Source organism: Rhinoderma darwinii, chromosome 3, assembly GCF_050947455.1.
Source record: "Rhinoderma darwinii isolate aRhiDar2 chromosome 3, aRhiDar2.hap1, whole genome shotgun sequence".
In the NCBI taxonomy this organism is placed as follows: Eukaryota; Metazoa; Chordata; class Amphibia; order Anura; family Rhinodermatidae; genus Rhinoderma; species Rhinoderma darwinii.
This window is the reverse complement of record NC_134689.1, coordinates 236,728,416-237,016,773: the sequence shown is the minus strand read 5'-3', so window position 1 is coordinate 237,016,773 and position 288,358 is coordinate 236,728,416. Positions and strand designations below refer to the sequence as shown.

Here is a 288,358-nt window from a genome sequence, read left to right as displayed (position 1 = left end):
TTAACCCCTTAGTGACCAGCCCATTTTAGGCCCTAATGACCAAGCTATTTTATTCGTTTTTCTATAGTCGCATTCAAAGAGCTATAACGTTTTTATTTTTTCATCTACATAGCTGTATGAGGACTTGTTTTTTGCGGAATTAGTTGTACTTTTTAATAGCACCATTTTTGGGTACATATAGTTTTTTTAATTAACTTTTTTGGGGGGATTATTAAAAAAAACTGAAATTCCGCCATGGTTCTATGCGTTTTTAAATTGACGCCCTTCACTGTGCAACGTAAATAACATGTTACCTTTATTCTATGGTTCGGTACGATTACGGCGATACCACATATGCAGAGGTTTTTTATGTTTTACGACTTTTGCACAATAAAAACACTTTTGAACTAAAATTATTTGTTTTTGCATCGTTGCTTTCCAAGAGCCGTAACTTTTTTATTTTTCCATCAATGTAGTGATTTTTTGGGCTTGTTTTCTGTGGAACGAGATGCAGTTTTGATTGGTACTATTTTGGGGTGCATGGCACTTATTGATTCATTTTTATTATGACTTTTTTGGGGGGCAATGGAAAAAAATTGCAATTTCGCCATTGTTTTTTAAGTTTTTTTTACGGTGTTCACCTTGCGGTTTAAAGGACATATTAACTTTATTAATGGAGTCATTACGGTCGCGGCAATACCATATATGTGTACTTTTACTTATTTTTTACACTTTTACTAAATAAAACCACTTTTTATGGAAAAAAATGGATTTATTTTTTTACTGTAATTTTTATTATTAATCTTTATTTCACATTTATTATTTATTTCACTAGTCCCACTAGGGGACTTTACTATGCGATCTTCAGATCGCTGCTATAATGCTTTGGTATACTTTGCATTTGCGGGCCGCCGATCGGTGACAGAGGGAGCTCACTCCCTCTGTAAACAAAGTTAAATGCCGCGGTCGCTATTGACGGCGGAATTTAACGGGTTAAATGGCCGCGATCGAAGTAAACTTCGATCATGAGCGTTGGAGCAGGAGCTCAGCTGTCATCAGACAGCGTAGCCCCGGCTCCAGCCTGCACGGGAGACCCGTGCAGGACTTAGACTAGGCTCACGTGAAAAGGCGTCACCCTAGCCTAAGGCCCCTTAGTGACGAACGTGAAAAGGCGTATTGGTGGTCACTAAGGGGTTAAAATTAGTTATTTTTGACCTTGGTTCTCATGCGAAACTCAAAGGGAAGAAATATTGCTTAGTGATTATTGATACATTTACCAAATGGGTACACCATTTGTAACACCACAGTTAAATCCATTCTCTATGATGGATGAAGAGATGGATTTTACACTTGCTGAATATATGGCAAAAATGCTAACCAGCAAGGAAGTTTCTATCTCTAATTCTGAGGAATGGGCAAGGTAAGAAAGTAGGGAACCTCACTGAAGAGTTTTGTGACCGATAATGATAATTACTCCTCTAATTGGTTTACCAACCAGACAAGGGCAAGGACTGATCTCTGGTGGCTATGTGGAGACAGGAAGGCCAAGTGGCAGGAAGGCTGTACTCTGGTTCAGCTTCTGATGCCATTCCACTTGTTTTCAGCCCCTGAATTTCAGAGAATGAGAAAAATCCCTGGAGACTATCTGAATCGCTATAAGCAGACTATCCCTGGACGTTCCTTTGACCATAGAATATACATAGATGGAATAGGAGTACCCCGAGGGGGGCCAAATGAGTTTAAGGCCCAAAATCAGATTGCATCAGGCTTCGAGTCTGTACTTTTCTGGTGCTCTACGATAAATAAGAATGTTGACTGGATTCATTATATTTATCACAATCAAAAGAGATTTGTTAGTTATACCAGAGATGCAATAAAGAGCATTGCCGATCAGTTGGGACCTATATCTTTAATAACATGGTGAAATAGAATGGCCCTGGATATGTTACTAGCAGAAAAAAGGGGTGCTTGCAAAATGTTTGTATCTTCTGTTGTACTTTTATTCCCAATAATACCGCTCCTGATGGTAGTATTACCAAGGCATTGGAAGGACTCAATTCCCTGTCCAAAGAGCTTGCGGAAAACTCCAGAATAAATGACCATGATTCACCTCATTGATTGAGGTGTAGTTTTGAAAATGGACTGGCCTGGTAACCTCTGTACTCATGACCATTGCCGTTGTTGCCAGTATATTGACAGTTTGTGGTTGTTGTGCGATATCCTGCATAAGAGTATTGATCCAAATGTTAATTGAGACCTCAGCGACAAACACAATGTGCCAAGAGTTTCAAAAGAAGAGTACCTGTCCTGGATATCTCACAGAACATTTCTTGATAAATTTACAACAGGGGGGAATGTTAGAAAAGTTTTATTTTAAATTTATGCTTATTTGATGCAATGAAATTAAATATACACTAAGCTATGCACAGATTCTCAGGAAATGTTTTAGCAGACAAAGTGTTAAATATGCTTTGTTTTCAAGTCTGGGACAGTTGAAATTTCTCAATAAAGTCAGATGGAATTTAAGGAAGTTCAACTTTATCCCAGTTTCAGTTGTAAGTGTCAAAATATGCTATATGAAGCAGAACTGCATTAGACTAGTATTCTGAGTAAGATACTCACTGTCATGTGTAAAATGTTACCTGATTGTGGTTAAAGTCTATATAAACCAGAGTTTATGTAAAGAAGGCAGACAACTGCTGATCTGCCACTTGTCTCCTTGCCGCAAGAATAAAATCAAGTCCTTATTCAGATGAAACTTGAATCATTATTGATTTGTATGGAAAATTCTTCTAACACATGGCACCTAAAAACCATTCCAGCAAAATTTGAGCTCCAAAAGCCAAATGATGCCCTTTCCCTTCTAAGCCCTGCTGTGGGTCCAAACAGCAGTTTATTGCCACATATGGGGTATTTCTGTAATAGGGAGAAATTGTTTTTCAAATGCTGGGGTGCTTTTTCTCCTTTATGCCTTGTAAAAATTAAAAATGTCTATGTTTTAGTGGAAAAAATTTTGATTTTCATTTTTATAGCCTAATTCCACTAAATTTAGCAAAAAAAATGTGGAGTTAAAATTCTCACTATACCCCATGACAAATTCCTTAAGGTAGTTTCCAAAATGGTGTCTTTTTGGTGTTGTTTTTCAGTGTTTTGGCACTACAAGACCTCTTCAAATCTCACATAGTGCCTAAAATATATTCTAATAAAAAGGAGGCCCCAAAATCCACTAGGTGCTCCTTTTCTTCTGAGGCCGGTGCTTCAGTCCATTAGCACACTAGGGCTGCATGTGGGATATTTCTAAAAACTGCAGAATCTGTGCAATACATATAGGGTTGTGTTTCTCTCGTAAAACCTTCTGTGTTATGGAAAAAAAATAGAGTAAATCAGATTTTCTGCAGAAATTTTTTTATTTGTCAATTTCACCTCCACTTTGCCTTAATTCCTTTAAAACACCTAAAGGGTTAAGAAACTAAATGCTGATTAAAATACTTTGAGGGGTGCAGTTTTTAAAATTGGCTGATTTATGGGGGTTTCCAATACATAAGGCCCTCAAAGCCTCTTCGCAACTGAACTGGTCCATAAAAAGAAGGCCTTCGAAACTTTCTTGAAAATGTTAGAAATTGCTGCTGCCTTGTAATGTCCTAGAAAAATAAAAAAATATTCAAAAAACAATGCCGATCTAAAGTAGACATATGGGGAAATATTCTGTGTGGTATTTCTATATGTCTTACAAGAAGATACATTTAAATTAATAAAAATGCTAATTTTTAAACATTTCCTCTCAATGTTGGTGGTTTTTTTTTATAAATAAACACTGACTGTATCGACCAAATTTTATCACTAACTTAAAGTGCAATGTGTCATGAGAAAACGATCTCAGAATCACTTGAAAAAAAAATAAAAGCATTCCAAAGTTATTACCACATAAAGTAAAACGTCAGATTTGAAATAAATGGCGTGGTCCATTAGCCAAAAATAGGCTGTGTCCTTAAGGGGTTAAATTTCAAAAATAGTTTTGAGTGACAGCTGTCGGTGTAATTAAGCATTGATCTTGCAGCTGTATAGACTCCTGCGATTGGCTGCGAGTTGTTACCATGACAATAACGACTACTCTGCAATGCCGTGTGCACAGAACTTGTACAGTTTCAAGTCCCTAGGCACGCCGTGAGATACCATATTCTCCTCTAAAAGCAAAGCTCTATAAAAAGGCATCCATGAAAAAAAATCTGCAATATGGCCACATACATGAGCCCCAATAGAAGCTAATGGCTGTTGACTTGAATAGCAGCATGTTTACAGCAAATGAGGGATGAAAATAAGACAAAAATCTCAGTCACATGACTACAGTACACCACATGTGTTTTATTTTAGCCTGCCATTAGATGCATAGACTCCTGCAGGTACAAGGTAAAATACCAGAGCTCATATATATAAACTTACTATACCAAGAGCATACCTCCCAACCGTCCCAATTCCGGCAGGACAGTCCCGGTTTCTCACCGCTGTCCCGCCGTCCCGCCCGGTCTTCAAAATGTCCCGCAAGGTGCTGCATCAAAACAGCTGATCGCTGCTGACTGCAGCAGCGATCAGAAGAAGGCAGGAGTCTTGCGGCGGTGTTCTCACTGTAGATAGCATCAACACCAGTGAGTATGCCGCTGCAAGACTCCTGCCTTCTGACGGTGAGTGAAAGCAGAGTGCATCTGAGGAGGAGAAGGAGGGTCTTTTTTTGCTCCCTGTAGGAGTTGGAATCCCCAGTCCCCGGCCGGGGATTGTGGTTTCCACTACAGGAGAAGTGAGTGACTACACTGTCCATATATGGACACAGCGACGTCACTCACTTCTGAAGCGGAATCCCCGACCCTATGGCCGGGGATTCCGCTACAGGAGAAGTGAGTGACTACACTGTTCATATATGGACACAGCGACGTCACTCACTTCTGAAGTGGAATCCCCGAACCTATGGCCGGGGATTCCGCTAGAGGAGAAGTGAGTGACTACACTGTCCATATATGGACACAGCGACGTCACTCACTTCTGAAGCGGAATCCCCGACCCTATGTCCGGGGATTCCGCTACAGGAGAAGTGAGTGAATACACTGTCCATATATGGACACAGCGACGTCACTCACTTCTGAAGCGGAATCCCCGACCCTGTGGCTGGGAATTCCTCTCCAGGAGAAGTCAGTGACTACACTGTCCATATATGGACATTGAAGTCAGTGACTTCACCTGGAAGGGGGGGTGGGTGGGTGCAACTTACAGGGGGCTGTTTGGCATTACCTACAGGGGACTTGGTGGCATTACCTACAGGGAGCTGGGTGGCATTACCTGAAGAGGGCTGGGTGGCATTACCTTCAGGGGGCTGGGTGGCATTACCTACAGGGGGCTGGGTGGCATTACCTGCCAGGGGCTGGGTGACATTACCTGCCAGGGCTGGGTGGCATTACCTGCCGGGGGCTGGGTAGCATTACCTGCCGGGGGCTGGGTGGCTTTACCTGCCGGGGGCTGGGTGGCATTACCTGCAGAGGGCTGGGTGGCATTACCTGCAGAGGGCTGGGTGGCATTACATACAGGGAGCTGGGTGGCATTACCTGCAGGGGCTGGGTGGCATTACATACATAGGGCTGGGTGGCATTACCTGCCGGGGGCTGGGTGGCATTACCTGCAGAGGGTTGGGTGGCATTACATACAGGGGGCTGGGTGGCATTACATACAGGGGGCTGGGTGGCATTACCTACAGGGGGCTGGGTGGCATTTCCTGCAGAGGACTGGGTGGCATTACATACAGGGGGCTGGGTGGTATTACCTTCATGGGGCTGGGTGGCATTACCTGCAGAGGGCTGGGTGGCATTACATACAGGGAGCTGGGTGGCATTACCTGCAGGGGCTGGGTGGCATTACATACATAGGGCTGGGTGGCATTACCTGCCGGGGGCTGGGTGGCATTACCTGCAGAGGGTTGGGTGGCATTACATACAGGGGGCTGGGTGGCATTACATACAGGGGGCTGGGTGGCATTACCTGCAGGGGGCTGGGTGGCATTACCTGCAGGGGGCTGGGTGGCATTACCTACCAGGGGGGCTGGGTGGCATTATCTACAGAGGGAAGTGTGTGACAACAAATTTAAATGAAATTCCTCAGATTTTAAAACGGACAGGGAAAAAAACGGATGCAAAACGGGTCAAAATTGGCCGTTAAAAACGGCAACACGGCCCAGAACGGATTCGGAACGGATGCAAAATGTCCGTTTTTATTGGCCGACACTCGGACCATGTCGTGTGAATAAGGCCTAAGGGGCTGTGTGGTGCGCTACCTACAGGGGGGCTGTGTCTGGAGCTATCTACAGGGGGGCTGTGTGTGGAGCTAGCTACAGGGGGCTGTATCTGGTGCTATCTACAGGGGACCTGTGTCTGGAGCTATCTACAGGGGGGCTGTGTCTGGAGCTATCTACAGGGGGGCTGTGTGTGGAGCTATCTACAGGGGGGATGTGTGGGGGGCTATCTACAGGGGGGCTGTGTGTGGCACTATGTACAGGGGGCTGTATCTGGAGCTATCTACAAGGGGGCTGTGTCTGGAGCTATCTACAGGGGGGCTGTATCTGGAGCCATCTACAGGGTGCTGTGTCTGGAGCTATCTACAGGGGGCTGTGTCTGGAGCTATTTACAGGGGGGTTGTGTGTGGAGCTATCCACAGGGGGGCTGTATCTGGCGCTATGTACAGGGGGGCTGTATCTGGAGCTATCTACAGGGGGGCTGTATCTGGAGCCATCTACAGGGTGCTGTGTCTGGAGCTATCTACAGGGGGCTGTGTCTGGAGCTATTTACAGGGGGGCTGTGTGTGGAGCTATCCACAGGGGGGCTGTATCTGGCGCTATGTACAGGGGGGCTGTATCTGGAGCTATCTACAGGGGGGCTGTATCTGGAGCTATCTAAAAGGGGGCTGTATCTGGAGCTATCTACAGGGGGCTGTGTGTGGGGCTATCTACAGGGGGGCTGTGTGTGGCACTATGTACAGGGGGGCTGTATCTGGAGCTATCTACAGGGGGGCTGTATCTGGAGCCATCTACAGGGTGCTGTGTCTGGAGCTATCTACAGGGGGCTGTGTGTGGAGCTATCCACAGGTGGGCTGTATCTGGCGCTATGTACATGGGGGCTGTATCTGGAGCTATCTACAGGGGGCTGTGTGTGGAGCTATCTACAGGGGGGCTGTGTGGCATTATGTACAGGGGGCTGTATCTGGAGCTATCTACAGGGGGGCTGTATCTGGAGCTATCTACAGGGGGGCTGTATCTGGAGCTATCTACAGGGGGCTGTGTCTGGCGCTATGTACAGGGGGCTGTGTGTGGAGCAATCTACAGGGGGCTGTGTGTGGAGCTATCTACAGGGGGCTGTATCTGGCGCTATCTACAGGGGGGCTCTGTCTGGTGCTATCTACACGGGGCTGTGTGCGGAGCTATCTACAGGGGTGCTGTATCTGGCGCTATCTACAGGGGGGCTGTATCTGGAGCTATCTACAGGGGGGCTGTATCTGGAACTATCTACAGGGGGGCTGTATCTGTAATTACCAAAAGGGGGACTGTGTGTGGAACTATCTACAGGGGGGCTGTGTGTGGCACTATGTACAGGGGGCTGTATCTGGAGCTATCTACAGGGGGGGGCTGTATCTGGAGCTATCTACAGGGGGGGCTGTATCTGGAGCTATCTACAAGGGGGCTGTATCTGGAGCTATCTACAGAGGGGCTGTATCTGGAAATATCTACAGGGGGCTGTGTGTGGAGCTATCTACAGGGGGGCTGTGTGTGGAGCTATCTACAGGGGGGCTGTGTGTGGCACTATGTACAGGGGGGCTGTATCTGGAACTATCTACAGGGGGGCTGTATCTGGAGCTATCTACAGGGGGCTGTATCTGTAACTATCTACAGGGGGCTGTGTCTGGTGCTATCTACAGGGGGGCTGTGTAGCGCTATGTACAGGGGGGCTGTGTGTGGCGCTATCTACAGGGGGGCTGTGTGTGGCACTATTTACAGGGGGCCCAAAAACAGTATCTCCTGCACTCCAAACACACATTTTTCGGTCTTAGCAAACAGTTTGTTTTCCCGAAGGGCCTGGAGCACCTTAATGACATGCTCAATGTGGGAGGACAAGTCCTTGGAAAACACAAGTATGTCATCAAGGTACACTACAAGAAATACCCCCAGGTAGTCTCTTAAAACCTCATTTATGAAATTCTGGAAGACCGCGGGAGCATTACACAACCCAAAGGGCATGACGAAGTATTCGAAATGATCTTCGGGCGTGTTAAATGCAGTCTTCCACTCATCCCCCTCTTTGATGTGGATAAGGTTATAAGCCCCCCGTAGATCAAACTTAGGAAACCATTGGGCCCCCTGAACCTGATTGAAGAGATCAGGAATCAGAGAAAGGGGATATTGGTTCCTTACAGTGACCTTATTCAAGTTTCGGTAATCGATGCACGGCCTAAGACCACCACCCTTCTTCCCTACGAAGAAGAAGCCAGCACCTACCGGAGAAGTAGAGGGGCGAATGTAACCCTTGGCCAGGCATTCCTGGATATACTCTCTCATGGTTTCACGTTCGGGACAAGAGAGATTAAATATCCTACCCTTAGGGAGCTTAGCTCCTGGTACCAAATCAATTGCGCAATCATATTCTCTATGAGGTGGTAACACTTCGGAGGCCTCTTTAGAGAAAACATCAGCGAAGTCCTGAACAAACTCAGGTAGAGTGTTCACCTCCTCAGGGAGAGAAATAGAATTAACAGAAAAACATGACGTCATGCATTCATTACCCCATTTGGTAAGATCCCCAGTATTCCAGTCAAACGTGGGATTATGCAACTGCAACCAGGGAAGGCCTAAAACCAAATCGGACGATAATCCCTGCATCACCAGTACAGAGCACTGCTCCAAATGCATGGAGCCAACAAGGAGTATGCTGTGTAAAATAACCATTAGCAAGAGGAGTGGAGTCGATACCCACTACCGGGACAGGTTTAGGCAAATCAATCAATGGCATAGCTAGAGACATAGCAAATTCCACAGACATAATATTAGCAGAAGACCCTGAATACACGAAGGCACTGCCGGTAGCAGACCTACCACCAAAAGAGACCTGAAAGGGAAGCAAGATTTTATTACGTTTCATATTTACGGGAAATACCTGTGCGCCCAAGTGACCTCCCCGATGGTTACTTAGGCACGGAAGTTCCTCCGGCTGCTTATTCTTACGCCTAGGACAGTTGTTCACTTGATGCATGTCATCCCCACAGTAGAAGCAGAGACCATTCTTCCTGCGGAACTCTCTACGTTGTTGGGGGGACATGGAGGCCCCGAGTTGCATAGGTACCTCCGAGTCTTCCGTGGAAGAACGAAGCAACGGAACCTCGGGAGGCATCATGGGGGAGTCAGAGGAGAAAACACAAGCACGCTCAAGTCGTCGTTCCCTGAGACGTCGGTCAAGTCGTACCGCTAAAGCCATAACCTGATCTAGGGAGTCAGAAGAGGGATAGCTAACTAGCAGGTCTTTCAGGGCGTTCGACAGACCCAATCTAAACTGGCACCTTAAGGCAGGGTCATTCCACCGAGAAGCTACGCACCACTTCCTAAAGTCAGAACAATACTCCTCAACAGGTCTCTTACCCTGACGTAAGGTCACCAGCTGACTCTCTGCAAAGGCAGTCTTGTCAGTCTCGTCATAAATGAGCCCGAGAGCAGAAAAGAAAAGATCAACGGAGGAAAGTTCAGGGGCGTCAAGAGCCAAAGAGAAGGCCCATTCTTGGGGCCCGTCCTGGAGCCGGGACATAATTATACCCACCCGCTGGCTCTCAGAACCAGAGGAGTGGGGCTTTAAGCGAAAATAGAGCCTACAACTCTCCCGAAAGGAGAAAAAAGTCTTGCGGTCCCCTGAGAAACGGTCAGGCAACTTGAGGTGGGGTTCAAGAGGTGAGTTGAGGGGCACTACCAGTGTAGCATCAGGCTGGTTGTCCCTCTGAGCCAGAGCCTGGACCTGTAGGGAGAGGCCCTGCATTTGCTGAGCCAGGGTCTCAAGGGGGTCCATAGTAGTGTCTGGGACCAGGGTAGACTAGGTATATAGGCTTGTGATTATGTAATGTCGGGGTAGGGAGACAGACAAGTGAGCCCTAATCTACCCGCCACTCAGTCCCTGCCTACTTGCAACGACCCGCCCTAGGCGACGGGGTACAACTGGGCGACGGTCCCTACACTCAATAGGTGCACGACAGACAAACAACAAGGGTACAAAGAAACAAGGGAAATATGGAAGTTGCCCACGGGGACACGGTGAGCATCAAGCGAAGTGAACGAGCCGAGTCAAACCAGGAGATGAGCGAGGTACAAGAACGCAGAGCAGAAGAGTGGTCAGTAAAGCCAAGGTCAATCACAAGCAGAGGATCAGTAGTTCAAGAAGCTGCAGCAGGGCCAGGAAACCAGCAGAGAAGAATCACAAGCAAAGGAGGAACAGGAAAGGCAGGTATAAATAGACAATGGGCGGGAGCTAGCTCCGTCTGGCTAGGCTGTGATAGGCTCTCCCACTCCTAAGCCTGCCATCCTGGGTGGTGGAAGATGGAGTCAGTCTCACAGACATAGAAGCAGGTGCAGACTGATTACCTATGGGCGTCGACACAGAAGTTGTGTCTGGCAGATCCTTTACAGGAGCTGTGTCTGGCGCTATGTACAGGGGGGCTGTGTGTGGAGCGATCTACAGGGGGGCTCTGGTGGATAATTTTTCCATTGACCGGTAGCAGAGTTACACAACTGGAAAAAAAAATCCCCATCATGTAACTCTGCTACCTGTCAATTGAAAAGTCATCAACCACAGGGTCTCCTTTTTGACTTTCATTGTTCTCAGCCTTTAGGTTAGTCCTGCAGCTGCCGCCGTGATTAGCAAATGTTATACCCGAGATAGGGAAAGTAACACAAAGACGACTTAACCGGATCCATAATATCTGTGATATCCAGACAGTCTAGAGATCCGCAGTGAGAATGTGCGTGCGTTATTTGCAGAAGGATCTGGCCGTGATTTGATGTGCTGATGCCGGATATTGGGCGTGGTTAGGGGGCGTGGCTTAAAATGTCCCTCTTTTCCAAATTCAAAAGTTGGGAGGTATGCAAGAGTTGTCACTTTCACCAGAGGCCACTAGATGGAGGATCAGGCTAATAGTTCATCCTCTCCACAGGCTGTACTAGTGCGCTCTTTCTGATCTTGTAGCTCAGCGTCCTTCAGTAATTGGCTGCCACCTGTCCGTTCCTCTAAGGTATTCTGCCGCCTGCTCTGTGGTTGTGACTGTAGAATACCATGTCAACAATTACTATTACATCACTTGGTCAGGTGCCCCAGTGATAGTTAGAAAATTCTTTCTTGTACACAGATAATTAATGGGGAAGGCAAAGTTTATTTTCAGTGACCATGGTTTATATTTTGGGCAAAATATGGCAAAAATAGGTGCGATCTGATTAACAGTCTGGTTCTCTCGGTCCTCTTCACCTCTGAAAGCTTGAAAAACCGATCTGTATTAGATTTGCATTGCATCAATGAACTCCAATAAAAACCAATAGATAACAGACGGTGCCGGGGCCCTCTTCAGTCCATGTGCCCCAAAGCAGTCCCTATGGTTACTATACCGATCGTTACACCCCTGCACTTGGAGGTACAGTATAAGTCCAAAGAATTCTATAATAATAATAATAATCTTTATATAGCGCCAACATTTTACGCAGCACTTTACAATTTAGAGGGAGCATAAACAGACAATATCAGACATTACATTCTATGGACAATGTATTACAGATATATTACATGCATTCGTTATACGACCATGTACATGAGCGATAATAGAAGAAGAAACTAATTATTGATGGTTTACATTAGTCAACAGTCAAATTCAGTAGCTATAGGTGGTGCAGAGGTAGTAGTCGCACCCAGGCCCGGGTGCCTAATATATATTAAGGGATGTGCTCCTCTTAATAAATTTGTCACTTCAGACTAAGGGCTCGTCCAGATGTAGCGGAATTCATGTGTATTTTCCGGCCGGAATTCCGGATGGAAAATACGCAGCAGGATACAGTAGCAGCAAAGTGGGTGAGATTTAGCCAATCTCATCCACACGCTGCGTAAAAATTCAGAGCAGAAATTGACGTGCAGATATTTCGGACCGCACCACGTCAATTCCTGCTGAGGAAAGTGGACTAAATTGCTGCGTTTTTCATAGGAGATGTCACCATCTCCTGGTATTGTGAAAAACGCTGCAAAATATGCACCATTTTCTGCAGTCAAAAAAGCAGGAAATGGTGCATTTTTGCCACAGTGGAAACTCTGCTATTTTCAATGGAATTGCTGCAGAAATCCATTATGTGTGGACAGTGGCGTAATTACCGCTATAGCAGCCGTAGCGGCTGCTACGGGGCCCGTATCATGGGGGGGCCCGTGCCACCCGCCGGCACGGGCCCCCTCATGGCCCGAGGCTCCGCTAGCAGCCATTATGGCTGCTACAGCGCGGCGCCACTGAAGGGGTTGTTCCTACAAGAGACATACATCCACTATCCACTGGATAGTTCATAGGGGATACATCTCTTTTTTTAGGACAAACTATAGGCCGTTTTTTTTGTGTTTTTTTTTGGGGGGGGGGCTGTATGGCGTTATCTACAGGGGGGGGGCTGTATGCCATTATCTACAGGGGGGTCTGTATGGTGTAATATACAGGGGGGCTGTATGGCGTTATCTACTGGGGGGCTGTATGGCGTTATCTACAGGGGGGCTGTATGGCATCATCTACAGGGGTGATTTGGGGCTGTATGGCATTATCTACAGGGGGCAGTATGGCATTATCTATGGGGGGCAGTATGGCGTTATCTACGGGGGCAGTATGGCGTTATCTACAGGGGGCTGTATGGCGTTATCTACAGGGGGCTGTATGGCGTTATCTACAGGGTAAGGGCTGTATGGCGTTATCTACAGGGGGGCTGTATGGCGTTATCTACAGGGGGGCTGTATGGCGTTATCTACAGGGGGCTGTAAGGCGTTATCTACAGTGGGCTGTGTATGGCGCTATCTACAGGGGGCTATATGGTGCTATCTATAGGGGGGCGCTGTGTGGCGGAATCTATAGGGAGTTACTATCTACCAGGGGGGGGGAGTTGTGTGATACCCAGGGGAGGGGGGCCCCAGTTAAAAGTTTGCTATGGGGCCCAGTCTTTCCTAGTTACGCCCCTGCGTGTGGACAAGCCCTATGATGTAGTAAACGAAATGCCTGTCTTAGTAAATCTGCCCCACCGCCTCCTGCTTAGCCAAAAGTGGAATGCAGGAGGTGGGTAATGTCTGAGGAGCTGCAGATGTCATGGGAGGTTTTGACATTCACTATATAGGGTTCTTTTGGCTTAACAGTATATACACATAACTACATAATATTGTAAAAAAAAAACTATACATTGCTAAACTACAACAGCTACTTATAAACACTAGAAAGATACTGGCAAATACGGTCAATGAATTATTAACTTTAATACGGCTTGTAGGTGTTCTAGTATTATTATTATGACAAGCAAAGTGCTGCAAAATGTATTATCCTTGCCGTCAAATATATTGAAAAGCCCTATGGAAATCCATTCAACATAATATAATAAAACAAAAACAAAAAACGATGAAAGATGATCTGTTGCTAAATGATGCTTCTCTAGTTAAGCGCAACATATTATAATGCCTGGTACGCTGAGCTAGTATGCCAACAGCACAAAAAACCTATTGAGCCATTTACATAATCCTGATTAGAAAGAGAAGAGGCTCCTCCGCCTCCTGCCCTCTTCTGATGTGAGTGAGGGTTGCTGATATAAATAAGGATATACCGTACATTAGGAGAGCTGGAGGAGGTGGGGGAACATATTCTCCTGAATACAGCGGCATGAGTATGCTGTATATTTAAAAAAAATAAAAATAAACTATTATGCAAATGACACAATGTAGGAGCTGACATGAGCAGCCAGTAGAAACAAAGGTGCTGCTGGGTCTCTGGAGCAGGCGAGGGAGGAGTGGCAGGAACTGGGCAGAGATAATGCCGACATTGTGGCATGATATTGCACTACCACGTGTTACAACTTTTGAAAATTGTGGTGTGGGAAGGGGATAGGAAAAGTGTGAAGGGGGCATTATATTTAAGGGTACAATGTGTGGGAGAAGGGCCTAATCCAAAATTTGCTCTGGGGCCCATCGGACTCTAGTTACGCTACTGCACATGACTGTAGTACACGTCTGTTTTCCTTCAGCCTGCCATTGGATACATAGACTCCTGCAGGTACAAGCTAAAATATAAGAGCTCACAAATAAAAAGATACTATACTAAGAGCTGTCGCTTTTACCAGCGGCCACTAGATGGAGGATCAGGCCAAGGCTTCGTTCACATCTGCATTGTGGCATCCGTTTTAGCGGCTCCATTGAAATAATAAAAACCGGACAGACTGATGGATGCCAGACTGGATGCAACGTAAGGTAAAATATATATATTTTTTTGACTAATCAGTTTACCGGAACCGTAAAAAAAACAGACTCTTTTCTTTCAGTTTGTGTCAGTTTGTCATCTGTTATACTCCGTTTTTAATGGATCCGTTTTCATCTTTGCATCTTTCTTGCTTTCATTTTTAGGCTACATTCACATGAGCATATCAGATTCACGCGCGTGAAAAAACGCGTGTGAATCTGGTCCATGGGTGTTGCGTTATGCATCAGTGTGCTTTGCAAGTGGCATGCATTATTCACGCACTCACAAAGCACATCTTTTTTTTTTTTATATCGAATTGATGCGCAAATTATGCACCGAACACGGATGTGCATCCGTGTGCGATGCGTGGTTTTCATGCACCCATTAACTTCAATGGGCGCGAAGGTGCGTGAAAACGCACCATTATAGGACATGCAGTGAGTTTCATGCAGCAGATTCTCGCTGCGAGAAAACTCACGCATGTGTGAACAGCCCCATAGAAATCAATAGGTCCGTGTGCTGCGCGTGATTTCCATGCGCAGCACACGGACGTTATTCACGTTCGTGTGAATGGGCCCTAAGTCTGCACATGTGCAGGAAAAAAACGGATCTGTTAAACGTAATGCATAACTGCTACAAATGGATGGCATATCAGTTTGTATGCGTCATCCATTGACTTCAATGTTAAAAAAAACCCGGGCAAGTCATTCTGCTATATGTGGGGCACATTCTATAAAGAAGGCTATATATGGGTCACTATCTACATGGGGGGCTATATGTGGGACACCATATACAGGGGGGCTATATGTGGGGCACTATCTACAGGGGAGGCTATATGTGGGTCATTATCTACAGAGGGGCTATATGTGGGGCACCATCTACAGGAGGGGCTATATGTACTGAGCTTGGTTCTGGGGCTGTATATATGTACTGAGCTTTGTTTTGGTGTTGTATTTATGTACTGAGCTTGGTTCTGGCACTATATGTACTGAGCTTAATTCTGGTGCTGTGTATATATATATATATATATATACTGAACTTGGTTCTGGTACTGTGTTTATGTAATGAGTGTAGCGTCCATGGCCATCGGGTTCACTCACCTCCCGACGCCTGCAGCCATGGATCCGTGAGCGCTGGTCCCCGTCTCCCTCCTAGGAGACGCCAGCGCTCACTTCCGCTCCGTTCGGCTGTGTCCCGTAGGGTGCACGCGCACGCTCGCGCCTGGCCTTAAAGGGCCAGCGCGCGCAAATAGGAAGTCGTCATCATCATCAACTGCCAAGATTTCCTGGTCTATAAGAAGGCCCCAGGTCTTCTAATCCTTGCCTGAGCATTGTTAGTTTTCCCAGTCTGTCTTGCAAATAGTCCCTTAGTGTTTCCCGTTCCAATTGTTACCCGTGCCTTGTTCCTCGTTCCTGTTTCCCGTGCTGTGCCTTATTATTGAGTCATGCCACGTCCTGTGTCATCTGCCACGTCCAGAGGAATCCGCCACGTTCTGTCTCATCTGCCACGTCCGGAGGAATCCGCCACGTCCTGTGTCATCTGCCACTTCCGGAGGAATCCGCCACGTCCTGTGTCTTCTGCCACGTCCGGAGGAGTCCGCCACGTCTGGCGCAACTTGCGGCTCCTGTGTCATCCGCCACGTTTGGCGCCATCTGCTGCACCCATCTCATCTGTGCCAGAACTGCAGCCACCATCTGGACTATTCAGGTACCCTTGTGCGGGACATTGTATATCTGGGGTGTCCTGTTGTTTGGCCAGCTGCCTCCCCGCTACGGTGGTACAGCCTAGTGGGTCCACTAACCAGCTCCGTGACAGTACGCTCAGGCCATGGACCCCGCTGGTCAACCTGAGACTTTGACGACACAAGCCAAGCTGGCCGAGATGGAGGATCTCCAGTCACGACAAGACCAGTTCCTCCTGTCGGTGAACGCCATTGCCCATCTGCTGCTTGCTCCAACCACAGTCTGCTCCGCCTGCTACACTTCCTGTCTGTACCGGTACCAACCCCCTATGTTTCTTGCCGCTACCTCCACGCTATGATGGAGATTCGAGGTCCTGCAGGGGATTTTTGAATCAGTGCCTGATCCATTTCAGACTACATGCCAGGTCCTTCTGTTCGGATGACGTCAGGATCGCCTTTATCATCTCTCTCCTTACTGGCAAAGCCCTGGCATGGGCTAATCCTCTGTGGGAACATCAGGGACCAGAGACCCGGGACTTGCAGTGCTTCCTACAGACCTTCCGCTCGATCTTTGAGGAACCTGGGAGAGTTTCTTCGGCTGCTGCATCATTGCTAACCCTACACCAGGGAGACCTCTCCGTGGGCGAGTATGCCATCCAGTTCCGTATCCTGGCTGCTGAATTGACCTGCAACAACGAGGCTTTGGTGGCTACATTCTGGCAGGGACTGTCTTCAGGGATCAAGAACGAGCTGGCTGCTCGCGATCTGCCATCTACCCTGGACGATCTTATCTTACTCGCCTCCCGAGTTGACATGAGGATCCGGGAACGTTCCCAAGAGGTTCTCCGGGAGAGAGAACTTCCCAGGCTGGATTCTGCTGTCCCGCAATCCCCCTCAGTCATCCCACCAGAGGATTAGATTCAGAGGAATTATGTCAAGTTGTCTACCCAGGAGAGACAACGCAGACGCACTTCTGGACTTTGTTTGGAGGCCATATTGTGCGTCTGTGTCCCCAGAAGCCAGAGGAAACCCCTTGCCTAGGATTGGTTGGAGAGACAACCCTAGGTGGAACGGAACCTAACAGAGCATTCGGTTCCAAATTGACTATTCCTGTGACCCTAGTATCCGGCGACAGGATGCATCAAGTCTCTGCCTATCTTGACTCTGGCTCTGCTGCAAACTTCATCCAGAAAGAGCTTGTGGATCATCTTCAGTTCCCCTAGAGACGTCTTTGGCTGTTGCCTCAGTTAATGGACTGCCTCTGCCTGATCCCATCATTTCTAAAACCAAGCCGTTTAAGCTCCAGGTTGGAGTCCTGCATTTCGAATTAATTTCTTTCCTTGTTTTGCCCAAGGCAATCAATCCTGTTCTGCTGGGCCTGCCTTGGCTTTGACTACATGCCCCAGTCCTGGACTGGAATTCTGGAGAGGTTCTCCAATGGGGCTCCAAGTGCCATGGTCGTTGTCTGTTGCAGATCCATCCTGTCAAGCCTCCTCTGCCTCAGTCGTTGGCGGGACTGCCTCCCCAATTTGCTCAGTATGCAGATGTTTTCAGCAAAAGGGAGGCTGGGACGCTGCCTCCACATCGGACTTATGACTGCCCCATTGAATTGGTTCCTAATGCCTCTCTCCCCCGTGGACGGGTATATCCTCTCTCTTTGCCAGAGTCTCTATCCATGTCGGCCTATATCAAGGAGATTCTGGAGAGGGGTTTCATACGAAAGTCTTCCTCCCCGGCCGGGGCTGGATTCTTCTTCGTTAAAAAGAAGGACGGATCCCTTCGTCCCTGCATTGACTACCGTGGTCTCAACCAGATCACGGTCAAGAACAAATACCCGTTGCCACATATATCCGAGCTGTTTGATCGCATACAAGGAGCCAAAATTTTTTCTAAGCTAGACCTGTGGGGGCTTATAACCTAATCCGGATTCGCCGGGGTGATGAATGGAAGACGGCTTTTAACACCCGGGACGGGCACTACGAATACCTGGTGATGCCCTTCGGACTGTGTAACGTTCCTGCAGTGTTTCAGGAGTTCATTAACGATATCTTCCGAGATCTACTCTATGTCTGTGTTGTTGTTTATCGCGATGATATTTTGATTTTCTCCCCAGATCAGACGACTCATCGGAGGCATGTCCGTCAGGTTCTACTACGATTAATGGAGAATCATTTATACGCCAAGCTGGAGAAGTGCGTCTTTGAGAAGAGTTCTCTGCCCTTCCTGGGCTACATAATCTCGGATCAAGGCCTCAAGATGGATCCGGAGAAAGTGAAAGCTGTCCTGGAGTGGCTATGTCCTCAAGGCTTAAGGGCCATACAGCGGTTCCTGGGATTCGCCAATTTCTACCGGCAGTTTATTCCTAACTTCTCTTCTCTGATGGCTCCCATCTCGTCCCTTAACAAGAAGGGTGTGAACGCCAAAGTGTGGACTCCAGAGGCAGAGTCCGCATTTATTAGCCTCAAGAAAGCCTTCACTTCAGCCTCGATCCTCCATCATCCTGACGTATCTCGGCAGTTCTCTCTGGAAGTGGACGCTTCCTCTGTTGGTGCAGGTGCACTTCTGTTCCAGAGGAGCTCCAAAGGAAAGGCAGTGGTATGTGGCTACTACTCAAGACTGTTTTCTTCTGCTGAGCACAATTACTCCATTGGAGATCGGGAGCTACTGGCTATCAAATTGTTCCTGGAGGAGTGGAGACATCTTCTAGAGGGCGCTGCTCACCCCATCCTGATCTTCACCGACCACAAGAACCTCACCTACCTTCAGTCTGCACAACGACTGAATCCCCGTCAAGACAGGTGGTCGCTGTTTTTCACCCGTTTCCAATTTCTGCTCCACTACCGTCCCGTGGACAAGAATGTGAGGGCCGATGCCCTGTCCGGATCGTTTGAGACGGAAGACACGGTGAGGTCCCTTCAGACTATCATAGACCCGTCCTGCGTTGTCACCGCTTATCCTCTGCAGATTAGAGACATCCCTCCTGGGAGGACGTTTGTTCGGTTAGCAGACAGGAGAAGAATTCTCCACTGGTGACACAGTTCTAAACTGGCTGGGCACGCCGGTGTCCGTAAAACCTGAGACCTGATTGCTCGTCACCTCTGGTGGCCCACGCTACCTAAAGATGTTGTGGACTTTGTCTCTTATTGCACGGTGTGTGCCTCTAACAAAGTGACTCACTCCAAGCCTGCTGGGCTGCTCCAACCTCTGCCTATACCCAATGCCCCCTGGCAGCACATTGCGATGGACTTTGTCACAGACCTTCCCCCCTCAACAGGATGCAACACTGTCTGGGTGGTGGTGGACCGGTTCTCTAAGATGGCTCATTTTATCCCGCTGACCGGCATACCTTCTGCTCCTCATCTTTCGCTTGCATGGCCTGCCTCTTCACATCGTGACAGATCGGGGTGTTCAGTTTACGTCAAAGTTCTGGAGAGCCCTCTGTAAACTCCTGGATGTGAGTTTGGACTTTTCCACAGCCTATCACCCCCAGTCCAATGGGCAAGTTGAAAGGATCAACCAGATCAGAATTATCTCCGCCACTTCATCTCTTCACAGCACGATAACTCGGTACAGCTTCTTCCATGTGCCGAGTTTTCATACAACAACCACACAAGTGAGTCCACCACCTCCACTCCGTTTCACATCGTGTACAGTCAACATCCCAGAGTCCCTCTTCCTGTGTCGACTTCATCTCAGGTACCCGCTGCTGACTCTGCATATGGGGACTTCCTGCAAATCTGGCAACAGACCCGGTCCTCTATTTTGCTGGCGGTAGATCGCATGAAGCGAAAGGCGGATACTAGGAGAAGAGAGCCGCCTCAGTATCTTTCGGGGACTAAAGTTTGGCTGTCCTCTCGGAACATTCGCTTGAGGGTGCCTTCATACAAGTTTGCTCCCAGGTTCCTTGGTCCTTTCGAGATCCGGCAACCCTGTCTCCTATAAGCTGCGGCTGCCTCCTACCCTCAGAATCCCTAACTCCTTCCATGTGTCCCTCCTGAAACCAGTGGTCCTGAACCGCTACAGCAAGACTTCTAGTTCCACAGTTGCCCCCAGCAGTCCTTCTGATGTATTCGAGGTAAAAGAGATCCTGGACTGCAAAAGGGTAGGAGGAAGGACTTTCTATTTGGTGGACTGGAGAGGGTTTGGTCCTGAGGAGAGGTCCTGGGAGCCAGAAGAGAACCTTAGCGCTTCTGCTCTTATTAAAAAATTCCTCTCTCGCTCTGGCCCCAAGAAGAGGGGGCGTAAGAGGGGGGATACTGTAGCGTCCATGGCCGCGGGCCGTCGGGTTCACTCACCTCCCGACGCCCGCAGCCATGGATCTGTGAGTGCTGGTCCCAGTCTCCCTCCTAGGAGACGCCAGCGCTCACTTCGGCTCCATTCGGCTGTGTCCCGTAGGGTGCACGCGCACGCTTGCCTTAAAGGGCCAGCGCTCGCAAATAGGAAGTCGTCATCATCATCAACTGCCACGATTTCCTGGTCTATAAGAAGGCCCCAGGTCTTCTATTCCTTGCCTGAGCGTTGTTAGTTTTCCCAGTCTGTCTTGCAAATGGTCCCTTATTGTTTCCCATTCCAATTGTTACCCATGCCTTATTCCCCGTTCCTGTTTCCCGTGCTGTGCCTTAGTATCGAGTCGTGCCACGTCCTGTGTCATCTGCCACGTCCGGAGGAATCCACCATGTTCTGTCTCATCTGCAACGTCCGGAGGAATCCGCCACGTCCTGTGTCATCTGCCACGTCCGGAGGAATCCACCACATCCTGTGTCTTCTGCCACGTCCGGAGGAGTCCGCCACGTCTGGCGCAACTTGCGGCTCCTGTGTCATCCGCCACGTTTGGCGCCATCTGCTGCACCCATCTCATCTGTGCCAGAGCTGCGGCCACCATCCTGACTATTCAGGTACCCTTGTACGGGACATTGTATTTCTGGGGTGTCCTGTTGTTTGGCCAGCTTCCTCCCCGCTACGGCGGTACGGCCTAGTGGGTCCACTAACCCGCTCCGTGACAATGAGCTTGGTTTCGGAGCTGTATATATGTACTGACCTTGGTTCTGGTGTTGTATATATATGTATTGAGCTTGGTTCTGACGCTGTATTTATGTACCGAGCTCGGTTTTGGTGCTGTATATATGTACTGAGCTTGGTACTGTATTTATGTAATGAGCTTGTTCTGGAGCAGTATTTATGTACTGAGCTCGATTCTCGTACTGTATTTATGAAATGAGCTTGGTTCTGGGGCTGTATATTTGTATTGAGCTTTGTTCTGGTCTTGTATATATGTACTGAGCTTTGTTCTGGTGTTGCATATATGTACTGAGCTTTGTTCTGGTGTTGCATATATGTACTGAGTTTTGTTCTGGTGTAAGTACTCTTCTTTTCTTTTACTTTGACAATTGTTCACTGTTTTGTTGTAACTTGGATAATGGATAGCAAGATTGGAGGTTTTCTTCGGTGCACAGTTTGCCATATGTATACCCGACTGGAGCCGGAGTTCCAGGGTGAATATCTCTGTCGCAGATGTGAGCATGTTGTTCACCTGGAAGCCCGCATTAGAGATCTGGAGGAGCAGAATGCAACACTGAGGAGGATAGACAATCTTGAGCTGAGCTTGCTTCTCATGGAGCATGCAGTTAGTGGGTTAGAACTGGAGGGTGAAGACATGGGTGAGCAGGATCAGGTAAGTAGCTGGGTTAATGTAGTTAGGGGCAGTAGAAAGGGGTCAAAGAAAAGGAAGGCCGATCCGGTTTCTGACATTCCAAGCAAAATTGCCAAGTTGGGTGATGATGCGAGGGTGTCGGTCTCAGAAATGGCAGCCCTAGTGGAAACTGATCTCCCTAACAGCCAGGAGAACAGCCCAGCTAGTAGTCGGCGGGATGGTAATGCAGGTAAGCCAAGACAATTGATAGTTGTAGGGGATTCTATAATCAGGAAGACGGATAGAATAATTTGTCGCCAAGACCGCCTCAACCGAATGGTTTGCTGTCTCCCTGGTGCCAGGGTTCGGCATGTGGTGGAACGGGTGGACAAATTGCTGGGAGGGGCTGGTGATGATCCAGCTGTTGTGGTCCATGTCGGTACCAATGAGAGAATAAATGGTAGGTGGAGGAGCCTTAAGAATAATTTTAAAGAACTAGGCTACAAGCTGAAGGGAAGGACCTCCAAGGTTGTATTCTCAGGAATACTGCCTGTGCCATGCGCATCACAGGAAAGACAGCGGGAGCTCAGGGAGTTAAATGCATGGCTTAAGTCTTGGTGTAGAGGAGAAGGCTTTGGGTTCCTAGAGCACTGGGCTGACTTTTCATTGGGGTACAAACTGTATTCTGCAGATGATTTGCACCTAAATGGAAGGGGGTCCGCTGTGCTGGGGGAGAGAATTCTAGCTGGGGTGGCGGAGTGTTTAAACTAGGGCTGAGGAGGGAGGCCAATGTAGAAAATAAAGGGGTAGTTAGGTTAGAGAGGAGTCAGACTATATTGGTGGGGGGAAAAACAGACGGTGGGGAGAGGACTAGGCAACAAGATAAGGAGATCCTTTCGTTACAAAACAGCAGTGAAAATAAAAAGGCCCAAATGTCAAGTAATCACATTTCTGATACTGAAAGTGAAACATTTAAAAGCAAGTTAAAGTGTATGTTCACAAATACCAGAAGTCTAGCAAGCAAAATGGGGGAGCTGGAGGCCTTGATACTGGAAGAAGATATAGATATAGTTGGTGTTGCTGAGACATGGCTGGATTCTTCACATGATTGGGCTGTAAATCTACAGGGTTTTACACTGTTTCGGAAAGACAGGACAAATAGGAAAGTCGGTGGTGTATGTCTGTATGTGAGAAGCGATATGAAGGCGAGTGTGAATGAGACAATAGTGGGTGAATACTGTGAGGTGGTTGAAACCTTGTGGGTGGAACTAGAAAGGGAGGTAAACACTGAAAAATTTACTTTTGGTGTAATCTATAGACCCCCCAATATAACTGAAGAGATAGAAGGTCAAATATATAAACAGATGGAGCGGGCTGCACAGGCGGGCACTGTAGTGATAATGGGAGATTTTAATTTCCGGGATATTAATTTGTGTCATGGTTCAGCTTCAACTGCAAAGGGGAGACATTTTCTCAACCTATTGCAGGAAAATTTTATGGGCCAGTTTGTGGAAGACCCAACTAGAGGTGAAGCTCTGTTGGATCTGGTCATTTCTAATAATGCAGATCTTGTTGGGAACATCAATGTTTGTGAAAACCTTGGTAACAGTGATCACAATATAGTTACATTTTACCTATACTGTAAAAAACAAACGCAGGCTGGGAGGGCAAAAACATTTAATTTTAAGAAGGCCAATTTCCCCAGGATGAGGGCTGAAATTCAGGATATAGACTGGGAAGAACTAATGTTAAATAATGGGACAAATGATAAATGGGAGATTTTCAAATCTACTTTGGGTAATTGTAGTGCAAAATTTATTCCTACAGGTAACAAGTATAAACGACTAAAATTAAACCCCACATGGCTTACACCTTCTGTAAAAAGGGCAATAAATGACAAAAAAAGGGCATTTAAAAAATACAAATCTGAGGGTACAGCCTGTAGCCTTTGTAAAATATAAAGAGCTTAATAAAATCTGTAAAAAGATAATAAAATCAGCAAAAATCAAAATGAAAGGCAGGTGGCCAAGGATAGTAAAACAAATCCTAAAAAATTCTTCAAGCATATAAATGCAAAAAAGCCAAGATCTGAACATGTAGGACCCTCAGATAGTGGTAATGGGGAGTTGGTCACAGGGGATCAAGAGAAGGCAGAGTTACTAAATGGGTTCTTCCGCTCTGTATATACAACAGAAGAAGGAGCAGCTGATGTAGCCGCTGCCAGTGCTGTTAATATATCAGTTGATATACTGAATTGGATGAATGTAGATATGGTGCAAGCTAAATTAAATTAAATAAATGTACACAAGGCCCCGGGACCAGATGGGTTACACCCTAGAGTTCTTAAGGAGCTTAGTTCAGTTATTTCTGTCCCCCTCTTCATAATATTTAGAGAGTCTCTCATGACTGGTATAGTGCCAAGGGACTGGCGCAGGGCAAATGTGGTGCCTATTTTCAAAAAGGGCTCTAGGTCTTCGCCGGGTAATTATAGACCAGTGAGCTTAACATCAATTGTGGGGAAAATGTTTGAGGGGCTATTGAGGGACTATATACAGAATTATGTGACAATAAATAGTATTATAAGTGACAGCCAGTACGGTTTTACAAAGGATAGAAGCTGTCAAACCAACCTGATTTGTTTTTATGAAGAGGTAAGCAGAAGCCTAGACAGAGGGGCCGCTGTGGATATAGTGTTTTTGGACTTTGCAAAGGCATTTGACACTGTCCCCCATAGACGTCTAATGGGTAAATTAAGGACTATAGGTTTAGAAAGTATAGTTTGTAATTGGATTGAGAATTGGCTCAAGGACCGTATCCAGAGAGTTGTGGTCAATGATTTCCTACTCTGAATGATCCCCAGTTATAAGTGGTGTACCCCAGGGTTCAGTGCTGGGCCCACTATTATTCAACTTATTTATTAATGATATAGAGGATGGGATTAATAGCACTATTTCTATTTTTGCAGATGACACCAAACTATGCAATATAGTTCAGACTATGGAAGATGTTTGTGAATTGCAGGCAGATTTAAACAAACTAAGTGTTTGGGCGTCCACTTGGCAAATGAAGTTTAATGTAGATAAATGTAAAGTTATGCACCTGGGTACGAACAACCTGCATGCATCATATGTCCTAGGGGGAGCTACACTGGCGGATTCACTTGTTGAGAAGGATCTTGGTGTAATTGTAAATCATAAACTAAATAACAGCATGCAGTGTCAATCAGCTGCTTCAAAGGCCAGCAAAATATTGTCGTGTATCAAAAGAGGCATGGACTCGCGAGACAGGGATGTAATATTACCACTTTACAAAGCATTAGTGAGGCCTCATCTAGAATATGCAGTCCAGTTCTGGGCTCCAGTTCATAGAAAGGATGCCCTGGAGTTGGAAAAAATACAAAGAAGAGCAACGAAGCTAATAAGGGGCATGGAGAATCTAAGTTATGAGGAAAGATTAAAAGAACTAAACCTATTTAGCCTTGAGAAAAGACGACTAAGGGGGGACATGATTAACTTATATAAATATATGAATGGCACATACCAAAAATATGGTGAAATCCTGTTCCATGTAAAACCCCCTCAAAAAACAAGGGGACACTCCCTCCATCTGGAAAAAGAAAGTTTCAACCTGCAGAGGCGACAAGCCTTCTTTACTGTGAGAACGGTGAATTTATGGAATAGCCTACCGCAGGAGCTGGTCACAGCAGGGACAGTAGATGGCTTTAAAAAAGGCTTAGATCATTTCCTAGAACAAAAAAATATTAGCTCCTATGTGTAGAAATTTTTTACTTCCCCTTTCCCATCCCACTTCCCCTTTCCCATCCCTTGGTTGAACTTGATGGACATGTGTCTTTTTTCAACCGTACAAACTATGTAACTATGTAACTATGTATTTGTGTACTGAGCTTGGTTTTGGTGCTGTATATATGTATGAGCTTGGTTCTGGAGCCGTATATGTCAGAACTTGGTTCTGATGCTGTAATTATATAGAATATTTTTATAATAACAAAATTACAGGGCAGATGGAATTGTTTGCAATTCATTGTATTTAATGGGAACCTGCCTGGTAGTTTTAAACCCTTGAACCGTCACCATGCGGTAATGCATGACCTAACAATATTTCCAAACATTCCCCTGTATGTTGTTTTCAGATGCAGAAAAAATCTATAAAATCAACTTTTAAACCGGCGCACACTATATGCTAATTACTCATCGCATACTGGACACATATCACTCACACTAGACACGTACCACGTACTCATCAAAGGGCTATGGGGCGGTGTCGCTATCCTGAAGTGTCAGAGTCCACCCTCCAAACCCACCTTTCCATGCTTGATTGACATCCCTCTAGCTATTATACATCACTACCAGTCTCCTCCAACTTTCTCGGATGCGCCATTGCCTTGCACTACTTGGGCACACACCGTGCAGAGAGATGTACTCTGCCTGCCTGCAACACGCATGACAGTACAAGGCAACGGCGCATCCGCAAGAGTTGGAGGAGGCTGTGAGTGATGTTGAACAGCCAGGGGGATGTCAATCAAAATCTGGGGGGGGCCATTTCTATTTTCACCTTAGGCAGCAGAAAAGCTAGAATCGACCCTGCGGACAGTGGTGAACACAAGCACCAACATTACAATAACTGCTGCCTCCTGGTGTTTAAAACCACATCTTTCTGGGATTTATTGCTGTGTACTCTGCAATGATGGTAAGGAGCACTGCAGAAATTAAGTATAGTGCTTGTTGGCCAAGCCACAGCTAATCAGCTCTAGACGTGTTTCTGCACTGTTGCCTCGCTCATTAGCGCACATCTCTGGTGCGGCAGAGGAAAAGGAGAAACAGTACCTGCCCAGTCTGCATGTACAAATCAAACCTAACGCTGGTTGGCTGAGCATCAGCCAATCAGTGATGGGCTTGCTCTTTCTACTGCCCCCTGAGCACAAATATGCATTTGTGTGAGTTTTATGTCTTCTTGTAATGTATTAGAGGCATTTGTGTACGTGTTGTTTTCAGTGTGAGTTGTATGTGTCAGTGGCGTAGCTATAGGGGTCGCAGCAGTCACAGTTGCGACTGGGCCCATAAGCTTGGGGGGCCCGCAGGGCCCCCGTTGCCGCACAGCGCGCTAATACAAAGTTTGTATGTACCGTGATGTCGGCACTTCCTGGTTACAGGCATGGTTTGTTTAGATGTCACAGTCAAATGGTACACTCAGTCTACCATGTGACCGTGACGTCACGAGAGGGGGCGTTCCAGCCACTGTGGAAAAGCCGATGCGGAAGAGCATGGAAGTCTGCAGGTGAGCTGCAGAGCGGGCCCGTAATGTATGTGTGTTGTATTGTATTGTACTGTCTCTTGTATTGTACTGTCTGTGTTTGCGATGGAGAGAGGAGAGGGGTGCTTTAAATTACATGCCCCCCTCTCCTCCACCGCAAACACAAACTTCACGACACAATACATTACAAACTGTGGGCCGCACTCCCCCTGGGGGGTCATGTAAAGACCTCCGGGGGGTCGCGAACCACTCACCGCGGTCCTGCTTCCAACTGTATTTGCGTCCTTAGGACGCAGATCCAGTTGAATTTAATCCTGGAGCAAGGAGCTGACGGCTCCTTCCTCTAGCATTCACTGTGCCGCGAGCTATTAGTGGCTCGGCGCAGACAGGCGCGATTTAGTAACGTCATCGCGCCTGTCTGCGCCGAATCACTCATAACACAGGGCAAAGGAGGAGAAGGATCTCCTCCTCCACCCGTCGTGGGAACGGGGATAGGTAAGTAACTTTATTATTTTTCTATTATGCACATATAGAGGAATTATACTGTATAAGGAGGGGGGCTGATATGGTAGAAGCTATGAGGGGCATTACTGTATGGGGGGCTGATATGGTGGCAGCTATGAGGGACATTATACCGTATGGGGGCATTATACTGTTTGGGGGGCTGATATGGTGGCAGCTATGGGGGCATTACACTGTAGGGAGACAGCTATGGGGGCTTTATACTGTGTGGGGGCAGCTAAAGGGGGCATTATACTGTATGGGGGCATTATACTGTGTAGGGCATCTAAGGAGGGCATTATACTGTGTGGCGGCAGCTATAAGGCGCATTATACTGTATGTGGCTGCTATGGGGGCATTATACTGTATGAGGGCATTTATGGGGGGCATTATACTGTATGGGGCAGCTATGGAAGGATTATACTCTATGGGGCCGCTATGGGGGCATTATACTTTATGGGGGCATTATACTGTGTGGGGGCAGCTATGAGGGGCTTTATACTGTATGGGGCTGCTATGGGGGCATTATACTGTATGGGGCTGCTATGGGGGCATTATACTGTATGGGGGAATTTATGAGGGGCATTATAATGTATGGGGTCTGCTATACATTATACTGTATGGGTTGCATTTTACTGTGTGTGTGGGGGTAGCTATGGGTGCATTATACTGTGTGGGGGGCAGCTACGGGGAGCATTATACTGTATGGGGGCAGTTATGGGGAGCATTATACTGTATTGGGCAGCTACGGGGAGCATTATACTGTATGGGGCAGCTACGGGGGCATTATACTGTGTGGGGGTGGTTATGGGGGGGAAGTATACTGGGGGAGCTGTTGGGCAAGTCGGTTGGCCATAGGCACGGCAGGGGTCTTGTTGTGTTGGGGAGGGCCAAAGCTGAATTCTTGCACCAGGGCCCATGAGCCTTTAGCTACGCCCCTGGTATGTGTGGTATAGGTCTAGTGTGTAAGTGTTATGTGAGGTATGTGTTTAGCATTTGTGTGGTGTGTGCGGTATGTGTCTAGTGTAAGTAGTGCATGTGGTATGTGTCTAGTGTCTGGTACGTGTCTAGTATGTGAGTGACATGTTTCTAGTATGTGAGTGGTGTATGCAGCATCTGTGTCAGGTGTGAGTAGTGCGTGTTCAACATGTGTCCTTGGTGTGGGTAGACAACGTGCGGCATATGTCTTAGGTGTGAGTGGCGGGAGTGGAGGATATATCCTAGGTGTGAGTGGTGTGCATGCGTATGTTTCCTAGGTGTGAAAGGTGCACAGAGATGCCAACCTCCACTTCCGAAATCTCTGGACAACTGAGCTAAAATTCACGGACAGACCAAACTTTTTACGGACACATTACAAAATCGTTGTTTGTGCAGTGTGCAGTGTTCTAGGAGTGACTCACCAATCACAGCTCCGCTTGTAGTTTTCCCCCGCTAACTTACGTGATGTTTTCTCTCATTAGTTGTTCACTTTCCCTTTTTTTCTCCATCCGGCCCAGACCACTGTGACGACTTATTCCAGCCACGACTCGTCTCTGCAGAATGTGACACACAGACATGTTGGTTTCTTGATTTTCCAGCACCTCCCCAACTATACCCCATCCTCTAAACAATCTCGTAATCCACAGTGCCCCAGACAGTAATAATGATCCCTCAGTGCTCGACCAAATAAAAGTGCTTCCTCAGTAACCGTGCCCATTTTGTGCCCCCTACAGATAACACCTCACACAGTCCCTCTTGTAGATGGCCACACAGCTCCCCCTTGTAAATAATGCCACACAGCCCCCCCTGTACATAGTGCCACACACAGCCCCCCTGTATATAGCGCCACACACAGCCCCCCTGCATATAGCGCCACACACAGCTCCCCCTTGTAGATAGCCACACAGCTCCCCCCTTGTAGATAGCTACACAGCTTCCCCCTTGTAGATAGCCACACAGCGCTCCCCTTGTAGATAGCCACACAGCTCCCCCCTTGTAGATAGTCACACACAGCGCCCCCTCTGCCCTTGTAAGTAGTGCCGCTCCCCTTCCATTGTATGTAGTGAAAACAGAGCAGAGAGCGGTAGCCTAATGCTATCACTCTCCGCTCTGCCAGACACCACTCACCGTCAGGAGGAGGAGGTGGTCATGCGGCGAAGAGGAGGATCACTTTAAATGGGGTCGACGACAGCTACGGCACAGGACTAGACCAGACCAGTCACCTGATCTCATGTCAGGTGACTAGATTGGTCCACTCCCAGCAGCGACCTCACTTGGCAGCGGCCGGTCTGCATATTTTCAGGTTCCACAGAATCTGAAAATATGCCCGGCCGCGGCCTACTACTACTATTCCTTTGCAATGCGCATGTGAATTTTGGTGCATGCACAGTGCAAATTTCCGGGAGACTGACGAAAATCCCAGATGGTGCTTTTTTCTGCCGGACGCTACGGTTGGCAGAAAAAAACACCTATTTTTGTGGACTGTCCGTAAATTTACGGACGGTTGGCAACACTGGTGGTACATGTGCGGCATATGTCATAGGTGTGAGTGGGGGATGTGTTCTAGGTGTAATAGGAGTGCGTGCGCGCGCGCATGTGTCCTTACGTGTGCATGCACATATGTCCTAGGTATGAGTAGTGTGCGTGCGCATGTGTCCTAGGTGTGAGAGGTGTGCGTGCGCATGTGTCCTAGGTGTGAGTGGTGGGCGTGCGCATGTGTCCTAGGTGTGAGTGGTGTGCGTACGCATGTGTCCTAGGCGTGAGTGGCACGAATGCAGTATGTGTCCAGCTACTGGGTTGCATCTGTGCGTCATGTGTCCAGCATGTGAGTGTGTGTGTGTGTGTGTGTGTGTGTGTGTATATGTGGCTGAACATAAAATATAAATCATACTATTTAGTTACAGTATGGGGATATTTTAGCATTGTATACTGGTATAGTTTGCAAGTTGTATACATCAGTATTAGGTCATAATCACGCAATCAGGATTTGATTAGGACTAAGTCCCTGATTTCACTCCTAAAGCCATTTGAAATCCACTAACATTCTGCATCCATTACAAGTGAATGGGCTATTTTATACCCCATTCACATGCAGTAGAAATAAGCCTGCTTGAATGTTTTTTCAGCTCCGCAAAAAAAAATTCCTCTAGAATAATGAGCATGTTCATTATACTCGTAGAAAATAAGTGGATTCATTGGAGTTGGAGCTATCAGGAACTATTCCTCTTTCATTTACACCTGTTTTAATAAATCTTCCCATGTTTTGTATAGCTGAAAGGTGGTCCCATGTACTCCAGCCCAAAACTGGCGGCTGCGAATGGCCTGCGGTGGGCCTCTGTGATTAAAAATGTCAGGGCTAATTTTAAGTCCCAGTCTGGCCCTGGCAGTACCTGTAGATTACCATGGCAACAATTACAACAATAACTATTACATCCCTTGTTCATGTGCCCCAGTGATAGGTAGCACATGCTTTCTAGCAGACAGTTAACCCCTTTGCTCCGCAGCCATTTTTAGTTTTTCACTCCCCACCTTATTCCCTACCTTTCAAGATCCATCAATTTTTTTATTTTTCCATTAATGAAGTGGTGTGAGGGCTAATTTTTTTGCGTGAGGACTTGTAGTTTCTATTGCCACTATTTAAAGTACCATGTAATGTACTGGGAAACTGAAAAAAAATCTTTGTGCGGTGGAATTGAAAAAAACTGGGATTCATCCATTGTTTTTTTGGTTTCGTTTTTACATCTTTCAACACGTGATAAAAACGACAACTTAAACTTTTTCCTCCTGGTCAATCCAATTACGGCAAAACCAAATTTATAGTGTTTTTTTTATGTTTTACTAGTTTTACAAATAAATAACTATTTGTTAAAAAAAAATAAAATGTTTTGTGTCGCCATATTCTAGGACCCATAACTTTCTTATTTTTTTTTAGAGATAAGGTGACCAAAAAACCGTGGTTCTGGCATTTTAAATTTTGTTTTTCTGTGTTCACCGTGTGAGTTAAATAATGTTATATTGTAAAAGTTCGTACTTTTACGGATGTGGGGATACCAATTTGGTTTATTTATTTTTTAACATTACTTAAGAGGAAAAAAAGGAAAAGGTGTTAATATTTTTTTTTTGTACACTATTAAAAACTTTATTTAACTATTTTCAACAATTTTTATTAGTCCCCGTAGTGGATTTGAATGAGTGATCGTCAGATCGTCATATATTGTGTCTTTTTTACCGACTCCAGAGGCAGTGCTTAATAGGATCCGAAAGACGGCAGACTTGGGGGCCTTCCTTGGGCCCCCGGGCTGCTTTGACAACCATCGGTATTCCTCGATCGCTTTGCGGGGGACGAAGGACTGTCGGAGCGGGCTGCTCCCCCTTTCTAATGGCTTCGATGCCGTGGTCGCTATCAAGGCCGTCATTAGGGGGGGCAAACTGGGCAATTGCCCAGGACCCCCATTTCTCAGGGCCTCCTGCCCACTATAGCAGCTGCTACGGAGCCTGCAGCATGAGGCGGCCCGCACTGCCCGGCACATAACATTTATGGGTTGGCCGGCACGGACCCCTGGGCGCCCGGTGGCATCACTAGCACCAGGGGGGCCAGGTGCTAGTGACTGCCACATTAAATTGTATCTGCGTCCTCAGGACGCAGATACAATTGAATGCTATAGGCTGCAGGCCACATTAGGCCTGCAGCCTATAAGACCCTGGGACAGAGTCCATGTGCAGGGCGCCGTGATAATGTCACTACATCACGCTGGCCTAGGCAACAAGGCTGTGGAGCGCTCTGTCCATCGTGGAAACGTGGCTCAGTAAGCACAATTGTTTTTGGGGGGCTCTGTGCCAATATACAGGGGAGGATTGCTGTGTGGCACTATCTACTAGGGGGGCTGTGAGGCACTATCTATTAGGGGGGACTGTGTGGTACTAAACAGGAGGAGGGATGTATGGCATTATACAGGGGGAGGGCTGTGTGGCACTATCTACAAGGCGGGCTGTGTGGCACTCTGCAGGGTGGAAGGCTGTGTGCAGGGGCGTAACTAGGGAAGACTGGGCCCCATAGCAAACTTTTGACAGGGCCCCCCCCTCCCCCGGGTGTCACACAACCCCCCCCCCCTTGTAGATAGTGCCTTTTTTACAAACCTCCCTTTTTGATAACGCCATACAGCCCCCCCTGTAGATATCTACAGAGGGGGCTGTATGGCGTTCCCTACAGGGGGGGGCTGTATGGCGTTCCCTACAGGGGGGGCTGTATGGCGTTCCCTACAGGGGGGGGCTATATGGCGTTCCCTACAGGGGGGGGCTGTATGGCGTTCCCTACAGGGGGGGCTGTATGGCGTTCCCTACAGGGGGGGCTGTATGGCGTTCCCTACAGGGGGGGCTGTATGGCGTTCCCTACAGGGGGGGCTGTATGGCGTTCCCTACAGGGGGGCTGTATGGCGCTATCTACCAGGGGGGCTGTATGGCGTTATCTAGAGGGGGGACTGTATGGCGTTATCTAGAGGGGGGACGGGGGCTGTATGGCGTTACCTAGAGGGGGGACGGGGGCTGTATGGCGTTACCTACAGGGGGGACGGGGGCTGTATGGCGTTCCCTACAGGGAGTCTGTATGGCGTTCCCTACAGGGGAGGTCTGTAGGGAACGCCATACAGCGTCGTCGTCCCCTGTAGGGAACGCCATAGAGCATCGTCCCCCCCTGTAGGGAACGCCATACAGCGTCGTCCCTCCCTGTAGGGAACGCCATACAGCGTCCCCCCCTGTAGGGAACGCCATACAGTGTCATCCCCCCGCCCTGTAGGGAACGCCATACAGCGTCGTCATCCCCCCCTGTAGGGAACGCCATACAGCGTCGCCCCCCCTGTAGGGAACGGCATACAGCGTCGTCGTCCCCCCTGTAGGGAACGCCATACAGCGCCGTCCCCTGTAGGGAACGCCATACAGCGTCCCGTCCCCCCCCTGTAGGGAACGCCATACAGCGTTGTCGTCCCCCTGTAGGGAACGCCATACAGCGTCCCCCCTCCCAAAAAAAATGCGACCTACAGTGTGTCCTAATAAAAGACATGTATCCCCTATCCACAGGATAGGGGATACATGTGTGATCGCTGGCAGCGATAGGGAGAACGGGGGACTGAAAGTCCCCTAAGGTTCTCCATGACTAATCTCTGACTTCCGGCATCTGCGCAGCTCACTAAAAATGAAAGGAGCGCTGGTCACGCATGCGCACAAGCGGGCCCGGCGCTCCATTCATTTCTCCGGAGCTGCTGACACAGACCCCGGAAGTCCGAGGTTTGTGATGGAGAACTTCAGGGGACTTTCAGTCCCCCGTTCTCCTTATCGCTGCCAGCAATCACACATGTATCCCCTATCCTGTGGATAGGGGATACATGTCTTTTGTTTAATGGCAGAGCGGGGAGATACCTCCCTGCTCTGCCATAGTGTTCAGTGGCGTCGCGCTGTAGCAGCCATAGCGGCTGCTAGCGGAGCCTCCGGCCATGGTGGGGGCCCGTGCCGGCAGGCGACACGGGCCCCCTCATGCCGTGGGCCCCGTAGCAGCCGCTACTGCTGCTACAGCGGTAGTTACGCCACTGGCTGTGTGGCACCATCAACTAGGGGGGGGGCAGTGTGGCACTAAACAGGTGGAGGGCGGTATGGCATTATACAGGGGGATGCTAGAAAGCATTTATTGGCATTACTCTATGAAACATTTCATCATAAAATTGCACTACTGAAGATTAAACATTAGAGAATGGAAAAATAGTAAATATCCATTTTAAAGACACGCTTTATACCTAAAATATTTTATATAGAATATATAGTGACAATTATAAAATATATCCAACAGCATTGTTGTGAGGAGTATAGTTATTTCTGTATAAGACAAAAAAGGAAGAACAGCACAAGGACGATATGTTTCTATGTTGAGTAATGCCGATAAATGCTTTCTAGAGTTCATATAAAAGCTTGAGGTTCTCTGTATTAATTTCTGCTTCAATGACGTATTCTACAATATTTTTCATTTGTAATATTTTTTCTCAAACGAACATAACATAATTATTATCTTGAAATTTTATTTGATAGTATAGACATATTGTGTCTATGTACACCCAGTGCTTTAATATAGATGACAATTAATTTATATTCAATATGAATTGTGTTCATAAGATATACTCTCTATTTCATTATATTTTTCTGGTTATATTTTCTTGGTTTATTCTATCAAAAGAAAAAACACACTATATGTAATCTCATCTTAGAGTTAACTTATTTCTATATGCGCACACACAGTTTGTGATTATGTCATACATACAAGCTGTTTCTTTTCTAAATGATGTGTGGAGCTGTTGCTAAGTTAATGTGTCAGGATTGGCTAACTGTGATTTTAAAACACATGTATCAAATCTGTTACATATGCTATGAGGAAGAACACTTCTGTTCGAAACGCGTAAGCTGTGACACGCCTTAACTGTGTCCTCTATGGAGTTGTTAAGAAGATTAAATAAAGCACTTTTTATACTATATATTCTATGGATCTGCTGAGGAAGTTTCTTCTTATTTCTAAATATTGCATTTCTTGCCTGCTTGCAAGCCCCCTCTCCGATTGAACTCCATTGAGGAACTACAGATCTCAGAATGAAGATTGGGTGAGCACACTTGTGGCTTTTGCTGCCTTTTTTTCTCCTATTATTAAATATCCCCTAAAATGTTTTGGTGGTGTTTGGTGTGATGGATGTTTCATTTTCATCTATTCTCTGTATTAAATTAGATTATGAATTATCGAGCAGGACACCGGATTATGCAGAGATGTAATTTCTATTCCACCTGAAATGACCTTCTCCCCCTCTGTTCCAAGAAATATATAATTACTTTCTTCCTTTATCTCTGTTTTCGAATATATCTTGTCTTTTATTCTTATTCTCATACTAACTGTAAAATTGAGCAATTAGCAGTCTGGCTGAACGCCCAGAAATAAAATTATCACATTCACATACATATTTGCAAATAACTAACACACTCCTCCATTTAGAGGCCAGAATTTTCAGGTGTTAAGTTTGACGTAAGTATCTAATGAAAAATTATAACATTATATGTGTAACGTCTATGGCCGCGGTGTGTCGTTCTAACTTACCCCTTGACGACCGCGGCCATGGACGTCCTGCTGCTGTGCTGCGACGTCCCCCTGTGAGGGGCCGGCACACACTTCCGGGTATCGAGCCTGTCTCCAGGAGGGTGCGCGCACACTGGTGCGCGATCTTAAAGGGCCAGCGCGCGCACATGAAAATCATCATCATCAACTCATGAATTCCTGGACTATAAGAAGGTCACCACCCTTCTAATCCTCGCCTGAGCGTTATTGTTGTTTCCCAAAGTCTGTCTTGCAAATAGTCTCCTAAGTGTCTTCCAGCTTCCCAGTGTTCCCCGTACCTGTATCCTGTATCCTGTGCTATCCAGCACCATCGAGGTCTACTGCCGTGCTGCGCTGTTGTCGTGTTTTGCTGCATCTTCACGCCTGTTCTACTACTCCACGCCTGACGTCTACCTGTTGCCTGGTCCCAGCCGAGCCTGCCTTGCTACTGTCTACATTGCCTCAGGTATCCTTTCTGGACTATAGACTCTGTACCATACCTGTTTGGCCAGCTGCCATCCCGCTACGCGGTACGGCCCAGTGGGTCCACACCCACCTTGTGACAATATGTCTATGATTGGCTCAATATTAAATATTCTCATTATATGCTATTGGCTGAATCAGAGTTATTGTTATATTGTAAATGATTGGCTGAAATAATTCCCCTATTCCTTTTTGAAAGTTATTATTGTAATTGTTTTTGACAATAAACCTCAGAGGAGTATTTTTGAGCATACAAGCAGTGACTTTGTGTCTCATACTTCTCTCCGATATATTGATATAACCTATGATTTGGATCTGGATAAGTTCTCTGAGTTAGAGTCGGTGGTAACACTCGTCTAAAATTTTAGTCTAATATATTTTGAGCCCTGATTCCTTCAACATTGGCATAACAGGTCGGTGCACCTGGCGTTATAATATACTGCCCTTGAATGGGTCTGTACAAGAACTTCAATGTAAATGCAATGAGCAAACCGTATGGTCAGGTGACAGCCACTTCATGCAGCTGATCAGTGGGGGTGTCAGGAGTCAGACCCCACAATCAGATATTGATGACCTATCCTAAGGCCATCAAATTACAGTACCGGAAAACCCTACAGGGAGTGATTACACATCACGTTCATCTGCGCTTTATGCCATGCTTTTTCGCAAGACTGATGCAAAACCACACAGATTTGCAGTGATTGGATGAAAATCGCACCAAAAAATGCGATTTGACTGCAGCATGTGAACAGAGCCTTTACCCATTCCTGATCGGGTGGGGGAGTATGGATCGGGCTCATGGCCTGAGTCCGCTCCATAATTTCAGTGTCTCAGCTGTATGAAACAGCCAACACTTCCATGTAACAAGCGGAATCCCCTTCATTTAACCCCTTAGATGCCACAGTCAAAAGTAATCGCGCCATCTAAGCCGCTAGAAACAGGGGTACTGAAGGTCGTCAGGGCAGCCTGGGCGATCGATGAAGGCCCCCATCTGAAATCTTTGTACTCAGAATCACAATATATGCCGGTACATTAGTATTATAAAAAAAGTAAAATACAGTTAAATAAGGTTTAAATAAGGATTATATATATATATATATATATATATATATATATATATATATATATATATATATATATATATATATATATATATATATATCAGTTATGTTAATTCCTGTTCTTTTTCCATTGATTTTTGGGGGAAATGGCAAAAGTCTTCAGTTTTTTTTTTATATTTTAATATTTTTCTTTTATATACTACTCCTTCTCAATGAATTAAAATATCATCAAAAAATTAATTTATTTAATTAATTCAATTCAAAAAGTAAAACTCATATATTATATAGACTCATTACACACAGAGTGATCTATTTCCAGCATTTTTTTCTTTTAAATTTAAAATTTCTTGGTACACGGCTGCATTGACTCTGGACTTGAGATAACACAGTGGACCAACACCAGCAGATGACATGGCTCCCCAAACCATCACTGACTGTGGAAAGATGAGAGACACCAGACGCCGCATTGATGCAGTAATTCATGCAAAAGGAGCCCCGACCAAATATTGCGTGCATATACTGTACTGTGCAGCATGTAATGGGCAGGACTGCACAAAGCATGGGGCACTTTACATTTTTTTTCTACCCTACTCTGTTATTTAGATATCGGTGCAATTATATTTGGCGCCCGATATTTAAATAACCCCCTGAACTGTCAATGGGGCATGTAATGGCAAGGGGGCGTGTAACATGGCTGTGACACTGTCCAATCAGCTACGGACCATATCACAGCAAGAGCTGGAGAGAGGAGAGCGTGTTTCCACACTCTTTCAGCTCTCGTCAGACAAGACTGATCTCTCGCGATAGATCACACGGTCTTGTACTTGTCTGCCGAACTGGCAAGGGGGCGTGTAACGGCAAGGGGAAATGTCACTGCTGCAGACACATGTTACACGCCCCATTGACAGTTCAGGGGGTTATTTAAATATATTCAAATATAACGCCACCGATATCTAAACATTTTTTTCTACCCTCCTCCGTTATTTAAAGTGCCCCAGGGTTTGTACAGCCCTGGCCATTACATGCTGCACTCATCTGCACATGTATAATAATACATTTTATTTTTAACAAATAGTTTTTTCCTTGTAAAAGCAGGAAAACATAAAACCATAATAATTGGTTAGTGCCGTAATCGTATAGATCCGCAGAATAAAGTTAAATGTTATTTTTTACCAAAATAGGAAAACCGTAAAAACGACACCCAAAAAACAGTGGAAAATTCACTTTATTCCATTCCATAGAGCCAAAGTTACATAGTTACATAGTTGCATAGGTTGAAAAAAGACATAGATCCATCAGGTTCAACCTTTCTCAATAAATTACCCGTCATTCATTGCTTCATTAACCCGTTAGTGACCGCCCCATAGTATTTCTACGTCGGTCACTAATGGGCCTTATTCCGATGCAATAGACTTTTTACGTCGCTGCATCGGAATAAGGAAACAGAGCAGGGAGCTGTCAAATCTCCCTGCTCTCAGCTGCCAGAGGTAGCTAGTCAAAAAGTGAAAAAAAAGTTTAATAAAAAGTGGAAAAAAAAATGAAAAACCCACTTTTCCCCCTTACAAACTGCTTTATTATTAACAATCAAAATAAAGTAAAAAAGTTACACATATTTGGTATCACCGCGTCCGTAACGACCCCAACTATGAACTTATTACATCATTTAACCCGCACGGTGAACTTCGTAATAAATAAAATAAAAAAACATGCAAAAATTGCTGTTTTCTTTGAATCCAGCCTTAAAAAAAATGTGATAAAAAGTGATCAAAAAGTCGCATCTACTCCAAAATGGTACCGATAAAAACTACAAGTTGTCCCGCAAAAAAAACACCCTCCTACAATTGCATCGGCGAAAAAAATAAAAACGTTACAGCTCTTCAAATATGGAGACACAAAAACAAATAATTTTGTCAAAAAAGGGTTTTCACTGTGTAAAAGTAGTAAAACATACAAAAACTATACAAATTTGGTATCGTTGCAAATGCAACAACCCACTGAATAAAGTTATTGTGTTATTTATACCACACAGTAAACGGTGTAAATTTAGGATGCAAAAAAGCGTGGCGAAATTGCTGTTTTTTTTCTATTCCCCCCCCTAAAAAAAGTTCATAAAAGTTAATCAATAAATTCTATGTATCCCAAAAGGGTGCTATTAAAAATTACAACTTGTCCCACAAAAAACAAGACCTTATACAGCTATGTCGATGCAAAAATAAAAAGTGTATAGCTCTTTGATGAATGAGACGATGGAAAAACGTAAAAAATGGCTTGGTCATTAAGGTCTAAAATAGGCTGGTCATTAAGGGGTTAATTATAACCCTCAATCCCATTTGTAAATAAATAAGCATCTAGCCTTTTTTTAAATGCTGACATAGTATCTGCCATCACTACCCCTTGGGGAAGGGCATTCCATAGCTTGACCACTCTAACTGTAAAGAACCCTTTTCTATATTGATGTCTGAAACCTCTTTCTTCCACACAAATTCTTCCACACACAATGGGTGTCCCCTGGTCCTTTGTTGAGTCCTTGGAAGGAACAGATCATGTGCTAGTTCTCTGTATTGACCATACATATACTTATACATATTAATAAGATCACCTCCAAGACGTATATTTTTTCCAAGCTGAACAAGCCCAATTTTTCTAGCCTTTCATTGTAAGCAAAACCTCCCATCCCATTAAATAACCTAGTATTCCGCCTTTGATGTCCTTTTTACAATGTGGAGCCCAAAACGGAATTCCATATTCTAGATGTAGCCTTACAAGGGATTTATAGAGGGGTAATATTACATTTGAATCACAGGTTTTTAGCTCTCTTTTTATACAGCCTAAAATCCTATTTGCTTTTGCAGCTGCAGCTTGACATTGAGAGCCGCTGCTTAGCTTATTTGTTACCAGAATACCCAAGTCATTCTCTTGTTCCGTTATCCCCAGTTTTATTCCATTTAAAGTACATGAATTAATGCTATTATTGCATCCTAAGTGCATTACTTTACATTTATCAACATTAAAGTTCATCTGCCATGTTTTTGCCCATGCCGTCAGTTTATCTAGTTCTTTCTGTAATATTTTAAAGACAATCTGAGTTTTAAGTATCCTACAAAGTTTTGTATCGTCAGCAAAAACTGACACTTTGCTATCAATCCCATACACAAGGTCATTAATATAGAGATTAAAAAGAATTGGGCCTAACACCGATCCTTGTGGTACCCCGCTGCTGACTTCAAACCATTTTGAGTAAGTTCCATTTATAACAACTCTTTGTTTTATGTCCCTTAACCAATTCTTTACCCACTTGCATACACGTTCCCCCAGACCATGTGTCTGTAGCTTCAGAACAAGACTGTTGTGTGGAACAGTATCAAATGCTTTTGCAAAATCCAAATAAATCACATCAGCCGCATGACCAACATCCAGATTTGCACTTAACTCTTCATAGAAACCGAGCATGATGGTTAGGCAAGACCTGTTTTGCATGAATCCATGCAGGTTATCAGTTATTAGACCTTTCTCTGCTATATACTTTTGTAGTTCATCTTTTATCAATACTCTCAAATACTTTACATACCACAGTTGTCAAATTTACTGGACGGTAGTTACTCAGTTCCACCTTTTTACCCTTCTTAAATATTGGTACAACATCAGCTGTCTCCCAATCCTTTGGCACTGATCCTGTTACAAGAGAGTATAAGAAGATAAGATGCAATGGTCTATACAATACTGAGTTTAATTCCCCTAATACTCGTGGATGTATGCTGTCTGGGCCAGGGGATTTATTAATATTTAATTTGGTCAGACGCAGCTGTACTTCCTCCGGTGTTAAGCAGGTAATATTGGGTGGGGAACCTTTATTACTGTCCCCCTAAATATCTGGCACTGGGAGCTTATCAGTGAACACAGAAGAAAAGTATGTGTTTAATAGCTCAGCCCACCCTTTGTCCTCTACAATTATATTCCCATGCTCATCTTTAAGAGGGCCAATAATATCAGATTTGTTCTTTTTGGCATTAATATATTTATAAATATTTTTGGGATTAATTTTAATGTCGTTAGTGATTTGTTTTTCTGTAGATAACTTTGCTAACTTGATTTCATTTTTACATTTTCTATTGAGATCTTTGTAAGTCTGGAATGCTTTTGCTGAGCTCTCATTCTTCAATGTTTTGAATGCTTTTTGTTTTTGTCTTACTATATTCAGTAATTCCCTATTCATCCATATTGGTCTCCTTTTATTGCTAGACATTTTGTTACCAATGGGTATAAACTTACTACACGATTCAGATAATATATATTTAAATGCTCTGCATTTACCGTCAGTATCCCTACTACCATTACATGATACCAGTCAACAACACTATTTGTTTCCCTCAATCGATTTAATTTTTCTTTCCTAATATTGAAGGTTTTTGTTGCTCCCCTTCTTCCCAGAATGATTTTTTTTCCAGTTTCCCAGTACATGATATGGTACAATAAACGGTGCAGTGAAATATTACAACTTGTCCCACAAAAACAAGCCCCCATAAAAACTTCCCATACGTGAGAAGAAACAGATTACTCAGGACTCCCAATAAAGTAAGCAGTGTCCCCTAGAGACTTAACATCCTGATGATAAGTGATAAAAATGTAACTTATAGGAAAGCGCCCAAGCCCTTTAACTCGGGCAGATTTTTTAAATTTCAGATTTACTTTAATTACTAAATCTAAAAGCGGTTAGAAATCTTTATCTAAATATACCTAAGCATTAAATTTATTTACAAATATAATGACATTTGTACTAAAATTTATATCTCTGCTGACAGCATATGAATAGTGTCACGTTGCGGGTTTGTGGACCCACTAGGCCGTACTGCCGTAGCGGGGTGGCAGCTAGCCAAACAACAGGGAACTCCAGCAATACAATGTCCCGCACAAGGGTACCTGGATAGTCCAGACAGTGGCCAAAGCTCTGGCACTGATGGAGATGGGTGCAGCAAGTAACGCCAAACGTGGTGGATGACACAGGTGCCGCAGGTTGCGCCAGAAGTGGTGAATTCCTCTGGACGTGGCAGATGACACAGGACGTGGCGGATTTCTCTGGACGTGTCAGATGACACAGGACGTGACACGACTCCGACACTAGTAGACACAGGAACAAGAACAGGTAAAAGGTCATGGGTAACAACTGGAACGGGAAACACTAAGGGACCATTTGAAAGACAGACTTGGGATAAAAAACAACGCTCAGGCAAGGATAAGAAGGGCTGGGGCCTTCTTATGGACCAGGAAATCATGTGGTTGATGATGACGATTTCCTCTTGTGCGCGCGCTGAACCTTTAAGGCCGGGCACGAGCGTGCGCGCGCACCCTACGGGACACAGCAGACCAGAGCGGAAGTGAGCGCTGGCGTCTCCTAGGAAGGGGATGGGGACCAGCGCTCACGGATCCATGGCTGCGGGTGTCGGGAGGTGGGTGGCCCGTGGCCATGAACGCTATAGATAGTGATTAAAGGGAGACAAGTTTAGGATTACATCTGCGTCGGAGGCTCCGTTAGGGGCCTGCATAACAGATGCCGCCGAAAATACCGGAAACAATAGTGCAGCATGCTCAGTTCATTGTCCTACTTTTAAAACTAAGCTAATGACCTGGGACTAACCTGGGACCATGTGATGTAAACTAACCAATGAGAGCTTAGAGCTGTCATTGCTTTGTTATCTGTCACAGACCCAGGAAAGTAAGCATAATAATTGTTTTGTTTTTTTAAATCTTACTAATGTTGGTTTTTTTCTTCAATGACAGCCTTTTTTATTTTCAATAAAATGGTTAACGAGAGTTGTGTGCGGGGGGGGGTTTTATTTCAATAAAATATTTTTTTATGTTTCTGTTTTTTTTAAACTTTATTACTACCGCATTAGTAATGGCTGCTGACTGACTGACAGCATCCATTACTAAGGCGGGCTTAATGTTAGCCGGTGAAAATGCTAACACTAACTCCCATTATTACTCCTATACCCACCGCCACCAGGGGTATCGGGAAGAGCTAGGTACAATCCAGTGCCCGACCATCTGTAGTGACGGTCGGGCACTGGGGCGGCCGCAGGCTGGTATTATTAGGCTGAGAAAGGGCAGAAAAAACGTGGCCCTTCCCACCTTGGTAATGCTAGCCTGCTGCTATGTTGTATTTAGCTGGTTATGACAAATGGGGGGACCCCACATTGTTTTAAAAATAAAATAAACAATTGGAATAAATGATGAGGGGCATCCAGAACAACATAGCAGCAGCAGCAGCAGCAGCAGCAATAACAGGCTAGCATTACCAGGGTGGGAAGGACCACTGTTTCTGGCCTTTCCCGTGCCCGACCTTCACTACAGATGATCGGGTACTGGATCATACCCGGCTCTTCCCAGCAACCCTGGTGGCAGTAGGTACCGGAGTAATAAAGTTGGTTAGTGTTAGCCTCTGCACTGGCTAACATTAAGCCCCACATTAGTAATGGACGCTGTCAATCAGCCAGCGGACATTACTATGGCGGTAGTAATAAAGTTTAAAAAAATACAAAGACAGAAAAATTATTTGATTGAAATAAAAAAAAGCCACACAGCTCTTGTTGTAAAAGTGCTGGAATCCGACGTAGTTTAACAACCGAACATGTAAAAAAAATACAAACACAAAAAAGAATTTGTAACACATAAAAAACAAAGCAACTATATTATATTTACTTTTCCTGCGTCCAGCCCTGGAGCCGCAATGTGATCGAGCTGGGCCCTGTATCTAAGCCTATCATATGTGATAAAATCTGCTGGGCCGTGTATCTAATCCTATCCATAGCTGTAGGGTCGTAGTGCTATAGATATGCGGTCTCCGATATAGATATATTTGTATATATACATATATACACACGCACATAATTTTTTTTATCTGGGGACATATCTATTGAGGCTATTGCCCCTGACGTTTTAAGACCTTAGCTACGCCTCTGGCTGTAGTGCTGCATTGTTGGATTACTTAGGAGACCCCGCAATGTTGCTGAAATCTGTGGGCCGTCGGTCATATAGGGAAGTTGGATGGGACCCATAAAGCACTATTGCAGCGGCGGCCCATGAGCCTTTAGCTAAGCCCCTGTTATCAGGGGTGGTATTCAAATTTTTAACAACAGGTTCCCTGTTTTTTGGACGAAGACATGCGGGGGTGGGGGGGATGGGTTCACAGTGTTTTGTGGTGTATCGCGCCATTGACAATGATTCTAATAATAAAATAATACAATTATGATATTCCAAATACCCCTTACATTAAAGTGGACTCTATATAAAGAAATTCCCTGTACAGAATGTTTTAGTCTGGATTGCCACAGTATTTATATAATTACATAAGCGTACAGACCTACCCACACATTATATTAAACTCACCCATTACATATAGGCCTATATGCGCACAATCAATATCCTAAGCATGCTCAGACCATTTAGTTAGGCTGTGCACATGAGAAGGGTGGAGGACAGTGCGGCGTGGGCAGTATGCCCTGAAAACTCTCCCGGCTAATGCACAGATACGGTGCCAGGAGCAAGCTCAGTACATATATACATCACCAGAACAAAGCTCAGTACATATATACAGCACCAGAACAAGGCTCAGTACAAATATACAGCACTAGCACCAAGCTCAGTACATATATACAACACCAGAACAAAGCTCAGTACATAAATACAGCACCAGAACAAAGCTCAGTGTCACGGTCACAGGGTATGTGGACCCACTAGGCCGCTCCGTCGTAGCAGAGAGGCAGCTGACCAGGTCACAGTCTATACGAAACTCTATAGTAGTTAGTAACACTCGGATACCTGAACTAGTCCAGACAGTGGCTGTGGCCTCAGCACGGATGGATGTCGGTTCAGCAGGTAGCGCCAGACGTGGCGGGCAGTATCCAATGTGGCAGAGGACACTGGACGAGGCAGAAGACACTGGACGTTGCAGAAGACACTGGACGTGGCAACGACAGCAGGTGTATTAGACACGACTCTGACACTAGTAGGCACAGGAACAAGAACCGCACAGGATACAGGAACAGGTAACAAGGTAAGGGTAACAACTGGAACGTGAAACACTAAGGGACCATTTGCAGGACAGACTTGGGAACTAGAAGTCTTGCTGTAGCAGTTCAGAACCACTTGCTTCACGAGGGACACATGAAAGGAGTTAGGGTTTCTGAGGGTAGGAGGCAGCCGCAGCTTATAGGAGACGGGGTTTATTTGTTGCAGAATTTCGAAAGGACCAAGGAACCTGGGAGCAAACTTGTATGAAGGCACCTTCAAACGAATGCTCCAAGAGTATAGTCAGACTTTGGTACCTGGAAGATACTGAGGCGGCTCTTTTCTCTTTGTATCTGCCTTTTGCTTCATGTGATCGACTGCCAGCAAAATAGAGGATCGGGTCTGTTGCCAGATTTGCAGAAAGTCCCCATATGCAGAGTCAGCAGCGGGTACCTGAGATGTAGTCGACACTGGAAGAGGGACTCTAGGATGTTGACTGTACACAATGTAAAACGGAGTGGACGTGGTGGATTCACTTGTGTGGTTGTTGTACGAGAACTCGGCCCATGGAAGATGTTGTACCCAGTTATCGTGCTGTAAAGAGATGAAGTGGCTGAGATAATTCTCCATGATCTGATTGATCCTCTCAACTTGCCCATTGGACTGGGGGTGATAGGCCGAGGAAAAGTCCAATCTCACATCCAGGAGTTTACAGAGGGCTCTCCAGAACTTTGAGGTAAACTGAACCCCCCGGTCGGACACAATGTGAAGAGGCAAGCCATTCAAGCGAAAGATGTGTTGAATGAAGAGACTCGCTAGTCGGGGAGCAGAAGGTAGGCCGGTCAGCGGGATAAAATGTGCCATCTTAGAGAACCGGTTCACCACCACCAGACAGTGTTTCATCCTGTTGAGGGGGGAAGGTCTGTGACAAAGTCCATTACAATGTGCTGCCAGGGGGCATTGGGTACAGGCAGAGGTTGAAGAAGGCCGTCAGGCTTGGAGTGAGTAACTTTGTTAGAAGAACACTCTGTGCAAGAAGAGACAAAGTCCAGCACATCTTTAGGTAGCGTGGGCCACCAGAAGTGACGAGTAATCAGGTATAGGGTTTTACGGACAGTTTAGAACTGTGTCCCCAGCGGAGAATTCTTCTCCTATCCGCCAACCGAACAAAAGTCCTCTCCGAAGGGATGTCTCTAACCTGCAGAGGATTAGCAGTGACAATGCAGGATAGGTCTATGATAGTCTGAAGGGACTCCACCACGTCTTCCGTCTCAAACGATCTGGACAGGGCATCGACCCTCACATTCTTGTCAGCAGGACGGTAGTGGAGCACAAACTGGAAACGGGTGAAGAACAGCGACCACCTGGCTTGACGGGGATTTAGTCGTTGAGCGGACTGGAGGTAGGTAAGGTTCTTGTGGTCGGTGTAGACCAAGATGGGGTGAGCTGCGCCCTCTAGAATATGTCTCCACTCCTCCAGAGCCAATTTGAACGGCCAGTAGCTCCCGATCTCCAATAGAGTAATTGCGTTCAGCAGAAGAAAAAGTCTTGAGTAGTAGCCACATACTACTGCCTTTCCTTTGGAGCTCCTCTGGAACAGAAGTGCACCTGCACCAACAGAGGAAGCGTCCACCTCCAATGAGAACTGCCGAGATACGTCAGGATGATGGAGGATCCAAATTGAAGTGAAGGCTTTCTTGAGGCTAATGAATGCGGTCTCTGCCTATGGAGTCTATACATTGGCGTTCACACTCTTCTTGCTAAGAGTAGAGATGGGAGCCGTCAGAGATGAGATGTTCGGAATAAACTGCTGGTAGAAATTGGCGAATCCGAGGAACCGTTGTATGGCCCTTAGGCCTTGAGGACGTGGCCATTCCAAGACGGATTTTAGTTTCTCAGGATCCATCTTAAGACCTTGATCCGAGATGATGTAGCCCAGGAAGGCCAAAGACCTATTTTCAAAGAAGCACTTCTCCAATTTGGTATATGAGCGATTCTCCCTTAGTCGCAGAAGAACCTGACAGAGATGCCTCCGATGGGTCATCAGATCTGGGGAGAAAATCAAAATATCATCAAGATAAACTACAACACACATATAGAGGAGATCTCGGAAAATATAATTGACGAATTCCTGAAATACTGCGGGAGCATTACACAGTGCGAAGGGCATCACTAGATATTCGTAGTGCCCATCACGGGTGTCAAATGCCGTCTTCCATTCGTCACCCCGGCGAATCCGGATTAGGTTATAAGCCCCCGCAGGTCTAGCTTAGAAAAAATGTTGGCTCCTCGTATGCGATCAAACAGCTCAGATATAAGTGGCAACGGGTATTTGTTCTTGACCGTGATTTGGTTGAGACCACGGTAGTCAATGCAGGGTCGAAGAGATCCATCTCTATTCTTAACGTAGAAGAAGCCGGCCCCAGCCGGGAGGAAGATTTTCATATAAAACCCCTCTCCAAATTCTCCTTGATATAGGCTGACATAGATAAAGTCTCTGGCAAGGAGAGAAGATATACCCATCAACGGGGAAGAGAAGCATTTGGAATCAGTTCAATGGGACAGTCATAATTCTGATGTGGAGGCAACGTCTCAGCCTCTCGCTTCCAGAAGACATCCGCAAAACTGGCATACTGAGATGGTAGACTGGAGAGTGACTGAGGCAGAGGGGGCATAACAGGACGGACTTGTGACAGGCAATGGCTATGGCATCTGGAACCCCATTGAAGAACCTTTCCGGAACTCCAGTCAAGAACCGGGGCGTGCAGGTGAAGCCATGGCAGACCCAGCAGGATAGGATTGATAGCCAAGGTAGTACAAGGAAGGCGATCTGCTCCGAGTGAAGAGCTCCGACCCGTAGTGTCAACGGCTCCGTGATGAACACAATCGGATCAGGCAATGGCAGACCATTCACAGAGGTAACAGCCAGGGGTCTCTCCAGAAGAACTGTGGGTAGATGTAGACGATCCACTAGATCCTGCTGGATGAAATTAGCAGCTGCTCGGGAGTCAAGATAGGCGGAGGAGGGATGTGACGTCTCTCAGGAGATGATGGCCACAGGAATCGTCAATTTGGGAGAGGTTTTAACGTTTGGAGACATTCCACCTAGAGTTGCCTCTCCAACCAACCCTAGGTACTGGAGTTTTATAACGATACACACATCATCTCACTGCAGATCATATAGTGACTACAGTACTGAGCAGTAATAGGGAGAATAAACATTTACATTTAGTGACTCACCGGTGACGACTTTTTAGATTGTAGTCGTTCTCTTTACTTTTCCATCTGCCCAGAACTCTATGATGCCTCCTGGCCATGACCCATTTCTGCGGAATCGGGTAAATTTGCTGCTCAGATGTCTTCGGAAGTCCACTTTTTCAACATTTCTGCACCTATAAACGAAGAGCAAATTCTTATGGTACCACACGCTATGCCCCCAAATATAATAGTATCATACACTGTGCCCCTGAATAAAATTATATCAAACACTGTAAAGTAATGCACCACACACAGTGCCCCCTGTAGATAGTGCCCCTCATAGAACCCTCTGTAGATAGGCCCCCCTGTGGCGTTCCCTGTAGATAGAGCCCCCTGTGGCGTTCCCTGTAAATAGAGCCCCCTGTGGTGTTTCCTGTAGATAGAGAGCCCCTGTGGCATTAACTGTAGATATAGCACCCTGTGCCCCTGTGGCGGTCCCTGTAGATAAGGCCCCATGTGGCATTCCCTGTGAATAGGGCCCACTGTATCGTTTCCTGTAGATAGAGCCCCTTGTGGCGTTCCCTGTAGATAGAACCCCTTGTGGCGTTCCCTGTAGATAGAACCCCTTGTGGCATACCCTGTAGATAGAACCTCTTGTGGCGTACCCTGTAGATAGAACCCCTTGTGGCGTACCCTGTAGATAGAACCCCTTGTGGCGTACCCTGTAGATAGAGCCCCCTGTGGCGGTCCCTGTAGATAGAGCCCCCTGTGTAGTTTCCTGTAGATAGGGCCCCCTGTGTAGTTTCCTGTAGATAGGGCCCCTTGTGGCGTTCCCTGTAGATAGAGCCCCCTGTGGCTTTCCCTGTAGATAGAGCCCCCTGTGCCAGTCCCTGTAGATAGAGCCCCCTGTGCCAGTCCCTGTAGATAGGGCCCCATGTGGAGTTCCCTGTAGATAGGGCCCCCTGAGGAGTTACCTGTAGATAAGGGCCCCTATATAGTCCCATGTAGTTAGTTCCCTATATAGTCTTCTGTAGTTCTCGTTCCCTGTATATTCCCCTATGTAGTGCCCTATAGTGCCCACAGTAGAAGGAAAAACCAATTTTCTTACCTGTCCCGTTGCCGCACCATCCTCCAGCGACGTCCGTCCTCTTCCATCGGAACGATGCAGCGGCGCGATGATGTCATTGTCATCGCGCCGACTGCATCCTCACTAAAGCGCCGAATGGCGAGGCATCATGTGCCTCACCAGGGCAGCACTAGTCAACTCAATTGTATCCGCGTCCTGAAGATGTGGATACAATTGAGTGCAGGGGACCGGTTCCGGCCTCCTGCTTCACCCGATTCTGCGAACCGGCTGTCATTTTAACAACCAGTTCGGGAGAACCGGGGCGAACCGGCCGGATCCACCCCTGCCTGTTATGGTCCTGCTCATTGTCGGGATGGAGAGGGAGGCGAGAAGGTTGTTTGCTATGCACTGCTGCGCTGAGAAAGCTTAGGGAAAGTCCTGCCATGATGGTCTCACTACCTCTTCTACCGGATTCCTCTGGAGTCTCCCTGCACAGCAAGAGAAAGATCCATATAGGCAGCCTGCACAAAAGGTAAGTGTAATGTGTATGTGTTGTGTGTTATGTATGTATGTGTATTTGTAGTGTGTAATGTATGTATGTACTCAGGGCCGTCATTAGGTGTGTGCGACCTGTGCCATTGCGCAGGTTGCATCACTCCAGCAGCTGGAAGGGGGCGCTGCGCTGGCTTCCTTCCCCTGCTTGTGTTTCAGAAGCGACGCCACTGAGAGAAGAAGCGCCCGGGCGGAAAGGCAGCTGCTGAATTGCTGGGCCAGGGTGCTTCTTCTCTCAGTGGTGTCGCTACCACTGTAGCAGCCATAGCAGCGACACCAAGCATTGTCGCTGCTACAGCAGTAGTGACGCCAGATTCAATAGACGCAGATACTATTGAACACTATAGCAGAGGTATCTCTCTGCTCTGCTATCTACTGGGCCAGTGTTTCCCAAACGCGGTGCTGTGAGGAACCACAGGGGTGCCGCGACACTCCTGTGAACCACTGCCACGGCTGTCCTTTCTCTCTTCCTCCTCATTGCGCTTAAAGTCTGCGTCCTTGAAAGGGTTATAATATATTATATTATGAAATATTATTATTATACTGTATGGGGGCACTAAAGAGGCATTATACTGTGTGTGGGGCACTAAAGGGTCATTATACCGTGTGGGGGCACTATACAGGGCATTTTACTGTGGGGAGGCATTATACTTTTTTATGGGCCATTTTTTTATGATGGAAGTGGGACGCCGAAAGATAATTTAACACGGGCCGCCATCTTTCCTAAGGCCAGCCCTGTATGTACTATATGTCTAGTGTGTAATGTATGTATGTACTGTATGATTAATGTGTATGTGTAGTGTGGTATGTACTGTATGTGTAATGTATATATGTGTCACATTGGGTTCGTGGACCCACTGGGCCGTACCGCCTTGGCGGTATGGCAGCTGGCCAACAGGGTGCAGGTCACAGTTCGTATAAGGTACCTGTTGCAGCTCGGACAGTAGCAAGGCAGGCTCGGCTGGGACTAGGCAGCGGGTAGACGTCAGGCGTGGAGTAGCAGGACAGGCGTATATGCAGCACAGCACAACTACAGCACAGCATGGCACTAGAACAGGATAGCATGGGATACAGGATACGGGATACAGGAACAGGGAACACTGGAACTGGAAAACACTAGGAGACGATTTGCTTAGACAAACTAGGATATGACAAACAATGCTCAGGCATCAAAGCAAGGGGCTGGGCCCCTCTTATAGTCTTATAGCACTCATGGGCTGATAAAAACATTAACGTCCGGTGCATGCTCTGCCCCTTTAAGAGTGGGCACAAGCGTGCGCGCTCACCCTACGGGACCCGGCCGAGGTGAGTGGAGGTGAGCGCTGGCGTCTCCTGGGGAGGGTGAACCTGAGAGTGAACCTGACAGACCGCAGCCACGGACATGACAATATGTAGTGTGTAATGTTGGTTTGTACAGTGTGTATTTACTGTATGTGTAATGTGTATCAGTGTACTTTCGCTGTACAAATGACCCGACTTCTGCCGGAACTTCCAGGTAGGGGTATCCCAGCATCCCTGATCGGTAAGTGCAATGTTAATACAGCAGTTAGCACTCTTTGAAACAGAACGTCAGATCTTGTGATCTTGCGCTCTGAGTTTGGATGATGCCATGAGGGATGCCGGGATACCCCTACCTGGAAGTTCAGAGCCGACGCCTGCAGAGAGTTAGCTCATTTGCATAGTGAAAGTACACTTAGGGTATGTGCACACACACTAATTACGTCCGTAATTGACGGACGTATTTCGGCCGCAAGTACTGGACCGAACACAGTGCAGGGAGAAAACATGATTACAGTACGGGACAGTTGTCCTGCAGCGAGGCAGGGACTCCTAGCATCGTACATAAGTATGATGCTAGGAGCCCGGCTCCCTGCACTGTGTTCGGTCCGGTACTTGCGGCCGAAATACGTCCGTCAATTACGGGCGTAATTAGTGTGTGTGCACATACCCTTATATTGGAGGTATGTTTGCATTCTTTTTCATAGCATATATTTAGAAAATTAGGAATTTCTTAAGAGGCTAATAAGTTATCAAATAAAACAGATCCCCGATCTGTCGAGCTGGATCCCGCCAGGCAGCTACATCACAGATCTGCCAGCTTACTATGGGCTGCTAATGTGTGAAGTCCCCAACTCTAAAGCTCTGCGGAATAGGTTAGTGCTATATAAAGATTATTATAATTATTATGTAGCTGCCCAGCGGTCCTGCTCTACCTTTTGTCAAGGGAACTTATTGATCTGTGGACCTTTGGGCTACTGCATCACAGGTCAGCAGCCAAGGAAGATTAAATCTGTCTGCACCATGACGTCACTGATCTAGCCACCTGTCCTTGTCCGCGGTGTGATCAAAGGGGACTCCCCTCTTCGATCTCGTCACCTGAAAGCCAGTGACGCGATAGGAGACTGGGACAATTCTCTGCAGTCAGCCCTCAGGTAATAGAAAAGACCGCTGCTCAGTAAGCCTGCTGTTAGGTCACATTATGTGCTGCAGCAGCTATGTCAGCTATGTCAGTGACAGAGTGTAATGTATTGGCATAGAAAAGTATGTAAGTAAAAAATAAAGTTGTAAATAAAGTTATCTCTTCATGGGATTAAAAAAGTAATACAAAAAATATAAAAAGCCTATTCTGCATAAAATATATTTTCTTTCCCATACATTACATAATTAGAAAAAAAAAACTATACCTACACGATTCTAATAGCCTGAAGAATTAGGGTATGTGCACACACACTAATTACGTCCGTAATTGACGGACGTATTTCGGCCGCAAGTACCGGACCGAACACAGTGCAGGGAGCCGGGCTCCTAGCATCATACTTATGTACGATGCTAGGAGTCCCTGCCTCGCTGCAGGACAACTGTCTCGTACTGAAAACATGATTACAGTACGGGACAGTAGTTTCACGGAGAGGCAGGGACTCCTAGCATCGTACATAAGTATGATGCTAGGAGCCCGGCTCCCTGCACTGTGTTTGGTCCGGTACTTGCGGCCGAAATACGTCCGTCGATTACGGACGTAATTAGTGCGTGTGCACATACCCTTAATGTTATAAGTTATTTAGTGTAAAACGAGACCGGGATAAAAAAAACATTGTTGAAAATCGATTTTTCCTATATTCATGTCGCAAAAATATATTATACAACTTAAAGTAAATTTTAAATTTGACACGATCATATCCCTAAATAACCTGTTAAATTAATTTATCTAGCGATACCCATTACACTTTACAGTCATAGTGATAAAGATTTTCACTAGAGAGGAATGTCTAACACATTTCTGATGGATGGAAAAGATTTTCGTCAGTCAGAAAAAACATTTTCATCCATTGACGGTGGCCATAAACGATTGTGTCCTACTAATCCCACTACCAAAATCAGTAATATTTAAGCCATTAGATTTGGTTCAGGGATTTGCGATTAATTATTAGGACTAGACTATGTTCTCACAATTTTTTCTAGAATTGCGTTAAAAAAAGTTCTTTGACTGCAACGTGTAAATAGAGCCTTAGAGTTTGTATAGGGGAATGGAAAATGATATATCTATATAATCCAATTTAATTTGCATGCAAAAATTGGTTGGCGCATTCCTGAGGTTTTCGCTCTTTTAACAAACGCACCTGTATACATAGACATATGTGGTACATCTTAAAGTTCTTTGCAGAGGAAATTTTGTTTGCATTAAGGGTCCAATCAAGTACGCATTTTGGTAACAAATTCAAATTTTTATGCAATTTATGCTTACAATAACTATTTGATGCAAAGTTGTGTGAAGGTGCTTGTGCGCTACAGTCAGGGGCTCCTACAGGACAGGAATTCCTGGCTAGAGTGTTGGAAACTACACTCATAGAAGGAGTCCCAATGGATTTAGCTACAGGGGGGGCTGGGTAACATCTAACAATGTCGGGAGGGCGCACCAACAGAGCTGTGTGCCATGTGCAGTATATATTTTTAACACATTTATGGATGATGACCAAATATTGCTGTCACAAGGCCTGTGTATAGAGAGAGACTGTCACAGGGCATGCAGAGGGTTGTGTGAACCCATTTTGTTACCGAGAGATTTGACATAGGGCTAAATTAGGGAGCAGAGTCTAAGGGGACCTCATATATTCACCTTTTAACACCTATGCAGGGATTTAGACTTTACTGCTCGGGAACCCGAGGTTGCTACCCCCAGAGAAGTCTCCCTCAAAAGACTTTATGCAGGGTCAGGTACAGAAATATCAGGGCAAGCGGCAAACGGGCACTTATGGTTGGTCAAGCAAAAGGTCAGGGCAGGGGGCAGAGATTCGTCAAGGGTCGCTAAGAGAAGGACAAGGCAGGTGGCAGGCAAGGATTGTCAAAGTTCAGAGTTAAACACAGGAATTCCAAACAAATGATCAGCAGGATATCACCAATAAGCTAGGCATAACCAAATTGCTCAGGGAATGATGAAATAAGGAAGCGATACCTTTATACCCTGGAAAAGCTAGGTGGATAATTAGGCACGCCATGGCACTTTAAGAGTAGGAGGGTCAGCGTGAGCGCACTAAGAAGAGCAGGAGGAGAGCGGCGTCAATGGAGAGTGTAGCTAGTCTAGAATGATGGAGAAATGCGGTGATGGCCAGTAGCCAGAGGAGGACGTGGAGAGGTAAGTATAGGGTCTCTATGTGCATGTAGACATAGGCATAAATAGTACGTATGTACTCTGCACATATTGGACTTCAATATTTAGGATATGTGGTACATCTAATGTTCTGCTTGAGCAAACTTTCTATCCAAAATGTTACATTTTGATTAATTTTTCTAGGAAAACGTACAATTTGACACAAAATTGCTTCATGGTGCGTGTGTGTATCAAGTGCTGAGTGGCCTTTTGACTATGTGCCAGGTGTCTACTTTCAGAAAATACAGATATGGGGTTTTAGTATGTATTTTTAATTTTGTAGGATATTTTTTTTATTTAGTAAATGTAAAGAGTGTGAAAATTGTTCTGGCTGCCAGAGGTGCAGCGTTTCCAAAAACCCAGGCAGCAAAAGGGTTAAAGGTGAAGGGTAGGAAGTATTTAAAAAAGAAACTATATTAGAAAGGTAAATTAGAAGATTACCTATTGTTTTTCAGGGAACGTGAGGCTCTAACCCCTATTATAACGATTTGCAGGTATGTGGACCCACTGGGTCACTCCGCCATAACAGAGCAGCTTTTGATCACAGAGTCTGTGAGAGTCAGTAATGCAAAAGTACCTGGAAGGTCAGAAGTTGGTAAATGCCAGACAGTCATGGGGAAGCAGGCCTGTGCAGGATGATGACGTGAGGCTAGGGCTCTGGACTGGAGTAATGCAGTCGTCTCGGACACTGGACTTGGCTGGGACACCGGACTGGAGTAGTGCAGTCGTCTCGGACACTGGACTTGGCTAGGACACTGGACTGGAGTAGTGCAGTCATCTCGGACACTCGGTTTGGCACGGGCACCGGACACAGATGGTGAAATCGTATCTGACACACAGTTTGGCACTGGCACCGGACACTGATGGTGAAGTTGTCTCTGACACTCGATTCAGGCACAGGAACTAAACACAGATACTGGATATGGGACACAGGATATGGGATACGGGTTACAGCTAAGGAACCATTTGCAAGACAAACGTAGGGAATGCACAACATTGCTCCGGCAAGGTTTAAGTGGGCAGATTCCTTATTAAAGTGCCAGGTGAGCTGGGATTGGACAGGGACAATTTTACTGTTGCGCACACTGGTCCTTTAAAACCGAGAACGAGCGTGAGCGCACCCTGGGGGAAGCATCGGGGAGATGTGGCAGTGTGTGCCAGTGTCTCTGGGGAAGGAGATGTCGGCAAGTCTTGGGAGCCCTGCGGTCGTGGTTGCTGGTAAGTGGGGGATGCCGGCGGTCAGTGACCCCGGGCATTACAGCTATAAAGATATATTTCCGAAATGAAGGCCTATTTAGATTCATGGGGTGTGTTTATTATATAGAGTAACAGATAAGGTGGGCGACTGCCCTCAGAATAGTAGCAAGATGAGACACACTCGGTGTACACCACCAATTTAAATGTATCAAATATTATTGGAAAAAGGGTAAAGGGGGAAGAAAGATGTATGGCTCCAAAGAGTATCACGAAAAATAAAAAATCCTTATTATGAATTAATTTGTGCTATTAAACTATCCAATGTCAGTGTATAGCATAGGTGCAGATGTCCCCTAACTCTGCACTTAGGACAATTGAGTCTAAGGCCTCATTTACACGAGCGTATTATACGCGCGTGCGACGCGCGTGCTTTTCACGCGTGTCGTACGCACCTATAATAGTCTATGGGGCTGTTTAGACGATGCGTGAATTTTGCGCTGCGTGAGTGCGTTGCGTAAAACTCACGACATGTTCTATATTCTTGCGTTTTTCACGCAACACGCACCCATTGACTTCAATGGGTGCGTGAAAACAACGCATGCCACACGGACGGTCCTGCGTTGCTTGCGCGAAAATCACGCAAGAGCTGTCAAAAGGATGAATGTAAACAGAAAAGCACCACGTGCTTTTCTGGTTACAAACATCCAAACGGAGTGTCAAATTAGAGAAGAGCGCACCGAACTTCACCGGGTTCGGCCGAACTCGTTTTGACCGAACCCGGCAAAAAATGTTCGGGTACGCGACGTCAGGAGACAGTCACTGCCCACGGTGCTCAAAGACTTAAACTGTTTCAGCACCATGGACAGTGACTTTCGATCACAATATACATATACGTGTAAAAAAAAACAGAAGTTCGGACTTACCGATAAGTCCCGGCTCCTTCCTCCAGTCCGACATCCCGGGATGACAATTAAGGCCAAGTGACAGCTGCAGCCAATCACAGGCCAAGCACAGGCTGCAGCCAATCACAGGCTGCAGCGGTCTCATGGCCTGCCGCGTCATCCTGGGAGGTGGGGCCGGATGACAAGAGAGGGACGCGTCACCAAGGCAACGGCCGGGAGACCGGACTGGAGGAAGCAGGCAGTTCATGGTAAGTTTGAACGTCTTTTTTTATTCACAGGTTGGTGTATATTGTGATCGGAACTCACTGTCGAGGGTGCTGAAAGAGTTCCTGCCGATCAGTTAGCTCTTTCAGCACCTTGGACAGTGACGGGCGTTGACTAGCCTCATCTCTATGATGGCGGCTGCGCGAAAATCACGCAGCCGCGCATCATACACGGATGACACACGGAGCTGTCAATTGCCTTTTGCGCACGCAAAACGCAGCGTTTTTTTGCGCGCGCAAAATGCACACGCTCGTGTAAATGAGGCCTAAGTTTGAAAAGATGCTCTGCAATAATTGAGTTGAACAATAACACGGGAGTGTGAGTGCCGAGGTGTGTGAGTCACCTACCCTCAGCACTCATACCCCAAGGCTGACGTTGTGTAAATGAAGAAATGACCTAAAGGTGTGGAAACTCCGGATAGTAACATATTGATGATGAAATTATTTTTTTTGTTAAAGTTGGATATAATGTATATATTTTTATAACTAGTAAAAATTCCTTGGGACTACCAGTGTATACCTTCAACTGAAACACTCTGTTGTGGAGTGTATTGAGAGAATAAACCATGCGATGACATAGTATTGGAGATTTACACTTTATGTACTTGTGTGTCAAACACACCTAGGGGTCATTAATGTGTATATACTGCCTTTCATTGAAAAGACAGTTGTACAACTGGTGCTTAAAATAAAGCCAAGTCTCTCCACCGGGCTTTAAATTTGGAGCCCAGCAGTGGGGAGGCCCCGCTGTTGAAGCGGTGAGATGTATAGCCAGCAACAATGCCGTCTGTATCACGATGAACACAGAGGGCGACAGATGGGAGATCTCGCGGTAAGTATTGCTCTGGACGCCGCTGTAAAAGAGGTGAGATATATAGCCAGCAACAGTGCCGTCTGTATCACGATAAACATAGAGGGCAACAGATTGAAGAACTTGCGGTAAGTGTTGCTCTGGACGGTTGTCAGAGCGACCACTTGTGCTCAACCGTCAATCCACAAGTCCCACTCAGGGTAAGTGTGGAGAACGGTGAGCGCATGCGCCTGTGAACCCAATTGATTCACATAGGCGGCTGCGAGCCTTACTGTCTGTGTCTAATTTTAGACACAGTGTAATGTCAGTATTAGACAATGTGATGGTTAGTTATTGCAGAGGATGATAGGACTGTCATTGGATCAACTAAAAAGTGTCTAAACACCTGACGCGCCTTTTGCCGGCATTTTTCATCATCAATATGTTACTATCCGGAGTTTCCACAACTTTAGGTCATTTCTTTATTTACACAACGTCAGCCTTGGGGTATGAGTGCTGAGGGTAGGTGACTCACACACCTCGGCACTCACACTCCTGTGTTATTGTTCAACTCAATTATTGCAGAGCATCTTTGCATACTTGGACTCAATTGTCCTAAGTGCACAGTTAGGGGACATCTGCACCTATGCGTTACAATGACATTGGATATTTTAATAGCACAAATTAGTTTATAATAAAGATTTTTTATTTTTCGTGATACTCTCTTTGGAGCCATACATCTTTTTTTCCCCCTTTACCATTTTTCCAATAATATTTATTACATAGAGTACAATACAACATATATTTTCACTAGCATTATTTGTATTGCTAGTGATTTAGCTCCCGCATGACTTGAAATAATTTTAATTGGATGCAGTAGATATGCACTAGAATTGGATGACAGCATTCCATCCTGGGAATCCCCCTAACCACAAAAGAGTTAATGTCATTATGAATCTATGGAATGTATGACAATGTGGGGGTGAGATACAGATGTGCCCAGCTGTGAACTGAGACTATGAGGAAAATAAACTGAGATCCAAAAAAGATAAAAACATGTGGGTTGTGGGAAAACAATGAAAGAGAGATAAATCACATGAGGAAGAGTGAGATAAGACAAATATAACTGTTAGATAATAACAATGATATCTAGCAACTAATAAACGTAGAGCTAAAGTAAAATAAATAGGACTTTTTTTTAACAGGTATGCAAAGAGACTTAAGATCCTCTTGCAAAATATAACTGAAACAGGATTCATGGAAACATCTGGACATCAATCATATGTAAAGCTGTAAATTTAGGGCATCAGTGGCATACCTCCAATAGATGCTACAGGGCGTGTGTGTCAAGAGATCCTGGGGCTGAACACCTCCGCCTCCTCACCCATCCCATAAATTGCATGTAATGTGCCGCCTGGCATCACTTTCAATTTTATCTGCATCCTCAGGAGTCCTAGTCGTAGCAAGGAGAAGTCTACATGGCGGTTTGGGTTGGATGGAGAGAAAAGAGGAAGTAAATTAGTCCAATTAGAGAAGATGTCACCTGTGAGTCACTAGATGTCATTATACCTTATTCATTGAAGGGTATTCACAGTGGAATAGGCTTCCATGGAGAAGGCTGTAATACTACAAATGCCATTACAAGTGCGTCAGCGTTTAACAGTATTAAGCAGTGAAATAAATGAAGAGGAAACAGCGCTCACGCGAGCTCCGTGGCCCTTCAAAACAGCTGATCTGCAGGCGTGCCAAAAGTTGGATCCCCCTCCGATCTGATATTGGTGGCCTATCCTGAAGATAGGCCATCAATTTTAGCTCTCCGGAAATCCCTTTGACTTTTATGCTATTTAAAGATATTTTTACGTTTGTAGAGTAGAAATAAACCTCCTGTGCTACTGCACTTTGTCATCAGTGGCACCAGTGCAAGTAAGATTGTTGTAGGGCCACTCCCTATTCTATCCTATACCCAGGGAAGACAAGGGTGGTAGGAAAGACTAATGGCTATCCCAAAGGTCAAGCTGTGGGAGTCTTAGCTTATTGGGATATGTGCAGTCATTAACAACTGGGTTTACGTTGGCAGGGCTGACCCCAGGTATACTGTAGGTATAGGTAGGCTCTTAGGCGACAGACACAGTGGGCACCCTGTTATACCCACTCTTGGCTTGACAAGTGTAGAACATATTTATCAGATATGGGCCTCCCAAGCCTATATGGACCTTGAATTCTCTCAGGTGTACCTTGTGCTGACACCAGCCTGTGAGAAAACACCAGCTATAGGGGTGAGTTGTTGCAAATAGCTGTATTTCTTCTGTTGTTGTGAATTATAAGTTTTTAAACATGGCTTTGACTACTTTTTTTTTAATCAACTAATGTGCCTCTATACAAGAGATGACAAGTACACATGTCAGTGTCAATCCTTCTCTATCTAAGCTGTGAACGAGTAAGCATACTTTATACCTGGTGTAAAAGAATGACTTCAAAGCTATACAGTAACACTTTGTCATAACAAATACAGATGTATGATAACAGTATATTTTCTATAGATATGATTATTATTTGCCTTTTTGAAATAAAAAAAAATGTTACCCAGTAAGAAAAACATTCTTATACAGCTGTGAAATAAGATCACCTTATAGGGGGTTTTACACTGGGCGATTATGGGGCAGACTAGCGTTCATAGAAGTGCAGCGAGCAGCAGATGAATGAGCAAACGCTCGTTCATCTGCTGATCTTATAGTTTTAAAAAAGTAAAATATTATCGTTTTAAAAAAATAAAATATTATAGTTGTCGGGAGCACATCTCCCTGTGTAAACAGGGAGATGCGCTGCCAACATGATAATAATGTATGGGGATGAGCGATTGGAGTAACGAGCGCTCATCCCCATCCATAGCTCCTTGTGACTGGAGCACACGAGCGCCGATTAATGAGACATCATAAATTGGCCAGTGTAACTTAAGGCTCTGTTCACTTCTGCATCGGAGGTTCAGTTAAGGGCCTCCTTCGCAGCTTCCATAGTTTTTGCTGGAAACAAATGCACAGCATTTGGCAAAATGAGTGAGAACTTGATGGAAACCTGATGGAACCCATTAAAGTCAAAGGTTTCTGTCGGCCACTGTTGATTTGAGTCATGCAACGAATCCAGTACTTTCCCGTATTCTTATTGTTGTGATCTTTTGCAGGAACCCCGAACGCTGATGTGAACACGGCCTTTCCACATGTTTGAAGTTAAACAGTGTCTGATATAATCATATTAGAATTTAGTATTTGACGTTGATCACATCTTTTAAACAGCCTAAAAATTGTTTGTCAACAGCACTTCCTCCCCATGTATACTAAGGACGAAAGATCGTATTAATGATCATTCGTACCTATACAGTTTGCATACTCACAATGATTGCTGCATGTAAATGGAACTTAAACGGTCATTATGTACCATGAATAGAGATGCATATATTTTATACACTTACATCTGTAGTCTGCAATCTGTAAGGGCTAGCCTATTGCACACGACCATGTGTGCTGCCTGAGTCCCGTCCGTTATCCATGGAAAAATAGGACATGTTCTATCTTTCCACGAATCGGAGAGTCGGGTCCGTGGAAACGGACCCGATTCACCCACTGAAGTGAATTGGTCCGTGAAAACTATGGGGTGACATGGATGCTGTGAAGAACGGCCTTGTCGGTCTTGTGGAAAATGGCTATATCTTCAACTACTACAGGTCCCAGCATGCCAAGCGTGCTGCAGACTATCATAACATACTGGGACTTATAGTTTTACAACTACTGCAGACTTTTGATGTACTGTATACTAAGCAGCACATACCTAATGCATGTACTCATCTTCTCAAGAAGTCTTTCTACTTCAGAGCAATGTTGTGTGTGTTATAATTATGGTCTACTAGTAACATTATCATTATTTATAACTATGAAACATACGTCCATGTTTCTGCAGCTGTAAAGATTTCCATGACCAAGGACTGTTTAAATATTATCCCACACATTGTCTGTGGGTAGCAGAAATGTAGCATGACTAACATACATTCAGACCGAGGTGAATTACAACTTCATTTTCTGTTTACACTTCTATTAACCCTTCTTCTACTGAGGACTATTCCTATTATATACTCCATTCAGATCATATTTTACTAATTATAGTGTTTGGCCACTTTATAGGAAGATTTGCTAAAAACAAACAAACATAAACTGTGAATTAATAACACATACAACTGGACCTTCATTTTTATGATGCCAGCTATGTAACCCCGTACTGCCCCTAAAAGTGCTGTGTAAACACTGGTGACTGGCAGTCTCTGCCTCCATACGATGGAATATGGCGACGTCCACGTGATATAATAATATAATATGTTGCAGAATCTCGTACTGTATATTTTCCCAAAAGTCCTGGGGATTGACTGTACTAGTTAGACCATATCTTTTGGTCTCATTTGGAGATGATCCAAAAGTGTTACTGTGTCTAAAGAGACTAAGGGCACATTCAGAAATAGCGGACATTTTCCAATGCAGACCTTGCTACAAATTCACGGCAAATACGCAACGAATCTGCATCAAAATTAGCATATTTGAGGCTTTGTCCAGACGTGACAGATTTTGCAGCGGACCTGCTGTAGAGTCCAGCTTTTGCATTGCAAAAGCTGAAATCTTCGGTGAAAATCCACTGCTACTCCGCAACAGACTGTACTTGCTGCGAATGTACATTTTGCACTGCAAGCTATTTTTGCGCAGTTGTTTTCCACAACATCTCCACTAACTTAACTAAAAAGCAATATAAGCAAAAGGAAAAAATGTCTGCTGCATATCTCAATTACCCACCAAATCCGCCATGTCTGAACCTGCCCTAATAGACACAGGGACATCAACAAATAAAAATTTTAAACAATTAAGCAACTATGCTACAATAAGTGGGCTCTGAATAATAGTGTAAATACCATCTAGTAGCCTGAGTGAAATAAACTTGAGTTGTCTAGTTAGTTATATTTATAATAGCACATACAAATGCGAAAAATTAAACAAGAGTGGATATAATATGGAAAGCTAAAGGAGAAAAAAACACAAAGCACGGCGCCACATGGTACAGATTACCCAAGGAGGGATAACGAAATAGATGAGAACAGCAATGTGTTCACCTTGGAAGGTTGTGCAGACACAGACACAACTCTGGGTTACGATATTAAACACAATCCACGTGTGGAAAGCTGCAGCCAGGATCCAAAGCCTGGCAACAAAAATGCCACGGTATTCAGTAAAGGATGGGTGAGAGGTAAAACAATGACCCCAAATTGGCGCTGCTAAACAAATCAATGGTCTGATATAATAATAATAACGGTAATTTAATATAACAATGAAGGCTACGCGTTTCGATGCTGGACAAGCATCTTCATCAGGCCATCAAAGGCCTGATGAAGGCGCTTGTCCAGCGTCAAAATGCACAGCCTTTATTATTATATTATATTAAATGACCATTGTTATTATTATATCAGACTATTGATTTGTTTAGCTGCTCCAATTTGTGGTCATATTTTTACCTCTCGCCCATCCTTTCCTGGATATAATATGGGGCTTTTTAATCCCAATACAGTGCTCATTTAATACCTCCCATACAATTAGACACTAAATTAAACACTAAATGGCAGCAATATAATTGATTAATAATTATATTGGGGTACTAAGTATGTATTTTATAATGGTATTAATTGGAGGAAACTGTGGACCTGCACATTGACTGAGGGATATCAACTTTCTCTTGTGTTGCTTTATACAGAAAACGATTAAACTTGACTATCTGGAGGAAGTAAAATTTGTAATTGTATTTCACTATTTGTGATTGATTAATGCATGAATTTGCACTAATGGCAGCATCGCAGTGTAATATATTGCCAGCTGAGTAAATTTGCTAAAGATCGTGATGAAACGTAGCTTTGGGGACTCTTCAATCACATTTTTTGGAGTAGGAGGTACTAAGCTTGAAAGGTTTGAGAAACACCGTTCTACACCGCATTCCAAATTATTATGCAAATGTTATTTTTTGCTGATTTTCCTAAATAGTCGATGCAAATGACAGTCAGTATAATCTTCAAGCCATCAACCGTTGGATTATAATGCAAATTTTATTGAACAAATCTCCTAATAACAGATTTTTTTTTAGAAGTAAAAAACTCAAAATGCACTGTTTCAAATTATTATGCACAACAGAGATCAAAACATTTTAAAGGTTGTAAAGAGAACTAAAATGGAAATTTGTTGAATTTGCAGCATCAGGAAGTCATATTTACAGAAATCAAAAGCTCTTTCAATAAAAAAACAGGCCAAGTTACATGTTAACATAGGACCCCTTCCTTGATATCACCTTCACAATTCTTGCATCCATTGAATTTGTGAGTATTTGGACAGTTTCTGCTTGAATATCTTTGCAGGATGTCAGAATAGCCTCCCAGAGCTTCTGTTTTGATGTGAACTTCCTCCCACCCTCATAGATATTTTGCTTGAGGATGCTTCAAAGGTTCTCAATAGGGTTTAGGTCAGGGGAACATGGGGGCCACACCATGAGTTTCTCTCCTTTTATGCCCATAGCAGCCAATGACACAGAGGTATTCTTTGCAGCATGAGATGGTGCATTGTCATGCATGAAGATAATTTTGCTACGGAAGGCACGGTTCTTCTTTTTGTACCACGGAAGAAAGTGGTCAGTCATAAACTCTATGTACTTTGCAGAGGTCATTTTCACACCGTCAGGGACCCTAAAGGGGCCTACCAGCTCTCTCCCCATGATTCCAGCCCAAAACATGACTCCGCCACCTCCTTGCTGACGTCGCAGCCTTGTTGGGACATGGTGGCAATTCACGAACCATCCACTACTCCATCCATCTGGACCATCCAGGGTTGCACGGCACTCATCAGTAAACAACACGGTTTTAAAATTAGTCTTCATGTATTTCTGAGCCAACTGCAACCGTTTCTGCTTGTGAGCATTGTTTAGGGGTGGCCGAATAATAGCTTTATGCACACTTGCAAACTTCTGGAGGATCCTACACCTTGAGGTTCGCGGGACTCCAGAGGCACTAGCGGCTTCAAATACCTGTTTGCTGCTTTGCAATGGCATTTTAGCAGCTGCTCTCCTAATCCTATTAATTTGTCTGGCAGAAACCTTCCTCATTATGCCTTTATCTGAACGAACCCGTCTCTGCTCTGAATCAGCCACAAATCTTTTCACAGTACGATGATCACGCTTAAGTTTTCTTGAAATATCCAATGTTTTCATACCTTGTACAAGGTATTGCACTATTTCACACTTTTCGGCAGCAGAGAGATCCTTTTTCTTTCCCATATTTCTTGAAACCTGTGGACTGCTTAATAATGTGGAATGTCCTTCATAAGTAGTTTTCCTTTGATTGGGCACACCTGGCAAACTAATTATCACAGGTGTCTGAGATTGATTACAATGATCCAAAGAGCCATAAGACACAATACCATCCATGAGTTTAATTGAAAAACTAATAATTAAATGTTTATGACACTTAAATCCAATGTGCATAATAATTTGGAACACGGTGTATGCTATGCAGCTACAGTTCAGTAATAGTTGTTTGTGGCCTTATCTGACAGATCCATTTATCCCCTTAACGACGAGCCACGTACAGTACGTCATTGCAATTCAGTACTCAATGCAACAGCATGTAACCGTATGTGGCAGCGATGGCATGGGCTCAGAAGCTGAGCCCACACCATCACCAGTGAGTGTCTGCTATATATTACAGCTGACATCCTGCTGTAACAGCAGGGACCAGAGCTAGCTTAGATCCCTGCCAATTATCCCCTTAGATCCCACGGTCAGAAGCGACCGCGGCATCTAGGTTGTTTGTAGCTCATTGACAACCCCAACGATGAGATCGAAGGTGTGCCGATGGTTGCTATGGCAACTGGAGGCCTAACAATAGCCTCCTGGTCTGTGAAGTACAGAAGCCAGAGGCAGGACCTAATAGGCTGCCTGTCAGTGTGACACTGACAGCTCTAACGCATTGCATACCTAGGTAGTGCAATGTATTAGCAAAGAGATAAGCAGTGCCCCAATGACCCAAACTATGAAACTATGATATTATTTTTCCTGCAGAGTGAACGGCGAAAAAGCAAAACAAAAAGAAATGCCATAATGCTGTTTTCTGGTAATTTCCCCTACCAAAATTTCAGCCAGTCCTACAAACATCAAGCTTTCACACAGCTTTTTTGATGGAAAAACAAAAAAGTTATTGCTCTCAGAATATGGTGACACAAAAAAATAGATGATTAAAAAAAGTGTGATCTTATTGTGCAAACGCTGTAAAACATAAAAAACTATATACATTTGTTATCGCCGTAATGGTAATGGCCGGCAGAATAAAGTTAATATTGTATTTTTAAGACTTTAAGATGCACCCAGGTTTTAGACAATAGAAAAAAGGAAAAAAAACAAACATATTTTACTACTTTTACTAGTTTTACTAGTTGTACAAAGCAAAAACTATTTGTTAAAAAAAATAATTTGTTCTGTTTCAGCACATTCTGAGAGGCATTTTTTGGTACATACGATTTTTTTTATCACTTTTTATTTCATTCCTTTTTGTTTCATTTTTTTACATTGTGCTTGGGGAAAAATGGGAAAAGGGATTTTTTAACTTTTAATATTTTTTTACACTCCTGTAAATGTATCTAACTTTTTTTTTTACACATTTTATTAGTTCCCCTAGGGGACTTGAACAAGCGATCATGAGATCGCTGGTACAATACACTACAATACATGGATGAATTACGGAAACAGTGTTACTCGCTGAGCTATGCTGTTTCTGTAACTCAAATAGTAGTGTATGGCAGTTACAGAAGCAGCGTAGAATGCAAGCTAGGCTGTTTCCGTAACTACTATTCAGTTCTATAGGAGCTCCGAAAACAGCGTAGCTCAGCAAGTTACGCTGTTTCCGTAACTCGACCATGTACGCTGTTTTTGGAGCTGCCGAGTTCCGGAAACAGCGTAGTTCGCGGTGCTACCCTGTTAACGTAACTCCCATTCACTTCTATGGGATTTCCGTAACTCTCCGTAACTTTATGTACGGCGGTTTCCGTAACTCCCGACCACCTAACCAGGAAGTGGCCAGGAGACAGCGGAGCGAGTAAGATAGAACGGGGCCTAGGGGGCCCTGTTCTAGAGATAGGTGCGGGTCCCAGAGGTTGGACCCGCATCTTTCTGACATTTATGACTTATCCTGTGAATAGGTCATAAATGTCCTCCATGGGAAGACCCATATAAATGCCGTGGTCGCTATTGACCACGGCATTTAACGCCATAGCTGTTTCTGCCCATTAGAGCAGCGTGTCAGTTGTAAAACACAGCTGATACCTGCAGTGTATGGAGCGGGCTCAGCGCATGAGCCCGCTCTATACATCATTCCCTCCCCGCTAAATGATGTGTCGGCACATCATGGGTCGGGAAGGGGTTAAGTAAGAAGCGGTAAAGGGGACTGGGTCCCTTGACTGCCGACTATAAGGGTATGTGCACACGTAGTGACCAAAAACGTCTGGAAATACGGAGCTGTTTTCAAGGGAAAACAGCCCCTGATTTTCAGACGTTTTTTGAGCAACTCGCGCTTTTCGCTGCGTTTTTCGCGCCGTTTTCGCAGCGTTTTTTATGTCCGTTTTTGGAGCTGTTTTCATTGGAGTCTATGAGAAAACGGCTCCAAAAACGTCCAAAGAAGTGTCCTGCACTTCTTTTGACGAGGCTGTATTTTTACGCGTCGTCGTTTGACAGCTGTCAAACGACGACGCGTAAATGACAGGTTGTCTGCACAGTACGTTGGCAAACCCATTCTAATGAATGGGCAGATGTTTGCCGACGTATTGTAGCCCTATTTTCAGACGTAAAACTAGGCATAATACGCCTCGTTTACGTCTGAAAATAGGTCGTGTGAACCCAGCCTTAGACGCAGGGACTTTTTAGCAAGATTTATTCTTGCTAAAAACTGCGTCTTATAGTACGAAAAATACGGTATGTCATTTATAGCACATGGTGGTCACTGTAAAAAAAAAAAAAACACAATGCCAGAATTGCTGTTTTTTTTGGTCACCTTGCTTGCTAAAAATTTGAAAGAAAATTATAAAAAAAAGTTACATGAACCCCAAAATGGTTCCAATGAAAACTATAGATTGTCTCGGAAAAAATAAGTCCTCACGAACAGCTCCGGTGGCAAAAAACATAAAAAAGTTATGGATCTCAGAAAATGGTGACACAACATGTGCAGAGTGTTCCAAAAAGCGGATAAGATTGGGCACCATTTATTAGTGCGACACCCAGGGCCGTATTTGCCACTAGGCACTGGGGGTGCAGTGCCTAGGGTGTCCAGCAGGGGTGGGGCAGCTGCAGAATCGTGTTTTTTTTTCTCTCTCAGTTGAACTCGTGTCCTGACTGACCAGCAGTAAGGTCACTTACAGGGCAGGGGGAGGGGGTGCACTTCACCAGCACTCCTCGGACTGTAATACACGTTTTCTGTTATTGGATTGGCCAGAGCTGCTCACGTGAGCATCTGTGGCCAATCCGAGGACAGCAGGCGTGTCTTAGACTCAGTCTAAGAAGCGCTGTGGGGAACGGACGGAAGAGCAGCAGGGCGCCGCACCAGGTTCAGGGCAGGTATGTCTAAATCATGTACTGCCTAATGCAGTGGTTCCCAACCGGGGTTCCGCGGCACCCTGAGGTGCCATGAGAACCATTCAGGGGTGTCTCGACACTCCTCTCAAGCACTGCCAGGTAATGCTTTCTCTCCTCCTCCTCACAGCGCGTAGTGAATGTGAGAAGGAGGAGATTTTTTGCAGCCCCCTTGAAGATAGCGACCCCCCCCTTCCTGTACAAAGCGCCAATCTAGCTCCCTGAAGGAGCGGAATCCCCCTGTGGCCGGGGATTCCACTCCTGGACAGAGCGCTTAATGTCTCTGTCCATATATGGGCAGTGACATCAGGGGCAACTCCTGAAGCGGAATCTCCATCCGCGGCACTGATGGCGTGGTGGCCGGTGATTCAGCTCCAGGAGAAGCCCATGGCATCACTGTCCATCACTGACCAAGATGTCAGGGGCTTCTCCTGGAGTGGGTTCCCCGGTAACAGCGTCGGCAACGCTGTGGACGCGGATTCCGCCTCAGGAGTTGCCCATTATGTCACTGTCCATATATGGACAGAGAGATGAAGCGGAATCCCCGACCGCAGGGGTATTCCGCTCCTTCAGGAAGCTACAGTTGCACTATGTACAGGAAGGGGGGTGCTATGTACAGGAAGGGGGTTGCCAGCTACAAGGGGGCTGTGTGGCACTACCTACAAGCGGGCTGTGTGGCACGACCTACAAGCGGGTGTGTGGCATGACCTACAAGGGTGCTGTGTGGCACAACCTACAAGGGGGCTGTGTGTCACGACCTATAAGGGGGCTGTGTGGCACGACCTACAAGGGGGAGGTGTGGCATTACCTACAAGGGTGCTGTGTGGCACTACCTACAAGGGGGTTGTGTGGCACTACCCACAAGGGGGCTGTGTGGCACTACCTACAAGGGGGCTGTGTGGCATGACCTACAAGGGTGCTGTGTGGCACTACCTACAAGGGGGCTGTGTGGCACTACCTACAAGGGGGCTGTGTGGCACTACCTACAAGGGGGCTGTGTGGCACTACCTACAAGGGGGCTGTGTGGCATGACCTACAAGGGTGCTGTGTGGCACTACCTACAAGGGGGCTGTGTGGCACTACCTACAAGGGGGCTGTGTGGCACTACCTACAAGGGGGCTGTGTGGCACTACCTACAAGGGGGCTGTGTGGCACTACCTACAAGGGGGCTGTGTGGCACTACCTACAAGGGGGCTGTGTGGCACTACCTACAAGGGGGCTGTGTGGCACGACCTACAAGCGGGTGTGTGGCATGGCCTACAAGGGTGCTGTGTGGCACAACCTACAAGGCGGCTGTGTGTCACGACCTACAAGGGGGCTGTGTGGCACGACCTTCAAGGGGGAGGTGTGGCACTACCTACAAGGGGGCTGTGTGGCACTACCTACAAGGGGGCTGTGGGGCATGACCTACAAGGGTGCTGTGTGGCACTACCTACAAGGGGTCTGTGTGGCACTACCAACAAGGGGGCTGTGTGGCACTACCTACAAGTGGGCTGTGTGGCACTACCTACAAGCGGGCTGTGTGGCACGACCTACAAGCGGGTATGTGGCACGACCTACAAGGGTGCTGTGTGGCACAACCTACAAGGGGGCTGTGTGTCACGACCTACAAGGGGGCTGTGTGGCACGACCTACAAGGGGGAGGTGTGTCACGACCTACAAGGGGGCTGTGTGGCACTACCTACAAGGGGGCTCTGTGGCATGACCTACAAGGGTGCTGTGTGGCACTACCTACAAGGGGGCTGTGTGGCACTACCTACAAGGGGGCTGTGTGGCACTACCTACAAGGGGGCTGTGTGGCACTACCTACAAGGGGGTGGTGTGGCATGACCTACAAGGGTGAGGTGTGTCACGACCTACAAGGGGGCTGTGTGGCACTACCTACAAGGGGGCTGTGTGGCACTACCTACAAGGGGGCTGTGTGGCATGACCTACAAGGGTGCTGTGTGGCACTACCTACAGGGGGCTGTATGGCAATACCTACAGGGGGCTGTGTGGCACTATCTACAGGGACATCTGTGAGTGGCGGGCTGATGGTCATTTTACTGTGAGTGGAGGGCTGATGGTCATTTTACTGTGAGTGGCAGGCTGATGGTCATTTTATTGTGAGTGGCAGGCTGATGGTAATTTTGCGGTGAGTGGGGGACTGATGTTCTTAAAGTGGTTTCCACCTCTGACCTCCAATTGAAATTAAAAGGAGGCAGAAAATACCTGCGGTGCTTATTTGGAGTACTTTTTTGCACAAAAAAAAACACAAATAAAAACGTCAATTAACGCTGTCAATTTAAAATTTGCCTTAAAATTCCAGAAATCAATGGGAGACGGAGACTTTTTTTCCTGCAAGAAGAAAAAAAGGCTAGCGGGAAAAAGAAGCGTCATGCCCTTTCTTCAGACGTTTCCGTCTCTGATCCCTTTTGGCAGAGAAAGTGGGGTTTTTTGCCCGTGGCGCTCAATTGCCGCGGCTGAAAAAACCGCAGCAAAGAGAGTGCAGGCAGGTCAAAATCTGCCTCAAAATTCCTGGAGGAAACCCCATGTGAACATACCCTTAGGCCTTATTCACACGAACGTGTTTAACGTCCGCACGGACCTATGTTAGTAAATGGGACTGTTCACACATTCCGTGATTTTCACGCAGCGTGTGTCCGCTGCGTAAAACTCACGACATGTCCTATACTTGGGCATTTTTCGTGCAGCACACGGAAGCACTTCTGTGTGTCGCGCGTGATTCGCGTAACAGTACATCAAGTAATGAAGGGAAAGATAAAACCACTTCCTTCATTTCTTTTTGTAAACACCAAAACCGCGTGACATAAGGATGGCATATGAGTGAAAATCACGCAGCCACGGAGCAAACACTTATGACACACGGAACTGCAACACGCAAAAAAACACAGCGTTTTTTGTGTGCGCAAAACGCACACGTTCGTGTGAATAAGGCCTTATAATGATATATTTTTTGTGTGTTTTTTACAGGTTTCGTTCGTAGGACTACGTTGGATTCGAGGACTACTTCGATGACGGTTTTTTTATTTTTAATAAATTGGTTAGCGAGGGTTTTGTGGGGGGTAGTTTTATTTCAATAACAATTTTTTTTCTGTGCGTCTGTGTTTTATTTTAACTTTATTACTACCGCCTTAGTAATGGCGGCTATTTAATTGACAGCATCCATTACTAAGGCGAGGCTTAGTGTTAGCCGGTGAAGAGGCTAACACTAACCCCTATTATTACCCACTGCCATCAGGGGTGCTGGGAAGAGCTGGGTACGATCCTGTACCCGGCCATGTGAAGTGATGGGGTGGCCACAGGCTGGTATTATTAGGCTGGGAACACCCAAAAACAATGGGCCTCCCCACCTTGATAATGCTAGGATGCGGCTGCTTTATTGTATCTTGATGGTTTTGAAAAGTAGGAGGACCCTACGTCGTTTTTTTCTAAAAAATATAATAATAATTGAAAAAAAACAACATGGGGTCCCCCCACCATGTCAAACTTGACATGGTGCCTAAAATATATTCTAATAAAAAGGAGACACCCACATCCAATAGGTGCTTCTTCATTTCTGAGGCCTGTTTGAGTCAAGTAGCACATCAGAGCCACATGTGGGATATTTAAAAAAAAATAAAAAAAAAAATCTTACATTTTACCTCCACTTTGCATTAAATCCTGTGAAATACCTAAAGGGTTAAGAAACTTTCGAAATGCTGATTTGAATTCTTTGAGGGGTGCAGTTTTTGAAATGGGGTGGTTTATGGGGGTTTCTAATATATAGGCCCCTCAAAGCCACTTCAGAACTGAACTGGTCCCTAAAAAATTGGTTTTGGAAATTTTCTTGAAAATATGAGAAATTGCTGCTAAAGTTATAAGCCTTCTAACTTTCTAGAAAAATAAAAGCACGCTTAAAAAATGATGCCAACATAAAGTAGATATATGGGAAATGTTAACTAGGGTATGTGCACACGCTTACTAAAAAACGTCTGAAAATATGGAGCTGCTTTCAAGGGAAAACAGCTCCTGATTTTCATACGTTTTTTAATCAAACTCGCGTTTTTCGCTGCGTTATTGACGGCTGTTTTTGGAGCTGTTTTTCTATAGAGTCAAGAAAAACGGCTCCAAAAACATGCACTTCTTTTTCGCGGGCAGCTATTTCAGTGCCGTTTTTGGAAAACGAGGTGCAAAAAAAACGCCCCGCCGTCCTGCTTCCGATTTTTAAGCCATTTTTCGGGATGTTTATGGCCAAATAAATGGCTGAAAACACTACGTGTGCACATACCCAAACTATTTTGTGTGGTATTACTATCTGTTATAGGGCTCATTCAGACGAGCGTAATTCTTGTCCGTGTGTTGTCCGTTGAAATAACGGACAGCACACGGACCCATTCATTTCAATGGGGCTATTCAGACATGCGTAAGTTTTCACGCAGCGAGTGTCCGCATTTTTGTGCACTTTGTCGCCTTTTGAAGCCTGTGGGTAAATGAAAAACATGGACAGCACACAGATGTGTGCTGCGTTTTTTTACGGATGTAAATCTTACACGCTCGTGTGAATGTAGCCTTAGAAGCAGATACATTTAAATTTAGAGAAATGCAAATTTTCCCAAATTTTCTCCAAATTTCTTTACAACTAAATACTTCATGTGCCAACCAAATTTTACCACTAACATAAAACACAATGTGTCTTTAGAAAACAATCTCAGATAAGTGACACTTGGATAAGTAACACCATTCCAAAGTGTCACGTCAGATTTGAAAAAAATGGGTTTTGTCCACAAGGCCAAAACTGTCTGTGTTTCCAAGGGGGTAATTACTTTGGTGAACGATCACCGACTTTCCAGTTTTTAGCAAACAAGAACTGTATATCTGTCATAAGAATTTGCTACTATTCTGCTGCCTAAAAAAATAAATCTTAATAAAAATAGTTTGCAATCATAACTTATGATCAACTGAAAATACACGATAGCTCAGTAAGTACAGACTACAAAGCAGCCTCGGCTTAAATGGTCCCTCATAGAAACCACTACTGCTTTCTTTATGTAAGAGACGATTTAAAAGAGAGTCCACCAAAAAGCAGCCTGCTGGCTAGATTGTTCCGCTGAGATTTTTATATGGCTGCCTGCCCACAAGAGAACACTATAGTCTTCATTGTATTACATAATTATATGGGTGTAACAGATAAACTCGTAACATGATGCATTTCTACAGCCCTGGTTAACAATGTTTTTATAAGATCTAGTTGTAGTGCTTGGAAACACTTAAATACACCTGGGGGAGTCAGATATGGAAATAACATCTGCAGAATAATTTGTGACAAAATTTACAATGTGTTCCATAAAATTAATATTTTATACTGAGAGCAGAAATTTCACTAGAGGACTGGTATACTAGTGAATTGGTGGCAGAGCAGTATTTAGTGCTCATGGCAGACCACTATTCCCTTTGTCCTATATCAATTTCTGACAACAGACTTGGTGCAGGAATCTTTTTCTCATGAGAACTTAAATATTTTCAGGGTAAGATCCTCGTAGATGCAGCAAATATGTCTATGACAGGTACTCTGTAATTTCTGATCCCAAGTGAGATGTAAATTTAATTTCTGTCTGTGAAAATGTTGTCTATATAGATATATGTAGTTTATTTTGTATACTAAATCCTCTCTTATCCTATAGATGGTGACGTGTTATGTGCTATTTTTCATGAATATCAAAGTTAATTGTACTACAATATGTCCAGTCAGTGCTGACAGTATCTGTATAGATATACCCTATTGACAAGGAGAATGGTAGCACCTATTGGTCAATTTATTAATACATTTTCAGGAGGAGTAACAGAGGAACCATACAACGCACAGTTATAAGAAAAGATGCTCCAGAATTGTTATTTTATGGCAGGTCCTCTTTAAAGGTTAACCGGTTAAGGACTAGGCTGTTTTACAGCTAAATGACCAGAGCAAATTTCACAATTTTGCTATGCGCTTCTTTACATGACTAACTCTGCAGGTGAATAAAGTTCATCTTTGAATTTTACACTCTTTTTAAAAGACAGATAGGGCTTTGTTTTAGTGGCATTTGTCAGTATATATCATTTTTATTTTTTTCTCTAAAGTGGGCAAAATTGGAAAAAAATGCAAGAATTTGGCAATTGCGTCAGTTTATGCTAGCATTTTTCACACACAGTATGGACCACGGACAAAATTAATCTCTTTTCACATTCTTCCACTTCTCCCGTGCATGGGGATACCAAATATGTGAGCCTTATTCACTGTGCGGGCATGTGCCAGGGCTTGGCATAAAAGGAGGCTTTTTGGCCTTTTCGGTCCAGGAATTTTGCATTTGATTTTATAGCCGCATACGGTTTTCTGGGGGGCCTAATGCTGCTGAAACATTAGAAACACCCCATAAATGACTTCATTCACACACGTAGAACCCACAAGGTTTCCTTCAAGGGGTTTATCATATTTTTAGCAAGTCCAGTTTTCTTCTGAAAGTTTCTTGAATAAGATGGAACAAAATAAAATCAGCTTTTTTGGCAAATGCATCAGTTTAGGCTAGTATTTTTCACACACAGTATAGACGACGGACAAAATTACTCTCCTTTCACATTCTTCCACTTCTCCCGTGCATGGGGATACCAAATATGTGTGCTTTATTCACTGTGTGGGCATGTGCCAGGGCTTGGCATAAAAGCAGGCTTTTTGGCCTTTTCGGTCCAGGAATTTTGCATTTGATTTTATAGCCGCATACTGTTTTCTGGGGGGCCTAATGCTGCTGAAACATTAGAATCACCCCATAAATGACTTCATTCACACAAGTAGACCCCACAAGGTTTCCTTCAAGTGGTTTATCATATTTTTAGACAGTCCAGTTTTCTTCTGAAAGTTTCTTGAATAAGATGGATCAAAATAAAATTAGCAATTTTTTAGCAAATGCGTCAGTTTATACCAGCATTTTTCACACACGGTATAGACCACGGCCAAAATTCATCTCCTTTCACATTCTTCCACTTCTCCCGTGCATGGGGATACCAAATATGTGTGCTTTATTCACTGTGTGGGCATGTGCCAGGGCTTGGCATGAAAGCAGGCTTTTTGGCCTTTTCGGTCCAGGAATTTTGCATTTGATTTTATAGCCGCATACTGTTTTCTGGGGGGCGTAATGCTGCTGAAACATTAGAATCACCCCATAAATGACTTCATTCACACAAGTAGACCCCACAAGGTTTCCTTCAAGGGGTTTATCATATTTTTAGACAGTCCAGTTTTCTTCTGAAAGTTTCTTGAATAAGATGGATCAAAATAAAATTAGCAATTTTTTAGCAAATGCGTCAGTTTATACCAGCATTTTTCACACACGGTATAGACCACGGCCAAAATTCATCTCCTTTCACATTCTTCCACTTCTCCCGTGCATGGGGATACCAAATATGTGTGCTTTATTCACTGTGTGGGCATGTGCCAGGGCTTGGCATGAAAGCAGGCTTTTTGGCCTTTTCGGTCCAGGAATTTTGCATTTGATTTTATAGCCGCATACTGTTTTCTGGGGGGCCTAATGCTGCTGAAACATTAGAATCACCCCATAAATGACTTCATTCACACAAGTAGACCCCACAAGGTTTCCTTCAAGGGGTTTATCATATTTTTAGACAGTCCAGTTTTCTTCTGAAAGTTTCTTGAATAAGATGGATCAAAATAAAATTAGCAATTTTTTAGCAAATGCATCAGTTTATACCAGCATTTTTCACACACGGTATAGACCACGGCCAAAATTCATCTCCTTTCACATTCTTCCACTTCTCCCGTGCATGGGGATACCAAATATGTGTGCTTTATTCACTGTGTGGGCATGTGCCAGGGCTTGGCATGAAAGCAGGCTTTTTGGCCTTTTCGGTCCAGGAATTTTGCATTTGATTTTATAGCCGCATACTGTTTTCTGGGGGGCCTAATGCTGCTGAAACATTAGAAACACCCCATAAATGACTTAATTCACACAATTAGACCCCACAAGGTTTCCTTCAAGTGGTTTATCATATTTTTAGACAGTCCAGTTTTCTTCTGAAAGTTTCTTGAATAAGATGGATCAAAATAAAATTAGCAATTTTTTAGCAAATGCGTCAGTTTATACCAGCATTTTTCACACACGGTATAGACCACGGCCAAAATTCATCTCCTTTCACATTCTTCCACTTCTCCCGTGCATGGGGATACCAAATATGTGTGCTTTATTCACTGTGTGAGCATGTGCCAGGGCTTGGCATGAAAGCAGGCTTTTTGGCCTTTTCGGTCCAGGAATTTTGCATTTGATTTTATAGCCGCATACTGTTTTCTGGGGGGCCTAATGCTGCTGAAACATTAGAATCACCCCATAAATGACTTCATTCACACAAGTAGACCCCACAAGGTTTCCTTCAAGGGGTTTATCATATTTTTAGACAGTCCAGTTTTCTTCTGAAAGTTTCTTGAATAAGATGGATCAAAATAAAATTAGCAATTTTTTAGCAAATGCATCAGTTTATACCAGCATTTTTCACACACGGTATAGACCACGGCCAAAATTCATCTCCTTTCACATTCTTCCACTTCTCCCGTGCATGGGGATACCAAATATGTGTGCTTTATTCACTGTGTGAGCATGTGCCAGGGCTTGGCATGAAAGCAGGCTTTTTGGCCTTTTCGGTCCAGGAATTTTGCATTTGATTTTATAGCCGCATACTGTTTTCTGGGGGGCCTAATGCTGCTGAAACATTAGAATCACCCCATAAATGACTTCATTCACACAAGTAGACCCCACAAGGTTTCCTTCAAGGGGTTTATCATATTTTTAGACAGTCCAGTTTTCTTCTGAAAGTTTCTTGAATAAGATGGATCAAAATAAAATTAGCAATTTTTTAGCAAATGCGTCAGTTTATACCAGCATTTTTCACACACGGTATAGACCACGGCCAAAATTCCTCTCCTTTCCCATTCTGCCACTTCTCCTGTGCATGGGGATACCAAATATGTGGGCCTTATTATCACATAGAGATGTAGGAGGGCTTACGATAGAAGAAGCTTATTTCACAAATCGCTTTTTTTCAAAGCTGGTTTTACAAAACTCAACAGAGTTTCTATAACACTTCCAAAATATCTGCTCTTGAAGCAGAAATCCCAAAATATTCATCTAGGGGTATAATGGGAATTTATTTTTTGGGGGTTTTCTAAAATAAGAAATTGCAGGTTTATGCAAATGGAGCTATCCAGCAGATGAACTTTAGAAAACATTCCCTCCCTCACCCTTGGAGTAAAATCAGGGGAAAAATAAAAAAGTAATGTAGGGCAAATATATTTTCAACGAATTAACTAAAATCTAATAATTCAGAACAGTGTGGTATTTTTTAAAACATGGCTCAATGCACAGGCCAGGTTGTGAGGGACATGATGGACAGAAATATCGGGAATCTTTGCGGTGCCCGTCTTTTCTGCAGATGCAGCACTTTTTCTGGGGGTTGCTTCTGGTTGGTGTTGGGGGAATCTGACTGATGAAGTGTCTTTCAGTCAGTCGCGTGACATCCTCAGACTGGGGGCATTCTCGGGTGTCCTGAACATCAAAAATGAGGCCTTCAATAATTTTTTCCTGGAAATCCAGGTATGTGTCTCTGCCTCTGTTTTTTTTTTGTAGAGCACAAATGAGTTGTGGATGGCCACCTGTAACAAATAAATGGCCACTTTTTTGTACCAGGTTTTCGTTTTTCGCTTTACTAAATAGGGCTGTAAAACCTGGTCGCTTAAATCCACCCCCCCCATGTACTTGTTATATTCGGACACGCTCACTGGTTTGTGCTTGTCCGATGTTGCCCCTGTTTCCCTCACTGCCACTGTTCCTGCGGTATGAATCGTGCTTAGCACATATACGTCTTTGCGATCCCTGAACTTGACCGCCAGCAATTCCTCAGATGCATAAGCACAGGAGTCCCCCTTTACCATGCGCTTCCCCACTAATTACTGTGGAAAACCAATTCTGTTTTTGCGCATGGTACCACATGCCCCAGTCCTTGCAGCATGCAAATGCCTAAAAAGGGGCACACTGGAATAAAAATTGTCGCAGTACAGGTGGTACCCCTTGTGAAGCAGAGGCTGCATTATCTCCAACACAATTTTGCTGCTGGTGGAAAGATCAGGGGGGCATCCAGGAACATTTATTGTGCGGTCCCGCCCTTCATAAATCCTGAAGGCGGTGGTATATCCTGACCCGCTTTCGCACAGTTTATAAAGCTTAACGCCATATCTTGCCCTTTTGGAAGGTAGATATTGGCGAAATCTAAGTCTGCCATGGAAGTTGAGGAGGGATTCGTCCACACTTACATTCTGCTCAGGGGTGTAGAGTTGCAGAAATAAATTATTCAGGGAATTTATTAGCGGTCTTATTTTGAACAACCGATCCCGGTTTGCATCGGTACTTGGGGGGGCCTGTGCGTTGTAGTGGAGGAACCTCATTATTGTCTCATAAAGAGACCTGGGCATTACTGCAGAATACACTGGGGTGGCTTGGGCGGATCTTGTTGATCAGTAAGACCTAATGGAGGGCTTTTTGACAATACCCATATTTAGGGTGAGCCCCAAATTTGTTTTTAATTCATGCAAATTGGTGGGCGTCCAATCTCTGGCATGGGTGAATGAAGGTTTCTGCCTTATATATTGATTGGCATATAAATTTGTTTCGTGGACAATCTGATTTAGGATGTCGTCCGTTATAAATAAATGGAAGTAATCCATTTGGACAAAATTTGTATTGTCCACGGTTATGCCAGGAGTGGCAGTAAATCCGTGGATTCTAGGCCCAAAAGATGGGGCAGGTGCCCATACAAGACCCTGGACTGGAGGGACCAGGCTATCCCGTGCTACAGCGCTACTAGGCCCTGCGCTTTCATGTTCTGCAGTTTCAACTGCATCAGGGACAACGCCCCCTGAAGATGAACCTGAAGTGACGCTGTCATCGTCACTGCCCAAAACAGGTTCCATCTCTGAAGCCATCTCTGATGCGGTCTCCGACTCAGACCACAGCATGGCGTATGCCTCCTCGGCGCTAAACAACTTTCTCGCCATAACGTCACTAACACTAACACTAACTAAACACATTTTTTTTTTTTTTTTTTTTATAAAACACACAAACTATCTGGTATATATATCTACACTACCGCTAACAAAAAAATAAACCGCTATTGCTATATATATTATATATATGTGGATATATATATAATTATATACTCCCTGCCTGCCTAATTTAGAGGTAGATAGATAGATAGAAAAAAAGATAGATGGATAGATAGATTGTATACATAGATAGAAATCTATCTATACAGAGAATGTTTTATAGTGTAACTGTATTTTTTTTCACTGTATTCTTCTGGCAGAAATTCTCTCGAGTCTCTTCTTCTCCTCAAACTGAAACAATGTTTGAGGAGAAGAAAAGAGGCAGGAGATTTACTGCCAGAAAAGTAAAAATAAAACAAATGTGGTCGCTGTGATAGGTTTTCACAGCGACCACATGTTCAGGGACCATCAGATCGGTCCCTGATACTCTGCCCAGTGCCCAGAGCTGTTGGTAACATCGTGGGCACAGGGCTGTGTGCACGCGATCGCGTGCACACTGTTTTATACGCAGAAATGCATGTGATCGCTGTGATTGGTTGTCACCATCAGATTGGCCCCTGACATTCTGCCCAGTGCCCATGGCTGTTAGCAACAGCCAGGGCACAGAGCTGTGTGCACGCGATCGCGCGTGCACAGTCTCTGAAGTGCTGCCGTAATTAGTCTATACGGCGGACTTCAGAGACCCTGACCGCTGGCCGTATATATACAGCCAGCGGTCGGGAACCTGTTAATTCATGCATCACCAAGCAGTGAATCACCACATTTGGTGGGTATGGTCTATCCCTCCAAATATATAGACAGACGTATACAACTGTATTCCTGTATGGGTATGTTCACACACACTAATTCCGGACGTAGTTCGGGCGTTTTTGCCCCGAATTACGTCCGAAAAATGCGGCTTGAAAGCGTTGACAAACATCTGCCCATTGAAAGAAATGGGCTGACGTTTGTCTGTTCACACGAGGCGTATATTTACGCGCCGCTGTCAAATGACGGTGCGTAAATAGACGCCCGCATCAAAGAAGTGACCTGTCACTTCTTGGGGCGTAATTGGAGCCGTTATTCATTGACTCCAATGAAAAGCAGCGCCAATTACGTCCGTAATGGACGCGGCGTTCAAGCGCCTGCACATGCCGTTACGGCTGAAATTACGGGGATGTTTTCTCCTGAAAACATCAACATAATTTCAGCCGTTACGGACGCTGCCGTGTGAACATACCCTATAAGTGCATACGTCTGCCATTGACTGCCTGAGGTATATTTTTTTGTATACAGTAGTATAGTCGACTAGACACTCTCGACTAAACTTTTCAATACAGTTCAGGCTGTGGGATCCTGATGTATAGTCAGGGGCGTAGCTAAAGGCTCATGGGCCCCGAAGCAAAAGTTCTTATTGGGCCCCCCCCCGCAAACTCCTCATGGCCGACGGTCCGCAGCCTTCAGCTGCATCGCTGGGTCTCCTAAGTGACCCAACAATGCAGCACTAGCAGCCAGGGCGTCACTAAGGCTGGGTTCACACACACTATTTACGGATGTAATTCGGGAGTTTTAGCATTGAATTACGTCCGAAAATGCGACTCAAAAGCGTTGGCAAACATCTGCCCATTCATTTGAATGGGTCTTACGATGTTCTGTGCCGACGGTCATTTTTTTTACGCGCCGCTGTCAAAAGGCGGCGCGTAAAAAAGACGCCCGCATCAAAGAACTGCCTGTCACTTCTTCAGACATAAATGGAGCTGTTTTCCATGGACTCCATGGAAAAACAGCTCCAATTACGTCCGTAATGGACGCAGCAAAAGACGCCTGCACATGCATTTACGGCTGAAATTACGGTGCTGTTTTCTCCTGAAAACAGCCCCGTAATTTCAGCTGTAACGGACGCTGCCATGTGAACTTACGCTCAGGGCTTAAAATGTGAGGGGAAATAGCCCCAATACATATGTGTCCGCCCCCAAAAAAATGTGTGTATAGGAGACAGCATAGCATATCTATAGCACTACGACCCTATAAACTATGGATAGAATTAGATACATTGGCTCAGCAGACAGTATCACACATGATTGGATTAGATATAGGGCCCAGCAGACAGTATCACACATGATTGGATTAGATATAGGGCCCAGCAGACAGTATCACACATGATAGGATTAGATACAGTGGCTGAGCAGACAGTATCACACATGATAGGATTAGATACAGTGGCTGAGCAGACAGTATCACACATGATAGGATTAGATGCAGTGGCCCAGCAGACAGTATCACACATGATAGGATTAGATACAGTGGCTCAGCAGACAGTATCACACATGATAAGATTAGATACAGTGGCTCAGAAGGCAGTATCACACATGATAGGATTAGATACAGTGGCTCAGCAGACAGTATCACACATGATTGGATTAGATATAGGGCCCAGCAGACAGTATCACACATGATAGGATTAGATACAGGACTCAGCTCGCTGACATTGCGGCTCCAGCGCTGGACCCAGGAAAGGTAAGAATAATAATTTAGCTTCTTTATGTGTTACTGATTATTTTTCTGTGTTTGTGTTTTTTTACAGGTTCGGTTGTTGGACTTCGGATACGAGGACGACTTCAATGACGGCGTTTTTTTTATTCTCAATAAAATGGTTAATGAGGGTTGTGTTTTTTTATTTCAATAAAATATTTTTTCTATGTGCTTGTATCTTTTTAAACTTTATTATCACCGCCTTAGTAATGGCTGCTGGCTGATTGACAACCTCCATTACTAAGGCGGGGCTTAATGTTAGCAGGTGCAGAGGCTAACACTAACCCCCATTATTACCCCGGTACCCACTGCCACCAGGGGTACTGGGAAGAGCCGGGTACGAACAAGTACCCGACCATCTGTAGTGACGGGCAGGCACCGGGGTGGCCGCAGGCTGGTAGTATTAGGCTGGGGAAGGCCAAAAACAGTGCCACCTACCACCCTGGTAATGCTGCCTGCTGCTGCTGTGTTGTATCTGGCTGGTTATGAAAATTGGGGGGGACCCGACATCGTTCTTTCCAATTATTTTTTTTCATTTTTTTTTTTAAATGACGTGGGGCCCCCCCCCCATTTTTCATAACCAGCCAGATACAATAAAGCAGCAGCAGCCTAGCATTACCAGGGTGGGAAGGGCCACTGTATCTGACCTTTCCCCTCCTGATACTACCAGCCTGCGGCCGCCCCAGTGGCCGACCATCACTACAGATGGTCAGGTACTGGATCGTACCCGGCTCTTCCCAGCACCCCTGGTGGCGATGGGTACCGGGGTAATAAAGGGGGTTAGTGTTCGCCTCTGCACTGGCTAACACTAAGCCCCGCCTTAGCAATGGATGCTGTCAATCAGTCGGCGGCCATTACTAAGGCGGTAGTAATATAGTTTAAAAAAAAACAAAGACAAAGAAAAAATATTTAATTGAAATAAAAAAAAAAAAACACACAACCCTCAGTAACCATTTTATTGATAATTAAAAAAAAGCCGTCATCAAAGTAGTCCTGGAATCCGACGTAGTCCAATGACTGAACCTGTAAGAAAACACACAAAAAAAAAAGATTAGTAACACATGTGTTAGGCTTAGATACAGGGCCCATGTGTGATACTGTCTGTGGGACCCTGTATCTAAGCCTACCACAATGTAGGCTTAGATACAGGGTCCAGCAGACAGTAATCTTATACAGTATAAGATTACTGTGTGTTGGGGACCTGTATCTAAACCTACAGTGTGGTAGGCTTATATACAGGGCCCATCAGACAGGATCACACATGGGCCATGTATCTAAGCCTTCCATGTGATTGGCTTAGATACAGGGCCCAGCAGACAGGATCACACAATCTGTGATCCTGTCTCATGGGCCCCCTAAGCCTGCTACATCGTAGGCTTAGGGGTTGTGCAGTCCCTAAACATTGATGGCCTATCCTCAGGATAAGCCATCAATAGTTGATGTGTCGGAGTCCGTCTCCCGGGACCCGCCAATCAGCCGTTTTGAAGGGGCCGCATCACTCGTACGAGAGCTGAATCCCCTTCATTTCACTACTCGCTCACACTGTGAATCGCTGACAACGATTCACAGTGTGACCGGAATGAAGGGGAGCAGCTCTCGTACAAGTGCTGCGGCCCCTTCAAAACAGCTGATTGGCAGGTCCCGGGAGTCGGACCCCACCAGTCAGGGCTACTAATCTTACCTTCCTCTTCAGCCGCGGCGGTAGTTCTGTCCTCTCGATGCTGTGCGCGGCGCATAGCGCTGTGACGTCATGCGCTGCGCACAGCGCTTGACGTCAGGAATTCCGCTGCGATCCGGAACCAGGAAGGTAAGTACAGTCTGTTACTATAGTAACAGGGGCCCGCGGCCCGAGTTACTATAGTAACTTTTTATTGATGTGGTGCGGGGGGCTGTGGGCCCCCTGGCTTCGGGGCCCGGTCGCAATTGCGACCGCTGCGACCCCTATAGCTACGCCAGTGTGTATAGTGACCAAATGTGTATGCCGAAAAGGACAGCATTTTGGTATGCATCTGCCAATTAAAGTCTATGGTTGGCGTATTAATGTAGAGAGTTGTTCTATTTTCTCTTCTGTAGTTCTCCCCACCACCCAATTCTGTTCCCACGGTGGCAGAGTTAGGAACAGACTATACTATAATTTTATGTAAGGCTTATCTATTACCTAGGGTTTGCTTTCTTCAAGTTTTACTGATAAGTGTGAACTGCAATATACCGCTAAATTAATGCCGTCACTACTACTTAGTAGTCTGAGGCCTCTATAACCTGTCACAGTGATAAATTTTAGCTCATTAAAATTAATTACTCAGTTCTATTCAGCCATTTCCTATTTCTATTAATTTCTGGGATAGTTAAAGAGGCTCTATCACCAGTTTATAACTGCCCTACCTGTTTTTTTGTTTTTTTTAAATGTTTATTTTTGACAAATTTATTAGAATTTTAAGTGTTATGCAAATTTGTTCTTAATCCCCAAGTGGGCGTTTTTTTACTCTTGACCAAGTGGGCGTAGTAAAGAGAAGTGTATGACACTGACCAATCAGCGTCATACACTTCTCTTCATTCATGTCCAGTTTAATTCCCAGCACAGCGTGATCTCACGAGATCACGCTGTGCTGTCACTTACTCCCGTAGTTCCCTCACACAAGCGACGGGAGAATGACCGGACATCGCCTCCAGCCTGTGACAGCACAGTAAGTGACAGCACAGCGTGATCTTGTGGGTTCACGCTGTGCTGTGGATTAAGCTGGACAACAGCTGCAACGCTGTGGACGGGGATTCTACTTCAGGAGTTTCCACTGATGTCACTGTCCATATATGGACAGAGACCTCAAGCGGAGCGCTCCAGGAGCGGAGTCCCCGGCCACACGGGGATTCCGCTCCTTCAGCACCTCCCTGCTCTGCTATAGTGCCGTCGCTACCGCTGTAGCAGCCGCAGCGGCTGCTAGTGGCGCCCCCGCCCTCATGCCCGGTGTTGCCGCTAGCAGCCGCTATGGCTGCTACAGCGGTAGCGACGGCACTGAGTGAAGAAGCACCCAGGCGGAAAGGCGACTTCTGATTCACCGGACCCAGGCGCTTCTGAAACATGCAGGGGAACGGAGCGAGTGCAGCGCCCCCTTCCACCTGCTGGAGTGATGCGCCCTGTGCGAAGGCACAGTTTGCACACCCCTAAGGCCGGCCTTGCCTGCTAGGTCATGCCAGAGGCATGGCCTAGCAGATGCCTGTCCGTTTTACAGAGAGTCATTGCAGTGTATTATAAATGCGATTGGAGGATCGCATAGTGAAGTACCCTAGTGGGACTAGTAAAAAAGTAAAAAAAAAAGTTTAATAAGAAGTAAAAAAAAAAAACAAGTGAAAAAAAAATGAAAAACCCCCTTTTTCCCCTTACAAACTGCTTTATTATTAAAAAACAAAATAAAGTTAAAAAGTTACACATACTTGGTATGGCCGCGTCAATAACGTCCCCAACTATAAACATCTTACATCATTACATATTACATCATTTAACCCGCACAGTGAACATTGTAAAAAATAAAATAAAGAAGCATGCAAAAAATGCTGTTTTCTTTGAATCCTGCTTAAAAAAAAATGTGATAAAAAGTGATCAAAAAGTTGCATCTACTCCAAAATGGTACCAATAAAAACTACAAGTCGTCCCGCAAAAAAAACCCCTCATACAACTGCATCGGCGAAAAAAGAAAAAAGTTATGGCTCTTCAAATATGGAGACACAAAAACAAATAATTTTGAAAAAAAAGTGTTTTTACTGTGTAAAAGTAGTAAAACAAACAAAATGTATATAAATTTGGTATCGTTGCAATCGCAACAACCCGCTGACAAAAGTTATTGTGTTATTTATACCACACGGTAAACGGCGTAAATTTAGGACGCAAAAAAGTGTGGCAAAATTGAAGTTTTTTTTCTATTCCCCTCAAAAAAAGTTCATAAAAGTTAATCAATAAATTCTATGTAAACGAAAATGGTGCTATTAAAGATTACAACTTGTCCTGCAAAAAATAAGACCTTATACAGCCTTATACATGTCGACGCAAAAATAAAAAAGTTATTGCTCTTTGAATGAGACGATGGAAAAACGTAAAAAGCAGATTGGTCATTAAGGAGGCTCTGTCACCACATTATAGGTGCCCTGTCTCCTACATAATGTGATCGGCGCTGTAATGTAGATTGCAGCAGTGTTTTTTATTTAGAAAAACAATCATTTTTATGACCTATTTTAGATTTATGCTAATGACTTTCTAAATGGACAAGTGGGTGTGTTTTTACTTTTTGACATCACATAGTGAACAATGCATTATCACTTTGTGCAGAGTACATGAATGGGGAGAAGTGTATGATGCTGATTGGTCACTGATTGGTCAGCGTCATACACTTCTCTCCCCAACACCCACTTGTTCAAAAAGTAAAAACACGCCCAGTTGTCTATTAAGAAAGTCATTAGCATAAATCTAAAATAGGTCATAATTCCGTCAAATATTATCGTTTTTCTAACTAAAAAACACTGCTGTAATCTAGATTAACGCGCCAATCACATCATGTACAAGATAGGGCACTTATAATGTGGTGACAGAGCCTCTTTAAGGTCTAAAATAGGCTGGCCACTAAGATGTTAAGGGACGGATTTTCCTGCATATTCACTGGTTTGTTTACTGTGTATCCTAGGATGTGGTAAATGCAATGAGATGAGTTTACTGCACAATACTTTGGGAATGTAACAAAAGCTTTTTCATGAGAATGCCTTACTAAATATAGATAACACTGGAATGAAGTGTAATAAAAACAAGTTTCAGCACGTTAAAACTTAAATCCAAGGTTTTTCTGTATGTAGAATAGTCAGAAACGGCAAATGGAGTTATATGGAAAATTATAGACTATAAATCTAAAGTAAAAATAATTTGCTTAGCGAGGCCGATATGTGAACTAACAATATGCTAACCAAAATAGTCAGTGATAACCTCAAAGTCCTTACTCCGCTTTCTCTCCATTATTCAGTCTCAGAGACAGTGTATCATCCCATTGCAGTTTCTTACTTAGCTTGTCTATACTTCTATGTATTGCTAGATTTTCTTTCTGCTATCTATATTTTATGACTATATTGTGTAGGTTTAGGCCCTGTTCACACAGCGTGTATTTGACGCGTTGTTGGTACATTTGGTACAAAACCGCATAATTTATGTTTCCCATTGATATTAATGGGAAAACGCATTGTTAGTGGATATAAATACAGGTGTATTTAAAAAACGTGTAGCGTAAAAAAATAATGGCAGGGTAATACTTTGACACACCAAAATTGTGCCTAATTCCCATAGTCAAAGGTAGTCCTAATTACGTGCCAAAAAAGGCGCCAAAGAAATGCACCAAAAGCATTCACAAAACGCGTCAAAAACACGATGAAAACACGTAGAAAATGGCTGTATTTTAAAAAGTACTTTACAAAAACGCTATCGTTTTTGACATGTTTACACGTCGTTTTTTTTTAGCGCCGTGTGAACAAGGCCTTACTTTTACACAACATCGATTATAGTCCAGAGCAGTATAAAAGATTTTTTTTCATATACTTTAGCTTTTTATTGTTGTTGTTTTGTTTGTATTACTAAAACTAAAAAATAAATCTTCAGGTATGGACATCACTGTTTTTTGATGTGACCAAAACCCAACTACGCTATTCATTGCGTCAAAATGACGGAACCCTTGCACAACTCAAACGGAAACCATTTGCAACGGAATCCGTCGGAATGCCAGAACGGAGCCCTGAAGCAGATGGGAACGAAGCTTTATCTGTTTTCAGAGGTCTTTTGGAGACAGGTGCCATGTATGTTGACCCAGAAAACAAGCCATATACTCAGGGGCGGACTTGCCATTTGGCAGTTCTGGCAAATGTCAGATGGGCCGGTGAACAGTTGGCCGCCTGCTGGCCGTCCAAACAATCAGTGTCGGCAGGGGCGGCGGCGCCACTGAAATCAGCCGCCGCCACCCCCTCCTACACTAATTGTACCTCCCTTACGACGCTGATTGGCAGGGAATTACTTGCCCCGCCAATCAGCGCCTTTCAACGATGCTAACAGCGCAATGACGTCATTGCCCTGCTACAGTTGTTAAAGAGCGCTGCTCTGCCAATCAGCGCCGTCGTTCAGCCCCAGCAGACCTACTCAGATGAGAGCAGGCCTGCATTGACACAGGAAGGCATGGGAATGGGATCAACGTGTATGAAAAGTTGTTTTTTTCCCACTTAAATGTGTGAGTGCCATTATCTACAGGGGGAGCTATATGTGGGACACTATCTACAGTGGAGGCTATATGTGGGGCACAGTCTACAGGGGGGCTATATGTGGGAGACTAAGGGGGGCTATATGTGGGGCACTATATACAGGGGGTGCTATATGTGGGGCACAAACTACAGGGGAGGCTATATGTGGGTCAGAATCTACAGGCGGGGCTATATGTCGGACACCATATACAGATGGGCTATATGTGGGGCACTATATACAGGGGGCGCTATATGTGGGGCACAATCTACAGGGGAGGCTATATGTGGGTCACTATCTACAAGGGGGGGCTATAAGTGGGACACCATATACAGGGGGGCTATATGTGGGGTACCATCTATAGGGGGCTATATGTGGGGCACTATATACAGGGGGAGATATATGTGGTGAGCTATCTACAGGGGGGCTATATGTCGGACCCTATCTACAGCGGGCTCTATGGGTGGCACTCTCTACAGGGAGCTCTAAGGGGGCACTATCTACGGGGAGCACTGTGTGTGTGGGACACAGTGTATGGAGATATTATAATCAGGAACACAGTGTATGGTGCTATGATAATCAGGGACATACTTTATGGGGCTATCATAATCAGGGACACAGTGTATGGCTCTATTCTACTTAGAGGTGCAGTGTATGGAACTATTATATTTAGGGGTACAGTGTGCGTCACCATGAGAATTTTATCTTCGTTTCTAGGTGCAGAAATGTTTGAATAGTGAGTAGCTGAATGGCAAACTCTGCAGAAATGGGCTTTGGCCGGGAGAAGTCATCATAGAGGTCTGGACCAGATGGAGAAGAAAAGAGAAAAAGAACAACTAGAATCTGAGATTGTCACCGGTGAGTCACTTAATATAAATGTTTATTCTGCCTCTAATCAGTACTGTAGTCACTGTATTATCTGCAGCGAGATGATGGGTGGTATGATTTATTTTGTGAAACAGCAACTCCCAGCATATCCTTACCATTGCTCTGTCCATGCTGGGAGCTGTAGTTTAAGCCATACAAACCTATACGGCAGGGCTTTCACTAAATTTAGCTGTCTTTGTGCTGGTGTTGTATTTATGTACTGAGCTTGGTTCTGGTGTTGTATATATGTATTGAGCATGGTTCTGGTGTTTAATTTATGTACTGAGCTTGGGTCTAGTGTTGTATATATGTGCTGAGCTTGGTTCTGGAGCTATATACACTACCGTTCAAAAGTTTAGGGTCACTTAGAAATTTCCTTATTTTTGAAAGAAAAGCACAGTTTTTTTCAATGAGGGTAACATTAAATTTATCAGAAATACACTCTATACATTGTTAATGTGCTAAATGACTATTCTAGCTGCAAACGTCTGGTTTTTAATGCAACATCTACATAGGTGTATAGAGGCCCATTTCCAGCAACCATCACTCCAGTGTTCTAATGGTACATTGTGTTTGCTAACTGTGTTAGAAGGCTAATGGATGATTAGAAAACACTTGAAAACCCTTGTGCAATACGTTACTACTCCCTTCAGAGGACAGCACACACAGGCTCTAACCAGAGTAGAAAGAGAAGTGGGAGGCCCCGCTGCACAACTGAGCAACAAGACAAGTACATTAGAGTCTCTAGTTTGAGAAATAGACGCCTCACAGGTCCTCAACTGGCAGCTTCATTAAATAGTACCCGCAAAACTCCAGTGTCAACGTCTACAGTGAAGTGGCGACTCCGGGATGCTGGCCTTCAGGGCAGAGCGGCAAAGAAAAAGCCATATCTGAGACTGGCTAATAAAAGGAAAAGATTAATATGGGCAAAAGCACCCAGACATTGGACAGAGGAAGATTGGAAAAAAGTGTAATGGACAGACGAATCGAAGTTTGAGGTGTTTGGATCACACAGAAAAACATTTGTGAGACGCAGAACAACTGAAAAGATGCTGGAAGAGTGCCTGACGCCATCTGTCAAGCATGGTGGAGGTAATGTGATGGTCTGGGGTTGCTTTGGTGCTGGTAAAGTGGGAGATTTGTACAAGGTAAAAGGGATTTTGAATAAGGAAGGCTATCACTCCATTTTGCAACGCCATGCCTTACCCTGTGGACAGCGCTTGATTGGAGCCAATTTCATCCTACAACAGGACAATGACCCAAAGCACACCTCCAAATTATGCAAGAACTATTTAGGGAAGAAGCAGGCAGCTGGTATTCTATCTGTAATGGAGTGGCCAGCGCAGTCACCAGATCTCAACCCCATAAAGCTGTTGTGGGAGCAGCTTGACCGTATGGTACGCAAGAAGTGCCCATCAAGCCAATCCAACTTGAGGGAGGGGCTTCTGGAAGCATGGGGTGACATTTCTTACCTCAGCAAATTAACAGCTAGAATGCAAAAGGTCTGCAATGCTGTAATTGCTGCAAATGGAGCATTCTTTGACGAAAGCAAAGTTTGAAGGAGAAAATTATTATTTCAAACAAAAATCATTATTTCTAACCTTGTCAATGTCTTGACTATATTTTCTAGTCATTTTGCAACTCATTTGATAAATATAAGTGTGAGGTTTCATGGAAAACACAAAATTGTCTGTGTGACCCCAAACTTTTGAATGGTAGTGTATATGTATTCAGCTTTGTTCTGGTGCTGTATATATGTACTGAGCTTAGTTCTGGAGCTGTATATATGTACTGATATATATGTTGCTTGGTTTTGATGTTGTATTTATATGCTGTGCTTGGTTCTGGTGTTGTATTTATGTAATGAGCTTTGTTCTGGTGTTGTATTTATGTACTGAGCTTGGTTCTGGTGTTGCATTTATGTGCTGAGCTTTGTTCTGATGCTGTATTTATGTACTGAGCTTGTTTCTGGTGTTGTATATATGTACTGAGCTTTGTTCTGGTACTGTATATATGTACTGAGCTTTGTTCTGGTGCTGTATATATGTATTGAGCTTGGTTCTGGAGCCGTATATGTCAGAGCTTGGTTCTGGAGCTGTAATATAGAATATATTTATAATAACAAAATGATAGGGCAGATGGAATTGTTTTCAATTCATTGTATATTTAATGGGAACCTGTCTGGTAGTTTTAACCCCTTGAACCGCCACCATGCAGTAAAACATGACCTGACAATATTTCCAAATATTCCCTGTAGCTTAAAGGGTCATTGGTCGGTGCCGCTATCATGAAGAGTCACATAGTCCTGCCTCCAAACCCACCTTTCCATGATTGATTGACATCCCTCTAGCTGTTATACTTGACTATCAGTCTCCTCCAACTTTCTCAGATGCGCCATTGCCTTGTACTACTTGGGCACACACCGAGCAACGAGGTGTTCTCTGCCCGGCTGCACCACGCATGCCAGTACAAGGCAACGGCGCATCCGCAAGAGTTGGAGGAGGCTGCTAGTGATGAAGAACAGCCAGGGGGATGTCAATCAAAATCTGGGGGGCGCCATTTAAATTTTTGCCTCAGGTAGCAGAAAAGCTAGAATCGGCCCTACGGACAGGTGTGAACACAAGCACCAACATTACAATAACTGTTGCCTCCTGGTGTTTTAAACCTTTCCGAGATTTATTGCTGTGTACTTTGCAATGATGGGAAGGAGCACTGCAGAAATTAAGTATAGTGCTTGTTGGCCGAGCCACAGCTTTGGTGCCGCAGAGGAAAAGGAGAGTCAAACCTAACGCTGGTTGGCTGAGCATCAGCCAATCAATTATGGATGGGCTTCCTCTTTCTACTGCCCCCTGAGCACAGTTTCAGTCTGGCTGCTGAGGAGAAGGAGACTCCTGCCCCTGCCAGGTATGTTGCTGATGGCTGTAGCGCCAGCAGGTTTATTTTTTTTATCCGCTTCAGATTCAAGTAAGCTGCAAGCAGCCTTCTACAATGAGGGGGGTAGTGGGGCATAAGTGAGTGTAAAGGACATGGGTGATGCACACAGTATCTGCAAGCAACCTGCTTATGGGAGGGGGTCCAGATACTGTAGATGGGAGGGGCTGTAGGTATAAAAGGGTTAACATCAGGTTATGGTTAATTTGAGCCACAGTTTGGAGGAGCTTTGTAAAAGGGGCATGGCTTCGTGGACACATGGACGGGGCTTAGGGTTGGAGGGAACATCTCAGATATGGATACCTATATGCTGCCAGAATCCTGCATGCCAGTGCCAAGAATCAGCAGTCTACAAAAGAAAGCAGGTAAATATAGCAATGTGAGTGAAGTGTTGGATTGATTTTTGTAGTGTGACTGGTTAATGTAGTGTTAACAGTTTATGTCTATTGTATGAGTGAAATATGCAATTTGCGTGACTTTTGTGTCTTCTTCTAATGTATTAGTGGCATTTGTGTGCGAGTTGTTTTCAATGTGTGTGTGAGTGGTATGTGTGATATAGATCTAGTGTGTAAGTGTTATGTGAGGTATGTGTTTAGCATTTGTGTGGTATATGCGGTATGTATCTAGTGTAAGTAGTGTGTGCGGTATGTGTCTAGTGTGTGGTACGTGTTTAGTGTGTGAGTGGTATGTGTCTAGTATGTGAGTGGTTTGTGAAACATCTGTGCCAGGTGTAAGTAGTGCGTGTTCAACATGTGTCCTTGGTGTGGGTAGATAACGTGCGGCATATGTCTTAGATGCGAGTGGCTTAAAGTGTAGGATATATCCTAGGTGTGAGTGGTGTGCGTGCGCGCGCATGTTTCCTAGGTGTGAGTGGTGCATGTGCGGCATATGTGCTAGGTGTGAGTGGGGGATGTGCTCTAGGTGTAAGTGGTGTGCGTGTGCATGTGTCCTTAGGTGTGTGTGTACGCATATGGCCTAGGTGTGAGTGGTGTGCGTGCGCATGTGTTCTAGGTGTGAATTGTGTGCGCGCATGTGTCCTAGGTGTGAGTGGTGTGCATGCTAATGTGTCCTAGTAGTGAATGGTGTGCACGTGCATGTGTCCTAGGTGTGACTGGCACGAATGCAGCACGTGTCCTAGGTGTGAGAGGTGTGCGTGCACATGTGTCCTAGGTGTGACTGGCACGAATGCAGCACGTGTCCTAGGTGTGAGTGGCACGAATGCAGCACGTGTCCTAGGTGGGAGTGGTGTGCGTGCGCATGTGTCCTAGGTGTGAGTGGTATGCGTGCGCATGTGTCCTAGGTGCGAGTGGGGGATGTGTGCTCTAGGTGTAAGTGTTGTGCGTGTGCATGTGTCCTTAGATGTGCGTGCGCATATGTCCTAGGTGGGAGTGGTGTGCGTGCACATGTGTTCTAGGTGTGAGTGGTGTGCGTGCACATGTGTTCTATGTGTTAATTGTGTGCACCGCATGTGTCTTAGAAGTGAGTGGTGTGCGTGCGCATGTGTCCTAGTTGTGAATGGTGTGCGCGCACATGTGTCCTAGGTGTGACTGGCACGAATGCAGCACATGTCCTAGGTGTGACTGGCACGAATGCAGCACGTGTCCTAGGTGTGAGTGGTGTGCGTGCACATGTGTTCTAGGTGTGAGCGGTGTGCGGGTACATGTGTCCTAGGTGTGAGTGGGGGATGTGTTCTCTAGGTGTAAGTGTTGTGCGTGTGCATGTGCCCTTAGGTGTGCATGCGCATATGTCCTAGGTGTGAGTGGTGTGCGTGGGCATGTGTTCTAGGTGTGAGTGGTGTGTGCACATGTGTCCTAGTTGTGAATGGTGTGTGCGCGCATGTGTCCTAGGTGTGACTGGAACGAATGCAGCATGTTTCCTAGGTGTGAGTGGTGTGCGTGCGCATGTGTCCTAGGTGTGAGTGGTATGCGTACGCATGTGTCCTAGGTGTGAGCGGTGTGCGGGTGCATGTGTCCTAGGTGTGAGTGGGGGATGTGTGCTCTAGGTGTAAGTGTTGTGTGTGTGCATGTGCCCTTAGGTGTGCATGCGCATATGTCCTAGGTGTGAGTGGTGTGCGTGCGCATGTGTTCTAGGTGTGAGTGGTGTGTGTGCCCATGTATTCTAGGTGTGAATTGCGTGCACACGCATGTGTCCTAGGAGTGAGTGGTGTCTGTGCCCATGTGTCCTAGTTAGGAATTGTGTGCGCACGCATGTGTCCTAGATGTGACTGGCACGAATGCTGCACATGTCCTAGGTGTGAGTGTTGTGTGTGCGCGCATGTGTCCTAGGTGTGAGTGGTAAGTGTGCACATGTGTCCTAGGTGTGAGTGGTGTGCGGGTGCATGTGTCATAGGTGTGAGTGGCACGAATCCAGCATGTGTCCAGCTTCTGGGTTACATCTGTGCGTTATGTGTCCAGCATGTGAGTGTGTGTGTGTGTATATGGCTGAATATAAAATTGAAATCATATTATTTAGTTACAGTATGGTGATATTTTAACATTGTATAATGGTATAATTTGCAATCTGTATACGTCAGTATTGGGCCATAATCACGCAATCGGGATCTGATTAGGACTAAGTCCCTGATTCCACACCTAAAGCCCTTTCAAATCCACTAACATTCTGCATCTATTACAAGTTAATGGGCTATTGTATACCCCATTCCCATGCAGCGGAAATAAGTCTACTTGAATTTTTTTCCGCTCCGCAAAAAAAATCCTCTAGAACAATGAGCATGTTCATTATTCTCGTGGAAAAGCAGTGGATTTGTTGGAGTTTAAGCTATCAGGACCAGTCCTCTTTTCATTTACACCTGTTTTAATATATCTTCCCTTGTCTTGTATAGCTGAAAGGTGGTCCCAAGTACTCCAGCCCAACACTGGTGGCTGCGTATGGCCTGCGGTGGGCCTGTGTGCTAAATGCCAGGGCTGATTTTAAGTCCCAGTCCGGCCCTGCATATACTGCAGTTTTAACCCTGGTTCTAAGTTTGAGTAATGCTATGACATCCCTGGTGTCAGTGGCATACAACAGTATCTGTATTTGCTATTGTGTAGGGATCCACATGTAGGGATCCCTTGAACCACACGTGTCTCACTCACCACTGGTGTAAGGTAAGTTGTGTGTGGAGTGCCCACATCGGCTGTGGCAAAGCCAATAAGTATCACAACACTCTCTATGAAAGATCCATTCATCGAATACAGCCTCCTGTAAATGTTAACTGTATTCTGCTGTATTCTAGCGCCTACAGGACTGTGGCAGAGTTTATGAGTCCCCCACATCTGACACATTATTATGGTACTCTCTGTAATATAACGTTTTTTGTTTTTTTTTGTATGCAAGTATTGGGCTGGATTCACACATCGCGTATTTGTTGCAGATTTTGATGCACACTTTTAAGCTAAAGCAAGAAGTGGATCCAGGATGAAGGAGAAGTATAAGTTCTTTCTTTATATTTTCCAGTCCATTTGAAACCATTTATGGCTTTGGCTGGAAAATTTTCATCAAAATCTGCAACAAATATGCAATGTGTGAATCCAGTCTAATGTGAAAAGTATAATTCTGCTGCTTCCATATAGTGGTGCCACTATACAACTTATATAATATATTGTCAAAACTAAGTATATAATGATACTAGGACAAATTAGATTAGTTTGGCCATATATTTTTCATGATGGATCCTTGCAATTTCAAAGGGATTTGTAAAAGAAAATTTATGTATATGTTCACAGCCTGACAGCCCCCCCGATTCAACATATATGTTGGTTGAACGTTACTGAATGTGAATGCCTTTACAGTCTTTTCTGCTGTCAATGTATAATGGACTGTAAAATTGACTCCCCCACCTGATGATCTTCATTTTTTGGGATCATTATAAGATGAGAGGATCAGTCAAAACTTTACATGCTATGTGTTATTTTATATTTATTGCTTTCCTGGATATATATTTTTCTTTAATAATTTTTTTCTAATTTTGTTTTCTAAATAGTTTTTCCAGTCTTGGTCTCTTTTATGACGATAACTCAGACTGCTTCTCTAAAAGAACAATCACTTCAATAAGTAACTCATTTTACACAAAGAACTTGTTGCTTTTCCAATTTGACACCCCCTGTACAGTATCATTGATTCCTTAGATACACAGGCACCCGCAGAGAGTGTTGACACAGAGTATCACACAGCAACTCCAGACTTGTAAAGACATGACTATGCTGCCATGTCAAGTCTGTGTCACTTTTCTCTGCACACACACAGCTGTGTTTGTGTGGAATGTCTAGTTCACAACCCAAAGTGTGCATCACACTGTGACTCTCCTCCCTCCGCCGCCACACAAGCTCTGATATCCACATGAGACCGCACAGGTCCAGATGTTTCACCCCATACAATCTTCATATGAATGGATTATTGTGGACCGATTTACAGTTCTACACATGCTGATATTTTCTATACATTTACCCTGTTCTTCATCTGTTTTCCTCCATTTAAATGTGTTATATCAACATTCCAGGCCAATTTTTGTATATACAATAAATTTTTTAATTATATGTTTTACTCTTTTACTAATGAAGGATACTTGATACTAGAAACAATAAAATCTATTATTTGAGGTAGGGTAAGTTATCGGTATGCTGCAATGAAGAGCTGTTGTTACCAACAATTTGGGCATCTGCATCCAGGAATTGTTGTTCGTATCCAAATGTTAAAGTTTATTCCGTGGAATATAAAAACATCACTTATATTGCAAATACCTAATGCCACAAAGAACATATATATATATATATATATATATATATATATATATATATATATATATATATATATATATATATATATTTCCAGTGGTCTAAACACAGCTCTTCGTAAGTTCAGGATCACCGCCACAGTTTTCAGTCAGTTTTTTGTGCCAAAGCCAGAAGTGGATCCAAAAGGAAGCAATGGTATTTAAAAAAAAAAAAAAAGAAAAAGACTGGTGCATCTCCTTTCTTTTGTGTCCACTCAAAAACTGCATCAAAACTGTGTGTATGATCCTGACCTAATTGTAGTCACAGCAATACACCCTCACATCCCCAGTAGTCACAGCAGCTCCCTCCCACTACCACAGCAGTCACTGCAGCCCATCTTTCTAACAATCTAATTTTCCCATGAAGACTGTGGAAGAGACATGATTAGGTAATGGGTTATAAAATTGTTGAGGGCATAATTGTCACGTATTCACAGTGTTTTGCGGTGCATCAATAGTAAATAAAGGTTTTAACCAATTTTCTACCAATAACTATCTTTAAAGGACATACTGTATGATGTTTCTTAAAGCAAAATTGATTTGCCCCAATAAGCCATCAATTTTGAAGACAAGTGATAAACTAATGGTTTGGAGTGATTTCCCCCTACCCCCACCACTCACCGGCCCCTTGTTTGGTAATTACGACACAATAGTGCACTGAGATGAGGAATGGCATCCTTCTGTGCTTTGTACACACAATTAGTTGGGAATCTTTTGCAGAATCACTCAAATCCTGTCTGCAAAGCTGAACCAAAAATACTTAAGCTGATAATAGAGATAGTTTCACCATGGAGTTTAGTAATTTGTCTCTCAAGAAAGGAAACTCTACTCTGAACATTTCAGTGAATTGATCAAATTTGTATTTTGTGTATGATTGCTCAGGGTTCCACCACTGGGACCCTCACTGATCTCTAGATCAGAAGTCCTGACTGCGATCGTGTTATAGATGACTAAATACAGGCGATATCTGCCGTGTAAAACCACCTTGAGAAGTCCTAAAGATAATTACATCGCATTTAGCCCTAGATTTTTTCTAAGCCTGAAGTAATGGGAAGTTCAGCATCAGCTCTTTATTTGATAGCACGTAGGGAAAATTCATAGATTGACATTAAAACGGTAGTAGTCACATTTAGTCCTAGATTACATCAAAGCCTTAAAAAAAAACCTCAAATCAAGTTGATACTTTTGAAACCTTACTGTACTCTATGTTTGGTACACAACTGAAATGTTTCCTTGATGTGGGAATAGACTCCTTCTAGCAGGATCTTTTCCCTCAATCTTGTAAAGGCTGTCTAAACCATTGAAAGTGATTATTTATTTATTTATTTTTTTAATAAAAATGTCAGTCAGTGTGTTTGGTGCAACTTTCAAATTAGCTTTTATTAAAAAATATTTTTACTTTTTGAGATACAGCTGCTTTGTATTCTGTACACAGAGCAGGTGTATCATTCGCTGAATCCTGTACCCGTCAGCTCCGCTGGACTGACAGGTTCAGTGAAAGCGGGTCCATGTAAGATCCACCGGTTATACATCACATCTAAGTCCATAACTTAGATATTGTAGATTACAGGTGGATCAAACGTGGATCCACGCAGAACCTATTGACACTGAACCCGTCAGTCCCACCGACCTGACGGATTCAGGTCTTAGTGAACAATACAACTGCTCTGTGTACAGAATACAAATCAGCTGTATCTCAAAAAGTAAGAAGAATTTTTAATAAAAACTAATTTAAAAGTTGCAACAAACACACTGACTGACATTTTTATACATAAAAAAAAAATCACTTTCGAAGGTGTACATAGCCTTTAAGTATCCCTGTACATAAGCTATATATTACATAGGACATCACTTTTTTAATCTTTCAGGACAAAGTTACTAAGAGAAAAGTATATTGAGGGGATTCATGCAAATATCATTTGCTTTGTCATAAACTCTATAACACTGGGTACTTACACACACATCTTTTCCTCCCATAGAAATGGCAGTTACGGAATCAGCGTAGCATTCGAGCTACGCTGTTTTCTTCTTACATGCTCGGAAAAAAGAGGTGGGACCTGCATCTCTCTGACATTTATGCATATCCTGTGTATATTTCATAAATGTCTCTGCTGGGAAAACCACTTTAATCCTGGGGTCCAGGGCTATCTATTCAGAGTTGTGTGTTTACATGCAGTCAAGCATAAGGCTTGAATTCCTATTATTTCCTGTAGGTTCAACATATTCCATAGCACCATAGATAGATGGTAATGACCTACATCAAGCCTGGTACCCAGTAGAACTTACAATCTAATCCCCCCCACACACAAGAGCCAATTACATAGGAACCAAATGAATGAATCAGTAAGAGCTTGGAGGAATCCTGGTGGGATTTGAACCCAGAACACATAATACCCTATGTGTGCAACCTCCAGACTAAATTTGGTAACCAAGAGCCAATATCAAGGCCTATGATTACCCAGACAGCATTGTTTGTATCCAGTGCATTCAAGGATAAGGTATGTGTACATAGAACTCTATGTATGCATATGTCACCCTAGAAATGTGGTTTGTAAATAAACAGCTTCTTTCTTTTTTCCTCTCACTTTCTTCAAGCCTGAGGAAGACCCTGGTTCAGGGTCAAAACGCGTAGCTTTTATTCTAATTTTCTGACATAGTATGTATGCCTTTTAAAAAATACACAAAAAATTTACCCTCATTTTGACATCTTGTCCCATCTGGGATTCTAGTTGAATTCAATCTACAAGTGCAGGAGCGCCTTCCATGAGGGGTGATCATTTTTCTTTTTTTCACTATTTAAATAAACAGCGTTATCCCATAGTCATGGGTGCCAAGATCTGCTCTTGGGGATCACAGGAGTTAGTGACATTATATTATCAGTATGTCATGTGCCTATTTAAGTATTAACGTTCGATGCTGCACAAGGAAATGTAACACTTGTCATGGTTCAGTGCACCTTTACTACTTTCCAAAAACAGATACTCAGAGGATGAATGATAAAAACAACCTAAAAAACATTCAAATCAATTCTGTACTTTTGTGTAAGTAATATACAGTCTATAGTCCATGCACAGGTACTAATATTAGTGCACTCAGCAAACTTTCTGTAGTCTCATCGTTTTATGTGTGGTTAGAGGACTATGAATGGTGGTATCACTGCCGTTATAAGTAAATTCATTTCAAGGACAATGTGGCGTGGAATATAAACTCATACTGAATTTGGTAACTTGACTGACAACTGTCCTGAATGAAAATGTCTGTTCTTATTATGACTTATAATATGACACCAGTGCCTTTGCATTTTGGATGAGGTCCAGGAATTGCTATTCTACAGCCTGGAAGCATCCTTCGAAGAGACACGTAGAGAAGTAAAACAGGGAGTTCATGGATGACAAATATTTCATGCAGTAGCTCCTATTATAAATGTTAACCCATTCATTTCAGTGCAGGTATATAAGGATACAAATGAAACCCTGTGCAATAACTTCGGATCTACCTTACTAAAGTAAAAGGAGATGAATGTGCAGCTTTCTATTCATTCCCCTGCCCCCAGCACTAATAACTACTACTATATAGACATGAGAAAAGGAATTCGGTGTGAATTTCAGAGGAGGGATCAGGGAGGGGAGGAGAAGAAAGATAATGAGAGGGAGGGCACGAGATTTACAGCATCTGAGAAGGGTGGGATAGTATAGCAAATAAACTAAGGGGGATAAGGGGAGGAGGGACAGGAGGAGAACTAGGGGAGGATTAAAGAGATAGGCAAAAGAGTGTTGAGGGAGGGAATGGTAGAAAAATCTGAGAAAGGGGAGGGATAAAAAGAGGCACACAAGGGAACAAAGTTACAAAAAATAACCAGTCAATTGTTAATGTTTCTTTATAACCGAAGGCTCCGCAGTCTCTCCTTACAGACAGGAGCAGCCACTACAAGGCAGCAGCAGGGGTTGACACTGACAAGACATCTTCTGCACTTTAGGACAGAACTTTGTCCTCATACAAGAGCACATTTTTGAATCAGTATCAAAAAAGCCTCAGTTTTCCCATCTCAAGGACTCACTGAGGCAACACCTCCTCCATCTTCATTGCTTGATCCTCCAGGTGAAGCTGCTCAGTTCTTTTCCAGGAATCCTTTGAGAGACATCACAATTTGTGCCCTGAAGCAAGACAACGGTATCTTGCGGAGTGTCACCTCTGCAGGTCCAATTCTTCTGCAATCATCCTCATACGGACATTACTATATACATATTGGGACTGGACCTAGAACTTATGTATTGACTAAGGCATGTCATTCTATGGGGAGATCAGGGATTCTGAGAGACCTATTGTATTAAAGCAGTAGTTTTTGTGATTTGTCCTTTGACCTTATTTCATAGTGTGACATTTATATGGTCATCTTTGTGCTGTAGCACTTTTAGCTGTGATGCCCTTCAGCTATTATCTGAGGCCACTTTACTGACTCCATCTTTTGATTACAATAGGTGGCACATTTTACTGTCACAGCTTGGTGAATAGTCTACATTTTGGCATGTAGTTTGCACCGCTAATGCCTTAATCTGCACAATGTTGTCACCAGGATGGACTTTTGTTCTTCTTGTTTTATTTATGTCTATTTGCTGCCTGAGCCAAGAGCCAGGTGAGCAGGACATAGATCTTCCACTGCAGTACTACGATGACAATGGTGAGTATATCTGACTAATAGGAAATAACTGATCTGACTGTAGGGAGGTATATTTGGTGAGTGCACTACTGAGATAGAGAAGGCACATTTGCAATTTTTAGGATATGATTTGATTAAAATATTCTCTTGAAGAAATAGGTGATAAAGACATTTATTAACCTTTTCATGAATTTGTCAGTAAATATTTGTACATAACGTATACAGTGGAATTTGTGCTTCCTGAACAGCAGTTTTATAAAAAAAAAAACAGGTATCCAGATGTGGAGAAACCAACCTGCTATGGTGAAGTGTGTATAGTATAATGCTGAATTTAAGTGCCAAGCAGTGTTATCATAGGTATATTGCATTATGTACTAGCTCAGACAAATCATTTAAAAACTTTCTCTCACTACTATAAAGTGTAATTGATCTACTGCAGATGCAGAGCTTAGATGTACGGAGACCAGGTGTAAAAGCTATAACTGAACACTCCACCTTATTCTCAATGATGACTTCATGTTCCGCTGTAATATGTCTGTATGTATTCACTGTGAAATTTTGTCATGAAAGTTATTTTCAGACATCCTCTTTAGACCAAACGTACATGATTATTTCAATGGGGAGAGGGGAATAAGTCGCTGCCAGACACCTCTGGCAATGGCTTATCTCCTGTGGGAACAAAGTATTGGGCATGTTGAAATCCTACATGCCAGAACCTAATTTCCCCTGACATTTCTTGTCAGGGGGAGAGTTGGGTGGCCCCTATACAAATTTGATTGTCGAACAATCTCACCAAAATCGACAGGTTCAGGCGAGTTTGGGCTACTGTGTCATGTCATTGACTGTCTATGGATAACTTTGCTTAGATTATTATACAGTTTTATTTCAATAAGGCATAGTGATTTTCTAACAATAAAAATAGCTGATCACCTTGCTTACAGAGATACTAGTCACACCAATAATCACTCAAATGTATTTAGTCCATCTACTTTAGAACCATGAAATTAAGTTTATGTAGCACCAAAATTACCACAAACCAAATGGTGGCTCCGCTCTACCAACAGACATTTAGATTCAATGTAAAACGTGTTACATTTAGAATAAATCCGCGTAAAAACTTTGAGTGAATTTGTATTAATGCTGATTTACAGCCTGCATTATAGTCTAGAGCTGCATTCACAATTCTTGCGAGCTTTAGAGCTCACATCTCCCAGCATTTCTTGCTGGCTCAATGTCTGCATAGAGGTTGTTCTAGTAATTGGCATTCTGGAAGTGTGTATCTAAGCCTATTATGTGTGATACTATCTTTTGGAGTCTTGTATATAAGCCTATCATGTGTAATACTACTTGCTGAGGCCCTGTTTTTAAGCCTATCATGTGCGATACTATCTGCCTGGGCCATGTATCTAATCCTATCATGTGTGACACTATATGGTGGGGTATTGTATCTAAGCCTTTCGTGTGTGATACTATCTGCTGAGGCCCTGTATCTAAGCCTATCAAGTGTGATAATATCTGCTGGGGCCCTGTATCTAAGCCTATGATGTGCGATACTATCTGCTGGGGCCCTGTATCTAAGCCTATGATGTGTGATACTATCTGCTGGGGCCCCTGTATTTAAGCCTATTTTGTGTGATACTGTCTTTTGTAGTCATGTATGTAAATATATCATGTGTGATAATATCTTTTGGAGTCATGTATGTAAATCTATCATGTGTGATACTGTCTGCTGGGGCTTTTTATCTAAGCCTATCATGTGTGACACTATATGCTGAGGTCTTGTATCTAAGCCTATCATATGTAATGCTATCTGCTGGGACCCTGTATCTTAGCCTATCATGTGTGATACAGTCTGTTCGGTCCCTGTATCTAATCCTATCATGTGTGATACTGTCTGAGGCGGTCCTATCATGTGTGATGCTATCTGCTGGGGTCCAGTATCTAAGCCTATAATGTGTGATACTATCTGCTGGGGCTCTGTATCTAATCCTATAATGTGTGAGACTGTTTGCTGGGGCTTTGTATCTAAGCACATCAAGTGTTTATAAAATTAATAAATCAAACGGACAGCATGGGGTCACACTCATAAATCCTCAATGAGTGCCTTGCTGGGCAACCTGGTGGCTGGTAACAAGATTGCCCCATGATGTGGATCCACATCTTTTAGTGACAATCAGTACGGGCTCTGTAGCGCTGGTCCTGGTTGAGTAATTAGCGGCAGATTGCGGCGTTCATTTCATTATTTACTGGTTTATTACAGAGCATAGGGAATATTAAACATTTTATGGCATTTATATATTTCTATTTTTTTTGCCTATGCTGTACCGTAGAATTTTAATAACATTGGTGATTTTTGTGAAGTGCGGGGGGAGGGGGTGCACCATTAAGTCCTCATGCACACGGGTGGTTTACGAAGCCGGGCTCCTAGCATCATAGTTATGTATGACCAATGGTGGATCATCATAGGGCGTTTTGGGTGGCCGCCTGAGTACAATGTAGTTTTGTCGTGTTTTTGCAGCGAAAAAACGTGTAGAAAAGCCATTGTATATGTCCTGCAAAAGGACGGTCACATGACCTCATCTCTGAAGTTCTTACTACTGTTTAGAGACCTGCTGGTCACATGACCGCAGGACCTTGAGCAGCAGCAAAACTCCAGAGAAGACTGAGGTGAGCTGCTATGTAAGTATAAGGGGATGGATTTGTTTAAGGGGGTCTGTATTTAGAAAGTTTGGTATCTGTATTAGTTTAAAGAGGCTCTGTCACCAGATTTTGCAACTTTCTAAATACAGACCAGACCCCCTAAATACAGTCCCCAAGCCAGACCCCCTAACTACAGTCCCCACACCAGAGCCTCTAAATACAGACCCCCTTAAACAAATCCATCCCCTTATACTTACATAGCAGCTCACCTCAGTCTACATATCTTTGTGTACCCAGGACTAATAGACAAATGCGTGTTACCATTCCCATTGTCAAGAGGAAGTGTGCCTGAACAGTGTGATACAGTCAGCGATGGTTGGAGACTGTCAGTATGTAGGGACACAGCCCTTCGACAAGGGGAATCGTGACAACCATTTGTCAATGCTCACACAGAAAGGTGGTTTTCCCAAGTTTGTGGAACAGCCCAGGGCCTATGGTCTACTTAATCCGCTACTGTGTATGACGCTAGTTGTCCCTGCCGCCCCGTAGAAATAATGTCCCATACTGAAAATCGGGGAGGCAGGGACAACTAAAGTCATGTATAACTATGATGCTAGGAGCCCGGCTCCCTAAACTGTGTTCGGGCCAGGAATTGCGGCCGACATGCGGTCCGTATATCACGGACCGAACACAGCAGTGTGCATGAGGCCTAACTCTTGCCCTGGGCCCCAAAAAGGCTATGGACGGCCCTGGCACTATACTAACGGCTAAAATAGTATGTGTATACACTTAAAGGGCTCAATGATTATTCAATTATTATTGTACAAATGAAGTAGAACTGGAATTTACAATAATTTAAAGCGCTATGAAATATGTTGCTTCTATATAAATAAAAGTTGTTGTTATTTTTCTATTGTGCAGCTATAGTATGTGGACTTACTAAACGTATGCCTGTGCAGTAGCATGGTTTTGTTTTCCTGTTCCTAAACAGAGGCAATACTTTACCCAAACTTTACACTGAAAGTCTTATCAGTGAGCTAATAATTACCTCCAGACGAGAAGGGACATGTTAGTAATATGTAATATGCACTCCTACTAAGTGCCTCTATTTCCGTTTTGCTTTGATCACTGATTTGTAACATTGTGGGAAATAAACAGCATGACAGTATTGTTGTACAAATACATGAAACGCTTCCAGCCTGAATTATTTCCTTGATGCTTGTCCCCAAATTCCCTCGTAGTATACCCCAAGGAAAACAAAAACAAAAAAAACTTTTTATGTGACTGAAGTGTAGTAAAATAAGGCTTTTGGAGTTTGGTTAACCCCTTAGTGACCACCAATACGCCTTTTCACGTGATTCACTAATGGGCTTTAGGCTAGGCTGACGCCTTTTCACGTCAGCCTAGTCTAAGTCCTGCACGGGTCTCCCGTGCAGGCAGGAGCCGGGGCTCTGCTGTCTGATGACAGCTGAGCTCCTGCTCCAACGCCGTCTCCTGAGCTCCTGCTCCAACGCCGTCAATAGCGACCGCGGCATTTAACTTTGTTTACAGAGGGAGTGCGCTCCCTCTGTCACCCATCGGCGGCCCGCGAATGAAATCGCGGGTCTCCGATGGGGTGTCATGGCAGCCGGGGGCTTGATAAAAGCCCCCAGGTCTGCCCTGGACATATTCCTGTTAGGACACGCCGGAGGCACGTCCTAACAGATTGCCTGTCAGATTTACACTGACAGGCAATAATGCTCTGGTATACGAATTATACCAGAGCATTATAGCAGCGATCGGAATATCGCACAGTAAAGTCCCCTAGTGGGACTAATAAAATCAGTCATCAAAGTGAAATAAAGATTATTAATAAAAAGTACAGTAAAAAAATAAATAAAATCATTTTTTTCCATAAAAAGTGGTTTTATTTAGTAAAAGTGTAAAAAAAAAAGTACACATATGTGGTATCGCCGCGACTGTAATGACTCCATTAATAAAGTTAATAGGTCATTTAAACCGCAAAGTGAACACCGTAAAAAAAAAACGCAAAAAACTATTGCAAAATTGCAATTTTTTTCCATTGCCCCCCAAAAAAGTCATAATAAAAATGAATCAATAAGTCCCATGCACCCCAAAACAGTACCATTCAAAACTACGTCTTGTCCCGCAGAAAACAAGCCCAAAAAATCACTACATTGATGGAAAATTAAAAAAATTACGGCTCTTGGAAAGCGACGATGCAAAAGCAAATAATTTTAGTTCAAAAGTGTTTTTATTGTGCAAAAGTCGTAAATCATAAAAAAACCTCTACATATGTAGTATCGCCGTAATCATACCGACCCATAGAATAAAGGTAACATGTTATTTACGTCGCATAGTGAACGGCGTCAATTTAAAAACGCATAGAACAATGGCGGAATTTCAGTTTTTTTTTATAATCCCCCCTAAAAATTATATGTACCCAAAAATGGTGCCATTAAAAAGCACAACTAATCTCGCAAAAAACAAGTCCTCATACAGCTATGTAGACGAAAAAATAAAAAAGTTATAGCTCTTTGAATGCGACTATAGAAAAACTATAGAAAAACGAATAAAATAGCTTGGTCATTAGGGCCTAAAATGGGCTGGTCACTAAGGGGTTAATAATGCTGAGGAATGCGTAGCTTTGTAGCGGTGATGTGTCTTTGAATGAAGAAGCATTGACTGGAACTACATAATATACTTGGAATCCTCTCTATTTAGCAGTATAATTCTGCTTTAAACAACATTTCACAGTTTAAGGCCTCATGCACACGACCTCAAGGGTTTTTACTGTCCGCAAATGCGGATCTGACGTCTACATCGGTAGCCGTCTGCAGACTTCTATGGGTAAGTCCGTGCCCCAATTGCGGACAAGAATACGACATGTTCTATATTTTGTGGATAATTTCGACGGCACGGACACACATCCAAAAATATACGGAAAGGTGTCCGTGGCCAATAGAAAAGAATTGGTCTGCAATTTCATCCGTAACTATGGATCCGTAATTACGGATCACAACTGCGGTCGTGTGCATGCGGCCTAAGGACACATGTACACGAGCATGTTTTTCCTCAGTGTGTTATCTGCATTTTTTGTAGATAGCACACTCACCCATTCATTTCTAGACATTTAACATCAGTATTTTTTGCAGTTCTGTTGTTCCGTTCCGCTAATTATAAAACATGTCTGATCTCTGTCCGTTTTTGTGGACCCGTGTTGCCATTGTGTCCGCAAAAATAATAGACAGCGCACTGAAGCCATCCTTCTCCCCTTCTATGGGTGTTTTTACGGAGGTGGTACAAGATAGTGACAATTTCTTCCTTTTGTTATCTTTTGCTGATCGTGAAATACACATGACACATGGAAACCAAACGGCGAATATATTCGGACATAAGGAACGGTTGTGGAAGCAACTCGGAGGCATTACGGACCCTAATACAAATGCTAGGATCCATAGTTTGTAGTCCAGAGCTGTATTCACACTTCTTACTGGTTGTTTTTCGAAACCTTTTTGGAAACAGTCAGCAAACTTGTTGAAAAACACACCCCTAACAGCTTAGTTGAGCTCCTATAATACAATTGAAGAGTTTGTTTTTCAGTTTGGTGTACATTGTCTAGTGTAAGATGATGCTTCCCTAAATGAAAATCTTCAGAGCAAGCTCTGTGCATATGTTGAGCCTGCAAGGAGTGCTGGGAGATTTCAGCTGTGTAGTCGACTACGTTATTGTTTCCGTGAAAAAAACTGAAACCTTACGGAATGTAAACAAACAGAAGCCATTTGCAACGGAAGCATTACCAATGAAATCAATAGTAATACAAAGGGAAGCTATGTTTTCCATTTGCCTTTCCGTTTATAGGTCTTGCCAACGGAAAGGTCTAATGGAACCCATCGACGGAAGGGTGACGCTGATGTGAACAGGCCCAAATGAGTACTCTCTCACTACTCACCTATAAACAACCTGTTGCAACAGCTATTTTGTTTACTAAAGAACAAATGGGACATCATTTTTGGGTGATATTCCATCTGAAAGTTACTGGCTGCATTTACTCCAATTGTTCCCATGGGTTTAGCAATAGAGTGACACAGAAGTCATACGGTAATTTGTACATATAAGTATAATCAGTATAATGTAGGTTAAAGGAAAGTGGTGTGGATAAGTTAAGATTTAACACCGTTGGTTATGACTATATGATAATTTCATTAAAATGAGCTTATGTCCTGGGAAGAGAATATAATTAAATTATCTTATTTTTGACCTTGTCCACATATGCGATTATAGAAGGTCAGAAAAAGGCAAATATGTGGCGGAGGTAATATTCATGTGTGCAATGGGATTATACTGTAACAAATATGCCAGTGGGGCTCTGCTAGGAGAAGGATCTTCATGTCAGAAGGAAACGTAGCGTAAGGCAGATAAACTGAAAGGCTATATGTTTCTCAACATCTCGCCCGCAATTGCTGTCCTTTGGAGCTGGCCGTTTTTTTTTTTTGCGGGAATATAGTCCCGATCCTCCTTTTCTGAAGTACAACTGTCTATTGCTGCATCCGCGAGTATGACCGCCAAATGCCACAAATAAAGTGGGGTACATATAAGTATGTTATAGACATGACTAAAATAATGACAGATTTTCTATAGCCCTTACCCTTTGACAGCGTTGATACACTTTTTATATACTGTATACTGTAGCAAATGTTAAAGCATTCTTTGGTCAATGACTAGTTCTAGTGAACTAGAAAAAGACTGAATGGACCTTCACTAGTATGAAAAATTGGATTGCAATGATCTTCAAAATGATAAAACAAACTTTGTTTGCTTATCGTCTGCAAAATACAAATGTCAGACTTGTACAGTGAATGTAAAGCTTTCTGTCAATTTCATCTATGACTTTAGTCTTTAGCAGCCTGATCTATGGGAGCTGTCTGAAGGTTGCACTGGAAAAGCAATTGATTTATATTAAATGGGAGTTCAACAGTAAATCTCTCCATATAATGTATTCTTTATAACCAGGTTATTCTAGTTATCACGTGACATTGGTACCACCAGGAGACCTGAGAATCTGGGATTAAAGCCAAACCCCTTCCCATAATAAACTATACAGTCTAACAGCTGTGTCATAGGCAGCAGTCAGGCCATCCCAAGCTGTAATATGGGGATACTTCTAGACAAAGTCTCCAGCTGATGTAGTGCAAGATACCTGCACGGAAACTCTCAATTCTAGAGACCAGCTGTGATCGAGTTGCTGCCAGAGACATTAATCTGCAGTGACCTGAAACAGGCGTTGGCTATGGTGATATTACATTATATTGACCATTACTTGGAGATTTGCTGAGCACTCACAGTTAGCTTTTTTTGCTCTTGCTTCCCTATCTGTTGATTTCCAACTATTATTTTGCATATACTAATATTATTTGCAAGCTTATTAATCATATAAGAAGATGAGACAGAACATCTGTTTAATGACGTTTGGGAGGAGGCCCACAGGAACATGTGAAGAACGTTCTAACTCAATACACTAGGAATAATCAATTGTTTCATGAATCATGAACTTATATCTTAATAGATCAGATGTCATTGTGCAGGGTTGTGAGTTAGTTACCAAATATCAGCAGAAATATTGTATTTTTCATTATTATCCATTTTCAATACATTTTATGAATACAGATCAAGTCATCATGTTATGCTGCTTTATATATTTATAATATATTCTTTTGTGGGTTATTCAATTAAGGTAACATCATAATGTATGTTGTAGGCAAATAAACAATAGCATTTGTTTCTTTATAATGTCATACTGATTCCAGGGTGTTTTCTTCACCTCCTTCAAAGCTCTCATGTCATGCAGGTTGGCGGCTTATAACAACAGCCTGGTGCATTGCCAATGCAAGATGCAAATGGAAACGGATTTGGTCCTCTATTGCATTCAGCTTGCTGCTTTTTTCTTATGAAATCTTAGGAGAGAGCGCAGTATTGGAACGCTCCACATATTACATAGCAAACTCTATAGTTTTACTTTGTATATATGATATAAGAATTCTTTTAGACCTATGCAATAAACAATCACGTAATAATTTATCACTATTGCACAATTTTGCTTTTCAGTTGGAACATCATATCTTATGATTTCTCTGTTCTATTGTAAGATTAGTCTTAAAAAAAATATCTGTCAGTATTCCATCCAAGAGTTATAATACTAAAACATGGAACAGATATTGTACATGCTGTGCATTTGGATGAAATATATCATTTTGTTATCATCACCATTACTTTATCGTTCGTCTCATGATGATTATACAGAGAAATGGATCCAGACTTCACAATAGCAGATTTTTTTTCACATATGTTTATCTGAAGTCTTTAGATAACTTTAGATAACTTACATGCATCATTATGATAGGGTCATTTAGGTTATACAGCATATTTTCCACCAAGTATATTTACCAGTAATACCTCAAACAAGTCCGTGCCATTTATCCAATTTTCTTGCACATTCATTGGTGTAATCATATTTATTTTTTATATTTATTGTAGTTATTGATCTGCTGGAAGCTCTGAATATTACTCGCTCTATCAAAGGAGTTACCAAATCCAAAGGGCGGGACCCTGGTTCTCCATCCTGGAAATTCCGTCCACGTGTGCCCCATTTAACACTACCTTGGGATTACTCTGTTTATCTTCTATCCAGCACACAGGGCTCCATTGGCTTACATTTAGTAGCTAAACAGGCTAAAAACAATCAAGGAACATTGCTGGCCTTTTTGTCTCCAGCAGCCATGAAGAGAGATGGTCACCCTCTTCTACGCCTTGTCTCTGACACTCAGGAAGACCAGTTACGTTTGGAGTACCGTACCCCACATACCATGGAACCAGCTTACCTGTTGCTTCCAGGTGGATCACCATATTCTGGCTCCAAATGGGCACGGCTTGCACTGAATATTGACATCTACAAAGTTACCCTTTTTCTGGATTGTGAAGAACCAGTAGTGTTTGGTAAGGATGGAGGAGAAGAACTACTCAGCCTTATTCTTCCACTGGATCTTCAGATCAGCTTTGCGAGCACCCCAGGAAATAAGGAGAGTAAATTTCTGGTAAGTGTAACACACACTTTTTCCAATTTCAGATCCACAATCTAGACATTTTACTTAAATTGTTATATCACCATCATTGATAAAGTAGATGCCTGTAAGGCCTTTAACAAATCAATTTAACCCCTTGGCGACATCCTATGTTCCGATTAAGTCGGATGTGCGCTAAATGAACTTTGTCACTATGTAATGTCTGATATTGTTTGTTTCATGTCCCCTCTAAATTGTAAAGTGCTGCGTAAAAAGTTGGCGCTATATAAATAAAGATTATTATTATTATTATTATTACCCCAAGATGGCTCGGGCTCAGGAGTTGAACCTGTGCAATACATGCCGGGTGCCAGCTGTTTAAAGCAGCTGACACCCACCTACAATTGCCAGGATCAGAGATAAATCCAGTCCTGGCCACTCAAACCCTCAGATGCCGCGGTCAATAGTGACCACTGCATCTGAGCAGTTAGACAGAGGGAAGGAGCTTCCTCTGTACCCCGATCGGCCTTCCCGCGTCAAAACTGCAGGTTGCTGATTAGTTGCCATTGCAGCTGAAGGCCTATTGAATGCCTCCAGGTCTGCCGTCAATGCCCTATTCTTAAGCCTTGTAGAAGCATGGCTTAATAGTAGAGCACCGATAAAGGCAATATTCAAGGATTGTGCATTGCATCAGTGATCTAGGGGGACTGAAACAAAAAAGTTTGAAAAAAGTTGAATAACATTTTTCAAAATATAAAACATTTATAAAAAAAAAACTCTATAAGCAATAAAAAAGAAAACATAATAGGCAAAAAATAGAATTAATAGTGATCAAAAAGTTGTATCTACAATTAAGAGGTACCAATAAAAACTACAGCTTGCCCCACAAAAAAAACAAAACCTCACACTGCTGCATCGACAGAAAAATATAAAAGTTAAGGCTCTCAGAATATGGCAATGCAAGAAAATGTTTTAAGAATTTCTTTTTCTTTGTAGTGTATTATAAAAAGATGTACATTTGCTATCACCGTAATGGTATTGATTCACAAATAAAAGTAATCTTGTTGTTTTACTGCACGGTAAATGCCATAAAAACGGAACCCAAAAAACAATGGAGAAGTTGCTGGGTTTTTTTTCGCATTCAACCCCACAAATTTTTTTTTTACCAGTTCATGGATGAAAAAATTAAAAACTTATGGCTCTTGGAATGCTACAATAGAAAAACGAAATATAAAAAAATACAATTAGCTGTGATTCCAGGGATCTGCTACAGAAGAAGTGAGTGACCACACTGTCCATATATGGACACAGTGACATCACTCACTTCTGAAGCGGAATCCCCGACCCTGTGGCCGGGGATTCCTCTCCAGGTGAAGTCAGTGACTACACTGTCCATATATGGACATTGAAGTCAGTGACTTCTGGAAGGGTTGGGGGCTGTGTGGCATTACCTACAGGGGGCTGGGTGGCATTACCTACAGGGGGCTGGGTGGCATTACCTACAGGGGGCTGGGTGGCATTACCTACCAGGGGGGCTGTGGCATTATCTACAGAGGGCTGTGTGTGGCAACAAATTTAAATGAAATTCATCCGATTTTAAAACGGACAGGGAAAAAAAAACGGGTGCAAAACGGGTCAAAATCGGCCGTTAAAAATGGCAACACGGCCCGGAACAAAATCGGAACGGATGCAAAACGGCCGGGAAAAACGACCCAAAATAGCCGCTTTTATCGGCCGACACTCGGACCCTGTCGTGTGAATAAAGCCTACCTCTACCGCTCTGGCGGCAATGTGGCACCTACAGAGGGACTGTGTGTGGAGCTATCTACTGGGGAGCTGTGTGTGGAGCTATCTACAGGGGTGCTGTGTGTGGAGCTATCTACAGGGGTGCTGTGTGTGGAGCTGTCTACAGGGGGGGTGGTGTGGCGCTATGTACAGGGGGCTGTGTGTGGCACTATCTACAGGGGGCTGTGTGTGTCACTATCTAGGGGGGCTGTATCTGACGCTATGTACAGGGGGGCTGTATCTGGCGCTATGTACAGGGGGGCTGTGTCTGGCGCTATCTACAGGGGGGCTGTGTCTGGCGCTATCTTCAGGGGGCTGTATCTGATGCTATGTACAGGGGGGCTGTGTGTGGAGCTATCTACAGGGGGGTTGTGTGTGGCGCTATCTACAGGGGGCTGTGTGTGGAGCTATCTACAGGGGGGCTGTGTGTGGCACTATCTACAGGGGGACTGTATGTGGAGCTATGTACAGGGGGGCTGTGTGTGGAGCTATCTACATGGGGCTGTGTCTGAAGTTATCTACAGGGAGCTGTGTGTGGTGCTATCTACAGGGGGCTGTATCTGATGCTATCTACAGGGGGGCTGTGTGTGGAGCTATCTACAGGGGGGCTGTATCTGGAGCTATCTACAGGGGGGCTGTGTCTGGCACTATCTACAGGGGGATATGTGTGGAGCTATCTACAGGGGGGCTGTGTGTGGAGCTATCTACAAGGGGGCTGTGTGTGGATCTATCTACAGGGGGGCTGTGTTTGGCGCTATGTACAGGGGGGCTGTGTGTGGAGAAATCTACAGGGGGGGGCTCTGGTGGATGATTTTTCCATTGACCGGTAGCAGAGTTACACAACTGGAAAAAAAGTCCCCATCATGTAACTCTGCTACCTGTCAATTGAAAAGTCATCAACCACAGGGTCTCCCTCTTGACTTTCATTGTTCTCAGCCTTTTGGTTTGTCCTGCAGCTGCTGCCGTGATGAGCAAATGTTATACCCAAGATAGGAAAAGTAACATAAAGACGATATAACCGGATCCATAATATCTGTGATATCCAGACAGTCTAGAGATCCGCAGTGACAATGTGCGCTTGTTATTTGCAGAAGGATCTGGCCGTGATTTGATGTGTTTATGCGGGATATTGGGCGTGGTTAGGGGCGTGGCTTAAAATGTCCCTCTTTTACGAATTCAAAAGTTGGGAGGTATGGTGAAACTGTCTGCTGGGTCTTATATCTAATCCTATCATGTGTGATACTGTCTGCTGGGCCACTGTATCTAATCGTATCATGTGTGATACTGTCTGCTGAGCCAATGTATCTAATCCTATCCATAGTTGATAGGGTCGTAGTGCTATAGATATGCTATGCTGTCTCCTATACACACACACATTTTTTTTGGGCGGACACATATGTATTGAGGCTATTTCCCCTGACATTTTAAGTCCTTAGTGACGCCCCGGCTGCTAGTGCTGCATTGTTGGTTTACTTAGGAGACCCAGCGATGCAGCTGAAAGCTGCGGGCCGTCGGCCATGAGAAGTTTGCGGGGGCCCAATAAGAACTTTTGCATCGGGGCCCACAAGCCTTTAGCTACGCCCCTGCCTGAAAGTGTTTAACCCCTTCCCGCTCCTTGACGTACTATTACGTCATGGCAGCTGTATCGTTCGCGCTCCATGCCGTAATAGTACGTCACGGGAGTAACGGCCGTTTCGGCCGTCCTCCCGACACATACAGGAGCTGTGACAGCTGCTGTCTTGTTCAGCAGCTGTCACAGCTCCTACAGCGGGGACCGATCGCTGTGTCCCCGCTGATTAACCCCTTAAAAGCCGCGTTCTATAGAGATCGCGGCTTTTTAGGGGTTAAGCTGCCATCGCCGGCCTGCTACACGATAGCGGCCGGCGATGGTGACTATGGCAACCGGACACCAAACAATGGCGTCCGGCTATGCCATAGACGGAAGCCTAGTGGGTCCTGACAACGTCAGGACCCACTATGCTTGCTGTCAGTGAGTAGCTGACAGTTCTAATACACTGCACTACGCATGTAGTGCAGTGTATTAGAATAGCGATCAGGGCCTCCTGCCCTCAAGTCCCCTAGTGGGACAAAGTAATAAAGTAAAAAAAAAGTTAAAAAAAGATGTGTAAAAATAAGAAAATAAAAGATTTAAAAGTAATAAAAGTAAAAATTGCCCCTTTTCCCTTATCAGTCCTTTATTATTAATAAAAATATATAAACAAACAAATAAACTATACATAATTGGTATCGCCGCGTCCGTAACGGCCTGAACTACAAAATTATTTCATTATTTATCCCGCACGATGAACGCCGTAAAATAAAATAATAATAAACCGTACCACAATCACAATTCTTTGGTCACTTCACCTCCCAAAAAATGGAATAAAAAGAGATCAAAAAGTCGCATGTACCGAAAAATGGTACTGATCGAAACTACAGTTCGTTACGCAAAAAAAAAGTCCTCGCACGGCTTTATTGATTGAAAAATAAAAACGTTCTGGCTCTTAGAATAAGGTAACACAAAAAGTGAATGATTGTTTACAAAACGTATTTTATTGTGCAAACGCCATAAGACATAAAAAAAAAACTATAAACATCTGGTATCGCCGTAATCGTATCGCACCGCAGAATAAAGTGAATATGTCATTTATAGCGCACGGTGAACGCTGTAAAAAAAAAAGAATAAAAAAAGAATAGTAGAATTGCTGTTTTTTAGTCACCACGCCACCTAAAAATAGAATAAAAACTGATCAAAAAGCCGCATGCACCCCAAGAAAACAACAATGAATTCCTCAAGGGGTCTAGTTTCCAAAATGGGGTCACTTTTGGGGGGTTCCCAATGTTTTGGCACCACAAGACCTCTTCAAACCGGACATGGTACCTAATAAAAAAGAGCCCTCAAAATCCACTAGGTGCTCCTTTGCTTCGGAGGCCGATGCTTCAGTCCATTACCGCACTAGGGCCACATGTGAGATATTTCTCAAAACTGCAGAATCTGGGCAATACGTATTAAGTTGCGTTTCACTGATAAATCCTTTTGTGTTATAAAAAAAATGGTATAAAGAGGATTTTCTGACAAAAAAAAAAATGTAAATTTCACCTCTACTTTGCTCTAAATTTTTGTGAAACACCTAAAGGGTTCATAAACTTTCTAAATGCTGTTGTGAATACTTTGAGGGGTCTAGTTTCTAAAATGGGGTATTTGATAGGGGTTTCTAATATATGGGCCCCTCAAAGCAACTTCAGAACTGAACTGGAACCTAAAAAAATAAATAAATGAGGCAATACTTCATTTCTTACATTATACTGATAATGAGCCGTGCCCACCCCGAGATGACCCCAGTTTTGACCGTTTATATAAATGGAGACCCCTATTAGACCGTTTCAGTGCCCGGTTTTCCCAAGCATACACCCCGAGAAGTGTATTTCTATTGATGAGTCCCTGGTACATTTTAAAGGGAGGGTTCAATTCCGCGAGTACCTGCCGGGTAAGAGGGCAAGGTATGGCGTGAAGATGTATAAGCTGCGAGAGTGCATCCGGGTATACCTACAGGTTTAGGATATATGAAGGAAAGGCCACCCCCAAACCAGACTGCATCCTGGACTACAATAGGTACATGGGAGGGATGGACTTGTAAGATCAAATCCTGAAGCCCTACAGCGCCATGCGGTGTGGTATAAGAAGCTGGCCGTGCACATCATACAGATGGCTTTGTACAATGCGTACGTGCTACGTCGATGTGCAGGCCAGACGGGAACTTTCCTGGAATTTCAAGAGGTGATTATCAAGAACCTAATCTTTAGGGACCAAGAAGGGGGGGCACCCAGTACTTCTGGAAGCGGGGCCACACGCATCGTACCAGGGCGGCAACACTTTCCAGGGGAAGTTCCCCAAACTGGCAAGAAGGGAAAAAGTCAAAAGAGGTGCAAAGTCTGCTATAAGAGGGCGATAAGGGATGACACAATATATCAATGTGACACGTGTCCCGAATAACCAGAGCTCTGTATGAAAGAGTGTTTTAAAATTTATCATACATCTCTTGGTTTATAATTTACCCCAATTTTACTTACCCTGATGCCCTCTGAGCCCTGCTGTGTGCCCAGGCAGCTGATATCAGCCACATGTAGGGTATTGCCATACCCGGGAGAACACACATTACAGTTTATGGGGTGTAGGTCTCCGGTCAAAATGCTCACTACACCTCTAGATGAATGCCTTAAGGGTGTAGTTTTTAAAACGGGGTCACTTCTTGCGGGTTTCAACTGTACTCGTACCTCAGGTGCTTCTGCATACATGACTTCGCACTAGAAAATCCCCAGTAGGCCAAATGGTGGTCCTTTCCTTCTGAGCCCTCCCATGGGCCCAAACGGCAGCTTATCACAACAAATGGGGTATTGCCGCACTCAGGACAAATTGCGCAACAGAATGGGGTATTTTGTTTCTTGTGAAAATAAGAATTTTTGAGCTAAAATGACATATTATTGGAAAAAATATATATTTATTTAATTCCCAGCCCAATTCAAATAAGTTCTGTGAAGAAACTATGGGGTCTAAATGGTCACATTACCCATAAATAAATTCCTTGAGGGGTGTAGTTTCCAAAATGGGGTCATTTGTGATTGGTTTCTATTGCTTTGATAGCTCTGGGGCTCTGCAAATGCGACATGGCACCCGAAAACCAATCCAGCAAAATCTGGACTCCAAAGAACACACAGCGCTCCTTTCCTTCTGAGCCCTCCCATGGGCCCAAACGGCAGTTTATCTCCACAAATGGGGTATTGCCGCACTCAGGACAAATTGGGCAACAAAATGGAGTATTTTATTTCTTGTGAAAATAAGAATTTTTGAGCTAAAATGACATATTATTGGAAAAAATATATATTTATTTAATTCCCAGCCCAATTCAAATAAGTTCTGTGAAGAAACTATGGGGTCTAAATGGTCACATTACCCATAAATGAATTCCTTGAGGGGTGTAGTTTCCAAAATGGGGTCATTTGTGATTGGTTTCTATTGCTTTGATAGCTCTGGGGCTCTGCAAATGCGACATGGCACCCGAAAACCAATCCAGCAAAATCTGGACTCCTAAGAACACACAGCGCTCCTTTCCTTCTGAGCCCTCCCATGGGCCCAAACGGCAGTTTATCACCACAAATGGGGTATTGCCACACTAAGGACAAATTGGGCAACCAAATGGGGTATTTTGTTCCCTGTGAAAATAAGAAATTTTGATCACAAATGAAATTTTATTGGAAAAAATGACATTTTTTTCATTTCACATCCCAATTCAAATACGTGCTGTGAAAAAACTGTGCGGTCAAAATGGTAACAACACCCATAAATGAATTCCTTGAGGGGTGTAGTTTCCAAAATGGGGTCACTATTGGGGGATTCCTACTGTTTTGGCACCTCAACACCTCTTCAAACCTGGCATGCTGCCTAAAATATATTCTAATAAAAAAGAGGACTCAAAATGCACTAGGTGCTTCTTTGCTTCTAGGGCTTGTGTTTTAGTCCACGAGCGCAGTAGGGCCACATGTGGGACATTTCTAAAAACTGCAGAATCTGGACAATACATATTTAGTAGTGTCTCTCTGGTAAAACCTTCTGTGTTACAGAAAAAAAAATGAATAAAATTGAAATTCCGCAAGAAAAATGAAATTTGCAAAGTTCACCTCCACTTTGCTTTAATTCCTGTGAAATGCCTGAAGGGTTAAAAAACTTTCTAAATGCTGTTTTGAATACTTTGAGGGGTCTAGTTTTTAAAATGGGGTGTTTTATCAGGGTTTCTAATACATAGGCCCCTCAAAGCCACTTCAGAACTGAACAGGTACCTTAAATAAAAGGCATTTGACATTTTCTTAAAAATATGAGAAATTGCTGTTTATGTTCTAAGCCTTGTAACGTCCAAGAAAAATAAAAGAATGTTCAAAAAACGATGCCAATCTAAAGAAGACATATGGGAAGTGTGAACTAGTAACTATTTTGGGTGGTATAACCGTCTGTTTTACAAGCAGATGCATTTAAATTCTGAAAAATTCCATTTTTTCAAAATTTTCTCTAAATTTTGCAATTTTTCACCAATAAACACTGAATATAGCGACCAAATTTTACCACGAACATGAAGCCCAATGTGTCACGAGAAAACAATCTCAGAATCGCTTGGGTAGGTTTAAGCATTCCCAAGTTATTACCACATAAAGTGAAATATGTCAGATTTGAAAAATGGGCTCTAAGCCTTAAGGCCAAAACTAGGCTGCGTCCTTAAGGGGTTAAGCTTTATTAAATATTGTTTTGACCAGCCTAGAAGTGAAACCTGTAAGAATCAATTTTTTTTTAAAGAAAACATAGAAATGTATACATAAGCATAAAACCAATCACAGTGCAGCTTTCATTTTTCCAGAGCAGTCTAAGAAATAAAAGCTGAGCTCTGGTTGGTTGCAACAAGGCCACTTTAATAATAGACAGTTTTGTTAAATGAAACCCATAGTCTCCATATATGATGAACTGTTAGAAGGATTATATAAAAGGCCCTTTACTCTACACGAAAAATGGCTAGCTACAAGCTACAGGCCTGAAGCCTGCAGCAACTGTACTCCTGTGTCCTAATGGCTACACTGTCTGCCTGTGCTCCGGCCTTGTTCACCATTGTGATAGGGCAACTGTGTAGACCCTATTACTATCCACATCAATATAAACACATATACACACTTGTGACATAAACCTTGGACAAGAGCTGCGCCACAGCACATGAAAGAAGCAGTTGCAGCCATGGCTTCATGCCTCAAACTTCAACGGCTGATAACCCAGCAAATAAATATGATAAATTTTATAGATAAAATATACACACTCCTCAATTAAGAAGGGGAACACTAAACATATATGTGGTGATAATTATATAATCTTTATCTAGGGTTTCTGGCAGACAGCGGAGATCTCTCCAACTGGGTTCTCCAGAAGACCATGGCATTGTGAGAACCGGTCAGGTGAGTAATAAAGTTGTTTTTAGACCGAATTATTATGTAAAAAAAAATAATAATATTTTAGACAGTCTTATATAGTTTAGATAGATGTTGGCAGGAGTTTACTCCAGATTTCCCAGGTCCCCTGTATTTTTCCAATTTGTCTGTTTTATATCAACTCTACCATAATCCTTTACCAAGTGCTCCGTAGAATTCTACCCATTATAAATAGTAACCATAATAATAAATGAAACACTTTATCATCGTCCTATGCATGCTGCACTGTGATGGAAGGAATATTTTGGGAATTCAAGCCTGACAAACTCCACACACACAGCTTTGTTACAGCCTACTGGCACATGCTTTATCTAGGTCACAATCTGCATACGTCCAAGTCATGTTGGATTCCGCTAGAAGTGAGCACAAAAGATAAAGTGCACTGTGTTTGATGTAAAGCAGTTTTTATTTTAACAACTGGATAAGGTATGTTTTAAAAACATAAATAAAAATCTATCATTGACATCCATGATTGTTTTAGTGTTTATTGGTGTAGGTTGATTCATTGATTCCTTTGCCCCTGGAGAATCTGTGCCTGCTTATGAAAGGGAAATTAGATTGTGAACCCCAGTAAGCTCAGGAACCAATGTGAATGCATCCTCTGTACAGCATTGTGGAACATGTTTGCGCTATATGTAGAACTGGCATTACTACATGTTGTATGCATAAAATGTCCATTCACAGATTCATTTTTGCTATGATTAACCCCTTAATGACAGGCCAATCTTTGTTTTTCTGCTCCCCGCCTTCCAAAAGCCATAACTTTTTAATTTTTTTGTCGACATAGCCATATGAGGGCTTATTTTTGTAGTTTTTCATGACACCATTTATTGTACTGCATAATGTACTGGGAAGCTGAAAAAAAATATATTTTTGGGGTGAAATTGGGGTGTTTTGTCTTTACGGTGTCCATCAAGCGGTAAAAACTACATGTTCATCTTATTCTATGGGTTGATAGGATTACGGCGATACCAAATTAATAATTTTTAAATGTTTTATCACTTTAAAAAAAAAACAACTATTTGCTAAAAAACAAAAAATGGTGTCGCCATATTCTGAGAGCCATGACTTTTTTTATTTTTCCTGCAATTGAACAATGTGAGGGCTTATTTTTTGCAGGACGAGCTATAGGATTTACAGATACCATTATTGGGTACATGCGACTTTTAGATCACTTTTTATTCAGCTACGGTGACCAAAAAACATAAATTTGCATGTTTTATACATTAGATAGCATTTTATTTACAGCTTTCACGGACGGGCTAAGCAATGATATATTGTGATAGTTTAGACTTTTTTGGCGATACTAGTTATGTTAACTTTTATTTTTATTTCAATGTTTTTTACTTTTTTTTATTAATCCCCCTAGGGGACTTGAACCAGCAATCATTGGATCGCTTGCATGATATACTGCAATACTAATGTATTGTAGTATATCGCTGTACTGACAGTCTCCTTTGAAGCTCTGCCAGAATATAAACATGGCAGACCTGGGGTCTTTCATTAGACCCCCAGGCTGCCATGACGACCATCGGCTGCCCCTCTAATTCTAACAATTGAAATGCTGCATTCGCGATTGCCCGCGCCTTTTAAGGTGTTAGGGTATGTTCACATGGTTAACAAAAAACGTTCAGTGCCCCGCATTTTTAGCCATTTTTCGGGGCGTTTACGGCCCGAAAAACGGCTGAATATAGCTTGTGTGAACATACCCTTAAACGGGTGGAATCAAAGTGATATTTGATTCTGCCCGTTGCAGTGAGGTGTCGGCTGTATTACACAGCCAACACCCACTGAATATGGAGCGCTCTCAGCCCGTGAGCCCACTCCATACTTCCCCTTAATGGCTGCCACGTACATGTATGGGGCATGTCGTCAAGGGGTTAATAAGCTCCAAAACTCAATATTTCACATATCACATGAACACAGAAAACAAATAACAGCTAGAAATCATGTTAAAGCAATTGAATACTACAACAATTTTATTCCGAAATATATTTATAAAAGTTGATTAAAACTTTGTTCAGATTAGTTAATTGAAATTGTATTTATGCATAACACGCTTCCAAATATCTCTCTGGATAAACTGTGGTATTATTGCCGCATCCTTGTCTTCATACACTAGTTGAGACCTTTCTAGTTACGCCTCATTACTCTTATTAAAAAGCTTTGGAGACCCCTTCATCCTTGCCAACAAGACCAACTTCTCTGCACTGCCTACTTCCCACATCAATCAGAATTGCTACTCATCCCCCCCATCCCCCCAGACCTTTCATTGCCGCAGCTCTATTCATTACTTCAGGATGTTTCTGTCACAACTACACAGAGGAAAGTCAATATGGGTCTGTTTGATTGATAAGATACCACTATACATGATACAATGAAATACACAATATTGACAATAAGAGTTATATTTCACAAGAGAGCAGCGGTTACAAGTTTTACACTTTTTATCACTATGTATCATGAGGCCCTGAGTGCTGTCTTCTGGTTCTCTAGTCTTCACTACTGCTATTGGTTACGTATAAATATAAGATTTGTAAATAAAATCAAACAAAATTAAATCACTGATCTGTTTGCCTAGAGAGTGAAGGAATTCCAGATGTGAACGTGTTGTTTAGAGGCTTGTAAGTAGTAACCTTGATCAGGGGACTGTAGAGTGCGTACACTCCTACCGGGGGGAAGTGGCTTCACCTACTCACCTTCCCCATTAATGGCCATACCTTTTTCCAAACCCCCTGTCCCTCTAATAAGACTCAGACACTTGGGTTGGATAAATTTGGCCACAGCAGCCATTTTATTTACAAACAAACATCAAGAACACCAATTTACAAATAATAATAACAATGGAAGGGGAGTCCTTGGAGCTACAAAAGTCTGTCACGAAACAGCCCACCTGCATAGTATTTTTCTCCCAGCCGTCACCCTACTGGCTCAGGGGCACCGTTATACCTGCAGTTGGCTGACCTCAACCGCAACCACTCCCCGGGACACCACCCAGCGGGAGCCCAAATTGACCACTCCTCGGGACACCACCCAGCAGGAGCCCAAATTGACCACTCCTCGGGACACCACCCAGCAGGAGCCCAAATTGAGCAGACTACCAACCATAATAAATTGGGGAGGGACCATACCCCCTATGAATCCCCCCCCCACAGTAATTTACCACCAACTCCAAGGACCCCCAATACAACTGCTGCGACATTGCAAAACTGTTCCACAGCATCCTCCGGTACCTGCGGAAAAACAAAAACAACGAGCAACAAAGCGAAATACCAAAATAGTCACACAGATGAACACATCATTTTGGGAGGGAGGGTGGGACAAGCTTCCCTGAGCTGTTACTAAAGATGGCGACGCCTTTCCCTCTCCTACCCTTAAGTAAACTGACCTCGCCCCCCCTCACATCCGCCCCCTCCTAAACACACCCCTAACTGCTTAACTCCTTCCCTTCCTAACATCCCTGATCATGGTGGCCTCCCCCTATGGCATTCTGCCGGGTCCAGCCTGTACTTGATCAGGGGACTGTAGAGTGCGTACACTCCTACCGGGGGGAAGTGGCTTCACCTACTCACCTTCCCCATTAATGGCCATACCTTTTTCCAAACCCCCTGTCCCTCTAATAAGACTCAGACACTTGGGTTGGATAAATTTGGCCACAGCAGCCATTTTATTTACAAACAAACATCAAGAACACCAATTTACAAATAATAATAACAATGGAAGGGGAGTCCTTGGAGCTACAAAAGTCTGTCACGAAACAGCCCACCTGCATAGTATTTTTCTCCCAGCCGTCACCCTACTGGCTCAGGGGCACCGTTATACCTGCAGTTGGCTGACCTCAACCGCAACCACTCCCCGGGACACCACCCAGCGGGAGCCCAAATTGACCACTCCTCGGGACACCACCCAGCAGGAGCCCAAATTGACCACTCCTCGGGACACCACCCAGCAGGAGCCCAAATTGAGCAGACTACCAACCATAATAAATTGGGGAGGGACCATACCCCCTATGAATCCCCCCCCCACAGTAATTTACCACCAACTCCAAGGACCCCCAATCCGCCACACGAACATACTTAGACACCTTTAAGTATGCGAGCCCCCACCCAACGAGAGGGCCCTTTCGATACCTTCCTGCAGGCGCAGAGTCCACAGGTCGATCCCCACGGCCATCAGGTACACACCATCACCTAGCCAATAATTACCCTGGCCATCCTCGAAGTCATAATGACGCACGAAGACCCCCCCGTTTCTCACCACGAAACCCGAAACTGCCCGATTAACCTTAACCCTGGCTTTATTCAACCGCTGCACTGATCTAGCATGCCGCCAAACCTTCCGCGGGACAATCTCTGACCACACCACCTTAATAGCCGGACCATAACCTGAGTAGATCGTATTTTATATCCCTGATCAATTCCCGAAAAGGACGACTACCCAAATCGTTACCCCCGACATGCAACACCAAGACATCCGGGGCCCTGTCCATCAGCGCAAACCGATGCACGTCCGGCAACACCCGACTCCACAGCATCCCCCTACTCCCCAGCCACCGCACGACTACATCCTCCCGCCGAAAACCCAACTGCCGCCCATCTGGACGAACATCCGCCCGCTCCGCCCCCCAATGAACGTAGGAATGCCCGACGATCCACACCAATCGCCCCGCTGGTCCTGAAAAATAAAACCACTGATTAACAAAACGAGTAAGGATGCAAGCGAAACATGGAGGAGGAGAGAAAAACGATGAGGGGACCTGGAGGGAGTGTAGAGAAGGAGGGATTACGACTGGACTATCATATAAACTGAGGGCGCACATACAGCTGGAAGCGGCGGGAATCCCATCGACCTATCTGCTTTACCACTTCCTCACCCAACCCCCATGCCACCGCCTCCGTCGCTGCCCCAATCCGAAAAGAATGGGGGGAAAACAACGCCTCCTCCAGTCCCAACTTCCGCAGACACCTACGAAAAACCCACGTAAACTGATACCGGGACATAAAGGACCCATCCTCATGACACAACAACTGTCCCCTACGCACCGTTGAGACCTCTCTGAACCCCGCAAAGCAGGCGACTGGGCACATCCTGACCCCCTTGGCCACCCCCAACACCACTCTCTTACCCCGACCCCCTTGATCCGTCTTAGACCGCCGGATCCAGAATTCCACACTCCGATCCGTTACCAACACATCTTCCATTCTCAACCCCCCAGGTCTCCTTGTGCTGGGAGCCACCAGCTCCCCGACCCTCAGGGCCCCAAAAAATGCCCACGAGAATGCCAACCTATACAGGGTCACCTCGTAGCTGGAAAAACAAATGTCACACAACACCCCCCACAACTGTTCCAACAACATAAACGAGACAGGGCGCCGCCGATCCGGCAACATCCTCCCTCTCCTGTACCCCCTCAGGGCCTGGCCAACCAAAACACTTTTTGTAACATCTGTGTACCCCCGGACCTTAAAACCAAAAGCCAGGGCTGCCACAAAACGATTTACCTTGGACACTGACCAGCCCGCGATAGAGACTTGCCCCAGAAAGACTAACAACGCCACCACCCGATCATCATCCGTCACTACACCCTCCAGAACTGCCAACCAACTCTCCCACTCCCGCCACGCCGAATCATAAGCAGCCCAAGTACCCTGCGCAAGCGAAGCCTGAATCAAACCTCCTGCGGCTCGTAACCCAGCCCCCACAACCATTCCGGGCAAGCGATCCCGTCCTCCTCCGCGTCCGGAGCCACCATCCTGAACCGCTCCCACTGCAAGCGAGAAAGAGAATCTGCGATGTCATTTTTGATCCCTGGCACATGAACCGCCACAACCCAAGCGTTCAAAGACAAGCAACGTAAAACCAGGTGCCTCAACAGCCGGACGACCGGGGGGGATGACGCTGACACGTTGTTAATAGCCCCCACCACGCCCAAGTTGTCACAATGGAACCGTACCTTGCTGTCCCGAAACCTCTCACTCCAAATTTCCACCGCCACTACTATGGGAAACAGCTCTAGGAATGCCAGGTTCTTCACCAAACCCAACTCCGCCCATTCCTCAGGCCACCGCGCCGCGCACCACTGACCCTTGCAGTAAGCCCCAAATCCCACGCCCCCCGCAGCATCTGTAAACAGCTCCCAATCTACGCTGTCAACCACCGGGGCCATGATCAAGGACCTCCCATTATAACGATGCAAAAACTCAAACCAAACTGCCAAATCTGCCCTCAGCGCCTGTGTCAGACGAATGAAATGATGAGGGGCTGTCACCCCAGCCGTCGCTCCCGACAGCCGCCTGCTGAAAATCCGGCCCATGGGCATAATCCTGCAAGCAAAGTTAAGCTTACCCAATAATGACTGTAATGCACGTAACGTGATCTTACGCAAATGTCTAGCCCGGTCCACCTCCGCCCGTAACGCTACCAATTTATCTTGCGGGAGCCGACACTCCATCCTCAAAGAATCAATGGTGATTCCTAAAAAGACCAGACAGGAGCTAGGTCCTTCCGTTTTGTCCTGGGCCAAAGGCACACCGAACCTCTTTGCCACCCACTCTATCATGTTCAACAACGTAGCACCAACCGAAGACCCGCCTGGACCAACACACAGGAAATCATCCAAGTAATGTATGACCGACGAGACCCCCGCAACATCGCAAACCACCCACTCCAGGAAAGAACTAAAAGCCTCAAAATAGGCACAGGAAATAGAACACCCCATAGGGAGGCAGCGATCCACAAAATAAGCCCCGTCCCAATAACATCCTAACAGCCGTATGCTGTCAGGATGCACAGGGAGGAGGCGAAAGGCCGACTCAATATCCGTTTTTGCCATTAATGCACCCACACCATAGCGGCGCACCCACGCAACTGCCGCATCAAACGACGTGTAAGCCACCGAGCAAAGTTCTGGAGAAATCCCATCATTAACCGATCGCCCCCTCGGGTAAGATAAATGATGTATGAGCCTAAACTTATTCGGCTCCTTCTTAGGCACCACCCCCAGTGGTGACACCACCAGCTCCGGTAAAGGGCAACTCTCAAACGGACCTGCCATGCGCCCCAACTCCACCTCCTTCCGCAACTTATCCCCTACTACCCCTGGATACTGCAACGCTGAACGCAAACTACGCAAGGTAAACGGCACCTTGTGAGCAGGGGCAGGGTTCCGGAAACCAACCCGCAAACCATCCAACAACAAACTTGCCCTGGACCTATCAGGGTACCTATTTAGAAAGGGCTCCATGTCTTCCCACCTCACCGGTGTCCGGCCCTTGACTAGCGCCCCCGGCCCCTCGTCCTTTTCCCTTCCGAAAACATTTAACCGCTCCGTGAGAGATCCCCCCGCAGGAGGAGCAGCTATGTTTGAACTTACAACCCGATCCGAACTTACACTGGCCCTCATTAAACTGCCAGCAGAACCCGGATTTTCCTCCTGTCCCCCCTGCTCCCCACCCCCTTGAAAGGACTGGCCAAAACGCACTGGAGCCATGACCCGCAACCATAACCCTATGTCTTTGTTATCCCACCTAATGTCAGGTCTCACTGCCTTCCGCTGCCGGAACTGCTCATCATAGCGCAGCCACGTCTGCCCGCCGTAAACTCGATGAGCCTCTCCGATAGCATCCATATAACAGAAGAGGCCGGAACAATGCTCCGGCGTCTTCTGTCCAATTACGCTTGCCAAAATAGCAAACGCCTGCAACCAATTAACAAAAGTTTGGGGAATCAATCGATACCGACGTTTTTCCTCCTTCTCCTTCTTGCTTTCCAACCACTTCCCTTTATCTAAATTGAACTTCTCCAACGGCAACAATGAAAAAATTTCCACATATTCATCCCTCCATATCTTTTCCCTTACTTCCGGTTTCAGATGCGCCCCCAATGGGCCCTCAAAACAAACATAGACCTCGCCCTTCGCCTTATCATCCAACCGCACCTCATCCACTGCCACATCCTTTTCTGTCTGCACCGACACTGCCACGCCCGATTCCCTAGACACCACCCCAGCTCCCCATAGCGTGCTATCCACCACTGCAGGCCCCGACGGCCCCACCCAAGCTGCAACCGGGGACGGGGAACCTATCGCCCCCCCTCCGCATCGCGCCAAAAGGTCACGCACACAACACAACAATTCCTGAATCTCACCCCCACCACCCGTACTTCCTGTAATCCCCCCGCTACACCCCGGCAATCCCGTAGGCAAAAGTGAACCCCCACCCCCTACCCCTGGGGACCGAAATACAGCAGGCAATGAAAAAGTAGGAGACAGCGACTCACCGGGCTGCGCAGGTGCTGTGTCCCCACCAGCCGGGGCGAAGGATCCATCCAGACGTCCCTCTTGGTCACCGAACTCACGGTCGTCCACTTCATCCTGCCCAGACGGGCCAGGACAAGCGCCGCACGCATGACATCCCCGACCTTCTGATGGAGCGCTCCTTAACTGCGCCAATGAACTGGGCCTCTCCGCCCGTCTGTTGGGGAGGCTCGACCACCCCGCGGCCCGCAGGTAGCCGCCCTCCTGCCCGCCGTGTCACCACCGACCGTGGCACACGCCTGGAATTGGTTGCACCATCCTGGGTACAGGTGGGCCGCCCGACTGGAGCATCGCCAGCACGGCCCACCGCAAGTCCTGGGTCCCGTCGTCTGGAGGCAGAGGGAGGTCCCGGATGCATGGGTGCCTGCCCTACCACCTCCGCTGAGCCAGGCCGGCTTCCAGGATTCCTCTCAGACCAGGCCGTCCTGCTCACGGCAGCCGAGCGAGGGGCCCGGCCTGGAGGGTCCCTCGTGGGGCTCCTTACCCTGCGCCTGGCTCGTGGCATCACTTCCGGGCTCAACCTCTCCGGAGGCCTCGTGCGACGTGACCGCCGCCGGGGAGGAGAGGACGGCACCGCCTGCGCCCCAGATCCAAACACGGAGCTGGGTAAGTAGTGCATCCATTATAAAGTACTGGACAAACTTCCCTGTGCTGCTGCAATCTTCCCTGTGCTGTTAACTAAAGATCACCAGCTTCCCTGTGCTGCTGCAAGCTTCCCTGAGCTGTTACTCACAAGCTTCCCTGAGCTGTTACTAAAGATGGCGACGCCTTTCCCTCTCCTACCCTTAAGTAAACTGACCTCGCCCCCCCTCACATCCGCCCCCTCCTAAACACACCCCTAACTGCTTAACTCCTTCCCTTCCTAACATCCCTGATCATGGTGGCCTCCCCCTATGGCATTCTGCCGGGTCCAGCCTGTACTTTATACTAGTTAATATTAGATGATACAATACATTTGATATATATATATATAAGTATTTGATCCCTTGCTGATTTTGTAAGTTTACCCACTGTCAAAGACATGAACAGTCTAGAATTTTTAGGATAGGTTAATTTTACCAGTGAGAGATAGATTATATAAAATAAAAAAAAAACAGAAAATCACATAGTCAAAATTATATATATTTATTTGCATTGTGCACAGAGAAATAAGTATTTGATCCCTTTGGCAAACAAGACTTAATACTTGGTGGCAAAACCCTTGTTGGCAAGCACAGCAGTCAGACGTTTTTTGTAGTTGATGATGAGGTTTGCACACATGTTAGATGGAATTTTGGCCCACTCCTCTTTGCAGATCATCTGTAAATCATTAAGATTTCGAGGCTGTCGCTTGGCAACTCGGATCTTCAGCTCCCTCCATAAGTTTTCGATGGGATTAAGGTCTGGAGACTGGCTAGGCCACTCCATGACCTTAATGTGCTTCTTTTTGAGCCACTCCTTTGTTGCCTTGGCTCTATGTTTTGGGTCATTGTCGTGCTGGAAGACCCAGCCACGAGCCATTTTTAATGTCCTGGTGGAGGGAAGGAGGTTGTCACTCAGGATTTGACGGTACATGGCTCCATCCATTCTCCCATTGATGCGGTGAAGTAGTCCTGTGCCCTTAGCAGAGAAACACCCCCAAAACATAATGTTTCCACCTCCATGCTTGACAGTGGGGACGGTGTTCTTTGGGTCATAGGCAGCATTTCTCTTCCTCCAAACACGGCGAGTTGAGTTAATGCCAAAGAGCTCAATTTTAGTCTCATCTAACCACAGCACCTTCTCCCAATCACTCTCAGAATCATCCAGATGTTCATTTGCAAACCTCAGACAGGCCTGTACATGTGCCTTCTTGAGCAGGGGGACCTTGCGGGCACTTCAGGATTTTAATCCATTACGGCGTAATGTGTTACCAATGGTTTTCTTGGTGACTGTGGTCCCAGCTGCCTTGAGATCATTAACAAGTTCCCCCCGTGTAGTTTTCGGCTGAGCTCTCACCTTCCTCAGGATCAAGGATACCCCACGAGGTGAGATTTTGCATGGAGCCCCAGATCGATGTCGATTGACAGTCATTTTGTATGTCTTCCATTTTCTTACTATTGCACCAACAGTTGTCTCCTTCTCACCCAGCGTCTTACTTATGGTTTTGTAGCCCATTCCAGCCTTGTGCAGGTCTATGATCTTGTCCCTGACATCCTTAGAAAGCTCTTTGGTCTTGCCCATGTTTATCGGTGCACAATGCAAATAAATATATAATTTTGACTATGTGATTTTCTGTTTTTTTTTAAAAATATAATCTATCTCTCACTGGTAAAATTAACCTAGCCTAAAAATTCTATACTGTTCATGTCTTTGACAGTGGGCAAACTTACAAAATCAGCAAGGGATCAAATACTTATTTCCTTCACTGTATATATTTATATGTATATATATATATAGTACAAGTGCTATGCTCATACAAGTATTATGTTCCAGTATATATTCTGACTTTCTAGGCAAACACAGCTTTGTGAACTGTTACGCCTTGCTCACAGTTCTGAGTATTGTCCCGCTGGAGGCATCAGGCCTTTTCAGGGCTTGAGTGAAGTCCCAGGGTGTGTAAGGAGCCTGGTTATTCTTCATATTGACACAGAATCTTCCTCCAGGGCTAGAAATGTATTATAGACCAACACAAATTTTTCCACATACAGATGCAAACCCTCTGACTTCTATAAACAGGACACAGTTGTGTATGGAAACATTCTGCTCTTCTTTGCATAGTAGAAACATCATGAAATGAAGTATGAATAGATACATTGTTGCATTGTATGATATCATGAGTTGTCCTTTACCACCATGTTTTATGGTGGCTTTACACACTGGGATTATGCCTATGTTTACAGTAATCCTAGTTGTCGCTTTCAAGCGTTGCAGTGTGTAAACCTTCCTATGCAGCTGTTTTGGATATTGTAATTGCCAAACTTCTGACGTGATGAATATCTTGATCTTAAAATTGTGATCTCTAAATATATCGCTCAATGATCTCGACAAGGAATGATATCACTACAATGTAATTTAGATGGAAAAATCAAATAATTGCTTCTTCACAATTGGGTGGTATAGTGAAGCAAACAATTGCTTTCCAGAATCATATATATTAATGCAGCATGTAAAGCCACTCTTACACTGGCCGTTGGTGTCTACATGCAGACATAAAAAATTCCACTGTTTTATCTTCATTATACCTATACATTGATATTGTACACTTTTCTAATAATTTGGGATTTTTTTTTATCATTGTGCAACAATTCAAAGTATATCAGGCAGCACAAATCTAAATGTATTTCTAATGGATGTACCCATTTCTGATAATGTAAATGTAGGTATCTTCTCCAGTGCTGAAAATAATGATAAATTCATGGTGGAATAACTGAATGACCTATACGTGTGCATTCTTAAAAATACACCTTATATATGGTACCAAAATGTGATAAAAGACCATTGTTTCCTCAGACTCTCTCCCTCTCCCCTACTCCTTGTCTGAGGAGCAGCACATGGATGATGAGGATGTACAGAGGCAGCCTAGAGCTCCAGACGTGTCTGACACACGACATTATCAGCAGCAGCAGAGTGAAGTTCCATCAACTTTTCTTTCCCAGGAAGAAAGAATGAGAAGACTGGAGGAAGTTGTTCAGGGTTTGACTAACATGCTTGACATGGTGAAAGTTCAGGTTAGTTCATTCAAACTGAAATAGCTTTGCTTTTACATATACATATTTACTTTATTAGTTTTGACATACCTTCCTATGGTTTTTTATTTTGTACTGTACATTTTTTTTTATTTATCAAACTTATACAGTCTGGAACTAGTTGGCAGAATACGTTACATCTGGATACAATAACATCTTAGGTTAGGTTAAGTGGATTTAGATTGTAAGCTCGTCTGAAAAGGAATACAATATATAGAACATGGGAAAAATGTTCTTCTGTTAGCCTGGAATTATTAATTTAAAACACATGTATACGTGAGTAAGGGTATGTTCACATGGCTTATTTACGGGCGTAATTTGGGCGTTTTACGCCTGGAATTACGTCTGAAAATATGGCTTGAAATTTGAAAGCGTTGACAAACATCTGCCCATTGAAAGCAATGGGCTGACGTTTGTCTGTTCACACGAGGCGTATATTTACGCGTCGCTGTCAAAAGACGGCGCGTAAATAGACGCCCGCACCAAAGAATTGTCATGTCACTTCTTCAGACGTAAATGGAGCCGTTTTCCATGGACTCCATGGAAAACCAGCTCCAGTTACGTCCGTAATGGACGCGGCGTTCAAGCGCCTGCACATGCCGTTATGGCTGAAATGACGGGGCTGTTTTCTCCTGAAAACAGCCCCGTAATTTCGGCCGTTACGGACGCTGCCGTGTGAATATACCCTAACAGTGGAACTTTTTAGCTATTTGCAATGGGCAAAAGGTCACCACAAATCAGGGCAATCCTGGCTTGCACGTGCCAAGTGGTATATTTTTCTAAGTGTTTTCTGTCCAGGTATATAAATGGGAAGTTCCACGAGAGAATGCATTATTTTATTCATTCTATGAAGGCAAATTAGAATATTCCATACTTGAGCTTGGACAAATGCACAGTTTCATGTCATAACCACTGTTTATCCTAATGCTAGCTAGAAGTCCATAGAGATCTAGACTTAGGAGATATACTGTACATGTGACTGGTTATAAGTATTTTTGGAGTGAAAATATTTCACATTAAATGTAAACTAAAAGTTGTCCTTTGGGAAATCCTAGTAAACTAAATTCTGAAGATATCTTTTCTTGAACTCAGGACAAAGACTGTTATTTTTGCTCTGAATCACATCATGCCAGAGTTTTTAAAAGCCCTAAGCAGATAAGGTGTTCCCCTAGGATTGTTTTTGAGATTTAGATAATTGTTCATTCCCAGGCTTATTACGGCTGGTGCCAGACACATGAATTCCATTACAGCTTAATCTGATATGATCCGTTAAATCCATTTTCTATATATAGAAAAAATATCTAGAGTTCAGTTGATTTTAGATTAGGTCATGGCTTGGGATGGAGTTACTTGCCACCTTGTAGGTGGGTGTAAAACTGAAACTGACATTCCTGACATTAACATTATGCCCACAGAATGTTGATCTCCAGGACAGGGTAAAAGTTTTGGAGAGTTGTGAATGTCGCCGACCCACATGTTTATGGGAAGGAAAAGAGTATCAAGACAGTGAGACCTGGAAGAAAGACACATGTAACATCTGTGTGTGCATTGGAGGTTCAGTAAAGTGCTCACTACGTAAGGACTGGCCTCAATGTCTGGGTGAGTAAGTGTATGAGCATCTTTTTCTATAATCTGCTCTGTTAAAGGAGCACTATAAACAAAAAAATATAAATATGTACTAAAGATATAAACTGAGATGAACTAAGGATTTGTAAAATAAGGTAGTAACTATGAGGTAGATATTTTACTAGACTTTCTATAAATAAGCCCTATTGAAGAACATATCAGCCAGCCTCCCTTAGCCTGATATGCCGGTATACAGACAAAAGATTACAGTAAATTAAAATGTATAGTGAGTGTACATAAGACACATAGAAGATTGCCTTTATTACTATTTTCCAGACCCCCAAAGTTGTGACCTTCTGACAGGGGTAACATAAGAAAATAGCATTAAAGAGGATCTGTCACTAGTTTAGTAATGCCCAAACTCCTAGCTAATCTAATAGGCGCTGCCCCACTGAGAATGCCCAAAAAGTTTATTATTTTAAAAGTTATGAGCTTTTTTCTAAATATACAAATTATACTATACTAGACAAGTGAGTGTCAACAGCAGGGATTCTCCTGAGGTGGAGCTACCTCACAGCCACTGACGCTGTCCAATCAGCATGAAGCTGCTTCACACAGTGTGAGAGACTGAGGCTGAAGGTAATCACTTCAAATAGCCATATCTCGGGCTGTGGAACACTAAAACAGCGGTTCTGGTGGCATATGAAAGATGAGATTCTAGAGGATCGCAGTTCTAGCTGTGAAACAACCGGAGGTATCACCAGTTGAAAATATAGTCAGGAATGGAAGCTTTATACTATATGATCACATTGTGTTGCTGGGCTGGGAAGAGGAGAACTATATGACGCTGATTGGACAACGCCATACGGAAAACATTACACCGCCCAGAGTGAAAAGAAAGAGTAACCTCCCATTTGGCAGGTATAGCCAAATTAGCATATTTCGAAAAATGCTCATAACTTTGCAAATAAAAAAGGTTTTTGAAAAAAAAAAATACACTGTAGTTATCAGCATCACGCCGCCTATTAGATTAGTTAGGAGATAGGGCATTAATAATCTAATGACAGATCCTCTTTAAGCTCATCATCTCTTAAAGGGGTTTTCCAGGACTTTGATGGCCTCTTCATAGGATATGTCATCCATGTTTGATCGGTGGGAGTCCAACCGCCGCTGATCAACAGAATGAAAGCTCCCTTCATTGATTACACAGACACAGTGGTGTAGTGTGACTGTGCCTGGTACTTGAATGGGACTGAGCTGGAGTACCAGGCACAACCACCCGTATGGCCAGGCTGCTGTGTCTATGTAAGCAATGAAGGGCCAGCGAGTGCTCCAGCCTCATAATTCTGCTGACTGGTAGAGGACCTTCTGGTTGGACCCTACCGATTAAACATTAATGGCCTCTTCTTTAAGTCTAGTCTCTGTAAGAACACACACGATGCACATAAACATAAAAATTTTAAATGATAGATTTAAATATACATTGTTCACTGCTGCAACCTTGTTCACTTTTAGATTTAAACAGGAGCTTTATATTGGGGTCCCTACATTACCATATTGCCTGCAGACGTAATATTTTCTACTGTTTTCATACAATAAAGTTCTCCATTACAATGCTTCGCACTGGTGATAGTTTCTGAGAAGTTTGGTATATAAACTTGTATTAGTACTCTTATTAATCACAATTCTGACCTTTATTTCTCCATTGAGAATAAAATATTCAATCAGCAGGACCAATACCAGTTCACTGACTGACAGGACACATAGTAACTGGTGCCTCATGGTCTCCATGGTTATCTTCGTATTAATACCTGCCCTGCAATTCTTTCGCCAGTCATCCTATAAAATATGTATGGCTACAGGGCAAAGATCATTGTAGTGACCCCCGGAGACTTTGTTAAACATGAGGGGAAAAAAGAATTCAACGTGTGATTTATTTTCCTTGGTATGCATGATGCTATGTGAGATTCTCCTACATATTCAGAATTAGGGATTGTTTATTTGACATCTTTTGTAGCTAGAGCCCTGTGACTGAGGTTGTCATTGTTATAGGGGCATTGTGGATGCTATCGGTACGACGGCATTCTGCATGGCAATGGGAGCATGGTGGTTGGCAGGTGTAGGGGTCCTTTGAAAAAACTTGCCTTAGGATTAGCTTGCTTATATATTAAAATGGTATATAGTTTTTGTAACACAAAAGTGTAATTTAAAGGGAATGCATCAGCTATATATATATATATATATATATATATATATATATATATATATATACAGTGAAGGAAATAAGTATTTGATCCCTTGCTGATTTTGTAAGTTTGCCCACTGTCAAAGTCATGAACAGTCTAGAATTTTTAGGCTAGGTTCATTTTACCAGTGAGAGATAGATTATATATTTAAAAAAAAAGAAAATCACATAGTCAAAATTATATATATTTATTTGCATTGTGCACAGAGAAATAAGTATTTGATCCCCTACCAACCATTAAGAGTTCAGCCTCCTCCAGACCAGTTACACGCTCCAAATCAACTTGGTGCCTGCATTAAAGACAGCTGTCTTACATGGTCACCTGTATAAAAGACTCCTGTCCACAGACTCAATTAATCAGTTTGACTCTAACCTCTACAACATGGGCAAGACCAAAGAGCTTTCTAAGGATGTCAGGGACAAGATCATAGAACTGTACAAGGCTGGAATGGGCTACAAAACCATAAGTAAGACGCTGGGTGAGAAGGAGACAACTGTTGGTGCAATAGTAAGAAAATGGAAGACATACAAAATGACTGTCAATCGACATCGATCTGGGGCTCCATGCAAAATCTCACCTCGTGGGGTATCCTTGATCCTGAGGAAGGTGAGAGCTCAGCCGAAAACTACACGGGGGGAACTTGTTAATGATCTCAAGGCAGCTGGGACCACAGTCGCCAAGAAAACCATTGGTAACACATTACGCTGTAATGGATTAAAATCCTGCAGTGCCCGCAAGGTCCCCCTGCTCAAGAAGGCACATGTACAGGCCCGTCTGAAGTTTGCAAATGAACATCTGGATGATTCTGAGAGTGATTGGGAGAAGGTGCTGTGGTCAGATGAGACTAAAATTGAGCTCTTTGGCATTAACTCAACTCGCCGTGTTTGGAGGAAGAGAAATTCTGCCTATGACCCAAAGAACACCGTCCCCACTGTCAAGCATGGAGGTGGAAACATTATGTTTTGGGGGTGTTTCTCTGCTAAAGGCACAGGACTACTTCACCGCATCAATGGGAGAATGGATGGAGCCATGTACCGTCAAATCCTGAGTGACAACCTCCTTGCCTCCACCAGGACATTGAAAATGGCTCGTGGCTGGGTCTTCCAGCATGACAATGACCCGAAACATACAGCCAAGGCAACAAAGGAGTGGCTCAAAAAGAAGCACATTAAGGTCATGGAGTGGCCTAGCCAGTCTCCAGACCTTAATCCCATCGAAAACTTATGGAGGGAGCTGAAGATCCGAGTTGCCAAGCGACAGCCTCGAAATCTTAATGATTTACAGATGATCTGCAAAGAGGAGTGGGACAAAATTCCATCTAACATGTGTGCAAACCTCATCATCAACTACAAAAAACGTCTGACTGCTGTGCTTGCCAACAAGGGTTTTGCCACCAAGTATTAAGTCTTGTTTGCCAAAGGGATCAAATACTTATTTCTCTGTGCACAATGCAAATAAATATATATAATTTTGACTATGTGATTTTCTGATTGTTTTTTTTATATAATCTATCTCTCACTGGTAAAATTAACCTAGCCTAAAAATTCTAGACTGTTCATGTCTTTGACAGTGGGCAAACTTACAAAATCAGCAAGGGATCAAATACTTATTTCCTTCACTGTATATATATATATATATATATATATATACATATTCTTTTCTTTGTTTATTTATTTTTCTTTAACTAATGAAAACCGGATAGTGAAACAAAAATTTTTTTCTGATTTTTTTACATTTTTACTGTAGATTTTTTAATTATATTTCTGTACATTTTTATAGGGGCAGACATCCTGCTGTGCTGCTTTTAACAGCATTTAGAGATATGCATTACAGCAGCCACATGGACCATAGAAACATGTGAACAGGGAGGAACCCTTTGGCTGTGTCCTGCAAAAACTGCTCCAGACGGTTTTTGCACAGTGGTTTGACGAAAACTCGTCGAGGCGTTTTTTTCCTTTCTGACTAATTGAAATGGGGTTTTTGAGGCGGAAACCGCCTCAAGATGGGTCATGACGCTTCTTTTTACCGCGACGCAGTTTTTTTATTTGCGGTAAAAAAACTCGTCCAACTCCCATTGAAATCAATGGGAGGCATTTTGAGGCAGTTTTTGAGGAGTTTTGCGGCGCGGTTTCCGCGTCAAAAAACTCGTCAAAAAACTCAGTGTGAACAGGGCCTTTTACTTCTATGGGAGAGTTTTCTAGGCATGCTCTGTGACCTTTGCAGAGGTCATTGTGCAGGAAGGAATAGGAGGGTATCTGTGACCATCACCTATTGTGAATGTTGAAAGTTCCCAACTTTCAAGTATCACAAAGAGGGACAACCGATGAGACGCGTGCAGCGCGTCACGCCAATTTTTTTCTTTTAAGCCACGCCTATAATCCCACCCAATCCCCGCCGATACACAACCGATTCAGCGCACACAGTATCATGCTCCCATAGTGCCTTCCACAAAGTATAATACCAAATAGCTGCCCCCACACAGTATAATGCCCTCTAGCTGCCACCATACAGTATAATGCCCGCATAGCTGCCACCATACAGTATACTGCCCCATAGAGGCACCCATACAGTATAAAGCCAACACAGATGCCCCCATACAGTATAATGCCCACACAGATTATCCCATGCAGTATAATGCCCATACAATATAATGCCCAAACAAATTCCCCCATACAGCATAACGCCCCCATAGCTGCCCCCATACAGTATAATGCCCCCTTAGCTGCCCCTTGTGCCAGTGCACTTGTAGATAGTGACACAGTGTCCATGTAGATAGTGCCCCTATATAGTACCACAGTGTCCTTGCAGATAGTGCCACACCCCCCTTGAAGATAGTACCACCCCTCCTGTAGATAGCGCCATTGGGACTCCCTCTAGAAGCGGAATCCCCAGCCAGATCATCGACAACGGGGATTCCGCTTAAGGAGTAGCCACTAATTCTGAGGCAGGGAACCATCAGCTCCCTGCTTCAGAATTAGTTCAGAGCAGAGGAGTAGAGGGAGCTGCTCTGCTCGCCGAGGACTCCCTGGGCACAGTGCTACTTTAAGTGATGTCCACGGGGAAGCCCTTGACGGTACTGTCCATATATGGACAGTGACGTCAGCGGTTACTCCTTGAGCGGAATACTCGTTGCCAACTCTGGCCGGGGATTCTGCTCCAGGAGTAGCCACTGACGTCACTGTCCATATATGGACAGTAACGTCAAGGGCTTCCCCGAGCACAGACCTTAAAGTAGCGCTGTGCCCGGGGAGTCCTTGGCGAGCCGAGGAGCTCCCTCTGCTCCCCCGCTATGAACTAATTCTGAAGCAGGGAGCTGATGGGTCCCTGCTTCAGAATTAGTTTGACAGCGGGACATAACCCCGGCTGCCCAAGACAGCGGGACACCGCCCGGAATCCGGGACTGTCCCGCTGAATCCGGGACGGTTGGGAGATATGGTGTTATCTATATACAGAAGTGTTACCTTTCATTGTTGAACTGTTTGTGATGATAATGGGATGATTGTTGAGATGTGATCTCTACAGAACAGGAAGTGTCAGTCTATTAGGGATTTATTTTTTATTATAGATAATGACAGAAACTGTAAAAAAAAAAAAATCACCAAAAATTCTTTCAAAATATGTTTAACATATTAACTTAATTTAATTTTATGATGACACATTCCCTTTAAGATTTAATATTGAACATCATTTTACACAAATTTATGTTGAGATATTTCCTCGTTTTTGCTCAACATCTATACATTCTGGGAATTGTAGTCACCAGGACTATAGAATAATGTATTGTAGAATAAATTACATTTCCCCAAAATGTAGTGCATTGCATTATTTGAGTCAACTAAACTGTCAGAGGTTACTGGCAGCAACCAGCAAATTTCTGACTGCAGCTCTGGATAAAAATGGGATATAATATTGGCTGTATCTCCATATCAGTACAAGGATAGTAAAGCAAAGTACTTGCATAATTACTGTGTGTAGAATACTTATGATATAGATTATGCTTAAAGAGGCTCTGTCACCAGATTTTGCAACCCCTATCTGCTATTGTAAGGTGTTAGTGGTATATTTGAAGCCTTCCACCGCAGGACTTGATATTTTGTATACTCTACAATAATTAATAATTGAATCACTGGAATAGGACTAGAGTTTCGTTTAAAATGTAACTTTTACTTGTAACATATTTAAAAAGTGTGTAAAACAAATGACACACCAGGACAAGACTGTTTACAAAAAAATCTTCCTTATAGTACAGGAGATATAGTGCTCAATGCAAAAAAAGTCAATTCAATATGGAGGACGTCACACGCCGGAACCAGCGTTTACTCCAGCACGAGGAAACAAGTGCTCTGAGGAATCTCTGCCACTGCAGAAGATTGAAACTTCAATACAGCTCCAACTTCATTTGTGCCCCCTGTCAAGGAGGTTATCTGGCCTTATCTCCCCTGAGGAATTCTGGCCATAAGGAAAACGCGTCGGGAGAAAATAATGATTGATTGCCTAAAATCATATAAAAGAAACAAGTGAGGCTTCCCAGTCCCCAGCCATAAGAACGGAACAGGACTTTAACACACTACGGAACGGGTAGGAGGGGTCATTACCCCACAGAGTTTTATATATATCCTCCTGGGAAATAGATCACTCACATGTTTTTGCAACAATTTGGAGCATTTTTCTTTAACTCTGCAAAGAAATGATGATATCACCAATATTGAATTGACTTTTTTTGCATTGAGCACTATATCTCCTGTACTATAAGGAAGATTTTTTTGTAAACAGTCTTGTCCTGGTGTGTCATTTGTTTTACACACTTTTTAAATATGTTACAAGTAAAAGTTACATTTTAAACGAAACTCTAGCCCTATCTGCTATTGCAGCAGATAGGCGCTGCAATGTAGATTACAGTAACGTTTTTATTTTTAAAAAACGAGCATTTTTGGCCAAGTTATGACCATTTTTGTAATTATGCAAATGAGGCTTGCAAAAGTCCAAGTGGGTGTGTTTAAAAGTAAAAGTCCAAGTGGGCGTGTATTAGGTGCGTACATCGGGGCGTTTTTAATACTTTTACTAGCTGGGCGCTGTGAAGAGAAGTAACATCCTCTTCTCTTCAGAACGCCCAGCTTGTGACAGTGCAGATCTGTGACGTCACTCACAGGTCCTGCATCGTGACGGCCACATCGGCAGCAGAGGCTACAGTTGATTCTGCAGCAGCATCAGCGTTTGCAGGTAAGATCGACTTACCTGCAAACGCTGATGCTGCTGCAGAATCAACTGTAGCCTCTGGTGCCGATGTGGCCGTCACGATGCAGGACCTGTGAGTGACGTCACAGATCTGCACTGTCACAAGCTGGGCGTTCTGAAGAGAAGAGGATGTTACTTCTCATCAGAGCGCCCAGCTAGTGAAAGTATTAAAAACGCCCCGATGTACGCACATAATACACACCCACTTGGACTTTTACTTTTAAACACACCCACTTGGACTTTTGCAAGCCTCATTTGCATAACTACAAAAATGGTCATAACTTGGCCAAAAATGCTTGTTTTTTTAAAATAAAAACGTTACTGTAATCTACATTGCAGCGCCTATCTGCTGCAATAGCAGATAGGGGTTGCAAAATCTGGTGACAGAGCCTCTTTAAATGTAAACTAAAAAATATGTATAAATGTAAATATGGTATACACTTTAATTTTTTTATGGTATAACAGCACCAAGATATGACAACTTTCAAAGCATCAAAGCAGACCTGTCAGTCACACTGTTCATACTGCTCCATCTGAGCGTGTGATAGATAAGAAACTGCTGAGAATATTGATATGTGATTTATTTCAAACAATGTATTATCAAACACACTACGTCCTGACACTGAATGGTGTCAGGAACCAATGCGGCGGTGGCGCCCAGAGCTGAAAAGTACCAATGAGCACTTCCATCAGTCCGAGTGAGGAGGGAACTGCTCAGTACCCCTTGTTGCGGCACTGATCATGGAGGTCCCATGATAAGAAAAGGATGGCATATGGTAGTGATTTGCCAATACTTACTACGATAAGAAAAAACCTTTAATGGCTATGCGCACCTTTGAATGGATTTTTTGATTTTTATTATATCAATGTGTTATGTGTTTTAACACATTTTTTTTTACTTTTTACGATACCGCTTCTATGTATTCTGTATACATAGAAGCTGTATCGTTCTCTCTCAGCCGAATTCGTCTGAACTGATGGCTCGGCTGAGAGTGGGTCCTGCATGTCTCTGACACGTAGGAACCAGCTAATATCGATCACATCTAAGTTATGAACTTAGATTTGATCAATATTATGTGGAATCAGTACACTAATATAACCATAAGAATCTTTGTGTGAACATTGTACAAAATACTGTATATCTCTGATCTGAAAAAAAAAAAAACTATTTTGGATGTATCATAGGAAGTAATGCCTTGGGGAATGACCTCAGCCTGCCTCTATACAAGCACACCCATAATAGTTTTTCATGCATCTGGATGTTAGTCAAGGCCTTGCTTTGGTTCTTTTCGTTTATACAATAATAATGCCCAGCTTGTGGATTTTGTACATAACATATAATGTTTTTTTTCCACTTCCTGTCACAGCTTGCTCTTATGAGGGGAGGACTTACAATAACAAGGAGACATTTTCTGTCGGTCCCTGCACTTCATGTGTCTGCCAGGTAAATAACGTGATTATCATATCTTGTTATTACTTTGTCTACAATTACAATACATATACACAAAATACATTGCTGGACGAATACTGCTTGGCACATGCCACTGGCGTGAGATAAATAAGTTTGTGTTTTAGAGCCATAAAGAGGATCTGTCATCTCTCCTGACATGTCTGCTATAGAAAATACTTGCATTCCCCACAAAATAACATCGCTGGGGCACCTTTCCTTAGAACCTTGCGTTGTGCTGTCCCTTTATTATTCCTCCTGGAAATGTTTAAATCAAGTGAAAACTGGGTGTTACTATTCCACTTATCAATAGGGTATGTAACTATGACATTGTCAGCACTCATTGGACAGTCTTTGTGTAGAAACAGGCCCTATCGACAAGGAGAATGGTAATGCCCAGTAGCCGATTTATTTACACATTTCCAAGAGGAATAACAGAGGTTCCCAATGCAGAGTTTTAAGGAAAAAATGCTCAAGATTTTTTTTTATTATATGGGGAAGTATTTACTAAACAAACATGTCAGAGCTGACAGGTACTCAACTTTCATAGCACATTGCATAGCATAATATTGGGGTAACACAATTTTGCAATTACAGAAGTGTAGTACAGACAAATGAAACAATTGTTTACAATATACATATGGTATGAGCCCTGCGCATATAAGCTGACAATCTATTAGAACTAGGGAATCGATACAAGGGGACAAGGATTGGAGTAAGCAGATCTAGACATGTCAGGTGGAGGAGGTGTTGGAATACTAGTTGGGAAAATATTTAGGTCTGGTGCTATACTTATTGGAACAGGTAAGTTTTCAGTGAGTTTTTAAATGTTTGCAGGGTTTGAGAATATTGGGTGGAGTTTCAGACAAAAAGGCCTCACGAGAGAAGTCCTGCATGCGAGAGTGTGAGGAGGTGATGGAAGTGGTAAAGAGGAGGTCGGCATTGACACAGCGGAGGTTGTGTGTGTGGTGGTATCTGTGAATAAGATTGCACTTTTACTTGCATGATCCTTTATTTGTCCCTGAAAATGTTGTCAGAAATGTCTGGCAGCCACTTATCTTTCTCCTAGCATAGCAGTAACGTTTGTTTGGCATGACTTGAGTAAGTCGAGTCGTCCCCTAACAACCTGACCACTAGTAAATAAAACTCAGACATAATTAGCAGAATTAAATGGCCACAGCAGTTGCTTATTAAGAAAATGTAACAGAATAAATCTTTTATATTCAAACCATAAATACCGATATAAAATAGAGTATTCAACCATGCTTAAGAACACTTGCTTCTAATAATAACCAAAAACATGTATTCCAAAATGACATACATATCAGGGGATGCCCTTGGAGCTACAAATATCTGCCCACAATAGCTTTTTACCCCAAGCCGCATACCCGGTTAGGGGGTATCTATACCACATGCCATGTTCCAACTATCAATGACTTCTTAAAGATATGACCCTGAGGAGCCTCACAAACCAGCCAGATAGTTAAACAAGATCCACTATCCAAATTTTGGGGGATACATACCCCGATGAATCCGCCTCAAGAGTTTTAACACCAAATCCAAGGATTCTCCCCACCATATAGCTGCAATGACAAATACATCTACACAATACAATACATAAACAACATACACCTCAAATCTAGCAGACGTAAGGAGAGGGAATAACATGGGAGTGGGTGGAAATGTTTTTCCCACGCTGTACCGCCGTTCAAAGAGGAAGGGACCCCTGCATCACTTCCTCTTAACCCCATGTGTCCCTCCGGCTCCAGACTATGTCCCTATTCTCCATCCCCTAGCTCTGATCTGTTGTAGCCCAACGTCCTTCCCTACTCCTCTGTCATGCAGGTCTCCTTTAACTGCGTTGCAGTCCGGCCTGTGCTTTATAATGTGGAGTCAGGGGAGATAGTGGTCGACAGCTAAGAAAGCATTGAAATTTAAATAAAGGTCTGAGCTGAATATTGTGTATAAAGCTCCTAAATTGTACAGTACAGGTCACTGTAACTCTGTGAAGATTAGATGGAGTGCGAGGCCGAACAAACTGACCCTGTTCATAGAACAAATGTCTCTCCATAGTTTATGAGCACGGCGAGATCCTATGAAGTATTTCTGCAGTGATCAAATCCTTCTTATTAACAAATTCTAGATGTTAGTTTCTATGTTTTGTTTCTGACTGCTAGCAACACTGCTATTTTTATTGTGTGAAGCAAGGTAAACTATCTTTCTGCAGAACAACTTTCATTAGTACATCTGTTTCTTATAATGCTCTTGAGTTATATGACGTTACATAAGGGCTGATATTTATTACTGCATCCATATTTGCAGACATTCATCCCAAGATGTGTTATAGATTATTAATATCTAATGGCATGCAAGCATTTTAATCCATACGTAATTTACAAGGTTTTTATAAATTGTGAACATTTGTTCTGTGAGGTGTAACTTGGATATGAGTGGGCAGTAAGGGCAAGATCCCGGAAGCAGATTAGATCAGTGGGTGCTCTAATACTTTATACAAAGCCTCCAGGCTGTATAGAATTGTTGGCTATACATTTTTATTGTATAATGCTTTTCCTATAGGTCTTTCCCTGATATTTCACCATTACATATTAACCTCTTAAAGACCAGGCCAATTTGAGTTTTTTCATTTTCTTTTTTTCCTCCCCGTCTCCCAAAAGCCATAACTTTTCTATTTCTTCGTCGACATAGCCATATGAGGGCTTGTTTTTTGTGGGACAAGTTGTAGTTTTTTCATGGCACCATTTATTGTACTGCATAATGTACTGGGAAGCTGAAAAAAAATTATATGTGAGGTGAAATGGGCAAAAAACAGAGATTACACAATTTTTTGGGGGGTTTGTATTTATGGCGTCCATCAGGCGGTAAAAACAACATATTCACCTTATTCTATAGGTTGATACAATTCCGGCAATACCAAATTGATATGTTTTGTTTTATGTTTTACTACTTTTAAAAAAATAAAGCTATTTGCTAAAAAAAATAAAAATGTTTTGTGTCGCCATATTCTGAGTGCCAGAGCTATTTTATTTTTCCATCAATTTAGAGGTGTGAGGGCTTAAATTTTGCGGGGCAACTGTAGATTTCACCGATACCATTTTGAAGTACATGCGACTTTTTAATCACTTTTTATTCCCTTTTTTGGAGAGCTAAGGTGACCAAAAAACAGCAATTTGCATGTTTATATATATATATATATATATATATATATATATATATATTTCAAAAAACAGGCAGCACTCAAAAAGTTGTAGCAAAATTAGAAAAGGTGCTTTATTCCATCAATCCAATACAGCAACGTTTCAGCTCTTCAATAGAGTGGCCGTATCCCTGGCGGGCTTGCACCCTAATTTTTATGAGACCTGGACTGTGCGGTTGACATTTTTTGTGTACCTATATAAATATATAGCAGGAACAAAGAACAAGTAACGGCACCAGGACTTCAATGTTCAATGTGAAGTACTGGTGCCGTTACTTGTTCTTTGTTCCTGCTATTTCATTCCTAGGAGTTGATTCATCCTTGCAATGGTAACGTGCACATGGCCTGATTTCCAGTCTACATTGAGTGCTGTGTTTCTTGCATCTATTTGAATTATATAAATATATATATATATTTATTTATTTTACGCCATTCACCGATCGGGTTAAGCAACACTAAATTGTGATAGTTTGGACTTTTACGGACGCGGCAATACCAGTTATGTTAACTTTTATTTTTTTTAACATTGCTTTAGGGAAAAAATGGGAAAAGGGGAATTTTTTAACTTTTAATATTTGTTTTTTTTTGGAACATTATAAAAATCTTTATTTAACTGGTTTTTTTACTTCTTTTTATTAGTCCCCTTTGGGGACTTGAAGCAGCTATTGTTGGATCGCTTGCATAATAAACTGCAATAATAATGTATTGCAGTATATCGTGATTCTGACAGTCTCCTTTGAAGCTCTACCAGAGGCAGGGCTTCAAAGGAGTACAAAGATGGCAGACCTGGGGGCCTTCATTAGGCCCCCAGGCTGGCATAACAACCATAGTCACCGGCTGATCCCGTCGCGGGGGGCGCGATGCTGTGTTCGAGGGGGCGCCCCTCTGATTCTAACAGTTTAAATCCGCGGTCGCGATTGACCGCAGCATTTAACGTGTTAAACGGGCGGAAGCAAAGTGATCTTTGATTCCACCCGTTGCAGTGAGATGTCGGCTGTATAACACAGCCGTCACCCACTGAGTATGGAGCGAGCTCAGCCTGTGAGCCCGCTCCATACTTCCCCTTAACGGCTACCGCGTAATAGTACGTGGTATGTCGTTAAGGGGTTAAGAGCAAAGCATAGTGAAAACAGTATAGCTTTTATAGTTCTATAAAATTAAAATGTCAAAATTAAGTTATTCTATTTCAAGCAATAAGTTGATCGTAAGAGAGGGGGGTGGAAATAATCTATGTAGTATTATTTGATGTATGAGCTAGGTATTGGCATATAATATTTGTTTGTTTTTTGTTTTTTAGACTGGGGAAGTCACATGCATCCAAAAGACTTGCCCACCAGTGGAGTGTGGTCATCCAGTGACACCACCTGGTGAATGTTGCCCCCGCTGTATAAGAGGTGAGTAATGTCAACTTCAGAGTTAAAGGGGTTATTCATTCATAACAATTCCTGTCTATATGCCCTATTAGAGAGTCACTCAATAGGCTGACCCGGCGCGTCCATGAATTATATGGATGGCCATTTATTTGAATAGTCGACATGTACTGATACATTTCCCCTGCAGCTGGCCACTTTCTTTGGAAAAGGGTTGTCTTCATGATACAACCCTTTTAAAGGGGTATTCCACTTTCTGATAATAAAGGTTATCCTTTTTAGAATGAAAAGTTCTACAGTTTTCCAATATACTATCTGCATCATTTCCTCACCGTTTTCAAGATCTATGCTTGCTGTCATTCAATAGGAACGTTGATTGTTAACTTCGAGAGGATAAAACCTTGTCCTGGTCATGTGATCATCAAGCAAAGCATGCAGAGATCTTGAAAACCGTGAGGAAATGATGCAGATAGTATACTGGGAAATTGTATAACTTCTCATTATATAAAGACTAACCTTTATTTTTGAAAAGCAAAATACTCCTTTACCCTAACAATTTATGTAACAATTTACCAATAATTAGTAATTATTTATTTATTTATTTTTTTGCTTTTTGCACTTATTTTTTAGTTACATTTTACTATCACTATGCTCATTAGCACATAGATGTAGCTTCATTAGCATCTGAATATCTATATCAGGTTGTCAAGTTGTAAAGGATCTGCCAGGCACAGCTTCTGTGTCAACGCCCATAGGTAATCAGTCTGCACCTGCTTCTATGTCTGTGAGACTGACTCCATCTTCCACCACTCAGGATGGCAGGCTTAGGAGTGGGAGAGCCTATCACAGCCTGGCCAGACGGAGCTAGCTCCCGCCCTCTGTCTATTTATACCTGCCTTTCCTGTTCCTCCTTGCTTGTGATTCTTCTCGTTTGGTTTCCTGGCCCTGCTGCAGCTTCTTGAACTATTTGTCCCTGCTTCATACTGACCCTGGCTTACTGACTACTCTCCTGCTCTGCGTTTGGTACCTCGTACACTCCTGGTTTGACTCGGCTCGTTCACTTCTCTTGTTGCCCACGGTGTTGCCGTGGGCAACTACCCCATTTCCCTTAGCTTCTGTGTACCCTTGTCTGTTTGTCTGTCGTGCACTTATTGAGCGTAGGGACCGTCGCCCAGTTGTACCCCGTCGCCTAGGGTGGGTCGTTGCAAGTAGGCAGGGACTGAGTGGCGGGTAGATTAGGGCTCACTTGTCTGTTTCCCCACCCCCATCATTACATAATCACAAGCCCATATACCTAGTCTACCCTGGTCCCTGACACTACTATGGACCCCCTTGAGACCCTGGCTCAGCAAATGCAGGGTCTCTCCCTACAAGTCCAGGCCCTGGCTCAGAGGGTCAACCAGCCTGATGCTACCATGGTAGTGCCCCTCACCTCACCTCTTGAACCCCACCTCAAGTTGCCTGACCGGTTCTCAGGGGACCGGAAGACTTTTCTCTCCTTTCGGGAGAGTTGTAGGCTCTATTTTTGCTTAAAGACCCACTCCTCAGGTTCTGAGAGCCAGCGGGTGGGTATAATTATGTCCCGGCTCCAGGAAGGGCCCCAAGAATGGGCCTTCTCCTTGGCTCCTGACGCCCCTGAACTTTCCTCCGTTGATCTTTTCTTTTCTGCTCTCGGACTCATGACGAGACTGACAAGACTGCCTTTGCCAAGAGTCAGCTGGTGACCTTACGTCAGGGTAAGAGACCTGTTGAGGAGTATTGTTCTGACTTTAGGAAGTGGTGCGTAGCTTCTCGGTGGAATGACCCTGCCTTAAGGTGCCAGTTTAGGTTGGGTCTGTCGAACGCCCTGAAAGACCTGCTAGTTAGCTATCCCTCTTCTGACTCCTTAGACCAGGTTATGGCTTTAGCGGTACGACTTGACCGACGTCTCAGGGAACGACAACTTGAACGTTTTTGTGTTTTCTCCTCTGACTCCCCCATGATGCCTCTCGAGATTCCGTTGCTTCGTTCTTGCACGGAAGACTCGGAGGTACCTATGCAACTCAGGGCCTCCGTGTCCCCCCAACAACGTAGAGAGTTCCGCAGGAAGAATGGTCTCTGCTTCTATTGTGGGGATGACAAGCATCAAGTGAACAACTGTCCTAGGCGTAGGAATAAGCAGCCGGAAAACTTCCGTGCCTAAGTGATCATCGGGGAGGTCACTTGGGCGCACAGGTATTTCCCGTAAATATGAAACATAATAAAATATTGCTTCCCTTTGAGGTCTCTTTTGGTGGTAGGTCTGCTACCGGCAGTGCCTTCGTGGATTCAGGGTCTTCTGCTAATATCATGTCTGTGGAATTTGCTATGTCTCTAGCTATGCCTTTGATTGATTTGCCTAAACCTGTCCCGGTAGTGGGTATCGACTCCACTCCGCTTGCTAATGGTTATTTTACACAGCATACTCCTGTTTTTGAACTCCTTGTTGGCTCCATGCATTTGGAGCAGTGCTCTGTACTGGTGATGCAGGGATTATCGTCCGATTTGGTTTTAGGCCTTCCCTGGTTGCAGTTGCATAATCACACGTTTGACTGAAATACTGGGGATCTTACCAAATGGGGTAATGAATGCTTGACGTCATGTTTTTCTGTTAATTCTATTTATCCCCCTGAGGAGGTGAACACGCTACCTGAGTTTGTTCAGGACTTCGCTGATGTTTTCTCTAAGAAGGCCTCCGAAGTGTTACCTCCTCATAGAGAATACGATTGCACTATCGATTTGGTACCAGGAGCTAAGCTCCCTAAGGGTAGGATATTTAATCTTTCTTGTCCCGAACGTGAAGCCATGAGAGCGTATATCCAGGAATGCCTGGCCAAGGGTTACATTCGCCCCTCTACTTCTCCGGTAGGTGCTGGCTTCTTCTGCGTCGGGAAGAAGGATGGTGGTCTTAGGCCATGCATTGACTACCGTAACTTGAATAAGGTCACTGTAAGGAACCAGTATCCCCTTCCTTTGATTCCTGATCTCTTTATTCAGGTTCAGGGGGCCCAATGGTTCTCTAAGTTTGATCTACGGGGGGCGTATAACCTTATCCGCATCAAAGAGGGGGATGAGTGGAAGACTGCGTTTAACACGCCCGAAGGTCATTTCGAATACCTTGTCATGCCCTTTGGGTTGTGTAATGCTCCCGCGGTCTTCCAGAATTTCATAAATGAGATTTTAAGAGATTACCTGGGGGTATTTCTTGTAGTGTACCTTGATGACATACTTGTGTTTTCCAAGGACTGGTCCTCCAACATTGAGCATGTCAGGAAGGTGCTCCAGGTCCTTCGGGAAAACAAACTGTTTGCGAAGACCGAAAAATGAGTGTTTGGGGTGCAGGAGATACCATTTTTGGGTCAAATCCTCATTTCTCATGAATTCCGCATGGACCCCGCCAAGGTCCAGGCTGTGGCGGAATGGGTCCAACCTGCCTCCCTGAAGGTGTTACAGTGCTTCCTGGGGTTCGCTAATTATTACAGGAGATTTATCGCTAACTTCACGGTCATCGCTAAGCCTCTTACGGATCTCACTCGCAAAGGTGCTGATCTCCTCCACTGGCCTCCTGAGGCTGTCCAGGCTTTTGAGATCCTTAAAAAGTGCTTTATCTCGGCCCCAGTGCTGGTTCAGTCCAACCAAATGGAGCCATTTATCGTGGAGGTTGACGCGTCCGAGGTGGGAGTGGGGGCTGTCTTGTCCCAGGGTACCAGGTCTCTCACCCATCTCCGTCCCTGTGCCTACTTCTCCAGGAAGTTTTCGCCCACTGAGAGTAACTATGATATTGGCAACCGCGAACTCTTAGCCATTAAATGGGCATTTGAAGAGTGGCGCCACTTCCTGGAGGGGGCTAGGCACCAGGTAACGGTCCTTACCGACCACAAGAATCTGGTTTTCCTAGAATCTGCCCGGAGGCTAAACCCGAGACAAGCTCGATGGGCGTTATTTTTTACCAGATTCAACTTTTTGGTTACCTATAGGGCTGGGTCTAAAAATATTAAGGCTGATGCACTGTCGCGTAGCTTCATGGCCAGCCCTCCTTCGGAGGAAGATCCTGCTTGTATTTTGCCTCCAGGTATAATCATTTCCTCTATTGATTCTGATTTAGTCTCTGAAATTGCGGCTGATCAAGGTTCAGCTCCCAGGAACCTTCCTGAGAACAAGCTGTTTGTTCCCCTGCAATTCCGGCTAAGGGTACTTAGGGAAAATCATGACTCCGCACTATCTGGTCATCCAGGCATCCTGGGTACCAAGCACCTCATTGCCAGAAACTATTGGTGGCCTGGGTTGCCTAAAGACGTTAAGGCCTACGTCGCCGCTTGTGACGTTTGTGCTAGGTCCAAGACTCCCAGGTCCCGACCAGCGGGCTTACTACGTTCTTTGCCCATTCCCCAGAGACCTTGGACCCATATCTCCATGGATTTTATCACCGATTTGCCTCCATCTCAAGGCAAGTCGGTGGTGTGGGTTGTAGTAGACCGCTTCAGTAAGATGTGCCACTTTGTGCCCCTCAAGAAACTACCCAATGCTAAGACGTTAGCTACCTTGTTTGTCAAACACATCCTGCGTCTCCATGGGGTCCCTGTCAATATTGTTTCTGACAGAGGGGTACAATTTGTTACATTGTTTTGGAGAGCCTTCTGTAAAAAGTTGGAGATTGATCTGTCCTTCTCCTCTGCCTTCCATCCTGAAACTAATGGCCAAACTGAGAGGACTAATCAGTCTCTAGAACAATATTTAAGGTGTTGTATCTCTGACTGTCAATATGATTGGGTCTCCTTCATTCCCCTCGCCGAATTTTCCCTTAATAACCGGGTCAGTAACTCGTCAGGGGTCTCCCACTTTTTCTGTAATTTTGGGTTTAATCCACGGTTCTCCTCCGTTTCACCTGGTAGTTCCAACAATCCCGAGGTAGAGGTCGTTCATCGGGAACTGTGCACAGTCTGGGCCCAGGTTCAGAAGAACCTAGAGGCGTCCCAGAGCATACAAAAAACTCAGGCAGATAGAAGACGTTCTGCTAACCCCTTGTTTATGGTCGGGGATCTGGTGTGGCTATCGTCTAAGAACTTGCGCCTTAAAGTCCCGTCCAAGAAGTTTGCTCCCCGGTTTATAGGGCCGTACAAGGTCATTGAAGTCCTCAATCCTGTCTCCTTCCGACTGGAGTTGCCCCCATCTTTTTGAGTACACAACGTGTTTTATGCCTCCCTCTTTAAACGCTGCTCCCCGTCCTTGGCTCCCTCTAGGAAACCTCCTGTCCCCGTTCTCACCCCTGAGGGGGTAGAATTCGAGGTGGCCAAGATTGTGGACAGCAAGATGGTCCAAGGCCCCCTCCAGTACCTGGTCCATTGGAGAGGATATGGGCCTCAGGAGAGGACTTGGGTACCCGCCCGGGATGTTCACGCTGGGGTATTGGTCAGGAGGTTCCACCTTTGTTTCCCCAATAAACCAGGTCCACCTAGAAAGGGTCCGGTGGCCCCTCATAAAAGGGGGGGTACCGTAAAGGATCTGCCAGGCACAGCTTCTGTGTCAACGCCCATAGGTAATCAGTCTGCACCTGCTTCTATGTCTGTGAGACTGACTCCATCTTCCACCACTCAGGATGGCAGGCTTAGGAGTGGGAGAGCCTATCACAGCCTGGCCAGACGGAGCTAGCTCCCGCCCTTTGTCTATTGATACCTGCCTTTCCTGTTCCTCCTTGCTTGTGATTCTTCTCGTTTGGTTTCCTGGCCCTGCTGCAGCTTCTTGAACTATTTGTCCCTGCTTCATACTGACCCTGGCTTACTGACTACTCTCCTGCTCTGCGTTTGGTACCTCGTACACTCCTGGTTTGACTCGGCTCGTTCACTACTCTTCTGCTCTGCGTTTGGTACCTCGTTCACTCCTGGTTTGACTCGGCTCGTTCACTTCATTTCCCTTAGCTTCTGTGTACCCTTGTCTGTTTGTCTGTCGTGCACTTATTGAGCGTAGGGACCGTCGCCCAGTTGTACAAGTAGGGACTGAGTGGCGGGTAGATTAGGGCTCACTTGTCTGTTTCCCCACCCCCATCATTACACAAGTGTTAAAAATAATAGAGAAGAATAATAAGAACCCTCACACTATAAATTATGAAATTGATTTTGTTAGTATATTTTAGTATAAAATTCACCTTTACAAATATTAGCGTCCATACAACCAAGTTTTTATTTTAGGGCACTTGTAAATCCAGCTAGTGGGGTCTAACAGTGTGCATTAGCTTTGGGGATGTCAAAATGCACAAATTTGTAAATACTTGGCAACCTTTTCAATGTTTCTTTAATTTAGGTTGCTCTGATGGTCACCTGGATGGAGACACATGGAAGAAGGATCCATGTATTAGCTGTACTTGTCAGGTAACATATAGAAAAGTTGCCTATTAAAATATGTATTTTGCTATTTATGTATGTTGATTGATTTTGGTTTAAAACATTTTGTTTAAATTACATTTACAAATATGTACAAATGTAATGGAGCTGTTCACATTCAGAGCTAGTCTCATCTGAGGGGGAACAAGACCCTAAGCTACAGTGCAATGCATGGATAAATAAATATAACTACCCTCTCTTTTATTAACAAAATTGTATGTGTTTTACATGGCTTGATTGTATTTTCTAACATCAGGGAGGCTCTGTGAAGTGCATCTCTGACATATGTAACACAATTACTTGTGAACATCCTTTCACTCAACCTGGAAAGTGTTGCCCAGAATGTGTTAACTGCAAGTACAATGGCCAGATCCTGAGAAATGGAGAAAGGTTTCAACCAGATCTGTGTACTACTTGTACATGCAAGGTAAGTATGATATCAGGCTCTTATGTTTGCATTGACTTTTATTTCAAATAATAGTGAAACTTAGCTACTAGGGTGAACGTACGGAAGATAAATTTATACAGCTCCTATTGAACCTAAAGTGTTTTTTCCACCAAGAACATTTACTACCTATCCACTGCACTGGGACCCTTACGAACAATATAATGGAGCTCCCAGGATCTCCATTCCTCCTCACGGCATGATTGCAGTAAAGAAGAGTTTGGGTGGAGCGATGGTCACGCATGCATCCTGTTGCTCCATTCAATGTCTTAGGGGCCGATGGAGACAACAGAGTACAGTGCAGTGAGGCCCCCAGCGATCAGATATTTCTCCCCTATCAAGTTGATAGGTGATAAATGTTCTTAGCCATAAAACCCTTTTAATAATAAATCTGTTTTCGGTTTGCTTCTAAGCTCCCCCTAGTAGCAGTTACAGGCAGTGAGAATTTTATCATTTAACTCTATGGCTGTGTGAAGAGAAGCAGGGGATTTGGAGCTCTGAAACAGAAAAATGAAGTTCCAGCCACTATATATTACTAGATATATTATAAAATTAATCAGCATAGCATTTTAGATCTATTTAGATGAAGAAAATATGATAAAAATACTTAACAACATGTCAATAATTGTATCAGTCACTGAGACCCCCAAGTTCATACCCACATTGGCATATCATTATAATCACTCATAAATCCTCCTCTATGTTCGATGCAATTCCTAAACCAAAGTGGAATTTATTGATTAAAGTTTTGGCTGATAACAAGTACATGGCAGTTTGGCATTGCCATATCTTCTTGTTTTATTTGGTATGCTCGTTCACTGCTCTTTTTTTTTCACCATCATACTTTAATGCAGTATAACTAAGCCATACCCAGTTGAATATGCACTGTATATATATATATATATATATATATATATATATATATATAAATACACACACACATACTGTATGTCTTTTGTTAGAATGGAACAGTCCAGTGTGTGAGAGAGCGTTGCCCTGAATTGACCTGTATAAAGAAGTACACCCCACTTGGACAATGCTGTGCAATCTGCCAGCAAGGTGAGACTCAATCCTTCTAGCAATGGAGCTGGGTAATATCGTGATACTTTTTATCTGACACCCATTAGGGTTGACTTGTGACTGTGTTGATTTCAGGATGTGAATATGAAGGAATATCTTACAGAAATGGAGACTACTTTCTTTCACATAGCAATCCTTGTGTGAACTGTTCCTGTTTGGTGAGTGACCCTTTTAAGCCTTGTAACTCTTATCAAATCACCATCATTGACGCACTTTGTGATCTCCAAAGCATGTACCATCCTAGGACCCAGAGTGCACAGACACAATGTGAGATCTGCTGTGCAATTTCCCTTAGAATACTCCAGCATTGTTTATTTCTTTAGGCCAGGGTCACACACACAGTTTTCATGCAGGTTTTGGCTTGGTTTTTTGAGCCAAAGGCAGAAGTGGACACAAAAGAAAGGAGATCCATCAGTCTTTCCTTTATACCTTTTCTTTCTTTTGGATCCACTTCTGGCGTTGGCTCAAAAAACGGTGTCAAAAATGGGTGTGTGATGCTGGCTTTAAAGTTCAAAGTGCCTAAGCAGGTAGCCATTTTCTCAAGTCATGTCCTTGTTGTTAATGGAATGGATTTGCTGGTCACAATATGGGGTTTGATTGAGTGCACTGTAGTGGGAATAACTCAGAGGATATGGAGCGTTTCATGCTTAGTGCAGATTAGCTAACGGAAATCTTTTGCGGCTTAAACAGTGCCTGTCAACTATTAGACATGTGAAAACTTTGGTAAGAGGAGCGCATTGAATCAAGTGGCAGTCGAGGATGTGCACTGCCGCTTCAGTCTAAGTCCGTCATTCCCATAGACTTTGAATGGAGTGGCATTGTGCATGCTCGACTGCCACTCCATTCGACTGCCATTCCAGTGGCCGCTCCATTCAAGCTCTGGGTTTGGAATCCATGTTCTCACGATCGGTGAGGGTTCCAGCGGTGGGGTCACCAGTGATCAGACAATTATCATCTATCCTGTGGATAGGTGGTAACTGTCAATTCTGGGAATACCCCTTTAACAGCATTTTATAATATAATTATCAGAATCCCTATTTTTTTAAGCTAGAGAGCAGAGAATGGTGGTGAATTTGATTAGATTTCCAGAGAAACCTAGAAACCTCTCTGTTCAGTTTGTGAGAGAGAGGCAATCAGCAAGAATATTATCCATTATATAGAGGCATTGCCTTTACACCTGAGGAGAAGTACAAAGCAACTCTAGTCATACATAAAGCACGAAGCAGGGGTGGACACACATAGGAGCACCCCTGTGCAAAGACAGCATCTGGGGTCCTCGTTCTCCAATAACTGCTCATAGAGCACCCACCTCATGTTCCTATAAGAAATCCTTTAGAAATAGGCTCCTTTCTGTGAGCCATACAATTAAATCAACACTAAAGTTTATTCAATTATTTTTTTTTTGAAAAACATTTTTATTGGTTTTCATACAATCATAATACACTTCAAACACAACAGTATATTTACATTCAGACAGATGTCTTCTTTAACTCACGCAGGAGCGTACACAGTGCAATATTTGAGGTCTTGTCGTTCCTTGGGTTAACATCATTTTATTATATTCTGTCTCCCTTTCTTGAGCACATTAAAGACCTTGTACCTTAGTAAGCTTATCCTTTATTATATCCCTGTCTCTTTGAGCTCAATGCCCTACTGTCTTGGCCCTCACTTAAGCCCCTTCCTTGTCCACTATCTTCCCCTGGTCTTTCATCCTCTCCTTTCCTCTATTCATTCCTTTCCATCAATGCACTTTCAAGCTTCCCAGAGTACCTTTAATATCTTCTGTAAGATACCAAGAAGTATATCTGAAGTTCTCCATCAGTTCCCCTATCTCTCTTGCAGGCAACTGTTCTATAAATGGCCTCCATCGTTTGAAAAAACCTGAGGCTCTTTGTTTCTTATGTTTTGTCGTTTCTACTTTATCTGAATACATACAGACTCTCATTTGTTGAGTTACATGGTGTATTGAGGGGATATTGCTTTCAATCCATCCTTTTAGCAGGCATCTTTTGGCTACAAGAAATATTATATGCATCAGTGGGGGAATATGCATCTGAATCTCTGTTACTTCTGCACTAGCTACCGCCTTATAATGAAAGAGCAACAGCATAGGGTCTGATGGTATCTCTCTGTTCCATAGTAGCTGAACATAATCTAAAACTTTCCTCCAAAATTTTTGTATCTCTGGGCATGACCATATGCCATGGTATAAATCAGTATTTAATTGACTACATTTTGGACAAGCATGTATTCTGCTGGTATTAGCTATCGTTGCTGGAATATTGAAAGCATAAATTGCCGCATGCATTAATTTAAAGTGTGATTCTCTCCACACCTCATTCACCACACATTTCCTCACTACCTTCCAGCCCTCCAAAAGAGGACTTTTAACGTCTTGCATGTTCAAGGTGCGTCTCCAGTATGCAAACTGGTCTCTCGGAGCTACTCGGATGTACAATTCTCTTATTGTTTTGTAAAGCATCGACAGTGACGTCCTATGTGTCTCATCTCCAATCACCTCATCAAATGCATTATTTGTAATTTCTGATTCCAAATTCCTTACCAGTTTTGTGCAGAACGATTTAACTTGTAAATACTGAAGGAAATGGTTCGGGGAAATTTCAAATTTCTCTACTAATTCCGGTAATGTATATAATCTGGCCTCCGTAGCATGAAGTACATTGCCTACTGTCTCAATTCCCCTTTGTTTCCATGCTGTGAATAGAGAGCTCGATTGCCCCGCTGGAAATTCTATGTGTGACCATAGTGGTAGATATTTGGATAACTGATATGACAGCCCCATCTTTTTCCTCACCTCCTTCCAGCACATTATAGTATCTCTCAGTAGCACTGATCCCTTTACATGTCTAGGAAGCGCTGTTAGTCTAGTATGTAGTAAAGAGACGAGATCATGAGGTCCCGCCAGTGCCTTATCCAACTCGTAATTTGAATAGTGACTAGAATGCTGCAGCCAGTCCGCCACATGTCTAAATAAGCTGGCTATATTGTATCCCCTTAAGTGTGGTATATTTATCCCGCCTTGCCAGTGATAGCCTTGTAATTTCGCCATTGCGATTCTGGGTCTCTTATTTGCCCAAATAAACTTCGATATTTTAGTATTAAAGTCCTTCACATCCTTATGTTTCAATAAAATGGGCAATGTCTGGAGTGGATACAACAGTCTTGCAAAAGATATCATCTTAACCAGATGACATCTACCAAATAGCGAAAGGGGCAAATTTGCCCATCTGATAAGTTCATTAGTTATTTTCTGGAAAAGCGGTTTGTAATTGAGTTTATACAGAGTTTCTGCCGTTTGCCCTATCTTAATCCCTAGGTATGTTATGTGTGATGTCGCTACCTTGATACCTGTTTTTTGAATTTCTATGTTTTCCCTATGATTATGTTGTGATAATCTCAGCAACTCACACTTTGCCGGATTAATCCTAAGCCCCGCAAAAGAACCATAATACCTAATCAGGTCAAAGACCTTCTGTAAGTGTAGATTGGGCTTTGACATAAACAGAAGAATATCATCTGCAAATACTGCTGACTTCACTTCCTTATCCCCTATGTGTATCCCCGAATATAACTCATCACCTTCTAAGATCTTAATAAGGGGTTCCAACGCCAGATCAAATAGCAACGGCGATAAGGGGCATCCCTGTCGCGTACCCTTCTGTAATGCGAATGTCGATGACCTGAATCCCGGCGTGCAAACTGCTGCGGTAGGTTCCGTATACAATGCTCTCAGATACTGTCTGAAGTTCCCTTTTACATTAAACTTGTCCAGGACCATGTTTAGCCATCGCCATTCAACATTGTCGAAGGCTTTTTCTGCATCTATGACCACCAGAGCTGATTGGTCACATGACAATGGCCTAGTTTTAATCTCATCCATCACTCCCAGGACCTTTCTGATGTTAGTGACTGCAGCTCTACCCTTGATAAAGCCCACTTGTGATGTTCCCACCAACTGAGGCATCAAGACCGCCAATCTATTTGCCATTATCTTTGATATTAATTTAAGGTCCTGGTTTATTAGTGATATGGGTCTGTACGAACCCGGTTGCGAAAGATCTTTTCCTGTTTTGGGTAATACCTTTATGTACGCCATATTTGCCGCTGCTGGTATGTGGGTTCCCTGCATCAACGAGTTAAAATAGGATAATAATGTTGGTGTTATTTGTTCTATCATTATTTTGTAGAACTCTGCCGGGTATCCATCTGGTCCCGGAGCTTTACCTCTTGGTAATCCCTTAATTGCCATTTGTAGCTCTTCCATAGTAATTGGCGTATTAAGATTGTCTAATTGATCTGTGCTCAAAGTTGGCATATCTAACCCATCAAGCAACTGGTCTCCTTGTGTAGTGTTTGTCGTCTGTCCTTCTTTATATAATGTCTGATAATAGGATTTCAAAATGTCGTTTATTTTCCTAGGATCCGTGTGCATCTGCTCAGTATGATCTTTTAACTTTGTGATATGTGAGCGCGGCCGAAAGCCTCTTGATAATCCTGCTAGCAGCCTCCCTGCCTTATTTCCAAACCTAAAAAGCTCCGCCTCGTAAATTGATCTGCCATATTTCTCCTTTTTGTCTAGCCACTCCTCGAACAATCTCTTGGCTTCTACCCACTGTCTCTGTTTGTCTGGCTTCGGGTCTTTCTGAAAGCTGGAATATGCCCCCCTTAGACCATCACTGTATTCCTTATATTTCTGAAACGTTTGCTTCTTTTTAAATGCAGCATAAGCCATGATCCTCCCTCTCAGTACCGCCTTCGCTGTTTCCCAGTATAATGCATATTCTGTTCTGTGTGTCGCGTTGTCCCCGTCATATTCTAACCACCAACCTCTCAATAGCTCTTGGAATCCTTCCTCATTTGCTAGCACTGTCGGAAATCTCCAAATGAAATCCCCCCCTTTAGGGTATGTGTCAGTCAGCATTATGCTCATTGGAGCATGATCTGAGATGACCATATTTTTTATGTCCACCTGCTCCAATCTCTGTATCAAGTGTGGGCTCAAAAAAATATAGTCCAATCTTGACCATGATTTATGTTGTGACGAAAAGTAAGTGTACTCTCTACCATCTGGATTCATATGCCTCCAGCTATCCCCCAGCATTGTGGCTTGTGTAAAGTTCGGCAGGATGTCGTCCGTTGCAAGAGATTGTGCGAGGGGATTTCGTTGCCTGTCTTCAGCCGGATCCATTACCGAGTTAAAATCCCCCCCCACTATTTTCAGTACATTTGTGTCCGCCAGAATTTTATCCTGCAGTTCTTGGAAGAACGCACGGTTGCTTGTGTTGGGGGCGTATATGTCATATATGCTTATTTCCCCCGCCGGTGTGTCCAGTAAGAGCTGTATTATGCGTCCCTCCTTGTCTGCATACTGTGAGCGTGTTGTGGATGTTAAATTTTTATGTATTAGGATCATCACTCCATTTTTTTTTTTAACTGCAGCTGACCCATAGACTTCTCCTACCCACCATTTTCTCATACGGAAAAAGTCCTTATCTTCCAGATGCGTCTCTTGAAGCAGAGCTATATCAACTTTTAGTGAATGCAAATGTCTCAATACCATGGCTCTCTTATGGGGGGACAGCAATCCTTTAACGTTCCATGTTATTATTCTCATAAAACAACTAACAACATTGAGCTATGTTGACCATGCATATCTCTTAATCCCACTCCTATTATCAACCAAAACCTGCAAATTGTGTTGATAATTTTACTACTAATTAGCTCCCTTGTGGTTGCTTTGTATATTATTAATCTTCTGTCCTTTGATGTAAAACCAAAACTTCTAACAATCCCATAACTTTCCCTTCTATCCCCAAGGGTCCCTTGCCTTCCCGCACCCATTATTTTCAAAACTTCACTTTTTTCTAACACAGTGCTTTCTCCCGCTTTCCTGACCAAATAGATTCTATCCTCCGACCACATAACAACATTACATATCACCTCCCCCAGGAGTCAATCCCACCCCCGACACCCTTCATATTTGTGAATATTCAGATGAGCCATCTGTCATGCTCACCCATCTTCTACCCGTATCACTTAAACAGGCCAGTCTCCAAAGTCTCATCAAATTATAGTCCTGGTGTTTTATTTCACTACTCGTGGAGTCTGCGTCATTCTTTTTTCCCTTGGTGGTTGACTTTTCATTGACGGGGTTTGGACTTGTGCTGGCATCTCCTTCTCTGACGTTGACCTTGTCCCCTTCCGTGATAGATCCTCCTGCAACAAGTCCTTGAAAACTTCTTCAGCTTCTCGATGATCGGTGTAGATCTGCAAGGTTCCGCTTGGCGTTGTAACTTTCAATATCGCCGGATATTGGAGTTGGAATTTCAATCCCTTGTTATAAAAAGCGGTACATATCTTGCTGAATTGTTTGCGCTTTTTGGACACCTCAGCTGAATAATCCCCAAATATCATGATTGGTACTCCATTTAGCTTCGCCGGTCCCTGCCGCATTTTATAGGCTCTTAGTAGGGCTTCTTTGTCAGAATAGTCCAGATATCTTACTATGACTTGTCTGGCTCTCTTTCCAGCTCCTGCTTGTGACTGCTGCTGTTGTCTTTCTGGCCCCACTCGATGTGCTCTTTCAACCTTGCACGGCCCGTTCATGTTCAGCATTTTTGGCAAGTCATACTCGCATATTCGTTTCAGCTGTGCAACTGGTATGTTTTCTGGAAGACCTACTATGCGTAAATTGTTTCTCCGTGACCTGTTCTCCAAGTCGTCTATTTTGAGGGCCATCCTCTGCTTCTCTTCCATCAGCTCCTGAAGTGTCCCGTGCGTGTCTGCGGCTTCGTCTTCAAGCATTGAGATACGTTGTTCCACTTCATCCAACCGTGCCCCATGCTGAGTGAGCTCGCTTTGAAATTGCTGCAATGAGGCCGCTATCGTATTTGCTAGCGTGTCCTGTATATCCGGCGTTATACGCTTAGCCACTTCCCTGGCCAATTTTTTGTAATCGATCACTGGTGTCATTGCCGCGCCAGAAGCTGTTCCCATCCCATCATCATCCGATAATTGATCCTCGTGTTCTGAGGATGAATGTCCTGTGGGCTGTTTATCTTTGCGGGTTACTGGCGGCATCTTGTTCCCCGAGGTACTTGCGCGCCCTTTAGCTCTTGACCTGGTCACAATAACCAAAAGAGGCTTCTTGGGAGGCGGGATTGTATCCTAAAATGGCTTCTGTCTCCCCACAGTCGATCTCTATGCACCTTTCAGCAGCGCTTATGTGTAACTGTCTATACACAGTATGATTATTTTCTTTTGCTGGTCACTGCTTTCCCTTCTTTTAGCTCCTGTTATAATCTGCTTTTCACTTGCCTCTGTCTGACCGTGTTGAGAGTGTTTTCACTGGGGCTATCACCGGTATTCCTTCTGACTCCCCCGACACTGATCGATTATTCAGCCGTCTGCCTTATTCTCTAATACCGCTGCGTCATGCCCCCGGCCATGCTGCAAAATGGCGCCCGACTTTTTCCAGTGGATGCCTCGTCTCCTCCTCTTTCCTCAGAGCCGTTATGTACTGGCTTGCGTGGCGTGAATTTTCCCCTGTGTTCGCTCCCTGGTGCCGTACCTCTACATATGGCGAGGGAGATGCCTCCGACTCTGTCTTGTTCCGTCTGGCGATGTCGGGAGTGATCACGCGGGAGCGCCGGGCTGATGCTGCGCTTCCGTCTGTTTCCTCCGATTACCGGACTTATTTATCACCTGGCTGCTCCGTTCTTCCCCTCAGACTGATGCTGGGGCTGAGGTAAGATTTAATACCGGATTTCGATCGTGGATGCTGTGTTAGTCGATTTATTTTGGTCAATCTAGCACGGAGCGTTCTCTGCACCCTCCTCACATGTCAGCGCCGGAACCGGAAGTCCTTTATTCAATTATTAAAGAAACTAAAACAACAGTCTGGTCATTTTGTCAAAAGAAAAAGATAAAGCATAGTTTAGCAAGATATTGGTACAGAAGATAAGTTTTAGCGACTTGGGGTTCCCCTGCTGTGAAGTCCACATCCCTATACAGGGGTTAAAGGGTGAAGACCAGGATTCCCTTAAACTCCGCTCCCTGGAGTAGCCCCAAGTAAAATCCCTTGGTGACAAGGAGGGTTCACACCGCCCGCTGCTGACCCAGTTAGGGTATGTTCACACGCCTCGAATTATGCCTGAAAAAACGTCTCCAAACCGTCTGCAAACATCTGCCCATTGAATTCAATGGGTCTTACAGTGTTCTGTGCAGACAGGCTTTTTTTTTACGCGCCGCTGTCAAAAGACGGCGTGTAAAAAGACGCCCGCCTCAAAGAAGTGCATGTCACTTCTTGGGACGTAATTAGAGCCGTTTTTCATTGACTCCAATGAAAACCAGCTCCAATTACGTCCATAAAAGACGCCGCGAAAAACGCGTGCACTTGTCAAAACGTCTGAAATTCAGGAGCTGTTTTCGCCTGAAAACAGCTACGTAATTTCAGACGTAATTGGCGTTGCCATGTGAACATACTCTTAGAGCTCGTTCCTCTAGCTTTGTGACACACACACACTGTACTGGCCTCACTCCTTCTTATAAAATAAAACAGTTTATAGCTGTGAGTAAGAAAGGTGTCACTAATAGTAGTTCTTTCATATAGAGTTAACAATAATACTATATTTTTGGTGGGGTCAACGTTAGTTATACCTTATCAATGCTTCATATATGACGCTTATTGTCAGAGGATCTTTTAAATGGGTTCACAAAGAATTTCTACATTTTGTCACCATCTGGTTGAGGGGGACTGCAGCAGGGATTGGTTGTTTGTGTATTTTAATCTCTGTTCACACTGCCATCAGAGGCACCATCCAATGGACTCGACACTGCGCCGTGGTTTTACTTTTGAACGAAAGTCATGATGCATATGTGAACATAGCCTTATGTATAAGGGTATGTTCACACGCACTAATTACGGACGTAATTTGGGCGTTTTTGCCCCGAATTACGTCCGAAAATAGCGCCTCAATAGCATTGACAAACATCTGCCCATTGAAAGCAATGGGCAGACGTTTGTCTGTTCACACGAGGCGTATATTTACGCGCCGCTGTCAAATGACGGCGCGTAAATAGACGCCCGCGTCAAAGAAGTGACCTGTCACTTCTTTGGCCGTAATTGGAGCCGTTATTCATTGACTCCAATGAATAGCAGTGCCAATTACGTCCGTAATGGACGCGGCGTTCAAGCGCCTGCACATGCCGTTACGGCTGAAATTACGGGGATGTTTTCAGGCGGAAACATCCACGTAATTTCAGCCGTTACGGACGCTGTCGTGTGAACATACCATAAATCTTCACTATGGATGGGATATATCTATAGGTCCCTGTAGCTTTGTCAGTAGTATACAATATCCTTCACATTTGCGTCAGGGCTCTGTTCAGGCGTGCCGTCAGAGCTTTCCATCAGAACGGAACCCTGACTGAAACAAACGGTAACCATAGGTTTTCGTTTGCATCACCATTGATTTCAATGGTCACGGATCCGGTGCAAATGGTTTTCGTTTGTCTCCGTTTTGCAAGGGTTCCGTCGACTAATAATCCACTTTTCAAAGAGGCCAAATCTTAACACCAAGCATACTAGAACGTGTGAGCATATACATAGAGTAATATTTAGTGTGATATAACTATATCTTGGATTTTTCTTCCCTCACTTAATTTTTTCCTATTTTTTTGTAGAATAATCTAGTACGATGTTTGCCTGTGCAATGCCCGGTAGCTGCTTGCAGCAATCCAGTACCCACACATGGCCAGTGTTGCCCCACCTGCCCAGGTAAATCTTCAATTAAAGTAGATGTTTAAAAATGGCAAGCTTTAACAGCTTCAACAACATTTAATAATTAAGTTGTACAACCACATCAATTAGTTAATTTAAAATATACCTTATGCTTTATTTATATATTTAATAAACTAGCCCTTTACCACAAAATGACGTACATGTACGTCATTGGCCGGATATAGTTTCCTGTTGTGCCTGCACGATCAAGATTGGGAGTGTGTCTGTAATTGACAACCACACTACTCCAGTAACAGACCAGAATTGGGTATCCCAGACGTTTAATGCACAAAAAAAGATGTTTCTAGTCAACTACGTTATTGTTTCCGCTAAAATAACGGAACCTTACGGAACGGAAACAAACGGAAACCAATTGCAACAGAAGCATTACCATTGAAATCAATGGTAATGCAAACGGAAGCTATGGTTTCCATTTGACGTTCTGTTCATCAGTTCCTCCAAAGGAAAGGAATGGAACCGATGAACGAAATGCTGACGCTGATGTGAATACACGCTTAGACTTGACATTATATTTTGTGATGGAGGCTTTTGTCTCGTTTTCCGACAAATAGGGGCCTTTCTGCTTTTTTCCTGACAGTTAAAATTTATTTTACTTAATCATTATTGTGGAAATGAAATCAACAAAAGTGTAGTCTCTGAAACTTGCAAGTAAGGTTCAATTTAACTGAACTACTCCAAAGAATCCTAGGTATACATATTGCTACTTCTAAAAATGAAGACTACCTGTCCAAATGATATATACTGTTATTTGTAATGCTTATGCTATAAAATGTAAATAGACACACTTTAGCATTTCAATAATATATTCTAGAAATAAAACATCATTAGAAGTCAAAGTTGTTCCCGTTATTACTCCTAGTGTGTGACTTTCATGGGATTCCCTTGTTACCTGGCCAGAACATTACCACCACCGATGGTTGCCACCACTGCATATGTCAGGTCAGTATTGAGAGCGAAAAATGATAGTCCTTGTAAACACAGTTTCGTTTTGATGCAGTTCTTCCATGCCTATTTAGAAGGATTATTTTGTTATTGACATCACTAAAAGAAGCAGTCACATCTGCTTAGATTATTAAAGGGGTGACAATTATTATCAGTGTACTCTCTACACTACTAATATACATTTCGATCCCCGGTCGCGCTGATTAGGAGATTTTAATAGATTTTTATAGCGCTGGCGCGGGATCAGAAGTCCAGTGGCACAGTCTTTCTTCATGACGACACGACACTTCGTCATGTGATCGGCCCCGCTGTACTCTATGTAACTGCTGTAGCAGTAGTACAGAGATTACATAGAGTCTGCTCGAAGGGGGACAGGAATGTATATTAGCAGTGTACGCACATGCTGCAGTGAGTACTGCTCGGTCCTCACATAACCCTTTTAATTATGATTTGTAATACTTTGTAATCCTTTTATTGGATCAATTATGTATGTAACAGCATGTCCTGTTGATTGGCTGACATAGTACAACAATCATTTTTGCTTTAATAAACCTCATTTTTTTCTCATCTTTCAAAAAGTGAGGCTCCATCTTTGACTTTCGTTGCTTCTATAGTCAGTGAATATAAATTCTAGTAATTCTAGCGCCTTTTGAAATAAATTGCTTGTTTTCTGTTATTTTTGACTGCTCCCTCTTTCCCTGATCCTCAGGATGGTGAAGTGAGGTGTACTGATGCTGTACTTTGTCCACAAACCTGTACTCATGGAGTGAAACGTGGTTCGTGCTGTCCAGATTGTTCAGCCTGCGATCTTGAAGGTGACATTATACCAAATGGTGTCACCTTTAAAGGCAATGGTGATTCGTGTGAAAGCTGTATGTGCAAGGTAGTTTTCAACTTTAGTTCTGTATGTACCATACTTTTCTATTAAAGGAAATGTGTTTTTTTCAGATAAACAATTAGTATTTAAGTGATTACACATTGTTTTAATTTATTTTTATTTTTTCACAATTCAGGAAATATTATAAATTAGATTCTAATTTATTAAATTTCCATGTGCTGGCCACTAGAGGGAGCAGTTCCCAAAATTGCAGCATGGTCACTTTGGTAAAGCAACCTCATTGATTTATGCTGCAAATTTGGGGTGGCCCTTCTTCGGGCTAGTGCCAGGAGAAGGAAGAGTTTCAATGTCTTCAAACCTCCTACACTGTGTGCCGCCATTTTCTGAGTGACGGCACAGTGCTAGGAGGATTAGATACAGGGCTCAGCAGACAGTATCACACGAACATACACGAACATAATGCACACATCATACACGAACATAAATTACCTTCTCCTGCCGCCGCCTCCTCTGTTCTACGCTTCTCTTCCTTGCGCCTTCGCTTCGTTGAACATATGGCCAGAAGCCGCGGACGGATGTCGTCATCTTACTGTCCGGCAGCGGCTTCCGGTCCACATGAAAATGGCGCCAGATTTCGCTCTACAAACGAGCTTCGTTTTGGTCTGTGTGGGAGCGGCGCATGCACCGTTCCCACACAGACGGCGCACGCAACTGAGAATGGAACGGCTCCCGTTCACATTCTCTATGGGGTTGTATGTGCCATATAGCATCTCTGTATGTGTCGTTAATCGACACATACAGAGATGAAAAATAAAATGGCAGCCCCCATAGAGAAGTAAAAGTAAGAATACATTAGAAAGTAAAACATGAGAACACAATTAAATAAAATTTTTGAAAATATATTAAAAGCAATATGATAAAAAAAATAAATCATGACACCTTCCCTTTAAGGGAAGAAATCTATGATGTCTAGTAGGATGTACCTTTTGGTTTTAGGCTCCTACTTAACACAAAAGCTGTTCTCTCGGGCCCCATGCACATGACCATATTTTTCATCCGTAATTACAGACCGTACTTATAGATCCATTCATTTCTATGGGCTACGGACACCTTTCCGTATTTTTACGGATGGGTGTCCGTGTCGTAGAAATGATAGAACATGTAATTTATTTTTACTGGAATTACGGCACAGACAAGAAGTCTATGGGCACTTTCGTACTTACGGACGGCTCAGGATGTGCATCCGTAGCTGTCTGTAATTATGGAAGCATTGCTATGCAACACCATGGGATTACCCTAGATTCCTCCCTGTTTTTTAGTAGATCCATAAATACAGATGCATTACGGATGCAATACGGACCGTGTTTACTGACACCCTTCCGTAAATGCAGATGATTTATGGATGACCACAATTGACTATGGATCCGTATTTACGGACAGTATTTACGGATGAATGAAGAATACGGTCGTGTGCATGGGACCTTAGGGATATAAAAATGTATTGGGTATTTTAATACTGTACAATCTGTGCTTTCTTCTGCAGAACGGTAATGTGAATTGTATACGAGTATCTTGCCCCAAGTTAACTTGTGCTTTACAAGAAGAGGTTCCTGGGGAATGTTGTAAGAGGTGTCAAGGTAACTAGTTAAAGTGGCAGTATTTTGCAATTAATGTAACTTATTTATTACTATGGTTTTTATGTCAGTTTGTCATTGTTATTACAGAAGAAATTGTAGGCAAGGGGAAATTAAGAAAAAGTTCATGCAGTCTCTTGGTAAAGGCGCCAGGCTAGTAAGTGCAAAAGCCTGGCGCCGTTACCAAGAGACTGCATTAACTTTTTCTTTATTTTTTTTCCCTTGCGTACAATCTTATCCACACGACAAGGATTTATCCTTCCAGGGATCGCAGTAGGTGGCTGCCAGCATATACCGATAGCATAGAGACTCACGGCTGCAGGATTTTCTGGTGGTGTGCCCACTACCAGAGAAAAAGCTTTTTTCTGAGTCTTTTGGTACAAGACCAATTTCCAAACTGTACTAACCGTACATAAGACGACATCGCCTCAGAGGAGCGCCACCGTCTCCCTCCTCCTTTTTTCTTCACTTGTCGCATCTATTACAGAAAAAAGACACATAACAATTAATTAATAGAAGATGAGGTATGGTATGATATGGGAGAAGGGGACATGAAGTGCCTGTGAAGTGGAAAGGACCTCTAAGGCTGGGTTCACACAGAGTTTTTTGACGAGTTATTTGACACGGAAACCGTGCCGAAAAACTCATCAAAAACGTCCCGAAAATGGCTGCCATTGATTTCAATGGGAGGCGGAGGCGTCTTTTTCCCACGAGTTTTAAAACCGTCTCGCGGGAGAAAGAAGGGACATGCCCTATCTTTAGGCGTTTATGCCTCTGACCTCCCATTGACATAAATGGAAGGCAGAGAAAGTGTATTTCGCTGAGTTTTATGCCCGCGGCGCTCAATGGCCGCGGGTGAAAAACGCCGCGAAAAACACTGCGAAAATTGGCGTGCAGGGAGAGGAAACTGAATTTTTAGGCAGAATTTCCGCCTGCAAAAAACTCTGTGTGAACCCAGCTAACAGTTGTAGGCAGGGGATTTAATAGAGGTTGTATAACTAGTGTGGCAGTGTTGAATATTAGAACACTTAAGTTGTTGGTGAGGGGCTAAAGGAAAAAAAAAGTGTGTTTAGAGAGCAGTTGTGGAGGAGAGATCTGCTTGGACAAATCAAACCAAAGCACAATTTATTAACTATTTAAAGCACACTTAGGCACACAAAAATCTAATAAAAACATGTTGCCAATGCAAACACACTAATAACAGGTTGGAAAAGTAAAACAGTGACTTGACCTTTTAAGAAACTCCTCAAGGTTTCCTTTTCGCTTGTTTCTATGAATCTCTCCCAATGTGTCTCTGAACCCTGTAACATCTTGTACTAACTGAACCATCTCCTCCACTCCTTCCACCTGTAGGCTGCATTGATGGAACAATAACACGCAGACATGAAGAGGAATGGAGACCACATGGAGAGCCGTGTCACAGTTGCCGTTGTGTGGTACAAAACAAAAATACTTCTGTAATCTCTTAGGACAGCTGTGCAATCTGCCCGCAGTTATTCCTTTTCACACATATATTTCTTGTTCCTGCCGACTGTTTCACTTCTGACTTAATTCATTTCATGACATATTATTAACGCTCTGTATTATAACTTACAACCATGATATTCATTTCTAAAATGCAATATTAATTTATAACTGATTTACTTTCCCACTGACTGCTTATATCCTTTGAATGTAGGAGGGCAAAGTTCAATGTAGAAAGCGCCACTGTGCCTCTTTGTGTAGAAACCCAGCTCCGCCAAGATCAGGAACCTGCTGTCCTGTTTGTGATGGTAGGTCACTGACCAGTTCGCTGTGGCTCTCTGTATAGTTGAAACTGCTTTTATATATGTAAGAAAAATTCATGACATTTCTCATTACCAACATTTTTTGTACATGTGCCCCAGTTTGTAGGATAATGAGTACACAATGTTAAATAAAATTGCAGTTTTTATTATGAGCGGAAATACATTTTTCACATTTTGACCAAATTAAAAAGAAAAATACATCATTTAGGAGGTAACCTTAATGGTAAACTTGACAAATTAATGTTTTCCTCATGATTATGTTTTCATTCAACTACGTTACAAAGAAATAAAATTCACATAATACACATAGATTTAATAAACAGGTACCAAAACAATTTGAACAAAATAAAAAAAAACATTTGAACCCAGATTGTAAAATACACAAGATATAAATAGCCAATAAAATACAGCATAAGTTTTCCAATTAAGGCGACGGAGCAGGCAAGACCAACAACACAGTCCTCGATATTGATAATAATATAAAAAAAATATGTAAAAGGCCACCGCTACTACATCTTCCTCCAAAGAAAAAAACAAAGCTACTATAAAATGTAAGTATACAAAAACAACCAGTAAAATGAATAAGTACACAAATATTCCATTCGAAGCACACCGACAGAACGTAGATCACAAGACTTCTGCTTTACTCCAATTACATCCGTATTATACATAGATCAAAAGTTTTGGGACCTTCAGTACTCCTTTGATATTCTGCGCAGCACACTAGTTCCTGGGACTTGTGGTACAAATATGTGAGGTATATGTTTTTTTCTGCTTTTCAACTAGTAAGTGCTGGGCCCTATAGTATAGTAAAACTTTGAATGGCACACATCCTGCTGTGTACTATACGCTTATTAAGAAGCAAAGAAATACATACAAACACGCGAGTGACGCCGGCCATCATCAGGACCTTCTGTGCCGGACCCCTGCGTCAACTGCGACACCTTTTAGCAATACCACTGTTTTTCCACCCAGTTAGGAAAGGAAAAAGGAATCAACTTTAGCGTGATACTACAACAGTCAGGTGTACAAATAAGAGACATTTATTATACTCACAAGAGACCTCAGTAAAAGAGCTATACAACATAAAAAGCATGCAGCACGCTGAACAACTGGGTAGATATGCCGCATGCTTTTTTAAATTCAAGTACCAGCAACTAGTGTGCTGTGCAGAATCTTGTACATTTCACCGATCTGCATCAAAGCAGTACTAGAGGTCCCAGGAGCATTGATTCCTGCATAAAACACTGAGATATTCAGTGAAAAAGACGGAAGACTTGTTCTACGATTGGAACATTTAGATGCTCATTAATTTTGCTGTTTTGTGGAGACAAACCTTTTGGTTCCATTTTTTCCCTTGGATTATGAGTGGTGGTGGACTTCATCTTTTTATTTGATTTAACTTCAGAAGAAGGCATGTGCAGGGGCATACATAGAGGTAATCAGGTAATAGAAAAGATTACAATAGTGCCCACTTCTGGTGCTGGTTCATACCACCACAACCCTAACCACTTTGGACAGGATGACTTGGTGCTTGTTTGACCATTTCCTTACCATGATCTTTAGGTTAATTCTCCACATCTTTGTTTGCTAACACTGTAGGGCCTGTGGAGAGGGGATTACCTGCATAGGTTCTGGGTACCCTCTCTCCAGGGGCCTCATAGCAGCCCCATATGCTGCCTTCAAGAGATGTATGCCCTTGGGCCTGTGTTTTCAAAAGGACAAGTATAAGGTAAATGTACAAGTACAGTTTAACTTAACTAAGGTGGAGCAGTAGGACGGGGACACCTTCTTTCTGAATAAGAAGCCTTCGGTGATCTCAAGGTGTTTCTGGTTTGCAGAAGGGAAGGTTCTCCTGGAAAGTACTCAGTCTCATGACAGATTGACTTTCAGCACCTTGTTATTGAATAAAACTTTATAGTCTAAAAGTAACAGTGCTGAAAATTGTCTAAGCAGCACTATCTCTTACTTCCTCAGGTTGTTCATATAATGGGCGAACCTATCAGAATGGGCACGCAGTAAGGAGCTCTGACTCTTGTACACGCTGTATCTGTGAGGTGCGGTTTCCTCTTTATTGTACGAGTATTTACACTTTCAAGTATCTTTTTATTCATTCATTACTTTTAGTGTGCTGTTGACAGTGTTATGAATACATTATTATCTATAACAATCTCTTGTATTTATTACACCTATTGTTTTGCAGAATGGAAATGTTCAGTGCAGTCCTATACCTTGTAATCCGACATTGTGTAGGAACCCTGTCCGAAAACCAGGGGAATGCTGCCCAAGGTACCATGTAAATTGTTACCTATACAGAGCTATATTGGGGATGTTGTATTAAAAACATATGCACTGGTTAAATTGTGGCTTTGTCATTTAGATAATTTGACAACATTTACTGTTTTTAAATTTTTTGCATGTTACGGACACTAAATATTACTTAGGTACTACAGACCCAGAAGTAGACTGCCATGCCCAAATTATAAAACACTTCACACCTTCCCAAAATCATTGTCCCTTTAGAAATAGCTGTTCTGGCTCATTTCTTATTCGTGTCTTCAAACTTTGTCTATCCAACCTCTGCTGTCTTGTCTGATTAGGTGTGACGGATGCGAGTTTGATTCTCGTTCATATGCCGAAGGTGATGTTTTTACAGCTTCACATGACCCATGTCTCAGCTGTACTTGCTCTGTAAGTATAGTATATTCTTTCAACATTATTATTATTATTATTATTATTATTATTATTATTTTAACATTATTTATGTGATTAAACATTTCTTTTGTCTGTTTTTTTCTTTTGCTAAGGCAGGGGAGGTGTCCTGTGACCATCTAGACAGACAGTGTCCTCCTACACAGTGCAGTCACCCTGGCAAAGGCAATGGACAATGTTGCCTAAGTTGTGAGGGTAAGAATAATTGACAGAAAAGTATTTGTAAAAAATTATATGAATGTAATATAGTGAAAATACCATGTGTAATGTTTATTTTACACAGTGTGTGACTTTGAGCTAAGAATATATTCTGATGGACAAAAATTCCAACCTCCAGGACACGGACCCTGCCTCAAATGCACCTGTACAGTGAGTATAAGTTCAGTTTTGAAACCTTGTCCATGCTTTCTTTTCCTACATAGGCAAAATATCTGGTGGTGGCATATCATAATTACAATTTTGGGGGTTTCACTATTAGAACCCCAAAATGAATTCACACTACAAAGTGAATGCAGACTCAGACCCCAAAGTTTATCCAGACCTCAAAATTAATTGGAACCACAGACTACAAAATGTATTCAGACCCCAGACCAGGCCCCAAAACAAATTCAGACCTTAGACTAGATCCAAAAATAAATTCAGACCTCAGATCAGACTTCAAAATTAATTTATACTCCAGAACCCAAAATTAATTCATACTCCAAACCAGACCCAAAAATTAAGTCCGACACCAGACCCGCACTGCTGGTAAGCATCAGGATCTATTGCAGCTGCGCGCAGAGGTAAAGAGGGCCAGGGAACTAGGAGCGGAAAGTGATGGCAGCCATTATCTATTGGATTTGATTTGCATTACTTAGGATAATCCAATATCTAATGGCCAGCGCCGGACACTCTTGAGTCTATGGGACTGCAGCAGCAGCTATGGTTGCTTCGACGGTAACAAGCTGGAGTAATTGTGTGGGTGGTTGCCTTCTAGCCCTGGGTGATAAAGGCTCCTAAGGCTCCAGGGGGCACGTGCCCAGTGTATGACATGTTTTTCTCCCCTCAATTGTTAAGTCTTGTACACACAGTTCTATACCTAATTCTTTGAACAAGTGCCAGCAGTGAAAAGCATTCTCAGCAACTGCTTAAAACACTATTTTATTACCTTCTAGTCGTTCATCATTGTGTAGTGCCTGTGGCCTGTGTATTTTAGGGCCTGTTCACATCAGCATTGCCCTTCCGTTGAGGTGTGCCATTGGAGGTTTCCGTCGGGTTAACCCCTCAACGGAAAGACAAACTGAAACCTTAGCTTCCGTTTCCCTCACCATTAAACTCAATGGGTTCCGTTGTGCTTCACGGAACCAATAGCGCAGCCGACGGAACCCCTCAACGGAAGGGAAACGCTGATGTGGAAAGGCACTTACAGTGTATAAAAATAAAAATAAAAAATCATTTTATATATATATATATATATATATATATATATATATATATATATATATAAGAATGGAAATTTGCTTTGGATCTTGTATAAAATGATCAATAGAATGAACTCGCGTAAAAATGTCGGTTATATTTTCCATCTGTGTTGTATATGCATTCACTGAATTATTATCAGTTTTAGTGGAATTCTATGACAAGCTACAACGTTTTAAAGGGGTTTCATACAAGCTATATCATAATTATAAAAGTATATATATGTGAACAGAAAATTAAATGAAAAGCCATTAACATTTTACATGGGCACATATAATAATAAGACATTTTTGCTTAAATAACTAAGATTTATATGCACCATTTTGCCATTTCCAAAGTTGACAATGAGAGCACATTTTATATATGAACCCATCGAGAGGCTTGTTGTTAAATGTTCCCAGTCAGTGCAAACACAAAAACCAAAGTAAGGAGAAGCCGTACAAGCAATAGTTGCTGTAGGCTTCATGTGTTAAGAAGCTACAATAACCCCCCCCCCCCCCCCATTACTTATATCTTAGCTGTTTATATATGAACACATTTAGAAATACACATAGTAATAAAATGTGTTTTTGAAGTTGGTGAGGAATATGTTTTACATTTGACGGTCACAAGTGCATGTAAGCTGTGAAAGCTCTTGCTTCCCGGTACGAAGATCGTACATCACAGTGCAGGCACCTGTCTGGCTTAACTTCTTAATATGACAAGTAAATATGACGACTTGAAAATAACCAGACATTATACTTTTTTCTGGATGAATATACTAAAAACACTGTGTGTACAATTAGCAGCCAGTTCATTAATGAATTACTCCTTCTTCAACGAAAATTCGCTGTCCAATGAGGATTTATGCATTAAAGGTATTCCACCTATGATTTCTCACCACATAGTGAATAGACTAAAGAAATGTGCTCGTGCTAGACACAAAAATTGTACCGCTGTAATGTTAGAGCCTTTGGGGGACATTACAGCGGAAGCAGATGTCCTCATTGCCTAGTAAAAGATGCTATAGCCCCCTCGATGGCATACATAGGAGAGGAGATGAGATGGGACATGCTATTTTCTACTAAGCAGTGCCGTCAGCTGCTTATCCATCTGCACATCTGTACAGGAGGCACTGCAGGTAAAACCGGACCCAAAGTCGCCACAATGTTAAACATGAAGAGCGTTTTCTCACTGGGAATTTTCTGTAGTAGGTCTTCTGACTGACACATCTTTTGTGATACAGAAAGGAAATGTCCACTGTCTAGAGGAGACCTGTCCTCCAATATCCTGCCCCAATCCAGTGAGAGAACCAAATAAGTGCTGTCCAGTCTGCAAAGGTAAGTCAACTGGAGAGAACAATGGATCCGGTATTTTCTGCATTTTATCACCTGCATCTCATTCTTTTGGCATTGAATTAGATTTGTGTGACTCATTTGTATATACTGTACACATGCTTTTTTGTAGTCTGTGTCCAGGATGGAGAGGAGTTCTTAGAAGGGGTAGAATGGGAACCTGAGAGGGATCCATGCAGCACTTGTGCTTGTTTGAATGGTGACACAGTATGTGGGGTCAGTCAGTGCCCCCCACTGTCCTGTCATCACCCAACCCACAATGAAGGTAAGATACCAAATTATAGTATACCACTTGTGCAGTACAAAGACATGTTTTTAGTGGAATATGTATCACAGTTTACAGTTACCATAGTCGTCCACTGAAGCTATGGACACATAAAAGCATGTTGCTCTTTCCATTTTCCCTATGGATGATAAAGCACAAATGTACAACAATAGTAGAAGAGCTTGGGACCCATTTATCAGTAGAGTCATAGACTTTAGAGCCGTTTGCAACACATTTATCAAGATAGAGCACACTACATAATACATTTGGTACAACTCACTAGGCATACTAGAGTCTTTCTTACACCATGTAATAGTTGACACACATAAACATTTTGCCCAAAAAGATGGCACTAGTCCATTATTTGGTGTGATCATTGCAAGCCGTTTGTCATGACCCTTTGATGGCTATTTTTTAAAATATTGTATGCATGTTATAGAACAAGATTAAAAGCAGCAAATACTTGAAGATTACTTCAAGTTTACTGTACTTTAGTTTGATAGGATGCATACAGCAAGAATGCCTAAAGCGGTAATGTACTTTTTCAAACACTAGGTGAGTGTTGCCCAGTGTGTGATACCTGCACTTACAACCAGCAACTGTACAGTAATGGACAGGACTTCACAGACCCAGACAACCCATGCCAGAATTGCCACTGCCAGGTGAGAAAGTGGGTGAATTTATTCTTTGTGGTGGAACATATGCCTTTGTGTAGGGGGTATATGCTTTCGATGAACATGGGAGAATAATCAGACAGATCAATTGCTAATACATTGTTTGATTGTATTCAGGAAGGTACCGTCCAGTGTACTCCTGTTGTTTGCCCTCCTGTGTTATGTTCCAGACCAGAGACAAAGCCTGGCCATTGCTGTGCCACATGCCCAGGTAAGTCTAATTGATGTGTACATAAAAAAGTGTGCTATTATGTATTTGTTTTTATATTGTTCTCAATAACTGATATATACATATATATATATGTGGCGGCTGATGTTTCTCAGATTGCAGATATCATGAGAATATTTTCCTGGATGGAGAACAGTTTTCTAACCCAGACAATAAGTGCCAGGAATGTGGATGCCATAATGGACATGTGACCTGTGCAGACCGTGGATGTCCAGGACCTATGTGTTCATACCCATTGCCAGGAACCTGCTGCAACAATAATTGCAATGGTGAGCTTGGTTAATAGACATAATCTGGGTCACAGAACCCAAACTATATATAAACAAGCATACATTTTAACCTGCTAAAATTTACCACGATTCTGTGGAAATACTTTGCAGTAAAGATTATTTTAACATGACTGTAAGCATGAAGAAAGGCAAATCTGTTCTTATTTATGCGGACTGTAGCACTGGAGAGAAAAATCTTTTGAGGAATTAAGGAAAGGAGATGTTAAGTGGTGGTTTACTGGTTATAAAATATGGAGGGAATAACTCAGGGGAGAAGTATGGGAGTCCAATGAAATGGAAAAAAATTAGAGAAAGAGAATCAAAGGAGGGATGTATAGTACATACGTGAAGATGACACTCACTGTGTGTTATCGTGTCATTCTTGACTGTGTGCCAATCTTTCACAGGTTGCAACTATGCTGGAAAAGAATATCCCAATGGTGCCGACTTTCCCCACCCAACAGACAAGTGCAGACAATGTCATTGCATTGTAAGTATTTACAAAAAAAGAGGAGTATTCAGATATTGACACACACAACCTATCAATATTACTTCATGAGTTACAAATTGTGGATGAATAATACCACTAAAAGGCCCTGTTCACATCTGCGTTCAGCATTCTGTTGTTCTGCCCCGTCAGAGGAGTAGGACAACGAAAATGCTGGAAGCACAGGCTCCGTTGATCAACAGAAACAACCGGCGCCGGGTTCAGTCGGGGTATCCATGGTTTTACCGGAAACAATGTTTCCGGTATTTACAGCAGAAACTGTGACGGAGGTTCCTGATGGAGCCTCCAATGCAGATGTGAATTAGGCCTTAGGAAGCAGCGATCGCTTGTAAGAATTTTGTAATAAAAAAAAAAAAGCTTTCCATCCACAAGTCAGCTTTGAAATGAACAGTATGTCTAATTCTGCAACCAATTTCTTTTTATTACTTCAGTACATCTGAATAGATAAAAAAAATTAAGCAACTTTGAAAATAGTCTCCTTCATTACAAATGTCCAACCGTTTTGTGTCTATAACTGCTTTGCAAATCTAGGTGTCTCCATGGTAACATACTACAAACAATCCCTGTGCAGTCCGCTCCTGCAGTCCTACTCCTTCCATCTGCCGTTACTTCTTGCTTAACTTAAATTCAGTAGGTTACAAATAGATGCAAATAGGTCTACATATGAGCTGGGTTGCAAAGATGGATATAGCCTTTAAAAATAAAACAGACTTGTCTACAAATTAACTTCAAGTAGCATGAGCAAAAATAACAATTTCACTAGAGTGCATCACTAAAGTATAGTCTGATCATTGTTATTTCTTCATTCCTTCACCTCCCTCCCCTTCCGCTCTGATCATTTGTATGTTTTCTTATTAGAATCTACATAAACCTAGTAAAAAGAGAAAAATAAACTTTTATTCCTAAAAAAAACGATGGCATTGTGGTCAAATTAAAAACCAAGTTACAGAACTTGCTAGTCTAAACTGTAGGCAGCACATATAGTTATCTACATGGATTGAAAGCAATGTGTGGGTGTTTTGAATGTTTCTTCTGCATGTCCATTATGTCTGATCTAAATCCTTATCCATTTATGCGTATTTCTGCAGAACGGTAATGTGCAGTGCCTTGCAAAACGATGCCCACCTGTTCTCTGTGCAGAGCCATTCCCAGTCCCAGGAGAGTGCTGTCCACAGTGCCCAGGTAAGACAGGATGTGGACTTAATTATAAGAAACAAGCGACAGACCAGAAGAAAAGTTTGCCTACTTATAGTGTTCAATGGTTAAAAAAAAACAGATAAAAGCATTTAAAAAATAATTCATACACAAAGATTACAAACAATACTGTGTGACCCTCTTGCACCAACAACCCAAGGTATGGGAATAACCAGACAACAATTAATGAAGACTAAATAAAGATAAGTTGCCCTCACTCCTTGGCCCGAATAACAGAGAACATATGTAAGGCTTCGTTCACATCTGCGCTAGGGCTCCGTTCGGACGTAGTTGACTACGCTATTGATTCCGTCAATACGACTGAAACCCTGCACAACGGAGACAAACGGAAGCCATTGGCACCGGATTATTTTGAATCCCATTTCCTTAAAATGTTAAAACTCATAGGAATTAACGATTTAATTATTATTTGAGACTTTAACTATTTACTTCTACCTGCGAGTAGAACTGTTCACATATGTTTTCTGATGTCTCAACTGTTTAATAAAGACATATTGAAACAGAAATCAATGGTGATGGAAACGGAAAACTATGGTTTCCGTTTGTGTCTGTCAGGGCTCCGTCCCAACGGAAAGCTCAGACGGAACGTCAGAATGGTGCCCTAGCGCAGATGTGAACGAAATAAGGCATAAGAAATAATATAGAAGTGGCCCAACAGAGATAAACACAAACTTCATATAAATGCCAGATATGCAATAGACACAAATAAAGTGTTGGGGAAAGTGCAAAGAATTAAAAGGATATGGAATGAAATCAAAAGCAGAAAAATATAAGTTTATTTAGCTTTCTATAAAGATAGCGTCATAAATTCAATAGGGAAAGAATACTTCAACCATAAAATAACAATGTTCAAGTAGTTTTCCTACTGTACTGCAAACAATTATTATGGTAATAGTCACTTATGACTATTATACACACAGTCGAGACACATTATTATGACCACCAGCTAATATCCAGAGTAAGCGCCGTGTGCAGCATGGACAGCAGCTAGACAGGCTGGGAGTGACTCAATAAGGTACTGGTAGGTTGTTAGGTATCTGGCGCCATGCTGACTGCATTGCATCCCACATTTGCTGGAGGGTGCGTGGAGGAGGATCCATAGAGCGAACAAGACGATCAAGGTGGTCCATTCAGTTTAACTCTAGCGAATTAGGGGCCCAGGGAAGTATTCGGAAGTTTGAGAGAATGCCATGAAAAAATTCCCCAGATCATAATGCTGCCACCACCAGCTTGTGTTCTTCCAGCAATGGTTGCATGGTGTTTGTTCTCTGATGTTTCTCGCTTGAGATGCCAACGTCCATCCCTTCATAGCCGACGTTCACCTCTCACATCAATAGCACGTGGTGCTCTGCCGTTTCCACATTGGTTAGTCCCAATGGTGCCATTTGTCCACTCACAATATACTTTCACCACAGTAGCACGCGCACAGTTCACAAACTGTGCTGTTTGGAAAATACTGCCACCCTTGGCCCCCAAAAGCCAATAATCATCCCTTTTTGCATAAAATTGCCCCTTTTACCCATGGAAACAATGAGTGATATGTGTTCAGACAGCCTATCGCAAACCTTTTATACCCACCACGCCAGCCTTCCAACACATGCCTTCCTTCATGGGCTACACGCTGCCGACATCGAAAGTATGAGGTGGTCATAATAATGTGACTCGACTGAGTATAATACATATTAACAAAATCACTTGTTGTGGTTTCCTCCCACAATCTAAATCTTGATTTGGAATCCTATGAAATTTACCATAATGTGTATAACGGCGTGTGAACGCTTCATAGGTAAATACGATTTTAGGACAGATAGGACAGGTGCGTTCTCTGTACAGTGCTGTAGAATATGTTGCAGCGTTATAAATACTATGTAATAGATAATCACTACATTGGCTTGGGTGAACAAATAATTCTTATGTCGGAGAAAAATATTAAAATTTATGATGATGATTATTATTAATAATAATAATTTTAATAAATTAGGGCATATGGATATCAGGGAGTGTGGTAGATTCCCTAGCTATAAACCACTGATCGCTAACAACAACCTCATCTAAAGAAGGGGTTGTCCAGATGGGACAATGCCTGTAAGTGATTTGTTATTGTGCTGAGAGTTATGTGCTGCTTATTAAAATATTTAGAATTAGTTGTTGTATTTTGTACATTTTAATGTGTGTAACAGCCAAACTCTTCTGTTTCACAGTACCACCAGCTGACTGTCCTTACTCTGGAATCACTTACCGACACATGCAGCGTTTTTATGATCCATCTGACAAATGTCGCGACTGTATATGTAACAATGGCACAATCACCTGTCAACGCAAGCCCTGTGCCCCTATCGCTTGCACCCACCCTCTTAAAGGAGACTGCTGCCGATCCTGTGATGGTAACTTTCCATCCAAACTTCAATGAAATTCAAGGTTTAAAACATCTGCAGGAATATGTATTTTCTGTACACCGAAAACTTAAAATGCTTAGCTTAGCTTTATATGTGATCCTTTGTATTGGATAGTAATCCATTGATGCCTATGAACACTTTACAATTAGCTGGATTTAAAAGGCATTATTTTGTCTCACTTGATTAAACTCTATGTTCACAACATAAAAGCAACATTCCATAAAAAATAAAAAACACCTTTAGTCCTAGTTCAGAGACTGAGGGGCTCTGTACCATCCCTTAACATCTTCCTGCACCCTAACGTAATAGAACATCAAGAGAATTAGGTAGTTGAGGCAGTTAGGATTAATTTATATCAGGGTGATCCTGGCACTATGCAAAGGAAGACTGGTGTTGGCGTCAATATGTAGACACCTTGGGAGTAGACAAAACTAAACCCTATTATATATATACACACACCCAAATTGGTACGTATAGAAACTAAAACTTGTCCTGCAAAGAAATAAGACCCAATATAGCTGCGTTGATGCAGAAATAAAAAAGTTGTTAGTACTGGAATGCCGAAAGAAAAATATCATAATAGTTTGTGTGATACTAAAGCCCAAAAATGTCTTGGTCCTGAAGGAGTTTAGGCCCTGCACTAGGTATACCACAGTGTATCAACCTTTCCTGGAGTGTTACATTAACTTAAGGCCTTTTTACATGGGGCAATTATTGCGCAATGATCAGCCGATGAACAAGTAAACGCTCATTCATCGGCTGATTGTATAATTTCTGCACCCTAAAATATTATTGTTATTGGCAGCACATCTCCCTGCGTAAACAGGGAGACGTGTTGCCAACATGATAGAAATATCTGGGGACAAGCGATCGGAGTAATAAGCGCTCGTCCCCATAGTAGCCCCTTGTAAAAGAGCGCCGATCAACAAGCTGTCTCGTTGATCGGCGATCATTTAGACGGCCAAAATGGGCCGGTAAAAAAGAATGCTTACTGAAAGTCTATTGTTTGATCTCCTCATTTCATGCCAGACTTTTCTTGACTAACATGTACAACTAATCAACCTGAAAACAAAGAAATGTTAGGATATTCCCATGCTGCATCCCTAATATGTAGATATATTAGGCTGTGTTCACATCTGCATTAGAGGCTCTGTTAGGAGCCCCCATCGCAGATCTGGTCTCAAATGCTAGGGAAAAAAAGAGCAGCATGCAGCACTATTTCGTCCGGTAAAATGAGGGACATCATTATAGTCAATGTGTTCCATTGGGCGCCGTCGGTGTCCGACATGAGACATATCCTTGCTTGAGAATGGCCTTACAGTTTTTATAGGCCAAAACGTTGCTGCTATGGTGTTTTGGCAAAAAAATTATCTTTGAATCATACTGGACATGTGTGCTGTCGCCCACGAGATTTCAAGCCTTGTACAGGCCAGAGAGGTGTTAACTGGCATATAGCAGTGTGAACCCAGTACGAGGCCGGGTTATTTCTGTGCTGTTTCATCTCTTCTTTTTCATTCATCCGTCACTGCCATAATTTTCATTGTTCTGCTCCTATGACGGAGCAGAACAATGGAAATGAACAACCAGATGTGAACAGAGCCTTAGAAAAGAAAGCAGAAATATAAAGGACATGAGCAAGTACTGACAAATTTTCTATACTACTAAATGCCATCTCAAACAACCTAGTGATAATTGTTCATGGGCAAGGTTCACTTTTGATTGTCTAACATATATTATCATAAGAATCTACAATGTGGGATTTTGAAACAACTATGAGAAAGGAGTCCAAACACTATATATAATCAAAATAGAAAAAAATATCAATTTTATTGGATACAATATAACAAAGCGAAATGTATAAAAACAATTTTGAGGATCTTAAAGAAGGTCTGTATGAGGACCACTCCACAGGATAGCATTACTGCCATAAAACAGTTAGCACACTGCATAATACATGTATGTATCATATACACAAAAAGTGTGTGACAGGCTATCCGGTAATATTAATGAAGAGGTTTATCATTAAGCATGACATAGGTAGAAAAAGCGGTATATATGCATTGTATAACTCACAGATCAAGGGGGTGTAACTTGGCATATGAGCCAAACCCACCTAGTCTGATAGATAGTAAAAAATAAACATCCAACCAAGTAGCTAAAGAGTATATACCCAAATCATATGTCAGCAGCCATGCACCGAGCCTTACCCATGTGAGTAGATGTAATCAGGTGGTCCACAACAAGAGACAACGCCCCGACGTGCGTTTCGCTAATACAGCTTCCTCAGGGGGTATCAGTAGTGTGTGTATGTCCAGTTTAAATATTAAGTTAGTGATGAGCGGGTGTATTCCGGCATATCAAACCAGCTGGTCTACGGCGCATGCGCGTGATTAAACTTGGGGCCACGAGACTACCATCGCCGATCGTCACACCACTACTGCGCATCTCCCAGGACGCTTCACTAGGGAGACGGCGCAGAGCGTGTGTACTGACGAGAGGAGAACGAAGTCAGAGCCCCATATCACTGCAGCATGCGCGACCCCAGAGAGAAGGAGACCACCGTGAATATAAGCAAAAGATATTTAATATAGGGATCAACAAGATCCTATGTGTACTGTTATAATTAATAGGCATATTCCAAAACACTCCCCTTGCTCTGTGAAAGGAATCATTAAAGTGAAAGCATATGTTGAATAAATGAATATAGTAATAATAATAATTTGATACAGTCAAATACAAATAAGTAAATACAATAATAAATAATGTGAAAGTGAGATGGGTGAAAAAAAGTGATAAATTGTTTTACGTAACTACGTAAGTATAATTACTCTGATAACCAGAGAAAAGAGTAGCTAGAGAAAAAGTGACCAAAGTAAAAAAAGGGAAAAATATTAATGAAATATGAGTCGCGATATAAGGGACAATTTTTTTTAAAAAATGATAAAAAAATATAAAATAATAATAATAATAAAACTAAAATAAATGTGAGGTAATATGTGGTATATAGGCCAAAAATGCTCGTTTTTTAAAAATAAAAACGTTACTGTAATCTACATTGCAGCGTTGATCTGCTGCAATAGCAGATAGGGGTTGCAAAATCTGGTGACAGAGCCTCTTTAAACAGATAATGTTTGATATTGCATATAGATACCAAATAGTCTCTATTATTGAGACTTTCAGGTGGAATAAGAGAAGAAGAGTTTCCCCATCTTTTTTCTCCTTCCTTTCTCTCGGACATGTTGATAGTTGGTCTTACGGTTATGTAACGCTCGCTCATAAATGATACGATATCACGGACACCCATCAAAGTAAAGAAATATCCACAGTCGGAATCTGGACATAAACACAGAACAAACAATAAGTAACAAATAACAATTAATTAAACAATAAGGGGAAAGCTAAAAATTATTTTTTATAATTTATAAAAAGCAGAAAAAGCCTATAAGAAGGCAGCAAACCTCAATTTCTCGTTAAGGCCAAATGGGGCCATGGTGCCCAGAGTGATAATCCACCTACACTCCTTTTGTGCAAGAATCATCCTCGCATCTCCTCCTCTGACACCACAATGTACTAGGACAATGCCCCAGGTCAAGAACGTTTTGGGATAACACCCATGATATAGTTTAAAGTGTTCGGGAATGGTTTTCAATAATGTCAACTCCTTGATCTCTTTTGCAGTGATAATATCTCATACATGTTCACGAATGTGGATTCTAAGTTGTCTAGAAGTTAAACCCACATACACTTTAGGGCAACCACATGTTGCATAGTAGATAACATGGGTGGTATTACACGAGATATAGTGCAAAATTTTGAAGCGGCGTCCATTGCCAATAGAATCCCCCCCCAAAAAAGTGGGATTTTGGTAATACAAGTATTTTAGAGTATTAACAGTGAAGACAGAATTCAATAAGAAGGTCTTACACAGTTACAAGTTTATAACTCAGAATAACCGAATATTAGTCCCAGACAGCGAAGCCATTATTCTAAATTCTAAATTCTAAATTGCTATAATTTGGGCTTGGAAAGAACATATTTGAAGATTACCAATAGATTTTTTTTCATAAATCTATTTTCTGTTACTTATTTGCAGGATGTCTTCTGTCTGGAAAGGAGCTTGCTAATGGGGAACAGTTTACACAACCATCAGATCCCTGCTCGGTGTGTGTTTGCTGGGAAGGTAGTGTGAATTGCCAGCCCAAAACTTGCCCTGTACTGAACTGCCCCTATCCATCTCCTGGTCAGTGCTGCAAGGAGTGTCAAGGTGAGCAGTTTAAAAATGTCATATATTGCATTAAACTGTATATAAACTATTCTGGAATGGATCATGTGTACAGAATCTGGTTCCTAGATCTACTGTACGTTGTGGTACGTCCTTAGTTTATATCCTCCACACAGTTCTTGTCTTAAGCCCCTTCCTATAATCCCTTGTATAGCTTTACTTGCCGTTAGTTAACCATCATTGACAATTTTTAACCCTCTGTTTACTTTTTCTCCTTTTGTAGTGTCAGGACTTTTCAACTCTTCTTCTTCTATGTGTGTTCACCCCCTTTGTACTTTATTTTTCGCATATATCTCCCCATTTAGAATAGCATATTATATCTGTATCCAGTTATAGAAAAATGCAACTCTTTGCATAGTGCTAGAAATTACACAAAAGCCTTGTGCTAGAAATGTCACAAAATCTTCCAATAATTAAATAGTATAATTAGCGTAGGGGGTACTCATATTAAGGTCATTAACAACATACCAGTGTGACTTCATACATGTCATACGTATTTTTTAATGTTTTGCATGCTTCCTGTGTACTGAAAACTGCACATTTCAGTACAAAATGACTCGTAGATTAACATGTGTATATAACTTCACATTAACATCGTAGGAATTGGTATCAATTGCACGTGTTATACTTTATTCCACAGATTGCCTGTATCTAGGGGAGGTGTATCTGAACGGTCAGGAGTTTTCATCACCACAAGATTCTTGCAGTCGGTGTGTCTGCGCAGATGGATTTGTCACATGCAATAAAAAACCTTGTTATAAAGCTGGTTGCACTCACCCTATCACCCCTCAAGGAAAATGCTGCCCCGTCTGTGATGGTTGGTAATAAGTATGGGATTCTTGTATTGCATTCTTGGATTTCATTATTTACAAACACTTTTCTCTGTCACTTTGTCTTACTTGTGTCTTACATGATGGAAATGTATGAGGACAAATGAATATAGTAACAAGCACTCGCTCCCATACCAGCTCCTTGTGAAAGGAGCAAACGAGCGCCGATCATCGAGCAGTCTCATTGATCGGCGCTCATTTTCACAACCCATATCCGGTCGTGTAAAAGGACCCTACTTATTATTAGAATTCAGTCCTCTAGTCTCCTCCGCTGCGGACATCCTGGGTACATATACATTCTGTTAATCAAGGCTTATTTCTAGGGACAGGTCCAGTGTACTATTAGACCAAACGGCCGATATTGTGCGGTTTGACTGAATGCTGCCCTGCTTACATGCAGATACATGGTGATAGGGCAGCATGGTAGACATTGCACATAACTCAGTTTAATTTACCTACATTATTACTATTTTATTTCCTCACTATCTAGTACATCTGCGTCTTTCTCATCTTTTTTTGGTCTGTCTGATAATTAATACCTTGTCCTTTCATGTTCTCTATAACAGGATGTTCATATAACGAAGTGGAACTGATTAATGGTCAAACTATCCCTGACCCCTCAAGCCCAGTGTGTTTGGAATGTACTTGTAGGGTGAGTTTATAAGTCAAACATGGCAGAAGGAATGCGCATTGCCTCATCACATCATAGAAAGCAGATGCGAGCCAACTCTGGTTCTATACTATCTTCCCTGACTCCTTTTTATTACACTGAGATAGTACTTTGTTTTTAGATTCACAAGCCCAAGTGAAATTCTTGAAGGGTCATTCCGGTTTCAGCAAATAAATATCATTCTCTGTAAAATGAAGAGTTATACAATTTTCCAATATACTTTCTGCAACCATTCCCCATGTTTTTTTCTAAAATATCTCTGCTTGCAGTCATTTAGTTGGAACCTTCATTGTATACTTCTAGTGGATAAAAATCTGTCCATGGTCATGTGATGGACACACAGGTGCACGGCTCGTTACAGTTATTAAGCTGTGTTTTGTTATGAGCCATGCACCTGTGAATCAATCACATGAACATGAGGAGATTTGTATTTACAGGAAGTGTACAATGAAGGTTCCAAATAAATCCCTGCAAGTAGAGATCTTGAAAACTGTGAGGAATTGATATAGAAAGTAAATCTACAAATTGTTTAAATTTTTATTATACAAAGAATATCATTTATTTGCTGAAAACAGAATACCCCTGTAAAGGATCTGCCAGGCACAGCTTCTGTGTCAACGCCCATAGGTAATTAGTCTGCACCTGCTTCTATGTCTGTGAGACTGACTCCATCTTCCACCACTCAGGATGGCAGGCTTAGGAGTGGGAGAGCCTATCACAGCCTGGCCAGACGGAGCTAGCTCCCGCCCTCTGTCTATTTATACCTGCCTTTCCTGTTCCTCCTTGTTTGTGATTCTTCTCGTTTGGTTTCCTGGCTCTGCTGCAGCTTCATGAACTATTTGACCCTGCTTCATATTGACCCTGGCTTACTGACTACTCTCCTGCTCTGCGTTTGGTACCTCGTACACTCCTGGTTTGACTTGGCTTGTTCACTACTCTCCTGCTCTGCGTTTGGTACCTCGTACACTCATGGTTTGACTCGGCTCGTTCACCACTCTTGTTGCTCATGGTGTTGCCGTGGGCAACTGCCCCTTTTCCCTTGCTTCTGTGTACCCTTGTCTGTTTGTCTGTCGTGCACTTATTGAGCGTAGGGACCGTCGCCCAGTTCTACCCCGTCGCCTAGGGCGGGTTGTTGCAAGTAGGCAGGGACTGAGTGGCGGGTAGATTAGGGCTCACTTGTCTGTTTCCCTACCCCCTTCAATACAACCCCATTAACTGTTACAAAACACCTGGACCTCAATTTAGGCAATTTAAGATTAGAAAGCAAGAATGAAAAACAAAGATAAAGGCCTTTGAAGAACTGATAAAAAAAAAAAACTTGCTTGTGTGGTGTATATAAGAAGACAATTTCAATAATGTTTCAACAAAAATTCATTCCTTAACCCCTTAAGGACGCAGCCTAGTTTTGGCCTTAAGGCTCAGAGCCCATTTTTCAAATCTGACATATTTCACTTTATGTGGTAATAACGTCGGAATGCTTAAACCTACCCAAGCGATTCTGAGATTGTTTTCTCGTGACACATTGGGCTTCATGTTCGTGGTAAAATTTGGTCGATATATTCAGTGTTTATTGGTGAAAAATTGCAAAATGTAGAGAAAATTTTGAAAAAATTGCATTTTTCAGAATTTAAATGCATCTGCTTGTAAAACAGACGGTTATACCACCCAAAATAGTTACTAGTTCACATTTCCCATATGTCTACTTTAGATCGGCATCGTTTTTTGAACATTCTTTTATTTTTCTTGGACGTTACAAGGCTTAGAACATAAACAGCAATTTCTCATATTTTTAAGAAAATTTCAAAAGCCTTTTTTTTAAGGTACCTCTTGAGTTCTGAAGTGGATTTGTGGGGCCTATGTATTAGAAACCCTGATAAAACACCCCATTTTAAAAACTAGACCCCTCAAAGTATTCAAAACAGCAGTTAGAAAGTTTTTTAACCCTTCAGGCATTTCACAGGAATTAAAGCAAAGTGGAGGTGAAATTTGCAAATTTCATTTTTCTTGCTGAATTTCAATTTTATTCATTTTTTTTCTGTAACACAGAAGGTTTTACCAGAGAAACACTACTAAATATGTATTGTCCAGATTCTGCAGTTTTTAGAAATGTCCCACATGTGGCCCTACTGCGCTCGTGGACTAAAACACAAGCCCTAGAAGCAAAGAAGCACCTAGTGCATTTTGAGTCCTCTTTTTTATTAGAATATATTTTAGGCAGCATGCCAGGTTTGAAGAGGTGTTGAGGTGTCAAAACAGTAGGAATCCCCCAATAGTGACCCCATTTTGGAAACTACACCCCTCAAGGAATTCATTTAGGGTTGTTGTTACCATTTTGACCGCACAGTTTTTTCACAGCACATATTTGAATTGGGCTCTGAAATTAAAAAAATGTCATTTTTTCCAATAAAATGTCATTTGTGATCAAAATTTCTTATTTTCACAGGGAACAAAATACCCCATTTTGTTGCCCAATTTGTCGTTAGTGTGGCAATACCCCATTTGTGGTGATAAACTGCCGTTTGGGCCCATGGGAGGGCTCAGAAGGAAAGGAGCGCTATATGTTTGTTGGAGTCCAGATTTTGTTGGATTGGTTTTCGGGTGCCATGTCGCATTTGCAGAGCCTCAGAGGTATCAAAGCAATGGAAACCCACCAAAAGTGACCCCATTTTGGAAACTACACCCCTCAAGGAATTCATTTATGGTTGTTGTTAGCATTTTGACCACACAGTTTTTTCACAGCACCTATTTCAATTGGGCTGTGACATTAAAAAAATGACATTTTTTCCAATAAGATGTAATTTTTTACCAAAATTTCTTATTTTCACAGGGAACAAAATACTCAATTTTGTTGCCCAATTTCTCCTGAGTGCATCAATACCCCATTTGTGGCAATAAACTGCCGTTTGGGCCCATGGGAGGCCTCAGAAGGGAAGGAGCGCTGTGTGTTCTTTGGAGTACAGATTTTGCTGGTTTGGTTTTCGGGTGCCATGTCGCATTTGCAGAGCCCCAGAGGTATCAAAGCAATGGAAACCCACCAGAAGTGACCCCATTTTGGAAACTACACCCCTCAAGGAATTCATTTATGGGTAATGTGACCATTTAGACTCCATAGTTTCTTCACAGAACTTATTTGAATTGGGCTGGGAATTAAAAAAAAATATATTTTTTCCAAGAATATGTCATTTTAGCTCGAAAATTCTTATTTTCACAAGAAATAAAATACTCCATTTTGTTGCCCAATTTGTCCTGAGTGCAGCAATACCCCATTTGTGGTGATAAACTGCCGTTTGGGCCCATGGGAGGGCTCAGAAGGAAAGGAGCGCTGTGTGTTTGTTGGAGTACAGATTTTGCTGGATTGGTTTTCGGGTGCCATGTCGCATTTGCAGAGCCCCAGAGGTGTCAAAGCAATAGAAACCCACCACAAATGACCCCATTTTGGAAACTACACCCCTCAAGGAATTCATTTATGGGTGTTGTGACCATTTTGACCCCATAGTTTTTTCACAGAACTTATTTGAATTGGGCTGGGAATGAAAACAAAATTATTTTTTTCAAATAATATGTAGTTTTGGCTGAAAATTTCTTATTTTCACAAGAAACAAAATACCCCATTCTGTTGCGCAATTTGTTCTGAGTGCCGCAATACCCCATTTGTTGTGATAAACTGCCGTTTGGGCCCATGGGAGGGCTCAGAAGGAAAGGACCACCATTTGGCCTACTGGGGATTTTCTAGTTCGAAGTCATGTATGCAGAAGCCCCTGAGGTACCAGTACAGTTGAAACCCGCAAGAAGTGACCCCGTTTTAAAAACTACACCCTTAAGGCATTCATCTAGAGGTGTAGTGAGCATTTTGACCGGAGACCTACACCCCATAAACTGTAATGTGGGTTCTCCCGGGTATGGCAATACCCTACATGTGGCTGTTATCAGCTGCCTGGGTACACAGCCGGGCTCAGAGGGGAAAGACGAGGGGGGATAAGCTGTGTGGAGTGCATCAGGGTAAGTAAAATTGGGGTAAATTATAAACCAAGGGATGTATGATAAATTTTAAAACACTTTCATACAGAGCTCTGGTTATTCGGGACACGTGTCACATTGATATATTGTGTCATCCCTTATCGCCCTCTTATAGCAGACTTTGCACCTCTTTTGACTTTTTCCCTTCTTGCCAGTTTGGGGAACTTCTCCTGGAAAGTGTTGCCCTGGTACGATGCGTGTGGGCCCGCTTCCAGAAGTACTGGGTGCCCCCCCTTCTTGGTCCCTAAAGATTAGGTTCTTGATAATCACCTCTTGAAATTCCAGGAAAGTTCCCGTCTGGCCTGCACATCGACGTAGCATGTACGCATTGTACAATGCCCTCTGTATGATGTGCCCGGCCAGCTTCTTATACCACACCGCATGGCGCTGGGTGGCTTCAGGGCTTGATCTTACAAGTCCATCCCTCCCATGTACCTATTGTAGTCCAGGATGCAGTCTGGTTTGGGGGTGGCCTTTCCTTCATATAGCCTAATTCTGTAGGTATACCCGGATGCACTCTCACAGCTTATACATCTTCAAGCCATACCTTGCCCTCTTACCCGGCAGGTACTGGCGGAATTGAACCCTCCCTTTAAAATGTACCAGAGACTCATCAATAGAAATACACTTCTTGGGGGTGAATGCTTGGGAAAACCGGGCACTGGAACGGTCTAATAGGGGTCTCCGTTTATACACACGGTCAAAACTGGGGTCATCTCGGGGTGGGCACGGCTCATTATCAGTATAAAGTAAGAAGCGAAGTATTGCCTCATTTATTTATTTTTTTAGGTTCCAGTTCAGTTCTGAAGTTGCTTTGAGGGGCCCATATATTAGAAACCCCTATCAAATACCCCATTTTAGAAACTAGACCCCTCAAAGTATTCACAACAGCATTTAGAAAGTTTATGAACCCTTTAGGTGTTTCACAAAAATTTAGAGCAAAGTAGAGGTGAAATTGACATTTTTTTTTTGTCAGAAAATGCTCTTTATACCATTTTTTTTATAACACAAAAGGATTTATTAGTGAAACGCAACTTAATACGTATTGCCCAGATTCTGCAGTTTTGCGAAATATCCCACATGTGGCCCTCGGGCGGTAATGGACTGAAGCGCCGGCCTCCGAAGCAAAGGAGCACCTAGTGGATTTTGAAGCCTCTTTTTTATTAGGCACCATGTCCGGTTTGAAGAGGTCTTGTGGTGCCAAAACATTGGGAACCCCCCAAAAGTGACCCCAATTTGGAAACTAGACCCCTTGAGGAATCCATTGTAGTTTTCTTGGGGTGCATGCGGCTTTTTGATCAGTTTTTATTCTATTTTTAGGTGGCGTGGTGACTAAAAAACAGCAATTGTACGATTGTTTTTTTTTTCTTTTTTTTTTACAGCGTTCACCGTGCGCTATAAATGACATTCACTTTATTCTGCGGAGCGATACGATTACGGCGATACCAGATGTTTATAGGTTTTTTTTATGTCTTATGGCGTTTGCACAATAAAATACGTTTTGTAAACAATCATTCACTTTTTGTGTTACCTTATTCTAAGAGCCAAAACTTTTTTATTTTTCAATCAATAAAGCCGTGCGAGGACTTATTTTTTGCGTAACGAACTGTAGTTTCGATCAGTACCATTTTTAGGTACATGCGACTTTTTGATCTCTTTTTATTCCATTTTTTGGGAGGTGAAGTGACCAAAGAATTGTGATTGTGGTACGGTTTATTATTATTTTATTTTACGGCGTTCACCGTGCGGGATAAATAATGAACTAATTTTGTAGTTCAAGCCGTTACGGACGCGGCGATACCAATTATGTATAGTTTATTTGTTTTTTATATATTTTTATTAATAATAAAGGACTGATAAGGGAAAAAGGGGGATTTTTACTTTTAAAACTTTTATTTTCTTATTTTTACACATCTTTTTTTAACTTTTTTTTTACTTTATTACTTTGTCCCACTAGGGGACATGAGGGCAGGAGGCCCTGATCCCTATTCTAATACACTGCACTACATGCGTAGTGCAGTGTATTAGAACTGTCAGCTACTCACTGACAGCAAGCATAGTGGGTCCTGACGTTGTCAGGACCCACTAGGCTTCCGTCTATGGCATAGCCGGACGCCATTGTTTGGTGTCCGGTTGCCATAGTCACCATCGCCGGCCGCTATCGCGTAGCAGGCCGGCGATGGCAGCTTAACCCCTAAAAAGCCGCGATCTCTATAGAACGCGGCTTTTAAGGGGTTAATCAGCGGGGACACAGCGATCGGTCCCCGCTGTAGGAGCTGTGACAGCTGCTGAAAAAGACAGCAGCGTCACAGCTCCTGTATGTGTCGGGAGGACGGCCGAAACGGCCGTTACTCCCGTGACGTACTATTACGGCATGGAGCGCGAACGATACAGCTGCCATGACGTAATAGTACGTCAAGGAGCGGGAAGGGGTTAAGATTCAATTCCTTAATCTGCAACTCTGCAATGCTAGTTTGAGAAGCTAGAGAAGTTTATTTCAGGTCTACACCGTGTTCCAAATTATTATGCACATTGGATTTAAGTGTCATAAACATTTAATTATTATTTTTTCAATTAAACTCATGGATGGTATTGTGTCTTCGGGCTCTTTGGATCATTCTAATCAATCTCAGACACCTGTAATAATTAGTTTGCCAGGTGTGCCCAATCAAAGGAAAACTACTTAAGAAGGACGTTCCACATTATTAAGCAGGCCACAAGTTTCAAGCAATATGGGACAGAAAAAGGATCTCTCTGCTGCCAAAAAGCGTGAAATAGTGCAATACCTTGGACAAGGTATGAAAACATTGGATATTTCAAGAAAACTTAAGTGTGATCATCGTACTGTGAAAAGATTTGTGGCTGATTCAGAGCACAGACGGGTTCGTTCAGATAAAGGCATAATGATGAAGGTTTCTGCCAGTCAAATTAATAGGATTAGGAGAGCAGCTGCTAAAATAGCATTGCAAATCAGCAAACCGGTATTTGAAGCCGCTGGTGCCTCTGGAGTCCCGCGAACCTCAAGGTGTAGGAAACTATAGAGGTTTGCAAGTGTGCATAAAGCTATTATTCGGCCACCCCTAAACAATGCTCACAAGCAGAAACGGTTGCAGTGGGCTCAGAAATACATGAAGACTAATTTTCAAACCGTATTGTTTACTGATGAGTGCCATGCAACCCTGGATGGTCCAGATGGATGGAGTAGTGGATGGTTGGTGAATGGCCACCATGTCCCAACAAGGCTGCGACGTCAGCAAGGAGGTGGTGGAGTCATGTTTTGGGCTGGAATCGTGGGGAGAGAGCTGGTAGGCCCCTTTAGGGACCCTGACGGTGTGAAAATGACCTCTGCAAAGTACCTGGAGTTTATGACTGACCACTTTCTTCCGTGGTACAAAAAGAAGAACCGTGCCTTCCGTAGCAAAATTATCTTTATGCATGACAATGCACCATCTCATGCTGCAAAGAATACCTCTGTGTCATTGGCTGCTATGGGCATAAAAGGAGAGGAACTCATGGTGTGGCCCCCATGTTCCCCTGACCTCAACCCTATTGAGAACCTTTGGAGCATCCTCAAGCAAAATATCTATGAGGGTGGGAGGCAGTTCACATCAAAACAGAAGCTCTGGGAGGCTATTATGACATCCTGCACAGATATTCAAGCAGAAACTGTCCAAATACTCAAAAATTCAATGGATGCAAGAATTGTGAAGGTGATATCAAAGAAGGGGTCCTATGTTAACATGTAACTTGGCCTGTTAAGTTTTTTTTTTATTGAAAGAGCTTTTGATTTCTGTAAATATGACCTCCTGATGCTGCAAATTCAACAAATGACCATTTTAGTTCTCTTTACAACCTTTAAAATGTTTTGATCTCTGTTGTGCATAATAATTTGAAACAGTGCATTTTGAGTTTTTTACTTCTAAGAAAAAATCTCTTATCATTAGGAGATTTGTTCAATAAAATTCGCATTATACTCCAACGATTGATGGCTTGAAGATTATACTGACTGTCATTTGCATCGACTATTTAGGAAAATCAGTGAAAAATGACATTTGCATAATAATTTGGAACGCGGTGTAGTTGAATATTTTGAATCTATGGTATTTAACCCCTTAACGTTATCACTGTACAATGTGTGTTATAACATTATGACACATGCTCAGGAACTGAGCACACAAGATACATGGTGAGTGCCGGCTGTTTTATACAGCTGATACCCACTGGCAATTACGACTATTTAACCTCTCAGATGCCATGGTCAATAGCGACAGCGGCATCTGAGGGGTTAGACAGAGGAAGGGGGTGCCAAGTGGTTGCCTTGGCAGTAGGAAGCAAAGGCCTCCTGGTCTACAGTCTGTGTCCTATCATTAAGCACTGCTTAATAAGAGAGCACAGAAAAAGGCAATACATAAGTATTGCAGTGTTTTGCAAAAAAACCTATAACAAAAAGAGTAAGTACAAGAAAAGCAAAAGTAAAATAAACTGTCTCCCACTTTTTGCATAAAAAATGTAAACATTTAAAAAATAAACATAATTGGTATCGCCGCAATTGTAATAAGTCTGAATTATTAAAATATCATGTTATTTAACACGCAAGGTGAATACTCTAGGAAAAAAATTACAATGCCAGAATGCTGTCTTTTCATCAGCTTGCTTTGCATTATTTGCAATTCTTTGTCCACTGATGAACCTGTGTGCTTTTAGACAGGGCCGGCCTTAGGGGTTCGCGACATGTGCCATTGTACAGGGCGCATCACTCCAGCAGGTGGAATGGGGCGCTGCGCTGGCTCCCTTCCCCCGCTTTTTTCAGACGCGCCCGGGCCCGGGGACTCAGCACATGCCTCTCCGCCCAGGCGCTTCTTCTCTCAGTGGCGTCGCTACCGCTGTAGCAGCCATAGGGGCTGCTAGCGGCGACACCGAGTATGAGGGCGCCCGTGCCCGTGCCTGCTACAGCGGGAGCTACGCCATATTCATGAGTATCTGCGTCCTTAGGACGCAGATACTATTGGACACTATAGCAGAGCAGGGAGGTATCGCCCTGCTCTGTTATCTACTTGCACCACTGTAGCTCCCTGAAGGAGCGAAATCCCCCTGTGGCTGGGGTCTCCGCTTCTGGACGGAGTGCTTGATGTCTCCATCCATATATGGACAGTGACATCAGGGGCAACTCCTGAAGCGGAATCCCCATCCACAGCATTGCCGACCCTGTGACCAGGGATTCCAGTCCAGGAAAAGCCCTTGACATCACTGTCCATAAATGGACAGAGACGTCAGGGGCTTCTCCTGGAGTGGAATCCCCGACGCTGTGACCGGGGATTCCACTCCAGGAGAAGCCCCTGACATCACGGTCCATAAATAGACACAGGCGTCAGGGGTTTCTCCTGGAGTGGAATCCCCGCTCACTGCATCGGCAACGATGTGGATAGGGATTCCGCTTCAGGAGTGGCCCCTGATGTCACTGTCCATATATGGACTGAGACATCAAGCGCTCCGTCCAGGAGCGGAAACCCCAGCCACAGAGGGATTCCGCTCCTTCAGTGAGCTACAGTGGTGCTATCTACAGGAAGGGGCGGGTGCTATCTACAAAGGGACTGTATGGCACTACCTACAAGAGGGCTGTGTGGCACTACCTACAAGAGGGCTGCGTGGCACTACCTACAAGAGGGCTGTGTGGCACTACCTACAGGGGGCTGTGTGCAACTATCTACAGGGGGCTGTGTTTCACTATCTACAGGTGGAATCTGTGAGTGGGAAGCTGATGGTCATTTTACTGTGGGTGGCGGGCTGATGGTCTTAAAGTGGTTTCTAACACTGACCTCCAATTGAAATTAATAGGAGGCAGAAAATACATGAGGCGCTTGTTTGGAGTGCTTTTTTGACGGCGTCTTTTGCACTAATAGGGCTGTGCTGAGTCTAGTCATTGAGCACTGTGTACAAGAGATCAGAGGAGACGGAAGCAGTGAAAACCGCTTCTATCTTCTCTGCAGGGTGCCCGGCAGTCGCTGATTGCCAGGCACCTGACATTTAGCTGGCCGATCGCTTTGGCAGTTAGCTAAAGCCTGTGCCATAGATATACTATGATGTGGGTTTTAAGGACCTGGACTGCCTGCCGTATAAATTCGGTGGGTTTTCGGGAACCATTTAATAAAAGTTATGTATTACATCCTTGTACTGAGGGAGTCCCTGCTGTGGTTTTCATCATAGATATGGCTTAAATTCCATTTATCCAACAATGAAAGGGATAAATGTAATTTAAGCCATATCTATGATGACAAATATCAATAGAGCGGAATACACAATATTTTGTAGGCATAGTTGAGCTGTGAAAAAAACGATGGCAGAATTGCATTTTTTGTCAATTCAGCCACACAGAATTTATTTTAAAAGTTTCTCAATACATTATATAGTACATTAAATAATGCCATTGAAAAATACAACTTGTCTCGCAAAAAACAAGCCCTCATACGACTGTGTCGATGGAAAAAGTATAAGTTATTGCTCTTTGAAGGCGAAGATAAAAAATGAAAATTCATTAAGGGGTTAAACATTATTTGCTGACTGTTTCATTTTTGTGTGGTATGGCCAGCAGAAACCCACAAATATGGGAACCACTAACGCTTGCAACTGCTTGGTCTTCCACATACTAAACTCTCCCCTCTCCAATCTATCCTTAATGAAGCAGCCAGGCTCATCTTTCTGACCAACTGCTACACCAACATCTCTACCCTGTGCCAGTCACTGCACTGGTTGCCCACACCCTTCAGAATTAAATTTAAACTTATTACTCTCACCCACAAAGCTCTCCTCCGTGCTGCACCTCCTTACATCTCCTCCCTCATCTCTGTCTACCACCCTACTCGCGCGCTACGTTCTGTCAATGACCTCAGATTAAAATCCTCCATAACCCGAACCTCCCACTCCCGTCTCCAAGATTTTTCTCGTGCTGCATCAGTCCTCTGGAATGCGCTACCGCAGACAATCAGATTAATTCCCAATATCCACAGTTTTAAACGTGCCCTGAAAACACATCTTTTTAGACAGGCCTATAACATTCCCTAATCTGATTCCTTTCCCTGGCATCCCTTTTTACATTAGTCATCAAACCTGAACCCCTCATTCAGCAGTATCCCCCACACTCCTTGCACCCTAATGTAATGCACTTTGTCTGTTGTACACAGAAACTGGTTGGTGACCGGCTCATGCAGCTTTGTGTACTACCCCATATGTATAAAAGATGGCCGGACCATTGTACTGAACGAGCACTTTTTTTTTACACTTTGTGTCTCCCCTATTTTCTTATAGATTGTAAGCTCTTGCGAGCAGTGTCCTCACTCCTCTTGTTTGAATTGTAAATTAGTTTTGTCAATAAGTAATGTCTGATATTGTATGTACATGAACTCTCTAAATTGTAAAGTGCTGCGGAATATGTTATATAAATAGTTATTATTATTATTATTATTATCCATTTATTCATGTTGTTTGTCTTCGGAACAGTTAGGGTATATTCACACGTTGCAGTTGAGGTGCGGTTAGAACCGCAATGAAAAACCGCATCCGAAAATATGAATGTGTTTTTACTGCGATTTTTAAATCGTGTTAAAAATGCATGCGTTTTACCGCAATGTGTGAATGGACCCTAAGGGCATGACCACACATGGCGGAATTCCTCCGCAACTGTCCGCATCAATGCCGCACCTAATCCGGGTTGCGGATTACGGCTGCGGATCTGCACAAAATGTGCAGAAAATTGATGCGGACTAGCTGCTGCGGACTGCGGGAAAAGTGCTTCCCTTCTCCCTATCAGTGCAGGATAGAGAGAAGGGACAGCACTTTCCCTAGTGAAAGTAAAAGAAATTCATACTTACCGCCCGTTGTCTTTATGACGCGTCCCTCCTTCGGCATCCAGCCCGACCTCCCTGGATGACGCGCCAGTCCATGTGACCGCTGCAGCCTGTGCTTGGCCTGTGATTGGCTGCAGCCGTCACTTACACTGAAACGTCATCCTGGGAGGCCGGACTGGAGACAGAAACAGGGAGTTCTCGGTAAGTACGAACTTTTTTTTTACAGATACATGTATATTGGGATCGGTAGTCACTGTCCCGGGTGCAGAAACAGTTACTGCCGATCGCTTAACTCTTTCAGCACCCTGGACAGTGACTATTTACTGACGTCTCCTAGCAACGCTCCCGTCATTACGGGAGCCCCATTGACTTCCTCAGTCTGGCTGTAGACCTAGAAATACATAGGTCCAGCCAGAATGAAGAAATGTCATGGTAGTAAAACCAATACGCTCCGCAGCACACATAACATGTGCATGACAGCTGCGGACTTCATTGCGGAACTTTGAATCTCCATTGAAGTCAATGGAGAAATTCCGCCATGAGTCCGCCACTGCTCCGCAACAGACAGAGCATGCTGCGGACACCAAATTCCGCTCCGCAGCCTATGCTCCGCAGCGGAATTGTACGCATCGTGTAAACGAACACTGCTAAATTAAAGTGAAAGTCAATGTAGAAACGGCTCCGCTGCGGATTAACGCTGCGGAGTGTCCGCAGCGGAATTTAAGTGCAATTCCGCCATGTGTGAACCCGCCCTTAGGGAACACGTTTTACTCATCGCTGCAGCTTGCCTACCTGAGGCTAGGTTTACATAGAGTAATAGTGCTGTTACGCTTCTATAGGGAATGGACCGAGGGGTCAGTGCATGACACAGTGATTCTGTTTTTGGTGTTCTTGCCTGTATCATGCACTGCCCCCTCAGTCACTACACTAGGCATAACACAGTATAGCAGTCTTGCCCTGGGTGTTCTTTTTATTATACTGTACAAATTTAAAATGAAGATTGGGGATATTGATTATTTTTATACAGTGTATATATATATATATATATATATATATATATATACATACACACACACTAGTATATATACTCTATATCATAAATTACATGGTTTCTTGTTACTGACACAAGTTTTACATACCAATGTCATGGTTTTGGGTTTAGACTTTTTTACACAATAGTAGATTGCTAGATATCAGTAAAAACATAATATTAAATGACTGAATAAAGGTAGTGTATTGTTGTATGAAATAACATGTAACTGCAAAGTGGTTTAAAGCAGATCTGTGATGTGTTTAAGAACAGCATAGTATGGAGACAGGTCCGCTGCACTAGTAGCCCAAATGGCACAACATTCTTTTGTGCTGTTTAGCCAATAACGTCTAGCAAAAAATACAAACTACTCACAGTTATGAGTCAACTGTATTAATGAGGGGAGGACTCCCCCTGCCTCTTCCCGCCCTTTTCGGTAGTTATTTATGGCTGCCATGTTTACATGCAGATGCACGAGCCATGTCATTCACTGATGAGAGGGGTGGGAGGAGGCGGGGGAAGTGCTCCCCTCAGTGGACTCATGAATTCAGCGGACTGTATTATTTGCTAGCTGCTATTAGCCAAGTGGCACAATATTATTTTTTTCGTGCCATTTGGGCTACTAATGCAGCAGACCTCTCTCCATACTATGCTGACCTTAAACAGCGCAGCATAGTATGATGACAGATCCATTTTGACAGTACAATGTCTTCTGATTTATTTAGACAGGATCTGTACAGTGCGCACGCAAGATTTGTGCTCCAGCTACCTGCCCACATCCAGTGACTGGACCTTGTGACTGCCCGCTGTGCCAAGGTGAGGGTCTGAGCATAACACCAAGGCTTCATGATGCCTTTGATGTAGATATGAAATTTAATAAATACGTAATAGAGACTAACAATTGGAATTGTCCATATCTGTCCAATAATCATTTTTTATTCTTTTCTTGTTATTAGGATGTCATTTTCAGGGTCGTAATTACCTTGATAGTGAGTCTTTCACATCACCACAAAATGAATGTGAGCAATGTCGCTGTATGGTAAGTAAATGACCACATAGGATTCAAAGTCCCTAAATAATGGGGAAAACAAAGACGTTTCAATATTTTTTAAATTTTTTCTGTATTTTCTAATTATCGTGTTTATGGTTTTGCTGTTGGTTTTTGACTTTGCTTCTCAGAGAGGCCGTGTCACTTGCGGCCCTCAGCCATGTGACACAGTGAACTGTCCTCATCCAGGAGAAGATCCCTGCATGTGCCCCGTGTGTGATGGTTGTAATTATAACGGCCAGGACTGTGTCAATGGAGAGAGCTTTCCTGACCCTGATGATGAGTGCAGTCGCTGCTCATGCAAGGTTAGCAAACGCCCCTTCTGAATATCTACATAAAAAGTGAAATACATTTGCAAAAAAATGTCATTACATATATTTTGTACAAATTTTTTTATGAAAAAGAAGATGAAAAGTGACACTCACACACAATAGTAAAAAAAAAACTTCTTTTAATATGGCACAGCACGGGAGGACAAAGCAGACAGCCAACAAGGTTACATCCTGTTTCGCACTGTGTAACGCTTCTACGGACCTATAAACAATGATGCAGCTGGCGTGCTTTAAAGAGGCTCTGTCACCAGATTTTGCAGCCCCTATCTGCTATTGCAGCAGATAGGCGCTGCAATGTAGATTACAGTAACGTTTTTATTTTTTAAAAACAAGCATTTTTGGCCAAGTTATGACCATTTTTGTAGTTATGCAAATGAGGCTTGCAAAAGTCCAAGTGGGTGTGTTTAAAAGTAAAAGTCCAAGTGGGCGTGTATTATGTGCGTACATCGGGGCGTTTTTAATACTTTTACTAGCTGGGCGCTCTGACGAGAAGTATCATCCACTTCTCTTCAGAACGCCCAGCTTCTGGCAGTGCAGATCTGTGACGTCACTCACAGGTCCTGCATCGTGTCGGACACATCGGCACCAGAGGCTACAGTTGATTCTGCAGCAGCATCGGCGTTAGCAGGTAAGTCGATGTAGCTACTTACCTGCAAACGCCGATGCTGCTGCAGAATCATCTGTAGCCTCTGGTGCCGATGTGTCCCCGCTCGTCTGACACGATGCAGGACCTGTGAGTGACGACACAGCGTGATCTCTCGAGAACACGCTGTGTCTACACTGCCAGAAGCTGGGCGTTCTGAAGAGAAGTGGATGATACTTCTCTTCAGAACGGCCAGCTAGTAAAAGTATTAAAAACGCCCCGATGTACGCACATAATACACGCCCACTTGGACTTTTACTTTTGAACACACCCACTTGGACTTTTGCAAGCCTCATTTGCATAACTACAAAAATGGTCATAACTTGGCCAAAAATGCTCGTTTTTTAAAAATAAAAACGTTACTGTAATCTCCATTGCAGCGCCTATCTGCTGCAATAGCAGATAGGGGCTGCAAAATCTGGTGACAGAGCCTCTTTAAATAGACCGCCCTGCATCATTACTTAAACAATGTGAACCAATAAGAACATGAACAGAGGACAGAACCCCTAGACCTACCTATCAGAGAGGAACCCAGCCATATGCATCAGCATCACTGTCACATGACCGCTTCGTGGCGCGGCGGTACCAGAAGCTCCATTGCGCATGCGCAGCAGCAAAGTGCTAAACGCGCATGCGCGGTGACGCGTCTGGACCAGCGCATCACAAGGGTTGGTAAGCATCGACTGTAGCATTTAGGCTAACAGGAAAAGGTGATTAGCATAAAGGGGAGGGCAAAGAGAGACAGAGGCAAGGAGTCATCAAACGAACGCGTAACATGACGCGCACTAAGGATGGGCCCATCAAAGCTCCCTACCCACCCCCCATGTAACACTCAACAATACAGAGGCATCAAATGTCCCTGCGGCACTGACACGAGCCAAATGGTAGGGTTGCCAAAAAATTAGACAAAGCCCTGTACCATATCCACATAGGGTCCTTTAAGAGAACAGAACTAAATGTCAATATTCATAATCTGCTTGTTCATAAAGTATCGCAGGGAGAGGAAAATATTAGTTAACAGTCATTATAATTCAACATGTGTACAAATATGTATGATGCAGTGATCCACAAGCTACAATATCACATATCTAAAAGCACATCACATTCCAATTGAACTCTTACAAAAAAACTGCAATATCGTTTTTATCATTCAAGCCTGCTGGCCACAAGGCATTAGCACGGATAATCCAGCTAGCTTCTTTTCTGAAGAGGATTCTATGACGATCACCCTCATTAATGGGAGAAAGGACTTGTTCTATTCCTGCAAATTTTAAAACAGTGGGATCCCCATTATGCTCTTTTAGCACATGTTCGATTAAACGCAGGGCTTCATTACCTGTTGTGATTGATTTGCAGTGTTCCCTAAAATGCACATACAGACACCTGATAGATTTTCCTATATAGAAGCGCCCACAAGGACAGAAGATAATATACACTACATACTGAGTTTTACAATTGATAATTTGTTGAACATTATGTAATAGGCCTCCAAAATTTAGGACTTTGGCCTGAAGATTAAATTTACAATAATTACAGTTTCCACAACGATGGCTTCCCTTCGGGATTGATTTTTATAGCCAATTACTATTTTTTGGCTCTGAAAATCTACTCCTCACTAATTTATCTTTGATTGTTTGGCTCCTCCTGAACGAGACAAGGGTTTTTTTTACTGCAATTTCACCCAGATTGGGGTCCTCCTCGATCAAGTGCCAATGTTTAAAGATAGCATTCTTGATAGCTTGAGCCTGGGGATTAAATTTGAAAGTGTAAGTGAATCTACGTTCTTTTCATTTTTTTTACTTTGGGGACTATTCATTCTTGTCGGATATAGAAGGTCTTCCCAGTCCTTTTTTAATGCCTTATCTATAGCTTTGTCGATAAGGGGACCTGGGTATCCTCTACTAAGCAACCGAATCCTCAAATCCATAGCCTGTTCCAGAAAGATATCCTCTGTGTCATTAATCCTTCTTAATCTTAAGAATTGCCCATAGGGTATAGCTTTTTTTACATGGTAAGGATGAAAACTTTGATAGTGTAATAGAGAATTTGTGGAGGTGGGTTTTCTAAACCCATCAGTGTGGATACTACCTTCTTTAATTCTGACTTTTATATCCAAAAATTCAATCTCTGTTGGACTAATTTTGGAGGTGAATTTGATATTCATCCGGTTAATACTATTTAAATGATCAACTAATTCAAAGAATCGTGATTCTGAACCTGACCATACGATGAAAATATCATCTACAAACCTTCGAAACATTTTTATATCTCTGTGTAGAGGTATACGTTTAAATAATTGTGCCCTACCAATTTTAATAATTTTGTTAATAAACAATTATTTTAAACGTTTATACAGGCAGAATAATTACATTTTTATATCTCTCAGATAAGGATTTTCATGTGTAATGATGTATTCATCCCCAAAAACTCCTAAAAAGATATTTGCAAAGGTACATGCCACTGGGGTACCCATAGCGGTACCATTATTTTGATTGTACCAATTATCGTTAAATTGAAATGCATTATGTTTAAGAATAAAATCCAAAGCACCACGTACAAAATCAACGAGATTATCACTTCTTTTGGCATTGAGTCTCACTGTCTCAATACCTATAAATTATTTTATTGTCATTTTCTATTTTCATGCAAATTAAAATTACAATTTATTTATGATCCGCACATTCCTGACATTCCTAAGAGAATTGAACTCTCACACTAACATGTGACACTAACAATGCACTGCAATGTGGAAGCTGGAATATTTTACATTTGTTCTACAAGCTAATATGTGCAGTTTATATGGGTCGAGAATTTGTTACATTGAAAGAAACTGACTAATATTACACATAATTTATGTACGGATTTGCATTTTAAACAGTGTCAGTGTCTTTCAGTGCCTTCTTTGTGTCTTGCAGAAAGGAGAAGTGACCTGTGTGTCGGTTGCTTGTCCACGAGTGTCCTGTTTACACCCACTGACGCCACCAGGGGAGTGTTGCCCGCGCTGCACAGGAATATGTAAGCACAATGGACGGGTGTTTCAGAATGGTGAAAATTTCCAGCTGCTGGGAGATATTTGTACCCAGTGTTCCTGTAGGGTGAGTTTACAGTATGAAAAGGTGACAATGTTTACAGAAAAAAAGTTATTCTATAAAGAACTTGTTATAAGTCCCAGTTATAAATGTTCAAAATGCATATTGATGTTCTCAATAACATTCAAACACATAAAATACACACATAAAAAAGCACTTGAAATAAAAACAAACATGCTGTAAAAAAATATTATTATACTTGTAAATCCTCAGAATCTATTAATGCAGAAAAAACTGAAAGAAACACTTAAAACAGTTCCTAGATAAGTGAATTATTTTTCCTCCTTTTAGAATGAGATGGTGACATGCCAACGTGTTCAATGTGAAAAAGATTGCAGCCATCCAGTGCTCTCTCTATCGTCTTCTTGCTGTCCTGTGTGTGATCGCTGCTTCTATGAGAGCAAAGAATACTCAAACCATCAGACTTTCACCTCTGTGTCAGACCCATGCCTCCGTTGTGTGTGTTTGGAAGGCAGTGTCACATGCACCCATGTAGTGTGCCCTCAAGTCTTCTGTGCCAACCCAATCAGCAAGCCTGGTCAATGCTGCATGGAGTGCCCAGGTACAGTTGAGCTGTAGAATAATAAGGAAAAGTAGCATTATGCTCAGTTTTTTTTTAGCCTTGTCAGTTAACATCTAGCAGTCAACTGGACTTGCTTATGAGCCTCAAAGGTGTTTCATCACTAATAAGAGTCGCTTCCTCAGTGCAACTCTGTTCTAGGAAAGTTTCCAGCATTTATACCTTTATGTATATTCTATCTCTGAGGTAGCGTGCGCCTAATAGTGGATAAACTTGGAGCTTGATTTAGCTATTGTTGCTTTACTTCAGAGGTCTCAAACTGGGCCGGGTAAATGGGCGCACATAGAAAAAATGTGAAGTTGACGGACCGCATTACTTTCAAATTTTATATAATACAAAGCTATTGTTAATCAATTAGGTATTTGAACTACTATAACAATACTACATCACTATAATAATACCACTAGTTTTAAATTTACTGGAAATTTGCTTGTTTACTCCATGTGCTTATTTTAACAATCCAGTTTTCCAGTTTGTGTCACTAAATGCAATCTGGCTGCTCAGTTGGCAACGTTTGGCAGACACAAGAATGTCAAGATTGGGCAGTCCCTTTTTAGATAGTGCCACAGTGCGCTCCGTAGATAATGCCACTTTAGATATAGGGACAGTGACGTCAGGGGCCACCTCTAGGAACGGAATCCCTGGCCAGACTGTCGGCAACGCTCTGGCTGGGGATTCCACTCCTAGAGGGAGCCCCAATGGAGTTATCTACAGGGAGGGGGTGTAGCACTGTCGACAGTGTGGGGCAGTATCTATAGGGGATGTGGCACTATCTACAGGGGACTGTGTGGGGCATTATCTACAGGGGGTGGTCCTTTCTACAGGGGTGTGTGTATGGCACTTTCTACAGGGTGTGTGTGTGGCGCTCCTCCTTCAGCTTGCTCTCTTTTGTCTCGCGGATGTCTCGGGAGTATGGTGCCATGTGGGCCGCAGATGACGGCCTGCTTTACTTTGACTTAGATGACCTTCTTCACTCCACGTCCAAAGTAGTATATTCTTTCTGTCCAAATAGGCACTCATTTGGTCCGTGCCTGTTGACTCGCCTGATCTTGCATATACTTAGGGAATATTTTTTCTCCCTGCATAGATATTTGCAGTCTCTGTACTCATGGACCCAGAGATCTGCTTGTAATTTTTCAGTCAATCTTTAAGAGTCATGTTTTCTTTGCCAATTCATTCCTTACTGTGCTTTTAAAAATAAAGTGCAAAACACAAAAAGGTTCTTAATTATAAACTGTTATTAACATTAATATTTATACATTTTTGCCTGTGATTTATTTTTAGTGTGTTATTATGAAGGAAAAGAGTATAGTGATGGTGCCCACTGGGTACCCTCCTCAGATCCATGCCTGCAGTGTACATGCACAGTAAGTACCAGATAGTTTGTCCTATACCTACCGCATATCTATGTGTAGCTCAAACAAATCCAACTGAAAGGGATATATTATAAGTGCATATTGTGCTACAGAACGTAATTCTGAAGCTTGTAGATGTATTGTACTTGAGTATTCATAATGTTGTGGGATATATTCTACATAATTGATATTTTCCTTTGCATAATATGACTAAGGGCTCATTTACAGGATAGAGCCATGTGCACGGAGACTGTGCAGAGAATGTGAGTCAACGCGGCTACCCTGTACACAACTCCACGGACCCTGTGTGCTGCCATACAGGCTCCTTGAGGGGCCGTATATGCAGAGATAATCTACTCTTGAAGCATTGCTCCTAGGGGAGAAAACCTTTATACATAAGAAGTCCGATGGAGCATGCCACGATTCATATAGAATCCGATAGAAAAATCCTCTGTATGCCGCCGTATGAATTCGAAGGCATACAGAGATACAGTAGAGGCCTCATGTACTTTTATGAGAGCCCTATTATGGCTCAATACAAAGCGGAGCTGTAATACGAATGAGTGTAAGAGCCATTTTTCAGTCATTTTTCATTTTTGCCGGTATGTCACTAAAGGATTTAATTTATTTAGGTCATGGTGTATATCGAGTACTGATAGTAATATTCCCCAACATACAGTACTGTGCAACAGTTCTAGGCAGTTGTGGAAAAATGCTGCAAAGTGAGAATGCTTTCAAAAACAGAAGTGTTAATAGTGTCACGATCCGTGGGTATGTGGACCCACTAGGCCGCACCGCCATAGCGGATTAGCAGCTGGCCAAACAACAGTCCTAGTACAATAGTACCTTTAATAGTCCAGACAGTAATGGAGGCTCGGCACAGCAACTTGTAGACACTAGACATGGTGTATATCAGCAGGCGTGACCGGTGGCACAACACGACTATAGCAGGTTAATGCACAGGAACAGATATAGCACGGGGTACAAGATACAGGTAACAGGGCACGGGAACAACAGGAACAGGATAACACTAAGGGACCATTTGCTAATATGAACATGGGTAAACACAACAACCCTCAGGCAATGAGCGAAAGGGCAGAGCCTTTTTTATAGTCCATGGTGATCATGGGTTAATTGATGATTATTTTCATGTGCGCTGGCCCTTTAAAGCACCCTACAGGACACAGCAGAACGGAGTGGAAGTGAGCGCTGGCGTCTCCTGGGGAGGAGATGTGGGCCAGCACTCACAGATCCATGGCTGCGGCCGTCGGGGAGGGAGTAATCCCGACGGTCCGTGGCCATGGACTCTACAAATAGTTTTTTTTTCATCACGAGAAATCTAAATCAAATCGATATTTGGTGTGACCACCGCTTGCCTTCAAAACAGCATCAATTCTTCCAGCTACACTTGCACACTTGTTTTAGAAGGAACTCGGCAGGTAGGTTGTTCCAAGCATCTCGGAGAACTAACGATCTTCTCTGGATGTAGGCTTTCTCAAATCCTTCTGTCTCTTCATGTAATCCCAGACAGACTCGATGATGTTGAGATCAGGGCTCTGTGGGGGCCCTGTTCTTCTTTACGCTGGAAATAGTTCTTAATGACATTGGCTGTATGAATGGGGTTGTTGTCCTGCTGCAGAATAAATTTGGAGCCAATCAGACACCTCCCGTATGGTATTGCATAATGGATAATTATGTGCCTGTATTTCTCAGCATTAAGGACACCATTAATCCTGACCAAATACCCAATTCCATTTGCTGAAATGCAGCCCCAAACTTGCAAGGAACCTCCACCATGCTTTACTGTTGCCTCCAGACACACATTATTGTACCACTCTCCAGCCCTTCTGTGAACAAACTGCCTTCTGTTACAGCCAAAGATTTACAATTTTGACTCATCAATTCAGAGCACCTCCTACAATTTTTCTGCACCCTAGTTCCTATGTTTTCGTGCATAAGAGAGTCGCTTGGCCTTGTTTCCACGTCGAAGGTATGGCTTTTTAGCCGCAATTTTTTCATATAGAGCACTTCTGGACAGACTTCTCTGAACAGTAGATGGGTGTACCTGGGTCCCACTGGTTTCTGCCAGTTCTAAGCTGATGGCACTGCTGGACATCGTCTGATTTCGAAGGGATGTAAGCATGATCTGTCTTTGATCAGCTGTACTAAGCTTCTTTGGCCGACAACTGCGTCTATGGTCCTCAATGTTCTTTGTGCTTCTTCAAAAGAGCTTGAGCAGCACATCTTGAAACCCCAATCTGTTTGAAATCTTTGCCTGGGAGAGACCTTGCTGATGCAGAATTACTGTCTTGTTGCTGTGCTCAGTCTTGTCAATACCCAACAACAGCAATATCAACAGACTAATAGGGGGCCGAGGGAAACTGACCTTTCCACATCAGAGAGTGAAACAACAGACTCTGAAAGATTGGGCCCTTTCTTTGGTGGTAGTGGTGGGAAACAAAAATACAGGGGAGGAGTTAGAGGTAGAAATAGAGGCCGTGCTAGAGCTTCTTCTAATAGTGGCAATAATTTTTTAGCCAACAATCCCCCCATTTCCCGCTACATGCTGAGGGGACAAAAGGATTAGTGAAGGGAAATATGGATAGACTACGAATCATAAACCTATCTGAATATATTTTGAGTGCATCAGAGAGCACGCTACTGGAAAAGGGACTTTCCTTTGTCCCCACTGTTAAGTTTGACTCATTTTCTTGGATAAAGGACCTTAATTTGTTTGCTCGCAAACTAAAATGGATCAAATTCTTCAAACACCATAATAGAAAAAAATGCATTGAATTGGGGTTAGAAGAATCTGATATGGAAGGCCTGGTGGCCTTAGAGGGGTTACTAGAGGAATCTGGTAGAACCCCAGGTCTAGGTCCTTTCACCAATCTTAAATTGAAGAGTAGGAAGCTGCCACCTATAGGAGATTTTACCAATGTGGATTTATTTGTGGAAATGGTGGGAGATGAGATTAAAAATCTTAGTCAGGACAATAGGGGCATAGACAACAACCTGTCCTGGTCCGAAAGAGTAGCTCTGACCACTTTAGAGAAAAAACAAAATATTGTTCTAAAGGCATCTGATAAAGGTGGGAACATCGTGGTCATGGGCAGAGATGACTACAAAAAAATGTGTGAGGACATTTTACTCAACCCTGACTGTTACACCATTTTGAAGGATAACCCCACAGCACTGTTCAAGAAAGAGTTGCTGGGCATTCTGAGTGATGCAAAGAGCAGATCTTTGATCAGTGCTAGCGAGTTTGGGTTCCTGTTCCCACAATTTCCCATCATGGCATGTTTTTATAGCCTGCCCAAAATCCACAAAGGGTATCCCCCCTTACGTGGCAGACCTATTGTTTCAGGCATTAATAATCTAACTCAAAATGTGAGTACATATGTTGATCAGGTGTTGCGCCCTTTTGTCTTGAGTCTCACATCATATGTACGTGACACTATGGATGTTCTGAAACAGATTGATGGTATTTCTTTGGAGAAAGGCACACTGTTGGCTAGCCTGGATGTTGAGGCGTTGTATTCATCCATACCTCACAAGTTGGGTTATAAGGCGATCGAGTACTTCCTTGGATCAAGGGGCACTCAGTTTGCAGCCCATAACCAATTTGTTTTGCAGTTATTACAATTTGTTCTTGAAAAAAATATATTTATCTTTGAAGACAAGATCTTTCATCAGCAATGTGGCACTGCAATGGGGAGTCCTGCCGCTCCCACCTATGCAAATTTATTTCTTGGCTGGTGGGAGGAGACAATTGTCTTTGGGGACAATTTTACCAAATGGACTTCATCCATTGGACTATGGATTAGATATATTGATGACGTGCTGCTTCTTTGGAACTCTACAGCAGAGGAGTTCCATAGCTTTGTAGCAGCCCTCAACACAAATGATATAGGGCTTAGGTTCACGTGTGAGATCAGTGAAAAAGAATTGTCTTTTCTGGATTTGAAAATTATAAAAACAGGAGAAGGCACAATTCGTATAAAGGTACACCGGAAAGAAACAGCAACCAATAGTTTCTTGCAATGGAACAATTGTCATCCTTATCCCCTCAAACGTGGTATTCCAAAAGGCCAATTTATGAGAGTACGCAGGAATTGTAGCTCCATGGGTGATTTTGAGTGCCAGGCTCAGGAACTCAAGATAAGATTGAAGGATAGAGGCTTCCCCAAGGGTGTAATCAGAAAGGCCTATGAGGGAGCAAGGGACGCAGATAGGCAATGTCTTCTGGTTCCTAAAAAACGTAAACAAGAACAAGTTACGAGACTCATAGGCACTTATGATTCTAAACAAAATGATATCATGCAAATCCTGAAAAGGTATTGGCGTATTCTCAGTTCTGATACAGACCTGGTTGATCAGATCACACAGTGGCCCTCTGTCACGTATCGGAGGGGAAAAAACATCAGGGACAGAGTCATGCATAGCTGTTTTGACCCCATTTTACCTAGGGGTACGTGGCTGGATAGACAAATACCAGGCACTTTTAGATGTGGTAGCTGTAAAGCTTGTGACTTCATTCTCAAAGGGAACAGCTTTACCAGTGTTGCAACACAGGAGAAATACAACATTCGGGATTTTGTCAATTGCAAAACAGCGGGGGTGGTTTACCTCATTACATGCCCATGCCCCCTTAATTATGTGGGTAAAACAGCGCAACAATTTCGGCGCCGGATAAGGGAGCATGTCGGAGACATTATCCATGCTAGGGACACCCCAATATCCAAGCATGTGCATGCCAAACACCAAGGCCATGCAGCATGTTTAAAGTTTCAAGTAATTGTACTCATTAGACCTCCTAAAAGAGGAGGTGACTGGGACAATTTAATTCTACGCAAAGAAGCCCAATGGATCCATAGACTGGCATGCATACAACCAGCGGGTTTAAACGAGCAGACTAATTATACGTGTTTTATTTAATATGGAACACCATTCCTCCTCCTTAGGCGGCCAATATTCACCCTGGGTGGCCTTTTGGGTGGGTGGTTGTATTCTGCATAGTGTACTATGCTTGACATGGCCATTTTGGCCAGTTAACATATTTAGAGATCTTGTGTCAGAAATTTTAAATGGGAGGGTTTCCGCTATCTTGTCCACCCAATATGTGTTTATAAACTAGAGAGTTGCGTTTTTGAGGTAGTCCACTTGCGGTGGGTAACTGTCCCGCAAAACATACTTACAAACAAATTATCGCTTGCACTTACCTTCCTCTTACTTGGCAGTCCGGGCGATACGTCCCTGGCTTCTACTGCGCCTGCGCGTTCGGTTTGATGCGGCCGATGATGACCCCTGGCTGTCAGCTGACGGCGGGGGGTCACATGGGCAGGTGTCACGAATCGAGAGGGTGTTGTGATTGGTCAGTTCATGTAGCGCCGCCAAAAACGAGGGGTGGAGTTTGGTGCTTATAGTAACCCAGCGCCTGCAATGAAGTATGCCGTTGACATCGATACGAGCATCTTCCCGTGACGCACAGCAGAATATCTGCTGTTGAATACTATTATCGCTGGTGATGAGGCCAGAGTGACCAAGATACGGACCCCTGAGGATGAGTACCTGAAACGCGTAGGGTCGTTCATTATATATGGAATGTCTGCATAGGGGACAGTAGCATTGTTTTACACCCAGCGCTAGGAGATCCGGTGTTTTGTTTACGGACACTGGTGCACTTTGCGGATTGTACTACTGTTGTGCCCAGGTTAAATGCTGTTTTCAGTGAAACATTGTTACAAACACTGAGATATATTTATCATAATTACTCAGTGTTTTTTGTTTAATACGCTTTTAAATTTTCACGGTGGGGCTAATTTCACAGTGGTGTGTTACCCCTGTTTTTAAAATGAGTTACTATTAAAAGGTATATTTTACTCAGTTGTCACTTCAGTGAACCTTCTAATTTCCTTATATTGTGGGAGCACAATTATATTTATATCAATTTATACAGTGAATTCATGGTAGACCTGTGACATTAACTGTCTTCCAAAACCTCACTTTTGTAGCAGAGTTTGGCTGTTCCTCGTCCAGTTTTAAGCCTCCTACACAGCTGTTTCTGTTACAGTTAATGCTTCAACCTACATATGAAAATGTTGATAATTATCACCTAATCATACACCTGACTATAATCATACAAAATCCATGACTTTATGCAAGTGTGCCTAGAAGAATTGATGCTGTTTTGAAGGCAAAGAGTGGTCACACCAGATATTGATTTGATTTAGATTTATCTTCTGTGCATTCACTTTGTATTTTGTTAATTGATATTATCTATTAACACTTCTATTTTTGAAAGCATTCTTACTTTGCAGCATTTTTCCACAACTGCCTAAAACATTTGCACAGTACTGCTTATGCCCTTGTGCATAATTTAGTCACCAGTAATGAAGACTTGATGATTATATTAAGGATAAAGAATTACCCACAGTGGTGGGGGCCACTTCATTGAGAAGTGAAATGTCTCCAAGAGCTCTATACAAGTCTAGTTGATTTTAATTTACCATTACCACCATTAGACATGTCCTACCCTAAACGATGGAATTTTTTTATAAACAATCCAGAAAATTACTGTTAGGCTATGTTCACACAGAGTTTTTTTGCAGGCAGAAAATTTTGCCTCAAAATTCTGTTTGGAATTTTGCCTCAAAATTCTGTTTGGAATTTTGAGGCAGATTTTGATCTGCCTGCACGCCGTTTGCCGCGTTTTTCGCTTTGTTTTTCGCTCAGAACATTGAGCACCACGAGCAAAAACGACACAAAGTACACGATTTCTCTGCCTCCCATTGATGTCAATGGGAGGTCAGAGACGTAAGGGCCCGAAGTTAGGGCATTTCGCTTCTTTTTTCCGTGAGCGTTTTTTTGCCCCGCGGGAAAAAAAACGCCTCCGCCTCCTATTGAAATCAACGGGAGGCATTTTCGCACGTCATTTGGAGCATTTTCTGACGCGGTTTCCGCGTCCAAAAAACGTGTAAAAAAACTCTGTGTAAACTGGGCCTTAGTCACACTATGGAAGGCAAATGTGCAGTATGTGGAATGTTCCCCTGAATACATTATGAATAGCTTGTTAATGTTATCTGATGTTCCCTCCCAGGCAGGAAATGTGCAGTGTGATCCTCCCACATGTCCCCCTCTACCTTGCACCCAGCAGGTGACAGACCGAGGAGCATGTTGTCCTCGCTGTAGAGGTGAGTCTCCTGGTGGGACCTTTACAACTATTTACTCTGTATGTTGAGACGAGAGCCATTTCTACATCTAAAGTCTATATTTCCATGCAATCCAAGCAGGGTTTAACTTAAATTATTAAAGCAACAGTGTTCTATCACTATTTCAGTACAGAGAACCTGAGAGTTTATCCTCTCCTGCTCATTCATTTGATTACAAATGTGATATAATTGTATAAGAAACATAAATTATTTAATATTTATTTTTGAAATTAACTTTACTATTAATTTATATATTTAAGTACAATATATTAAAATCACAAAGATTTCAGTCACTAGCAATAAATAAGCACACATATTGAATTTAGGGTGTAATGCTTGGCGTCCTTTGTAATTTGTTATTTTACAACCTACAAAAATAGAGAATATCACTAACTGGCTAAGAAATGCTACTTGGCTCAGTAAAGACCCTTGACTCTTGATTGATTACACAAAGGTACTGAGAGGGTCTTCTGTCCATTCATTTTTTCATTTTCCATTATTTATGTTACTCAACTTCTTCCAGTGCACAGTCCCATTGCCCAGAAGGGGCAGAATGTGGAAGTACCAGGCAGAGTCAGACACACATAGTAAAATGAAAAGCTTTTTCCAGCTCACTGGTGTCCAGAGCCAGACATACAAATTATGATAAACTGTGCCTTCTAATTATTGCTTTTAGGCATTTGCGTAATGTTTACTTTTGCTGGTACTATCCTGCTGCGGTACTTACCCACTTTCACATTTCAAGTATTCTGCTAGGAAATGTCAATCTGATGATCTATTGTTTATTGCAGGTTGTATATATAATGGTCGGGAATACAAAGACAACAGTAACTGGATTTCCACTGTGGATCGTTGCATGTCCTGCATGTGTGTAGATGGAGTTACCACCTGTGCCAAGGTGCAATGTATCACATCCTGCACTAACCAGATAACACTGCCTGGAGAATGCTGTCCACTATGTGCAGGTTGGAGAGACATTTATAATTTTAGATAGAAGAAAATTATAATGTGAAAAGATCAATCTGTAGAGTTAAATTTGTCTGACATGTCTCCTTGTTAGATATATATCCCTACGTCTATCACCATATTTCCTCTATACATTATATGTTAAAAACCTGACTCCACTTGCAAAAATACTTTTCTTTAGTTCTGATGACCTAATTCTCCCAGCTGTCAATACCTGTATCAGAGACCATATTGTCTATACATGGAATAAATAGAATAGCTGGGATCACCAGCACCATGATGTTCTGGGCAGAATACAGACAAGAAGTAACAAGGTGGTGTCTCTTTATTGCATCATCTAGTAGGACAAGCAAGCACCAAAGAAGGGTCAGATGCCATGTTCCCTCTAAACCTTTGTAGCTTTGGAGCGATGCAGTTAGAGATTTAGACACTGTTGTCATATAGCTCCAAAATAATTAGTGACAAACCAGCCAGATAAATATTGCATACAGTGTCCAGATATATCAGGTCAGCTCTTAGAATTTCTGGGCCCCCTGACAAGACAAATTCCCTGGTGGTCTATGGAGGGTTAAGTGTTTAATGGTAACAACCTTAGTGATCTTCAGTAGTGAAGGAGTATTGAAGAGGTCAATGCCAACATTTCTGGTGGTCTAGGGCAGTGAAGAGGTTAATGTTCCTGAGAGGATTTTGGTCACACAGCTTAACAGGAACAGTGGTCAGGTGAAAAAAACAAAACATACACATGGCATATGTCACGACTATGGGGTATGTGAACCCACTAGGCTGCTCCTCCGTAGCGGATTAGGAGCTGGCCAAAGAACAGTCAAAGGAAGTCTTCAGGACAAGAGTACCTGGCTAGAAGATAGACAGACATTCGGTGTGGCAGACACTCGGCGTGACAGACACTTGGCACAGATAATACTTGGCACAAATGACAAACTTGACTCCGAAACTATACTTCGTACAGAAACAAACACAATTATTGGATACGAGATACAGGAAACAGGATACGGAAACACTGGGTACAGGATAATACTAAGGGACCATTTGCTAAATGAACATGGGTAGACCCAACAAGGCACAGGAAGGAAGACAGGATGGCTTTAAGTAGGGCAGGGTTAACAGGCATAGGCTAGGGAAGATAATAGTGGTGCGTGCTGGCCCTTTAAGAGGACACCAGGGTGCAGGCACGAGCACCCTACGAGAGAGAGCAGCGGGCGGGAGCAGTATATGCTGGCTTACCCAAGGAGCAGGGGAACGCTGACACAGAGGTAAAAGCCCCCAGCGTTACAGCATAGAGCCAGGGGTTTTATATTTTTGGGAGAAACTCAGTGTCCACTTGGAGGCTTAAACGCTTCTAGTACACCATCATTTATTTACAATGAATAGACTTTTTGTATTTATTTCTCTGTCACTTCTTATGTGTTATCCTTTTTTTTTTTTTTGCTTGGATCGTAAATTTTAGAAACATTTTCTTCTTGTTCTTCAGACTGTATATCTAGCAAAAAAGCATATTCTCCGGGAGACAGCTTTCATCCATCAGATGACCCCTGTGAAATCTGCACATGTGAGGTGAGAGGTGAACATTTGACAAATTTTATTTTTACTACAACTTCAGTGTGATCTGTTTACATAACATGTTTAGTAGATTGTGATAATGTGCCCATTGTATTAAATGCTGTTTTTAGCGTTTACTAGATGGCCGTCAGTATAGACGTTGCAGCAGGAAGCAGTGTCCCAGCCTGGTGGATTGTCCTCGACACCAAATTCTTCCACCTGCTTTTGGCCAGTGTTGTACAAGCTGTGCCCGTAAGTCTAATTCTAACCATTACAATATGTTACTTGATGACTGATGTCACAGTCTCACTTTTTAACAAACTTTTTGATATTTTCCAGAGGCTCTGAGTAATTGCACAGACTTACTGGTGGGCAGTGAGATACAAGCTGTGAATGACCCTTGTTACACATGTCAATGTAAGGTATGGAAATAACGTTCCAGATGAGATTGACTGTATTTGGTAATCATAAGTCGTTCTTGGATCTGGATGCATCAATTAACAAAATGTTTGCAGGGATCTAAAGAACTTCCGCAAGGCAGGAGCTCTTAGAGCATTGCTGCTTGTACTTATAAATAGTCAATCCTTGACTATGGTAGAGGTTACTACTAATTGTTATTTCTTGTATGCTACCTTTATATTCAAAGGTTAAAGAAGAAAAAAATGAATACAAAAAAAGAATTAAAAGCAGGACAGTATAGCAGTAGAAAGGGGTACATAGATTAAAACAACAACAACAACAACAACACATAATATACAATATAAACTAGGTAGAAGTGGGAGTTTTTTTTAAATGAGAGCTGAAGTAATAATACCTTAATGCTAAGAAATGACTTCTCCCTTTTTGAGCAGGTGCACAGAGACTGTACGGAGCCACACAGAGTCTCTACCATTACGCCATAGGCACTGAGTACCACCATTTGATGCCTCTGTACACGACTGTATTTCAGAGATAATCATCCCTATAAGCAATGCAATACAATGTCTGTACTCTAATATCCATACAGAATCCAAAAGAAACAGCATTGACTTTCTATTGACCCCGTACACTGCTCACTCGGCTTTCTGAGTAAAGCAGAGCTGAGCAGAAAACAATATCTGCAGTCCAGAAGAATACCTCGAGTTGCATGCACCCCATTGTACTGCTATGGGCTACAGCTGTCACACGATTATTACAATTGGAAAGTCGCACTACAAAAAGTCTCTGTTAGGCCCATGACTCCCAGTGTGAATGAGGACTTAATAGCTACTATGCAACTTTTGACCACTAACATCACAACGTTCTAACTATATTTTTAGACTTCATTAACAATTACATGTCTGTTTAAATGTTATTTGCTGCAAGTGCTCTAAAAGGCTATGTACACATTTGTCATCATTTTATATATACAGTGAAGGAAATAAGTATTTGATCCCTTGCTGATTTTGTAAGTTTGCCCACTGTCAAAGACATGAACAGTCTAGAATTTTTAGGCTAGGTTAATTTTACCAGTGAGAGATAGATTGTATAAAAAAAAAACAAACAGAAAATCACATTGTCAAAATTATATATATTTATTTGCATTGTGCACAGAGAAATAAGTATTTGATCCCTTTGCCAAACAAGACTTAATACTTGGTGGCAAAACCCTTGTTGGCAAGCACAGCAGTCAGACGTTTTTTGTAGTTGATGATGAGGTTTGCACACGTTAGATGGAATTTTGGCCCACTCCTCTTTGCAGATCATCTGTAAGTCATTACGATTTCGAGGCTGTCGCTTGGCAACTCGGATCTTCAGCTCCCTCCATAAGTTTTCGATGGGATTAAGGTCTGGAGACTGGCTAGGCCACTCCATGACCTCAATGTGCTTCTTTTTGAGCCACTCCTTTGTTGCCTTGGCTGTATGTTTCGGGTCATTGTCGTGCTGGAAGACCCAGCCATGAGCCATTTTTAATGTCCTGGTGGAGGGAAGGAGGTTGTCACTCAGGATTTGACGGTACATGGCTCCATCCATTCTCCCATTGATGCGGTGAAGTAGTCCTGTGCCCTTAGCAGAGAAACACCCCCAAAACATAATGTTTCCACATCCATGCTTGACAGTGGGGACGGTGTTCTTTGGGTCATAGGCAGCATTTCTCTTCCTTCAAACACGGCGAGTTGAGTTAATGCCAAAGAGCTCAATTTTAGTCTCATCTGACCACAGCACCTTCTCCCAATCACTCTCAGAATCATCCAGAGGTTCATTTGCAAACTTCAGATGGGCCTGTACATGTGCCTTCTTGAGCAGGGGGACCTTGCGGGCACTGCAGGATTTTAATCCATTACGGCGTAATGTGTTACCAATGGTTTTCTTGTTGACTGTGGTCCCAGCTGCCTTGAGATCATTAACAAGTTCCCCCCGTGTAGTTTTCGGCTGAGCTCTCACCTTCCTCAGGTTCAAGGATACCCCACGAGGTGAGATTTTGCATGGAGCCCCAGATCAATGTCGATTGACAGTCATTTTGTATGTCTTCCATTTTCTTACTATTGCACCAACAGTTGTCTCCTTCTCACCCAGCGTCTTACTTATGGTTTTGTAGCCCATTCCAGCCTTGTGCAGGTCTATGATCTTGTCCCTGACATCCTTAGAAAGCTCTTTGGTCTTGCCCATGTTGTAGAGGTTAGAGTCAGACTGATTAATTGAGTCTGTGGACAGGAGTCTTTTATACAGGTGACAATTTAAGACAGCTGTCTTTAATGCAGGCACCAAGTTGATTTGGAGCGTGTAACTGGTCTGGAGGAGGCTGAACTCTTAATGGTTGGTAGGGGATCAAATACTAATTTCTCTGTGCACAATGCAAATAAATATATATAATTTTGACTATGTGATTTTCTGTTTTTTTTTAAATATAATCTATCTCTCACTGGTAAAATTAACCTAGCCTAAAAATCCTAGACTGCTCATGTCTTTGACAGTGGGCAAACTTACAAAATCAGCAAGGGATCAAATACTTATTTCCTTCACTGTATATATATATATATATATATATATATATATATATATATATATGTATATACTCGCTACCGTTCAAAAATTTGGGGTCACCCAGACAATTTTGTGTTTTCCATGAAAACTCACACTTATATTTATCAAATGAGTTGCAAAATGACTAGAAAATATAGTCAAGACATTGACATGGTTAGAAATAATGATTTTTATTTCAAATAATAATTTTGTCCTTCAAACTTTGCTTTCGTCAAAGAATGCTCCATTTGCAGCAATTACAACATTGCAGCTGTTAATTTGCTGAGGTAATCGGGAGAAATTTCACCCCATGCTTCCAGAAGGCCCTCCCACAAGTTGGATTGGCTTGATGGGCACTTCTTGCGTACCATACGGTCAAGCTGCTCCCACAACAGCTCTATGGGGTTGAGATCTGGTGACTGCGCTGGCCACTCCATTACAGATAGAATACCAGCTGCCTGCTTCTTCCCTAAATAGTTCTTGCCTAATTTGGAGGTGTGCTTTGGGTCATTGTCGTGTTGTAGGATGAAATTGGCTCCAATCAAGCGCTGTCCACAGGGTATGGCATGGCGTTGCAAAATGGAGTGATAGCCTTCCTTATTCAAAATCCCTTTTACCTTGTACAAATCTCCCACTTTACCAGCACCAAAGCAACCCAAGACCATAACATTACCTCCACCATGCTTGACAGATGGCGTCAGGCACTCTTCCAGCATCTTTTCAGTTGTTCTGCGTCTTACAAATGTTCTTCTGTGTGATCCAAACACCTCAAACTTCGATTCGTCTGTCCATAACACTTTTTTCCAATCTTCCTCTGTCCAATGTCTGTGTGCTTTTGCCCATATTAATCTTTTCCTTTTATTAGCCAGTCTCAGATATGGCTTTTTCTTTGCCACTCTGCCCTGAAGGCCAGCATCCCGGAGTCGCCTCTTCACAGTAGACGTTGACACTGGCGTTTTGCGGGTACTATTTAATGAAGCTGCCAGTTGAGGACCTGTGAGGCATCTATTTCTCAAACTAGAGACTCTAATGTACTTGTCTTGTTGCTCATTTGTGCAGCGGGGCCTCCCACTTCTCTTTCTACTCTGGTTAGAGCCTGTTTGTGCTGTCCTCTGAAGGGAGTAGTACACACCGTTGTAGGAAATCTTCAGTTTCTTGGCAATTTCTCGCATGGAAATAGCCTTAATTTCTAAGAACAAGTATAGACTGTCGAGTTTCACATGAAAGCTCTCTTTTTCTAGCCATTTTGAGAGTTTAATCGAACCCACAAATGTAATGCTCCAGATTCTCAACTAGCTCAAAGGAAAGTCCGTTTTATAGCTCCTCTAAACAGCAAAACTGTTTACAGCGGTGCTAACATAATTGCACGAGGGTTTTCAAGTGTTTTCTAATCATCCATTAGCCTTCTAACACAGTTAGCAAACACAATGTACCATTAGAACAATGGAGTGATGGTTGCTGGAAATGGGCCTCTATACACCTATGTAGATATTGCATTAAAAACCAGACGTTTGCAGCTAGAATAGTCATTTAGCACATTAACAATGCATAGAGTGTATTTCTGATTAATTTAATGTTATCTTCATTGAAAAAAACTGTGCATTTCTTGCAAAAATAAGGACATTTCTGAGTGACCCTAAACTTTTGAACGGTAGTGTGTGTATATATATATATATATATATATATATATATATATATATATTTATATATAAATTGTGCATCAGTGTGGTTGGTGCAACTTCCTAAATACATTTTATTAAAAAGTATTTTTACTTTTTGAGATTTAGCTGTTTTGCATACTGTATACAGAGCAGCTGTATCATTCGCTAAGACCTGAATCTGTCAGGACTGACGTTGTCAAAGACAGAGGGTCCTGTGTGTCTCTGACACACAAAACCCACCTGTTATCTATCGCATCTAAGTTATGAACTTAGATGTGAATGGTAACAGCTCGATCCTGCATGACACACGCATGACCCGCTGTCACTGAACCTGTCAGTGCCGCTGACCTGACGGATACAGGATTCAGCGAAAGATACTGTATAATTGCTCTGTATACAGGATACAAAACAGCTGTACCTCAAAAAGTAAAAATATTTTTTAATAATATGAATTTTGGAAGTTACACCAATAAGGGTATGTGCACACACAAAATAAAAAACGTCTGAAAATACAGAGCCATTTTCAAGGGAAAACAGATCCTCATTTTCAGACGTTTTTTTATTCAAAGTCGCGTTTTTGCTGCGTTTTTAACGGCCATTTTTGGAGCTGTTTTTCTATAGAGTCTATGAAAAACGCCTCCAAAAACGGCTGAAGAAGTGACATGCACTTCTTTTTCCCGACCATTTTTTACGCGGCCGTTTTGAAAAACGGCCGCGTAGAAAATGTCCCGTCGGAATAGAACACAGTTTTTTCCCATAGAAATCAATGGGCAGATGTTTGGAGGCGTTCTGCTTCCTATCTTCCAGCCGCTTTTTGGGCCATTTACGGCCCGAAAAACGGCCGAAAATAGCCCGTGTAAACATACCCTCACACTGATGGACAAAATTTGATTAAAAAAAACAAACAAAAACTATTTCAAAGGTGTACATGGCCTTTAAGCTACCAGTATGCATTATGTTCAACCAATTTGTGTGCTTTTGCCTTCCTCAGGATTTGACATGGGTATGTGAGCACAAACCATGTCCGCTTCTTAGCTGCCCCCGTTCAGAGCAAATCACTCCACCAAGATCATGTTGCCCTGTTTGTAAAGGTAAGTACTAGGGGGGGCGGCACTTCTTTCGATTACTTATATTATTGAATACTTAATTTTTGGATTGTTTCACTGATCAAATTATTATTTAAATAACTGGTTTCACAGTATTAACCCCTTAAGGATGCAGCCTAGTTTGGGCCTTAAGGCTCAGAGCCCATTTTTTAAATCTGACATGTGTCAGTTTATGTGGTAATAACTCTGGAGTGCATATATCTATCCAAGCGATTCTGAGACCGTTTTCTCATGACACATATTATATATTTGTGAAAAATAGCAACATTTTTCTGAATTTAAATGTATCTGCTTGTAATATAGATAGTAATAGCACAATAAATAGTTACTAGTTCACATTTATGCATACTAAACGTTGGTATCATTTTTTGAACATCCTTTTATTTTTCTGGGACGTTACAAGGCTTAGAACTTTAGGAGAAATTTCTCAAATTTTCCAGATCATTTCAAAAGGCTATTTTTACAGGGATCAGTTCAGTTGTGAAGTGGCTTTGAGGGGCTTATACAATGCAAACCCCCATAAGTCAACCCATTTTAAAAATGCACCCCTCAAAGTATTGAAAACAGCATTTGGAAAGTTTCCTAACCCTTTAGGCGTTTCACAGGAAAGTAGAGGTGAAATTTACAAATTTATTTTTTTTGCAGAAAATCCTTTTTATTCCATTTTTTTCCTATAAAATATAAGGTTTTACCAGAGAAATGCAACTCAATGTTTATTGCCCAGATTCTGCCGTTTTTAGAAATATCCCACATGTGGCCCTAGTGTGGTACTGGACTAAAACACAGGCACCAGAAGCAAAGAAGCACCTAGTGGATTTTGGAGCCTTCTTTTTATCAGATTATATTTTAGGCACTATGTCAGGTTTGAAGAGGTCTTGTGGTGCATTTGGCAAACTAAACCCCTCAAGAAATTTATCAAGGGGTATAGTGGGAATTTAGTTTTTTTGCTGCATTTTGTGGAATTAGGCTGTGAAATTGAAAATCACATATTTTCTGATAAAACATGCACATTTTTAATTTTAACAAGGAGTAAAGGAGAAAAAGCACCCCAAAAATTGAAATGCAATTTCTCCTGACAACGGCAATACCCCCATATGTGGTTATAAACTGCTGGTTGGACAAACGGCAGAGCTCAGAAGGGAAGGAACGCTATTTGGCATGTAGATTTTGCTGAATTGGTTTCTGGGCGTCATGTCGCATTTGCAGAGCTTTAGAGGTACCAGTACAGGGGAAACCCCTTAAAAGTGACCCCATTTTGGAATCTAGACCACTTCATGCAACTTTTTATTCTATTTTTTATTTATCGTTCGCCATGTGCTATAAATTACATATTCACTTTATTCTGCGTGGCGATACGATTACGGCGATACAATATGTTTATAGTTTTTTTTTATGTCTTATGGCGTTTGCACAATAAAATACTTTTTTTTTTAAAAATCATTTACTTTTTGTGTTGACATATTTTAAGACCTATAAGCTGTGTGAGGACTCGTTTTTTGGATACATGGGACTTTTTGATCTCTTTTTATTTCATTTTTTGGGAGGTGAAGTGACCAAAAAATTGTGATTATGGTATGGTTTATTATTATTTTCCTTTGCAGTGTTCACCGCATATGATAAATAATGAAATGCCATTATTGGTCAGGCCGTTATGGACGCTTTGATACCAATTATGTATAGTTTATTTATTAAATAATAAAGGGCTGATAAGGGAAAAAGGGGTATTTTTACTTTTAAACTTTTATTTTTATTCAACTTTTTGGCCCACTAGGGGACTTGAAGGCAGGAAGCTCAGATCGCTATTCTAATACACTGCACTAAATGCGTAGTGCAGTGTATTAGAGCTGTGAGTTACTCACTGACAGCAAGCATAGTGGGTCCTGCCTTGGTCAGAACCTACTAGTCTTCCGTAGATGGCATAGCCGGAGGCCATTGTTAGGCCCCCGGTTGCCATAGAAACCATCGGCGCCCGCGATCACGTCGAGGGACGTTAATGGTGTTTAAACCCCTTAGAAGCTGCGATCACTATGGAACGCGGCTTCTAAGGTGTTAATCGGCGGGGACCAGCGCTATCGGTCTCTGGGGAAGGAGCTGTGACAACTGCTGTACATGACAGCAGTTGTCACAGCTCATAAATGTGACGAGAGGGTGCGCGGAATGGTGGTTATTCCCAGGATGTACTATTAGGTCACTGAGTGCGAACTATGCTCAGCATGACCTAATAGCACGTCCTGGAGCGGGAAGGAGTTAAATACACAGATTTATTTTATACCCCTGTTATTATATAGCCAAATGGATATTTCAAGTCAGGAACATGGATAACTAACTCATGTTACTATGAACTAGGGGGGCCTCATCTGTATCTTACTCAACTCTAAAAAATTATGGGTGTCCTTGATTGTTGGAAAAAAGATGCCTTAGTGCACATGCACACGTGGCGGAATTGCTGTTGAATTCCGCTGTGGAAACATTTGTTTCTATAAATTTTTAGGAAAGTTAGTTCAGACGTTGCAGAAAATAACTGTGCAGAAATTAGGCTGCGGTACAGAATTTTCCCTCCGCAGCATGCTCTTTCCATTGCGGAGAAGAAGCGGAATTTCACTGCGGATTTCAGCCTTTGCAATGCAAAAACTGAAATCTGTGGCAAGTCCGCTGTGATATCTGCAACGTCTGAATTACCTGTCAAATATGCAAATGTTGGTGCAGATTCGTTACGTAATTGCCCCAAATCTGCACCAACATTTGCAGCGGAAAAACTCTGCCACGTCTGAACGTGCCCTTAGAGGTGATCTTATTAGCATGTATAAACTTATATGTGGTCAATACTAAGAACTGGCACATGATCTGGTCTTTCCAAGGACTCTACAAAGGACCAGGGGACATTCATTGCGTGTGTAAGAATGAACAAATTCTGGTATAACCCTGAGAAGTACTGTATACCTGTACAGAATGTTATTACAGTATAGCACATGCTGCATTCCCAAGGCAGCACACGCTGCTTTTCTGCTTGTAAGTGCAACTTGAAAGCCATTCTGTAGGTGTCAGAAAAAGTGACAGAGGGGTTTGATAAATATGTCATTCAGCATTGACATCATTCTTTTCAATGCATAATTGCATTTATAAATATGCCCCATTGTCTTTGTTTTACCCAATATGAGAGAACAAGCACTTCTCAAATACTTTCTACCTTACAGAATGTGTGGTTGAGATTGAAGGGCGCCGCGTTCCAGATGGAGAGACATGGACAGACAGGCAGGATCCATGTGTCACCTGTACATGCACCGTGAGTAATAAAGTACTTGAATGAATATTAGGCCCCGTTCACACAGAGTTTTTTGGTGCTGATTTTGACATGGAAACCATGTCGGAAAGCGCGCCAAAAAAACATCCGAAACGGTCTACCATTGGTTTAAATTGGAGGCGGAGGCATTTTTTTCCGAGCGGCATTTAACTGCTCGTGGGAAAAGAAGCAGCGTGTCCTTTCTTGCCGCAGGTCTGCCCCTCACCTCAATGGCGAAAAACGCTGCGAAATCCGCGGCAAGTAAGGGCAGGCAGCTCAAAATCTGCCTGCAAAATACTCTGTGTGAACAGGGTCTTATTGATAGGAGTAAGTGTTTTTTAAGCAAATATTCTATGGTTGGGAGTAGAGATTTGTGCTGTAGTCCCTAGTAGTCAGGCCAAATCGACAGAACCGTTTTTTTACTGTTCTGAAGTTTCTGATGGGCACAACAATATAATCTTAGCATCAGCACTTTTTAGAACATTAATATTAGTCTTAATTCCTGTGAATAATGTGACAATATTTTGTTTTTTTTACAGCTGGGACATGTTGACTGTCAGATACAGGAATGTCCCCCTGTTCAGTGCCAGCATGGGGAGCTGAAAGTCAGGATGCCAGGCACATGCTGCCATGTTTGTCAGGGTGAGAACTTATATTTGATATGGCTTTGTTTTCTGTGCCTGAAAAGTTTTTTTTCTATTAGGACAACCCCTGTGCATATGCCCTATAACCGTATATGGACATCAAAGAAGTTGAATTCCCCTGCTCAGTACTTCTATTTATTAGCCAGAGCTGAGAGCCGTTAAGTGAAGGGGCACAATGTAATACCACATTTCACCGGGACCAACTGCAGGAGAAATGTACAAATTCTTGCAGCTTCGGCTTTTCAGCTGCTGGAACAGCAGCATTCAACTGAGAAGCATTCAGAAAAGGGGTAACCCTTTAATTTACAAATTATTAATATACAATATATTCTAATCTTTTGACAGCTCCTGCTGTAGCCTGTTGGTATCAAGGCCAGCGATTCCTTTCTAATGAGCACTGGCAGGTGGATGAATGTACAGCCTGTACCTGTGTTTCTGGGGAGGTGCACTGCCATAGTGAGAGGTGTCCGCAAGCATCCTGTACGGCTGTGAGTACCAACACATGATCTTATTCGTATGAAAATGTTGTTTGGCTGAAGTAAATAGGTTCTCAACTTATTTGAATTTAGCTATAAAATAAAATTCTCAGGTTTAGCATGTATTTTCTTTGCAACCAATGTCACACCTTATTTAGCTTGAGAGACATATTTAGGCTGTGTTATATATCAAGATAAACTTATTTTGAAGAATAGTGCTTATACATCATTTTATGTCTTGTCTTTTCATTACAGTTTTGGTGATATTTCATGCCACCAAAAACATATGAACTTATACAATATTTCCTGAAAATTTAAGAAACAATGATGAAATCTTTAACTGCATTGCTCCATTCTCACTTTACATTATTGTGGAAACAGATTTTTGTCTACTAACATTAACTTGATGATAATGAAGGTTGATGCATTCTGAATGTTTCACTCAGTTCAGAATAGCGCAATTTGAAGACATCTCTCTTTTTCAGGATGAGACTCCAGCCCTGATACCTGGCATGTGCTGCCCACACTGCATCCCCCGCCCAGCCACCTGCATCGCCTTTGGAGACCCTCATTATAGAACTTTTGATGGCAAAATGTATCACTTCCAAGGTAGCTGCACCTATGTCTTGAGTGAAGACTGTGATGGGGGAGACTTTAGGTGAGCCATAGTCTCCAATCAGGTGGATATTGAAATGTTTAGATGTTTTTTTTTTATATGCAAGTAAATCTGAGTGACTTTGAACAAGGCATGGTCAGGTGTAAACAGTTCAGGCTGGTGGAGGTGGAGTAATGGTGTAAAGAATGATTTATTGGCACACCTAGGTGCTCTGATACCTGTGGATAGATGTTTGAATATTACGGCTTTCCTAAGAATTGTGGCCGATCAACTTCATCCCTTCATGGCAGCTATTTACCCTATGGCAGAAGGACACTTTAGTGGGCACTGGAAAAGGCTATCCTGTCTGCATTAGCCAATATTCCTGCAGGACAATATCAACACTTAGTGGAATCAATCCCATGACGAATTGCAGTGGCCAAAGGAGGTCCAACACGCTACTAGATAGGTTTCTCTAATAGAGTGGTTATTCAGTGTGTGTATATATACACACACACCATTCAGCCATAACAAGAAAACCAGTGACAGTTGAAGTGAATAACAGTGATTATCTTGTTACAATACAAGCCTGTAAAGGGGTGGGATATAATAGAACAGCGATCAGTCCATTTTTGAAGTTGTGTTGGAAGCAGGAACAATGGACAAGTGTAAGGATCTGAGTGACTTTGACAAGGGCCAAATAGTGATGGCTACACTATTGGGTCAGAGCATCTCCAAAACAGCAGGTCTTGTGGAGTCTTCCATGTATGCAGTGGTTAGTTCCAACCAAAATTGATCCAAGGAGGACAACCAGGGAACTGGCAACAAGGTCATGGATGTCCAAGGCTCAATGATGCTTGTGGAGAGCGAAGACTAGCCCATCTGGTCAGATTCCACAGAAGAGCTGCTGTAGCACAAAAATGCTGAAAACGTTAATGCTGGCTATGATAGAAAGGTCTCAAAACACACAGTGCATCGCAGCCTGCTGCGTTTGAGGCTGTGTAACCGCAGACCTATCAGAGTGCCCATGCTGACAGCATCAGAACTTGACCATGGAACAATGGAAGAAGGAGGCCTTGTCTGATGAATCAGGTGACGAGCCGGGTGCATGTGCATTACTAACCTTGGAAAGAGACAGTGTGATGTCCTAGGCAATGCTCTGCTGTGAAAACTTGGGTCCTGGCATTCATGTAGATGTTACTTTGACATGTTTCATACAAAGTACACTCCTTCTCGGCAGCAGTATTCCCTAATGGCAGTGGCCTCTTTCAGCAGGATAATGCACCCTGTCGCACGGAAAAAATTGTTCAGGAATTCTTTAAGGAACATGACAAAGATTTCAAGATGTTGCCTTGCCCTCCAAATTAACCAGATTGATCATCTGTGGGCTATGCAGGACTTACAGGACTTAAAGGATCCGCTGCTGTCTTGATGCTAAATACCACTGGACACCTTCAGAGGTCTAGTAGAGTCCATTCCTCGACAGGTAGGAGAGAGACCTCCACAATATTAGGCATGGCTGAACGGTGTGTAATATAATTGTATATATATATATATATTGTCACGATCTGTGGGAGTGTGGACCCCCTGGGCCGCACCGCTGTAGCGGGATGGCAGCTGTCCAAACTACAGTGTATCAAGATAATATATATAGTCCAAGCACAAGGGTATCTGTGATTGTCCAGACAGTAGCAACGGCTAGGCACAGATGGGATTTTGATGGCAGGTGATGCAGACGAGACAGATGATACCAGACGTGGTGTAACACAGCAGACGTGGCAGATGGCAGAACTCGACTCCAACACTATAGCGGTCACAGGAACAACTACAACATATACAGGATACAGGTAGCAGGGCACAGGAACAACGGGAACAGGATAACACTAAGGGATCATTTGCAAGACTAACAGAGGAATACGAACAACGCTAAGGCAATGTGCAAAAGGGCAGGGCCCTACTCAAGTCCAGGGTGATCATGGGCTAATAAGTGATGTTAACCATGTGCGCGCCCTGGACCTTTAAGGCCGGGCGTGAGCGTGTGCGCACACCCTACAGGACACAGCAGAGTGAAGCGGAAGTGAGCACTGGCGTCTCCTGGGGAGGAGATGCGGACCAGCGCTCACAAGTCCATGGCTGCGGCCGTCGGGCGGTAAGTAGTTCCGACGGTCCGCGGCCGTGGATGTTACATATATATATATATATATATATATATATATATATATACATACAGTGAAGGAAATAAGTATTTGATCCCTTGCTGATTTTGTAAGTTTGCCCACTGTCAAAGACATGAACAGTCTAGAATTTTTAGGCTAGTTTAATTTTACCAGTGAGAGATAGATTATATAAAAAGAACAACAGAAAATCACATAATCAAAATTATATATATTTATTTGCATTGTGCACAGAGAAATAAGTATTTGATCCCTTTGGCAAACAAGACTTAATACTTGGTGGCAAAACCCTTGTTGGCAAGCACAGCAGTCAGACGCTTTTTGTAGTTGATGATGAGGTTTGCACACATGTTAGATGGAATTTTGGCCCACTCCTCTTTGCAGATCATCTGTAAATCATTAAGATTTCGAGGCTGTCGCTTGGCAACTCGATCTTCAGCTCCCTCCATAAGTTTTCGATGGGATTAAGGTCTGGAGACTGGCTAGGCTACTCCATGACCTTAATGTGCTTCTGTTTGAGCCACTCCTTTGTTGCCTTGGCTGTATGTTTCGGGTCATTGTCGTGCTAGAAGACCCAGACACGAGCCATTTTTAATGTCCTGGTGGAGGGAAGGAGGTTGTCACTCAGGATTTGATGGTACATGGCTCCATCCATTCTCCCATTGATGCGGTGAAGTAGTCCTGTGCCTTTAGCAGAGAAACACCCCAAAACATAATGTTTCCACCTCCATGCTTGACAGTGGGGACGGTGTTCTTTGGGTCATAGGCAGAATTTCTCTTCCTCCAAACACGGCGAGTTGAGTTAATGCCAAAGAGCTCAATTTTAGTCTCATCTGACCACAGCACCTTCTCCCAATCACTCTCAGAATCATCCAGATGTTCATTTGCAAGCTTCAGACGGGCTTGTACATGTGCCTTCTTGAGCAGGGGGACCTTGCGGGCACTGCAGGATTTTAATCCATTACGGCGTAATGTGTTACCAATGGTTTTCTTGGTGACTGTGGTCCCAGCTGCCTTGAGATCATTAACAAGTTCCCCCGTGTAGTTTTTGGCTGAGCTCTCACCTTCCTCAGGATCAAGGATACCCCACGAGGTGAGATTTTGCATGGAGCCCCAGATCGATGTCGATTGACAGTCATTTTGTATGTCTTCCATTTTCTTACTATTGCACTAACAGTTGTCTCCTTCTCACCCAGCGTCTTACTTATGGTTGTGTAGCCCATTCCAGCCTTGTGCAGGTCTATGATCTTGTCCCTGACATCCTTAGAAAGCTCTTTGGTCTTGCCCATGTTGTAGAGGTTAGAGTCAGACTGATTAATTGAGTCTGTGGACAGGAGTCTTTTATACAGGTGACCATTTAAGACAGCTGTCTTTAATGCAGGCACCAAGTTGATTTGGAGCGTGTAACTGGTCTGGAGGAGGCTGAACTCTTAATGGTTGGTAGGGGATCAAATACTTATTTCTCTGTGCACAATGCAAATAAATATATAGAATTTTGACAATGTGATTTTCTTTTTTTTTTTTTAGATAATCTATCTCTCACTGGTAAAATTAACCTAGCCTAAAAATTCTAGACTGTTCATGACTTTGACAGTGGGCAAACTTACAAAATCAGCAAGGGATCAAATACTTTTTTCCTTCACTGTATATATATATATATATATATATATATATATATATATATATATATATATATATATATATGCACATGTGCATTATTTCTATCCATTATCATGAATTATATGATATTATAGGAAAAATACCTCCCATATCTATTCTTATGTCATGTTCGTTTCATGAATTTATTTCTGCATGATAGTATTTTTTACTCTATTCTAATAATTTTTTCTTAATACTTTACAGTGTACAGTAAATAAAGTGGATGATTCTTTCAATTTTTCTGATATCCCCATAGTATCCATGTGACAAATGATGACCGTGGACAGCGTGGTGTGTCATGGACAAAGGAAGTGACTGTGTTGATTGGTGATGCAGTGGTGCAGCTCCTTCAGGACTGGATAGTGATGGTAAGGAATAAGAGCTGGAACATTAAATAGGGAATGTATCAATACTGAAGCTTTTATTGGCATCCTAGTTGTCATATTCACCCATGTCACCCGATCCTGCATACACTTTGAAAACTGTCAGGATGATCCCTCCTCTGACAATAACCTGATCACAAATTTTCCCACTGCTGGGACCCCTAGCATTCAGCTGTTATTTGTGGGGAAACATGCCAGCAAGTGTTCAATTTTCCTGCAGCGCCACCACAAGGAAAATTAAGCATTACACAGTGCCCATTCACATCAGTGGTTTGTCTAATGCAGAACCGGTCCACCAGAGCAAAAGATGCTCTCCACTCGTGACAATAGGTGAGGATCCTGGACAGAGAACCCACCTCTATTACCTCATAATTCCCTAATAGGGTGCATAAAAATGGGTTTTCTAAACTAGGCAAACTCTTTAAGGATTGTGATAGAGCATATAACCTAAGTAAATATTTCACGTGTTTGCCATGCTCCAAAAAGAACTGTATTCAGGGTTACTAGAAAACGGCTTTATTCAGTCATTCATTCAATAAATAATTAGTTTATTTATTCATTTCTTAATATGACTAAAGTTACATGCAATATAACACCTTGAGATTAGAGAACATTGTAAATGCAAAAAACCTAAACAATTAGTGTAAACCGTACAGATATGTATAATAAAGTGAAACAATAAAACTGAGAAAAGGAATGTAATATATTTTTTAGAATACATGTCTCAAGATAGTCTCTCTTCATTTATTTAACATATCACATATTCCTCACATTTGCACCTGTAGATTATTAATAGGCGTAAAAAGTTTCGATTTCACTCCAAATCAAGACTGCTTTAGAACATTGACTATATCCCCTTTACTGGCTATAAACTATGTGTATGAATTAACATTACTAACCACTTTTGTGAATCTTTAATTTACAGTCTACTTGTGCCCACAGGTCGATTACCAGACTGTAGAGCTGCCATTCCTAAAAGAGCCTTACATTTACATTGAGAGAAAAACGAACACCATTCTATTAAACAGTAACATTGGAGTGAAGGTACGGAAACAACTGCTTCAATCCATGGGAGCTTACAATAAATGTGTTACATAACTCATAATAAGTATAATTTAGGAATTGGTTCTAAATTGTGGTGGGATTAACTAATATTATTTTGTGGATTCCAATCTACCAGGTGCAGTGGAATGGGCGTTCTCACCTAGAGGTCAGTGTCCCAGGAACATATCGTGATCATCTATGTGGTCTATGTGGCAATTTCAACAACTACCCTCAAGATGATATGCGTGACCGCAGGGGACAGATCCTCCTCTCAGAAGCCGCTTTTGGGAACAGCTGGAGGGTAAGTTTATATTGGTTAGAGAAGGGGTCTTACCTGTTTAGCAAATTGAGTATTAGGGTATGTTCACACGACCTATTTTCAGATGTAATTCAAGCATATTACGCCTCGAATTACGCCTGAAAAGACGGCTCCATTACATTTGCAAACATCTGCCCATTGCTTGCAATGGGTTTTACGATGTTCTGTTCAGACGAGGTGTAATTTTACGCGTCGCTGTCAAAAGACGACATGTAAAAATACGCCCACGTCAAAGAAGTGCAGGACACTTCTTGGGACTTTTTTGGAGCCGTTTTTCATTGACTCCAATGAAAAACAGCTCCTATTACAGTACGTCCGTAAAAGACGCCGTGAAAAACGTGAGTACTTGCAATTACGTCTGAAATTCAGGAGCTGTTTTCGCCTGAAGACAGCTCCGTAATTTCAGACGTATTTTGCGTTTGCGTGTGAACATACCCTTACAGCTGATGTTCTTAGTATCACAGTAACAGTGCTGTATGTTGTGCCCAGGTACAAAGTGGTAATGACTCTACTACTGAATGCTGGGATGGACAGGATGTGGATCCCTGTAAACAGGCTGGATATCGTGCCAGAAAAGAAGCCAATAGCCGCTGTAAATTGCTGAAGTCCAATGTGTTTGAGCCATGTCACAGAGTTGTCCCTCCAGAGATGTTCTTTGCCTCATGTGTTTATGACCTGTGTGCCTGTGGGGCTGGAGATGAGTGTCTTTGTGATGCATTGGAAGCCTACGCTTCAGAGTGCAGAGAAGCTGGCGTCGTCCTACAATGGAGATCTCCAGCGCTGTGTGGTAATTACAGATATATCTTTCTTTCTCTTAAAGTCATATCCATGACAATTTAGCAATATAGCTTAAAATATATTTCAGTCCTTGTTTCTTCATACTCTTGCCTTGCTATTGATAGTTCTTGATATGTGACTTAGGTCGGATTTACACGAGCGTGTGCGTTTTGCGCGCGCAAAAACGCAGCGTTTTGCGCGCGCAAAAGGCACTTAACAGCTCCGTGTGTCATCACCATATGATGCGCGGCTGCGTGATTTTCGCGCAGCCGCCATCATTATGACACTCTGTATGTTTGTAAACAGAAAAGCACGTGGTGCTTTTCTATTTTCAATCATAGTTTTCACTGCTGTTGCGTGAAAAACGCGCGTCCCACAGAGGTGCCTTCGTGTGGCATGTGTGATTTTCACGCACCCATTGACTTCAATGGGTGCGTGATGCGCAAAAACCGCACAAATATAGGACATGTTGTGAGTTTTACACAGCGGACTCACGCTGCGCAAAAATCACTGACTGTCTGCACGGCCCCATAGACTAACATAGGTCCGTGCGAGGCGCGTGAAAATCATGCGCGTTGCACGGACGTATTTTACGTTCGTCTGAATAAGCCCTTAGACAGTTGTGAGGATCTGGGTGCTATCACCCCGACCAATGCACTTTGATCACTTTGGCTAGCTTAGAATTGGCGAGCACAGAAACCCAATGATTTCAGTGGTGCTGTGGCAATTCACTTGTGGCTGTATACAGAGTATACTTCTAAAAAAAAAGAACTTTGTTCTATCAGAAAGCAAACAGAATAGGTTTCTTATTCTTACTTTACTACATTATATTAACCATGCCATTTCTCATAATTTATTTTCTCCTACAGCTGTTGGCTGTCCCTACGATAGAGGTTATGTGTTTGATGAATGCGGCCCTCCTTGCCCTAAGACTTGCTTTAATAAAGATGTTCCACTTGGCGTGTTGGAGTCTCACTGCTTTAAGCCATGTGTTCCTGGCTGTCAATGCCCAGCAGGGCTAGTAGAACATGAGTCTCACTGCATCCCTCCAGAATCATGCCCGAAGATCATTCATGGGAATCTTTAAGTTTAAGGAGACCAAATTACAGAAGTCAAAGTAAAGCAGTATTCTTATATATCTCTGTGAAGAACAATTTGTTTGGACTATTGACCATGTATAAGCCACACAGAGTTGAGAGGTTGAGCAAATGAATCTCCGTCACATAATAATCCCCTGGTGTTCCTATATCTAAATATCCCCTCCCGTTTTGTGCCCTTTACTCTTCACCAGCTGTCTGACAATTTGCTTCTGTTACAAAACCAGCCATAATACAAATTCCAGAGATAATGGAAGCAATCCCTACAGCAGGAAACATACAGTATATCATTTTTGTAAGGACTATTACTATAGCACTGTTATGGATTTGTCCAGTATTCTTTTATTTGTCCAGTGGATGTTGCAGGAACCATCATATTGTTGAATTATTACTACCAGAAAACGCAACATAAGGATATTCTATCTTCTATATAGAGACACAAACATCTACAATGTTCTATGAAGATGAATGGATGATGGAATTGCCATTATTGGTACTAGAGATCATAATGTGATCATTAGTGGAATTAAAGCAATAACTTTAAGAGACGGGAGATGATAAGAAGAAAGAGCTTAGATGGGAGACTAGTGTAAAAAACCTGTTTGTTTTTGCTTTAAGAAATGCAACCTAACGATAGCCAATGGCCATGGTAGAGACATACATTGGGAACATTTTCTGGCGTATACACCAAGCTTGGAGCCCAAAAGGAAAACATGGGGAAAATAGGGGGAGGAGGGATCCTCCAGCTCACCAGCTCAGCGTCCTGCCCTCAGAACTCGCCCGGATCTCCGCGACGGCACACGGCAAACAACAAGGAGAAAGTAGAGAGATGATCCAGTGACGTACGGTGAGTAAAAGGAAATCCTAGTTTCCACTTTATTGAACAGTCAATATGACTGTAGACACACAGGAGGGTGAACGCAATGTAGGTGGTCTTCCAAGGCAAATAATAGAAGCCTACGCGTTTCGAATACACACAGTATTCTTAATCATGGCTGATAACAGTATGTGAGTGCAAGCTCTTCTCAATAAATACACTCGAGAGGAGGATATGGGGCGGCATAGACACAAGACCGATGCCCATAGCCCAAAATAGTGCAGCTGGAACCTTTAACCCCTGTTAACCTGGAAATCAGGAGTACACAAAAACACTAGTAATAAATGTGGTCATACATACTGTGTGTATTCGAAACGCGTAGGCTTCTATTATTTACCTTGGAAGACCACCTACGTTGCGTTCACCCTCCTGTGTGTCTACTGTCATATTGACTATTCAATAAAGTGGAAACTAGGATTTCCTTTTACTCACCGTACGTCGCTGGATCATCTCTCTACTTTCTCCTTGGAGCCCAAACATGGTGTGAATGCAACCTTACAAAGGTCTGAAGTATTTAGGCATCCAGCAAAAGTTCATTTGCTGCCACAGGTTTTCTATGATTCTTCTGAGTAAATTACCAAGCAATCATTCTGCCCCATCAAATGTCTGTCTAACCTGAACTGGCAGAACTGTTCAAGATAAACCAGTAACGTCAACTATCCAATGCTTCTTCTATGATCATCGAGGAGAAAATAAAAGTTTAGACTACCTGGTAGCTTCCTTATACTTCTGCTGAGGTTGTGTGACTGTGTTTGATTATCAACTCCTGCACTCGAGATTGAGGGATTGAGTCGTTGACATGAGAAATCCTATATTAACATTAGTATAAGGGCCCCCTGTATTAATTCTGTGAGAGGAACCTAAGCTGGAACCTGCTGCTCACTGTCTTCTTCAAACATTGTGAAAACCACTGTTTTTATACATATAGATTTCTATATTTATATATTCACTTTTTATTACTGTATTCAAAAGATTGTGCCATGTCCCAATTTGTATTTATTGTTCTGTATTCTGTATTGTTATAAATAATAAAGATGATTTTTAGTTCTCTTTTTATGTGTTAATCATGTGTTACTTAGTTTCTTTTTTCTGCTTAGAATAGTAAGGTCGTGTTCACACAGTCTGTTTTGCACGCTGATTCTGAAGCTGTTTCAGCATCAGAATCGGCATGGAAAACGCCTTGCTTTTTGCTCCCATTGGTTACAATGGGAATCATGGCTGTAGTCTACACAGCGCTAATTTTTCAGCTCGCTGAAATGAATTCAGCGGTACTAAATAATTAAAAGCACCAAAAACAGCGTCCAACACAGCTTGCATTGGGGAACCAGCCTGATACTTAAAATTGGGGCACATTATTAGGCCTGCATGCTATTCAATAAAATGAGGCACAATTGTAGGTGAATTTGGCACAAATACTATATATTTGTGTATACACTCCATAATCATTAATTAGAGTATGATATATAGGACGTCCCAATAAGTGACAACAGATGCAAAGTAAATGCACCAGCCAGTATGACAAATGTTTTTGAGGATTTTGTTCACATGCAATGATCAGAAAATTCCACCTAGTTTATTTAGGGTTATATTTTTGGTTGTTTGAACAATGCATTTTTGTGCCATTTCCACCACCATTTAAAAAAAATAACATAAATTACAGTTATTTATTATTTAAAATCACCCTTTATTTCCACAATGCAAAAAAATTAATGCAAAGTAAGATGTCACCTAATGGTCATTATATGCATGTAAGGTGTAGGAGGGGGTAATGTGCACAATTTATAGCAAAAAATGGGGTATAAAAAATTATATAGAGATGAATTCAATAAGAGATAAAAATACTATTTCCCAAGACTATTGCCTAATACGATAAATACAATACATTTAAAATAAAACTCCTCCTGGCCAGGTAGTATAATACAAGAAAAACTTCCACATTTACCTGCATATACCTATTTTTAAGCTGACTACTGCTGAAAAAACAAGCCCTTACTTCGCTCCATCGTCCAAAAAAAAAGTTATGGCTCTCAGAATATGGTGACACTAAAACATTATTTTATTTAGAAAAAAAGTGTTTTTATGGTGTAAAAGTAGTAAAACATTTCAAAACTATATAAATTTAGTATTGCCGTAATCGTATCGAACCGCAGAAAAAAAGTAAGCAGGTTGTTTATACTGCACGATGAACGCCTTAAAAAAAAATATAAAAAAACAGTGACAGAGTTTCTGTTTTTTGGTCTCTTCACCTCGCAATTTTTTTTATAAAAACTGATTTAAAAAATCCCATGTACCCCAAAATGATACTAATAAAAACTACAGCTCGTCCCATGAAAAAATAGCACTCACACAGCTCGTCAACAGAAAAATAAAAGTTTAGGACTCTCGGAACGCAATGATGCAAAACGACGGCCCAGACTGATTTATATGTCCACAATTGAAGATAAGAGCAGCACAGTAAAGGGGGTTTTACACTGGGCGATTATTGTGCAGACGAGCGTTCATAGAATGCTCGTTGCCGATAATTGCCCTGTATAAACAGAACAGCAATCAGCAGATGAACGAGAAAACACTCAATCATCTGCTGATCGTATCGTTTTAAAAAAGTAAAATATTATCGTTGTCGGCAGCACATCTCCCTGTGCAAACAGGAGACGTGCTGCCGACATGATAATAATGCATGGGGACGAGCGGTCGGAGTAACACCCGCTCGCCCCCATCCATAGGTCCGTGTGACAGGAGCAAAATAGCTGCGTGTGACAGAGGCAAACGAGTGCCGATCAATGTTTATCGGCCGGTGTAAAAGGGCCTTTAGACTAGACCTCACAAGGGTCGATTGTTTGCCAGACTCCAGGAATCCGACTTGTGAATCCCCCAAATGTAAACAAATCCAAGAAAAGAGGCAGCACTCCAGAGGGAAGATATCAAAAAACGTTTTTTATTCACCCATATGTGAAAAGGATGCAACGTTTCAGCTGCCCAATGCAGTCTTTGTCAAGTAATGAACTACAGGTGTATCAGTCCTTTTATACAGCCCACAGTGGGTGGGACAAGGATACAACATTAGCATATAAAAAAGTGTAAATATCTAACATAATCACTAACAATAGTGCAGTGTTTTAAATAAACATGTAATTGTGAATTACAGAAACGTTACGACACAATCACAAATATAGATCACAGCAGGAATCATCAATTCATCAAATCGTATGTTAAGCACAATTGGGGAAAATGGTGGAAAATTCCACTACAGAGTACAATATAGCACAACGTGCGTATAACCGCTTCATATCTGGCCAAAGACCCTATATTTTCTTGAAGTATATTTAAATATTGCTTCCCAACATTGAATATGCAGTTCATGCAGCAGACGACTAGCAAATTATGCACTTTTGGATGAAAGAGATGGTTTCCATAGAATAAATATGCAGTTCATGCAACCAGCATCCAGTAATGCTTATATGTAGTACACTTTTGTAGTTGTCCACTTTTTGCAAAAGATTGTATCCAAATAATTGGTATGTAATTCCAGCAATAGATACGGGGTAAGTTATGCACATATAGGTAACCTATAGGTTTTTAAATAGCCTCCAGCCAATTGATAATGCAGTTCATGCAACAAGTATAAGATACTTATAGTATAAGGCGGGTACTGTAGTGATAATGGGAGATTTTAATTTCCGGGATATTAATTGGTGTCATGGTTCAGCTTCAACTGCAAAGGGGAGACATTTCCTCAACCTGTTGCAGGAAAATTTTATGGGCCAATTTGTGGAAGACCCGACTAGAGGTGAAGCTCTGTTGGATCTGGTCATTTCTAATAATGCAGATCTTGTTGGGAATGTCAATGTTCGTGAAAACCTCGGTAACAGTGATCATAATATAGTTACATTTTACCTATACTGTAAAAAACAAATGCAGGCTGGGAGGGCAAAAACATTTAATTTTAAGAAAGCCAATTTCCCCAGGATGAGGGCTGCAATTCAGGATATAGACTTGGAAGAACTAATGTCAAATAATGGAACAAATGATAAATGGGAGATTTTCAAATCTACTTTGAGTTATTATAGTGCAAAATTTATTCCTATAGGTAAACGACTCAAATTAAATCCCACATGGCTTACACCTTCTGTGAAAGGGGCAATACACGACAAAAAAAGGGCATTTAAAAAATACAAATCTGAGGGTACAGCTGTAGCCTTTGTAAAATATAAAGAGCTTAATAAAATCTGTAAAAATGTAATAAAATTACCAAAAATTCAAAATGAAAGGCAGGTGGCCAAGGATAGTAAAACAAATCCCCAAAAATTCTTCAAGTATATAAATGCTAAAAAGCCAAGGTCTGAACATGTAGGACCCCTAGATAATGGTAATGGGGAGTTGATCACAGGGGATCAAGAGAAGGCAGAGTTACTAAATGGGTTATTTAGCTCTGTATATACAACAGAAGAAAGAGCAGCTGATGTAGCCGGTGCCAGTGCTGTTAATATATCAGTTGATATACTGAATTGGATGAATGTAGATATGGTCCAAGCTAAATTAAATAAAATAAATGTGCACAAGGCCCCGGGACCAGATGGGTTACACCCTAGAATTCTTAAAGAGCTTAGTTCAGTTATTTCTGTCCCCCTTTTCATAATATTCAGAGAATCTCTAGTGACTGGTATAGTGCCAAGGGACTGGCGCAGGGCAAATGTGGTGCCTATTTTCAAAAAGGGCTCTAGGTCTTCCCCGGGTAATTATAGACCAGTAAGCTTAACATCCATCGTGGAGAAAATGTTTGAGGGGCTATTGAGGGACTATATACAGGATTATGTGACCATAAATAGCATTATAAGTGACAGCCAGCACGGTTTTACTAAGGACAGAATTTGTCAAACTAACCTAATCTGTTTTTATGAAGAGGTGAGCAGAAGTCTAGACAGAGGGGCCGCTGTGGATTTAGTGTTTTTGGACTTTGCAAAGGCATTTGACACTGTCCCCCATAGACGCCTAATGGGTAAATTAAGGACTATAGGTTTAGAAAATATAGTTTGTAATTGGATTGAGAATTGGCTCAAGGACCGTATCCAGAGAGTTGTGGTCAATGATTCCTACTCTGAATGGTCCCCGGTAATAAGTGGTGTACCCCAGGGTTCAGTGCTGGGACCACTATTATTCAACTTATTTATTAATGATATAGAAGATGGGATTAATAGCACTATTTCTATTTTTGCAGATGACACCAAGCTATGTAATATAGTTCAGTCTATGGAAGATGTTCATGAATTGCAGGCAGATTTAAACAACCTAAGTGTTTGGGCGTCCACTTGGCAGATGAAGTTTAATGTAGATAAATGTAAAGTTATGCATCTGGGTACCAACAACCTGCATGCATCATATGTCCTAGGGGGAGCTACACTGGCGGATTCACTTGTTGAGAAGGATCTGGGTGTACTTGTAAATCATAAACTCAATAACAGCATGCAGTGTCAATCAGCTGCTTCAAAGGCCAGCAGGATATTGTGTGTATTAAAAGAGGCATAGACTCACGGGACAGGGATGTAATATTGCCACTTTACAAAGCATTAGTGAGGCCTCATCTAGAATATGCAGTTCAGTTCTGGGCTCCAGTTCATAGAAAGGATGCCCTGGAGTTGGAAAAAATACAAAGAAGAGCAACGAAGCTAATTAGGGGCATGGAGAATTTAAGTTATGAGGAAAGATTGAAAGAATTAAACCTATTTAGCCTTGAAAAAAGACAACTAAGGGGGGACATGATTAACTTATATAAATATATTAATGGCACATACAAAAAATATGGTGAAATCCTGTTCCTTGTAAAACCCCCTCAAAAAACAAGGGGGCACTCCCTCCGTCTGGAGAAAAAAAGGTTCAAGCTGCAGAGGCGACAAGGCTTCTTTACCGTGAGAACTGTGAATCTATGGAATAGCCTACCGCAGGAGCTGGTCACAGCAGGGACAGTAGATGGCTTTAAAAAAGGGTTAGATAATTTCCTAGAACCAAAAAATATTAGCTCCTATGTGTAGACATTTTTCCTTCCCTTTTCCCATCCCTTGGTTGAACTTGATGGACATGTGTCTTTTTTCAGCCATACTAACTATGTAACTATGTAACTATGTAATAGCTATGGAGAGTATACTCATCTGATCACTCAGATATTCTGTGTTCCCTCTCATAACAGGGTATTGCCATTTCCAAGTAGCAGTAGTGTTTCTCAGTTTGTTCCTCATATGTCACCAATAGCTTGAAGTCTATCCGGTTACCATTAATTTTTATCCGGTTGCCACCCCTTCCGTACTGCTGCATTCTTTTAAGAAATAGGAGCTTACTCTAAAAAGATAACGTTGCGGTCAGACAGCGGGAGTCCAGGCCTAGGTGGCGGGAGAACCAACCTGGTGTGGCATACAATTACGACAGGTCTGACGCACGTCGTGATGACGTCACTCACATCCGTGCTCTTTGATTGGCTAACGCATTTCATCCCATCCGTGACTTCCTCAGAGTCACTCAGAAACATAGGAAACATCTAGGCTTTATATAGTGTCACAATTAAAGGTAACATACCTCATAAAATAAAAAAAATACTAAATTATTTTGATCTTTTAAGAAACCTTATCTCATTAATTCCCACATACAATTCAATGAGAATACATTCTCAATTTAGTATAGAAGAGCCCAATTATTACATAGGAATTTTAATAGTTTATACAATAAATTAACGATCTCAAGATATTATGAAGGTGCCCTCCCCCCAAAGACAAAAAAAGCAAAAAAAGGGGGATTGAAAAAAAAGGGAAATAAGAAAAAAAATTAAATATAAAATATCCAGAATTTATGGAATAAAAAAATATATCTATAACTAATCTCAGTAACAATTCAATTACAAAATAGTGAGAGAAGAAGATCTAATATTGACTCTACACAAAGTTTAAATGGGCCCATTTTATAGAACAATGGAGGGTATTTGACAGGGGTGGCAGGGAGTCAGTCTGAGACAAAACCATTAGGTGGTCCCAGACCGAGTCCCTACCAACCAAGTCAGGCCCCCATTCATCCATTATATATGACCTGATAAATACAGGTTTATACAAAATAAAGTATAGAAGCATTAATATAGCACTCATGAGACATATTGTTGGGTCTTGGTCAAGAAAGGCAGGGGGTGAGTCAGGGACCAAAAAAAATGGTTCATGACCTAGTCCCCACCACTCAGGACCAGATATTCCACATGTATATATACCACAAATTTGTATTTCAAGTAAGGTAAGAGAAAAAGGATCATCGACCCATACATTACTGGAACACTTTAAGAAAAACAAGATTATGCCAAAGGGACACCCGGTAGCCAACTTCCAGAATTCTATCAACTATAGATAGAGGTATTGTTAAAAAGGAGACACAGGGAAGGAAGGTCCAAGGTGGCAGGGAGAAAGTCACAGGCCCATTTTAATGGCCAATGACCTGGTTCCCAGCACAGAGTACCCAACATCCCCCACATTTGTCTTTCCAGGCCGTGTTTGATTTTTAATTTAAAAACCATTAATGTAGAAGAAAAGAGGTCGTCCACCAAAATTGGTGGACCCTATTTTTCAAAAGGTTGTAAGAAACGTCCAGGTTGTGTGAATGTCTAAAAGTGTAACACTGGTAAACAGCCAATCCATCAGAGATCCACACATTGTAGGCCCTTATAGCAGTAATCTATTCCTACCGCTACCACTTCTATCTTCAGGCAATTGATAGATTCCCATAAATTTCAACCCAGAAGGTGATTGTTGGTGTTGGGTTTTAAAATGGACCGATAGGGGATTTTTAATTTCACCCTTTCTCATATCAGAAATCTGTTCACCTATGCGTACCTGTAATTCACATTTTGTTTTTCCAATTTACATTTTACCACAAGGGCAGATTATTGAATACACTACCATGGTGGAAAGACAGTTAATAAAAGTGTACACTTTATAATTAGTTGTTTTTTTAGCATCTGTGAACATATCTGATTTTAAAGCATATTTACAACAAGTACATAACCCACAATTGAACATTCCTTTATGTCGATTTTTTAATCAAGCTTGGTTTTCTTAATTTTTTTTTCTAAATGCTGAATTAACCAAAAGGTCTTATAATGTCGCTGCTTTACTAGGTACCATACTTGGCGTTGTACCTACCAATGTTCCAATCATTTTATCCAACGTTAAGTGTGACCAATTTTCTTACCTATTGCTTTTTAAGGCTTTCTTATACCAATATTTAACCACATTTTTAGAGTAACCCCTAGTCTCAAAGCGTTTTGGTAGTTTCCAATTTAAAGTCATCAAATTTTGAACAGTTCCAATGTATTCGTAGAAATTGGCTTACTGGGATTCCCTTAATCTGAGATGGAGGATGATGGCTACTAGCAAGTAATAGAGTATTTCCTGACATTGGTTTTTGAAAAGTGGAGGTTGTAAGTTTATTATTTTCCTTATGAATATTAAGATCCAAGAATCTATTGTTGACTCACTATATGTAAAAGTGAGTAGTATATTCAGAGTATTGATACTTAACTCCCCTATAAATGTTTCTAGGGCCTGGATACATCACTTCAAAAATAGCAAAATGTCATCCATATACCTATACCAGCAGGCTGCATACTTCCTGAAAAGAGGGTTCAAATAGACTACAATTTCTTCCCACCAACCCAGATGCAGACAAGCATACGATGGGGCACAAGAAGACCCCCATCGACTTCCGGTTCCGGCGCCGACATGTGAAGAAGCAGGAGACGAGTGCTCCGTAGTGGCCTCCCTAAATCATAAGCTCCTGTGATTTACAACGCAGAGAAAACCTTCAGTGTTGTTTTCTTAACCCTACAGAGGAAGACACTTTTACTTACCGGAGGAGTGATTGCATCTATACATCTTGAGGGAGACATGTCTCCGACGTCTCGCACAGATAAGATGGCGGCGAGCCGCTCGTCTGCTAGCAAAGAGGAAGTGGAAGATCTTTCATCTGAGGCAGAGTCTGATGACTCCAAATCTAATGCACAGCCTCTTCACATTGATTATAAAAAACTGGCTATTAAAGTCGCTAAACGGATTTCACCGGATTTACAATCTACGTTGGCTAAAACTATCACTGACTCTCTTCAGATTCTACAATCGGAAGTTGCTGCGCATACCGCCAGACTAGATGAAGCGGAGCATCGCATTTCAGCTGCTGAGGATGATATGGCGAAAGCACACACGCATATTAGAGATCTGCTGAGGGAAAAAGGCCGTATTTTGGAAAAAATTGATGACCTAGAAAATCGGTCCAGACGCAGTAATTTAAGGTTGGTGGGTCTCCCGGAATCTGTGCCTGCCAGTGCACTGTTTCACATATGTGCGGTGCAAATACCTCTCCTTCTCGATTTGGAGGGACCGTTTAAAGTTGAGCGAGCACACCGTCTGGGCCCTGACAATATGCAGCGCACTACCATGCCACAGACTAGGAGTCAGCCTGATCGACCTCGACAAGTTATAGCCAAGTATCTCGACTACTCAGAAAAAGAGGCCATTTTGAGAGCTTATAAAAGAAAGGCCCAGCCCTTACGCATTGAAGGGGTAAATGTGCTATTGTTTGGAGACTATTCTGTTGAGCTCACCCGCAGGCGCAGAGCGTTCAGCAAGATTTGTACAGCGCTTCATCACAATAAATGGCGATTTCAGCTTCAATATCCAGCGACACTACGCCTTACCAGGCCAGATGGCACCAATGAGATCTACACGGATCCTGAAGAAGCGGAGACAGTACTGTCTGATCTTTTGGCCGCCTCATCATCTGGAACATATGCAACGGCTGCAGCAAGCAGAACGCGGTCCTCAACAGCCGCCATTGGGGCGGCGAAGACGCCTCTGAAACACCGCTGACATCGGGACTATAGGATCTCTTCCACTGTCTTAACCACTATTTTTTCCTTTAATATCTGAAGGACTGATTTGATTGCTTTCATGCATTATGCTCATATTTGCAATAGATGACCATCCTCCTACTCTGTGGTATGACAGGATATGGGGATACGTGAGTATGGTTGATATACAAAATGCATATTGCTATGTTTTAGTTCTGTGATATTCAATGTGTAAAGGGTAATTGATGGAGTCGATATGTCGGGTTAAGTTCACCAATGGTTGGTACGACCTCCTTCTCTTTACAAATGGCCGCACGGGCACTCCGCATGTCGGAAAAAAGCGAAGTCCATTTATGATGATTATTCTCCCACAGGAGATTTGCAGATTTACTGCTATGGTTAATGTTTGTTATTTTGTTGTTCAATTGGTTATATATGTGCATAGACAAATTGGTCAGGACTGCAAATTCTTATATTATTGCCTATATCTTATGTTATGCTGGGTGTGGACAGAACTCCTAGACATTAAATCGTGTATTACTCTATTCCCCCCATGAAGATTGTGACATGGAATGTCAAGGGACTACTGTCCCCTCATAAACGCTCTATGGTACTCCGGCACCTGAAGCGTCTGGGAGCTGACATAGCCCTCCTCCAGGAGACTCATTTACGTGAAAGGGATTTTTTTCGGATGAAAAAATTCTGGGTGGGAGAAGTACTAGGATCAGCCTCTGCTGATAGAAAAGGTGGAGTTCTTATGCTTTTGAGTAAATCATTAGCTTTTCAGGTAAAGTCCCAACATGCAGACTTGGAAGGCAGGCTTCTCCATACCCTTTTAGATACTCCAGCGGGGGAACTTAGCATTTATAACATTTATGGACCGAACGGGGATAACAAGCAATTCTACGCGGACTTACAGATCCAAATTTCACTTGATAATGCCCGCAACAAAATTGTTGCAGGAGATTTGAATACTGTATTGTCGCACATGGAAGATAGGAAGGGCACGAGAACATCTCCAGTGACAGTGAGAGCATCTGATAAAATCTTACAATCTTTCCTCTCAGATCTGCAACTGGTGGATGTATGGCGATCTTTTAATCCAGATGGGAGGGAATACACACACTACTCTAATGCTCATGGGTCTTGGTCAAGGATTGATTACATCTTGGCAGGGACTTCGCTTTTACCTCGCATGACTAATCCAACTATAGAACAACTATTAATCTCGGATCATGCACCAGTCTGCTTGGAGGTAGCAGACATGCACATACGTGGAAATGATTTTATTTGGCGTTTTCCTTCTTTTTTGATAAAAGATGAATCCTTCACAGAGCTTTTGAGTGGTTGGTGGTTGGAATATGACTCTTTTAATAAGGGACATAGCGACAATCCCTCCTTATACTGGGAGACAGCGAAAGCTGTACTTCGAGGTAGATTGATAGCGCACGTTTCTAAACTCAAAAAACTCACCCAGAAACATTATCAAGATAGTAGTGATGCCCTTAGGGCGGCTTACAGTAAATATATTCTACAACCTTCCTCGACCACGTTGCAGGAATGGAAACTCACCAGAACGAAATTTGAGTTATGGCTTGACCGCAGAGAGCGTATTCATCGTTCAATGATGGAGGCGAAGTTGTTTAAATTCGGTAACAAATCTGGCAGGTTACTAGCTAATCTGGCTAGGGGGCATAGACCCTCCTCCCATATATCCAAAATTAAAGATAGCAATGGCACAGTTCACACTGAGCCATCACAAATAATGCACACTTTTGAGCAGTTTTACAGGCAATTATATGCAGATGGCACTCCATTTCATAAAGAAGACCCCCATCGCAGTCTCCTGCATCTGGCGGTAGTATTTACCATCAAAGGGAAAGCAGTTATGTTTTAAGACAAATTCTAACATCTCAATGATGAATTCATTCTAATGGGCCCAGTCTCCACCTCATCCTTCCAGGAGGTATGCAGCAGCTCTAAATCCAAAATTGTGAGGGAATGAAGTGTATATTGACTCCACATCCGGGCCTACTGGAAGAAAATCTGTCTCTAGGGACAAGTCATCAATTTTCCTTATGAAATCCCCTGTGTCTTAGACAAAGGAGGGTAGATTTTTTTATTTCTCATCCACATATTTACCAAGGTAATCAGTTGGGCCCCCACAGCCAAAAAATAATTGGTCTCCCCAGAGGAGATAACTTGTTCTTGTGAATGAATTCATCATTGAGATGTTGGAAGAAAACCAAGTTTGGTTAAAAAATTGACCTAAAGGAATGTACAAATGCGGGTAATATACTTGTTGTAAATATGCTTTAAAGTCAGATATGTTCACAGATGCTAAGAAAAAAAGGAATTATAAAGTTTATACTTTTATTAACTGTCGTTCGACCATGGTGGTGTATTCAATTATCTGCCCTTGTGGTAAAATGTATATTGGAAAAACAAAAGGTGAATTACAGGTACGCATAGGTGAACATGTTTCTAATATAGGAAAGGGTGAAATTAAAAATCCTCTAGCGGTCCATTTTAAAACCCAACACAATCACAAAACAATCATCTTCTGGCTTGAAATTTATGGGAATCTTATCAAGTGCCGTAAGATAGGAGAGGTGGTGATAGGAATAGATTACTGCTCCCACATATGTCTTTCCAGGTCTTGTTTGATTTTTAATTTAGGTAGCAGGAAACCATGTGGATTTATACTCTAGGTCAGGGGTGGGGAACCTTTTTTCTGCCAAGGGCCATTTGGATATTTATAACATGATTCGCGGGCCATACAATATTATCCACTTAAAAATTAGCCTGCAATATTTGGTCATACATTGATTTAACTCACCCCTAATGTGATGGCTGGAACTGGTTCTCTTTGGTGAGGTGTGTGATGTTAGCCAGTAATGATGATGTCGCTACTGCGTCGGTCAGTTTGGAGTGGTCGATTCTTTGATAAGGTTTGAAAAGAAGTGCTTACAGCAGTAAGTTGTTCCGACTTACTTCAAGAGGTTTTCCCATCATATCCACAGAATATGTCATAAATGTCAGATAGATGTGGGTCTAGGGACACGCACCTATCTCTAGACATATCTCTAGAACGGGGACCCTTACACCCCGTTCTACCTCTCTGTGTTCCGGCTGATTTCCGACCATGAAGAAGAAGACAGCGTAGCTCAATGAGCTGCGCTGTTTCCGTAATTCCCATAGTAGGAAATGGCAGTTACAGAAGCAGGGTAGCATGCGAGTTACGCTGTTTCCGTAACTACCATTCAGTTCTATGGAACTTATGGAAACAGCATAGCTCAGCAAGCTACGCTGTTTTCTTTTTCATGGTCAGAAGTCACAAGCTCCAGCCACAACACAAAGAGGTAGAACAGGGTTTAGGGGGCCCCGTTCTAGAGATAGATCTGGGACCCAGAGGTGGGACCCACATCTATCTGACATTTATGACATATCCTGTGGAACTATATCATAAATGCCCTTTACGTTACCTGACATCTTTTCAAGTGAGTAGGGCGGGCGGACGGAGCAAAGGAGGGAATGACATGGCGGCAGTGACACTGACGTGAGGTCAGGTGGCTGGACTGTGCCGGCACGTTACTGAGTCAGGTCAGGTGACCGGACTGGTCCACTTTTGGGCCGGCACGCACCGATCTCACTCAGACCGCCCTCGCCATACTTGGCTCCGTCCGCCCTTCTCCTGCTCTTAAATGCGAGTGAGTAGGGCGGACAGAGCCAAGTATTGAATGGCGTGGCGGCAGCACGGTCTAAGTGAGGTCGGGCCAGACCAAATGATGTTGTGGGCCTTTTACGGCCCGCAGGCCGGACGTTCCCCACCCCTGCTCTAGGTACTTTAACTCCTAGTGGCTTGAATAGTGAAATTAAATTCAATATGTTCCTTTAAGTGTATCTTGAGGGCCCTGGAGATATGGTTCTTTGATGGGTGGACTGTTTACTATTGTTCCATTGAGGGCCTAGCATGTGTGGACCTCTGATGGATTGGCTGTTTAGCAGTGTTCCATTTTTTTACATCCACACACCCTGGACCCTTTCTTACAACCTTTGGAAAATAGGGTCCACCAATTTTGGTGGATGTCCTCTTTTGTTCTACATTAATGTTTTCTAAATTAAAAATCAAACAAGACCTGGAAAGACATATGTGGGAAAGGTTGGGTACTCAGTGGTGGGGACCGGGTCATTGGCCATTAAAATGGGCCTTTGGCTTGCTCCCGCCTCCTTGGACCTTCCTTCCCTGTGTCTCCTTTTTCTCAATACCTCTTTCTACAGTTTATAAATTCTGGAAGTTGGCTACCGGGTATCCCTTTGGCATAATTTTGTTTTTCTTAAAGTGATCCAGTAATGTATGGATCGATGATCCCTTTCCTCTTACCTCCTTTAAAATACTCCCTGCCATTCTTGACCTAGACTCAACAATATGTGACTGACCATGTCCAATCAGTGCTGACAGACAGTGTAGGAAACACTTTTTTGACAAGGGGAATGGTAACACCCAGTTGTCAATTCATTCATACGTTTGCAAAAGTAATAACAAAGCACAATGTAAAGTTCTAAGTAAAGGTGTTTCAGGATTGTTTATTCATGGGGACTACAAGTATTTACTAAAACAGACAAGTCAGAAGGGTTGACAGGTCCTCTTTAAAAAGGCCTAATGTAATGTCTCTGTCCAGTTTCCATATTATATAGACTGACATATATAATTTATCTTTTTTCTACTGTAGATTTAGTCTAGAACATTCTGGCCCATTAACAGGAGAAATACTTAGGTTAATTACCAGACTGAAATAGTCATGCTCTTCATAGTGAGAGTATCTGTGAGATAAAAAGGATTCAGTTTCTCAGCTCAGAGACACCACTGAATAATTCAGCAGGAGAATAAGGAAACAGGTAGGAAGAAAATTTGTACACAGGTAGAAAGACAACTAAAAGAAGAAAGTAAAGCCAGAAACAGCTGCAAAGGAAGGAACGAGGGAAATCATTATAAATATGTCTTCTCAATGGGAATACACATGTGTACAGAGCCAGGGAAGAAAGTGATACACAAAAAAGCTGCTGCCCATGACAGGTGAGTGTGAGATTGTACAGCAAATACTGTTTACACTGTGATCGTTATATCTGTTATTTTATGCCGTCATGGGAGCAAAACAAAGAGAAAAACGGTAGCGCCAGATCCGTTGCATGACAGAAATTAATGGCGTGAAACTAACGGCGCCTGACGTTACACATACATTGACTTTAATGGTTTCCGTCAGGTTTACAGCTGTGAACAGGGTCTATCTTAGTTGGCTACATTGTCACTTACCATAATATATACTGTGTTTGTATAAACCAATAGCCAGATGACACCATAAAGATATCATGTGCATGAATTCCTTATATCATGGTTACTGTGGAAACAAAAATTATCACAAATTACATTTTCCAATGATCCTTCTTCAAGATAATTTTTCTCTGTTTTCTCATTCTATATATATCTAAGACTAGGTTCACACCATATTTGCAGATTACCTTCTCCCGACATATGGGTCTAAACTGCCCATAGGGTATCATTAGCCAGATATATGCCAAAAGAGGATCCTTTAGACACATGTTTGGCTGCTATGGTATATATCGATATATCATTGCCTTACCTGTATTGAAAAGTGCAGCTGACTGCAGTGCATGTAAATAAATAGCTCCTATTCATTGTATTTTTGCAGCATTATAGATGTTAACTCATTATGGATCCACACTCAAAACCTGCTTGTTGCCGAGTCTCATTGGCAGAGATATGCTCGCTATACCAGAGGCTTTTCCAGACTCCTGCAGACATGAGATCTGTACAGGCTGCTGTGGACAAGGTGAGATGAATGAAGACTATATTTGGTTAATGGGCATTTAATAAGGTTAGAGAGCATCCAGACAACTTACAATATGTGCTTCATAAAACATGGCCTACATAGATCTAAGTATAGACTATACACAGTGTTTATGCTTCAATACATATGCACATACCGTATATACAAATACATAATTCTGACTTGTAAGGTCACTCTCTATCCTATTTGGCTGCGACTTCTACTTCCTAAATTGCTCTTTTAAAACTCGCCCATCCTACAACCGCTGCCTGAGTTTGTATGTCTCAATAGGTGTATGGAACTAGACCCCACATTGGTTTCTGCTGTTCCTCCCAGTTACTTGATGTGCTGGTGGAAGTGGAGAGACAGCGATGGGTGAAGGAACAGGTGAGAGATTTATAGATTTCTTGTCTAATGAATAAAAACTCATGAGACAACCTAGGGCTGGTCAAAGGCAATAATTTTTGTTAAGGAAATGAATGATTTTACAGACTATGGTAAGAAAAATTATTGGTTCTGACTAATGGATATCTACTGCTTTGCTTGGAACGCTTATACTTTATGCTTCAAAACTTGTCTAGGTCATAAGTTGAAAACGCTACAATTGGGTTCAATTTACTATCATACGAGAAAAATGTCTGTGGTGCAATGGAATGGCACAGTGTTTCTCATTATATTTCCCATGATTGAGATAGTTTATATGTAAAAATTGTTATATTGTGAGAACTGTTCATGTATATTTACAGATCAACGTTTCAATGGTAAAAGATCCCCAAACTATTACATTTATCCCAAAAAAAATCCTTACGTCCATGGCCAGCTGAAGTGACATGTTATATGTATCTATACACTTCCATCCTCATTCCTATTCTCTAGAAAAAGGCCAAACACTGTTCCAGATACTTTTTGAAACAGAAAAAAATGGTCTGGCTGTACAGCTGCTCCATGATTTAAAAAAAAATAGAAAAACACAACCCTGGCAAAAGCAGAGTGGCTTGTTGTCACCTTCTACCCTGGCACCCAGAAAATCATCAACATCTGAGTCAAAATTCCGAAGACCTGTATATGTATAGGACAACTACATTGATTAGTGTCAATTAATTTGGTAAATCATCATCTTTGAAATGTGAATGATCAGTCATAATATGTGTTATCACATTTTTCTGTCTACGTAAACAGAAAGGTGGACATGACAAAAATACTTTCGCCCTCATACAGTCCTTATAGTTTCATTAATAGCTTTTTACACACGGGTTTGTGATAGCATTTATGTCACATTCTATAACTTCTTACTTTAGATCTACTGGGACTTCCAGCTTTTGGACTTCAACAAGGATTCCTCACTTAGCTTAAGTGATGTCAAGATACTTCTACAGAAAGCTCAGGAATCTCAAGTTACTTCTATGTCTTGGGTGGATTTTCTGACCCAGCGCCAAGAAACGTCCAACACAGTCACCTGGTCTGAGTTAGAGGTAAAATTACTAATTGTAACTGTACATGCCAACTGTGATATTTTCATTAGTTTCTTAAAAGAATAATATCACAAAAAGAAAAGTACAGCATTTATTAAAGGAAAATGTTCCATGTATTTTATTTTAGCTTTATTTCGTAAAGTATGTACTGTAGAAGAGAAATATTGTATTTATGTTTTAAATGTTTTAGTCATATATTTAGTATTTTTGAAAACTTTCCTGTGGGCAGCCATATTGAAGACACACCAATCTTGTATTGTCTGTTTAGACAGTGCAGCAGGGTTTGTGAGTTTGAAAAGAGGTTGTCCAGTAAGAGAGCGTTTGGGAAGCATTGGTATGGACAGTACAGCAGGGTTTGTGTGTGTGTGTGTGTGTGTGTGTGTGTGGGTGTGTGTGTGCGCGCGAGCGTGTGTGTGTGTGTGTGTGTGTGTGTGTGTGATGGCAGCTCAAATGAATAGGAGTCAATTGACAGAGAAATGTTATAGATTACTACAGTCTCCAGGAAGTGGTGGAGTACAGTCCGATCCCCAGAGACCAGGGTGTGACAGGGGAGATGCTATTCTGCAATTTCTAGGCCTCCAGCCGTACAATATAGTTGTCATCTGTTATTATATCTCCTGCACTCTAATGATATAAGATAACTCTGCTGACTCTGTCTCAGTCTATACAGCAAAGCTGCAGGAAAAAATACAGGAAATGGCAGCCTATTGTGTATGCTCCAATGGCTAGTGAGAAAACTGGAATGTTTCAAGACATAGCTTGTTTCATACATAACGAGCGCCAAACATTAAATATGTAATATTTATTCCCTCTAAGATTCTTGCGAGGGTTACACATATTTTAACAAACTTGCATTTCTTCTCTTTAGGCATGGCTCTTTGAGACATCTCCACCTACTAGACATGAGACTCTAGGAGCGTCTTCTCTATCATCAAATGCTCAGATTTCATGTCATGAGGTTTGTTGCACACTGTGCAGGACTACAAAATGGATAACTTGTTTACCAAATTTACCATAAAGAAGCACATTTCAGTTTGTTTCTGAACTATGGCATTGCTGGTACAACTGGTCATACATCAGTTAAGAACATTGTGCACAGTTTTATATTTTTAATGACTAGTTAGGAACCTTTGGGATAATTAGCATCAGAGTAACCAACATTTACTGAAGATGGCAAAAAATAACAACCAGAATTTATGGCACCATTGCACTTTAAAATGTTTTCACTAAGTGCAGCCTGACCTTGGACTTTACATAAAATATCTGAAAAATGCCAATAAAAGGGTAATAAAGTGGTTGTTAAAGGGTCTAGATAATGTGTCCGGAATATAGCTGAAAAGGACATTTGTGAGGAGTATTGTGAGCTACTACTGTCTGTCAGATAGCCAATTTGTATCACTGTGAGTTTCCTTGGCAATGCTGCTTGGCGAGTAGCTGACTGATAAAAAGCAGGACAAATTTCCTTTTCAGCCGGATACCAGGCACTACATAAAACCACCCAAACTCTGGTTCTGTAATGCTTCATTCACATCTGCACCAGGACTCCATTCTGGCGTTCCATCTGAGCTTTCCGTCATGGTGACGGATCCAGTGCAAATGGTTTCCATTTGTCTCTGTTATGCAAGGGTTCCTTCGTTTTGATGGAAGCAATACTGTACGGTAAGCTCCGAAGGAATGCCAGAACGGAGACCTGACGCAGATGTATAATGAACTCGGACCCAATAATAACATTTCATATTTGTCAAGCATTGGATAGCTTTCTAAACAAATGCAACAAGTTCTGTGTTTCAAAATCACTTCCATATCAGGCCTACCTTGATCACTTTTACCTCAGACCAGTGATTTTATCAGTTGCTTCTGCCTTTTACAATAAAACCATGGAGGTAAACTTGCTTTTAAAAAGGTACATTTTTATGCTGACTCTACAATAAACAATTTTTTACATTACATATCCCTATTAAATTATACGCTTTTTAATTTTTATTGTTGTACGTTAGATGATAGAAGTACATAGAACACGTTACAAACATCATAAAAATAAAAATACATTATTTCAGAAATGTGAAAGTCTTCAGATTACCATCAATTAACATGGTAATGTTTTCTACATGACACTATAGAAGCTTTGATTTGATGTCTACAGATAATAAAAAAAGTAATTCAACATTTAAAATTCAATATAATTCAAGACAAGCATAAAGACTAAATGATATGCGTTAAATTATTTATTTATTTTTTATCACTTTCAATAGAACGACCAACTGCAGTATCAGGGAGAGTTGATGGATGAAAGCAAGAGGTTGAAAGTTCAGTAAGTGCAAAATGAGGTTATCTTCATGTAAAGGGTTAAAGGATGGTTTATTACCAAGATCAGCTACATAAAAATATGTTCTCAAAATGTCAGGGATGAATTTGTACATTTTAACCAGGGGCAAACATACCATTGGTGCAACCAGTGCAATATCCTACTGCCTATAGCTCACAGCTACAGGGGTTGTCTATGATGAGCTGTTAAAGAGCTAGAGGCCCATAAACTGTTCTTGCACAGGGGCCCACTACTGTCTGTTTGCCCATGTTTTGAACCTACACTACATAGATCACTAGTAGTAAAGGGACACAGTAACATCTAACAAATGTCATTTTGCTTTAAAAGTGAGCTGGCAAGTCATCTGTCACAACTCTTGGAGTCCATAGAACTAGAGTACCTGTATAGAAGTTCTAACAGACACATGGAGTAGCAGACACTTTGGCGTAGCAGATAACACTTGGCGTGGCAAATGACACTTGGATTACGAGATACGGGATACAGTATTACTGGATATGGGATACAGGGAGCAGGATACGGGAACACTGGGAACAGTATACAACTAACGAACCATTTGCTAAACGAACATGGGTAGGCACAACAACGCTCAGGCAAGGAGGAAGAGAGCAGTGTCCTTTTTATAGTTCCTGGTATGCTGGGATAGGATGGGGGAGGAAAATCTAGCAGCTGCACGCACCCTAGCAGCAGCCAAGGACAGTAAAGTGTGCCGGCGTCTCAGAGGAGGGAGACACCTGTATGAGCTCGTGGGTCTGCAGTCGCAGCCGTTGGTGGGTGAGTAATGCCGGCAGTCCGTGACCATGGCCATTACAGTACCCCCCTTATGCCCCCTCTTCTTAGGTCCAGAGCGTGAGAGAAATTTCCTGATGAGAGCTGGAGCATCAACATTCTTTTCAAGCTCCCATGACCTCTCCTCAGGACCAAACCCTTTCCAATCCACCAGGTAGAAGGTCCTCCCTCCTACCCTCTTGTAATCCAGGATCCCTTTTACCTCACAGATGTCAGAAGAACCACAGGGAGCAACTATAGGACCAGGGGATTTGCTGAATCGGTTTAGAACCACAGGCTTTAGGAGGCACACATGGAACGAGTTGGGAATTTTGACGGTAGGAGGTAGCCGAAGCTTATACTACATAGGGTTTATTTGTTGCAGAAACTCGAAAGGACACAGAAATCTGGGGGGCGAATTTGTAAGAGGGGATTTTCAAACAAATATTCCTTGATGATAACCAGACTTTAACTCCAGGATGAAACTGAGGAGGAGTTTTTCTATCAGCCTTTCTCTTCATGCGGTCCACAGCCTGTAGGATAGGGGACTTGGTCTGCTGCCAGATATGAAGAAAGTCTCCAAATTAAGAATTAGCTGCAGGTGTTTGAGATGTAGCCAGTACAGGAGGAGGAACAAGTGGATGTTGGCTGTATACAATGAAGAACAGGGAAGAAGCAGTAGATTCACTGGTGTAGTTGTAGGAAAATTCAGCCCTAGGAGCTGCACCCAATTGTTGTGTTGAGCAGAAACAAAGTGACGAAGATCATTCTCCAGTATTTGATACTTGGCCATTAGATTGTGGGTGATAAGAGGAGCAAAAGTTCAATTTCGTATCTAGAAGTTTACACAGGGCTCTCCAGAATTTAGAAGTAAATTCCACACCTCGATCACACACGATATGGAGGGGCAATCCGTACAGAAGAAAGATATGCTGTATGAATAAATTCAACAGACGAGGAGCAGAGGGAAGGCCAGTCAGTGGATGAAATGTGCCATCTTAGAGAAGCAATCCACCACGACCCAGACGGTAGTACAAACCGCAGAAGAAGGAAGGTCGGTGATAAAATCCATGGCAATGTGTTGCCAAGGACCATCAGGAACAGGCAGAGATTGAAGCAGACCAGCAGGCTTGAAATAAGTAGACTTGTATTGGGCATAATTGGTACAAAAAGCAACATAGTCCACAACATCTCTAGGCAGCGTGGGCCACCAGTAGTGGCAAGAGATAAAGAATACCCAGCCAGCTTGGAATTATGTCCCCAGAAGAGAATCTTTTTCCTGTCTGCAGGACAAACAGATGTCTTTCCAGGAGGAATGTCTTTTACTTGCAGAGGGTTCATGACAAAAATCCTAGAAGGATCTATGATATATTGAGGAGCCTCCTTAAAATTGTGAGTTTCAAATGACCAAGACAGGGCATCGGCCTTTATCTGCAGGACTGAAGTGGAACATGAACTGAAATCGGGCGAAAAACTGCGGCCATCTGGCTTGGTGAGGATTTAATCGTTGTGCAGACTGGAGGTACGTGAGATTCTTGTGATCAAGATAGATGATGATAGGATGAATAGCGTCCTCCAGAAGGTGTCTCCAATCCTCCAAGGCCAACTTGATGACCAGTAACTCCCGGTCCCCAATGGAGTAGTTGTGCTCTGTAAAAGAGAATAGTTTGGAGAAGAAGCTGCCAGCCACTGCCTTATCCTTGGAGTTTCTTTGAAACAGAAGTGCCCCACCACCAACTTCCAGTGGGAACTGCCGAATCACGTAAGGATGGTGAAGAACGGAGGCTGAAGTGAAGGCACTCTTGTGGTTGGTAAATGCAGTCTCTGCCTCCGGTGTCCAAACCTTGGTGTTCACCTTCTTCTTGGTGAGAGCAGAGATTGGAGCAGTCAGAGACCAGAAGTTTGGGATATATTGCCGGTAGAAATGTGCAAATCCCAGAAATCTCTGTATAGCCCGGAGACCCTGTCGACGTGGCCACTCTAAGATGGACTTCACCTTATCCAGATCCATCTTGAGTCCACAATCGGAGACAATGTAGCCCAGGAAAGGCAAAGAGTTCCTCTCGAACATGCACTTCTCAAGTTTAGTGTACAGGCAATTTTCCTTTAACCGTGACAGGACTTGGCGAACATGCTTCTGATGCATCTTCAGATCTGGTGAGTAGATCAGGATGTCGACCAAATATACCACCACACAGACATACAGTAGATCTCAGAAGATGTCATTCACAAATTCCTGAAACACAGCTGGAGCGTTACACAGGCCGAAGGGCATCACGAGATACTCGTAGTGACCATCTCAGGTGTTGAATGCGGTCTTCCATTCGTCACAAATCCGGATCAGGTTATAAGCCCCACGTAGATCTAGCTTAGTGAAAATCTTAGCCCCACTAATTCTATCAAAGAGCTCGGAGATTAGCGTCAAGGAGTACTTGTTTTTAACCGTGATTTGGTTTAAACCTCGGGAGTCAATACATGGTCTAAAAGATCCATCTTTCTTTTTGACAAAGAAAAATCCATCTGGCCGGAGAAATAGACTTCCTGATGGAGGGGGTGAGGCTTCAGGAAGCAGTTCTATACGACAATCGTAGGGACGATGAGGAGGAACGACATCTGCCTCCTTTTTACTAAAGATATCCGCAAAACTGGAATAATGTGGAGGTAGTCCAGGGAGTGACTGACGCAGTGGAGGCAGAACAGGAGGAACCTGTGGCAGACAACGATCAAGATACTTGGATACCAGTCGAGGACCGGAGAATGTAGGCGAAGCCAAGGCAGTCCCAGCAGAATGAGGTGGATAGCTTTTGGCAAGACATAGAAAACTATCAGCTCTGAATGGAGGACTCCTATCTGTAGTCTCCGTGGTTTAGTGATAGACAGGATAGGATCAGGCAGAGGTTGCCCATCTACAGAGGAGACCACCAGTGGTCTCTCCAGGGGAACTGTGGCCAAGTTGAGACAATCAACTAAGTCCTGCTTGATATAATTTGCGGCCGCTTCGGAATCCAGATAAGCAGGGACAGAGTGTGATCCTTCACCGGTGACAATAGACACTGGAATGGAAAGTCTGGGAGAGAATATAATGGTCGAGGGAGATTCACCTAGGATTGTCTCTCCAATCAAGCCTAGGTGCTTTAGTTTCCCGGCTTTTAAAGGCATTGGCGCACGAAATGTCCCTTGTGGCCACAATACAAACAAAGCCAAGTCCAACGTCTGCGTTGCCCCTCCTAGTCGGACAATTGGAGTCTGTCTACCGGCCTAGGCTCCTCCCTACGGTGCAGCAAAACATGGCAGTAGTGGCCTTGAAAATTTGGGTGCTAGTCGACAAGACCTTTTCTCACAATGAACTTCCAAAGTGTGCTCTTGGATCCTCATATTGATCCGGGTTGCTAGAAGATCCAACGTAGCAGGAAGCTCATGGGCTGCCAGTTCATCCTTTATGTGAGGGGCCAGACCCTGACAGAAAGTTGCCACTAAGGCCTTATTATTCCAAGCCAGCTCCGCTTCCAGCATACGGAAGGAGATGGCGTACTCCCCTACAGTCGATTGTTTGAGGGTCAGCAGTGAGGCAGCGGCAGAAGATGTTCGATCCGGTTTCTCGAACACCGTACGGAAAGTCTCAAAAAATAGTGGCAGGTCGGAGAATTTCAGGCCCTCCCAGTCTAAGATGGGGTTTGAACATGCCAGGGCTTTGCCGGAGAGGTGAGAAATAATAAAAGCAACTTTGGCCTCATCAGAGGGGAAGAGGTGAGCATGTAACCTGAATTGGACAGTACACTTATTGATGAAACCTCTACAAGTCTTCAGATCTCCGTCATAGGGAGGAGGTAGAGGTAACGAAATTGCAGGACCATGGCAGGCAGGAGGGATAGCAGGTGGTGGAGCAGCGGGAGCAGCCAGAGGAGGTGCAGCAGTAATGATGAAATTGTAATTTCGGGGTAGGGAGACAAACAGGTGAGCCCTAATCTACCCGCCACTCAGTCCCTTCCTACTCGCATGGCCCATCCTAGGCGACGGCGTACAACTGGGCGACGGTCCCATTTCTAGATTTTCATTTTCACGGCCTAATTGCACTAAATTCAGCAAAAAAAACTGTGGGGTCAAAATGCTAACTATACCCCTAGAATAATTCCTTGAGGGGTGTAGTCTACAAAATGGGGTCACATTTGGGGGGTTTCCACCGTTTTGCTCCCTCCAGGCACTGAAAACCAATCCAGCACAATCTGCGCTTCAAAATCCAAATGGCGCTCCTTCCCTTCTGAGCTCTGCCGTGGGTCCAAACAGCAGTTTAGTACCACATATGGGGTATTGCTGTAATCGGGAGAAGTAGCTTTACAAGTTTTGGGGTGCTTTTTATTCTTTATTCCTAGCACATATTATTTTTTTTTATATTTTTTCAGAAAAAAAGTAGATTTTCACTTTCACAGGCAAACTCCAATAAATATAGCAGCAGACCTGTGGGGTCAAGATGCTAACTAGTCAGAAGAAGGAATGCCTGCAGGCAAACAGAACCCTTCATTAGCCCCGTGTACCCCTGAGGACGCTACTAGGTAGCGAAACATGTCGGGGGGGGCTCTAATTGTTGGTTTTAATTCCTGCCTTAGCCGATTCTATTGCTCTAATTATCCGGGCATTGCTTGGAACTATATAGCATTGCTTCTTGACTGACCTGCTGTTGTCAGTCAGCATTTACTTTTGGCTGGTTGCACACAACGCTGGGCTCTGCCAGCTGTTTGCATTCACTTGACATCGGCTTCTGGCAGTGATAATTTTAAACTGTATATGTGGTCTGTTCTTTGCTATACGTAGCCTAATAAAAATGTAAAAGTGTTAATAAATTTATTTTCTATCAATATATTGGGTATTCAGGAAAAAGGGTTCTGTTTGCCTGCAGGCATTCCTTCTTCTGACTATATATATTGTACCTGCTGACTACCCAGGGTCACAATCTGTTTTTCTGTCCTAAGATGCTAACTATACCCCTAGATAAATTCCTTGAGGGGTGCAGTTTCAAAACCGTGTCACTTTTGGGGGATTTCCACTGTTTTGGCACTACAAGACCTCTTTAAACCCGACATGGTGCCTAAAATATATTCTAAAAAAAGGAGGCCATAAAATCCACTAGGTGCTCCATTGCTTCTGAGGCCGGTATTTCAGTCCATTATCACACTAGGGCCACATGTGGGATATTTCTAAAAACTGCAGAATCTGGGCAATAAATTTTGTGTTGCGTTTCTCTGGTAAAACCTTCTGTGTTACAGAAAAAAATGTATTACAAATGAATTGCAGCAAAAAAAATAAAATTTGTCAATTTCCCCTCTACATTGCTTTAATTTCTGTGAAACGCCTAAAGGGTTAAGAAACTTTCTGAATGCTGTTTTGAATACTTTGAGGGGTGCAGTTTTTAACATGGGGTGATTTATGGGGGTCTATCTAGTACATAAGGCCCTCAAAGCCGCTTTAGAACTCAACTGGTCCCTGTAAAAATCGCCTTTTGAAATTTTCTTGAAAATTTGAGAAATTGCTGGTAAAGTACTAAGCCTTGTAACGTCCTAGAAAAATAAAATAATGTTCAAAAAGTGATGCAAATATAAAGTAGACATATGGAATATGTGAAATAGTAACTATTTTGTGTGGTATTACTATCTGTTTTACAAGCAGATACATTTAAAATTAGAAAAATCATAATTTTTGCAAATTTTCTCTACATTTTTGTGTTTTTCACAAATAAGCAATGAATTTATTGACCAAATTTTTCCAATAATATAAAGTACAATATGTCACGAGAAAACAGTCTCAGAATCGCTTGGATAGGCAAAAGCATTCCAGAGTTATTACCACATAAAGTGACACATGTCAAATTTGAAAAAATGGGGCTGGTCCTGAAGGCCAAAATGAGCTCGGTCTTGAAAGGGTTAAACTCTCATTTATGAAATTCTGGAAGACTGCGGGAGCATTACACAACCCAAAGGGCATGACGAGGTATTCGAAATGACCTTCGGGCGTGTTAAAAGCAGTCTTCCACTCATCCCCTTCTCTGATTCGGATAAGGTTATAAGCCCCCCGAAGATCAAACTTAGAGAACCATTGGGACCCCTGAACCTGATTGAAGAGATCAGGAATCAAAGGGAGGGGATACTGGTTCCTTACAGTGACCTTATTCAAGTTTCGGTAATCGATGCACGGCCTAAGACCATCATCCTTCTTCCCTACGAAGAAGAAGCCAGCACCTACCGGAGAAGTAGAGGGGCGAATGTAACCCTTGGAAAGGCTTTCCTGGATATATTCTCTCATGGCCTCACGTTCGGGACAAGAGAGATTAAAAATCCTACCCTTAGGGAGCTTATCTCCTGGTACCAAATCGATTGCGCAATCGTATTCTCTATGAGGAGGTAACACTTCGGAGGCCTTTTTAGAAAAAAACATCAGCGAAGTCCTGAATAAACTCAGGTAGAGTGTTCACCTCCTCAGGGAGAGAAATAAAATTAACAGAAAAACAGGACGTCATGCATTCATTACCCCATTTGGTAAGATCCCCAGTATTCCAGTTAAACGTGGGATTATGCATCTGCAACCAGGGAATGTCTAAAACCAAATCGGACGATAATCCCTGCATCACCAGTACAGAGCACTGCTCCAAATGAATGGAGCCAACAATGAGTTCAAAAACAGGGGTATGCTGCGTAAAATAACCATTAGCAAGTGGAGTGGAGTCAATACCCACTACCGGGACAGGTTTGGCCAAATCAATCAATGGCATAGCTAGAGACATAGCAAATTCCACAGACATAATATTAGCAGAAGACCCTGAATCCACGAAGGCACTGCCGGTGGCAGACCTACCCTCAAAAGAGACCTGAAAAGGAAGCAAGATCTTATTAGGTTTCATATTTACGGGAAATACCTGTGTGCCCAAGCGACCTCCCCGATGATCACTTAGGCGCGGAAGTTTTCCGGCTGCTTATTCTTACACCTTGGACAGTTGTTCACTTGATGCTTGTCATCCCCACAGTAGAAGCAGAGACCATTCTTCCTGCGGAGCTCTCTAAATTGTTGGGGAGACACGGAGGCCCCGAGTTGCATTGGTTCATCCGAGATTCCCGTGGAAGAACGAAGCAACGGAACCTCGGGAGCCATCATGGGGGAGCCAGAGGAGAAGGCATAAAAACATTCAAGTCGTCGTTCCCTGAGATGTCAGTCAAGACGTACCGCTAAAGCCATAACCTGATCTAGAGAGTCAGAAGAAGGATAGCTAACTAATAGGTCTTTCAGGGCGTTCGACAGACCCAATCTAAACTGGCACCTCAAGGCAGGGTCATTCCAGCGAGAAGCTACACACCACTTCCTAAAGTCAGAACTTTACTCCTCAACGGGTCTCTCGGTAAATGCAGTCTTGTCAGTCTCGTCATAGATGAGCCCGAGAGCGTAAAAAAAAGGTCAACAGAGGAAAGTTCAGGGGCGTCAGGAGCCAAGGAGAAGGTCCATTCTTGGGGGCCTTCCTGGAGCCGGGACATAATTATACCCACTCGCTGGCTCTCAGAACCTGAGGAGTGGGGTCTTAATCGGAAATAGAGCTTACAACTCTCTCGAAAGGAGAAAAAAGTCTTCCGGTCCCCTGAGAACCGGTCAGGCAACTTGAGGTGGGGTTCAAGAGGTGAGGTGGAGGTCACTACCTGGTTAGCATCACGCAGGTTGCACCTCTGAGCCAGGGCTTGGACCTGTTGGGAGAGAGCCTGCATTTGCTGAGCCAGGGTCTCAAGGGGGTTCATAGTTGTGTAGGAACCAGGGTAGAAAAGGTATATGGGCCTGTGATTATGTAATGTCGGGGTAGGGAGACAGACAGGTGAGCCCTAATCTACCCGCCACTCAGTCCCTGCCTACTTGCACGGCCTGTCCTAGGCGACGGCGTACAACTGGGCGACGGTCCCTACGCTCAATAAGTGCACGACAGACAAACAGACAAGGGTACACAGAAGCTAAGGGAAATGGGGCAGTTGCCCACGGCAACACCGTGAGCAACAAGAGTAGTGAAAGAGCCGAGTCAAACCAGGAGAGTACGAGGTACCAAACGCAGAGCAGGAGCGTAGTCAGTAAAGCCAGGGTCAATTTGAAGCAGAGGTCAGTAGTACTAGCAGGAACAGCAGAGCCAGGAAACCAGACAGAATCACAGGCAAATGAAGAGCAGGAAATGAAGGTATAAATAGACCGAGGGCGGGAGCTAGCTCCATCTGGCCAGGCTGTGATAGGTTCTCCCACTCCTCAGCCTACCAGCCTGAGTGGTAGCAGATCGAGTCACTCTATCAGACATAGTAGCAGATGCAGACTGATTAACCACGGGCGTCGACACAGAAGCAGTGTCTGGCAGATCCTTTACAGTAATGATGGAGTTTACCGCCTGTAGTAGTTGATCCTGACGTACCCGAAAGTCACACATGTCCGCTTGCACCATTTGAACTGCAGTCTTGGGTTGACAAGCGGCCTCCATGGCCTGTGCATACTGTCATGACTCTGGAGGTATGTGGACCCACTAGGCCGCTCTTCCATAGCGGAGTAGCAGCTGGCCAAACTACCGTCAATGAAACTCTTTAGAAGTAGAGTACCTGTATAGAAGTTCTGACAGACACTTTGGCGTAGCAGAAACTTTGGCGCAGCAGATGACATTTGGCATGGTAGATGACACAGAGGACTTAAACACTAGACTTGGTCCAGGAACAAACACAATTACTGGATATGGAATACATGGATCAGGATACGGGAACATTGGGAAGAGGATACAACTAAGGGACCATTTGCTAAACGAACATGGGTAGACACAACAATGCTCAGGCAAGGAGCTGGTATGCTGGGATAAGATGGGGGAGATTTTCCTCGTGCACTCGCTGGCACCCTAGGAGCAGCCGAGGACAGTACAGTGTGCCTGCATCTCAGAGGAGGAAGACGCCAGCATGAGCTCGTGGGTCTGCAGTCGCGGCTGTTAGAGGGTGAGTAATGCTGGCGGTCCGTGACCGCGGCCATTACATCATCACTGGATGTAAGAGGAAGGCACCCAATCAAGTGCTAAGCATGACTTACGCAGGGGCACCTATAACACCTACCTTGTTTACTTTGTGTGGCCTGGTTTTATTATGCAAGAGATGTCATTCGTGCCCTTAAAGTGTACTCGATCTGCTATTATGACAGGCTAGAGTGTGCCACACTTTGATATCTGGTGGATTGCTGTTTGTCAGAGTGCTGTGTCTAGAATTTCATGGTAAAGCGTCTGCCAATCTGACATGACATTAGGAAGGATTTATATGGACAGTTAGGACATATATGGTGTTGTATGTGCTAGGCTGCTGGTTGATGTAAAATGTGCTCGTAAAGTTATCTAACAATAAATGTACATAGTGTACTAAGCTAAGTAAAGGCCCCTTTTGCATCGGCCAATGATCGGGCAAACTAGCTTTCATATGAAAACTCGTTCTCAATCATTGTCCTGTATAAACAAGGCAAGGGCTCAGCCGATGAATGGGTAAACGCTCGTTCCTCGGCTGTTTGCATCGTTTATGCAGCTAAAAAATTCTCGCTAGTCGACAGCACATCCTGTGTAATCAGAGTGATGAGCTGCCAACATGATGTAAGTTCATAGGGACAAGCGATTTAGTAATGATTGTTCCTCCCATACTAAACGATTATTGCTCCATTTAAAGGGAGCAATGAGCGCCGATCAACAAGCTATATTGACAATAGGCGCAAGTTTTAGAAGTAGTAAACGATATCTGCCCATGTAAAATTACTTTAAAGGGGTTATCCGGGGACTAATAATTGCAGAAGTTGCATTGCATTAATATTTTTATGTAAAAATAAGTCACTTACTAATGTACCTTAATTTAAAATTCGGTACTAAATCGTGTAGTTCAAACTTGTACATTGTTCCTGTGAGTCCTGTAGCTTTTCTAATAATGATGACGATCTGATTTCCTGTGCTGTTCGTGTTGGCGTGTTATCAATCACATAACCGCAAGGGGCTGTCTTGTTGCCTATTGCTGGAGTCCCCAAGCAGAGCATCAGCTATCGCTTTGCTTGGGACTCCAGCACTGCTCATTTGGTCAGCGACTTCTGGGGTTTCCTATCGCTGGAGTTCCCGAGCAGAGCATCAGCTGATGCTCTGCCTGGGGACTCCAGCACTGCTGCCAACGTCACTGTCCATATATGGACAGTGACGTCGGCAGCAGTACTGAGATCCCCGACCAGAGCACCAGCTGATGCTCTGCCCGGGCACTCCAGCACTGCTCCCAACATCACTGTACATATATGGTCAATGACTTCAGGGGTTTCCTATAACTGGAGTTCCAGATGCAGCGATAGGAAGTCCAGTGATAGGAAACCCCTGAAGTCACTGACCAAATGTTGGGAGCAGTGCTGGAGTCCCGAGAAAAGTGCTAGCTGATGATCTGCTCAGGACTCCAGCATTAGGCACTGTGACAGCCCCTTGCGGTCATGCGATTGATAACACGCCAACACCAACAGTACAGGAAGCAAGCCCTCAGTCACATGGGGCCGTTTCGGCGTGTCATCAATATTACAAAACCTGCAGGACTTCCGGCACCACTTCACATGGTTTGAACTGCACGATTTAGTACCGAATTTTAAATTGAAGTACATTAGTAAGGACTTCTTTTTACATAAAATATTAATGCAATGCAATGTTTGGTCCCCGGATAACCCCTTTAAGTAAGTAGGCTTAATAATATTACCTTATGTGCACTCATGTTATAACAATGAGACTATACTTTCAACATACTTGAATTGTTCTCCTTGCTGTTTTCTAGATGGGATGCTGGGGGTCTTGATGTTATAGTCAGAGCTGCAGAGGGAACAACTAGTGCAAGAGGTTACCTCCTAATCCATCAAGTGGACCTGAGCAAGGCTGTAGACCACAAATATTCTGCACTAGATGAGAAGCTGTTCTGTGATATGTTACAGGCTCATTATGGTAAGGTTGACTAGTACTGCCAGCATATTACAGGGACTCATTACATAAAGAAGGACGATGATCCACATTAGCTGCTGTTACTGGTCATGTTTAAATTGTGTGCTCTCAATGGCAGGATCACAGGTCTGGGCTTCCATGAACAATGAGCAGAAGGAGCAGAATATGAACGAGCTGAAGATGCTGGCAGAATTTGGTCTGGAGAGGGGGAGTGAACTAGTATTGTCACAACTCCCAGGGGCAGCACACAATTTCAGGTAAGTGGAATCACTGGAGCAAACACGAGCAATGGCACATATTGTATAATTGTAACGTTAAAGGCTATTTACACCTTAAAAAAAAGTTTTGTTGTTTTTTTTAAAAACATGTATCAGTGTGTCAGTGGTGGATTAAGTAGACCATAGGCCCTGGGCTGTTACCCAAACTTGGGCCCCTCTTCTCCACCTCTGCCCTTCCGCACCGTAACTATTGTTAACACTACCTTTGTGCGCGAGCACAAACAAATGGGTGTTACAATTCCCCTTGTCAAAGGGCTGTTTCCCTACATACTGACAGTCTCCAACCATCGCTGACAGTATCACACTGTGCAGGGACACATCCTCCTGACAAGGGGAATGGTAACACTCATTTTTGTCTATTAGTCCTGGACTGCACAAAGACTTTTTGTGAAATACAAGGATTTCCTATAATAAACATGTCAGGAGAGATGACAGATTCTCTATAAATCCAGTGACTCAAAGGTGACGACTTCTCAGATTGTAGTAGTTTTTTCTCCTTTTCTTCTCCACCCGGTCCAGGCTTCATGACGACCTCTTCCGGCCGTGACCCATTTCTGCAGTTTGCCACTCAGATGTCTTCGGCTCCTCACTTTTCCAACATTTCCACACCTATAAACGAAGATAAAATTATTATGGTGCCGCACACTGTGCCCCTAAATATAATAGCACCATACACTGCACCCCTAAATGTATATAGTGCTACACAGAACTCCCCCCCCCAAAAAAAAAAACTCCCACGACAGACGGAGCACTACACATCCTCCGTGCGGGACGCATGTGCAGACCAGCGGGATGCAGTGACGTCATCATACCGGCCTGCGCAGGGATTCTTCCCAGCGCCTTTTAGGCTGCAGGCCTAATGTGTCCTGCAGCCTATAGTGTTCATTTGTATCTGCATCCTGAGGACACAGATACAAGTGAATGTGGCTGTCGCTAGCACCGGGGCCTGTGCGGTTATGTGCGGTTTGGGCGAACCGCCCTAATGATGATCCGCCACTGTGTATAGCATCTGTGTATGTGTCGTGCAGAGACACATAGACAGATGCTAATAAAGATGGCTGCCCCCACAAAAGTAAAAACATCAATAAATACAGTTACATTAGGGAACATATTAAAATAATTAGAAAAAATAGGCCCATAACTTAAAGGCTATGTACACCTTTAAAATTGTTATATTTTAATATATGTAGTGTGTATATGTGTGTGTGTGTGTGTGTGTGTGTGTGTGTGTGTGTGTGTGTGTGTGTGTGTGTGTGTGTGTGTGTGTGATTGATTTTATTAAAAAATATTTTTACTTTTTGAGCTACAGCTGCTTTGTATTTTGTACACAGAGCAGCTGTATCTAGCGCTGATTCCTGTATCCGTCAGGTCAGTGGGACTGACGGGATCAGTGGCACAAGTCTTGCGTGTCTCTGGCACACAGGATCAAGCTGTTATCAATCACATCTAAGTTCATAACATAGATGTGATAGATTACAGGTGGATCCTGCATGTCAGAGACAAGTAGGACCCGTGTCACTGATCCAGTCAGTCTCGCTGACCTGACGGATACAGGATACAAAGCAGCTGTATCTCAAAAAGTAAAAATATTTTTTAATAAAATGTAATTACAAAGTTGCACCAATCCCACTGATACACATTTTTATATTAAAAAAAAGTTTAAAAGGTGTACATAGACCCCCCATAGAACTCTCAGCGGTCAGTCAGACAATCTGGCCTCCCCTTGCAATATAATAACTTCTGAGGGCTCTATGGTGGGATTATACTGCAAGGGGGGGGGGGGGTCTAACCATCTGACTGCAGACAGAGGGCTCTAGGAATAATCCCCACATCCCCATAGAGTCCTCAGTAGTCACTGCAAGGGGAGTTGAGCGTCTAACTGACTGCAGAGGGCTCTATGGGGGGAAATTATTTCCCCTAAAGCCAGCTGCAGTCATATGGTTAGACCCCCCCCCCCTTACTGCATAATCCCCCACCTAGCATCGCTCAATGACTTTAATGTTAGTTTGGGCAGGAGGATAAACCAGCAGCCAGCACCACTAACCTCACCGCCGGTGATTGCCCTGCTCTTCTCTTCTAGGTTTGTGAAGTGTTCGCTCTCCTGTTTCTCTCTGGGGGCGCGCGCAGCATCAGAGAGGCATGTCCTAAACACTAGCAGACATGATTAACGTCTGCTAGCTAGCACTATCTCGGGCAAGCCCGCCCTGAATTCCCTGTTCCTTCTCCCCATCTCCGCACCGGCAGTTAGCAGCGCTAGCGCGCTGCATAGTTTTTTAAGATTATGTGTGGTTCAACTGCGCTATTGATTCAGTCAAAAACAATGGAACCCTGTGACAATGGTGACAAATGGAAACCTTTAGCAACGTTTTCGTCACCATTGAGATCAATGGTGATGCAAACGGAAGCTAAGGTTTACGTTTGCATTTCCGTTGAGTGGTTAGCCAGACGGAAACCTCAGATGGAACCCCTCACGGAAGGGCGACGTTGATGTGAACAGGGCCTTATCGATCACATCTTATTTATGACAGATACAGCAGGTCTCAGCGCAACAAAGTAGCTGTATCTCAAAAAGTAAAAGAATTTTTAAGAAAAAAGTAATTAGAAAGTTGCATCAAACACATTGACATTTTTATTAAAAAATAAAAAGTTTTCAAAGGTGTACATAGCCTTTAACTGCATTCATTTATTTTTTTAATGACATATGCAAATATGTGAGATTTGCTAATGTATAAGATCAGTTAGAAAAGATAAGAGGAAAAGTACATCCCCTCCCTATTATATTGAATGCAATAATTATGTTATTATTCTGAATTTATTCAGAAATATTGTAGAGGAATTCCAGTATATTACTAGGGTAATGGAAACTCAAACACACAAAGCCCTGTGCAATGTCCATACCTAGCCCCACAATACAGCACTGGGCATAAACTCTCATCTTCCTCTCCTTGGCTGATGGGAAGAGCTGGAATACATACAACCAAGCCTTCTACTGAAAGAGTGAGAAAAACGTAGAGGTCAGGTGGTGTCACCCAGTCTCATTTGCATATTCAGGCCAGTTCCTAGCAAACATCATGTCTAAAATATTATTCATTAGGACATCTGAAAAACTCAGTTAATAATAATAATAGTGAAAAACATTTTTCTCTTTCATGTTAAAGCAATAGGCTCTGATTTTTACGCATTGTATGGTACAAAAATGTATTCAAATCAACAAAGCAAGCAAGTCTATAATATATCCAACCATCTGCTTTCCAATCCAACAGCCCAAAATTATTATGAGACATAGAACTAACTGTAATCTGTAATGGAGTAATGGTCTAATTTTAAGCATACGGAAACCCTCAGGACAGTCTGGCACAATGTAATGCAAGCCATGTGTAAGGCAGAGGAAGCAAATACAAGGGGAAAATACAAATACAAGTAAAGTCACAGGGAGACGTCACTACACAAAAGTAGCAGTCCGGCTAAAAAATAATCAACAAGGGAGGCTGCGACAATTATATTCCACTAGAGGGTAGCAGCATCCAGGTTAATATGCATAATAAACCATAAGACTAGTGACAATATTAATTCACTAGAGTGCAGTAGTAAACAGATTAAGTGTTATAATCAACAATAAGAATTGGTCTCATCAGAACCACAATTCAACAGGATCCCCAAGAAGTCCCTTCTCTCCCCCTGTAGGCTCGGTAGATTCTGCAGGCTCCTTTTAAGGGGGAAAACTATTGTTTCTGCTCCCCTTATGTAATACAAGTGTCACACACTCTCCTCTTGTCAAGATGGCAGTACACACAGGGAAGTCCTACTCCTGTTTACATGAAGGACAGGAGCAGAGTGAGAGAGAGAGAGAGAGGCAGAGAAAGACACACAGATGTACTACCACTTCTAGTAAGTGTTATATCTCCCTCTGGTGCTGGATTGACAGCTGCACTGCTCATTACTACTGTATGATCTTCTCCATGCTTCTGCTGCTTGTGAGGGTGCGCTACAAAGAGATTGGGGAGCAGGATGTCTATATGTGCTGTGTATGGAAGACATGATAGCAGTTAGGCTCCGCCCACTAGCTCAGAGAAAACGAACGATTAGAGATAGAACCTGTGAATCTCAAAACTGCTAAAAAAAAAATGCAGAAAACAAGTCCTATAATGGCCAGAAATAGTGTTATTCCTCATGTGCACACATATCCCAGCTTATTCTAAAAAGTCAAATCAAAAGTTAAGGATGCTTTAACCCAATTTCAGATTTGCTGACAACAATGGCACCACATGGCAGAGAATTGTCTGAAGGCTTGAGAAAAAAAAAATGTATTGCTCAAAAGAGGACAAGAGTACATGAAGATTAGGAAATTACTGTTAGGGTATGTTCACACGGCCTATTTTCGGGCGTTTTTCGGGCCGTAAACGCCCGAAAAACGCCGGAAAAAAGGGAAGCAGAACGCCTCCAAACATCTGCCCATTGATTTCAATCGGAGAACGGCGTTGTGTTCCGACGGAGCGTTTTTCACAGCGTTTTTTTACGCGTAAAAAACCGGCTGCAAAAAAGAAGTGCAGGACACTTGGGACGTTTTTGGAGCTGTTTTCCATAGACTCTATTGAAAAAAGCTCCAAAAACGGCCGTAAAAAAAAAAACAGCGAAAAACGGCGCGAAAATTGCGAGTGGCACAAAAAACGTCTGAAAATCAGGAGCTGTTTTCTCTTGAAAACAGCTCCGTATTTTGAGACGTTTTTGACTCTTTGTGTGAACATACCCTCATTAAGACAGAACATTATAGCAAAAGTAATACAGAAATTCAAAAAGATCAAGTTATGTCAAGCTCCCAGATACATTTAGGCCGTCGCCATAAGCTTTCACCTTGTGATGAGAAAATTTTGCTGAGAAAAGTGAAAGTGAATCATCGAGCAACTGGCAAAAGCTGTGTCCCGCATGGGCGGCATGTAATTGTCCACACAGGAAGCCACTGCTAAAGCCGAAGCACAAGAAAGCCCTCTTAACTTTTTGCCAAGGATCATACTATTAAACGGGTTGTCTGGACATTTTTTATTGATGGCCTATCCCATCACCAATTACACAATAAATGGCCAAAACTAGTTCAATCTGGATGTTCAGCAGATTCTGACAAATGTGAAAAATGACAGCATTTTGACAGATATTCAAGAAAGTACCCATCAGTGAAGAACATTTTTTGATAGATCCCTAATTCTTCTGGATCACGTAACTCTTTCATGGTCACACTACAATATCGGACGGTTTAGCCAGATCATTATTGAATGATTTATTCTCTATGCAGCAGGTTACTAGTCTGGTGGAAAGTCAAGTGGTAGCTGAATCAATCACATTTTGCTGCATAATAATGACAAAATATATAATTTAAAATGCATTATCATCAATGGAGATATCAGATGAAATATTGCAATTTATTCCTCCCGCAACTCTAACTGCTCATGTTATTATCATTCAGACCAACTTGGTACACACAGTTAAGCTAGATATAAAAAATCAGACCATCATGTTGCATTACCGGAACAGAACAATGACCCAGTACTGTATATTAAAGCTAATGAGTTTATTGCAGCAGTGCCAGTAATAACCTGAGCCATGGCATCTGCCCAAGTTTCACCCAGAGCTCATCAGTTTCGGTGGCTCTGGATAATCTCGAAGAGCGATGAGAACTTGAGGGCCCCTTCCAGATCAGTCATTCCTATATGGATACCACCCCTGAAAGTGCTTGTGATGAACCACCAGCTCTACAACTCCACAACTGTCCTCATATCCACCTTTGGTTAAATCAGTTGGTCAAAGTGACATTCTTTTTAGTGCATGTTGCCTTGAAGCTTCTGTCAGATGTCTTGGTAAATCTGAACTTTTTTGTATAATTTCCAGGGATGATGAGAGCATCTGTTCCTGTAAAGAGGCAAAAAAGACATGGACAGCAGTCAAAGGGTTGAAGGAGCTGCAACGAAGACTAGAACTGGAGAGGAGTAATGTGAGAATTTATAATGAGGGACAAAGGTGACTTTCTGTAATAATCTCTAGTGTATTAAGGTATTTTCAGGAACGGTATTAATATCTATAAAACAAGTCAGCCTATATTAGTAGAGGATTAGGATACTGCTTCATATGGTTTAGTGTGTACCAGCAAAGCAGTAATATAGAGATTAAAAGGGTTGTCTGCTTTGGCCAATCTGTTTTTGTTAGAAGGGACCCCAACTATAAACTGACAGCTTTAATCTGTGTGGAAAACCTGGCGAAATTAAGCATTACACAGTTCCTGTAATGATGGGGGTAAGGAAACAGACAAGTGAGCCCTAATCTACTCGGCACTCAGTCCCTGCCTACTTGCAACGACCCGCCCTAGGCGACGGGGTACAACTGGGCGACAGTCCCTACGCTCAATAAGTGCACGACAGACAAACAGACAAGGGTACACAGAAGCAAGGGAAAAGGGGCAGTTGCCCACGGCAACACCGTGAGCAACAAGAGTGGTGAACGAGCCGAGTCAAACCAGGAGTGTACAAGGTACCAAACGCAGAGCAGGAGAGTAGTGAACAAGCCGAGTCAAACCAGGAGTGTATGAGGTACCAAACGCAGAGCAGGAGAGTAGTCAGTAAGCCAGGGTCAATATGAAGCAGGGTCAAATCGTTCAAGAAGCTGCAGCAGGGCCAGGAAACAAAACGAGAAGAACCACAAGCAAGGAGGAACAGGAAAGGCAGGTATAAATAGACAGAGGGCGGAAGCTAGCTCCGTCTGGCCAGGCTGTGATAGGCTCTCCCACTCCTAAGCCTGCCATCCTGAGTGGTGGAAGATGGAGTCAGTCTCACAGACATAGAAGCAGGTGCAGACTGATTACCTATGGGCGTGGATACAGAAGCTGTGCCTGGCAGATCCTTAACAGTACCCCCCCCCCCTTTTATGAGGGGCAATCGGACCCTTTCTAGATGGACCTGGTTTATTGGGGAAACGAAGGTGGAACCTCCTGACCAATAACCCAGCGTGAACATCCCGGGCGGGCACCCAAGTCCTCTCCTCAGGCCCGTATCCTCTCCAATGGACCAGGTACTGGAGGGAGCCTTGGACCATCTTGCTGTCCACAATCTTGGCCACCTCAAATTTTACCCCCTCAGGGGTGAGAACGGGGACAGGAGGTTTCCTCGAGGGAGCCAAGGACGGGGAGCAGCGTTTAAAGAGGCTCTGTCACCAGATTTTGCAACCCCTATCTGCTATTGCAGCAGATAGGCGCTGCAATGTAGATTACAGTAACGTTTTTATTTTTAAAAAACGAGCATTTTTGGCCAAGTTATGACCATTTTCGTATTTATGCAAATGAGGCTTGCAAAAGTACAACTGGGCGTGTTGAAAAGTAAAAGTACAACTGGGCGTGTATTATGTGCGTACATCGGGGCGTGTTTACTACTTTTACTAGCTGGGCGTTCTGATGAGAAGTATCATCCACTTCTCTTCAGAACGCCCAGCTTCTGGTAGTGCAGATCTGTGACGTCACTCACAGGTCCTGCATCGTGTCGGCCACATCGGCACCAGAGGCTACAGTTGATTCTGCAGCAGCATCAGCGTTTGCAGGTAAATCGATGTAGCTACTTACCTGCAAACGCTGATGCTGCTGCAGAATCAACTGTAGCCTCTGGTGCCGATGTGGCCGACACGATGCAGGACCTGTGAGTGACGTCACAGATCTGCACTGCCAGAAGCTGGGCGTTCTGAAGAGAAGTGGATGATACTTCTCATCAGAACGCCCAGCTAGTAAAAGTAGTAAACACGCCCCGATGTACGCACATAATACACGCCCAGTTGTACTTTTACTTTTCAACACGCCCAGTTGTACTTTTGCAAGCCTCATTTGCATAAATACAAAAATGGCCATAACTTGGCCAAAAATGCTCGTTTTAAAAAAATAAAAACGTTACTGTAATCTACATTGCAGCGCCTATCTGCTGCAATAGCAGATAGGGGTTGCAAAATCTGGTGACAGAGCCTCTTTAAGGAGGGAGGCATGAAACACGTTGTGTACTCGAAAAGATGGGGGCAACTCCAGTCGGAAGGAGACAGGATTGAGGGCTTCAATGACCTTGTACGGCCCTATAAACCGGGGAGCAAACTTCATGGACGGGACTTTAAGGCGCAAGTTCTTTGACGATAGCCACACCAGATCCCCGACCATAAACAAGGGATTAGCAGAACGTCTTCTATCTGCCTGAGTTTTTTGTATGCTCTGGGACGCCTCTAGGAACTACCAGGTGAAACGGAGGAGAACCGTGGATTAAACCCAAAATTACAGAAAAAGGGGGAGACCCCTGACGAGTTACTGACCCGGTTATTAAGGAAAAATTCGGCGAGGGGAATGAATGAGACCCAATCATATTGATAGTCAGAGATAAAACACCTTAAATATTGTTCTAGAGACTGATTAGTCCTCTCGGTTTGGCCATTAGTTTCAGGATGGAAGGCAGAGGAGAAGGACAGATCAATCTCCAACTTTTTACAGAAGGCTCTCCAAAACAAAGAAACAAATTGTACCCCTGTCAGAAACAATATTGACATGGACCCCATGGAGACGCAGGATGTGTTTGACAAACAAGGTAGCTAACGTCTTAGCATTGGGTAGTTTTTTGAGGGGCACAAAGTGGCACATCTTACTGAAGCGGTCTACTACAACCCACACCACCGACTTGCCTTGAGATGGAGGCAAATCGGTGATAAAATCCATGGAGATATGGGTCCAAGGTCTCTAGGGAATGGGCAAAGAACGTAGTAAGCCCGCTGGTCGGGACCTGGGAGTCTTGTACCTAGCACAAACCTCACAAGCGGCGACGTAGGCCTTAACGTCTTTAGGCAACCCAGGCCACCAATAGTTTCTGGCAATGAGGTGCTTTGTACCCAGGATACCTGGATGACCAGATAGTGCGGAGTCATGATTTTCCCTAAGTACCCTTAGCCGGAATTTCAGGGGAACAAACAGCTTGTTCTCAGGAAGGTTCCCGGGAGCTGAACCTTGATCAGCAGCAATTTCAGAGACTAAATCAGAATTAATAGAGGAAATGATTATACCTGGAGGCAAAATACAAGCAGGATCTTCCTCCGAAGCAGGGCTGCCCATGAAGCTATGCGACAGTGCATCAGCCTTAATATTTTTAGACCCAGCCCTATAGGCAACCAAAAAATTGAATCTGGTAAAAAATAATGCCCATCGAGCTTGTCTCGGGTTTAGCCTCTGGGCAGATTCTAGGAAAACCAGATTCTTGTGGTCGGTAAGGACCGTTACCTGGTGCCTAGCCCCCTCCAGGAAGTGGCGCCACTCTTCAAATGCCCATTTAATGGCTAAGAGTTCGCGGTTGCCAATATCATAGTTACTCTCAGTGGGCGAAAACTTCCTGGAGAAGTAGGCACAGGGACGGAGATGGGTGAGGGACCTGGTACCCTGGGACAAGACAGCCCCCACTCCCACCTCGGACGCGTCAACCTCCACGATAAATGGCTCCATTTGGTTGGGCTGAACCAACACCGGGGCCGAGATAAGTCACTTCTTAAGGACCTCAAAAGCCTGGACAGCCTCAGGAGGCCAGCGGAGGAGATCAGCACCCTTGCGAGTGAGGTCCGTAAGAGGCTTAGCGATGACCGAGAAGTTAGCAATAAATCTCCTGTAATAATTAGCGAACCCCAGGGAGCACTGTAACGCGTTCAGGGAGGCAGGTTGGACCCATTCCGCCACAGCCTGGACCTTGGCGGGGTCCATGCGGAATTCATGAGGAGTGAGGATTTGACCCAAAAATGGTATCTCCTGCACCCCAAACACACATTTTTCGGTCCTCGCAAAGAGTTTGTTTTCCCGAAGGACCTGGAGCACCTTCCTGACATGCTCAATGTGGGAGGACCAGTCCTTGGAAAACACAAGTATGTCATCAAGGTACACTACAAGAAATACCCCCAAGTAATCTCTTAAAATCTCATTTATGAAATTCTGGAAGACCGCGGGAGCATTACACAACCCAAAGGGCATGACGAGGTATTCAAAATGACCTTCGGGCGTGTTAAACGCAGTCTTCCACTCATCCCCTTCTTTGATGCGGATAAGGTTATACGCCCCCCCGTAGATCAAACTTAGAGAACCATTGGGCCCCCTGAACCTGATTAAAGAGATCAGGAATCAAAGGAAGGGGATACTGGTTCCTTACAGTGACCTTATTCAAGTTTCGGTAGTCAATGCATGGCCTAAGACCACCATCCTTCTTCCCTACCAAGAAGAAGCCAGCACCTACTGGAGAAGTAGAGGGGCGAATGTAACCCTTGGCCAGGCATTCCTGGATATACTCTCTCATGGCTTCACGTTCGGGACAAGAGAGATTAAATATCCTACCCTTAGGGAGCTTAGCTCCTGGTACCAAATCGATAGCGCAATCGTATTCTCTATGAGGAGGTAACACTTCGGAGGCCTCCTTAGAGAAAACATCAGCGAAGTTCTGAACAAACTCAGGTAGCGTGTTCACCTCCTCAGAGGGGGAAATAGAATTAACAGAAAAACATGACGTCAAGCATTCATTACCCCATTTGGTAAGATCCCCAGTATTCCGGTCAAACGTGGGATTATGCAACTGCAACCAGGGAAGGCCTAAAACCAAATCGGACGATAATCCCTGCATCAACAGTACAGAGCACTGCTCCAAATGCGTGGAGGCAACAAGGAGTTCAAAAACAGGGGTATTCTGTGTAAAATAACCATTAGCAAGAGGAGTGGAGTCGATACCCACTACCGGGACAGGTTTAGGCAAATCAATCAAAGGCATAGCTAGAGACATAGCAAATTCCACAGACATGATATTAGCAGACGACCCTGAATCCACGAAGGCACTGCCGGTAGCAGACCTACCACCAAAAGAGACTTGAAAGGGAAGCAAGATTTTATTACGTTTCATATTTACGGGAAATACCTGTGCGCCCAAGTGACCTCCCCGATGATCACTTAGGCGCGGAAGTTTTCCGGCTGCTTATTCTTACGCCTAGGACAGGTGTTCACTTGATGCTTGTCATCCCCACAATAGAAGCAGAGACCCTTCTTCCTGCGGAACTCTCTACGTTGTTGGGGGGACACGGAGGCCCCGAGTTGCATAGGTACCTCTGAGTCTTCCGTGGAAGAACGAAGCAATGGAACCTCGGGAGGCATCATGGGGGAGTCAGAGGAGAAAACACAAAAACGTTCACGTTGTCGTTCCCTGAGATGTCGGTCAAGTCATACAGCTAAAGCCATAACCTGGTCTAGGGAGTCAGAAGAGGGATAGCTAACTAGCAGGTCTTTCAGGGCGTTCGACAGACCCAACCTAAACTGGCACCTTAAGACAGGGTCATTCCACTGAGAAGCTACGCACCACTTCCTAAAGTCAGAGCAATACTCCTCAACAGGTCTCTTACTCTGACGTAAGGTCACCAGCTGACTCTCGGCAAAGGCAGTCCTGTCAGTCTCGTCATAAATGAGTCCGAGAGCAGAAGAGAAAAGATCAACGGAGGAAAGTTCAGGGGCGTCAGGAGCCAAGGAGAAGGCCCATTCTTGGGGCCCTTCCTGGAGCCGGGACATAATTATACCCACCCGCTGGCTCTCAGAACCTGAGGAGTGGGGCTTTAAACAAAAATAGAGCCTACAACTCTCCCGAAAGGAGAGAAAAGTCTTCCGGTCCCCTGAGAACCGGTAAGGCAACTTGAGGTGGGGTTCAAGAGGTGAGGTGAGGGGCACTACCATGGTTGACCCAGGCTGGTTGACCCTCTGAGCCAGGGCCTGGACCTGTAGGGAGAGACCCTGCATTTGCTGAACCAGGGTCTCAAGGGGGTCCATAGTAGTGTGAGGGACCAGGGTAGAGTAGGTATATGGGCTTGTGATTATGTAATGATGGGGGTAAGGAAACAGACAAGTGAGCCCTAATCTACCCGCCACTCAGTCCCTGCCTACTTGCAACGACCCGCCCTAGGTGACGGGGTACAACTGGGCGACGGTCCCTACGCTCAATAAGTGCACGACAGACAAACAGACAAGGGTACACAGAAGCAAGCGAAAAGGGGCAGGCAGTTGCCCACGGCAACACCGTGACCAACAAGAGTGGTGAACGAGCCGAGTCAAACCAGGAGTGTACGAGGTACCAAACGCAGAGCAGGAGAGTAGTGAACAAGCCGAGTCAAACCAGGAGTGTACGAGGTACCAAACGCAGAGCAGGAGAGTAGTCAGTAAGCCAGGGTCAATATGAAGCAGGGTCAAATCGTTCAAGAAGCTGCAGCAGGGCCAGGAAACAAAACGAGAAGAACCACAAGCAAGGAGGAACAGGAAAGGCAGGTATAAATAGACAGATTGCGGAAGCTAGCTCCGTCTGGCCAGGCTGTGATAGGCTCTCCCACTCCTAAGCCTGCGATCCTGAGTGGTGGAAGATGGAGCTCAGTCTCACAGACATAGAAGCAGGTGCAGACTGATTACCTATGGGCGTGGATACAGAAGCTGTGCCTGGCAGATCCTTAAGGCTATGTTCACACTGAGTATTTTGCAGAGTTTTTTGACGCGGAAACCGCGTCGCAAAACTCGGCAAAAACGGCCCGAGAACGCCTCCCATTGATTTCAATGGGAGGCGTCGGCGTCTTTTTCCCGCGAGCAGTAAAACTGCCTCGCGGGAAAAAGAAGCGACATGCCCTATCTTCGGGCGTTCCCGCCTCTGACCTCCCATTGACTTCAATGGGAGGCAGAGAAAGCGTATTTTGCGCTGTTTTATGCCCGCGGCGCTCAATGGCCGCGGGCGAAAAACGGCGCGAACATCGCCGCGAAAATCGGCGTGCAGGGAGAGGAAAATCTGCCTCAAAGTTCCAAACGGAATTTTGAGGCAGATATTCCTCCCCCAAAATACTCCGTATGAACATAGCCTAACAGTTCCCATTAAAATCAATGGGCTGTCCTTCTAATGCATTTACATGGCGGGTCTTCTAAAGCGAAACACGCTGAATTGGAGACTCAACTTCCCATTAACTCAGAATATATTCCCTAATAGACTATTTGAAAATGGGTAATATTCTGTAACTGATACATTTTGAGCCAAGTAGGCATAGTATAAATGAGTATACCCCTTCTGAAACCTAATAAATTGAGCAATTGCTCTATACAAATAGGACATATACGGTGTTTCTATTTGATGTAATATTCCAGCAACTCTGGTTTATCAGTTACATACAAAACATGAAAATACGATTTTCTTATCAATATGCTAAAGGGCCGTGTTGCAAAAAGTTACAAAATACAACTTAATGAAAATGTTTTCTGGTGCTAGTTTAGGTTAATTTATCAGCAGATGAGTCTGTTAGGCTGTGTTCACACTGCGTTTTGGTTGCATTTTTAACAGGGGTGTGTTTTTTTTTTGCTTTTAATGGCTTTCAGTGATAGTTCATGTACAGAAAAAGGCATGTTAAAATGCAACGAAAACGCACAGTTTGGACCTAGTCTTCATACTCAAACAGGTGAAAATGTTTGACAATTATCAGAGGTACTTAACCCACTGAATTTCTTTCAAACTTAGGTGAAATTCACACGAACGTGTGCATTTTGCGCGGGCAAAAAACGCAGGGTTTTGCGCGCGTTGCAGTTCCCTGTGTCATCAGTGAATGGTGCGTGGCTGCGTGATTTTCACGCATATGCCATCCTTATGACACGCGGTTTTGATGTTTAGGGGTATAGAGAAAAGACCACGGCGCCACATAGCGTAACTCAGTAGGGTAAGCTGATGAAGGAAAACAATATCATGCTCACCAGATAGCTTTAGGATAAAAGCGGGTAAACCACGAGTGCTGCTGCCAGATCCAAACCGGTTGCCGAGGGAAACCGCTGATTTAATAGTAGGTTGGTAGAGAGAAAAAAGCGGATCTATCACGGCGCTGCTAGGTGGTGCAAGACGATGGAGAAACAAGTAGTCTCTTGTAATATTTGCTGATAGTTTTATTGCAGTAGCAACGCGTTTCGACACCGGACTGGCGTCTTCATCAGGCATAAAATTGTGTAAAACATGACAGTATATATACAAACCACTGAGTGTTGATTGGCCCAATTCAGATGGGGCAGAGGTTGACATAAAAAAAAAAAAAAACCGCCAAAACACATTGGGGGTCAAAGTTCAAAATAATATAATAAGAATACAAATAAAATTGAGCAACTAACATGGAAAACAATATGCACTGAGGTTTAGGAGATAAACATAAAGGATACTGGAAAAGCAAATATTTAAAATGTATAATAGAGGATAAATCGAAAAGGAAAGCGTGTCACATCTGGATTACGGGACTAATGGGAGATCAGTTTTTTATTAAAAAGTAATAAATAAATATGGGAAAGTATCTAAAACAGTGGTAGGACGCCAGGGATGGTTGTTCATTTATATATTTTACTTTTTACTTATTTACTCCTCTCGTGATAGTTTTTTATTGTTTAAAACGTTGTCAAGGAGACCATGTAAACTACGGTGGCCGGTGGGGACCAAAGTTGGAACGCATGGGGTGGAACGCATGGGGTGGAACGCACGATGGCCCGCACAATGACCCGCATAGTCCGGCTGGTTCGTGTGGACGACATAGGAGAAAAACGAAAGGCTTCTGCTGGGGGTAACTAGGTAAGGAGATTTGATCAATACTGCAGTAAGACATTAATATGTATGTACATGGGGGATGTTATTTTTAACTTAAAATGCCCGGGTTTTGTATATCGGGACATGGTTACTAGTAGTATTTCAGGCAAGTAAGCTAAAGGAACGTAGGGGCTAGAGGCTATTGATATGGTTAATCCAAGCTTGATTCCGAAATGTCATTTAAACCCCTTGGATGTAGTGTGTCCATTTTGAAAATCCAATAATTTTCCCGTTGTTTTAATTTATTGAACCTATTTGGGACATCTGGATGGATATGTTCTATAGGAGTGATGTTGATTAAGTTAAATTGGCATTTATGTATCTGGGCAAAATGCCGAGACACACTATGTTTTATGAAACCTGTGTTAACGTTGAACCGGTGGTTATTAACCCGGGTTCTCAGGCATTGGGTGGTTCTACCAATATATTGTAGTTGGCATGGGCATTCGATAAGATAAATCACGTATGAACTCCCACAATTAAGGAATGTTCTGATAGGGAAAGATTCATTGGTTACCGTTGATGTATATGTATGTTTTTTATTACATATGATGTTGCAACATAGGCAACGGGAATGACCGCATTTATAGGATCCTTTCAGACCGGACAGAAAATGTGTGTTGGATGACAATTGTTTTTTGATTCTACTGGGGGCTAGAATATTTTTTAGGTTTAGAGACCGTCTGAAGGTGATGTTAGGTTTAATCGGGATCAGGTCTTTTAGAAAGGGGTCGCTCCTGATAATGTGCCAATGTTTGCCCAAAATTGCCCTAATAATTCTGTTTCCTTTATTAAACGTGGTAATGAAATTGTTTTTGAAATTATTAACAGGTGCTGTTTTTTTGAGGGACGGATTTAGGCAGGAGTATTGTGTTAATTCGGTGGCTTTTGTTCTTGCGCCTTCTATTAATTTTGGGGGAAAATGTTTGTCGATAAAACGTTTTTCTAGAACATTACATTCCTTTTGATAAATTTTCTCTGTACTGCAGTTTTTCCTGATCCTCCTAAACTGTCCAAAAGGTATGTTTAGGAGCCACGGGCGATAATGGGCGCTTCTGAAATCAATGTAGCTGTTAACATCAACCTGTTTAAAATGGGTTTGTGTGATGAATTTGTTGTTGACTTTATCGTGGCTGAGGGTAAGATCAAGAAAGTCAATGGAAACAGGGGAAAATGTGTATGTGAAGGTTAATTCGAAAAAGTTACTGTTGAGGTTTTCAATGAATTGGGAAGCTTCTTCGTGGCTTCCTTTCCAGACTATGAACAAGTCGTCTATATACCGCCTGTAGAGTAATATGTTATTCTTGAACCGATGTGAGCTATGGATATATGTATTTTCGAAGGCACCCATGTAGAGGTTTGCATAAGCTGGTGCAAACCGGGTGCCCATGGCACATCCTTTTACTTGATTGTAGAATTTATTATTAAAACTGAACGTATTATGGTATAGAATGAATCTAATGCAGTTAATAATAAATTGAACTTGTGATTCAGGGATTGTAGTGTTGGATGATAGGAAAGATTCGGTTATTTCAATGCCTTTATTATGTGGTATGTTGCTGTACAGTGAGGTGACGTCGGCTGTCAAAAAACTGATTTGGGGTGTGAGAGGATCAAAGTTGAGGTTATTCAGGTCTCTGATTAATTGCGCTGAGTCTTTGAGGTATGATGGTAGATTGAGTACTAGTGGTTGCAGGTGAAGGTCGACGAAATGGGACAAGTTACTGGTGAGAGAGCCAATTCCGGATATAATCGGGCGTCCTGGGGGGTTAGTAAGTGACTTATGAATTTTGGGTAAGTGATAAACGAAAGGCATGTTCGGAAAAGGGACGGACAGAAAAGCTTTCTCTTTTTTAGTGAGGAGACCATCAGTGTCGGCATTATCTATGAGGTTTTTGTATTCAGATATGTAAGTGGATAATGGATTAGAGGTAAGTGTATGATAGAAGGACGTGTCACTTAGAATTCTTGTAGTTTCGTGGAGATATTTTGTTTTATCTTGGATTACTATGCCTCCTCCCTTATCTGCCGGACGGATGACAATGTCGGCATTTTTCTGGAGAGTTTTCAGTGCTTTCCTTTCATTTGGGGTTAAATTGTCAGGGTGGTGTGTTGGTGTTTCAATTGATCTAAAGTCATTATTGACAAGGGTGGAGAAAGTTTCCAAAAGGGGACCCTGGTGATGAGTTGGATAAAATGTTGACTTAGGGTGAACGTCTACTGGGATAGCGTTGGTAACGGAATTATTTAGGGGTTGTTCAGGAACAACAACAGGAGTTGAAATATGTTTAGCCATAGCAAAATGTCTTGTCAATGTTAATTTACGTATGAATCTGTTGAGGTCCATGAATAGTTCAAAGGAATCGATTGATGATGTTGGGCAAAATGTCTTACTGCAGTATTGATCAAATCTCCTTACCTAGTTACCCCCAGCAGAAGCCTTTCGTTTTTCTCCTATGTCGTCCACACGAACCAGCCGGACTATGCGGGTCATTGTGCGGGCCATCGTGCGTTCCACCCCATGCGTTCCACCCCATGCGTTCCAACTTTGGTCCCCACCGGCCACCGTAGTTTACATGGTCTCCTTGACAACGTTTTAAACAATAAAAAACTATCACGAGAGGAGTAAATAAGTAAAAAGTAAAATATATAAATGAACAACCATCCCTGGCGTCCTACCACTGTTTTAGATACTTTCCCATATTTATTTATTACTTTTTAATAAAAAACTGATCTCCCATTAGTCCCGTAATCCAGATGTGACACGCTTTCCTTTTCGATTTATCCTCTATTATACATTTTAAATATTTGCTTTTCCAGTATCCTTTATGTTTATCTCCTAAACCTCAGTGCATATTGTTTTCCATGTTAGTTGCTCAATTTTATTTGTATTCTTATTATATTATTTTGAACTTTGACCCCCAATGTGTTTTGGCGGTTTTTTTTTTTATGTCAACCTCTGCCCCATCTGAATTGGGCCAATCAACACTCAGTGGTTTGTATATATACTGTCATGTTTTACACAATTTTATGCCTGATGAAGACGCCAGTCCGGTGTCGAAACGCGTTGCTACTGCAATAAAACTATCAGCAAATATTACAAGAGACTACTTGTTTCTCCATCGTCTTGCACCACCTAGCAGCGCCGTGATAGATCCGCTTTTTTCTCTCTACCAACCTACTACGGTTTTGATGTTTAGAAACTGCAATGAATGTGGTTCTTTTTTTTTTTTTACTTAATTTCTTTAACAACTGTAGTGCGAATTACGCGCGGCACACGGAAGTGCGTCCGTGTGCCGTGCTCGGTTTTCACGCACCCATTGACTTCAATGGGTGCGTGATGCGCGAAAAACTCCCAAGTATAGGACATGTCGTGAGTTTTACGCAGCGGACGCACGCTGCATGAAAATCACAGAATGTCTGAGCGGCCCCATTGACTAACATAGGTAAGTGCGATGCGCGTGATTTTCACGCGCATATCACCGACGTTAACTACGCTCGTGTAAATAAGGCCTTAATGCTGACCACAATGGCACCACAAGGAAGAGAATTGTCTGGACACTTGAGAAAGAAAAGAAGACAAGCGTACATGAAGATGAGCAAATTACTGTTATTAAGTCAGAACACAGTAGCAAAAGTAATACAGAAAATTTTAAATACTGTAGATGGTCTTATGACAAGCTCCCTGAAACATCCAGGCCATTGCCATAAGTTTTCACTTCCTATATGAAGAGTTTTGATGAGAAAAGGGCAAAAGGATCGCCAAGCAAATGCCTCAGAGCCAGCAAAAGCTGTGGCAATCCAAAGTGACACAGTAAGGGCACATTCACACGTAACAGAATTGCTGCAGAAAATTTCTGCAGCAATTCCGTTGGAAATAGCAGACATTCCGCTGCGGAAAAAACGCACCATTTCCTGTGTTTTTATTGTAGAAAATGGTGCCGATTTTGCGGCGTTTTTCACAATGTTGGGAGATGAGGACATCTCCTCTGAAAAACACAGCAATTTAGTCCACTTTCCTCAGCAGGAATTGACATGCTGCGGTCCGAAAAATCTGCACGTCAATTTCTGCTGGGAATATTTACGCAGCGTGTGGATGAGATTTGTAAAATCTCACCCACTTTGCTGCTACTGTATTCTGCTGCGTACATTCCGTCCGCAATTCTGTACGGAAAATATGCAGCAATTCCGCTACGTGTGGACAAGCCCTAAAATTCATCCTGCAGAGGTGGATTAAATGTTCTTCGTCCGTGCAGGAAGCGAAAAAAGCACAAGAATGCCTGTTAGTTTTGCAAAGAATCATATTGTTAAAGGTCAAGATGTTTGCGAATCCATACTCTGGTCTCATGAGTCTAAAGTCAATCTTTTTGGATCTGATGGCATCCCAAATGTATGGCGTTGCAAGGAGGAGGAGCACAGTGAGAAGTGCATGGTCCGCACAGTGAAGTAGAGCGGTGGTAAGGCTCCTGTATGGGGCTGTATGGGTGTCAAAGGTGTGGCGGAATTGTACTTCAATAGCATCATGAATTCCCAGATTTATGCAAAATCTTGAAAGAGGAGATGGTACCCCCTCTACCCACCGTGGGTAGTCGAGCACTTTTTTTTAACATGACAATTACCCCAAACATTCCTCCAAGGCCACTGTAGCATTCTTAAGGAAGAAGTAGATGAAGTGCTGCAGTTGCCAGTTATGTCACACGACCTCAACCTCATTGAGCATCGGGGAGGAATTTGTAAGAGACATGTTCAGCAGGACTCCCTATCAAGCATCAATGCAGTCAAGGAGGCCATCCTTCAGGAGGTGTACAGGATAGACGTAAATGTTGTGAACTTGTACATTCAATGCCGAGTAGGGTCAGGGCAGTTAACCATTTAACCAATGGTGTATTTATTTTTTGCAACCCTGGATTACAACAAAGTTGTCTCATTTCTTTATTTTACTTATATACATATATATATATATATATATATATATATATATATATATATATATATATATATATATATATATATATATATATATATACATATATATATATATATATATATAAAATACATTTCTTTCTATGTTGTCATTAAGTAAAGGTTTAACAAATTACAATTTGTCATCTTTCCATGAACGGTGCTCATTAAGAAAACGAAGCATATCTTTATGTTCAGAGGGTGTACTCATTTATGCAGTGTACTTTATAAAAGAACAAAACGATATAAAGCCGTTTATGTGTAGTTACTAAATTAATTGGTTTTTTTTTCCTCCCAGCGACTCAATTTTCCATGCTTACCAGTATCTCCTGCTGTTTGCCCAGAAAATCAAAGTGAAAATGGAATGTAACTTCAGTGCCGCGTTGCTGGTAGTCGAACCATACTGGAAACAGAGGTGAGTTATGCTTCTCTAACATGAATTGTGAGCATTTTGCATAGTCTTGGCCAGTAAGCCTTCACTTGTACAATCATAAAGGGGTTTCATAATGTGAAGAAGTCTCCTGCAGCTCAGATATCTAGTTACTGAAATTGACACTACATACATAAACATGTTCAATGTATTTTAAAGGTAGGGGACCTACAGTCATGATCTTATCAATTGAATTATTTTAAATGGATTGGAATAGACCTGTGATACCCACCATCACTTATCATGTAGATTCTGGAATGACAAACCTTTTTGCTTGGAAACCAGCTTTGAGGAACTTGCTCATATCCGCCTTACCACAGGCCAAAGAATAAAGGAAAAATTGGACAGAGAACAACTTGGCTCCAAAAAACTGTCTGTGGAGGTAAGAACATTATCTTCTGTTTATCTCTAGAAGTACTTTCCTGTTTATGGGCATGACCACACGTGGCGGATTTCCTCCGCAACTGTCCGCATCAATGCCGCACAGAATCTGCGTTGCAGATTCTGCTGCGGATCTGCACAAAATGTGCAGTAAATTGATGCGGACTAGCTGCTGCGGACTGCGGGAAAAGTGCTTCCCTTCTCCCTATCAGTGCAGGATAGAGAGAAGGGACCGCACTTTCCCTAGTGAAAGTAAACGAATTTAATACTTACCGGCCGTTGTCTTGGTGACGCGTCCCTCTTTCGGCATCCAGCCCGACCTCCCTGGATGACGCGCCAGTCCATGTGACCGCTGCAGCCTGTGCTTGGCCTGTGATTGGCTGCAGCCGTCACTTAGACTGAAACGTCATCCTGGGAGGCTGGACTGGAGACAGAAGCAGGGAGTTCTCGGTAAGTATGAACTTATATTTTTTTACAGGTTGCTGTATATTGTGATCGGTAGTCACTATCCAGGGTGCAGAAACAGTTACTGCCGATCGCTTAACTCTTTCAGCACCCTGGACAGTGACTATTTACAGACGTCTCCTAGCAACGCTCCCGTCATTACGGGAGCCCCATTGACTTCCTCAGTCTGGCTGTAGACCTAGAAATACATAGGTCCAGCCAGA

General features: G+C 43.0%; 1 protein-coding gene across 1 annotated transcript; it reads left to right on the top strand.

Annotated features, from left to right (window-relative positions):
* Positions 1-49,919: 49,919 nt before the first annotated feature.
* KCP (kielin cysteine rich BMP regulator) lies at positions 49,920-235,709 on the top strand. Its single transcript, XM_075859420.1, has 56 exons — positions 49,920-50,005; positions 59,271-59,367; positions 59,691-59,745; positions 110,786-111,342; positions 120,009-120,081; positions 131,900-132,117; positions 133,551-133,734; positions 142,550-142,626; positions 147,141-147,237; positions 153,529-153,596; positions 153,865-154,035; positions 155,016-155,112; positions 155,209-155,291; positions 164,839-164,932; positions 165,816-165,895; positions 166,608-166,781; positions 168,280-168,373; positions 169,724-169,806; positions 170,049-170,142; positions 172,135-172,214; positions 172,361-172,446; positions 172,758-172,848; positions 172,965-173,064; positions 173,153-173,238; positions 175,553-175,646; positions 175,774-175,926; positions 176,482-176,588; positions 176,718-176,811; positions 176,925-177,098; positions 177,506-177,588; positions 178,695-178,788; positions 181,023-181,205; positions 185,311-185,481; positions 186,140-186,316; positions 186,896-186,981; positions 200,613-200,703; positions 200,844-200,926; positions 201,067-201,240; positions 204,826-205,005; positions 205,291-205,561; positions 206,864-206,946; positions 214,034-214,127; positions 214,937-215,110; positions 216,601-216,683; positions 216,800-216,920; positions 217,008-217,090; positions 222,303-222,402; positions 225,612-225,700; positions 226,237-226,339; positions 226,687-226,829; positions 227,303-227,475; positions 231,502-231,613; positions 232,571-232,672; positions 232,809-232,973; positions 233,481-233,778; positions 234,638-235,709. The coding sequence occupies exons 1-56, from the start codon at positions 49,920-49,922 to the stop codon at positions 234,853-234,855; spliced, it is 7,281 nt and encodes a 2,426-aa protein (XP_075715535.1). The 3' UTR covers positions 234,856-235,709.
* Positions 235,710-288,358: the final 52,649 nt, after the last annotated feature.

Coding starts and splice junctions, on each gene's coding strand:
- KCP (XM_075859420.1), top strand. CDS start 49,920: ATGGTCTCACTACCTCTTCTACCGGATTCCTCTGGAGTCTCCCTGCAC. Junction 214,128..214,936: donor ATGTTGTCCTCGCTGTAGAG/GTGAGTCTCCTG, acceptor TGTTTATTGCAG/GTTGTATATATAATGGTCGG. Junction 227,476..231,501: donor TGTGATGGGGGAGACTTTAG/GTGAGCCATAGT, acceptor ATATCCCCATAG/TATCCATGTGACAAATGATG.